Source organism: Marmota flaviventris, chromosome 10 (assembly GCF_047511675.1).
Source record: "Marmota flaviventris isolate mMarFla1 chromosome 10, mMarFla1.hap1, whole genome shotgun sequence".
NCBI lineage: Eukaryota > Metazoa > Chordata > Mammalia > Rodentia > Sciuridae > Marmota > Marmota flaviventris.
The window spans coordinates 32249853-32533498 of NC_092507.1; the positions used below are offsets into that span (position 1 = coordinate 32249853).

The window sequence follows — 283646 nt, forward strand, 5'->3', positions numbered from 1 at the left end:
GACAGTTATCTTTCCAGTTAAGGAATACATTCTCCAGCCTTCCTTGCAGTAGATGTGACTGTGTGTTGCAAGTTTTGGCCAGTGGAATGTGAATGGAAGTTAGGAATGAAACTTTCATGTTACATCATTAAAAGAAAATCATTTGCTCTCTACTTTTTCTTTCCCTTCTTTCTCTTTCCAGGGATCTGGAACACAGGTGTGACCAAATAAGCCAGTCTTAACCATGCAAACAATAACTGTATCTTGGTGTAGATGGCATATAAGATAAAAAGAACCTGGGTCTCTGGGGTGAACAAATGGAGCAAAGGCACTTGTACACTCCAGGCATGCACCCTACTGGACTATTCGGTGAGCGATAAATAGACTTCTTGTTAAGTCAGTGTCTTTGTCAGGGAGTGAGATTTCTGTAATTTTGTTATCCTGTATCCTAATATGGGTAGGGAGGAAAAGATAGTGTTGTAGCTTCCAATATCATTCCTGACTTGGTCAGATGGAGCTACAGAACTAGGAAAGGCTGGGACAACAGCTGTCTTGTCTTTAATAATTAGAGTTGAGTGAGGCTAATGTTGGCAGATACCAAAATAAGCAATTGTGCAGCCTTGTCTCAAGAGACAAGAGAAGCCCCTTGAAAACTGTAAACTTCGACCTGGTTCTAGGAGACAAGTTCTTCCAGAACAGAATCCCAGCCAGCAACTCCTGAATGTCTTCCTTCCATTCCACCCTGCAAAACTATGTGCATTGCCATCTTCAAAAGCTGATTCCAACAAGCCTTCCTAGGAGGACTTCATTGACTAAGCCCACGTAGTCATTTTGTGTTCACCATGTTTGCAAAAAGGAAAATTCATTTATAATACCCTTTTGATTCCTGAAAAGGATGGACTTGGAAGACCTATTTTGTTGAATACAGTAATTTGTCTAAGGTGCAATTTTGGAATTAGGAGTCAGGATGAATAATGAGGAATTTCCAGGGGACTCTAGTTTGGGAAGTCAACACAGCAAGACTAGAGACTTGGTGGGGACTAGAGGGGATGGAAGTGAAAAAAGACCTCTAGTAGCAAAATCAGGGAGAGATTACTCTGGAAAAATGTTTATAGGAAGATTTCCATGTGAACTGTTGTTAGATGATATGTATTGTGTCTTCCTTTCGATAAGTTCTGTTTTGTTGACTAAGTCCCTGGTATAAGAGGGAGGTGAGCTTAATAAAAGGATCAGAGAAAAGCTGACATCTGGATTACATATAGCATTTGAAGACAGAAGAAATGACAAAAAGGAAAGCCAAGTCACTGCTAGTGTTAATGACTTCTCTTCTAGCTGGGTGCATTGATACATGCCTGTAATTCCAGCAACTCAGGAGGTTGAGGCAGGAGGATTGCAAGTTTGAGGCCAGCCTGGGCATCTTAGTGAGATCCCATCTCATACTAAAAAGAGCTTGGGATACAGCTTAGTGGTAAAAGCACCACTGCATGTAATCTCCTGTACAGGCAAAATTTAAAAAAAAAAAAAAAGACTTCTTTTCTACAATTTTATAAACTTTCCTTTTTAAAAATTGTATTATGCTTTCCATGTATTCTAGTATATTTGAACCTACTATTGATAACCATTTCTCTAATTTACTGAGGTCAATTGAACTTTGATCTTCTATGTATATGGCAAATCCACCTGCTTGGGGTCATTTGTAATATTTATGAAGACTCAATTTTGTTCTACTCTAGACCCAAATCTAACTACCCTTTAGTGCCAATATATAGTCAGAAGTGAGAGGGGAAAAAAACAGCCCTATAATCTCCAGTTACAAAAACCTAATATAGTCAGCTGTCCATATTGTGGCTCTGGATCCATGGCAACCAACTATGAATTTAAAATATTTGGGAAACTTTTTGTCTTGATTGAACATCTTATAGACTTTTTCCTGTAATTATTCCCTAAACAATATAGAATAACAACTATTCAGTTAGCATTTTTATTGTATTAGGTATTATAAGTAATCTAGAAATTATTTAAAGTATACAGGAAAATGTTCATAGGTTATATGTATGTATATGAGGGACTTTAGCATCTGTGGCTTTTTGGGGGTTGTGAACCAATTCCTCATGGATACCAAGGGATCTATGAAATCACAGTGACATCTCTTAAATGATAATCAGAATTGTTAACAACAGGTACCTGAGTACCTACCACATGTAGAAACAGTATGCATGAAGGATTGGCCCCCGTCCCTGAGCATTAGTGTTGATGCAGAGGCACATAGACAATGAGTACATATTTGTTTGGCAGGGACTTTTCCACTCATTTTTCCAAATAATTAAGAAAGAACAAAAGTGAGAATGTGGCAACATAACAAGGGCTCACTGCCCAACACTCTTAAAAGCCAATAAATACAATGGTGCAGTTTATTAAGTAGTCAACTGTTGAGAGCCACAGCCGAAGGGGCCCCAGCAAACTTTCAGACTGCCAGCTGATGATTGGCTCGCAGCGGCCCCAGCAACTTCTAGCTGATTGGCTCCTCTGCAGTGATGCTCATTGGGCTGTTTCCCTGCCCTTTCAGACCATGGAGCTGCTCATTGGGGGACTTTTTTGGCTCCACCCACGCAACCCAGCCAATCGGCCTCAAGAGCAGGAGGAGTGGGGGAGGTTGAGAGGCTCGTGGGAAGCCGGTGGTGGCAGTTGGGCTCTGAAGGTTTTTCCTGAGGAGCTGTTTTGTTTGGCGTGTGTGGTTCTAAAAATAAAGTTTGTTTCTTTTGACAAGTGGCTCCTGAATTGTGCCCAGCCAGACTGCGGCATTTGGTGGCCCATACAGGGAACAAACCCGCGACCTTGGCGTTATCAGCACCAAGCTCTGATGAATCCAAATTTAAAAAGTTTAGAGTAAAAAGGGTTATTTTAAGTTTATCTTTGGGGAATATATACTCCTTCCCAATTCCTTCTTTTTGCTTTAATAAGTACATTTTAATAGTTTGATGAGCTCTTTCAACTATGCCTTGTCCCTGTGGATTGTATGGGATTCCTGTTATATGAGTAATGCCAAATGATGAGCAAAATTGTTTAAAAGAGGTAGAAGTATAACCAGGGGCATTATCTGTTTTTAACTGTTTTGGAACGCCCACAGTAGCAAAATTTTGTAAGCAATGAGCTATAACATCTTTAGTTTTTTCTCCGGCATGAAGGGAGCCCATCAAAAATCCAGAAGAAGTATCAACTGTAACATGCAAATATTTTAATTTTCCAAATTCTGGCAAGTGTGTGACGTCCATCTGCCAAATATGGTTAGGTATCAGTCCTCTAGGATTGACTCCAAGATTAACTTGTGGTAAAAAGGTCACACAATTTTGACATTGTTTTATTATTTGTCTAGCTTGTTCCTTAGTTATTTTAAAACTCTTTTGTAAAGTATTAGCATTGACATGGAACTTTTTATGAAAATTTGTAGCTTCTTCTAGTGTAGAGAAAATATGTATGTCATGTGTAGTTTTATCTGCTAAATCATTGCCCAAACTAAGGGCTCCAGGCAATCCTGTATGTGCCCTGATATGTCCTATAAAGAATGGATCTTTTCTGTCCCAGATTAGACTTTGTATAGTGGAAAGCAAAGAGAAAACAGTAGAGGAAGGGGAAATCCTACCAGCATCTTCAAGGAATACTATAGCATTAACTATATACTGACTATCGGGAAATAAATTAAATACAGAATCTTTAAACATCACAAAAGCTTGTAATACTGCATTAAGCTCTACCTTTTGAGCTGATTGTTTGGGTACTAAAAATGTAAAAGTTTGATCAGGTGTAACTATTGCTGCTGTACCATTATTTGATCCATCAGTGAATATATTTGGAGCATTCATGATAGGTGTTTTTCTTGTCATTTTTGGAAAAATTACAGGATGCGATGACCAAAAAGACAATAAAGGATTAGATGGTAAGTGGTTATCAAATGAAACATTAGATTTGCACATGATTATTGCCCAAGTATTTAACTCATTAGCTAACTCATCAATTTGATTCATAGTATATGGAGTAATAATTTTAATGGGAGAAATTCCAAACACTCCCTTTGCTGCTTTTATTCCTTTGAGTATTAATTGTCCTACAGCCTCAGGATACCTAGTAAGAATAGTGTTAGGAGAATAAGATAAATGTATCCATAATAATAGAACTTCTTGCCAAAATACTCCTGTAGGAATATTTTTTGTTGGTATTACAATAAATAATAAAGGCAAACTTATATCAATTCTATCCAAATGCATATTTTCCATATATGTTTCAATGATTTTTAATGCCTTTCTTGCTTCAGGCGTTAACATTCGGGGTGAATTTGGATCTGATGGAACTTTTAGGATATCAAATAAAGGTCCCAACTCTCCTGTTGGTATACCTAGATAAGGCCTTATCCAATTTATGTCTCCTAATAACTTTTGAAAGTCATTAAGTGATTTGAGTTGATCTACTCGTATTTGAATTTTTGGTGGACGGACCATGGTTGAGGATAATAGAACTCCTAAATAATTAATTGGAAAATTTAATTGTACTGTATCTATTGCTATCTCTAGATTATAATTTTTTAATAAGTTTGTAAGTGTGGCATAACATTCTAGCAATGTGTTTTTATCTTTGTGTGCTAATAATACATCATCCATATAGTGAAATATTTGTAGTTCAGGTTTTTGATTTCTAAGTGGCTGGATTACTTTGTAAACATAAATTTGACACATAGTTGGGCTGTTAGCCATCCCTTGAGGGAGTACTTTCCATTCATATCTCTGATCAGGACCTTCATGATTCAGTGCAGGGATAGTAAATGCAAAACGTGGACTATCCTCAGGATGAATTGGAATTGAAAAAAAACAATCTTTAATATCTATAACTAAAACATACAAAGTTTTGGCAAAGCAGACAATTGAGGAATCCCCGATTGAGCAGGTCCCATAATAACCATCTCATTGTTAATGGCTCTTAAATCTTGCAATAATCTCCATTTACCAGATTTCTTTTTGATGACAAAAATGGGAGTATTATGGGGAGATACAGAAGGTTGTATATGTCCTTCCGCTAATTGTTGTTTGACCAGGTCATGGGCTGCTTGTATCTTTTCTTTAGTCAGGGGCCACTGAGGAACCCATACTGGTCTTTCTGATTTCCAAGTAATTTTTATTGTCTCAGTGGCCCTTTCTGAAAATCCAACCCATGTCTGTCCGTTCCTTGATCTATTTGTATTGGTGCTGCTATACCTTGTTCTTGTTTTTCTAATCTTTTTCCTTTCCTAAAACCTTGTCTAGCTATAATAGTGGGTGCATTTTGATTGATGTTATTTGTTAATGTCAAACCTAATTGATCTAGGACATCTCGTCCTCATAAATTTACGGGAAGATGATCCAATACATATGGCTGTATAGTTCCTTCACATCCTTCAGGATCCTTCCAATCTAATACCATTACACTTCTATGGGGATTAGTCACCACTCCTAGGCCTCGAAGCGTTTGAGTGGCTTGTTGTAATGGTCATTGTTTTGGCCATTCTTGACGAGAGATGATGCTAAGGTCTGCACCTGTATCCAGTATCCCATTAAATTCATGTCCTTGAATATTTAGTTTTAGCATGGGGCGAGAATCTAAATTTAAAGAAAGCATAGCCCAATCTACACCTGTGGAGCCTAATCCCTTGGAAACTCTTTCTACAGCATGACTGGAAAATTTATCATGTAGGCTGGGTATTATTAGTAACTGTGCTATTCTATCTCCTGGTGAAATTACTGATATACCCTTTGGAGAACTGGCTATAATTTTTATTTCACCTTCATAATCGGGATCAATTACCCCAGGACTTATCATAAGTCCTTTTAGAGTAGAAGAGCTGCGTCCCAATAATAAGCCTACTGTTCCTTTGGGAAGAGGTCCTTTTACTCCTGTGGGAATGATTTGAACTCCCATCTCTGGAGTTAGTACTGATCTGGCAGAGGCGCAGATGTCCAACCCTGCACTCCCTCTGGTTTGTCTGATGAGGGATCTGATGGACAATGTGTCCTGGGCACTACCCTGATGGGGTTGCTGGGTTCCTCCAGTGCTCCGTATATTTGTGGTTTTGGGCCCCGGAGCCTTGGGCCCCCCTGTCCAATTTTTTTTTTTTGGGTGGGGGGTAATTCATAGGAAGGGAGAGAGGGAAGAAATTGCATGTTGATTGAATGATGATGGGGAACACTTGGGGTCCTTTTGTTCAGGCATGGATGGTCATCACGCCTTTTCATAGGTCACGTGTTTCTTTTCATGAGGAATTATCATGTTATGCATGGTAGATTTTGAGTCCACACCATCAAAGCTGGACGGGTTCCCTTCTTCTGCCCATATCCATTGTTGAAAAGCTACCTTCAAACCACCCTTGAGTAGATTCTGGAGGCTCTTCCTATGTCCAGGTGTGTCCAGACCTTAGCCAATTTCAATGAGAAGGAATTCTCATCTCTGCCATGTCCTCTTATTGGTTACCTTCAGTAGGGAGAAGGAGGGAGTGACTCTGTGTGTGTGTGTGTGTGTGTGTGCGTGCATGTGCACACACACAGTGCTATAGATTTAACTGTGGGCCTCACACATGGTAGGTAAGTCTTCTATCACTGAGCTATAACCTGAGCCCAAAGTTATTAACCTGATTGGTCAGAGACCAGGTAAAAAGGGAGGAAATCTCTTTTTCTATACTCACACAATACTTCTAATACCAAATGTGTGGATCTCTTCGTCACCAAGAGGAGGGTCATGAAAGGAAGGTGGACCCCAACTCAGACCATGAGGGTCCTTGATGTTGTTGTATGAAGGAATTTAAGGACAGGTCAAAGTGAGACACAGATTGAATGTATTGAGAGAAAGAAAGAAATACACACTCTGAGTGATGGCACGGGGTGAGGCTGCTGGAGAGGAATGTGCTAGCTGTATCATAGCTAGGCATACTTATACAAGTCAGATCAGTTGTACAGGGACATGATCTAAGTGAGTATTTGTCATTCTCCTTTGTGTTGGTAACCGGGCATGTTGACTATTACCGTGATTGTGGGATGTGGGTCATTTACTGACACGTTGACCATTATCAGGGATTTTTTGGGGTGGGGTTCATGTCTTTTCTTCCTTGTTTTTGATGCATTATGCTTTGTGAATTTAAACAGTACCACATTGGTGTACCTGTGGATAAGGTCTAATAATTAATTTAATAGTATTGTTTGTGATCAAGATCACAAGCTTTTCACTGGCCTTTTAATCCATATGAAAGTGGACTTTAAATCATGGCTACTCTCATGATGTCTCTCACATCTCCTTTCTACCTATTCCTATGTATTCTATCTTACCTCACTTCTACAACATGCAATTATCCCTTTGTATGTATGTTTGTGTGTGTGTGTGTGTGTCGGTCGGGGGGACATCATCAGGGTATCCTACAGTGAAATCCAATCCTGAAACTATTTTTACTTGGAGTTAGAATCAGATCCCACAAGTTAAGGGCTCAGCCCTACGAGATTGTCTCTATTTCAGGTGCCAATCACAAATGTGGGCCTCCTATACTTTCTATTCCCTGGCTATAAATTGGATATTCCCATGACATCCTCTAGAGGTTCAATAATTTGCAAGAATAGATCACAAAACTCAGGGAAATAGCCAGGCACAGTGGCACATGCCTGTATTCCAAGCAACTCAGGAGGCTGAGGCAGGAGAATAACAAGTTCAAGGTCAGCCTGGGTATCTTACTGAGACCCTATCTAAAAATAAAATAAAAAATAAACCAGAGAAATACTTGATTTACATTTTCTAATTTTAATAAGGGATCAAATTCAGAAACAAGCAAATGGTAAGAAATACACAGGGCAAGGTATGGGGTGAAGGGACATAAAACATCTATGCCCTCTCCAGGAGCACCACCCTCCCAGTACCTTGTATTCAGGCAGAAGCTCTCTGAATGCTGCCCACTAGAATTTTTATGAAGGCTTCATTCAATATACATGATTGATTGTATCATTGGCCATTGGTAATCAACTCAACTTTCAGCCCTCTCCCTTCTCCAGAGGTGATGGTGAGGCTGAAAGTTCTGACTCTGTAATCACATGGTTTGTACCTCTTATAATCAGCCCCCTATGGGGGCTTTCCAAAAGTCATCTCATTAACATAAACACAGGTGTGATTGAAAGAAGCTTATAATAAATAACAAAATATGTTCCCTTCAGCTGTTCAGGAGTGGAGACAAAGCCAAATATAACCAAAGATGCTTCTATCACTTAGGAAATTACAAGTTTTTGGAGATATAGCTAAGAGCTGTGAACAAAGACTAAAATATATATATCTTTTTATATCACAATATTGTACCAGGACATGAACTAGTCCACATTTTATTAGTGGTTGTGGTCGATTTGTATTAAAAGGTCATTTCCCATATCCTGCTGTGTAGATCCAGCCCAGTCTCCATTTGACAGACACTTAGATGAGCAAAGCAGGTATCTGAGGTGGAAGGATCACTTTGAACCCAGGAGCTTGAGGCCAGCCTGGGCAAAATAGTGAGGCCCCTATCTCCAAAACAAATCAAAACGTGGTCTGCTTTGTACATCTGGTCATCTTCTTCTCACTGCAGGCATGCCTAAGTGTATAGGCCCCAAAATTTGCTGGGGAGAAGGGGAGCAGGGAATTACTTTTGGCAGGAGTCTGCTTTAGAGGTTACTGGGTGCTAACTGAGCTTGAATAAAATGATTTTTTTGGTTCCCATTCCGATTTCTTTTTTGTGCATAGTTCCCTTGGGAATCCTAAGGAAAGGAAAGATGATTAGAAGAACAGGATTTGGCTTTTTCCGGTCTTTGATTGCAGCTAATTGTATTGTTGGTTGCAATTTCTTGCAAATTTTTGCTGCCCTTTTCAGGGAAAGATAATATTTCCTTACCCCATGGGTATCAGGTTTGTCCAGGTATACCTATTCTGGTGAAGAAAATGTAAGCATATTTAACATGTATAAGTTCCAGGCCAAATTATTAAGAGTCAGTATGTAGCTCACCATGATTTGTTTTCCTTCTTCCATGAGATACTAACATTGTTCCAGTTATAGATTGCTCTATCAGCCTGGGTCCCAGCATGAAGACAACCAGAGGATAGTTAATCTGTCTTGCAGTGGACATATATGATATTTTGAGAAATAAAATTTTGTTATTATAAGCCACCGTGGGATCACTTGTTACCATAGCTAAACCTAGCTTATCCCGATACACTTACCATATTGCTATCTGCATCAAACACCATTGTTTGTCTTCCCAACAATGTCTGTTCTCCCAAGATAACTCCAGTTTTGCCCAGGTATCATCCACCTCTTCATGGCTTGGGGAGGGAAATATAATTCCTAGCCACAGGGGGCCAATCCTAATTAACTTAATTCATTTATGATAGTTTTTTACTCTTAGCTAGCGTGAAGCTGAAGTTCTTTAAAGAAGCCATGTCGATTAGACCCTTTGACCTAGTAGAGCAGAACATTGTGACTGCAAAGAAATGGAATGATGTAGGGTAAGAGCCAATGTGCTATCTTTGGACCTTTAGAAAAATAGTCATTTGCTGTTTTTTTAAAATATTTTTTAGTTGTTGATAGAAATTTATTTATTTATTTATTTATATGTGGTGCTGAGAATTGAACCCAGTGTCTTACACATGCTAGGCAAGTGCTCTCCACTGAGCTACAACTCCAGCCCACTATTTGCTTTTAACCTTTGTGTCTGACCTAAAATCCCATGACTATTAGGTAAACCTGTAGGAATGTATTGTTAAGATTAGCAAGCCTCTAACCTCCATCAATCTTAAAGCTAAGAATTCTATAACAGCTGAAACCTATACAAAAAGATTTCCCTACTTTTCTGTAGTCCACCTACCTAATACCTCCACCAATGTATTTATTAAATGTATTGTTTTATTACCTTCTTTGTTCTGTAACTATAAAAATTCATGTAACCTATAACAGAACACATCATTCAGGGCACCTTTAAAAATATGGGTCTTCAATAATACTATTGAACTGTTAAATGAACTAACCTTAGAACTGACCTATCCCAAGTTTTCTTCTACTTGAGAGAATATATTTTCCTTATTGCTTAAGACAGTTTAATCTGGAATAAAGGGGAAAATAACAAATTTAACTTTACGGACATTGAGGTGAGACAGAATGCTATTGGTATCCTTTTATTTTGCTGAAGCTCAGCAAAATAAATTTAAATTTGAATTTGAAAGTAATCAATGGAGCAATATTACATAAAATAACATGTGTTGGTCTGTTTTGCATTATCATAGCAAAATACCGGAGGCAATCAACTTATAAGGAGAAAAGGTTTGTTTGGGCTCATGATTTTAGAGGTTTCAGTCCCTGGTTGGTAAGTTCATGTTTGGGGGCCTATGGTGATATAGTACATCAGTGTGGAAGCATGAGGCAGAGGAAGCTGCTCAACTCATAGCAACCAGGAAGCAAAGAAAAAGAGGAAATGGCTGGAGTCTCAATAACCCACCTAACTTCCTTCCACGAGGTCTCACCTATTAGAGGTTCCACCATCTCCTGATAGTATGACTGGCCATGACCAAGCCCTTAACACATGGGCTTTGGGGGGACACTTATCCAAACCATAGCATGATCTATCTTAAAAAATAATCCTATGCCTGGAAAAGCTACCTCTGTGCTTGAGGAATTTTGGTGATATAACAAAACATGACACCCATACAAAAATAGTCATTTCCTCACTGGGTATGCTACCAGTCTACATCCTTACATATGACCAGTCCTAGAAAGGGGAATCACAGAGGTGGTAGCAACTGCCTGGTGAGGAACAAAGGTAAGTGAGGTAGTGTTTGCAATACCTTAGATACTGCTCTCCTCTAGCCTGGTTTTTGTGGACCTTGGTAGCTATTGCACATGACTTAAACATTCTTCTCTAGTGTAAATAGATTTGAAAATAGGTAATAAGCAACCCTCCAATTTACTGACTCTTATACATCTTTTAGTAGTAAACTATTGTTCCAGCAAACTATGGTTTTGATCATCAAATAGTCATCACTGTATAAAAGGCGTGTAGGAACTCTGAAGAAGACACATCTACAAACTCACTTCAAATACTGTTGTTTGCAGGCAGGAATTGCAACTAGTTAGGACCAGGGTGATGTTTAAAGATGACTCAGTTGAATTGTCTAGAAAAGAGACAGGGAATGAGAGAAGGAATAGAGAAAATAGAGATGGAATGTTGAAGGTGAAGAGCCAAAATTATCTTGGGCTATCTTCATCTCTTTTATAGCCATTTTCTTTCAACCTATATATCTGACCTAACATCCTTGTGATTATTAGGATATTCTTGGAATGAATGTATCACTAAGCTTAGCAGACCTCTAGCCTCTAGGAAACCTATAAGAGAGCATCTGAAACCTATAGAAAATATTCCCATACTGATGTAAATCACCTACCTAGTGCCCCCACCAATGTATTTATTCAAAGTATTATGACTTTCTTTGTTCTGTTACTATGAAAGTTCATTCAACACATCCTCAGTGGAATAGGCCATTCAGGAACTTGAAACCATGTTCTGGGCCATAGCCATTCATATTTAGCTCAAAACAAATAATTATTTCCTTTAGAGCAAAACTGTCATTTTACATCAACAGGTATGATCTAATGCTAGTAGATTGAGTTGGGGAAACTCGGCAAGACCTAGCCATATTCTTCTTGATCCTCTGTGTAGCCTTCCTTCCTTCTGGGTATGTGGTAGGATCCTTTCTGGAATGAGGCTCATATGACCTACTATTAGACAAGGTAGATCAGAAAATTTCTTTATGACCCTTTCCTCCATGGAGGAAGAAGATCAGAATAATATTTCTAGGTTTTATAGCTGGCTTTGGGGAAGGAGAGTTCTAGTTTCTGTGACCCAACTTTGAATTCTGGTTTCTATGGCCTGACTAGGGGGAGAAAGAACAGGAGAAAGGAAGGAAACAGTCTGAAAAAGACTTGCTTCTGAGGGCTGCTTTCCTTCAGTTCAGTACTTAAATGACAAAGCACAATACTTTGGGGTATTATTTTCTGAGGCCCAACAAAATCCTGTGGGTGATCTGTAGAAGTCCTGCAGGAAGTGCCCCCTCCCCCCGCCCACGCGCCCCACCAGGGAATAGGAAATATACACTATGGAACATCAAGCAAGTGGCCAATGCAGACGATAGAGCCACTACTGTCCAAGTGGATCTGTGATTGGAAGGCAGTTTTGAAAGTTATTAATCCATATTGGCATTCCATTACTGTTACTCACTTTCAGAAAATATATTCAGGGACTGGAGTGGAGGTGGTGTATTTGGCAACACAAAAGGATTTACTTCTTAGTTTGGTTAAAAAGGAATTAATTTTTAAAACTCCATCATACCGAACTTTTGCAAAGGCACATTTTCATGGGCAAATGCATAAACCTGCATAACATTTACAGTGAAGCCTATGCCTTCCCTGAGACATCCCATTTCTAGTTGTCCTTGTCACTGCTAGTCCTACCTTGAAACTATGAAACTATAATTGTACTCTTACTTCTCTAAGCTCCCCCCCCCAAAAAAAAAACAAAGAAAAAAGAAAAGACATTTTAATGAGCTGAAGAGAAAATGAAAATTTCAAAGAGGGCTAACTTCAGTCCTACAGTTATTTAGAAAGGAAAAGCTCACTTCAAACACTGTTGTTTGCAGGCAGGATTTGCAACTGGCTAGGACCAGGGCGATGTTTAAAGATGACTCAGTTGAATTGTCCAGAAAAGAGACAGGGAATGAGAGGGAATAGAGACAAGCAAGTGGTCCTTCTAAATAAAAGGTGTCTTAGATCTATTTTTCTGACATTGAGGTTGTGAAGGCCCAGAGCTGGTGCAAACTAGGAGTGTTCTGTGTAGGAAATCTGAGATCCTGACAAATGCATCTCAAATTATCTGAACCGGAGGTTGCTAAAACTCAACTCCCACCCACACCCACCACTGGCTTCCAAAGGCCAGAATTTGGAAAGAGAAATCTCTCTTCTAAGGGTAGGGTCCAACTGGGGGGCCTAGCTGTGTGACCTTCGCCAGGCCCCGGAATCTCCTTTGGGAAATCCCCGAGGCCCTGCCCGGGGCTCTGCAGATAGTCGTCGGTATCCCGGCCCAAGCGCTCGGGATCGCCTTTGGGGAGGATCTGCTACCCACTGCGCACCGCAAGCTCATCCTCTCAGACAGCCTCTTCGCTTCATTGGGCCGCCGCCCGGGCCCCTCCCGCTCTGTCCGCCCAACCCGTGCCAGCAGCGCCACGCCCACCGGGGGGGGGGTCCCCGCACCGGCCAGGGATGCCCTCCTTCCACCTGGCCGTCCCCGCCGGCGACTCCGGGGCTCACGGCCGCCGCAAGCCCCGCCTGGCTCGGCTTTCCGGGCGCCGCAGGCCCCTGGCCCACCGCCCCTCCCGGGCGCCGCCCGCCGGGGCAGCCTCTGCAGCTGGCCGCGCGGCCGGCCCGCGCCCACCGCCGCGCGCTGATTGGCTGGCTGGCCGGCGGCGGCGCTGAGTGGCCGGGCAGATTCGCTGGGTCAGGGCTGCAGAGGCGCCTGGCGCACTGGCGGGAGTGGAGCCGCGGTGCGCTGGCCCCGGACGCCCGCCGCCAATCCTGCCAAGAGAGCGGGTCAGGGCGCTAGGGGGTCCGCGCCGCGCCGGGCGCCGCCGCCCTGGCCACCATGTGCTCCCAGCTCTGGTTCCTGACTGACCGGCGCATCCGCGAGGAATACCCGCAGGTGCAGATCCTGCGCGCCCTCCGGCAGCGCTGCTCCGAGCAGGACGTGCGCTTCCGGGCGGTGTTCATGGACCAGATCGCCGTCACCGTCATCGGCGGCCACCTCGGTGAGCGAGGCGGGACCTGGGAGAGCTGGGAGGCGCGCCGGGGTCTCTGAGGGCCGTCCGGGTGGGCGCGCTTTCCTGGGCCTCCCGCAGCCAAGTCTCCTTCCGGCCCTGCAAACCAGCCGCTCTCTCGGGCGAGACCCCTTGTGTTAGAGAAAGCCCCTCACCTTCATAACCTCTTTTAACCACTACCATCTGCCCTGAGGCCAAGATTTGAGAAGGTGATTTAATTTACTTAGGGGACTTTGTTTTGTGAGGAACCCAAATTCACCTGCAGCGACCCTGGTGTCCGAGAAAAATCAAGCTGCAAACCCCAAATTTGCAAATTACTCTTTCATCCATACTCTGTCAGTTTAGACTGATATTTTAGAAGCTAAACTAAATTTGCAAAATTCCTGTTATGATGGATGTTTCGAAACTTTTCCAGCGGTGTGTATACATCATTAATGCCCTACATAGAGAATTATACCCAAACCGGGAACCTATATATGGGGAAAACCCAAGGAAGATTGGAGTCACCTCTGAAGTGTAAAGTGGGAGAGGAGACTTTTGATGCGTTTTTTTTTTTTTTTTAACTCAACCTCCTCCCTAAAAGTGTTGAATTCTTATTCCAGAAAAGCCGTGATTTCAGGTACACATGATTCAATCACTCCACTGCTGTGTCCCAGAGACTTTTTTGGGGGGTAAGATGTGGTTGTCATCTCTGACCCTGACCTCAAAAGGTTAAGTATGTTTTCAGATATTCTTAATTAACTACAAGGCCTTTCTGCTTTAGGAATTTGTGGCTTAGGAACCTCATACCCACTGACTTGCTGATTGTCTCCTTTGCTCCACCAGAGGTGTCCAGCTATTTAAGAGGGTCCAGGACTCAAAGGGGCTTGATTCTAGTTCAGGGTGCTTCTTGGGATACTGTTCATATTATTCTATGGGGTTAAACAGGCACATAACTTGTTTCTTTTCTTTGGCAAGGAAAGGGATTCCAAATTCTGAACAGGATACTTACAAGTGAGATTTTGAGTATGACCAGTCTCTAAGTGGAATATATCAGTTGTAGGTCTTCATCCATAGTTTACCTAACCCTCCATATGTAATATTAGATTGTATGTCCTGTTGAAGAAATACACTACAAACATTAGGTGCCTTATGTTTAAAGAGATGTCTTTCCAATGTAATGTAAAGGGTTTCCTCTCTCTAGCTTCGATTTGCTAAAACTCACAATTAGTTAATGTAGAAATAAACTCCTGAATAGGGAGTCTGCAGACCTGGATTCTCAATACAGCTCTGTATCTTGTCTTTGTTTTGGGTAAGTCACTTTGTCTTTAAATCTCAAGCTTCTCATTTATGAAACTTAGGGTTGAGGTTTCCACAGCTTGAAAATTCCATGTTTTAATACCATATTTAAATAGGATAATCTGTTGTATTTTGCTGATCTAAGTTAGATAGTGAAAACACACACACACCTAATATTCCCCATGCCCCTGTGAGTTTGCTTCTTGCTTATTTCTTTATTTATTTTATAGTTTATGAAGATGTCTTTTTTGAGCTACAGAAACCAGAATTTCACATCATGTTCATTTTGTAGACCCATCATGAATTCTGTGAACAAGTAGGAAAATGCTCTCTGTATTGAAAAAACCCCATTTTTAAGAATCAGTCCTAACACAAGAGAAAATTAAACGCTCATCCTATAGAAAACATTTACACCCTTTGTCTAGTGTCTTAAAATTTAATGGAATTCATGTGTGGATGTATTCCAGTCAGTTCACAAACCAGGAGTTACTTATTTTTAACTACTAGAAACCCTACATGGCTATTTGCCTGGTGATGGAGAAATTGAAGGTAAGTAATTTTTGATGCAGTTTTCATTTCTTGATAATTCAGAAATGGCTACATACAAATCACAGCACATAAAACAAGCCTATTAGATCACCATTTCTGCTGTTCTTAGCTGTAAAAAGATTTATTGGCTGTGGGAATAGGTTAATTCAAGCACAAGAAAGTGAGTTCTATGAGAAGAGCCATCTTGTTTGCTTTGTTCAGGGCTATGATAGTGACTTGAATGATGCTTTGTATGTAGTAGGCACTCAATTTTTGGATGAATAAAGATGTGAGTTCTATTTCCCAGCTTCTTCTATAGTCAAACTGTAGAAAACCCTCAGCAATTTGCTGAGCCAGTTATTCCCCTGAAAAATACTTCAGAATTCACTTACTTGAAATATAAAGATATACAGTTATAATGATAGTGATGCTATTTCCCTTTTGAGAATTATAGAATATGAGAGCTGAGAAGGACTTGAAGATCATCCATTTTAACTCCTTCATTTTACAAAGAACTTAGGGCTCAAATAGATATAGTGACTTCCTCAATACTATCTAGCTAGCTAGCACATCCACAGTTAAAACAACTTAATATCTGGGTCTTGGAGTATAGCCCTGGGTTCAATTTCCAACACTGTAAAACAATCTCTGGAATCCCCCCAAAAAACTTGATATCCTAAATCCCAGCCCATTTATACAGATAATTATGCTTTAGATACCCACAACTTATGGTATCTTTCTCAGTAGATGTGGAATTGAGCTGAATTAAATTCAAATTTTTCTCACTAGACACTGACTTTGCAAGAAATTTTGTAATTTAGGAAATTAAGGTACCACCTTTCAAAGTCTTTGTGCCATTACTTCTTCCTTTTCTTCTTTAGATTAGGGTAGGTAGATAATAAAGAAGTTGGTTTGGGGAACATATGGGTGGTCAGTGCCTCAATGAATTGCTTAAATTCATTTGTGAGCTTTCCTCTCTAGAGGCTAATGGGAGACCAAATCCAAGAACTTGAATTTCAGGTTGTATCTGGAAGTAGGATTCAGATAAGAGATTCAAAGTTTTGAATTTAAAGGTTGCAATTATTTTAAATAATATTATACATATAAACAGAAAATGCTATACAAATGCAAGGTTTCATGCTTATTTTTCTTAATGTAGTAATCTACCCTTCCCAAAAAAGATGGTTGGGGAGGTGACTGGGGCACGGGGAATGATCTTTAGGTGACTCAAGCAATCCTATAGAAAACATCCTCCTTTCACTTCTGTTGGGTGTAGCATTATGAAAATCACAGCTATCTCCCATTTCTTTTTTAGAAGCCACAGTTCTTCATTTATTCATTCACCAAATATTTATTAATTATTCTCAACCCTAAGCATAAGGTGATGAACGTGACAAAGTGCACATCATATTATTATTATTACTATTATTAATAGCCATGGCTATCTATCTATCTATTTATAGTGCTTTGTGTAAGGCATAGGTCTAGGTTTTTTTAATTTACATATTAATTCTTATAGATGCCAATGTGGGTCACTGACACATAATAGTGGCTGGGAATTAGAACCAATACTTAGTAATTCTAGTCTAAACATTGTGTGTGTGTCATCCCTTCTGCTCTACTTGGGCTTACAGTGACTTCAACATATCACTCTGTGATTCCTGGCCTTGCACTAAAAATCCTCTGAGTTGTTCATCTTGCCCCCTCCACATGATGAATTATTATTCATCCCTTAAATCTGGCACAAGTCACTCATCTCTGTATACAAGTCTTTCTTGAACTCCCTACCATGTCTGCAAGTAGTCACTCTCTTCCATGTGCTGCCAAATAACATTTCCATACCTTTAAAAGTTACACTCACCTTTTCAATGTAATGCTTCTATTTACAAGGTTTCTATCCCTTCTCCCCCTGAATAACTGGGATTTCCTCAACTGTATACTCTCTAACTGGTACATAGTAGGCCTGCTGTTCCTGCTTGTAGGATGACTGAGTAAAGTGCCTTAAAGGCTAATTTGAAGTACATGAGACTTTTGTTATAATTAGCTTCTGTGTTTGGGAGATCATGATTGAATGTGTAAATGTTTCTGTGATGAGCCATCATAAAGGACAGATTCACTAGTGACGTTAAGTTTTTTTTGACCATCTACCCATTTGAATCATTAACTGGCTCAAGAAACTAGCCACTAACTCAGGGACAGAAACCAAAACACATAAAATCAATCCGACCTGGGAAATGAGGTTGTGTTACAGTTTGTCTCTTAGCAGAATGATTCAGCATTCCTTCTGTTACTTTCAGAGCTAAAACCTTGGTGGCCACATCCCTTTTGGGGGGTATGTGGGGGATTCTGACCTGGGGCTTTTCATACATTAGGATAGTGCTCCACCATTGAGCTATATTTCCAACCCCATATGATAATTTATAAATCAGGTTCCTTAAATTAAGGTGTTCTTGAATCCTTAGAGTAATCAGCTAACATTTAAAAGAGTTGAGGGAGGGGAATATTAAGTAAATTTGAAAGAGGCAGTGGTGTACCCCAGCCTGCCAAAGGACAACCAAAGTCCCCACAGAAAGCATGGATCCCCATCACCCCATCACGGTGCAAAAAGACACTAGCAGGAAAGGGCGCTAAGCTGACTTTTGTGCAGAGAGCTTGATCTTCTGCTAAAGGCCTTCTGCTAAAGGCCTGTGACTGATACCTTGTAATCTCAGGGACACACTGTGCAGCACTATTGGAAAGAAAAGTCAAAGAATGGGTAGAAGCATTTATTGTATAATGCTTCCAAATTGATGTGTCACATGGATATGCTTTGCCCCATGGGTCCTCATATCTGTAGGCTGACCCCAAGGACTAAGAATGAGTGGAAAGTTTAGTTTATGTTTTTAACAGTCATTTTTAGAGCCACCTCATGAACTGTTGGGAAAAGTTCTAGAACTAGTGAATTGGGATCCTTCATAGATACCAAAGCCTTACTCATAAATTTCCCAACCATCTGTTGCTGCTGCCATAACACTTTGACCAAATTTGTTAGGTTTGCCTGGTGGAGGGAGTCCAGCTGTCACTGAGAGATGTCTGAGTCATCCTCAACCGTCCACAGTTCCTCTCACTCCCCTTACTTGCAGGGAGTCCAAGGACACATAGTGCTAGCCCCTCTTACTCCAGCCACTTCCCTGGTCACCTTGCCCATTGCCTGAGAGAATGCACCTTACTAGGGGTTTCTGTTGTTTTAATATAAACCTACAACATGATCTGAAATTCTTGGTCTATTTCTGTTTAATCTTCCACTATTAAAAAGTTACTCAAGTCGGGCTGGGGCTGTACCTCAGTGGCAAAGCACTTGCCTAGCATGCGTGAGGCACTGGGTTCAATCCTCAGCACCACATACAAATTGACATATAAAATAAAGGCATTCTGTCCATCTATAACTACAAAAAATTAAAAAATAAAAAAGTTTCTAAGCAGCTGGAGAAAAGTGCTGTCACATTAAAAAAAAGTTACTCAAACTATGAAAAAGTGATAAATTTAAAATACTTTGTGTTAAGGAACAAACAAGCATAATGGTTCTTTACGCCTGTAACTCCATTATTATTAATATGTTAACATATGTCTTAATGTTCACAACAGTCCTATTCATTCATTCCATTCAACAATGTTTATTGAGCATCCATTCTGCCAGGTACTGAGGTAGCAGAGAGTAAAAATAGATATGGTCTTCACCTTCACTGTTATGATTTCATTCATTTGTTAGTTTATTCTGTCAACAAATATCTGTTGAATGCCCACCATTCTAAGTACCAGAGTAAAACAGCCAGAGCCTCTGCCTCTCAAGGAGATTACATTCTAGATGGGTAAGATAGAATATAAATAAGGTAGGTAAAATAACTAGTATATTGGTTGAAAAAGCAAGAAGGAGGACAGAATGTTTCTGGAGGTGAAGGAGGGTTTGCCATCCCAGGGTGGCTAGAGCTGTCCTCATCCATAGAGGATATCCCTGTAAAGACCTGAAGGAGGCGAGGAAGCAGGCCATTTAGATATGTGACAGCAGAGGAGGCCAGACAAGCGGGATAGCAAGGAGGCCAGTGTGGCAGAGCAGGGTGAGCATGGGGGCGAATGTGAGGAGGTTGTCAGAGGCAGGTGGGAGACAAGCAGGGAAGGCTTTGTGGGGACTGAAGGCATTCTGTGTGGATGAGCCTGGGATCCAGTGACTTAGGCTCACAGGGTTATTCTGGAAACAGTTGAGAATAGACTGGTGGGAGCAAAGACAGGAGCAAGGTGATCCCTTAGGAGGTTATTGCTACAATTCAGGCGAGAGATGGTGGTTGGACTAGGGTGATTTCAGGGGAGGTGGTGAAAAGTGACTGGGTCTGGGGCATATTTGAAAGACAAAGTAGTCAGGATTTGCCGGTTGGATCAGATTTGGGTGTCCAGGAGGGACCAGTCAAGGAGGACTCCAAAGTTTTTTGGAACTGATTAGGTAAAAGAATAAAATTTGCTATTTACTCATATGGGAACGGAGAGAGAGGTAGTTTTGGGCGATGATATGTGTCAGAACCTAGTCTGAGATGCCCATTAAACCTCCCGGTAGAAATGCCAAGTAGGCAGTTGATGGTAGATATTGGGATCCAGGGAAAGGCTGGGCTTGGAGATAGGAAAGGAGGTGCATCTTTAAAAGGTGTGCACATAGATGGAGAAGAGAGGGGTCCAAGGTAGGGCTCTGGAGCATTCCTGTCTTGTCAGGGGGAGGAGGCTGAATAAAAGGAGTAAAGAAACCCAGGAGTCTAGGGTGTCCTGGAAGCCAAGTAGAGAAAGTAGCTCCAGAAGGAAGATAATGCTCAGATGGTGTCAAGTGTTGCTGTCAGGTCAAGTAAAATGAGGAATGAGAATTGATTTTACAATGTTATTTTAGCAGCTCTAATAAGGGCAGTTTTAGTGAAGTAATGGAAATGACATGCTTTGAAGACTGGCATCTTGGGTGGTTGATGTGAACAGGAATGAAGAACTTGAGGAGACTTGCCTTTGTGATTGCAAAAAAGAATATGTCAGTGAGGTGGTGGTGGTGGTGGTGGCGGTGGTAGTGGTGGTAGGGGTAGCTGCAGCGGTAGGAGAAGGGAGGCAAGAGGGTTTACAAAGCTCTGGGACCCTTCTATTCACAAAAATAAAACCAAGACCCAGATAGACTTTTGAGTTTTGTCAAGCTACATGCCTGCACAGTATGGAATCAGAGCTCTGATGTGAACGCCAGGACTCTATTCATTTGCCATAATAGCCTTTCATCTCATGTCACCTTGACTTCTTGGAATGCCTGTCCAAGTCTATCTCCTTTCTGAAACTTTCCTTGAATGTTTCCCTCAGGCAGAGATAATCACCCTGAGTGTTTCCCTCTCCTTTGCTGAGATATAAGAATCTATAGGCCCATTAGAGAACTTAGCATATTGACTCTTTTTTTTTTTTTTTCTTTTTTTGGTACTAGGGATTGGACCCAGGGATGCTGCTTTACCACTGAGCTATGTCCCAAGCCCCTTTTTATTTTTTATTTTGGGACAGGATCTTGCTAAGTTGCTGAACCTCTTCCTAAATTGCTGAGGCTGACCTCAAATTGTGATCCTCCTACTTCAGCCTCCTGAATTGCTGGGATTACAGTCATGCACCACCATACGTGGCCTGACAACTCTATACCTATGTGCTCTGTCCAGGGCATTAAAGGCATTAATAACAGTTGTGTGTTGTCTTTCTTCTTGAATTCCAGGGATATGGTTTCCCTCACACCCCTTTTTCCCCCATGTCCTTTAGATGGTACCTATTCATTAGCTATCAGTTGCCTGCCCGTTCCTTTTGGCCCTTACCATTGACTGTACTGGGCCCCCACTTTCAGCCACTGACTTCTGCACCTCTCTCTGATGGCTACTGTGGGTCACAGGAGCCCACTCTGCCCACATATGCATGGCAAGCCCAAGGGTCGGGGAATTAAAGCCATGCTCTCAGACAGGTTTCAACCAAAGGGCGAGTTGGTGTCCAAAGTTCTAAATCGTTTGCTCCCTGGCTCCCCAGTTGGAATAACTGAGATGTGTGTACCAATCCTCAGCAGGCCTCAGCTCCAGTAGGTGGTAACTCAAAATACAATAACCTTAGTTTGCCACATTCTCTCCCCCACCAGTGTTTCTTCAAATTCTCACTCAAATAGGCTACTTGCACTTAAATCATGGTCTCGGGGTGTGCTTCTGGGAAAACCCGAACTAGCTGTGGGATTGGCCCAAAGTAGGCACTCAATAAATATTTGCTGAATGAATTCATAAAACAATAAACTTGTTGAATGAGTGAATGAATGACAAAGTCATGTCTCTATCTTTCTCCATAAGGAGACTAAGCTCCTGGTTGGCAGAGACCACCTGGTTCATCTTTGTATTCCTGCTTAATAGTGTGTCTGACTCACACCAACAGTTCCATAAAGGGTGAGTTGAATTAAATGACCTCAAAATAGCCCTTGGTGGAAAGTGAAAGTGGCCACATAACAAACTGTGGGTTTTAGCGAGGTGGAGGTAAAATTTCTTTGGGCATCTGCACCAAGAACTTTTTAAAAGCAAAGGAGCGGTGGTGACAGCATGTACTCGGGAATTAAAAATAACTTTCTTATGAGAAATGCTTTGGATGGAACAGGAAAAAATAAGGGGAAAGCTGGAGAATGACAGGAGCCAGGTCATGTTTGGATGATACAGCTTCCTCAGGACAAGCAAGAAAATCCAAGGTGCTACATGGGTTAGCCTCCGTAGTGGTGTTGTTGATTTCTGACACATTTCAGAGCTGCCAACCACTGATTCACAGTCCTGCTAAAATAGAAGGTCCTAAGAGGTACCGTGAGTGAGGGCCTTTGCTCTGGTGCTGCAGGGTCCCACTGCTTCCCTATTTCTGCTGTTTGCTTTATACATGAAGTTCTTTTGGGGGGAGACTGGGACTGAGCTCAGGGGGGCACTCAACCACTGAGCCACATCCCCAGCCTTATTTTGTATTTTATTTAGAGACAAGGTCTCACTGAGTTGCTGAGTGCCTTGCCATTGCTGAGGCTGGCTTTGAACTCTTGATCCTCCTGCCTCAGCCTCCTGGGATTATAGGTGTGCACCACTGCACCCAGCTGTACATGAAGATTTTTTTGTAGCATGTTAGAAACCAGTTTAGTGTTGAAGCTTTCTTTTGTGCTGCCAAGGATGTCGTGTGTGTGCACACACAAGTGATGCGTGTGCACAGGGTGGGAGGGTGGTGACCCGTTATGTATCAGTTCTATGTAAAGGCCAAGATATTTATAGTCAAATCTGTTCCAATGATCAGTGTTATAAGATGCCTTTCTTTAAATGATATGATATATGTTAAAGTTCTTGGCAAAGCACCTTCAACACAACAGATGCTCAATAAAAATGCTAGGTGAATTCGGATCTGAATTATAGCACCTTTTATTACCCATGCTTCTACTCCCTCTATGGGTATGAATGATTGAGAATAGCTTTTAAATTTTAGGGCACTACTTTCGAAAAATGATTTGCTTATTTCACAGTAATACTATTTCTCTTCGTTATGAAGTGCTTTTTTTATTTTGGCTATTACACATACAAATGCATAAGTCTAGTTTTGTAGAATTTAATTTATCTCAATATATAGGTTACAAAAAACAGATTCAGTTCTTTGGGAGGGTTACCCTAGTTTTCTATCTTGTTTTTAATATATTAAAATATTTCCAAATGAAAGGAGAGTTTAAAAAGAAATCAGGACCCAATCACGCACGAAAGTAGATTATTCTTTTTAGAAGTAAGCTGGAGAAAACGTTGTTTTGGTTTCAAAAGGTTGACTTAGACTAGGTTGACTTTTGGTCACTGTACTAACTAGTTTGGGGTCTGATTTATTTTTTAAATTTAACATCATCATCATCATCATTATTATTGTTCACTACTGTCTTTTTTGTTTTTTAACCTGTTTAGGACTGAGTGGTCATTTCGGTTTAGTCTTTGTTTTGTTTTGTTTTAAGTAATGTGAGATTAAGCGTAGTAAGTCACAAACCCAGTCTGGAAATCTAGGGGACCTCATGTATCCCAGAAGCAGTGCATCTCCTTTCCTACCTCCCTAAGTTAAAGTGATGCCCAATCATGGAAAATCCCTTGTTTGAGGACAAGAACTGCTCTCTGTTCAGGGCTTTCCTTCCATTCACTGCAGCTAAACAGAGCCCTGTCCTCCTCATGTCCTGCATCAGCTTCTCATTTCTTTGTCTTGAAGCCTGTAGATTGCTGTGGGAATGTTAAAGATTCTGGGAAAGGTGACAGGTTAAGTAAGCTTTATTCTGCATTAAGCTTATCAGGTCCTTTCCTGAATAGGAGATGTTAATGAGAGAGAGCAGAGATTACTTACATGGTTAAAGGTCTCAGAATTCAGACACATTTACTAAGGGGCCAGCTTTAAATCCAGATTGTTCTTGGCCATGGTGTTGAAGCTGCTTCTCCCACTGAAGCCATTATGAGGGGCAGCCTTTTGTCTGCCAGAAGTCACACTCTAGAAATGAGATGGAGAAGGCAAGGGGAATGATGAGGGGTCAAGCAATGTTGCCCAGAGCGAGAATGTCAGAACCGTGCCAGTGGATTAAGATAGAGTCATCACTTAGTATCAATAGGGGATTGTCCCAGGACTCCCCCCACCCCACACCAATATCTGAGGATGTTCAAGTCCTTTATATAAAATAATATAGTATTTACATATAACCTACACACAGACTTCTGTATACATGAAATCATCTCCAGATTACTTATGGTACCCAATACAATGTAAATGCTATATAAACAGTTGTGGTTCCCCCCCACCCCCTGCCCTGTCATGCTGCAGTCGATCCCAGGGCCTTGCCCATGCTTGGCAAGTGCTCCACCATTGAGCTCCTCACCAGCCCTATTACTAGTTGTTATACTGTATTGTTTAGGAAATAATGACAAGATATACATTTGTGCATGTTCAGTAGAGGTGCATATTAATTTTTTTTGAGTACTTTCTATCCACAGTTGGTTGGATCCGCACATGTGGAACCATGGATATGGAGGGCCGGCGTGATTAGTTTTGCAGACGCACCCTAAAGCCCTCTGCACAGGGCTGGACAGCAGCACAGAGTCAGACACCAGACCTGTCTAACTGCTTGGTGGAGCCTTTTCGGCTCCACTTTAACCCATTCCATTCTTCATTTATTAAAGGCTTCAGTTGGAATGAGCCAGGCCCAAAGATATACCTTTGGAGAAGAGAGATGAAGTCCTGGTAAGACTTCCTAGGTATATGTGAATCTGCTTGTTGAGGCTGAGCTGTCTCTGTGCACTTGTGGTTGGTACTTCCAGAAATGGATTAAATTATTTTCTTCCCACTTAGAAGTTTGTTTGTCTGTGGCTTCACGTTGGGATTTGAAAGCCAGATGTTTTTTGTTGCTTCCCGCTTTTATAGGTCACTTTTCTGTTGCAAAGCCATTTTTCTCATTAGGTGGTAAAAAATCTCCATAAATTGTCCTACCTTGCTGAGTGGAGTGCCTTGCATATGTATAGCATTTTATGGTTTTCAAAGCACTTTTGCCTATACGATCTCACTGTGTAATGCTGTACTGGGTGTTCTGTATATACTCGCCATTTCCATCAACTCAGATACTTCTCTTTCTTCTACCATTTTTGAGGATAACACATAGGGTCATTCCCTCCTTCCTTTCATATTATTTTTCCCCAGGGCTATAAGTGGCAAAGGAATATTTCAAAGTACAATAAAAGCATCCCATATGAGTGATACTGCTTTTTGATGGCAAAGTGAAGATAACCTGGAGGCTTTTTATCCCTGTGAATTATGTTCTACTTTCTTAGGTTCATACTATCAGCAGGAATACTGAAAACAATTTAGCTTAGTAATTGCACCTGTGCACCCTGCCTTTTTAAATTGGTGAAACATCTCCTACAAGTGTGGTAGATCCACCTAGTATTCTGTGGGTTTATTTTTTTGTTTTTGTTTTTGTGCTTAGTGCTCCCCCCCCCTTCTTTCTCAACTTAGAGCTTTGGTATTGTTAGTATTCATCCCTGATGGAGAAATTGTGTCTACCATGCACTAAGCATGGTTCTAGAGGCTGGATTCAGCAAAGAATACCCAGACAAAATACTGCTTTTATGGCTAGCTCTATGTCTTGGAGTCTTTGAAGATAAGCCATAAATTTTTTTGCATAGAACTCCTTCAATAACTTGAAGACTGCTCAGTTTCTTCTGAGTCTTCACGTCAAGCCAATGCTCCCAATTAACCCAGTGTAATACAGCTTCAGGTCTTTTCACTGTATGTATTGTCATATATTTCAATTAATATTATTTAATACTGAATATTGAGTTTGATATCTGTTAAATACTGAATTAAATTGATTTTTAGTAGACTGATTTTTTTAAAATTCTTTTTGTTATAAAGGTAATATGCACTTGGAGAATTCTGGAAAATACAAATAAATATAAAACATAAAAAAGAAGTTATCTGTAGTTCCATTATCCACTGTTAAAATGTTGGTATATTTCCTCCTAGCCTTTTTCAATTTGTATCTGTTTATATAGTTGAGATTGGAATGCAATATTTATAATTTTGTATCCTGTTTTCCACTAAACATTGATACTTACACATTTGACAAATAACAGTATATTCATAAAAATCATTTAAATAGTTGCAGAATGTTCCAGCCAGATAGACTTATTAAGATGAAGTCATAAAGGAGTATGTGGATTCCTGAATGGGGCTGCACTTTTTGCCTTTTCCTCAAGTCCTCAGCCTCCTAAACCACTGTGCTTTAAGTACTTACTACTAGTCCTGTATGGAAGGAAAATGCTGGAATACATATCTCCTGCTGATTCCTCTAATTTGGTTTATTACTGATATGCTGCTCTTTTCCCTTTCTGTTCATCGCTTGGTGTTTTCTCATTATCATTTGCTGCCCATCCTTTTGAAGAATAGAGTTACCTATAGATCTTCTTGTAACACACACCAGAATATCCCAGTGGCTATTTTTGAGGCTCTGTTCCCACCAGGTTCAATCTTGAGGAGTCTGTTGGAAGCAGTTCTTTGGGTGAATTGAATCATGGCAGCACAGGGCTCACTCTGGTCCTTGGATTGCAGGCCTCCAGCTGAACCAGAAGGCCCTTACCACCTTTCCAGATGTGGTGGTTGTCCGGGTGTCCACACCCTCTGTGCAGTCAGACAGCGACATCACTGTCCTGCGGCACCTGGAGAAGCTGGGCTGCCGCTTGGTCAATCGCCCACAGAGCATCTTAAACTGCATCAACAAATTCTGGACGTTCCAAGAGCTGGCTGGACATGGGGTCCCCATGCCAGACACTTTCTCCTACGGTGAGTCTCCTTAAAATACAGTAGGAACTTATCTTTCCAAACCTTCTGCCTCTCTGTGTTTTCTCTCATCAGAAACCTTCCAGTATGACTTGCTTTTCAATGTGAGTCTGTTCATTTTAGGTGATTCAATATCTTGAGTCTTTATCCTGGCCATTCCCTCTGTCTGAAATGTCTTTGCTTTTTTCTGTCTGTAAGTCAGTCGCCAAATATGTGTCTGTTGACACTGCATGCCAGCCACAGTACCAGGCACAGGGCCATAGCAGTGAGAGTCCTTCCTGAGGTATTCCCAGTCCATCAGAGGCAGAAGACAACAGGTAAATGGGCAAGTTCAGTCCAGACCATTCAGTGTCTTGGTGAGACTTAGTGATCCCGGGTAATCCCAATGCAGTTTAGAAGACTTTAGAGAATGCTTCCTAAAGGAGATAACATCCATCTAAGTTGAAGTTGTCCTGCTAAAAGAAGGGGTATGGGAGGAGGGTGTAATCTAAGCAGAGAGAACATCAGAAGACCTGGTGGTAAGAGAAAACCTGACCTATTGGTGGTATTGAGAATAGTGTATAGAATGTAAAGAGAGAGAAAATTGAACTCTAGGATTGGAAAGATCAAACGGTGCCATAATAGCACATAAATGAGATGATAGGGTTAATCCAAGACTAACAGGAAGTTATCAGAGGACTTTCATCAGGGAGGTGGCCTGGTCAGAGTGACAGGGCAGAAGATCATTTTGGCTACTCTGTGGAGAAAGAATTGGATGGGGCCAAGTAGAGATAGATAAGAAGTTAATTACAGGAATAATATCCCATCATATTTACTGGTCCCCGCCATGTTCAAGAGGGAATTCTACAAGGAGTGTTCACTGGGGATGGGAAACTTGAGGGCCATCCTAGAATTCTGCCCCCCATAGCCAGGATTACATGAACTGGAGCTACGGGCACCCACCACCACCACACGGGTGCTTGGTAAATCTTGATTTCCATACCTCTCTGCTCCCACCTTTTACATTACAGGCACATAATGTATGTCTGTTGGGTCCAATGGGTTTGAATTGTCTTAATCAGGGAGATATGCAGCCTCCTGCAGAAGGGGCTGGGCTGACCACTCCCTGACAATCAGTTTTATCTTTGCTGACTCTCACCCTTTCTTGGCAGGTGGACATGAAGACTTTTCAAAAATGATCGATGAAGCTGAGCCCCTGGGCTACCCAGTCGTGGTGAAGAGCACGCGAGGCCACCAGGGTCAGTGCTTCCCTTCCTGGGCTTCCTGGGTGATCAGTCTGCAAGGGCAGCAGTTCCACCTGCACAAGTGGAAGCGCTGCTTGAGGAGCTTGCAGGGTGATTCTCCTGGTCCCCTCCACTTGGTCCTCTCTGTCCTTGCTTTTGTCAGACCTTTATCCTCTTTTCTTGGGCTATTGCAATAGACATCTGTCTTTATTGATGGGTTTCTGAGCTCCTCTGCTAGTGCAACCTCTGTTCATCTTATTTTATTCATTTATTTTTTGGGGGGAGGAGTGATTTCTCTGAAACAGATGTATTCTTGTCACTCTTTTGCTGAACAGCCCCCACTGCAGCCCCTGTGTTGCTGTTAGACTAAGTCCATATTCCTTATCATGGCACTAGGGCCCCAGGCAGACAGCTTCAACCTTCCTTTGCAGTCTTCTCTGGTCATGTGGACCCCCCATAGTCCACTCCCCACTGTCTCTCATTCACCAGCTAGACCATGCTTTTTCCTCTCCATAATCCTTTGCCCTCTTCACTTTTCTGGGAGCACCATCTTCCTCTGCCCACCTGGTCAACTTTGGCTCATCCTATAAGGCCAGCTCCTAATACCATTTCTTTTCTATCCTCATCCCTGGTCTTCCTTACTGTCTTCCAGACAAAATTAATTGCTCTAGCCTTTTTGTTTCCATATCACTTTGTACATGTTTCTGTCATAGTGCTACTCCTGGTGACCGCTTTAGGTGTAAGTGCCTGTTTCCTTCATTAGACTGTAAGCAGCTCAAGGGTAGGGACTAGATTCTGAACCTGTCTCTGTGAGGCCCAATACAGGGCTCAGTGCATACCAAGGACTCAGCAGAAGAGAGCGTACTCCTGTAGTATGTGAGCAGGTAACTCTCCATGAGGCCCGGATGGCATAGCATGCTTAGGCTCAGGGCATCTGGAGAAGGGGAAATAGCCCCAAACAGGTATGTGATGACACTGTCTGTGAAGTAGGATCTGTGACATAGAAATGAACCAGACATAATCACTGCTCTCAAGGAGCTCCAGTGAGTAGACCAGAGAGGGGTTCCATTGCAGGGTAATGACCACTCTAGCAGACAGGCCTGAAGGAGGGAGGAGTTCACTCTGCTACGAAAGGAGATTTAAGTTACCATGTAGAATTTGAACTGGAAGAGATGAGTGAACACACAGAAGCAAGTGTGAACGAAACCGCTAGTGGGAGAAGAAAAGACTATTGAGCAAGAGAAGTTAGCAAAGGGGAGCTTTGATACTATTCACATAAGCTGCTGTGCTAAAATCTAACCAATCTCATCACTATTTTTAAAAATTGTAAAATGTACATAAAATGCAACTAATATTTATCAAGTGCCTATAGAATGCCATGTACTATTCTAGATTCTAAGGATATAGATAAGAACAACACATGGGCTTGGGATATAGCTCAGTTGGTTGAGTGCTTGCACAAGGCCCTGGGTTCAATCCCCAGCACCACACATACACACACACACACACAAAAAAAAAAAAAAAAAAAAACCACAAAAATTCTTGTCCTCAAGAAGCTTACATTATAGAAAAGTGTGATAGACAATAAACAGAAATTAAACATAACATGTTATATTTTTTAAAGTTTTAAAAATTGAGATATAATCTATAAGTATTCCCAAATACTTACTACTGTTAAGTTATAAAATTCAGTGGATTTTAGTATATTCACTATGTCTTATGATAATAACAACTGTCTAATTTCAGAACATTTCTATCTCCCCACCACCAAAGAAACCTTGTACCTATTATATCAAAATGGACTCTACTGTCATGTATAACTAAAAAGAACCAATAAAAATAAAAATTAAAAAAAAAGAAGTTAGTCCTAATTGCCCTTTCCCTAGTCCCTGGAAACCACTATTCTATTTTCTGTCTCCATGGATTTGCCTGTTTTGGATATTTTTAAATAAATGGATTCATATAATAGATGGACTTTGGTGTCTGGCTTCTTAGCATGTTTTCAGAGTTTATCCATGTTGTAGCATGTAACACTGCTCTACCCCTTTTGAGGAGTCAGTGATACTCCATTGTATAGATATACCACATTTTGTTTACCTGTTCATTGGTTGGTGGACATTTGGGTTGTTTATTACCACTTTGTGACTATTAAGAATAATGCTGCTATATGAACATTTGTGTACAGGTTTTCATGTGACCAGACATTTTCATTTCTCTTGAGTATCTGGAAATGGAATTGCCAAGTGCTGTGGTAATTCTCTGCTTCACTTTTAGAAGACTGCCGAGTTGCTTTCTACAGTGCTTATGCCATTTTACATTCCCACCAGCAACATCATATGAGAGTTTCCTTTGCACATGTCCTTGCCAATGCTTGTTATTTTCTATGTATGCATGTATGCATGTTTATTAGAACCATCCTAGTGGGCATGCAGTGGTTATTTCCTTATGGTTTTGATTTGTATTTCCCTAATGACTGATTATGTCAAGCATCTTTTCATGTGCTTAGGGGCCATATTTAAATTTTCTTTGGAGGAAAATTTACTCAAATCCTCTGCCCATTTTTAAACTAGTTCCTTTATTTTTGAGTTTTATAGGTTCTTTAATGTGGATACTTGACTCTTCTTAAATATATAATTTGAACTTTTTGTTTTTAACCATTTTGTATGTTGCCTTTTCATTTCTTTCTTTCTTTTTTTTTTTAGGTACTGGGGATTGAACCCAGGGGTGCTTAACCACTGAGCCACATTCCCAGCCCTTTTTTTTTTTCATATTTTATTAAAGACAGGGTCTTGCTGAGTTGCTAAGTGCCTCACTAATTTGCTGAGATGGGCTTTGAACTTGTGATCTTCCTGCTTCAGTTTCCAGAGCCACTGGGATTATGGGCATGTTCTTGGTAGTGTCTTTGGTGCACAAAAGGTTTTTTATTTTGATAAAGCTAATTTTATTCTTTCTTCGGGTTCTGTGTGCTTTTGATATTATTTTTGTGCTTGCCTAATCCAAGGTCACATTGATTTACGTAAGCTTCCTTCTGAGAGTTTTATAGTTTTATATCTGAGTCTTTGATCCATTCTGAGTTCATTTTTGTATATGGCATGAGGTCAGGGTCCAGCTTGATTCTTTTACAGGTGAATATTCAGTTTCCCCGGTACCATTTGTTGAAGAGACTGTTTGTTCCCCATTGATTGCTCTGGGAATCCTTATCAAAAATTTGACCAGGCTGCAGATATAGCTCTTTGGTAGAGTGCTTGCCTATGTGTGAGGCCCTGGGTTCAATCCCTAGCACTGAACAACAACAATGAAAAACTCAGTTGACCATATATGTGAAGGTTTATTTCTGAGCTCTCAAACTTTCTTTTTTTTAAATCTATATCTCAATTTCATATCATTGACATATATGTCTGTCTTTATGCCAGGCCACATTGTCTTAATTACTATGTCTTCGTAGTAAGTTTAAAATTGGGAAGTGTGAATCTTCCAATTTTGTCTTTCTTCTTCAAAATTATTTTGACTTTTTGGAATCCTTTGCAATACCATATGAATTTTAGGATTAGCTTGTTGATTTCTTCCAAAAAGGAAGTTGGAATTTTGATAGGGAATGATAGCTGAAATTGAGAAGTATTACCATCTTAACAATTCTTGTCTTCCCATTTATTTAGATCCTTAATTTATCTCAACAGCATTTTATCATTTCAGTGTGTAAATCTTGTACGTCATTGTTTAAATTAATTCCTAAATACTTTAATCCTTTTGATGCTATTGTAAATTGAATTGTGTTCTTAATTTTATTTTCAGATGATTTGTTACTAATGCAACGTACAGTCTAGTAGAAGGGAAAATGGATAGGGAATAAACAGAGTTTCAGTACTTTTAAGTTAGACTATAGTATCAATGTCCTTTGGCATACACAGAGGATTGGTTCTAGGATCCCTCAGGGATACTAAAGTCCGTAGATGCATAAGTCCCTTATATAAAATGGTATAGCATTTGCAAATAATTTACACATATCCTCTTGTATACTTTCAGTCATCTCTAGGTTACTTACAAAATGTAAGACAAGGCAAATGTTATATAAATAATTGTTTTGTGTTGTTTAGGGAATCATGACAAGGAAAAATGTCTGTACATGTTCAGTATGGATGCTGTGTTTTTTAAATAATTTTTTAATCTGTGGTTGATGAATCTTCAGATGGAGAATCCTCACATACAACTGTATATGGAAATAAATCCAAGGAGAGAGTGAAAGCACAGGCTGTGCCCATGAGAAAGTTACTAAGCTTATGGACCTTTTATTTCCTTATCCATAAAACAGAAATAACCATCCTTACTCCATGGCTTCATAGGACTAGTGTGAAGTATAAATGAAATAATAAGAGAAAAAGTGCTTGGCACTTGGTAGATGATTAATCTTTGTGCCTTTTTTTTTTCTCCTCCTTGCCTTAAAACTGCTATTCCTTTGTTCATTGCAGACTAAAACCCCATTTTAGGACCTCTGAACCAATCCCTAGCCACCAATCTCTACTGAAAATCCCACCTAATGTCCAGAGAACTCCAGTGCTTCTAACTAAACCCCAGCCATCTGTTGCCAGATGCCTGATCTCCTGATGCCAAGTGTCTAACTGCTTATACTTCTGCTCATTAATTGAGAGTTGGAACAAGTCAGATGCTGTTTTGTGTCTACTCACTGTTCTGTGTCACTCCTGTTTCTTCCTGTGCCCTCTTGCAGGACCCTCTCCAAATGACACTGACTGCCCACTTAACTGCACACCCTCCTACCACCTGTCACTTGGACATCTTCAGATCATTTGCTTACACTCCTCCAGTTCTGTTGAATATCTTGGGTTCATTCAGGAATGAATTACTGGTTATGTCATGTTTTTGAAGTTACTTTTCAGTCTTATATGCTACTAGGAACTGATTGATGCCCATCAGTGTTTTTATTGAAACTTTGGAGGGCAAGGTGTGGTAGCACATGCCTGTAATCCTAGTAAGTTGGGAAGCTGAGGAGGAGGATCAGCCTCAGCAACTTAGAACCCATCACAAAATAAAAAATCAAATTGTCTGGAAATGTTGCTCAATGGTAGACTGTCCCCGGATTCAATCCCCAGTACTATTACAAAAAACAAACAACAACAACAACAACAAAAACTTCAGAGAAGTTTCACTTCTTTTGTGAAGTGAAGTGACATGAAATTGGGAAAACCATTTCTTTGTTCCATCTTTGCCAGTTCAGACTGGCATACTTATGACAGATCTGCACAGCAAACCTTTTAGGAACTCCTGCTCAGATCTGTTGACTAATATGCAAATGGAAGCAGATGCTGAATAATTATAAAACATAGGTGATTCAAGCAGGAAATAAAAAATTTAGAATCAAGAAGGAATGCTTTCCCAAAAAGCAATAGAAATATGTACCCTTCCCCTTCAAAATTAAATAAATAAATAATGAATAGGACTTCTATCAGGGTCTCCCTCCTTTGAGCTCCCATAGATTTTGCATAGACCTCTTTTGATGCAAATCATGCTGTACTATGGTTGCCTGTTTTGAATTTCTTTCCATACCCACTTCGGATTCCTCTAAAAATGTTCAATTAATTGTGCTCTGTAAACACTGATGGGCATCTGCTTTGTATACCAAGCCCAGTGTGAGATTTGGGGGATACAAAAAAAAATGTGTTGGCCATGGACCCTGCCTAATTATCATCCTCAGGTGATAGGAAATGCTAATTAACTCTTTCTGGAATGGATTTGATTAGATCCTTAGGATTTTATTTTAGCCCCTTCTCTGTATTTCTGGAATGCATTACTATTTCATTTTGAGAAGAGTGGTGGTTTTCTCACGGGGAGAGACTCAACAGTATTTTAAGACCTGAGGAAAATCAAGAGAAAATAAGGTTCAATGGCCATTTGATAAGAAGCAGGAATCTCATCAGAGAAATAGAAAGGGCCAAAATGAGGTAAGTTCAGAGAGAATTGATACTCATTTGGGACAGGGAGGCATAATGGCAAGGATAGGGGCCTGAGGCTTTCCTAACTAACTGTTTCTCTTGCTCTTCATCTTTCTTCCTAAAGGAAAAGCTGTTTTTTTGGCAAGAGACAAACATCATCTTTCAGACATCTGCCATCTAGTCCGCCATGATGTGCCCTACCTGTTCCAGAAGTATGTGAAGGAGTCCCACGGAAAAGATATCCGGGTGGTTGTGGTAGGGGGCCAGGTGATAGGCTCCATGCTTCGCTGCTCTACAGATGGACGGATGCAGAGCAACTGCTCCCTTGGTAAGATATAAAGGCTCAGATTGGGTCTATGGGTCATGGAAGGCCACCTGGATATTTCATTAGGCCGTTTGGACCTGCTTAGTAAGTGTATATCAATTCCTACTGTCTTGTCAGTCCTCCGTTAGGCACCAGGGTCTCACAGAGAAGAATGAGAAATGAGCCCTTTCCTATGGCAGCAAGCAGTCCAGGAGGGGGACATGTGAGTGTCAGTGCTGTGACAGAGGTCAGGGCAGGGATATCAAAGACACTGAGTTTGAATCCTATCCTGTTGGTAGTAGGACTTAGCAGTGTGAGTTAAACAAGGGATTGTTAGAGAAAATCATTTGAGAAAATCTCCCATTGGGGTAAAGGATGGATTAGAGTTGTAAGACAAGAGGCAGGGAGATGAGTTTGGAATCTCTTGCAGTGTCTCAGGCCAGGAACACCAAGGGTCTATATGAAGGTACCAACCAGAGAAAAACTATGTTTTGATTTCACATGTTAATTGAAATTTTTATTTTCCTCTCACATATGATACTATTAGAAAGCTGCAGTTTATATTTTGGTTGAATGCATAACCCCATCCTTTTAACTTATTGATAAAGCTTGTTTTTTGTCATGGCTGAATGGAGGAGATATTCCAGGAGGGATGTAAATTCTTCTCTCCATCACAGAAAGCTGTTGTCAACCTCATTGAATGACTTTTTTATGTTGGTAATTAAAAAAACAAAAAAAACCCTATAGTTCCTATTTCCCAACTCACCAGATGAGTATGCCAATTCCAGCAAATAATCAAGAGGCTTAGACACTGGTTTAGTCCTTTTACTAGCATTCCTTGAGCACCCACAGCAGCTTTGCCGAAGATGTTGAGAGAATAGAGATTATAAGGCAGTCCTTGCCCTGGGCCAGCATGTGGTCCCATAAAGAGGACAAGCAAGCAGATAATTGTAAGATACTGTGGCGAAGTTGCGTGACAGGCAAGTGTGAGATTTAGTTTGACACAGTACTACGTAACTTAGAGTTGTTTCATTTTCATGATAATCATGTAATGCTGCAGTATTGAACTTCGTGGTTGATTATTTTGTCTTTTTTGATTACGTCACTAAAGAACCATAACAGTTTTATAATATCCACACTACATTTTCCTGGTAAGCTATTTTAAAACTGTTTTTAGCCTTTTCTTTACAAAATCATGTCCCAGGTGGGGAAAGGACAATGTAAAGGTAAAGAAATTAGTTATTGGGCCTGAAAATACAATTTTAAGTCTTTCTAGGGAGACAATGAAGTCTGAGGTCCTAGCTTTTTAATAAGTAAGGGCAATCAAACGGCTCCTGTCCTTGATATAGGATTTTATCTCACAATCCTCTCCATCTTTATCTTCTTAAAAATTAACATTTTTCTCTAATCATAAAAGGAATACATTTTCAATGTAAAAAATTTAGAAAGTACAGCAAAGTCAAATGAAAAAGAAAAAAAACTTATCATATCCCCACCATTTAGAGACAACTATTAATAACAGTTGGTATCATTCTTCTCAATTGTTTTTTCTCGTAGATATTTTTTGCAAGTTATCACCATAAAATACTATACGATACCATCTTTAATTCTTCTGAGTCACTTCCTGAGGGCTTACAAACTCTATGAGCATTATCATTAATGGTTATAAAATGTGCTATTTTCTTCTGTTGTGAGATGTTTAGATTATAATTTTTATGTCTAGATTCAACAAATATTTATTGAATGCCCTCTGCGTACCAGGAACTAGGATTTTTCAGTGTTTTAAATAATACTGCCATCAGCATCTTGGTGTGTAATAATTTTTTCCATATACAAAATCATTTCATTAGTGATGAGATAGCTGGGTAAGAAGTTCTCAGCGTTTTTAAGATTCTAGATAAGAAATATCCATATTTTTTTTCCCCAAAGGGTGTCCTGATTTCCATCCAGGCCTTTTGTGAGTAATGCCAATCATGCTGCGTCTTATCAACAGTCCTGTCTCTTTCCTGAAGGATCATTTGATTCATTAGGGAGCATCTTTTGTTCCCTTGACATCACTGTGCTTTCTCCACAGGTGGTGTGGGTGTCATGTGTCCGCTGACAGAACAAGGCAAGCAGTTGGCTATTCAGGTGTCCAACATCCTGGGCATGGACTTCTGTGGCATTGATCTTCTCATCATGGATGATGGCTCCTTTGTGGTGTGTGAGGCAAATGCCAACGTTGGCTTCCTAGCCTTCGACCAGGCTTGCAACTTAGATGTGGGGGGGATCATTGCAGACTATACCATGTCCTTGCTGCCAAATAGGCAGACTGGGAAGATGGCTGTCCTCCCAGGACTGTCGAGTCCCAGGGAGAAGAAGGAGCCAGATGGCTGTGCTTCAGCTCAGGGAGTTGCAGACAGCCCCTACACCATCAATAACGGGTCTACCTCTAGTGAGAGTGAGCCTGAATTGGGAGAGGCCCGGAATTCCTCAGCAAACACAGTGGGGGGGCCTTCCCCCCATGCTTCCCGAGCCTGGATACAACATTAACAATAGGATGGATTCAGAATTAAAGCTTGAGTGAATTTCTGCTTTTTGGCAGCATTTAAACCAAATCCTACAGCTTCCCTAGTAGTTTTGAGTGAATAAAATCTGGACTAATGTGATTTCATTTGCACAGAAACTAGAAATCCCATCTGGGCACTCAGCATTCTTTCTAATGATGATTTAAGCAAATGGCCTAGCTTTGTGGTTTTTACAAAGACATATAAAACACTCACCAAGAACAACATCCCAACTGATCGATTTGAGACCAGTGTCTGCTGTGAGCTCTTGGATATAATGGTAGACTTTCAGGCACTGACGCTGTGCTGCTTCTGGCTGGTAGCAGTAGAGAACAAGAACTTAGAATATCTCCTGGAAAAACTGGACTTAAAAGCAGCCATGAGATGGAGGCATGTGCAGACAATGTGGAATGTGACAGTAGCATGTTCTTCACTCAGCGTGTGTATGAGGCTGGGAGAACACACAGTTCAAACACTGTTACAGGATCGATATCTGCTCCCCTCAATCACCATCTTGACCATATTTCTCTGACACTCAGGATATGGTGTTTTAGGGAGCTTCCTCATTTGCATTTTCAGTGAAGCACTTTGTAGAAAGTGAGATTGCACATTCTTTGACCTCACTGGTTGGCATATGTGCTGCTTTGTAACTGGGGCTTTCTACAAATTGCTTTGCCACTCTGAATTTATATACCCTGCTTCGACTAATGCCAACTCCAGCAGCTTCTTGCACCTTTGCTGCCTTTGGCCTCAGCTGGAAATGCACTTCAACAAGCTAGTGGCCACACACTTTGTTTCTTAAGCGTGCACTAGAATCTAACACCAAGGACTTTCTTTTCAATGGACTCTGTTCACTTGTCATCCAGAAGCCAATAGGTATTTACCATAGAAAGTCACTGGAAGATAATCACTCTTTCCCCTCCTCTTACTGAAACTTTATGTATTGCTTAGCTGTAGAAGTTTTTCTCATATGAGTTGGTGTTGTGGGCCTGTTGGGTGGATAGAGCTATTGGAAACATACTCCAATCCCCTGGACATTCTACTCTTATCCAGGCTCCAGAAACCTGTCCTAACCCACTTTTCCAAACTGGGGAGACTCAGGTATCGGGAATTAACTCATTGCACATTTTTGGGAGGGGACTAACATAGACATGACACCAAGTGCTTTTCACTTTAACTCTTTAAGCAGTAGATGAGATCCTTTCCTTGGGAGAAATCATGGAGATGGAGTTTTTAATTTCTGCTTGTATGAAGTTTGACTGAAAACGAGCAATGACCAAATACACTGGAACAAATGCATTTAAGAGTTACCATCGTTGGAGTTATTCCCTTGGGAGATATCCTCTTGAGCTATGGTGTTGCATGCACCAAGAACACTTAGAATTCCTCTTCGGGATTATCTTTGAAGCCATGAAAGGAAAGAGGCCTCACAACTTAATAGTTGGACTTTGGTTTTTTTTGTTGTTGTTGTTGTTTGTTTTTTTTTTTTTAATCTCTCCCTGACGACCCAGTCAACCACCAAGATAGTGCCAAGCTCCATCACCTGTTTTATTTATCAGACTTGTTTTCTAATGCACTTTGGCTATAAAAAAAATAATTCCTCAAAAAATACATGAACTCTTAAAGGACAGAGATTTACCAATACCAAGGAAGTTTACAAGTTTCCAAAGATGGTTCTAGAAATGTTCTGATTAAGGTCAGCTTCACTGGAATAAACGTACATCTTCCCAAGGTAACTACTTTGAAGGCAACGCCACCCATTTGGGTGCATAATTCCTATACTTACTCTGCTATAAATGTAAAATGTGTATAAAGTCAAGCTATTACATTTTCCCCACAACACATTTAAATAGAAATTGGCTCTTAAAGTATTATAGTTAAAAACCATATCTCACCAAGTAACAGTTGTACAATTGAAAAATGTTTGGTGCCATGTAATGGAGATTTCACACTATGCAGTTGTAGTTTAAATGCCGTCCAACATAGGGTGCATGCCACTAAACTGTAACCCAAGCAATGTGTCTTGTACAATTGAAAAAACGATAATACTTCACTCTTCTATAGGTTAAGACATGTACTTTATTTTTAGCACTCAGGGTGGCTTTAGAAGGATGGTTTCAAGTTTATTCTTGCCAGAATTGGTCAGATGCTTTCTGTGTAAACCTCTGAACCAAGTATTGACCTCCTGGAAGCTGCATTCACTCGTCTTCCTACTTTATCTAAAAGGATGCCAGCAGGGCCCCATCCTGAGCTGCACAGCTAGAGTGTTTCCAGATCTCTTTGCAAAAGAAGGCCCATTTTCCAGCTGGGAGTGACATCTGTCATCATTAGCTTCATTGCCTGGAACTGGCCCTGTCTAAAAGCTGGATCACAGCTGTATCCTAGACCCCTCCAAGATTTCCTGGACCACAGCTGGCCATGGACTTCGAGTCTCAGCCACAACTGCCCAAAGCTGCTAGAAAGAACATAGGGTACAGTACCAGACCTGGTTCTGGGTCTGCACTTAAATAGCTGTTCACCCTTGTGCAACCACTTGAGCTCTGGGCCTTCATTTTTCTCTTCTTCAGACAGGGGAAAGACCTCTTCTGGTTCCCTCTTGGGGACACACTGAGGTTGAAGTGAGTTAATAAGTGAGGCTATGCTTTCAATAGAAGGTGGTAACAGATCACCTCTCTCATCTGGTTTTATACCAGCTTCTTATCACCCTCCTCTGAGGGAGTTAATAAAGGAAGAGGCCATCAAGTCTTGTCACTAGCAAAATAAACAGTGATGGGGCCCAGAAAAAGGAATGCAGCTTCTGGAGGACTTCTTTCTAGTTGCAAGGAAACATTACCTGAAAAGAGTAAGGCTCATGGGGTATTCAAAGAGCCTTCTGGATGTACCATATATAACCTGAAACCCAATTGCTGTATACCAACTAACTAAGTCTTCCTTATGTAATATAGATTCAGTGTCTGTATATGGTCTTCCCATTATTTGGTAGTAGCACCTTGAAACTGGTCAAAACCTGAATGCCAATAGCTCAGTCACTCAGAATATATATGATTCTGCACTTGGGAAAAAATGTCTTAATGCTATCTGTCTGATTGGGTATGGGGTGGTCTTTAGGGTCTGAGAAACAATATAAATGGGTCATAAGTAATTCCTGTCACAGTTGCAGACTCAATGCTTCCAGCTAAGGAATGCCATACAGTTGGGACAGGGCAATGAAGAAAGAGGAGGAGTAAGGTCCAGGATAGTTTTGTGAAAGAAATATGAAACCAGGAGTACTTGGAACTCTTGTGAGGAGGAGGAAAAAAATGCTTCTTCTATGGGTTATGTTAAGGAAAGAATCACAAATATATTGATTAGAGGTAGATGTCTTTGAAACTGCTCTGAGATGCATGGACTTCTGTTGACACTGAAGAAGTGAGGGAAATGTGCTTCATCTCTTCTGTAAGTCCTGAGGAATACTGGTCTTGAGGATACTCTGAATGTAAATCTTGGGAAGATTGAAGCAGCTAATTAGTGGGAGAGGTCCCAGGATCACCAAAGTAACAGCTAGCTCCCCCATAAGTGAATGGACCAAAATACCAGGCCCTGCAAAGACCAGGGCTATGGTTTACTGATGGGAGTGAAGGGACTCAGGTAGGAGAGGAAACCCAAACTCAAACAAGTCACTTCAGCTTAGTATTTCCCTTTGCACCTGGAAGTGAGGCCTCTGTTTACTATTAGTCTGTGCAGATGTTTTAGGAAAGCCCTAACAACCGCTATTTGTCACTGTTCCTGAAGTTAATGTTCTTAGATCTAGGGCTGTAACCTAATAGAAAATCTGGTATTGCTTTTGACTCTGCCTCTTAAACTCAAGATCAGTACAGATTGTTGCTTTGATATGTTTTTACCTGGAAGACTGTCCTTCTCAGGGATATATTGTTTTAATCTTTGCCTAAAACTAGATTATGCCTCCATTCTAATCTGTGGCTCAGCTCCGAAGCCCCCATAAAACTCACGTGGTTGAGTACGAACTTTCTCCCTTCATGCCTTCCAATTTCCTTCTTCAGGTGCGGTTCCTATGCCAACACGCAGCACTATCGTGAGCCCTTGGCTGACATCCCAGTGCTGTTTGGGGATGTTAGGTTCTCTGGGGCTCCAGAGCAACACTAGGAAAATTTTCCTAGAGAGCCAGGTTAGAGATCTGGAATAGCAGCACTTGGAGACTAGTCTAGACCCTATTTTACAAGTAGGGAATCCGAGTTCCAGAGGCTTTGGTTACTTAGCCAGTCAGCAGCAAAGCTGACCCAGACGATGTGATTCCCCATCCAGGCTAGCATAGTGCCAGAGGTGGCTCTGTCCCTCCAAGTGTCTAGCACTTGCTGCCATCCTGGGCCCACTCTCTGCCCATTCCCCTTCTGATGAGCCTCTGTTCTAGATCATCATGGTATTGAGGTGTGAGCTGTCAAGGCTTCAGGACTGGATGGGTCTTAGTGAGAGCCCCCAAAGCAGGGTACATACAGTCTGCCTCCTGGCCTACACCTTAAGACTAGCCGAGACCATTTAGTTCCACCCCACACTCAGTGAAGGAATATGAGGGAGAAGACCTATGCTGAGCTGACCAAGGGCTTCTGTGGCCCCAATTTGGTTGATGTCTTTACTGCAGAGAGTCTTGAATGCCAAGGGTTTGAATTTCCTGAACTTTTTCCATGAGCCTCCCACCAGGGGGAACCCAGTTTGATATATGCACCAGCTGCGATCAGCAACAAGGTCAAAACTTCCCTCCACCTTCTGTTCCACAGTGTATCCCCCTTGCAGTCAGACTCAAGGCACAGATTCTTCCTGTTGTAATCCAAACTTCAGCTGAGGACTTCTTCAGATCCAGATGGGTTTGAGAACTCTGGGCTCCTGTTCTGAGTCCCTGCATTTCTGTGGTTTCTAAGAGATGTGTGTTTTTTGTTTGTCTGTTTTGTTTTTTGGGTTCTGGGGATTGAACCCAGGGGTGCTTTACCACTGAGCCACATTCCCAGCTCTTTATTTATTTATTTATTTTTTAGTTTTGAGATAGGGTCTCACTAAGTTGCTTAGGGCCTCACTAAATTTCTGAGGCTGGCCTTGTGATCCTCCTGCCTCAGCCTCCCAAGTCTGGGATTATAGGCATGTGCCATGGTTCCCAGTGGGACTTGTGCTTTTAAAGCTACTGCTGACTCCAGACTTGCACTACCTCATTTTCAGCAACAACATTGTCTCATCCCTGCTCCGCATCAGCTAAGGCGAGAAGTTCCGTTCCCTCCCCCACTTCTGCATACAGCAAAACTCAAATGAGCGTTTGAATGTGTGCGTGTGTGCGCATGTCTCAAAGATGTGGGAGGGAATGACAGACACTGCCATAATGCAGACGTGGCTCAGCCCTCATAGCGTGTTCTTTTCATATATTACAGAGGAATCTCCACTAATCTTCTGCTCCATGTCTCCCTGTCTCCCTCCCTCCCTCCCTTGAGACAAATCCAGTCCACTTGTGTTCTCAGGCATAGCCATGCCTTTTCTTATCCTGATTCCTGGCGATACCCTTCCCTCCTTTCACCTTCCCTTTACCATGGTTGGCTTATAAAAGGATTTTTCTAAACGAAGACGGCTCCCCAGGTCCAGGGGAACCTGAACACTGTCTCTTTGTGTGGTGTAGTTCCCCTTCCCACTATACTAGCTGGGCACCGCTGCAACCGTAGTCCCCCCTGGATGAAAGCAGCATGCCTGCTGAAGGCAAGAGGACTAATTTGAATGGCACCAGTTTGAGTTAGAACCAGTTCAAATCCTAACCCATTGTGTGATCCTGGGGACAGTCACCTCACCTTGCTAAATCTTATTTTTGTCACCTATCAATGTGATCAATAAACAGTCTTGAATGTGAAGCATTCAACCACAGGCCTGCCTTTCTTCGGGTTCCCTTCCTCTTGCTTCCCCTTCCAAGAGCAATCACAAGCAGAGCTTTCCTGTGATCGTGGCTAGGTGCCAAGGGATAAAAGCTGTCAGACAGCAGCTGTACAGCTGGGGAAAGAGATGGGAGGGGAGGGCTGGCGGCTGCTCAAGCGTGCTGTGATTTGGGCTTAATGATTGGAAGGTCTCATCCATCCTTGAGATTCCATGAGGCTGTAGTTCAAGATACAGGGGATATAAGTGGTTCAGAAAAATCCTGGAGGAAAAGCTGTCTCAGACAACTGGGAGGCTGAAAAGCTGATGAGCAGCCTGACCTTGGATGATTTAGCACCTGATTTTTTTTTGGCTTTTCCCATATTAGGTTTGCTGGCATTGCATCAAATGGAAGGAGGAGGTGCCAGAGACTTGAATTAAACCTGTCAAATAGGGTGAGGGGAGTGCAGAAGGCTGAGAGGGGAGTGCTGTGTAGAGAACTCGGATAGCCCGTCAGCACCATCTGGACTTGGCAGGGATGGCAACCCTTAGATCAGATGGAACTACCCAATAAAACAGCTAAAATTTTGCTGTCCTGGGCCTATCCCAAATGGGACTCCCAGAATCTCCTATTTGGGAGGAATACTGATTTCCTTTAAAGGGAGATCTAACCCATTGTGTTTTTCCTATAAAGGGAGAGCTGGTAGTCCTTAGTCACTGAAGAACTATTAAAGGTCTCTGTGAAGGCAGGACTAGGCCAGTGTCTATTGTGGAGGTCCCCAGGGCTCCAGTGGTGTGCTAGAGCCACTTTTAACAGCTCATCAGAGTGGATTGTTACATTTTCCAGAATGTTCTGAGCTAGTTTATTAAACAGCCATCATTAAAGATTAAATTATGTAAACCTACAAGTCTGTTTAAAACATAGATAATACCTACCCCAAACTCCTCACTTAGTTATTTTACTATTATTTATGTTCTGAGGTTATTGACATCTATTCGTATGTATATATGTATAATGGTGTTCCACTGCACATCCCTTACCAAATTTGCCATTCAGTGACATGGTAGCTCCGAATCAGCCCTGGTAAGAATATTTATATCACAGAAATGGGCAAACACCACATATCAAGGTTGTCAATCCTCCCTGCTCCAGAGCTAGTTGTTATCAGCATACCACTGCCACTGGGAGACAGAGAAAACGTATTGATACATATAAAGGGTTGCAACATCTTAGTTGCAGGGAGGTAGGATGTGTGAAGATTTTCTCAGCAGCAAGTGTCCGGTTATAATGTGCACAACTGATTTGAAGTAAAAGAAAACCAGTGGAAAACACTGCTTCTCGTCTTGTTTTGTCTACCTTCTGTTTCTCAAAGGTGGAAAAATCTGTTTCCTTCGCTTCAGAACTTTTGGAGCAATAGAAACAGTGCCCACCCACTCCCACCCCCGCCCAGGTGAGGCTCATCTCAATCTCTTCTGGGAGAGGTACGGTAGCTAGATTCCCTCCAGGAAAGTGCGCTGCAGGTTTTCCTGCTTAATTGTACTGTGAAGAATAGATCTTAACAAGGCATCAGAATAGCTCGTTTCCAAGTGGTTTATACAGCAATAACAATGTTAACTCTTCCAACAGAGAAGAAGTCGTTTATAAATTATTGTTTTGCTATTTTTACTTTTTATTAAAATTATGACTGTGGAACAGAATGCTTTGTTTGCTTTTGTTCCCAATATTCTATGCCTTTTGGTTGTTCTTTTAAAGTAAGAATCACATGCTGAATCTACATTTTACTATTTTTCATATCATAAAATGAGGGAAATGCTTCATAGAAACTTCATCCTATTCACTTGCACACCAGCTGCATTCCGGAAAACCATAATTTTCCTTTCAAACGCAGAGTGCTGTCTGAATTGTAATATTGCCAGCTCTCGACTGTCAAGATGATGGAGGAAAATACTACTGCAGATGGTATAAGCTTGTCAGGGGTCCACTCAGCGTGCTTTCCTAGACTGACACTTGAATTAAGACTCAAATGGCAAATGAAAACTGAAAGCTGTTGAAAATGACTATGCACTGCCATCAGAGGGCCCCTGAGATTGAAAGAACCTGTGTGACCACCCAGAGAACTGACAGGTCAGCCAGAGCCAGCAGGACTGTGCTCACCTGACATGAAAGAGGCTTTCTGAGAGAAACAGTGATAAGAACTTTGGGAAAAAAATTTATGGTCAGTACCAGGTCTGGGACCCTTGAACTAAAACTGTTCCCCAACTTCTGAGGGTCAGGGAACCTAACCTGACTAGGATAGTCACAGGGATAATGACTGATGGTTCCAGCCAAGAAGGATTTAGGATTTGATACTAAATCACCACTCCTATTGTCCTTGAACTCCTACACTAGGAGTGTGACCTCTATTTCATTTTTTTCCTTCTTTTATATGAAAATCTTCAAACTACACAGTAGTGAAGAGACAGTAAACACCCCAGATTCTGAAGTTACCAAAACTTTCTATTTTTATCTCATCTGTCAATTTTCCTTAAGCATTGTACAACAAATTGCACATACCATCTTTTCCCCCATACTTCAACAGGCATCTCTTAAAAAAAAAAAAAAAAAAAAAGGAAGAAAGAAAGAACATTTCTTCATGCCTTTACCACATAAGAAAAAAAAAAATGTTCCTTGGCACCATCTAATTCCAAGTCCACATTCAGATTCCCCCATTAGTCTCACAAAGAACTGCCTATAGCTGCATCATAGACCAATGGATTTGGTGGGGCAGGAGGCACATGGTGTTTGCTTCCCCTTTATCTTGAATGTGGCTCTGGCAGAACCATGCAGAAAGGGAACTAGTGAAGAGACCTTTAGGCTGGCTATAGATATCTACCATGTGGGTGAATCTTGAGATTGCCTTCTATTCCCAGTGTCCTGTGGTCTTCCTCTGAGACATTCCCAGCTTCCTGCCACTAGCATAGCATCCAGCTGTCCTGTCATACTGGTACCTACAGCTCTTCCATTGGTTACTGCTTTCACTGCAGGGATTTCCTAAACTGGGGACGAGATCTCTCCCAAGGACTCTTCCACCAACCTTGGGTCTATGTATTCTGTAACTCAAAGCCCTTTAGATCTCCCAAAGGCCTTTACATTTACATGTATTAGAATATTTTGGCTGAAATTTTCACAAGACAAGCGAGGGAACATTTGAGCAGCAGTATTTGCCCACATCTAAAGGCACTTGTGACTAAAGAGACATGGAAACGGGATGCACTGTCTGCTCAGGGATTTACTTGTACTTTGGACATTGAGATGATTGAATCAGTAAAATCTGAACATGGTCTGTATTGCATCGATGGATGGCTTTGTGTCAGTGTTAATTTCCTGATTTTCATGATTGTGTGGATGAGAATATGTAAGACAGTGTCCTTGTTTAGGAAAATACACATTAAATATCGAGGGAGAAAGAGACATTGTGTCTGAAAATTACTTTCAAATGGTTCAGGAAACAACAGGTGTTTTTAGAGGAAAAAAGCAAATGTGATGATAATATGTTAACATTGGAGGAATCTAGGTGAAAAGTATTATGGTAATTTGAATAGTCATTAAATAAGTCTAAAATTATGTCATCCTCCTCCTCTGGGTTTGCCTCTGCTCCATTAAGTGCCAAGTTTCCTTGGGCATTCCTGTAGGCTCTTTTCTCTTCCTTATCTATATTTCATCCCTAGGGGATCTCCATTTCCATGTTACTAATGACCATCTACATGATACTCTCAAATTTCTCTTGAACCCCAGTTTCTTTTATTAATGTCACATTGCATATCCAGTCACCCACCTTCATCTCTCCTCTAATGTTTCATAATACCTCAAAGTCATCACACTGCAGACGGAATTCATGTTTTCATCTCTCTCCGACATCCCTGTCTCTCTTCCAGGGCTTCCTCACCTGAGTGCACAATACCATCCACTTGTTTAAACCAGGAAACCAAAACAAAAACTCCAATGGTTTTTGTTATTATTTTTTGCTATTATCTTCCTTAATCTTGATATCTAATTTTGTTTCTTGTGGTAAAACTTTCAAACTATCTACCATATTTTTTCATTGAAAACTTTTTCTTTTCTTTTTTGGCCAGGTTAATTAAGATATTCTGGGAGACCTACAATCCTGACAAAAGTTTGCAAGCAAGGGACAATGTTTAAGGGATTATATAATCCTGGTTTTATAGTCTGTTCCTAATAGTAAACTTGTTCTTATGCTTTTAAAACCTGCTACTTAAAAAAAACCCTGCTATTTCTTATTGATATATTTATTAGCTATTGAAGCTGTGTGTTTGTGTATGCATATATATGAAATAAAATATTTACCTCCATTACTTTGTCATTGATCTTGATGAATATAAAGAAAGACATACGTTTTCTGTTGAGTGAAAAACTTGCACAGTTCTGTCATTCCAATAATGCTTCACCATCTTTTTTGAAGCATTTATTTGCTAAATGTTTATTTCATGTGACCTACTGTTCCTGACAGATGTCAAACTTTGTAGTCATTGTGAATACAAAGATACTTCATTTGCACGTGTAGCTATTGTCGGACATGGTGAGGCCTACTAATAGTAGAGCAATTTTATTTGAATCATGGTCCTCTAAGGACTACTCCACAGTACAGGCCCATAGCTGTGCAATGATAAAATGTTACCTAGTAAGAATGCCAAGCACCTACTTCTCTCCTCATTTTTGTTAAATAAAGGTCGATTTTTGTTAAATAAAGGTTCATAGACAATATGATGTGATTTCTAACATTGCATATGTGCTCGCAATAGAAAAAAATTAGTAGGATCTTTCAGGGATGATTCATAAGCTCTACCCTGCAAATTCTGCCAAAGATACTTAGGAAAGATAGGATTAACTGGTGGGAGATGAATAGCAGCACTTGTATGACTCTCTGAGGGAGCCTCAGCATTACTAGAGTTCCTGGTCTAGTCTTTGGAGTCAAATAAACCACATTTCACAGAGCTTTTTGGAATTGAGATTATTTCCTGCATCACTATATCATGTATAAAATGAAATACATTTTCATTGAAGAGCCAAAATCTGGGGGCAAAATAAATATTTTCATATTAATAAAAGAAAGAAAATCTAAGAATTTGCCATCAGCAAACCCTCATTATAGGAAGTACTAAGATTTATTAGTAATGTGAGCCCAGATGGAAGGTATGAGAGCAAAAAATACAAAAACATTATAAAATGATAATTATGATTTCTGAGTTTAAGATATATAGGAGGAGCAGGGTTGTGGCTCAGTGGTAGAGCACTTGCTAGTATATGTGAGACACTGGATTTGATTCTCAGCATCACATGTGAATGAATAAAATAAAGGTCCATTGATAACTAAAAAATATTTTTTAAAAAGATATGTTGGAAATAAATAGCAGTAATAACATATAAGTTTGGTTGGGGTAAATTTAGTTGAGGGTCTAAAGACTTTGTCTTTTGCAGATGAAGGTTCCTGAATATTAGATTTTGATAACTTAGAAACAAATGCTTCAATTTCTGGAACAATCACTAAAAGTACAAAAACACAGGCTATAACCAACAGACTGACAAAGGGTGAGAAGAAACAGAATGAGAGAAAGCTATGTAATCAATCCAAAAGAAAGGGGGAAATATAACATGCAGGACAACTGGAAAGCACAAAATAAGATTATAGACTTAATCCTAAATAATTTAGTATGCAAACAAAATATAAATGAACTAAATGATTCTTTAAGAATCACAGATATGAAATATCTAATCTCATTATTTTTGTAAGAGATTCATCTAGAACATAAAGATATAGATTAAAATAAAGGATTTGCAGGAAGAATGTCAAGTGTTTCAGTCAGTCAGGAAAACAGAAGCCTCCCTAAGTATTGTGAATAAACAGATTTATTTAATGGAGGGAATCAGAAGCTTACACAATCTTTTAAATAGCTGAGTGATAAAAATCAGAAAACAAAGGTCAGCAAGCTGCTTTCACAGGAAATATGCTTTCAGGAAAACAAGAACGGATTATTCTTGGAGAGATTCATGAGTGCTCCATATGCAACTTCCAAATCTTGAGCAGTCGGCCCTCACTGGCAGAATTTTACCCTTAATCATTAAAGAAAGGGCACAATGGGAATTGACTTCCAAGCTCCTCCTCTAAGCAGAAGTAAATGATGAAGGCAATGGTGAGGATGCCTAACTGACAACAAATAATCCAGCCCCCAAGGAAATGGGTGCAGCTTTATTAAGACCAAAATAGACTAAGTCAAAAGCTTTGGTAGAGACAATACTAAAATTTAATTCACCAGGAAAACATAATTCTATTTAAATGTATATGGCTAATAACAAAGCCTTAAAGTATATTAAGCAAAAATTGACACAACTATAAGGAGAAACAGATAAATTCATGATTACATACCTCTCTTGAGAATTAACAAAAATTTGGCAAAAGTTGGGCACAGTGGCACATGCCTGTAGTAATCCCAGTGGCTCAGGAGGCTGAGACAAGAGGATTGCAAGTTCAAAGTCAGCCTCAGCAACTTAGCGGGGCCCTAAGCAACTCAGCAAGACCCTGTCTCTATGTTTTTTTTTTTAGAGAGAGAGAATTTTAATATTTATTTTTTAGTTTTCGGCAGACACAACATCTTTCTTTGTAGGTAGTGCTGAGGATCGAACCCGGGCCGAATGCATGCCAGGCGAGCGTGCTACCGCTTGAGCCACATCCCCAGCCCAAGACCCTGTCTCTAAATGCAAAATATAAAAAAAGGGCTGGGAATGTGGCTCAGTGGTTAAGTGCCCCTGGGTTCAATCCCTGGTACCAAAAAAATCAGCAAAAATTTGAAAATATGAATGAATTTTACTTAATGGGCACATACAGGACCTTGCTCCTAACAATTCCATTATTTTCTAACACATGTGGAACATTTATAGATAATGGCCATATCCTGGGTCATAATCTAAATTTCAACTAATCTCTATCAAAATTGTATGCAACATGTTCTATGACCACAAGAAAACTAAGCCAGCAATCAACAACAAAGAAAGAAAATCACCTTCCTTTAGAAGTTAAGAATCATATTGGATCTTAAATGTCCCCCAAAGACCCAAATGCTAACAGCTTGGCTGCCAGCTGTGGCACTATTGGGAAGTGGTGGCACTTTTAGGAGGTGGGGCTTAGTGGAAGGAATTCAGGTCATTTCGGGCACGCCCCTGAAGGGGATATGTCCTTTGCTCTCATTTTTGCTTCCAGGCCACTATGAGGTGAGCAGCTTAGCTCTACCACACACTCTCCATCACAGTGTTCTACTTTATCACAGGCCCCAAAACAATGAAGTCAAATAATGATAGCCTGAAAGCTCTGCAGCTGTGATCAAAAATAAATCTTTCCTCTTTATAAGTTGATTATCTCAGGTATTTTGTCACAGTCATGGAAAGCTGACTAACTATTCATCTTTCTAATGATTCATGAGTCATAAAAAATTTTAAAACACTAAGAATAAAAATAAAATATTGCATTTTAAAATAGGTGGGATCATTGAAAGCACTGTTTTGAGGAAAAATTATGGCCTGAAAACACAAGTGTTAGAAAAGAAGAAATACTGAAAATGAAATTATTGGACATGTAGAAAAGAAAAATAATGGCCTATAAATAAAAAGAAAATCAGTTAATAGAAACAAAAAATTTAAAGAATTTAACTTAAATAATAACTATACAAATAGATTCAGTGCAGAAGTATTAATGAACAGGAATTCAGGATTAGAGAAAACAGAAAATATATAAGGGTTAAAAAGAAAACAGAGAAGGGCCATTGGATATGGTAAGGGAGAGAGCTAGAGTGTAACAGCATAGACTTTAAAGGATGATTTTAGAATTGGAAGTTCTAATTTTTTTTTTTATTATCTTCTGTAGAATTGTTGATCCTCCTCTTTGCCCCCCAGTCTTCACTAAGAGTCTCTTTAAAAGAGCTGGTTCCTATTTGGGGTTAGGGAATGAGAAAAAAGAAGAGGTGGTTGTATTCCTAAAGAGAAGGAACAGCTATACAATGCAGATTGGAGAATATTATGCTGAAGCTTCAAACTGGATGAAGAAATGGCTGAAAGACAAGTGAGCCCCAGGGACTGCACAGCCATCTTAGAGAAGTATGAGAATCTCCAAAGGTAGGGAATGGAGGTTCCAGCTGATTTTACATAAAGGGGCAGGGTAAACCATCTGACATATTTTTATTATTTGTATCTGAATGAATTAATCTACAGTGAGGATCATAAAACTCTCTAAAAGGTTCCTGATCTGCACATATTCACCCTGTGTGTGGATCTACCCAGGAAGCAAATGCTTTTTGTTAAGTTCAGAAAAGAGCTAAAGGAGGGGAAAAAAGGATGTGCTAAGTATCCAAAGTCATCAAGATGGGATAAGCCGATACAGGTGTGGCCACATCTAGACCATTTCACAACAATAATGCGTAAAGCTATGTGGGATCAAGGTCCCAAAGCTATCATGTAAGAAACCTGGGTTTTAAACTCTGGCATTACTGAGCGCAAGGCCTGAACTCTGTCCTCTGCATCACAGGTGGCCTTTCAGAGTGCCTCTCTCCCACGGAGTATAAGATGGCTCACTTCTGCTTCAAATTACTGTACGAGATATTAAAGACACCAGCTTGGAACGGCATCTCAACCCATGCATCCTGGGCTCTCTTGACTTGTGAAGTCCTCATTTCTTGTTTACGTCGCATTTTGCTGTCTTCTCAATGTTCCGGGTCTCTTGTGTTCCTCTATTCCTCCTTTACTGCCTTCTCTTGCTGTAAGTGGATATTTTCTAGTGCACCATTTAAATCTTTGTTAATTTTTAACTATTTTAAGAGTTATTTTCTTAGTGATTGCTGTAGGAATTACAATGGATATTTTGTCACAATCTGCCTCAGACTAATGCTAACTTAATTCCAATAGAATAGAAAACTTTGCTCCAATATAGCTCTATTCTCTACTCCTCACTTGGCATAGACTTATGAAACACATCACTGAGAGACTTTTGGGAAATATGACAAACTATTTACAGTTTAAGTACAAATACTTATTAGTGACCTGACCACACATTACTCAAAGTCATACAAAATCATAATAAACCAAGGACAAATTCATGATAAACAGTAGTTTTACTGATTTCTATGCCTAAAGCTCTATATTCCCTCACATATGCTAAAAAATCCCACCTATGGGTGCAGTCCCATGGAAAAAATGTGGACACTTCAGCAATCCAAAGGACCAGGAGCCGCTGAGCAAGACTGAAATGTATTAGGCGTTCAATAGCCATGATGCAGAGCTCATGGGTCACTAAGTAATGGGATGCTCTTCTTCAGCTGAGATGAGGTGTAGTAATTCTTCAATGTTGCTTTGCTCTTCGTCACTGAGTTCCAGTTTTTTGGCCAGATTGAGGGCTTGTATGGCATATTCTTCTGCCTGAAATAAAATTGAAGTGACAAAAGGAACTTGGCCCAGAAATGCATAACATTGGGAAGCTCCATTTGTGCTCAACTCCAGAAACAGGGGAGAGGACTCATCACCTGCCGACACCAGCCACTGAGCTCTTGTTCACAAAACTGTGAACTTACTTTGCTTACTCTGGGTCCTGGACAGCTAGCCATATTTGTGCTCAGTGGGTAGGGACACCAGAAAAATCCATCTGACTTAACCAACTAGTACTAAGTACTTAACAAACTAAGTAAATGGGTACTCCTTAGTAAACTCAAGTCTTTGTAGGGAGTTTGGGGTTTTGATTGTTGCTTTTTTTTTTTTTTGGTGAACCCGGGAGTGCTCTATCACTGAGCATTTCCAGTCCTTTTTGTTTGAGACAAGGTTTGGCTAAGTTGCTCAGGCTGGCCTCAAACTTGTGATCATCCTGCCTTAGTCTCAATCTTATGAGTTGCTGGGATTACAAGTGTGCACCACTAGGCCTGGTTCTTTGTAGGATCTTAATCAGAGTCCTCTGGACTAGCATTGGGAGGCACAGAAGTGACAAGTACCACAAATAAATTATCATCCTGGCATAGTCCTAGGAGCCATGTGACCTGAAAATTTAACCCAGGAAGAGGCTCCACAGGACATTTTAGGATGCTCTCTAGTTTTCTATTTCTCTCTTGTTTTCTTTCTTCTTTCCTTCTAAAAAATATTTACTAAATATTTTTACTGAATGGATGCTATATTCCAGGTACTGTGACTACAGGCAAAAATTCCTGTCCTCATGGAACTTACAATATTGTATGGAAGAAAGACTATAAACAAAACAAGTAAAACATAATAGTATCTTAACTAGTGATAAATGCTACGGAATAAAATAAAAAAGAAAGAGGAGTCAGAAGCATTAGAGGTGGTGGTAGGGTTTTGTAGTTTTAGACAGGGAGGCTCAGAAAGTGTCACGGAAAAAACAGCTGAGTAAAGACCTGAGGAAGTGAGGTGTTCCTTTTGTCCAGATGTGTTCCTTTTGTCTGAGGATCTCTATTAGATCTGACATCCTAACACACTATGGGATAATAACTTCCCCAAAATTGGACCCTGTACTGCAGAAAGGAGGTTTTGGCTAATGTAAATTTAAAGTTCAGCGGGAACACTTCCATATTCCATAATCCACCTACCCATTCCAGACAGGGTCAGTGCCCCTATTCTGGGCTTCCACAGTGCCCTGAGATTTGCTTTACACTCTATTATAACTGTGAGCTTCCCCAAGCCCTGATGTACAGTAAGTGCTTAGTAAAAGTTTGTGGAAGGAAGGGAAGGAGGGAGTAGGGAAGGAAAACATAAATTTTCCCATGTCACCCACAGAGAAAGACCTGCTCCAACCAGCCCCCTATACTAACCCTAGCTTACTTTGTTTTTTTCTATGGAAATTTTTACTGTCTAGAGTTATATTACACATTTATACATTTACTTATTTACTGTGGCTTCCCCTCCTCTAAAAATCATAAATTCCATAGAGAGAGGAAACTTGTCTTTCTGTTAACCACTGTATCCCCAGTCCCTAGAATAGTGTCTAGCAAATGGTAGCTGCTCAAAAAATATTTGAATGAATGACTGATTCAGTCCATTAATAAATTAGACATGCCACTTACCGTCTGTAAGAAACTGGGCAAATAATTTTTTTTTTACATGAGCTCTCTTATTATGAAACTGGGCAAAGAATTGAGCCTTTCTATGCCTCAGTTTCCTTATCTCTAAAATGATGATAATAAAATACTAACTTCATAAAGTTGTTTTGAGAATTAAATATGATAATTATGTAAAGGGCTTAAGACAGTGACTGGCATGTACTAATTACTCAAAAACAGTTACCTTTTTAACCATTTCACAGCAATTCATTCCTGCCTGAATCTCTGTAGCAAAAGGGAAATTAGTAACTGAGTGCAGTTAAAGCAGCCATGTCCTACTCCAAGGACCCTCCAGAGCCCTCCTGCCCTGCAAGCTTCCCAGTACTTCCCCAATCCTAGAAGGCTTCCCTAGGGAAGGAGACAATCCAGGTCCCACTAAGCAGGCTGGACTCAGCAAAAGAGAAATGTCATGAGCTTGTGAACTTTTCTAGAGTGAGGGCTTGCTCCCTAAGGACAAAAAGCTAGTGGAATTGGGCAAAAACAGATGGATTCAACTACTTGATGCATTTCTTTCTGCATTTTACACAAGCTGCCTCTGGGGAAACTTGCCTTGGAAGAATTCATCATCAGGTAGTGAAGCATGACCAAGGTTTTCAGAACAAAGATAGTCTTTTCAGGAGCTTTGTCAGAAGTTGATTCTCGAATGCTCAAGATTGAAGTCAGGATCTGAATGGCTTCTGCTTCCTGGGCTTCATCTGCATTGAAAAGGGAGGAAAGAAACGCAGGTGGTGGGCAGCAGAGCCTGCCCTCATCATAAGCCCCCCATGGGCAGGGGCCTGGCCTCTTCCCAGGGTTCCAATGGAAACAGCACAAATCACAGCAAGTTCTCCAGCTGCAGAAGGACTGTGCCACATGCAGAGCAGGAAGTGGGACAGCTTCAGGCAGCCCTCGGGCACTGCCTGGCATGTCACTACCAGAGTAACCTAAAAAATGCTCCTCCACAAGCCCCAAAGTCACTAAGCTGTCTCTCCTTTAGATCCTGAACTCTAATAAATCTTGTGGGCTCCTAAACCCAGGGCATTTGTTACAGCTAGGTTCCTTGGGTTCACTTCTGCTTCCACCCTAGAGCTGAGGGAGGGAGCAAGGGGAATATCTTGCCATAGTAGTGGCTTAATTTCTCCCCCTAAGTCCAAAGATACTTAAGCAATAGCCTTTCTGCTTCCTCACATGAGTCTGTCACCATTTTCCCCCCAGTGGTTTTTGGTCCCACATTAGTAAATAAACAGTTACTATGAGTCAGGGACTAACAGGCATGTATTTAAGTAATAAGCCTAAAGGTTGGTGATCTTTGGATAGCTATGATTTCCAAGATTTCTGCTATACGGTAAACCACTTTTATAATGAGAGAAAATCCAATAAACTAATTAATTTTTTAAACCTTCCCTCAAAGTCTTTCCTCTGAAAAAGTCTCCCTTCAACACCACCCAACCGTCCTCCCTTCTTCCTTCTGGTATTCATCTGTAATATAATTTATAGTCATGGGAATGTTCTTTGTTATTGCACATAGGCTCTGTATCACCCACTGTACTGAATGACTCTTCTGAGCAGAAACTAGATCCCTTGTCTATTATCTCAGAGGGCATGATATTGTACAGTGCTCTCAACACTCAGTCCTTTGCTGAGCCTGGGGATAGACATGAATCAAATCTAGCCCTGCTTCAGAGGAGCTCACTGTTCTGTAAAGGAGAAATGAATGTGAGACATCAGAATTAATTAGCAATGCAACTTTTTTTTTGATACTGGGGATTGAATCCAGTGGTGCTCTAGCCCCGGGCTAATACCCCCAGCCTTTTATTTCATTTTGTGACAGGATCTTGTTAAGTTGCTAAGGCTGGCCTCAGACTTGAGATCCTCCTGCCTCAGCCTCCAGTGTAGCTGGAATTACAGATATGTGCTGCCTGCCTGGTTAAACTGTGTAGAGACTATCTCATGGCTTGTGTTCCCTGGAGGGATAATATAGAAGAAATGGATGCCCTTCAGGGTCTTTTGTGCCTCCAAATCTGTCCCATATTTATTCCCCGAGGGCTATGCATAAGAAGAATCTGAATTCTTCCCAGCCCTAGTAAAAGCTCGGTTTTCCCCATCAGTAAAATGGGAAGGTGGCACTGATATGCCCCATGATGGGAACAGCTACTCTCCCTGTTAGGTGTAAGGCCTGTGATTAGGTAGGATGAGGTCATGGCTTGCTTCCTAGAGTGAACCAGCACTTACCCAAGCCAGTGTCATTCACAAATCGTTTGCGCAGTAAGTCTGCTTGTTCTACATGAGCCTGTGAGAGGACTTGATAGTGTTCATTCAAATATTTATGCCAGATCTTTGAGACCTGTTAGAAAAGAAGATGTCTATCAGACAAGCAAGCCAGACCTCAGCTGTTAGATCAGCCAGGTGGGAATGCAGCACATGGGGTCAGAGTTCCTGAGTTGGGGGCAAATGGAGCCCTAGGAACCCAAAAAGCCCTGGCCAAATTAATGTGTTCAGGGATGGGCTGCAATGGGCACATCTAGAGCAATCCTGGTGGGATCTGATAACAATGGCTACTATTCACAGGACACAAACAACCCTAAACACTTATATCCTCACAACAATAATTGAGGTAATATTCTTATTATTTCCATTTTATATGTAAATAAACTGAGGCTCAGAGAAGCTATGAGCACACTGGACTTTTGGGAAGAGCTGTTAAGTGGCATGTCCTGGATTTAAACCCAGGTCTGTCTGACTCCAAAACTCTTGGCTTTTTAGCTATACCAAAATGCCTCTTTTAAAGAATTGGGTCTAAAGTATGAATCAAGAGTCACAACATGAGAGCCTATATCACACACAGAAACAGTTGCTAGCTAAATGAGGTGGTACTGAATGAACTTAAATGATATCTTAATATATTGGAAACAGTTTTTGTGAGTGTTTTGTTTTTGTGTTGGGGATTTAACCGAGGGTCTTGTGCATGCTAGGCAAGCACTCACCACTGAGCTACATGCCTATCCCTTTTTAAAATTTAAATTTTGGACAGGTGTTGTTAAGTCCAGGCTGGCCTTGACCTTGTGATCCTCCCGCCTCAGCCTCCCAAATAGCTGGGATGACAAGCATGTGCCACCATGCCTGGCTACTTTCAAGTTCTTTGATCCTTTGACAGGACCTTGCAGCAATAAATGTCCCTTATAAAGCTCTTCTCTGTCACACACCTCAATACACCCACATTAGCTTGCTCCCATTGGGTGAGAGAGAGCCTCTTAAGCTCTGGTTCTTAGGACTATCATTTATTATTTGCTAGGGATTAATCTATTTTGGTAGTATCAGGCTATGTAACCTTGGGCAAGACCCTTTATTTCTCTGAGCCTCTCTTTATGTTATGTTTCTCACAAATGGTCTTACACCAGTTGTAATATACCTGGCCTAAATGTCAAGGTTCAGTTCCCACATTCTCTAGCTCACCTTAGTGTACAATGTGTCTGCTAGGTCCACTTTTTGAAGACCATAGAAGGTATTAGCCAAGTGGAAGTAGCCTCCTGAGGTCCTGATGTCCTCTGTTCCAAATGCACAACTGGCAAAATAAATCTATTGCAGGAGGAGAAAGGAGAATGCTGGAATTCCTCTGCAAATCAAGTTAGATAAAGATCCTATATCCAGAATACACAGAAATAATTTTTATAATAATCCAATGTTAAAATGGGCTTAGAATCTAGAAATTTCTCCAGAAAGATATGTAGATAGCTAATAAACACACATAAAAGATGCTTAAGATTGACAGTCATTAGAGAAATGCAAAATAAAACCATATGAGATACCACTTCACACCAGTAGGATAGCTGTAATCAAAAACCCAGAAAACCACAAGTGCTGGTGAGGATGAGGAGAAAAACGAAACCTTCACATATTGCTGGTGGGAATGTTTGGCAGCTCCTCGAGAGGTTTAAGCAATTCCTCTTCTAGGTACCTACCCAAGAGAATTGAGAATATATGTCCACATGAAGATTTGTACACAAATGTTTTGGCAACATTATTCATTATAGCCCCAAAGAGAAACATCTGAAATGTCCCATCAAATGATGAATGGATAAACAAACTGTGGACTACCCAAGATGAGGGACTACTACTCAGAAAAAAAAAAAAAAAAAAAAGGATGAATCCAAACTGATTATGCAAGGTGAAAGAAGTCAGATCTGAGTTCTATATGTGATTCTGTTTATATAAAATGTCTAGAAAAGACAAATCTAAGGAATCAAAAAGTGGTTGCCTGGGCCTGGAGTGGGAATGAGAAATGACTGCAAATGGATATAAGGGATTTCTTGAGGGTGATGGAAATATTCCAAAACTCGATTGTGCCAATAGCTGCACAGTTCTGAATATGTTCTAAAAATCATTGAACTGCACACTTAAAATGGGTGAATTTTCTGGTATATATCAATAAAATAGGTTAAAAGGAAAAAAAGCTAGGCTAAAGAATGTGTGTTTGACATAATTCATAACTGGGTGGCCCAGCTCAAGACAGAATGTGCCTCTGCTTAATTCATTGGAGGATGTGGAGGATAGAGAAAAAGCTCAAAGGATGATTACATGGGTCGGGGGGCCAGGATGAAATGATGTCACCCTCAAAAGGATTGCCTGAAGATAGTCTAGTAGAAAAAATATTTGAGATGTGAAAGGGTTAAGGAACCAACAAGGGCTAGTGAAGCATCAAGGACAACCAACAGCAAGAAACCATTATCATCCCTACAGTTCAAAAACCAGAGGTAGAAAACAGGGGTAACCCCAGCCAGTGCTAGCACTATGGAAGAAGGTCCCTTGATAAGACACTGTGGCCACAGGGGAGCACTGACTGCCCTGCCAGAGCAAAGTGGGGCAGGAAGGCAGCAGAGAATATAAATACCCCAATCTCTCTCACACCCTCCACTCCCCTGCTCTGCTTCCCATTCTCCAAACTCAACCCAAACCAGACAGCAATGGGGTCTGGGTTGTATATTTCATGGAGGTCATCCTCCCAGGGCAAAGGACAAATTTAGAGTATTGGAAATAACCAGCATCAGAATGAATTTATGGGTACTGTGCAGTGGCATGCAACCAGAGGGAGCATATGCCTGCTGGAGAAGGCTAAAGAAAGAACTAACCTACATGGAAAGTGCAATTTGCCCCAACCTAACCCAGATTTCAGGCTCAGGAACTCCTCTCTTGTAATATTTTCCAATACTAAAATCCTAATGGGAATCTCATAATTTTGGAAGAACAGCTTGGTTATCATCCTCATTATCCTATCTAACATTCATAGAGTTTTATAGTTTATAAGTGCTTTCTTATAGATCTAGCTCATTTAAATTTAATAACCACACTCTGAAGTAGACAGTGTTATTTTTAAAAATAGCCAAAGTACTGCACACATATTGTTCTATTATTAATCTTTGCAATGACCCAATGTGGAAGAGACTTTTTTTTTGTCTTGTAAGCAATAAAAAAGGTAAAGTAATTTGTCCCAGACTATGAGGGTAGTGAAACAACAGAGTTGGGACTAGGAGCAAAGCCTTTCTCTTAATCAGGAATCAGTCTATCCCCACTTATTATTCTCAGAGCAATTGAGCCTCAGGGAAGATCTAACCTGGCAACGGTGGCATGGCCAGGAAGTAGAAAGGTTTAAATTCAGGCCATTAGATGTGCTAACAGCCACCAAAGGGCATTCTCAAACAAAAAGTTTCGAGAAATGCTTAGTATAAAAACAAACAAACAACAACAACAACAAAAAACTGAACAGAGCTTTTCTTGGAAACATCCAGGTGTTATAATTTAATTTGTTTACATCATTGGCCAGATGATATCGGGCTTCTTCATAGTTCTTCTTGGCTATGTAGAGAAGTCCCAGGTTCCGATGCAGTAATGACTGTGTTGCATTTTGACAGTCAGTTGACTTGAGGACTGTCCACTGGGCTTGGGATAGGTATTCTTCAGCCTGAACAATCCGGCCCATACCTGCCGGAAAGCAGTAAAGAAGGTTACAAAGAACACATGATGAAAAGAACACACAAGGGGCTGGGGTTGTGGCTCAGTGGTAGAGCACTTGCATCACATGTTTAAGGTACTGGGTTTGATCCTCATCACCCGGTAAAAATAAATAAATAAAGATATTGTGTCCATCTACAACTAAAAGAAATAATAACAATTCTTTTTAAAAAAGAAGAAAAGAACATATGAAGAAGTAAGATTCACCATACACTCATTTGTTCATTGGTTCAAATATTTATTGACACACAAAAACCTACACATGAATATTCTCAGCAGCCTATTTAGAACAGCCAAAACCCCCACAGAAACAACTTAAACATCCATCATTTTATGAGTAGATGAGCAACGTGATATAATCATGTCTACCAGTGGAATATTATTTAGCCAGAAAAAGGTATTGATATATTCTACAATGTAGATGAACCTTGAAAACATTATACTAAGAGAAAGAAGTTAGACACCAAAAGCCACATATTATATATCATTTATATGAAATGTCTACAATAGGCAAATCCATTTAGATAGAAAGTGAATTTGTAGGGACTAGGGACCCAAGTGGGTGGGCTGGAATGGCTAACAGGGAATAATTGCTAGCAGTTACAGGGTTTCTTTGAATTGTTCTGGAATTAAATAGTGGTGATAGTCATACAACCTTATAAATATACTAAAACCACTGAATTGTACCTTAAAAGGGTGAATTTTTGGCTGGGGTTGTGGCCCAGAGGTAGAGCGCTTGCCTACCATGTGTGAGGCACTGGGTTTGATCCTCAGCACCACGTAAAAATAAAAATAAAGATATTGTGTATACCTATAACTAAAAAGTAAATATTTTTTAAAAAGGGTAAATTTTATAGTATGCAAATTATATCTGAATTTCAAAAACGATACTTATGCAAATTGAATACCCTTTATGTGTCACACCTTACTTGAGTAATAAGAATTCAGGACGATCTTTGCCAATAGAGGAGGACCGTTCTTCAGTCAAGGGTATATGAGTAGCTGCGCACCCCTGCTAGAACCTCCAAAAAAGTTCTCAAGAATTCAAAGATGAATCAAAGCTATTACCCTTGAAAAATTTAAAGATGGGCTGGGGAAAGGCATGTGCAAAATGAAAACACATATTTGTAATAGAGTACACATGTGATGGTGGAACATAAGGTTTGAAAGTGGCACAGAATAAGAAATGTTTAATTCTATGAATGAGATGGAGAGAGACAATGGAGTAGGGAGAGGCAGGGTCCACTGAGCTGAGCAGGGTTGTAGGATGAAGTTTCCCACCTAGATAAGAGAGTGAGAGAGGGCATCCCAGGCAGGGTAACAGCATATGCCGAGTCATGGAGATTGGAAATAGTGGGTTATGTTTGGAGAACTGCAGGTCTATGAGCCTAGAGTACAGGGTGCAAAAGATGGGGTGGCAGGAATGAGGTCAAGAAGCAGCTGCACATGGGCAGAGTATTGTGGGCTTAGGAAGTCATGCCAAGAAACTTGATGCATGGGGACAAAATGAGAAGATTTCAGAAAGAAAGAAAGAAAGAATTGGATTTAGATTTAGAACGATCTGAAACCAAAGTAGAGGAGGGACCAGAAGGGAGGATGAAAGGTAGAAGATTCAATAGAAGATTTCTGAAATAGTTCAGACAAAAAAAAAAAAGCCTGAGCCACACCAGTGAATGGACATGGAGCAGATATAAGAGGGGCACGGAGGGGTGGAATGGTCAACGCACCCTCACTAAGTAATGCAGAAAGTGAGAGAAAAGAAAGTTACCATTATTTCTGATATTCAGATACCCTTCTCACTTAAAGCTTTTTGTTTAGCTACAAAGATATATAATAACTGCCTGTCTGCCTGCTTGCCTCCTAGAAAGGCTGTTCGAACTGAATAGAAATTACTGTTACAGCATTCTGTGGAGCAGGATGCGTGCTCCAGGTGTGGAGTGTTTTATGTGACGAATGCTGCAGCAGAGATGGCACCAATAAAGGGGTAGGAGGTGAAGATATGAACCCCTCATATACCGACCTTCCGCTCTGTCCTTCCTCTTGGGCCTAAATTCCTCTGTGACTATTCTTTTCCTCTAAGCACATATCTGAAGTGTGAATAAAAGCCAGCCCTGAGGTCAGGAAGAGCTCTCTGCCTAGAATCACCAAACCAGTAAAGAAAGAGCAGAGATCTGAACCCAGCTTCTCCTGCTCCCAAAGCACTGCCAACAGTGGTAGGAGACGGGTAGGGTGGCCTCCCCTTCAAGTGTTACTGAAAATGCCTTTTCTAGTTGATTAAAATAAAAAGAAGGATGAGGAGAAAGGGGAAGGAGGGGAGGAGGAGGAGGAAGAAGAAATAGAAAAGAAAAAGAAAGGAAGAAAGGAAAGAAGGAGAGGAAAAAAAGAAGAAATGGCTGAATATCTGCTAGTTTTCCAATTCAGTCTGGAGGAAACTCTAGGTTGGGAAAGAACCATGTGCCCAAATGTTGTGACTTATTTACTGTCTCAAAAGCATTGGCATTAAAGTTTGGATTTGGAATGTCTTCCAAATGCTCCTCGATTGAAGGCTTGATCCTCAACTGATGGCGATTGTGAGGGGGTACAAACTATAGGAGGTGGGGCCTCATTGCAGGAACTAGGTCACTGGAGGCATATCTTGTCCCCAGCCCCTCCTTTCTCTCTGGCTGCCAGGAGGTGAGCAGCTTTCCTCTGCCACGTGCTTCTGCTGTTATGTACTCCCTCACTGCAGACCTGACAGCAACCAGACAAAGTGACCATGAACTGAAAGCTCTGAAACTGTGAATCAAAATAAACATTTCCCCCCTTTACACGGACTTCTCAAGTATTTGTCACAGCAACAGAAAGCTGCTTACTACAGTTGGCAAGGTTTTAAATCAGTGACCTGGTGCAGTTGTGAAATTTCCATTTCAACAGCACTCTCCAGTTTTCAGAGCACTGTCACATTCATTACCTATGAACTCACTTAACCCCAAAGCAATCCTGTGACAAGGACTCAGATTCAACAAATGCTTACACAGTGCTGCCTAGGTGCCAAGTACCATGAGAGCAGTTTTTTAATACCTTCACTGTCCTAAGTACTCTGCTAAGTGTGAAGACGTGATGAGTTAGAACAGGCACAGAACCAGTTCTCCCTGAGCTTACAGTCAAGTCCAGGAGAGAGAGAGACATTGATTAAATAATCTCACAATGATATACACCTATCAGTGGAGTAAGTGCTCAGCAAACAGGAGGAGATTTCTAAGTGAGTGTATTAAATAGACCCAACCAACTAGGTCTAGGGCCCTGGGGAAGGCTTCTAGACAAGGGGTTAGTAACTTTCAGCTGAGACCTGAAGTTTGAGTAGGAGTTAATTGGGTGAAGCAGAAAGGAGGACAAGTGCAGGGAATGGTTAGAGAAGAGACTTCCAGAACAAGGAAACAACTCCACACCTCTGAGGAATTGAGAGAAGGCAATATAGGAAGAGAGGGAGAGATAAGGTAAGAGAATGGAGGTGAGAGAATTCTCTAAGGGCTAGAACAAGCAGGGCTTTATAAGTTGCTTTAGGAACTTGATCTTAATTTAGGGGAGTGATCTGATCACATTTTTGTGTGGAGATCAGATTGGAAGGAGGCCAGAGAAGATGTGGGGAGATCAGTGAGTAGTAGTCCAGATGAGAAGTGATGGACTTGGGCCAGGTTGACTTTCCCAAAATCCCACAGCTAGTCAGTGTCACACATTCACAGAACCTGGGTTGTATTACTTTGTCCAAAGCTCTTTTCCCTAGGAAGGAAAGACATGACTGGGGTGAGGAGGCATTCCTGTAGGTAAACAGCGGGTGAGAGCCCAAAGAGTGAGGAGGGTATCCATGCAGAAGAACCAACACAGAACAAAGATTCAGAGCTCATGGAGGTAGAGCAGGACATCTGCAAGGGGGAAGGGATAGGGCTGGATATGGAGGACTGGTTAATACAGGGAGGGGACTGATTAAATATATAAATAGATTAGTGAAAATGGAAGCCAGCTTTCTCAATGCCAGAAAGGCACTACAAATGCAGAATGGGAGAAAATTAGGTTGAAGCCTGTGTGTGGCATGGTACAGTATTTGGACATACTGGCATAGGCTCATGGTCATCTATGTTTACACATGTTCTTTAACTCTGTCCACTGAAATGGCCTGGGAGCAGCAAGACCCCTGTATCAGGCAGTACAGTGCACAGTTCTTGGTTTTCACATTTCAGTTTCCATGAAGGGAAATCAGGGATGCTTGGAGATATGTTCCAGAAAATGATCAAACAAACATGGGGATATGCCAAGGAGACTCAGAAGACAGCTTGAGTGGGAGCTGCCACTGGTCAAACTGGGAACAGTTTGAGGACCAAATTAATAACAGCAATGTATTATAACCCACTGAATAAAATAGGAAACCAGGAGTATATACTGATATAAATAAAAGAATGACTGCTTTGAAAGTTTAATAAGGAATATGGCTTTAACATACAGCTCCATACAATTAAAACTAAAATTGCAAACTCATTTATTGTATAGGGGAGAAAGAATAACATGACAGAGAAGAAGCCTGGCAGACATCACCTTAATAAAGTAATTAAAATGAACATCAGGAATACCTGTTCTACTTTATGGGATGAAGTGTTACCTAATTCTAGAATTGAAAATAAAGCCAATTGAGAGTTTTAAATTAAATTGTCTGAATTTTTGTCCATAGGCTGGTGACTAAAAAGGTTTAGGAGAAATGTAATGATTGTAGAATAACCTGGTACAAGTGATCTAAAACTTTGCAGACCCAGTGTTCTAGTTAGCTATTGCTGCCCAAAATTTAATGACTTAAAAATAATAGCCATTTTATTACAGTAACCCCCCACTTATCTATGGGGGACATATTCCAAGACCTGCAGTACCAAATCATTCATATATATATATATATATATATATATATATATATATATATATACACATACACACACACATACACATACATACACACACATATATATGTACATATACATATACACATATATACTTATACGCACACATATATGTACACACAGATTATGTTTTTAAATTTTTTTATTGTAGATGGTTTTATTTTTATGTGGTGTTGAGGATCAAACCCAGTGCCTCATACGTGCAAGGCAAGTGCTCCACCACTGAGCCACAATCCCAGTCCTATATATTGTTTTTCTCCATATATACATACATATCTATGGTAAAGTTTAATTTATAAATTAGGCACAGAAAGAAATGAACAACAAGAACTAATGATAAAACAGAATAATTATAATAATAAACTATAATAAAATTTATTTAAATCTCTTAAATTATTAATTCCTGGAGTTTTCCATCTAATATTTTCCAATTGCTATTGATCATGATAAAAATCAAATAAAATGAAATGAACATCATTAGTAATGGAAAAATTGAAAACGCATGCCAACTTATAGGAGGGAAAGAACATATTGTCATCTCTGTGATATTTCTGCCAAAATCCATAACCTGAGTCTAGTCATGAGGAAACAGAAAAACCCAAATGAAAAGATGCTTTATAAAATAATTGGCCCATAATCTTTAAAAGTGTCAAGGTCAAAGAAAGATTGAGAAACTATTCCAGAATGAAGACTTTAGACACATGATAACCAAATTAATTTTAACTTTTTTCTAATTCTCTAATGTCTTTTGCTATGAAAATGTTATTGGGAAAATTGGAAAAAAACCAAGTAGAGGCTTCTTTGTAGATGACAGTAGGTGAAGTTATATTGTGGTCCTGTAAGAAAATGTCTTTATAGGAAATATATGCTGAAGCACTCCAGAGACAGGGCATCACGTCAGCAATTTATTCTTATACGGCAAAGTGGGGATGGGGTGGGGTGGGGTTCTTTCTACTGTACTTCCAACAGTTTTACTTAATTTTTTTATAAAATGAGGGTTAGCTGCACAAAGTGGTAGTTCAGTGCCTAAAACACTGTAGATGCTCAAGAATGTTAATTCCTCTCCAAGTGCTAATTCTCTTGTAGAAGCCACTATGTGGGTATCTGCTAAGCCTGTGCTCCCCACTCTCAGAATCACCTCTTCCTATTTATAGCAGTGGTTTCCTCTATCTCTGAACTATGGAAACCTGATTCTAAAGAACAAGGTTAGATACCAAACTCAAACTGGATCAACAAAATTGTAACTTCTAGGAACTTGTAATTGGAAATCAGACGCTAATTAGTTTCTATTACCTTCCTTTAACTTTGAAGACATGTAAATTTAAGAACTACATCTGACATTTTAGGGTAGCTATCTTCTGCAATAAACTTAGGGTATTAAAATCTGGTCTGCAGAGAGAAAAAACAAAGTAGAGAAACAGAGACGAGAAACAAGGACCGAGAGAGAAACTGAGAGCACCAGCCTGCTTTTTTATAGTTTTCCAATTCTAGTGACTCACAGTGGGAGGCCGCCCTGCCCTTGAGCTAAGCATCTCCTCTCATCCTTGAGTAAAAGGGGTTTCTGTCTGGCATCCCACGCACGCCACATGCTGTGCGAAGCAAATGGCTTTCACCTTCGCTGGGCAAAGAAGTTTGCTTCAGCTCTGGACTTGGGCATTATCCAATGGGATTGGACAGTCCCCCTTTGAAACCTTATCCCCTACCTTATTTGGTGAAGAACATTCTATAGAAACTCTTTTGTGTGTCCTCCCTGTAAAAAAAAAAGATTCTGGATACACGCTCTCTTTCCAGGGCCTTCTAGCATGGAAGCTGACCCTTAAGGTCTCATAGCTGTCCTACCCTCGACATGGGAATTACTTCTGTGTTCTGTGCTTTTTTGCCAGTTTCTTAGCTTAATATTGCAGCCAGCTCTTTTGAAGCCAGCTCATCTCGTCAGTGCAGGTCACTTGCGAGACCTCACAAAACTTCAATTCCTTCAGGATACTCCAACATCCCCCAAAATCTCCCCCAGCCTTTTTTGTGATATTGGGAATTAAGCCCAGGAGCTACCTCTGAGCTATATTCCCAGTCAATTTTTTAAATTTAATTTTATTTTGAGACAGGATCTCACTAAGTTGTTGAGGCTGGCCTTGAATTTTTGATCCTTCTGCCTCAGCCTCTCAAATAGCTGGAATTAAAGGTATAACCATTTAATTAATTAAACATATAACTATCATGCCTGGCTAAATTTCTTCCTTTTGCATAGGCCATCTTCAGGGGATTTCTGTCAACTGTAGGCTTAAGTGTGGCATCTCTTTCCCCAGCTCAAGTCAAACTTCACAGCAGCCCTGCTCAAGAATTCCACAAAAGGTGTCTTGGGTAAGACATCAGGCTTTGTCGAGTCTGAAGTCTGTGGTCATTGACAAGACCCAACATAGCCTTTTGGGCTCCAGGGGTCCTAGATCAGTGCTACTTACCAAGGCTGGCCTCAGACAATAGCAGGTAAGCAGGCACGAGCTCTACTGAACTCAGGCCGTACACACTCCGGCGGAAGCGAAGGGAATGCAAAGCTGCTGGAACAGCTTCTGCATATTTTTTTTCAAAAAGATACTTCTGGGCAACAGTGTAGCAGAATTCAATCAAATGCTTCTGTGGAAGATAGAAATAGACTGTCTCAGCCAGTCAAATGGTAAAAGGCAAAAGTGGATGTAGATATCCCTGGAGATAAGGCCAACATCCTTTGAACTGGTTGAAGGTACATATTGAGACTGCCTGAACTAAGATGGACATGATATCCAAAACAGGTAGTGAAAAAAGACAACTCTGAGCTTCTCATGGCCCAGGAACAAGTGTCTTTTCATCTTAGTTCACTGCTTGGCAAATATGAGGATTCAATATAAAGCTACTAGATGAACAAATGTATATTTTTCTTATAGTTCTATTAAAACTTTAGCTTACCAAAACTACAGACATCTCAGGATGATCTCAAACTTTCTGCCTTTCTGTTTGAATTAATTTTGAGAGAATTTCTCTCAAAAAAAATCTCATTTTTCTTTCTGGAATTATCCTGTTTAGCTAATATCAGAAACAACTTTAACTCAACATTATCTTCAGGTTACTATCAAGGCATTGTAACATTAAAATCAATGAACCTGGTTTTTAGACAATTATGGCTTATAAAGGGCTAATTTTTAAAATAACAATTGAGATGTTATTAATGTCATAACAGTAGCTAGTTTTGCCCTTCTTCTTTATTTATTCTATGCAGCAGCTGACTGTGCTAAGACTATCACAGTACTTGGTATGTGAATGCTAGAGCTGATCTGTTCCCCCAGAAGTTAGTGAGCTGAAGCCCTAACCTCCAGTACCTTAGAGTATGATGGTATTTGGAGATATGGCCTTTGAAAAGTTAAGTTAAAATTGAATCCACTTTAACGCAATCTGACCAGTATCTTCATAAAAAGAGGAAATTGGACACACACACAAAAAAAAACACAGGGATACATGCTCACAGAGGTCCATAAAAGGACATAGCAAGACGGGGGCCAACTACAAGCCAGGAAGAGAGATCTCAGAAGAAACCAAACCAGTCAACACATTAGTCTTGGACTTCCAGCCTCCAGAATTCTGAGAAAATAAGGGCCACCTAGTCTGTGGCATCTTGTTATAATCACCCTAGCAAACTAATCTAGCAAACGTTCAGTAGAGATGTGAAAAACAACTGACTGAATGGGATTAAGGACTTACACATGTAAAACAAATTCTCTCTTCTTACCAAGGTTACAATTTAGTGATCCCAACACAGTTTGGCCCTTGCAGGTAGTAGTTTCACTACACCCGTGAGCTAACCCTGAAAAAGTCCTATAGGACCTACCTGTCGCTGCTGTAGCTGCTGCAAGCCATGCTGCCGTTCTTCCTCTGAATTATAGAAGGGCATGGTAGTGCGCAATGGAATCAGGAGCTGACATACCTTCTCATGGATGCTATTCCAGTCAGCTTTTTGATGCACCACACCACTGACAACAAAAACATGGGCTTTATTATCTTTATCTTTGGCCTTTCTACTGGTCTAGCCCTAAACACCAGAAAAGTAAGCCCAACACAAACTAGACAGAAAGCCCAAAGCTGTTTCTGAGACACAAATCCTTTTCTTATTGTTATTTGATGGTGTAAAAACTGTAGGGTAGGCTGGGACTGTGGCTCAGTGGTAGAGCACTTGCCTTGCATGTGTGAGGCATTGTTTTTGATCCTCAGCACCATATAATAAATAAATAAATATATTGGGTCCATCTACAACTTAAAAAAAATATAAACTGTTGGGGTTGGAGAGGGCAAATTGGAGAAGGTCTTTTCAGCAGTCACATTTTCACACCCCAAAGTCACACAGAGATGCTGTGGCTATTCTGCCTAGTTAATAACAACAAAGACAACTTTAACTCTACATTGTTTTAAGGTCATTTTGTCTGAACACCAAAGTTGATGGATTTGAGGGTCTTTATCTTGGGGAAATGAAAGGAATTTATATTTGATGAGGCCTTAAGAGACAACTTTACAAAAATGTTTTCCTACCTCTGATGTCACCATGGCTTGGATGAGAACCACTGGCATTGTCTTCTGTGTGCCAGGAGGCTGATCACATAGACGTCACTGTGAATGCCCACCCCCCACAATCCCAGTGGTGCCACACATGGTCTTGCATGCAATTATTTGACTCTTTGAAAGCAAAATAAAATCTGTTATTACCATTTTAAAGGTAGGGAGCTATCAATATATAACCCTATATTCCAAATCAGTATTTTTTAGCCCTCTAGAAAGAAGCACTGTGACAGTTTGGCTTACAACTTTTCTCACTTTTTATTCTTATTATTTTTAAACACTCAGTTGGACAGCATAGAAACAGAACAGCATAGAATACTGCAGAAACTAGACAGCATCCCTATCGAGTATCCATCCCCATGAATTGCCTCTTTGAATAACTCCCAGTCTATTATCCAATTTTGATCCTTTTTTCCAAGTGTTTTTTATTTCACTTTTTAAATTGTAATATAGTTCATACACCATAAAATTCATATTTTGAAGTATATAGTGTGTTTACTGTATTCAAAGTTGTGTAATTATCACCCTATGTAATTCCAGGACATTTTAATTGTCAAAAAAACCCACTTTGTACTTGTTAATAGTCATTCCCATTCGTCCTTCCTCATACCTGTGCCCAGCAACCACTAATCTACTGTTTCTCTGTATTAGCCTATTCTGAATATTGCATATTAGTGGAAACAGACATTAAATGTCCTTTAGTGTCTGGCTTCTTAGAACATTGTGTTCAAGGTTCAGCCATGTTGTAGCATGTGCAAGTATTTTATTCCTTTTTATGATGGGAAAATATTCCACTGTGTGGGTATACATTTTGTTTATTCATTCCTCATTTTGTAGTTACTTAGGTTGTTTCCACTTTTTTGCTATTATAGATAATGCTGTTATGAACATTTGTGTGCATGTTTTTGTATGAACATGTTTTCAATCTCTTGGGAATACGGCTATGAATGGAATAGCTGAGTTTTATGGTAACTGTTTAACTTTTTGAAGAACTGCCAAACTGTTTTAGGTAGTTGTTGCTCCATTTTATATTTCTGCCACAATGTATGAGAGTACCAATTTCTCTGCCCCCATACCAACACTTTCTTTTTAATATTTACTTTTTAGTTGTAGTTGGACACAATACCTTTATTTTATTTATTTTTATATGGTACCAAGGATCAAACCCAGGCCCTCGAACATGCTAGGCAAGTGCTCGACCACTGAGACACAACCTCAGGGCCATACCAACACTTTTGGGGTAGGGTGCTGGGATCAAACCAAGGGCCTTACACATGCCAGGCAAGTGCTCTTCCACAGAGCTATATCTCTAGCCCCTTTGTCTTTTTTTTTTATTTAAAAAAAATTTTTTTAGTTGTAATTGGACACAATACCTTTATTTTATTTATTTATTTTTATATGGTGCTGAGGATCCAACCCAGGGCCTTGCACATGCAAGGTGAGAGCTCTATCGCTGAGCCACAACCCCAGCCCCCTTTGTCTTTTTTATTGTACCATCCTACTGGTTGTGAAGTAGTATCCAGTGGGTTTGATTTGCATTTCCCTAATGACTAATGATGTTGAGAATCTTTTCATATGTTAACTGGCCATTTTTATATTTGTCTTTGGTAGAATGTTTATTCAAATCCTTTGCCCAAGCCAAGTATAGTGGTGCACACCTATAATCCCAGCTACCGGAAGGCTGAGGCAATATGATCACAAGTTCAGGGCCAACCTCAGCAACTTAGCATGACCCTCAGTGACTTACTGAGACCCTGGACAAAATAAAAAATAAAAAGGGCTGGGGATGTAGCTCTATAGTAAAGTGCCCAGGAGTCAATCCCTGGTACCAAACAAAAAACAAAACAAAAAACCACCAAAAATAAAACCCCTTTGCCCTTTTGTAAAATCAAGCCTATTGTATTTTATTATTGAGTTTTAAGAGTTCTTTAAATACTCTAGATATTAGATCCTTACCAAATACATGATTTGCAAATATTTTCTCCCATTTTATGGGTCACCTTTTCACTTTCTTGATGGTGTTCTCTGATGCACCCAAGTTTTTAATTTTAATGATGTTCAACTATTTTTCTTTGGTTCCTTGTGGTTTTGATTTCATATATAAGAAACTATTGCCTAATCCAGTATCACACAGATTTACAACTGTTTCCTTTTAAGTTTTATATTTTTAGCTCTTACATTTAGGTCTTTTTGTTTCTGGCCTAAGATAGGGGTTCAAATTCATTCTTTTGTACATGGACATTCACTTGTCTTGGTGCCATTTGTTGAAGAACCATACTTTTCCCCACTGAATGGTCTTGGCACCTGTTGAAATTCAACTGAACATAGACGTTTGGGCTTTTTTTCTGAATTCTCAGTTCTGTACCATTGACCTATATGTCTTCATCACTATAGCTTCATAGCAAATTTTGAAACTGAAAAGTGATTCTTTTAAAATACACACTTTTCTTTGTTCTTTATTAAGTTTCGGTTATTGTTGGTCCTTTGCATTCCAGAGGAATTTTAGAGCCAGCAAGTCCATTTTCTGCAACAATGGCAGTTGGAATTTTTTTTAATAGTTTTTTTTTTTTAGTTGTAAATGAACACAATATCTTTATTTTATTATTTATTTATTTTTATATGGTGCTAAAGATCGAACCCAGTGCCTCACACGTGAAGCAAGTGCTCAACCACTGAGCTACAACACCAGCCCCAGGCAGTTGGGATTTTGATAAGGATCACAGTTCTTCCATTTAATAAATACAGAACATTTTTTTTGTTTGTTTAGGTCTTTGTAATTTTTTCAATAATGTTTTGTAGTTTTCAGTGTATAATCTTGTACTATTTTGGTTAAATTTATTCCTAGGAACTTATAATACTATTATGACTGGAATGACTTTCCTAATTTCATTTTCAGATTGTTCATTGCCAATATATAGAAATACAACTGATTTTTGTTTATTGATCTTATATGCTACAACCTTATATGTGTTCATTTATTATCTGTAATAATACTTTCGTAGGTTCTTTAGGGGTTTTTTTATAGACAAGCATGTACAGGTGCTTATAGAACAAATATGTATTTACTGTGAGAATTGGCTCAAGTGATACAGAGTCTAAGAAGTACCACAATCTGCTGTCTGCTAGCTAGAGAACCAAAAACTCATGTTGTACCTCAATCTAAGTCTGAAGGCCTAAGAACTAAAAGGAGGGGAGGAAAGAGAATGCCTGCTGGTATAAGTTTCAGAGTCCAAGAACTAGGAGGTTCTTGGGCAGCAGATGGAGTACAGAAAAGAAGATACTTTTTAAAGTTCTATTTGGGCCCTCAGTAGACTGGATGATCTCCACACACATTGGTGAGGGTGACCTTTATTTAGTCTATTAATTCAAATGCTAGTTTTTCACAGACACATCTAGAAATATTGTTTTACTAACTATTTGTGCATCCTCTTGCCTCAGTCAGATTGATGCATAAAACTAACCATCAAAAGCAGGTCATGTCATCTGCAAACTAAAGTAGTTTCTCTCTTTCCTTTCTAAGCTAGGTATCTTTTATTTCACTGTATTCTAATTGCCCCTACCAGAACCTCTAGTACAAAGTTGACTAGAGTTGTGACAGCAACATCCTTGTCTCCTTTTTGTTCTTAGGGGGAAAAGCTTTCAGTCTCTGACCATTAAGTATAACCTTAGCTCTGTTTTTCTCGATGGTTTTTTTCATAGTTTCTTCTTACCAAGTAAATAGAAGTTCCCTTTTACTTCCAGTTTAAATGTTTTTATCATAACGGATGTTAGATTTTGTCAAATGCTTTTTCTGCACCTATTGAGATAATCACATGATTTTTGTCTTTTACCTATTAATATAGTGTATTACACTGATTGGTATTTGTATGGTGAATCAGTCTTGAATTCCTAGAATAAATCCCACTTGGTCATGATGTATAAACTTCATATATAGTGCTGGATATGGTTTGCTAAAACTTTGTGGAGGGTTTTTATATGTATATTCATAAAGGGTACTGGTCTGTAGTTTTCTTGTGACATCTTTATTTGGTTTTGTTATTAGGATAATACTGGTCTTATAGAATGAATTAGGAATTATTTCCTCCTCCATATTCTTGAAGAATTTGTGAAAGTCAGTGTTAATTCTTTAAACATTTGAACTTTAATGAAGTGATTTGCTCTTTAGCTTTTTACGTGTGGGAATTTTTAAAATTACTGGCTAAATCTCTTTACTTGTTATAGATCTTTAGGAACCACTAACTGCTGTTTTGTCTGCATCTCTTATGTTTAATATACTGTTTTTGTCTTCACTCATCTCAGAGCATTTTCTAATTTCCCTAGTGATTTCTTCTTTGACACACTTTTTTTTAGTATTTTATTTCCACAATTTGTGAATTTACCAAATTTTATATTACTGATGACTAATTTCATTCCACTGTAATTATGTATAACTTCAATCCTCACACACTTATTGATATTTATTTTATGACCTAACATAAGTCTATCCTGAAGAATGTTCTATATGCACTTAATAATAATGTGTATCCTGTTATTATTTAGTGTGCTCTACAAAGGTCTGTTAGGTCTAGTTGGTTTATAGTTTTTGTTCAAGTTTTCTATTTCCTTGCTGATGTTTCTCTAGTTGTTCTATTCATTACTGAAAGTGAGAAATTGACATCTCCAACTATTATTATTAAATTGTCTATTTCTCCCTTCAGTTGTGAGTCTGGGCTTCATGTACTTTGAGGCTCTGTTGTTAAATGCCTACAATCATGAGTTTTTGATTTCTACTGCCTATTACACATTTTCACTGCCTATTACACATTTTGACTTAAGTGTGAGACAGTTAACAGTTTGAGTTCATTATAGACTTCAAAACAGGTACCAATAATCTAGGGAAGAGGTTACCAAAGTTTTTCTGTGAAGTGCCAAACAGTAACTATTTTAATCTTAGAGAGCTCTGTGCTCTCTGTTCCAACTACTAAACCCTGCTGTTGTAACACAAAAGCAGCCATAGAAAATACGTGACTGCAAGCATCCTCTCACTTTCCTTTCTCCTGGGACAACAGAAATACAATTGGGTGTTTTCTTTATTAACTCTGATACTATAGAAATGTCAGAAGCCACTTTAAAAGTTTTCTAGAGGACAGAGAATTATTGTAAACAGATCAATAAAAGCACTTAATAACCAGGATATAGAAATAGCTAAATTCCACAGGGTTTTTATTTAATAGGACTTGTTGAGTAATCGTGTGAGCAATGGAAATGGTAACTTATTTAACTGCATGAACTTTTGTTCTAGTAAAAGCAACTAACATATCTTGCTTTTGTAAATACAGTGAGCTTTGCTTACATATTTGAGTTTTCTCTTAATTCATTTGTCTTACCCCTGCAAGTCAACATAGTGCATACAAAAGAAGTTTGAAAATATGTTTCATTCAGGGCTCACAATTAAGTAGTTCGTGATCTAGACATATTTAGTTTGTGCATTATCACATTTTTAGAACCATATTTGAATGTCTTTAAGCAGGACATTCATTCTACAATTCACTACAGATCCTATTATTTTCTGTTATTGAATACCATTTCACTGTTTTCTCTTCTTGGCCAGTTAAGGCATTTAAATTTGTGCCATCTTATTTTAAATTAAAGGAAAAATTATTGCCTATCACTGTAATCAATATACTGTGATTTGCTAAACCACAACACTGACGCCTCTAACTATCACAAACGCTTCAGTGTGTACTTTCATAAAATTATATTTTCTCGAAAATGTTCTCTTCCCTGGGAACATATTCACAATCCAATGAGCTACAATATGCATAAGATTATGCATAATACATAAAATAAATATGTTTAGAAGAAAAAGAATGAAATTCACCAAAATGTCAGGTTACTAATCTTTGGGTGGTAGAATTATGGATTATTTTTCTTCTTTATTTTTGTATTTTCAAGTTCTCTGCAGTGAGCATGAATTGCATTTACCATTAGGATAAAATTCTTTTATAGGAAAAAACTTGCAAGAATTCAAATTGACTGTCCTTTTGGCTTCTTAAATTTGGGATGCTTAAAAAAGAATATACATTGTGTGCCAACTTGGTCCCTGGCACAGTTCTAGATACTTTACATTCAACCATCAAAACCTGTAGAAAAATTATCTCATTTTGTTTTATAAAAGAAAAAAATATTGAGATATCCAGAACATAAGGGCATAGAACTCTGAAGAAAACAGATGGGTAAAAAAGAAGAAAAAACCTTAAAGAGAATTAAAACAAGTGAAAGGAGTGAGCACTTGCCTAGCACCCATGAGACCCTGGGATCCATCTCCAGCACCATGTGCACACATGCACAAAGATGCAGCAGCAAATGAAAGAAGAGAAAGGAAAAAATAGAGGGTGAGGGCATGGAAATAATGATTTATTCATGTCATCATCAAATATTAGTGCCAGTTATTTCAAGACTGCTGGACACCATGAGCATACACAGGGTATGATATAAATCAAAAGATAGCACACACATAGCAGTCCTTCTATATGCACTCAAAATAACATCTTGCATTAATGAAGCATAAAATTTAAGACAATATGCTTGCCAACAACTAAAAATGAAGAAGGGAAACAAAAGTCATCTAAGAGTAGATAGCAAAGTAAACTGAGAGAAAGGGGGGATTACTTCTGTTTGCATGGATAAAGAGGACAAGGACTTTAAAAAAAAATTTTTTTTTGTAGTTGTAATGGACAAAATGCCTTTATTTTATTTCTTTATTTTTATGTGGTGCTAAGGATTGAACACAGTGCCTCACACACGCTAGGCAAGTGCTCTGCCACCGAACTACACCCCAGCCCCAAGAAGGGGGTTTTAAGGAAGAAATGGGTACACACACCAGACAAAGAACTAGAATCATTCCTGAGTGTCGTGCCTATACTTGTAGCCTAGTGACATGAAGGCCCCTCGTTTTATCTGCAACCAAATCTGTTACTCACCATCTCCTCCCATTTTCTTGGCCTCAGATGGATTTATTATCCATTCAGAAGTTTGTTTATACTGGGCGTGGTGGCATACACCTGTAATCTCATGGGTGGGAGGCTGAGGCAGGAGGATTGGGAGTTCAAAGCCAGCCTCAGCAACAGTGAGGCACTAAGCAACTCAGTGAGACCCTGTCTCTAAATCAAATACAAAATAGGGCTGGGGATGTGGCTCTGTGGTTGAGTGCCCCTGAGTTCAATCCCCAGTAGCACCCCACCCAAAAAAAAGAAGTTTGTTTATTCAACAAATGTCCATTGCATACCTGTTATGTGTGGGCACTGGTCTAGTAAAGACAAAGACCTTGTAGGATAAGTAAATGAAAAAAAAATCAAAAGAGAAGAAAAGCAAAGAAAAATAGACTTATTAACAAGAAAAATGCCAGAAGAGTGTTTGGATTTGATTTGGACCTATCTGGGGGGTGGAGAAGACATTTAAGTAAAATCTGAAGGAAGAAAGGGAGTTCAGAAGGTGTGTGATAGAAGTGGAGGTTCTCAGCACAGTGAGCATTCTGGGCAAAGAAACTGAGAGAACAATTTAGAACTTCAGTTCTCTGTATCTATAGCAAGGAAAATATGGGGTGAGTGTGGTGGAAAATGCAAGTAGAGAGATGGTCAGAGCTTTGTAGTTCTTGTTACAAATTGTGAATCGCATTCTAAATGCAATGATGTCATCAAAGAAGGGAACTAAAAAACTGATGCCATCCCTGCTGTCATGGGTCATACAGACTAGTGAGGGGTACAGACAATTACACGACTGATTTCAGCCTGTGTCCTAAGTGTTAAGATAGGGGGACTAGTGAGTTCTTTGAGAGCACTGAGGTGGGACACCTGGATCAGTCTGAGAAAGGTAGGATCACTCTCCACTTGGACCATGGCAACAGCCTTCGAATCAGTTATGCAGTCTTCAGTGTCTATTTTCCAGTCTATCTTCCATACTGCTGCCTGTCATTTTCCTTAACACAAATGACAGCCTGTCAGCTCAATACCATCCACGGCTTGCCAGAAGGTAAATTCTAATCTTTTTGATCTCATGTCATTATGTTTTCTTTGTTTAAACTTCTCCTAGTACCTATCACAATGATATCAAAACTTTTTTTTACTCAATTCATAGTAAGAAATACATTTTACAAGTACAAAAATGCATATCCTCATAAAACACTAAATTTTAGGTAGGATTGTTTTGATACTTTCTAGTCTATGCTATTTTTCTTCTTTAAATGATGTTTGATTTATCCATGATGTGCTGAGTCCTGGCCTACAGTGTGAAAATCATTGACCAGTCCCTCCACTACTATCTTCCCTATCTAGTTCTCAGCAAACTCTGTACTTTTACCCTTTGCCCACGAAGTCCTGGATGCCAGGAATGTCCTACCCTTTTTCACCATTCCTTCAAAACTCAGCTCAAATATTACTTCCCTGGAAAAAAGTACACTACCCCAGCTTCCATCCTTAGAGGTCCCAGGGCTTAGCACATCCTAAGTGACTGCATTTGTCATGTAAAATGCATTATGACTGTGAACTAGATCTCTGGATGTAACATCAGGTCAAAAATAGGGTCTAATATGAAGCAAAGAGAATGTTATATTGAATAAATGGAAATGGGCCTCATTTTGCACTTACCCTCCCTACTATCTTAGCTGTGCCTGGGACCAACCAGCCTTCTTTTATTCCTCAAACACACCAGGCCTTCCCCCAGCCATTTCCAGGATGGGTTGCTCTTATTTATCTTCACATTAAGTCTACTCTCAAGAGAAGCTGTTTGCCCAGTTTCTCATCACACTTTCTTTACTTGTCTTGAGAAATTTCTCTCTCTGAAATTACTTTGTTTTGTTTACTTGTCTGTCTCCTGCATCCTAACATTAGGTCCTTGAGGGAACAGAGCTACCCAAATGCCCCTGGAACCTCAGCACCTAGACTAGTGCAGAACACACAGCAGGTGCTCAAAACACACCCCACAACCAGTGGGAGAGGAGGCAGACAAGGCCACAGGGGTCCTAGAGACCTGTCTTGAAGCCGCCTTGAGGGGTGGCGGCTCACACAGGTACACAGGCCCAGGCCCTGATCCGGAGAGAGGGAGGGAGTCAGGCGCCAGGTGCCACGTTCCAGGGCCTACCAGTAATAAGTGACTGTGCAGGCAGGGCACACTCGCTCGGCTGGGGCTTCGCACACCTCGCAGCAGAGCCGGCGCCCTTTGGGCACCGCCAGTGGGTAGATCACGTTCATGTTGCAGCCAGCGGCTGTAGGTCTCTAGGACGGTTGCCCAGCGAGGAAACGCAGGACACCGGCGTCACGTGACGACCGCGACAGCCTAGTTACCAGAGTTTCAAGGGCAAAGGGGAGGGGCGTGGCTCGACTGACATTTTGAGCTTTAAAACAGGGGAGGGGAGGGTCACAAATTCCATCAGTCACAAAGGTTAAAAGACAAAGAGAATACACTCCGACGGATCCAAGCCCAGGAAGGTCTGTACGGTGGCCGGTAAGGGTCAAACGCGGCCCGTTCTTACCCAGGTCAGGAAACTAACAAGAGGGAATGCGACCTTTCCAGATGTTCACTATCCGAAAGTGAGAATTCCCTCGGCGCAGTATCATTTTCGCTGGGCTCTGGGGCAGAATAACCGCGCATTTCCACACCCGGCGAGATTGGGACCTAGGGGAAAACCTTGGGGAGGGACCGGCCCGCTCACTATTGCGGCTGGGCGTGGTGCCGGCGGCCCCGGGGCGTGCGCAGGCGCAGGCGCAGGGGGAACTCAGGCACTGATGGAAGAAATGGACCTCGTCTCCGAGTTCCCCCAGCCTTCGGGTGCTGCTCGCTCTGCCGAGGTTATGGCTCGCTTCGCGGCCGGGCTAGGCGCACAGGGCCGGCGGGTGGTGTTGGTCACGTCAGGCGGCACCAAGGTCCCTCTGGAAGCGCGGCCAGTGCGCTTTCTGGACAACTTCAGCAGCGGGCGGCGCGGTGCAATTTCGGCCGAGGCCTTCCTGGCTGCAGGCTACGGGGTCCTGTTCTTGTACCGCGCTCGTTCCTCTTTCCCCTTTGCCCACCGCTTCCCGCCTCAGACCTGGCTGTCGGCCCTGCGGCCTTCTGGCCTACCTAAGTCGGGCGTGCTGAGCCTGGAGGCCGAGGAGAATGAACTCCCGGGCTTCGCTGCGGCTTTGCGGAGCTACCAAGAAGCAGCGGCTGCCGGCACCTTCCTGGCTGTAGAGTTCTCCACCTTGGCAGACTATTTGCATCTGCTGAAGGCTGCTGCCCAAGCGCTCAGTCCACTAGGTGCGTGCCCTAGGGATCCAGCGATTGCCAGGAAGCAAGGCCTTTATCCCCAGCCACTTTCCCCCCATACCTCTGGTCTTACAGTCTGGGAACTCAAGTTGTAAAGGAACTGATCCCACACCTCTCCCCTATTTGTTACACCTTCTACTTCTCTTTGCAGGGCCTTCTGCGATGTTTTACCTGGCTGCGGCCGTGTCAGATTTCTATGTTCCTGTCTCTGAAATGCCTGAACACAAGATCCAGTCATCTGGGGGCCCACTGCAGGTGATGGGCGCTTCTCTTCCAGAGATCTGATCCCCTATAACCAATCATGGGTTAATTTTCCTCTTGATCTGGAGATGGCCTATCTGCCTTCTGTATGCACTAGGCACTGGGGATACAGAGATGAATAAGACACCGCCCTCCCTCAAGGACCTCACAATCTAGCCAGGGACCTGGACACAGACATAATTACAAAACAGAGTGATAAATGCTCTAGTGGAGGTATGTACAAAGTGCAGTCAGATTTGGGGGAAGTGAATTGGGGGAGTTGAGGAAGGCTTCTTGGAGGAAGTTAACTTGAACTGGGTTTTTAAAGATGAGCAGAGGGTATAACAGTGGGGAAGATCATTTCAAGTGGAGTTATACAGTTGGAGTTTGGAAACATTGCTATGTTTAGCAGTAGCTGCTGTGAATCAAAGTGCTTTTAGTAATGCTGGAAAATGGACTGAAGAGGCAGCTTACTTCACAGAATATTTTGTTTTGTTTTTGGAGATAAGATCTTGCTATGTTGCCCAGGCTGACCTCAAACTTGGAATCTTCTGCCTCATCCTTCCAAGTAGCTGGGATTACAGGAGTGGGCCACCATGCCTGGTTTTTACTCCTTCTTAAGGAGCTTGGATTTTATCCTATGGAGACAAGTAGCACATAAGTAGGAGAATAAGGTAGTTTTTGTGAAAAGAACATTCTGGCATCATTTTGAAAGGTGAAGTAGGGAATAGAGTGAATGGGATAGTTCAGTTGGGGGTTATTGTAATTTAAGGAAGAGGTATGAAGAGAACAGTTGTATGGTTGAGTTATTAAGATATTCTGGTGTCTTGGAACCTGAGGGGAAGTTCCTAGTGATTCAGGTAGAATCTATATAGGAGAAACTCTATCAATGGGGCCCTTGTATGATAGTTTATTTTTTCATTTCTTCAACAAATATTTATTGAGTACCTACTGTACCAGGTGTTAATTGTAGGAACTGGAGATAAAAGCAGTGAAAAGAAATATCTAGCACTTGAATTGCTTACATACTGCAGGGGAGTCAAATGCATGCTACTCTTGGTAGGGAAAAATGCTAAGGAGAAACAGTGGGGAACTAGCAATATATGATTCTTATCACACTTGCTAACAACAGCTTTTTAAAAAGAGATCCTGGTGATTAGTTTAGTGATTCACACTTTCAAAACTCTGGGATCTTTATCCACATTTTTTAGTTCTGTCTTAAAAGTATACAAAACAACTCAACATTCCTCTTTGAAGGTGTTGGAAACAGATGGTATGAGTTTTAATCAAGTGAAAATCAGTTGTTTCCTCAGTGCTGTTGTGTAATTTTTCCGTTTACAGTTCCAGTTACAAGTAAATGGAATCTAGAGCCATTCTACCAATGTAGAAATATTTTAAACTGAGAGGTTTAAAAATCCAATATTTTTGGACTTCTGCCAGCATAACATTTGCATGAACCAATTAGTTATATTTGCTTATTTGAGGGTTTACTTGAAGAAATAAAGGAGAACATTCCAGAAAATGTAATGAGGGTAGCAGAGTAGGGCTGATTAAAAAAAAAAAAAAAAAAATGGTTTGCCCCAGAATATGTATAAAGCCTTAAATTTAGATATTAGTATGAACACCACAGAGTTAAGGCTTTTAAGCTAACCATTTAATTTGCTTTGAAAAGTCTGCACAATGGGAAAAAATCTCACTAAAATTTATCTAGGCAAAAATCTGAGTCCCTGATTCCTTAGTTTCCTGATAGGTAGTGGTCATTGTTTGCTTATTAAGCTTTTCTTTTTCCAATACAGATAACAATGAAGATGGTGCCAAAAATGCTTTATCCTTTGGTTAAAGATTGGGCTCCCAAAGCCTTTATAATTTCCTTTAAGTTGGAGACCGACCCCTCCATCGTAATTAATCGTGCTCGGAATGCTTTGGAAGTTTATCAACATCAACTGGTGGTGGCTAATATCCTTGAGTCAATACATTCCTTTGTTATTATTGTTACCAAAGACTCAGAAACCAAGTTATTGCTATCAGAGGAAGATGTAGAAAAAGGTGTAGAGATAGAAAAGAAGATAGTGGATAATCTTCAGTCTCGACACACAGCTTTTATATGTGACAAAAACTGAACTAAAAAAGTTTTATAGGATCAAAAATTGTTCAGTGGACCAGGGCTCTTACAAATGGCAAGGACTAGAATAAATTATTTGCTTTTATAAGAACAAAGTGTGCAGGCAATATGGGCTGGCTTTTGCCTCTTAATGACTGAACCACCTGACACACTCACCTGAAATGTTATCTTGACTTGGAAATTGAACACTAGAGCTTTGCCTTGACTTTTTAAAAAGCCAAGAAATAAACAGCTTTTAAAAAAGAGATCCTGATGATCTCTTTTAAAGTGTGAAATCACTAATATAATTTGGGAATTATATATTCTGCAAAATGTACATGAAAAGTAGCTGAACGCTGAATATCCACCCACTTCATACTGTAGAAGGGGGATTATGGATGCATACATAAGTGGTCATGTTTTCAAGATCAAGTATTTGAGTGCCTACTCTGTGCCAGGCCCTGTGCTGAGCTATGAGGATTAAAAAGATGAATAAATATGTTTTGCTGGGGAAATGGACATATAAAAAATTAAGTGCAATAAAATGTGTGCCCACAAACCAACACATGGGAAGGGTGTTGTTTTTTGGAAACTTAACAAAGATGTGCGTAGAAGCAAAAGATACCTCCCTCAATCTTTTTTTCTTTTCCTAGATTTACTTCATATTTGAATAAAAATTTACCTTTCAAATATTTTAGGACCATTCTTGACGTACATTTAATACAACCTTCCACCTAGAACTAGGCAGGGACCAACTGGTGACTAACCTAAGGGATGCATTACAGTTGATAAAAAGTGTGGGATAAGTGGGGCTAAAACTAGAAGTGATCCTTTTTTTCTTTTTTTGGTCATAATTATTCCTGTGAGAATCACCTCATGTTAGTGCTCAAAAACAAGCACCATTCTATGGAATTAAAGAGTTCTCTACTTAGGTTGATTAATGTATTCAGAGCACTTAAAAACAGTATTTATACAAGTGAAAATTCTGAGGCAGGGGGAGTGAGGGTGTGTGTGTTTGGGTTTAAAGAAAAATGAACGTGAGTCAACAAAACAAGAAAGAACTTGATTTAGATTAGGGTATCAAAGAAAGTTTGCCACAAAACAAGAAAGAACTTGATTTAGATTAGGGTATCAAAGAAAGTTTGCCTGAGGAGGTGATACTGAAACTGACAAATAGGTGTTAAGTGGGCTGTGTGGTGGTGATAGCATTTTAAATCAGAGAAAACATTCTCAAGGGTTCTGTTGCCAAAGGGAGAGATTGATACGACTCGCCTAAACCGAATTTGCCAGGCTTAGGACTTCTTAAAGGGTTTCAACTTTTAAGGATAATTCTGGTCAAGCCCGGTTTCTCCATTTTGACAGTAAGTTGGGTGCAAGTGTTGTGTTTAATCTGAGGCTCCCCATGTGATTAGTGACAGATATAGGTCTAAAATTCAGAACTCCTGACCTAGCATCCTACCCTTATAAAAATGAAATAAGGGGCTGGGGATGTGGCTCAATGGTAGAGCACTTGCCTAGTATGTGGGAGGCACTGGGTTCGAGCCTCAGCACCGCATAAAAAAAGGTATTGTGCTCATCTACAATTTTTAAAAATATATTTTAAAAGAATAAATAAGTTCTAGATCAGGAAGTCTAACGTAAGGAGCCCGGGACTTTGATAAGGCTGGGACAAGGGTAGCTATTTGAGAACTAGAAATGCTATTAAATTGCAAGCGCTTGCAGTTATATAAATTATGGTTAAGGCTGTCTCAGGAGCCAATGGAGCGAGAAGTACTCGCGCGGCTGGAAGAACTCCGCCCCAAGACCCAGAGGCCAATGGAGTGCGCCGTAACAAAACTCCTCACAGGAAGAACAGTCAGTGGCACCAATGGCGTGCATCGTACCTACAGTTCCTGCCGGAATGACGCCTTTGCGTCCCAGCAGCGAGGGCGGTTGCTATGACGCCCTGGCTCCTTAGGCACCTGCAGTTCGCAGCTGAGCTGCTAGCCGCGCACCGACCCCGGACCCTCTCAGCATCCTCCAAAAAAAAAAAAAAAAAATTTCCTCCTGCTTCCTGAGGTTCCCGCCTCAACTCCGAAGAGGCAAGCATCTATTCTCCACTCCTTTCCCCCCATATTCCAGGGCTTTTCCGCTTCTCTTCCAAGGAAGGACCGAAACTTATAGAGGAGCCCTTCGTCTGGCCTTTCCCGATGAAGCTGGAGTGATTCTGCCTGAAGGATTCGCCTGTTTTCCCTGGATCCGCTCTTATTAAAACAGTGGCTTAGAACACGCTCAGTGAGTTATGTAGGCGTTCCTTTTCTCACCTAACCGGTGAGTGGCACACCCGGGACAGATGACTGCACCCGAAGATACAAGTCGCTAAAAGTTCACGGAGGCACAATTGTCCCCTACTTGTAGGCACGTGAACCTAAGAACTGCCGTTTCCTGCTTTTTTTGGCTGGTCTTCGTCATGCAGAACCTTGAAGAAGACTCTGGAGAAGACTCTGGAGGCCTGTGGTAACCTCAGCATTGGAGGTCAAGTCAGTTATTTTCTGCCTTTAAAGCTACAACCTCATCCACTTCTCTCATCAAGCACCAGTTTCCTCATCCTGTTCATTCCACAACCATTTTTCACCCTTCCCTGTCCACACTGCACATTATTGAATGTCCATTCATATCCACCACCTCTGTCATCTATAGAACACCCCTTTCTGCTTTCCTGATGCAATGCTTTGCACAGCTAAGTTTTTTTCTCCAACTCTGCAATCATTAGGAAGATTTTTTGTTTCTCTGCACTGTGGCAAACTTTCTGTCTGGGGTAAACTAGAGACTAGAATGGAAAAGTTACACATTGATAAATACAAACATCAAATTACTGCAAGCCTACTGTGTTTTGAAAATGAAGGGAAAAAATGAAAATGATCGTAGTGTTGGGCCCATTTCAGGCTTATATAAAGAAGGTTTTCCTTTTGAATTAATATTATATCTAATATTAATTTTAGATACTTGTGAAAATGTCAAAAATGATCAAAAAACAGGATTTCGACTTTAAGTCCACATAAATCCAACACCTGATGATGATAGAATTTGCTAGAGAGAAGGTGCTTGTAAGAATTCTTGTGCCTCTTCATGTTCATGCCTCTTCTGAACCAGGAAACTATTCTTTGTGATGTAAACCAATAAGGGGGAGTGATTGAAAAATAAATATTTTTCATAAGGGAGCAGCAGGTTCAGTGGTCTTTAAAAAGACTAGTACTGATGGCTTAAATATAGGATAAGATTGATTTAGACCCAGTGAAATTTTATTTTAGCTTGGAAAGATTTAATTTGTCTTGTAGCATGTATTCCTCGTTGATTCTTACCATTTCTTCTTCAGCAATAAACCTATTTTGAGGCTATATAAATCATATTTTTAACAGATATTTGGAGGGCTATAACCATTTGGATATTTTGATGTTACAGGCCAATCGAAACAGTATTTATGATTTCTCTTGCTTAGAGTCAGATTTTCAAATAATTAAAAATTCATCTTTCTCTTCTATAATAGATTAGGAAAGAAAAACAAGTTCTGCAGTTTTTCACATTGAATGGAAATGAATAAATTCTCTTAAAAAAGAGACTGTTTTCACATTGAATGGAAATGAATAAATTCTCTTTAAAAAGAGACTGTTAGATGCTATTTTATAAGGAGCTTTCCTTTCTTCTTCCTTTATTGACCAAACATCATTATAGCATGATTAATTAGAAATTTTTCCTCTTACCAGAACACATTTCTAGGCCTAGGAAATGATTTATTTTTATTAGAGCATTATAGTTTCACATAGTAGCTAGATTCATCCCCACAAAAATGTACATGCATGGAATCTGACCCACTTCATTTCAGTCCCATTTCCTTCCTCCTCCCCCTTCCCTCCCTTGACCCATTCTCTACTGCACTGATCCTCTCTTTGCATTTTCTTTATCCATCCTTGATTGATACTTTCCAGACACACATAAAGGTGAAATTCTCTGTGGTATATTTATATATACACATAATGTGATTTTCTTAAATTCATTCCACATTCCCCCATACTTTTCCATCCTTCCTCCTTCACAATCTCCTTATACTCCAATGATCTTCGCTATATTTTTATGATATCCAATCCCTGTGGAGTTGATTTTGTCCCCTAAGAGATAATTGGCAATATAAGGAAACATTTTTAGTTGTCACAACTGGGAATGTGCTACTGGCATCTTTGACACTCATTTTACCATTTCATTCTTTTCACCTGGAAAAGTTTAGAGACTTAAAAATACCACAGGATGCATTTCTTTGAGATACTTAATGAACATTTATTCAGGATCTGCTTTGGAGAGAATATTATTTCCGTACACTTTGTTAGGCAGGCAGTTTTAGGTACAGTTTAGATGTCAGACCATTTGTAATTCAAAGAACAGATTTATGTAAAGATCTGCTTTATTAGAATCTTCAAATTTCTCAACCATGAGGTCTCAATAAATTCACTGGAATATTGTTCATTATGGGATGTCATAACACTATTCTAGGCAGAGGGACCTGAATCTACAGTATGGGAATATAAGCAGCATGATGGGGCCTATACATACATGACATGGAAGGCTAAAGTCAAGAGTAGCAGAATATAAGGCTAGAAAGGCAGGCAGGAACCAGATTGTGGAGTATCTCTAGTGTCATCCTAAGGGGCTTGGACTCTGCCTAAAAGCAATGAGAATGCTAACCAGCAAGTGATTTGCATTCAGAAGGATCAGTCTGAAAGCTTGGAGAACACAGATTGAATGGGGGCCAGCCTGGCAGCAGGCCATAGTAGTTAAGAATGCTGCTACACTAAACTGAGCAAATAGGAAAGCCTAAACTAAGGCAACAGCCATGGAGATAAAAAATGATAAAAGAGGTAGAATCTATTGCCACTGATTATGTGTGAGTAGGATGATTAAGGAGGGGTCAAGGATGACTCCTAGATTTCATCACTAAATTTATGGTGATTTTAAATATGGAATACAAAAGGAAAAAGGGGAAAATGAGCAGGTTTTTCAAACTGAGTTATTCAATTGAATATGCACTAATTTAAAATGGTAAACTCACATTATATTGCCCTCTTTGCCTCTATCCTGTTCTCTGAAACTTGAATCTCTATAAATCCTATCTTTTTAAAGGTTGGGCTTTAGAGACCATATTTGTACACTACTTCCAACCTATTCCATCTATAACTACCTGAATGAGAAATATACATGGAGAAGAAAGCACAATTCATTTGGGTGAGCAACAAAAATAATTTCTCTTTCAAAAACTGAACAAAGAGGGCTGGGGTTATAGCTCATTGGTAGAGTGCCTGCCTAGCATGTGTGAGGCATTGGTTTGGATTCTCAGCACCACATATAAATAAATAAAGGGCAGTCAGCAACTAAAAATATATTTAATCGAACTATGAGATACAAACATAAAATGACTTAATCTGAAACGTTTCACAGGTTTGCGACTTAAATGACTATTTTCAGTCTTGCTAATGAGCAAATAGAGAAAGTTCATCCATGATGAGAATCAAGAGAAGCAGATGAACTCACAGGAAACCCTAGAGACAAAAAACCTTGTGGGTGTCTTAATGACTGCCCACTTTCTATATCTGTTTTCTGTGTAGCCTTGTTGTTACCTGCAATATGTCCTTGTATCTTATGCTTTCATTGTCTCTCTTATAGTAGTCAGGATTGGCTGGCTGTGAGGGACAGAAAGGGCAAACTAATATTGGCTTTAAAGAGAAAGAAAGTTACTTTTCTTCTGTGAAGGTCAAGAAGAAAGTAGGCCATAACTGCTAGGGCAGCATCTTGAAACTGTCAGAGACCCAGGTTTCTTCTCTTGTGGTGTTAAATCATCCATGATGTGTGGCTTGCACTTCATAGCATCAGGATGTCTGCTCAAGCTTCAACCATCTGGTCTGAATTTCAGTAAGTACAAAGTAGGAAGGAGCAAGGAAGAACATCCTGGTCCTTTAAGGACACTTATTGGAAGCAGCACAGAATTCCCTTTACATTCCATCGTTCAGAACTTAGTCCTATGGCTATAGCTAGCCATAAGGAAAACAGCCTGTGATCCATGAAAAACTGAAATGTTTCATTTCTGTGATGAAAGGGAAGAATAAATATTAAAGGAAAACTGGCAGTCTCAGCCACACTCGTATCTGTTCCAAGTTCAATAGGTTTTTGTTTCTTGCTACTTTTCTAGATCAATCTGAAGCATAACAGAGATGGATTATTATTTAATCCTTCCAAAAACTCAATGAGGTAGGCATTAGTATTATATCAGTTTTGTAGGTGGATAAATAAAAATTTTAAAATGTCAAATGACCTAAGCCACACAGCTACAAAGTGATGGAGCCAGGACTTGAACCAATATGGGTCAGCCTCCTGAACATGAACTGTTATCATGGGAGAGAGAAGGGCATTTGAAAGGCCTATGGAAGAGAAGGAGCCCAGGAATAACACTGAGAAGGAAAGGTTAGAGAAGTAAGAGTCAAAACAGGAGAACAGAATGTCACAGAACAGAAAGGAAAACATTTAGGGAAAAAGTAGACAGGTATGGCAGAAAGATCATATCCAATTGGATATGAAACAGAAACCTATCCAATTGGATATGGCATTTTGAGTTCCTTGTTGACTGGTAGTTTTCAGCACAGTGGTAAAAGCAGTAGCCAAATTATCCCAAAGAAGACAATAGCTAGAGAGGGACATGGTGGGACCAAAGGAGGATTATTTTCTATATCTTTAATTTTCTTTATTTGTGTTTGGTGCTGAGAATCAAACCCAGGGCCTTGCACATGCTAAACACACATTCTATACCCTCAGACCTGTATCTTTATTTTCAATGTCAGAAACATCTTGAGCTGAGGGAAGATCACCAGAGAGGGAGGTAATGGGCATGCAGAAAAGAAAATGTTTCTCTGAAGAAACAATACAGGATGGGACCTAGTTCACAGATTAAGGGATTACCCTTGGTTAGGAGGATGTAAGCTTTCCCACTGACAAGGGAAAGAGGTCAGGATTGCCTAAAGACAAAGGTTAGTATTGGTGGTAGGGGAAGAATCTGTCAGAGGTTTATGATGACCTTAATTTTACTAGTACTGGGGGAGACAAGGTCATCTACCAAAGGAGGGGAGTGGCAATATTTCCAGTAGAAGCTGGCATCACATAGTATGACCTAGTGGTTCAGAACTTGGCTCAGGATGGAGGACATGAATTTTTACTACCTCTGGTCTTCCTGTTTTTGTTTGATTTTTCTCTACCAGTACTCAGAAACCTAAAATAAGTAGAGAAGAGTTAAATTACTGAACTTTTCAAGGGCTAGGATTTAAGACGGGTGGGACAAGAGGCAAGATAATTGGGGATATTGGTGAAAGATTTAATGATCAACAGTTGGGTCCAAACTTGTGGGGAAACAAATAAGCAGTTTGGTGCTTTGAAAAAGGATGTAATGGATCCGAAACTGGAGGTCACACTGCATTGTGGAATAAATATAGTTTAAGAGAGCAAGTGATTCATACCCATAAGGAATTTATAGAAATTAATAAGTATTGGCAATGATGTGGAGAAATTGGGACCCTTCTGCATTGCTGGTGGGAATATAAAATGATGTAGCTGCTGTGGAAGATTATCAATAGTTCCTCAAAAAGTTAAACAGAATTATATATCTAGCTATTCTATTCTTAGGAATATATCCCAAGCAATTGAAAACAGGTACTCAAACAAATGCTTGTGTGCCAGTGCATAGTCAAAAGGTGGATAAACAAAATGTGATTTATACATACAATGGACTATCACTCAGCCTTAAAAAGGAAGGAAATTCTAACATAAGCCATGACACAGATGAACCTTGAAGAACATTATTCTGAGATAAATGAGCCAACCCGGAAGAACAAATAGTATAGATTCCACTTGCAGGAAACCCTTTGAGACAGAAATAGAGACAGAAGGTAGAATGGTGGTTATCAGGGGCTGGGGAGGAAGAGAATGGAAAGTTTTTATATAGTAGATACAAAGTTTCTGTTTTAGATGATTTAAACGTTTTGAAAAATGGATAGTGGTAATGGTTGGAGAATACAACAAATGCACTTAATATCATTGAAATGTATGCTTAAAATAACTAACATGGTAAATCTCCAGTTATTTATATTTTAATACATTTTTTTTAAAAAGAATGAGGTAGGATAGGGAGCATAGAAGATGGTGATCAGAATTGGACATTTGGAGATTAGGATTACTTGGTTTCAACACTGGTTCAACGTTAGCCAGCTGGATGGGTGGTTAAGTAGAATGGAGATTAAAGTTCACTGGCTTTGGTGGTGTGGCCAAGTGGAAGAGCTTGGATGAGCTGTGCACTTGGAAACCTTCACTGTCCTCCTGACCAGCAAGTCCTGTCTTCCTATATATCAGCCTAACATCCACTACTCCCAGAAGACGAGCATCAAAAGGCATTTTTAGTATCTCCCATCTGTTTTTCCTTTGACCTTTCTTCAACCCAGACTCTCCAGCTTACCCAGACAACAAGGGCTGATGCTGTTCTGTTGGATAAGCAACCTGCAGCAATTATTTTCTAATCACTCACAATCTTACTTCTCAGTTTATCACAAGTGATTCCAGCATTGATGTATTTGCTTCCTGTCTTTGTGTGTCTGGTTTTCACATGGTTATAATAATACTTTTTCATTCTGCTTTCTATCTTGTCATTCTTGCATAAGCAGTTTTCCGTATTGCCAAATAATGTTCATAAGATGCTGTATATTCCTAGTATTTTGGGCTCTCTATTATTCAAGGCTAAAACCACAAATAACTGCATGATTCTCAAGGACTAGTGGGAGGAGATGAGTGAGGACCAGATAGATGGTGGAAGGTTGGAGAAACACAAGATTTATAGTTGCAAGTCATGGGGAGGACACTTGGGGACACAAGGAATCAGACTTGAGTTCTTTTTTTTCCAGTATGAGCTTCAGACTCATAATTGCTATTGTAAATATTGTCCACAAAAACTCTTGATGTAAAAAATGGTAAGACTCTGGAAAACTTAGCAAATCAAATAATAATAATATATTAACATTATTAAATAATATTAAATAATATATTAATATTATTAATTAATATTAAAAATAATAGTATATATTATTAAAATAATATATATTGATATATTATTATATAATATTAAAAGGCAAAACCAAATGCAATTATGTAGATTGTTTGCAGTACAGAAACAATTATATACATCACTCCAATTGGGTCAAGTTAACTTAAAAGTTGTATTTGATTACAGCAATAACTCCAATTCATAAATAAGATTTTAATAACACAAATACCATTTCATCAATCATCAGATATTTATCTTTAACCCACTGTCATGGTCCAAGCTATGATTACTTTCAAGCTAAAAAATTAAAGAAAGTTTTGATGACAGGCTGAAATCAAGAAGTTTTGGGAGGTAGGAATGCAGCTCAGTGGTGGGCACATGGTTAGCATGCATGAAGCCCTGGTTTCAGTCCAACATCTTCCCTCAAAAAAAATGTTTTAGAGAGCTGAATTATATAGAAAAAAACTAAATTATAAGACATATTCTGTAAATAAAATAATTTATAGAATTAGAGCACTTTCTAGCTTCTAGAAGATTCCTTTGATTTCCAGATGTTCAATAAGTGGAACAAAGACTTCTTTGGACTTGATGATTTGGCCAAACCCTTTGGAACCTTTCTATGTTATTAAATTGCCAACTTCAGAACTGGATAGACAAAAAAGCATTTAATTTTTTTCACTGTATACAATTTGCTTTGTATATGTCAGGTCATCATTCATTACTTACTTTAGAAGAAATTATACAGCTGTTTGAAGCTTTAATTTTTTTGATTTAATTTTTTTGTATTATATTTCATTTAAGTGCTTACTATAACTCGGTAACAATAATAGAAAGATCAAAATATACTTTGTAAAGAGTCTAACTCTAGGCATTTCATTATCAGATTTCTCACATCTTTGGTCACATGTATGAGAGAGTGTGTGCATTGTGTGCTGCATGTGATAATCATGCTTATCTCTTCCATCAAGGGAAAAGTTCAGTTAGAACACATCCTCCACCATCTTGGCAAAGAAGGATTCAGCCCCCTTGCTGCGACAGAGGAACACTTCTGTTTAGTGATTTTATTTTAATATTTTTTAATATTTATTTTTTAGTTTTAGGTGAACACAATATCTTTATCTTATTTTTATGTGGTGCTGAGAATCGAACCCAGTGCCTCACACATGCTAGGTGAGCACCCTACCACTTGAGCCACATCCCCAGCCCTAGTGATTTTATTCTAGTGAGGATAGGCTGAGGACTGCGGCCAGAAAGTAAAAGAGCTTACATGAAGGGCACAGAAGAAAAAAAAAGAATAAGAACTAATAGTACATAGTTAAAAAAATACCTATTTTTTTTCAGTGATTTTCATTAAATTGGCACATTAAAAACTAACATTTGAATATGACTGTATAGTTTACAAAGCACTCATATATACTTTTCCTCTGTGAAACATAGCAACAGTCTGTACTGGTTTCTAGGACTCATGTACAGAATGTTGGCTGAAGGTGACTTGTTGAACAACAGGCATGATCCAGGTGGCTTTCATTCTCTTGGTGAAGTCATCTTTGTGTCAAGAGCTGATCCTCTATTTGACTCTTCCTTGAAGGTTTAGAAACCTGAATAGTCAAGCATGCTATGGGTGGATCTGCTGACTAAAGATGGACTTGTATTAACCAAACTCATAAAGATGTTTGTAGAAAAACAGACACCTACTGATTCATCAGCAATAAGGAATATAATTGCCAGAAGAACCACGTACATATTTGTGATGACACATGCATTCTTTTTCAGGCATATTATGTGGGAAGCTAGATTTTAATCAGATGATTACTTGCTAAACAAATGATTCTAAATATTTATAGCACTGACTAAGATAGCCAGATTTCTACAGTAGAGCTACCTATACCTGACCTAATGCCTGCACCTCTTATATCCTAGGACCAGAGCACCTTGCACTTAGAAGGGTAGATAGTGTCATATATTTTTTGCTATTATTACTCTTTTTTAAAAAAAATTTTTAAGTTGTAGATGAACACAACATCTTTCTTTAAGTTTATTTTTATGTAGTGCTGAGGCTAGAACCCAGTGTCTTACACATGCTAGGCAAGTGCTCTACCACTGAGCTACAACCCCAGCCCTATTATTACTCTTTTTGATGTTTCCAATACTGTTCAACCTACTTCCTGTCATATTAGTTTTTTAAATGAACTAATACATGCTCTCAGTTTACCTGGGAACCGCACTGCTGTTTCCACAAAAAAAACAGGTAACTTCTCAATTTTTAAGTTTAGTTCTTAAAGGGAAATCCCATTTCCAAATTCTTAAAGAATGTAACTCCTTAGAACCAAAAAACAGCATAGCATAATGGAGCATGAACATTCACATTAGGCAGATGGGGGTGAAAATTTGCCTTTAGTGTCTGTCCCTCCATGTAACTGTGAACAAGTGACTCAAATTCTTTTTTTTTTTTTTAATATTTATTTATTTTTTTAGTTATCGGCAGACACAACATCTTTGTTGGTATGTGGTGCTGAGGATCGAACCCGGGCCGCACGTATGCCAGACAAGCACGCTACCGCTTGAGCCACATCCCCAACCCCCATGACTCAAATTCTTTGGACTCAAAATTCCTTGTCTGCAATACAGAGATGATAATGGCTTCTTTAAAGAAATTTTGAAATTTACACAAATGATTTGTGTAAAACATTTCACACAAACGATTGACACCTAGCAAGAATTTGATAAATTAGCCAGGCATGGTGGCACACACCTGTAATCCCAGTGGCTTGGGAGGCTGAGGCAGGAGGATTGCACTTTCAAAGCCAGCCTCTGCAACTTAGCAAAGTCCTAAGCAACTCAGAGAGACCCTGTCTCCAAATAAAATATTAAAAAGGGCTGGGGATGTGGCTTAGTGGTTAAGGGCTCCTGGACTCAATCCACAGTACAAAAAAAAAAAAAAAAAGAATTTGATAAATTTATTTATTTATTTTAAAAATACACAACAACAGTGGAATGCATTACAATCCTTATTAAACATAGAGCACAGTTTTTCGTATCTCTGTATATAAAGTATGTTCACTCCAACTTACGCCATTATACATGTTGTTCTACCTGTTTTAAAAAGGAGGGAACTGAAACTAACAGGAAGTTGGACTGCAGTTCCTGTGTTCCTTCTATTATACCATTCAGGCTTTTGCACATATTTTGAGGGGGTGTCTAATAGACTTCCATGCCATTCAGTTATTTTGGTAGTCTACTTCTAATCAATTTGACATAGTAAGAGCTCAGGGCCTGCTTTGGGCCCACCTGAATGTGAATTCTAGCCCTTTCCCTTATTACTCATGTGACAAGCATCCCTTAGCCTAAGTAAGCCTGCTTTCTCACCTGTAAAGTGGGAAGATAAAAGTCCCATATGGTTGTGGTAACATATACATGATGTCCTTAATGCAGTACCTGGAGCACTGTATTAATCATCAATTTTAACATAGTAGTAAAACATAACTGTTGTGTAGATTTTTTTCTATTCATGGATATCATGACCATATTACCTAAACCACAGATAAGGAGACTTGATTTGAAAAAGAGAGGTTGTGACTAACTCAGGAATTTGTAGTTATGTATGATGATATCTACTGGGAAACAGTGATAACATAAAACAGCTGAAGGGAAGTAGAGGGAAAGAGACCACTCCACTTAAGGAAAGCTGAGTTTTCTGTTTTATTCAGATTATAGTCATGACAGCATGGTGGTCTCCCAATGGCTCTTCCAATTACTGAACCTTTAATATGGGTGAAAATATGGCTGGATGTTGTGGCACGAGCCTGCAATCCCAGCTCCTCCTGAGGCTGAAGCAGGAGCATTGCAAGTTCAAGGCCCGTCTGGATAATTAGTGAGATCACTTCAAAATTTAAAAAATAAAAATAAAAAGGGTTAGAGATTAGCTCACTGGTAGAAGACTTGCCTTTTATTTAAAAAAATTTTTTTAGACATTGATTATCTCTTTACTCTATTCATTTATTTATATGTGGTGCTGAGAATCGAACCCAGTGTCTCACACATTCTAGGCAAGTGCTCTACCACTGAGCCACAATCCCAGCCCAAGCACTTGTCTTTTATATGTGAAGTACTGTGTTCAATCCTACTACAGGAGAGAAAGAAAGCTGTGGACTAAGAGTAATTAATTTTATTGTGTTGTTTTCCTTTTAGGTGGAATATTGCATAAACCATGTTTGTAACTTAACAGAGGGAAGAGAAGCCTTTTCTCACGGTTTTGAAAAGGAAAATGAACAACTTAGACATGAATTTAAAGAGCTCCAACTCAAACAGTAATTTTCCCTTCTGTGAAAATGTAAATTTTTATCTTTGCTGAATTCTAAACATTAGTATGTGACAATTATAGAAAATTTGGAAGATGTATAAAAGTAGAAGGAAGAGAAAGATTACTATATATCTTCCTCTCCAAGAAAAGTACTTCTAATGTTTTAGGTATATTCTTAGCTTGTCATTTTTAAAGTATATATTCTGAAATAGTCTGAAATGTGAGAGTGCAGAGTGGTAATTACTGTCAGTGTCTATTATAGCACTTACCACACTGTACCATAATTACCTCATTTTACTTGTTCCTGTGTTCCCCATTGTGCCTACCTTATAAAGTACCTACTATAGGGAAGGCAAGACTTTACCTCTTCAGAGTTTTGTTGTTGTTGTTATTGTTGTCTCGCCCACCTCCCATGCAGGTGATGGAAATGAGGTTCCCCTTGGTGGAATGGGCTGGCTGAGAAATAAGAGCTCAGAAAAACAGAGCAACAACAAAAACAAACAAAACAAAACAAAACAAAAACACAGGACACAGAAAGTAGTTTCAAAAGCAGGGGCAGGACAGGCTAGCTGATCAGACAGATTGAGTTTCTATATTCTGGCAAAATGGAGCCCATGTCTGCTTTATTTATATGGGGGCGGGCATCAAGGGCAAGGGTAAGGTTTCAAGGGCAGAGTCTTGCTTGGTGGTCTCTTACAGTCAGGAGTTGATTGACATCTTGGCAGGTCACACCCATTTAAGATGCTGTGTGGGATCTCTGGCAGAACTTGAGGGGGAAGTTCACCTACATCAGGGGATCAGTTCCTGTGGGGGTGCCATGGGAGGTTCCCAGTGCCAGACTTATGCCCTCATTAGGCTACTATGCACAACATAGTCCATACACAGTCCACAGAAGGCTTGAGACATTGTTGTTTGTTTATTTGTTTTTGCTGGTCCTGAAAATTAAATTTATTTAAGATTGGTGAATAAGGCAAAAAGCATATAGACTTATGTTATATAAGTTTTAAGTTACACAGGAGCCTTCATGAAGGAAATGAAGACCCAAAGAAGCAGTTAAAGTCACTCACTCATATGTTGGCTTGGACAAAGAATAAAAAGTTATATATAAAAAAAAGCAGCTAAACATATAGAGCTTAAAAGATAAGAGTTAGTTTAGCAAGATCTGTAAAAAATTCTCTCAGTCTCAACTTCCCCTTCTTGATGATAAGAATATTACTCTCCCACTAGGCATGGTCGAGTTCACCTGTAGTTCCTCCTACTTGGGAGGCTGAGGCAGGAGGATAACAAGTTCATGGCCTGAGGAACTTAGCAAAACCTTGTCTCACAATGAAAAATAAGAAGGGCTGGGGATGTAGCTCCGTGATAAAGCACCCCACCGGGTTCAGTCCCCAGTACAAAAAAAAAAAAAATTTACTTTCCTTCTAGTGTATGGAGGCCAGCTTTTATATGGAAATTTGATCTTCTGCTTTTAAGAGACAGAAGGAAGGTCAGAATGATCTTGTACTTGTACAAGTGCCTTTAACTTAATAATTAATATACCAGAGTAGTATTAGCATATTAAGGACTGACTAAAACCAGTAGGACTCAGAGTCATGTCAAGCATAATGATATGGTCCTTCTTAGCATATTAAGTACTACAAAGCTACAAGAAAAACACAGATAGGGTAAGGCTTGTTGACACATACCTGTAATCCTAACAAATTGGGATCCTGAGGCAGGAGGATAGCAAGTTTGAGGTCAACCTGAGCAAATTTCGAGACCCTCAGCAACTTAGTGAGGCCCTGTCTGAAAATTTAAAAAAAAAAAATGATCGGGGATGTGGCACAGTGGTAAAGTGCCCTAGGGCACCAAAAAAAGAAATAAAAATACAGATAGGACTTCTTTACAATAACTTATTTTTACTCAACTCCACAAATTAGATATTTTGAGTTATTTTTATTATATATGGTCTATGATTATATATAGACATTTATTATTTTCTTTGCTCAGCATTTTTCCTTGCATTTCAAATATTCCATTTGGGATCATTTTCCTTTGAAAACTTCCTTTTACAAGGATCTGTTGATAAAAAAGTTTTTCTTTCTTTTAAATCTCTGGTGCAGAGAAAGTTGAATTAGTCATAGAATACATTTCATGTGTGCTAGACTCTCTTTCTTTTTTTTCTTGTTTTCCATGGATAAATTGCGTTTTATTCTGCTGATTTAAAAGTTTGCATTCTATTTTTATTCATGTCATGATTGTATTTTAAGAGTTTTCTTTAATTTCTTCTAGTATTTTAAGTTATTCTCAGTAGGAGATTAGTTCTAGGTCTCTAATCTGCCATATTATAAAATATAAAGATACCATATGTCCTGCTGCCAGCAAGTGATCTTGCAACATAAACTAGCTATTGAGGGATTGATAAATAGGGAAATGACATCATTATAACATGGAAGTTTATATGTCATTTTTCTCAGCATGTTAATTTTTGGGGCTGCCAGCAAGCTTTGGAGTTTGTACAGTCACATGTTACTTAATGATAGGATGTATCCTGAGAAATGTGATGTTAAGAGATAACTAAAACAGCTATAATGTCAGAGGGCAATATAATTTTATGAGACAACTGTCATATATGTGGTCCATCATTAACAGAAATATCATCATGCAGCACATGATTCTGAGTTCTACTTATTTTAGTCAGATTTTTAGCTGCTGTGACTTCAAGGCTTGACCAGAACAACAGTAGAGGAGAAAGTTTATTTGAAGTTTATTTCATAAGTTTTAGTCCATAGAAGGCTGGCTCCATTTCTTGGGACTCAAGGTGAGGGAGAACATTATGGTGGAAGAGTGTGGCAGAGGGAAGCAGCTCACATGATGATAAGGAAGCAGAGAGAGAGAGAGAGAGAGAGAGAGAGAGAGAGAGAGACTCTACTCACTAGATACAAACATACCCCAAAGCCACGCCCCCAGTGTTATCTTCTCCAGATTAACTCAGTTAATCTCATCAGGGGATTAATTCACTGATAAGGTTAAGGCTTTCACCACCTAATCATTTCTATTCTGAACTTTCTTGTATTGTCTCACATGTGAGCTTTGGGGGGACACTTTACATCCAAACCATAAAATTCTGCCCCTGGCCCCCAAAAGCTCACACTCATTTGACAATGCAAAATACATTTAGTCCATTCCCAAGCGTCCCCATAGTCTCAACAGTTCCGAGATTGCTCAAAGTTCAAGTCCAAAGTCTTTTCTGAGGCTCAAGGCAATCTCACATTGTGAGCTCCTATAAGATTAAAATCAATTTATAAACATTTCCAGTTACAAGAATAGGGGCATAGAAAAAGTGATGGGACCAAAGCAAGACTGAAATCCAGTTGGGCAAATAGGTCCTGTAGTTCTGTGTCTGGCCTCTAGAGTATATAGCATGATGTCCTTTCCCAAGAGCTTGTGTAGATTTGACTCTGTAGCCTTGTTGGTTGCAGCCCAAGTGGCCTTCCTGTTGGCTTGTCTCTGCTCAATTCCTGCAGCTTTCCTAGGACCATGTCATATGTCGCCAGTCTCCATGGCAGCTTCAGCCTCCTCCTCACATCTCCACACTTTGCCCTCTCAGGGGCTGCCCGCAGGGACTCCAACCCAGTTGCACTTTGCCTGGCCTCCCCTTCCTTTGAAATTTTGGTGGAAGTCTCCATGACCCCCCTAATCCAGCATCCTGCATTCCTGCAGAAACAGCACTATGTGGCTGACACCAAGGTCTGCCACCATTTCAAACAGTAGCCGACTCCAGGGACCTTGAAAAAACTGACTAGGCCCCCTTGTGTAAGAAGTGTGCCCCACTGGTCTCTACTCAAGAGAATTTTCACTTTTACTCTCCTGAGTCTGAGATGGGTATGGTCTTGCCAGCTCCTAAGATGCCCTTAAGCCACCTTTCTCCTTGTCTCTGGGCAAAGTCTTTAGCATTTCTTTAGTGGCAGTAATGTCTTTAACAACTGCAACTTCCTTAGTCTCAGTTTTACTCCCAACTTTTAAGTCCAAGCTTTTAAAAATCTTTCTGCTCTGCTTTCTGCTCCTGATTATTAAAGTAAATTTGGCCAAAGGCCACCAGCAATATCTGGGCCATCACCTGAATGCTGTGCTGCCTAGACGTTTTTCCTGGCACATTAAGAAGTCCATCGCTTTTAAAACCAGCCTCACAGAAAGTCTCAGGACGGGCATCATGCAGACAACTTCTCAGCCAGAAAATAACAGGAATGGCCTCTAGTCTACATTCCAGTAGAATCCTCCTCTGAATCCTCTTGAGTCCTGTCTTCAGAGTCCGCAGTCCTGTTGGAATTCTGGTCTTCTGAGCTCCCTCCAGAATTGGCCATTAAGCTCCATTTAAAACAATCTAAAGCATTTCCAGCTTGTACTACTAAGCATCTCAAAATTCCTTCCACCAATTCCAAAAAGCTCCAAAAAATTCTGAACCACAAGGTCAGGTTAGTCACAGCAATAACCCCACTTCTCGATACTATTTCTGTTTTAGTGACTTTTTCACTGCTGTGACTTAAGGACCTTACCAGAACCTGACCTCTGCCTGGCCTGTAGAGGAGGAAAAGTTTATTTTAGGGCTCACAGTTTCAGAAGTCTTAGTCCTTAGAAGGCCGGCTCCATTCCTTGGGGGCTCCAGGTGAGGCAGAACATTATGATGGAAGAGTGTGGCAGAGGGAAACGGCTCATCTAATGATGAGGAAGCAGAGAGAGACTCCACTCACTAGATAAAAATATATACTCCAAAGCCATGCCCCCAATACCACACCTCCTCCATTTATCACTCAGTTAATCCTATCAGGGGGTTTTAATTCACTGATTGGGTTAAGGCTCTCACAACTCAATCATTTCTCCATTGAACTTTCTTGTATTGTCTTACATGTGAGCTTTTGGAGGACACCTCATATCCAAAACATAACATTGCTTTTCTCATATTCTTCTTTTGGGCTCAGTTTGGCCACGTTCTGCTTTGGAAATGCTTATGGCACAGATATCCCCAATCTTTGTGCATTTTGCCTTTGTTTCCATAACTCTACGATTTCAATTCCTTCTTTAGCCCACCTTTCATCAAGCCTAATTAAAAAAAAAAAAAAAAGATGAAGTCCTATATTTGCTACAATACCACTTTATTTTTTTAGGAATTTGACATGTATCTTTAAGTGTACCAGTATAATTTTTAGGATTGTCAATTTTTTTATATTGTACTAGTTATATAATGGCAAAGAGTTTGAAGGGTTTAACCCAATCTTTTTTTTCAATAAGCCCTATTATTATTAATGATCAGTTTTGCAAAATACAAGTTATCTTTTTTAGAAACACAGTATTCTGTCACAGCACAAATGCCTAATCAAAGGATATATTTTGAAAGTAGAGCTCACACAATTTATTAGTGGATTTTTTTTTTGTTGTTGTTGGGCTGAAAAAAGGTAGAGAAGTCACTGTTGACCCAAAGCTTTTTTGGCCTGAGCAATTAGAATATTGGAGTTTCTAACTGCTCAAATGGAGGAGGAATGTGTGGCAGGTGCAGCTTGGGATAGACAGTAACGTGTTTACTTTGGGACATGTAAATTTGGGGGTGTATCTTAGACGTCCAGGCAAAAATGTTGAGTGGGCAATTGTGTACATGTCTAGAATGTAATGCAAACTACATTGTAAATATGGAAGGCATCAGCAGAAAGCTCATAGTTAAAGCTTTGGGACTACAGGAAACAACCCAGAGAATAAATGTGGAGAGAGAAAAGAGAGTCAGGACTCTTCTGGGACATTCTAATAGTTAGATATTGGAAAGATGAGAAATCTGCAAAGGAGTCTTAGAAGAAGTGGCATGCAAGATAGGAGGAAAACCAGCAGAATGTGGCATCCCAAAGGGGAAATGATGAAAAGTCTTTTTTAACATAAGGATATGAACAACTGGGTCAAATTCCAAGTATGAGGACTGGAAATTGCTCATTGTATTTGGCCACATAGAGGTCATTGTGACCTTCACAAGAGCTATTTACATGGAGTGGTAGATATAAAAACCAGATTGGAGTGAATTCAGAAACAGCAGGAGAGGAAGAGAAAATACCGGCATGATTTATCCTTTCTTGAAGTTTGCTGTAAAGGAGAATGAAGAAATGGGAAGAAGCTGGAGGAGGGCATGAGCTTGAAGGAAGGAGTTTTTTGTTTGCGTTTTAGATTGGGTATATTACAGCATATCTCTAAGATTAGAATGCTCAATTGGGAAGAAAGTTTGATAAGGCAATAGACAGAAGTCAGCTGCAAGTATTCCACGCAACACCTGAATATTGATATCACTAAGAATTTTGGCAGGATTAGTTGCATGACTTTGGACAAGTTATTTGGGTTCTTGGTGCCTCAGTCTTCATATCTTAAATAGAAATAATAATAGTTTCCACTTTGTTAGATTGCAGAAGGAATTGAAATAAATGTATCTCAATCTCACATGTTTAGTATAATACATATCACATAATAAATGCTCAATAAAACAATAAAGATATGGGTGAAACTCAAATATGCATCCTTAACAATATTTTCAGAAAAGGATATACTTTCACTTTATTAAGTTAAAAAAAAAACTAAAAAGCTGCGCAGTAATGAGAATATCTACTGCTTTTGAAAACATTTTCCCACTATTTTTTTGTTGTTACTGTTTCTGAAAGTTTGCAAACAACCTGAGAGATTGAGAGAAGAATGATAATATCAGTATAGTTTATTTTTCAAATTAATTTAAAATTTTTAATTAAGAGCTCTCTCTGCATCTTCTAACAACAGTTATTTACCTGCATTTCTTTTGTGTTTGTTTTTGAGGTGCTGGTGATAGAACCCAGGGCCTGGTGCATGTTCCTTCCTTCCTTCCTTTCTTTCTTTTCCTTCCTTCCTTTCTTCCTTTCTTCCTTCCTTCCTTTCTTTCTTTCTTTCTTTCTTTCTTTCTTTCTTTCTTTCTTTCTTTCTTTCTTTCTTTCTTTCTCCTTCCCTCCTTCCTTCCTTCCCTCCTTCCTTCCTTCCTTCCTTCCTTCCTTCCTTGTAGTTGTACATGGATGAAATGCCTTTATTTATTTTTATGTGGTGCTAATAATCGAACCCAGTGCCTCACACATGCTAGGCAAGCATTCTACCACTGAATTACAGCTTCAGCCCATGTTCCTGCATTTCTTTTAACATTTTGGTTTCTGTTATTTCTTCTCAACAGAAACCCAGAGAAAAGAAGTTGAAGAAATGTTGTCTCAAGAAGATTTGTCTAAAATAGTTCCAAGAAGCTCCTGTGGACAAATTGCATATTCACTGGTAGAAAGAAGAACACTCTTAAAGAAATTGGAACTTGTGGACTCCAAGCCAGAGTCTCAAAGACATATGAATGGTAACCTGCAGAAAGAATTTCCCCAGGTAGTCCAAAATTAACTAAATAACTGAATAAGGCAAAGGCCAGTTTTAAATGTGTTTGTTCATTCACTAAAATATTAGGAAGCCAGTTTAATCATGCTTAAGAACACAGGCTTTGAATTTGGAGGGACTTCCTCTGCCATTTGTTGGTAATATGATGTAGAATGAGTTAAATTCTATGAGCCTCAATTTCCTCATCTATAAAATTTGAGATCAACTCAACTACTCCACAGGATGATCATGAAAATGAAGTAACTTAATATATGCAAATATTTCATACTTATATATGTAATACTTTATACTTATTAATTAGCATTATTGTTATTTGTTGAGGACTTAACTTGCGCCAGGCTTTGTGCTGGTGGGTATAGAAACTGTCAAATTAGACATGATCTGGACTTGTGAGGAACTTACAAACTAATGGAGGAAAGACATAAGCCAGTGGTTATAGTTCAATGTGGGTAGTTCTGTGCTAAGGGAAGCCAGGGAAAGCTAGAAAAACTCAGGGGAGAGGCTAAGTCAGAGAGGATGGGCAGAGTGACCAGAAAAGGCTTCCAGAGGAGGTGAGGTTGCATATTGTTTTGAGAGCTGATTAGGTGTAAGCTAAGCAAAGAAGCTAGGAAGACATTCTTGGCAAAGGAAATAGCGTGGCGTGGTTAATACATGTTGGTTCATGCTGAGAAATGTGGCTGGAGCTATTTTCAGGAACTGCATCATAGTTAAGGAGATATTTGCTGAAGGCTTTTTAAAAATGATACTTTTATTGGGTTAAGAAAGTTTCTTTAATTCCTAGTTTACTAAGAATTAGGAAACAATGTTGAATTTTATAAAAAAAATTTTCTAGGTTAAGATAATGAAATGATATAGGCCTTTTAATGTGTTAATGTGAGGATTTCACTGATTTATTTTCCAATATTAAAATGACCTTGCATACCTGGGACAAATCCATCTTGTTCATGCTATTCTTTCTAAAAATTATTAGACTAGGTTTGAAAAAACCTTCAATAAGATTTTTGCATCTGTGTTTATAAATAAGATTGCCCTGTGATTTTTCAATTAAAGCTTGTAACATGTACAAGTCCTAATTTGGGCACAAGCTTTCATTTCTCTTAGATATATACCTGGAAGTGGAATGGCAAAGTTGTATAACAGGTGTATGTTTAACTTTTTGTTTTTGCCGAGTTTAAATATCAAGCCCTATGTTAATCAGCCTTTTTTTCTATTGTCTCTCCAACCAAACTTTTTAGATAATCATTTTCTAGTCTCCCATGAAAATTTAATACTAAAGGACTTACTATTTCATATATGTATACTTAAAAGAGTAAGAGATTTCATTGCCCCTTCAAGAACCAATATTGCCTCGTTGAGAATGCATGGTCTAGTCTCACAAAGGGATTAGACTGAGTTCTTTCTTTTTCTAGTATAAATAGATTATTATTAGCTGGGCATGGTGGTGCTCACACCTGTAATCCCAGCCTTCTCAGACTCTGAAGCCTGAGGCAGTAGGATCGGGAGTTCAAACCCAGCCTTAGCAATTTAGCAAGTCTCTAAACAATTCTGTAAGTCCCTGTCTCTAATAAAGTATTAAAAAAAGGTTTGCAGATGTGGCTCAGTGGTTAAGCACCCCTAGGTTCAATCTCTGGTACCCCCCCCCAAAAAAAATTCATTATCTTTTTTGGATATAAGTGACATTTTTATTCATGAAGACTAATTCATAAGTTTCATTTATTGATTGATTTTTGTTAAGGAGAAATTTGAACAAATCCACCAGCCTCTGCAAAGAGAACATCAGAAACACCAAGAATGTGGACAACAGTTTAAAAAAGATATGAGTGAGGTAAAAAAAAAAAAATTACAACCCTTTACTTTACATTTTATTTGATTTGACCTAATAAAATCTAATCACAAATCAACTTTTACCTGAATTTGTCTGACTATATTAATATGTATAGATTCAGACTGTAAAATATGATCAAATTGTACATAAAATATTATAAACACACCACAAAATTGGGAAATTAAAAATTAATCAATTACTTAACATAGTAGCTGATTTTTATTGACTGTATTAAAGTGTAAATAATCAATGTGTGTTATATCCTTTAAGAAATCATTTTGGGGGCTGGGAATGTGGCTTGGTATAGAGCCCTTGCAAAGCCCTAGGTTTGATTCCCAGCCCTGAAAATTTTTTTTACATTAAATATATCATGACAGAATCTATACAGTAATATGAAAAATCTTCTAACATTAACTTATACAAAGATTGGTATTAAACTTTATTTAAAAAGTATGTCAATAGCTTGGCATGACAAGGCACACCTGTAATCCCAGAAACTGAATGGCTGAGACAGGAGAAGTCCAAAACCAGCCTCAGCAACTTGGTGAGACCCTGTCTCAAAATAAAAAATAAAAATAACTGTGAATGTAGCTCAGTGGTAAAGCCCCTGGGTTCAATGCCCTGTACCAAAAATATTTTTTTAAATATTTGAATAAAAAATACTGCCAATAAATACACTAATAATCTCAATGTAGTTTTGATATATCGATGGCATTTTCATTGGTTTTTGTCTCTTAGAGAAATTTGTATGATTATTATATTTATATGATCATTCTTTTTCAAGGGTCAAAAGTAAAATATAATTGAGACTGAATTTCTAAGCTTTGAAAATAATTGCAGAAGGGGAGCTCTGGTATTAAACTTTGAGCCTTGTTAAGTGTTTGAACACTTTGAAGGTAAATGAAATACTTACTGTGAAAACATTTTATAAACTGTATTTAATGTACCATAAAATTGAGAAATGTCATCTCTCTTTTTTTGAATGATATTCACTTTCATATTTAAATTATTCTTTTTTATAATCATATAAAAACATAATATCTTACATAGATTCTATTGAACCATATAAAATTGCATGTTTACAAGTAAAAAACCATCAAATATCACCATTTTATTTGATTTGACCTAATAAAAGAACTATACCTCAATGAAATACTGTTTCTACTTTTCTTTATTAGCTTTTAAAACATTATAGAAAATAGCCAAGTGTCATAAGAATACACATTCTTTTATTACTAACAGTAGTTTTATTTCAGTCTCATGAAGACCTGCTGCATGAAGATAAAACATCACAAAATTGCCTAGAGAAAGGCACGGAACAAGTAACCCAGAGGTTGGAGAGGGCTCAGGAAGAGATCCAAAGGCTCACTGATAAACTACAATTGAAGGAGAAGGAAGAAAGTAAATTAGGTAAGTTGAGATTTCAGACCACCATGGTTGGCCATGTTTTAATTGTAGTGATCTAGGAGGAACACAGGTACACGGAGGAAAATATGTTCTAAGGTGAACATATGAAAATCTGATAAACAGCTTCATTTTTTAAAATGTCTAGAAATTTTCAGTGAAGCACAAACATAGCATGTGATCTACACAACTCATAAGCATACATCACTCACCATGAGAAATTTCCAGCATCCCAGACATCCCTTTCATCTTCTTTTCTCATGCAAAATGACCACTATCTGAACTATGAACACTATTTCTGAGGTTTGACTACATGCAGTATGCATTCTTCAGTTTGCATATCTTGCCCATTTGTGTTTATGAGATTCATTCATGTTTTTAACAAGTAGCAGTTTGTTCTCTCTTGCTGTTTTTATATTTCATTAATAAATATATTATAGTTTATCTATTATGCTCTTGATAGATGACAGATTTGTGTTGTTTTCCATTTTAATCTATCATATATTCTCCTGCTATAAACACTTTAGTGTACATCTTTTGGTGTACTTATCTACATCTTTCTAACATAAAAATATAAGAATAGAATAACTGTATCAAACATTATGGGTATATTCTGCTTTAGTCTTCCAAAGTTCAGTCACACATCACTTAACAATGGGGACTCATTCTGAGAAATGTGTCATTAGGTGACTTCCTTGTTGTGTGACCATCATAGAGTGTGCTTATAAAAACTAAGATGTCTACAACTTCACTGGGTAGCATAATCTTATGGGACCACCATTGTATATGAGGTGTACTGTCAACCAAACCATCATTTTGTAACAAGTGACTATATTTGTACTATAGTTGTAAGCTCTCCTCAGTAATATATGAGATTTTTTTTTTCCTCCACATTCATTGTCAATACTTGTTACTGGGTGTGGTGGTACATGCCTGTAAGTCCAGCAGCCTGGGAAGATGAGACAGGAAGATCACAAGTTCAAGGCCAACCTTAGCAATTTAGCAAGGCTCTAAGCAACTTAGGAGATCTTGTCTCAAAAAACAAAAAGGGCTTGGAATGTAGTGCAGTGGTAAAGTTTCGCTGGGTTAAATCCCCAGTACCAAAAAAAAAATGTTGTTTGAGTCTTATTAACTTTACTTCTTTATAGTGAGTATGTACTGGTATTCCATTGTGGATTTACTATGAATTTCTCTGATGGCTAATAAAGTTGAAAACCCTTTCATATGTTTGTTGCTGTAGCTCATTTGGATATATGGTTTTGGAGGTTCCTGCTCAAGTCTCTTGTATATTTTTCTATTATGTTGTATCATTGTTTTATTAATTTGTAGGAGGTCTTTATTCTGAATCTGAGCTTATTGTTCACTAAAAATGTTGTTTTATTTTTCCACACAGGAATGCTAATATTTATCAAGTCATGTTTATCAGAATTATTCCTTATGCCCTCAGGGCTTTCATGTGTAAAGCTTTTTCATCATTGCAAGATTATTCAAACTGTCTACCCCACTTGTAATTTGTTTCTTAGTACTTTCAATATTTCATTGTTTATATGTAAATCTTTACTTTGTCTAGAATTTGTATTAATAGTGAAATTTAAATTTTTAAATTATTTCCTCTGTATATTTGTAATTTGTGATTAAAGAAATTCGATATTTTTTCAAATGCAATATGTAGGTTACTATATAATCATAAGCACTGAAAAATGCCAAATGTATAGAACAATAATGATTATGCCAATTGATTGATTAAAGACAAATGACAGAAGGGTATAAATGCATTTTTTTCAGTACTGGGAATTTAACCCAGGGGTGTTTTACCATTGAGCTACATCCTCATTCCTTTTTATTTTGAGATAGGGTATCACTACATTGCTAAAGCTGGCCTCAAACTTGCAATCCTCCTGCCTCAGCCTCCCATGTCCCTGGGATTACAGGTGTGCCACAATACCCTGGTAGGAATGTGTTTTTAAAAGTGGGCATAAACAACTTTTCAGAATAATGAAAATCTCTTCTATATTTTGGGTTGTTGGGCACACAGCTACATATCTTTGTCACAATTCTTCAAACAGTACACTTAAAAAAAAGTGATTTTTACTATATTCAAATTATACCTTAGTAAACCCAATTTTGAAGAAAAAAAATAAAAAGCGAATTGGCCATGTGAGTATGATAAGAAGCCATCTTCACTATTTGATAATGGAGAGAAAGAAAAATCATGACGTCCAGCACTCTTAGTTATATTTGGATACAAAAAAACCCAATCACATGGCAACCTGTTCCATCAGTAGTTGCTTGGTATGGTAGATCCTAACTAGCAACTGAAAGCTATATCCATGTGAACATACTGGGACTGTTGGAAAGCTGAATTAGCAAGTCATTTTTGAATGCCAAATGTAGTATCAATGTGGCCCTATAGATAACTGCCTAAAACTTCCATTTATAGCCAGATTCTTCTGGCTATATGGGTTATATAACAATATATGTATTATATGACAGTGTTTCTCAAGTATTAGTTTACTTCTTTCAACAAATTCTTTTTTAAAAGAATATTTTCAGTTGCAGATGAACACAATGCCTTTATTTTTTTAATGTGGTGCTAAGAATCGAATCCAGTGCCTCATACATGCTAGGCAAGCGCTCTACCACTGAGCCACAACCCCAGCTCCAACAACAAATTCTTTTTAAATAAGCATTTTAATTTTAGTTTGTTCTCCAGCTCTCTCTGTATCATCAAAAATTTTGGATGGAAATGAAAAATCTTAATAATAAAAATATTTTTCAAAAATAAATAATTTGAATAAAATAATTAGGGTATTTTTCAATAAATGAATATCAAGAAAAAGAAATTTATTTGGGGGCTGGGGATGTGGCTCAAGCGGTAGCGCGCTCGCCTGGCATGCGTGCGGTCCGGGTTCGATCCTCAGTACCACATACAAACAAAGATGTTGTGTCCGCCGAAAACTAAAAAAATAAATAAATAAATATTAAAATTCTCTCTCTCTCTTAAAAAAAAAAAAGAAAAAGAAATGTATTCTAAAAGATTTTAAAGGTATATTATCAATTATAATATGTGACCTTTATTGGACCCTAATTTAAACATATTTTTGTTTTTTATGAATAACTGGGAATTTTAACACTTGCTGGATATATGAAGTAAGGAATTATTATTAAATTTCCTTAGTCACATGTAATAGTGTTGAGTTTATGTTTGAAGAAGGTCTTTATTTTTTTGAACTATAGACCAATAATATGATGTCTAGTATTTGCTTTAAAATAATACAGGCTCCTATCTCACACCTACATAAAAATCAATTCAAAATTAACCTCAGAACTAACTGTGAGAGTTTAAACTAAAAAACTCAAAAAGGAAACAAAGGAATAATTCTTCATGATGTTGGGTTATACAATGATGTTAGTTATAACACCAAAAGTAAAAGTGATGAATAAAACTAATGAATTGGACAATCAAAATTAAAAACCTTTATACTCCAAAGGATACCATCAGAAAATGAAAAGATAGTTCACAGACTGGGAGAAAATATTTGCAAATCATTTATTTGATATGAAACTTTTACTTAGAATATGAAAAGAATTATTATTATTACTTAATAATTAAAAGACATCCCAATTTAAAAATGGGCCAAATATGTCTCCAGACATTCTCTGGAAAAGATATATAAATGACTAATAGGTACACGAAAAGTTGCTCAATATCTCTTATCCTCAAAAATGGATACATATCTGAGATAATGAATACAGTAATTAGCTTGGTTTAATCTACAATGTAAACCTATATCAAAACAAATTAGATCCCATAAATTTATGCAATTGTTACTTGTCAACGTTATTAGTTACTAAGGAAGTATACAACAAAACCACAATGAGATATCATTTCAGTTTCACTAGAATGGCTATAATAAAAAAAACAACAGACAATGGCAAATAGTGTCTGGGATATGGAGAAATTAGAACCCTCAGACACTGCCAGTAGAATTGTTAAATGGTACAGATACTTTGGGAAACTATTTGGTAGATTTTCAAAATAATAAATGTAGGATGACCATGACCCAGCAATTCCATCCCTAGGTATCTATCCAGGAGAAGTGAACACATGTGTCCACACCAAGACTTGGATATAAGTGTTCATAGCACTATTGTTTACAATAGTCAAATGTAGAAACAACCCAAATGCCCATTGGTTGATGAATGAATAAACAAAGTGCTTTACATCCATATGATGTAGAAGGTAGCACAGCAGGGATGACACTGCTATCCTTCAGAAGGGCCCCCTTGTACAGTTAACCCTTGACTGGCATCTGGGAACTTAGCTTTTGGGAGGATTTCCACCATTCCCTAACTAATAATAGTGGCTCACTCCGCCCAAATTATTTGTACAAACAATATGGTTTACGATGAACACCTGCTTTCTTTTTTGGGATTTGGGTACATGTTAGGCAGAAAGTATATGTTACCAGACCCCAATAAAAACCTTGGGCACTGAGTTTCTGATGAATTTACCAAGTAGGCAACATTTCATAAGTGTTGTTACAACTCATTGCTGGAGACACATCATGGTGACTCCACTAGGAAAGGACTCTTGGAAGATTTGGTCTGATTTCCTCTGGACTTTGCCCCATGTGCCTTTTGCCTTTGTAAACTTTGGCTGTAGTAAATTTTAGCTGTGTAGAGGAGTATGTATTGAGTCTTGGGAGAGCTCTTAGCAAGCCACCAACCTGCTGATCTTGGGGATCTCTGACATTCATACAATGGGATAATATTTGCCTATAAAAAAGGAATGAAATAATTACACCTGCTATATGGGTGAACCTCAAAAACAGGTTAAATGAAAGAAATCAGATGGGAAATACCATGTTTTGTATTTTCTATTCATATAAAATGTCTAGAAAATGCAAATTGAAAGAGATAGCAGGTAGATTAGTGGTTGCCTAGGGCTAGGAGTGATCTATTCACAATGTAAACCTATAACAAAACAAACTGTATCCCATAAATTTATGCAATTATTACTTGTCGGTGTTCAACATTATTAGTTATTAGGAAAGTAAAAAACAAAACCACAATGAGATATCATTTCACTCTCCCTAGAATGGCTATAATAAAAAATACAGACAATGGCAAGTGTTGGTTAGGACATGGAGAAATTAGAACCCTCAGTCATTGCCAACCAAATGAACAGGAAATTTCTTTACAGGGTGATGAAAATCTTCTAAAATTAGATTGTGGTGGGGTTGCACACCTATACATATACTAAAAATCATTAAATTATACACTTAAAATGGGTAAATTTTGTGGTGTGTCAATGGTGCCTCAATAAAACTGTTTAAAAATATCATGAGATCTTGAGGAAACAGATTTAGTAGGCAGAAATCTAAGATGGTCCCCAAGAGCCTTCCTCCTTGACACACACCTTTTCCAAGTTATTCATTCAAATACAATCTATATGCTGCTGTGAATAGATTTTGCAACTGTAGTTATGGTCCAAAATCAATTGACTTTAAGAAAAGGAAATTAATCTAGGTGACCTTGATCTAGTCAAGTGAGCCCTTTTCCTGACAGAAGAGATTCAAAGTTTGAGACAGATTTAACATAAGGGAGATTCTCTATTGCTGACTTTGAAGATAGACACCATTCGGCAAAGAATGGGGGAAGATCAGATAGACCACTAATCTCCAGGATATATAAAGAACTCAAAAAACTTAACACCAAACAAACAATGCAATCAGTTAATGGGCTAAGGAGCTGAACAGACATTTCTCAGAAGAACAAATATATGAAAAAATGTTCAACATCTCTAGTAATTAGAGAAATGCAAATCAAAACTACTCTAAGATTTCATCTGACTCCAGTCAGAATGGCAGTTACCAAGAATACAAGCAACAATAAGTGTTGGTGAAGATGTGGGGAGAAAGCTATACTCATACATTGCTGGTGGCACTGCAAATTGGTGCAACCAATCTGTAAAGCAGTATGGAGATTCCTTAGAAAACTTGGAATGGAACCACCATTTGACGCAGCTATCCCACTCCTCGGTCTATACCCAAAGGACTTAAAAACAGCATACTACAGGGACACAGCCACATCAATGTTTATAGCAGCACAATTCACAAACTGCTAATCTGTGGAAGCTACCTAGATGCCCTTCAATAGATGAATGGATAAAGAAACTGTGGTACATATACACAATGGAATATTACTCAGCATTAAAAGAGAATAAAATTATGGAATTTGCAGGTAAGTGGTGGAGTTGGAGAATATGTTAAGCAAAGTAGGCCAGTCCCAAAAAACCAAAAGCCAAATGTTCTCTCTGATAAGTGGAGACTGACCCATAATGGGAGGGGGGGGCATGGGGAGAATGGAGGAATTTTGAGCAAAGGGAAGGGAGGGATGGGAAGGGGGTATGGGGGTAGGAAAGATGGTAGAACGAGATGAATTTCATCACCCTAGGTACATGTATGACTGCACATGTGGTGCGACTCTACATCGCCTACAATCAGAGAAATGTTAAAAGTTGAGCTCCATTTGAAATAAGCAAATTTCAAATACTTTCTCTTTGAACCCTGTCTTTCATCTAACTGTCCTTTGAGTTTCTGCATAAATGTTACCTCCTCCAGGAAATTTTCTGGACTTCCCTCTCATGTTCTTACTGCTTCCCATGTTTATCCCTCTCACTGATTTTTCTGATGTGTAATTGCCTTTTCCTGTTTCCCCCAAGGGATTACATGCATCTACAATGAATCAAAATGCATTCTGCTATCAGGTATAACTAACTAATTAGAACAACTTTTAAAAATTAAAAAAAAAAGAATGGGGGAAGCCTCTAAGGGTCCAGAGAGATGTTCGACTAATGTGCAAGGAAATGGGAACTCAGTCCTGCATCTTCAAGGGCTGAATTCAGTAAAACTTGAATCAGCTTGGAAATGGATTCTTCCCCAGAGCCTTCAGAGAACACAGCCTGGCCAACACCTTGACTTCAGGTTTATAATCAGAGAACCTAGCCATGCCACGCCTGGACTTCCAACATATAGAACTATGGACGCTGTTTTGAGCCACTAAGTTTGTGGTAAATTTTAAATAAAATAAAATAATCCAATATTTATGAGTATAATGAAACAAGACTGATAATGAAAGAGAGCGGGGAGGAGAGTGAGCGTGTGTGTGTGTGTGTGTGTGTGTGTGTGTGAAGATCTTTTGCCTGGAAATTCTAGACACTACAGAAATTCAGTGGATCTCAGGTGCACAGGACCTAACATGCAAAGTTATTATGTAGAGAGTTTGGGGCAGGAGAATTTAGAACCAAGCCACGTCACTTATGACTCCATTCCATTTGTCTCATCTTTCCCAGTGTACTTCCAGAATCTGTTTTTCTAAGAGCAACAATAAATAAATAAATAAATTTCTTAGAACATTACCCCATTGTTAAGTGATGCATGACTGCTTTATTGGTTGCAGGAAGTATTTTTAATCATTTCTGGGTATAACATCTTTATATTAAACTAGTATAACAATGCTTTAGAACTTTCAGCTATTCCCGTTGTTTAGGATAGTCTAGACCCTTCAGCATGTAATCCTTTGGGGGAAACAGGGAAAGGCAATTACAGATCAGATAAATCAGTGAGAGGGATAAACATAGGAAGTAGTAAGTACATGAGAGGGAAGTCCAGAAAATTTTCTGGAGGAGGTAACATTTATGCAGAAACTCAAAGGACAGTTAGATGAAAGAGAGTGTTCAAAGAGAAGGTATTTGAAATTTGCTTATTATGCTAATCATTTGCTTCTTACACAAGGGTTTTCTTCCTTTTTTCTTTTAGATTCTGCACTTAAGAAGGCTCAACAAGAAGTTGAGAAATTGAAAGAAAATATGATAAAACTGAAAGAAAACGGTGAGTGATTCTAGCAGATGTAATAATGGTTATTTAATAATAATGCATCAGGTAATGAGATAATGTGTTTTAAATAGTATGTTTTAAAATAATAATATTTAATAATTAAAATAATAAACACTACTACCACATTATTGCTATTTCTATAATTGCTATTACTGCTACCACCACTTATTGCTTACTTGGTGACATGTACTCTGCCAGGTACTTTACATAAATTATCTCTAATTCTCACAACAATTCCAATGAATATTAAATTCCCATTTTACAGAGAAGGAAACTGAGGTTATATGAGTTATCCAGTAGCTACAGTATATGTCAGAGCTGGTATTTGAATCCTTATATGTCTGATATCAAAACTTGTGATCAACACAAATAATACATATTTTACTAGAACCACTGAGACCAAGACACCTCATAAAGCATTTAACAATACTTCACACATGTTTGTTCACTGGGAAGCTACTAGGTTTGGGATCAGCAGTGAATTAATCAGACTCCAGCTTAACTATATAAATATGTGACCAGCTATCAACAATATAACAAAATTTGAGTGTTTAAATAATAACAACTACAAAAATAATTTAAAATATAATAACAAATTTTAAATAATGGCAAAATTAGTTATACTCTTCTTTTCAAAAATGTATGGATACATGGGCTGGGGTTGTGGCACAGCGGTAGAGTGCTCGCCTAGCACAGGCGAGGTCCTGGGTTCAATCCTCAGCACCACATAAAAATAAATAAATAAATAAGATGAAGGTATTTAAAAAATGTATACAATTAGATACAATTATAAAATGAACACTGCTCTCTTATTAACTGATAGAGCAAGTAATCAGAAAAAAAATATAGAAGAACTAAAATACTACCAACAACATGACCTAATTGGTATAGAAAAATCCGCCAGAATACACATTCTTTTCATGTACCTATCAACATTAACCAAGGGAGACAATCCTGGGCTATAAAACAAACCTCTCTGGAAAAACTGAAATCATACAAATTATATCTTTGATTGCAATGGAATTGGACTAAAAATCAATAACAGAAATTTACTTAGAAAATCTTTAAATATTTCAAAATTAAATAAGGTACTTCTAAATAGCCCGTGTCCACTGAAAAAAATTACAAGGGATATTAGAAAATGTTTTACATTGAAGAAAAGGAAAACTAGGCCTTATCAACATTTGTGAATGCATATCAATTAGTGCTTGGAGGGAATCTTATAGTATTAAATGTTTATACTAGAAACAAGAAAGAACACAAAATAGTCTAAATTCACACTTTAAAAATCTAGAATAAATTGGGCATGGTGGTACATGCCTATAATCCCAGAAGTTTGGGAGGCTGAGGCAGAAGAATTGCAAGTTCAAAGCCAGCTTCAGCAATTTAGCAAGGCACTAAGCAACTCAGAGAGACCCTGTCTCTAAATAAAATATAAAAAAGGGCTGGGGATGAGGCCCAGTACTTAAGCACCCCTGGGTTCACTGTCTGGTATATATTTAAAAAAAAAAAAAACTAGAAGAACCTGGGTGTGGTATACCTGTAATTCCAGCTACCTTGGAGCCTGAGGCAGGAGGATCACAAGTTTGAGGCCAGCCTGGGTAATTTAGTGAGAACCTGTCGAAAATAAAATAAGAAGGGCAGGGGGTACAACTCAGTGGCAGAGTCTTGCCCTGCATGGGTAAGCCCTAAATTTAATCCTCAATACTGTCCAAACAAGCAAACAAAAAAACAGAATAAGAAGAGCAGATTATATTCAAAGAAAGCAGAAGGAAGGAGCTATTAAAATAAGAGTTAAAATAAATAAAAGTAAAAACGGAACTATAATGAAGTATATCAGTGGAAACCCAAGAGCCATTGATAAACTCCTAACTGAATTGCTCATAAAAAAAGATAAAAGACACAAAATAACAGTAAAAGAAATGAAATGACAGAGAGAACATTTTTACAGACCAAAGAAATAATTAGGGAATATTGTGAATAATTTTATGACAATTAATTGGTGATCTGAATGACATGAACACATTCTTTGCAAAACACAAACTATCAAACCTCATTCAAAAAAGATAGTCCTAAATCAATTCAAAAAATTGAATTTGAAGTTTTAAAAAATCTCAAAAGAACACTCCAGGCTCAGATGGCTATGTTAGTGAGTTCTAACAAATGTTTAAGGAATAAGTAATACTGATTTTACATAAACTCTTCCAGAAAATTAAAGCGGGAATAATTCCCAACTTTTTAAGTGGCCAGGATTCCTCTGATACCAAAACCAGACCAAGACATTGCAATGTCCCTAATGAACATAGAAATACTTATGAAAGTACAGAGAGCAAGAAATAGTTTGTTGGAAAGTCAAAAAGGATGCACTTAACCAGGAATGGATTTGTTAAATAAGTGACTGCACAATGAATACCTTTCAACTGTTAAGAATGACAAAGAACTGTGCATGCTAACACAAGTAGATGCCTGTAATGGTTAACAAAGCTCACAAAGCAAGTTGGAATGGTATGTGAGCTATAATGTCATTTGGGTTTTTACATTTGTGATGTATGTACATGTGTACCCACAGAACTACCATACACTAGTGTGGCAGTAGACCTTGTGTTGAAGGAATAGCTTTGTGTAAGTTGTAAGCAGCTGCTGCCCTGAATCTTCCAAATGTTCCTCATTTGTCCCACTGTTCCAGCTACTTTCAGTCCCTTGTCCTCCCACCCACTAAAGGGACAATACTTGGTACAGCAAGATGTTCTATAGGACTCTCCTGCACAGTTACATTCTCATAGGTGAGGATCCATGGGTTAGTAATTGTCAAATATTTTTAACACAACTTTTGTCTGTATGTTAAGGCATGTATGTAAACGTTTTCAAGAATATTTACTAAGAATTAGCAATATTTTGGGACAGGATATTAGATGACGGCTGAATGACAATATCCACTTTGAACAAAATCATATAGTCTGATTTTTAACAAAAAGCCTATAATTCATTTGTGATCAATAAAATAATACTGATTTTAGTGACTCATTTTAAATAGGCTGTTATTCAAATATATTTTTAAGATTTGTGAAAATTAAAAATATTGCTAATTTCCAGTGCATAAGAATGTTACTTTGTATATTTTTTTGAAAAATAATTTGGCAATATATATTACACATTTTTTAAATGCACATTTCATCTGATCCACCAGGTCCATTTATGGGAATATTCTTTTTTGGTGCTGAGAATTATGGAATTTATTTTTTAGAAATAATGTCAAAGCACTTGAAGATTGTTGAACAAAGATAATAAATTTAGCCTTGTTTATAAGACACCAGCAAAAACCTAAATCAAAATAAGTAGGATAAAAGTGACACTAATCATGGCACATTGGGACAGTGGAATGCAAAGTAAAATGGGAGAATGGATAAGTTATGATTTATTCATAAGATAGAATATTACTCAGCAGTAAAGAGGAAAGAATTTTTGATACAAGAATATAGAAGAATCTCAAAAAGATGATGTAGAGTGAAAGAAATCAAACACAAAGAACATATGCGTTGCAAGATTCCATTTATATGAAAACCAAGAACAAGCAAAACTAATCTCTGGTGACAGAAGTTAGAAGTGTTTATAAGGGTGGATGGGAGTGGAGAACTTACTGGAAAGGGCATGAAGGAATTTATGGGATAATAAAAATGTTCCGCATCTTTTTTGGTGGGAAGTTCATGGATATATATAATTGTTAAGGTTAATTGAACTGAAGACTTAAGATATGTACATGATATTTTATATAAAATATACCACAATAGAAAATAGTTCCAAAGTGGAAAATGTCTTATAAGGATTGATCTATAAAGATAACCATTAATCCACAAGTGGTAAAATTGCAGATAGTATATAGCATTCTTTAATTTCTTTAAAAATTGCATAGGCAAATGTAGAATATATTTGTGTGTGTATGTGAGTGTGTGTGTGTGTGTGTGTGTGTACATATTTTCTGAAAAGAGATAAAATCATGGATGATTTTGGTATGTTTTCAATATTTCTCAAAAAAAATAGATACCAATGAGATTTTGTAAAAAGAGGGAGAGGATAGAGCAAGGAGAAAAAATGGAAAGTAAAAACAAATTAATACAATTTAAAAATAAAACAGACCACAAATAAGGAAAACAAAGGAAACTTCAAAGCAGTAAGACAAACATAAGTGAAAAACAGCTAAGAAACAGGAAAGTTATAGGCAGGAGGTTTGTATTATTGAAACCTTGATGTGTATTGGCAAGAACAGGCCTTAACGTGAGGTGCTGAGAGTGGACTATTTCGGAGTAGTGTACAGGCAGAAAAATGGTTTTAAAGTATCAACATTTTTTTAACTTGAAAAATTCGTTCATTCACCTTTCTCAGCTCATCACTTCAGTCATTTCTAGAGACCCTACTGTAGATGAGTGAAAGAGAAGTGTTGAGAGGTATTTGAGGTGTGTAAGATACAAGACTAAAAAAAGCTAGGAAGATCATTTTCTCAGTCATTGAACTTTTAGAAGGTAGGCTCAACTTTTTAAGAATTCTAGTTCCTAGAAGAGCCTCTATTGCTGGAAACTCCTCACTCAGTCCAATTCATAAGTGTGGTATGAGAAATGCAAAACTTTCTTTTCTGTTTCAATAGGTTGTTAGACTGTTGTAGGACTGGATTTGGGGGTCTAATGGCTGTCCTGTACAGAGTACCACGTATGCAGAGTATGCAGAGACATCATGGTAGGACTGAGAAGAGGCACTCCTTTCGTTTTTAGAGTTACTGCCTCCCAAACAATTGATCCAGACCTGTGTTCTTCTCACTGTTTTAGATACAGTTGAACTACAGAAAGCAAAAGAACAAAATCAAAGACTAGATGAGGAAATTCTAGCCTTAAGAAATCGGGTTCGATCACTTGACTCAGAAAAAAAAGGGCTTGGAGAAGTGGTAAGTTTAATTTCGTTCTTGGATTACTTAATGTGTTACAGTAATAATAATCAGCTTGAGCAACATAGATCACATCACCTAAGCTAATCCTCAGGGGAAACTCTCAGGTAGATGTCATAATTTGCCCAAGATGAATTGTAGCTGGGCATGGTGTCACACACTTGTAATCCCAGTGGCTGTGATGCTGAAACAGGAGGATTGCAGGTTCAGCAACTTATTGAGGCACTAAGCAATTTAGTGAGACCCTGTCTCTAAATAAAATATAAAAAGGGTTGAGGATGTGGCTCAGTGGTTGAGTGCCCCTGAGTTCAATCACTAGTAACAAAAAAAATTTTTTTAATTTAAAAAGTTGCATTTTATCAGTGTTTATATCCACCTATTGTGAACAGTAACATAATATTATTGTAAAACCTAGAATCTTTTTTTTTTCAGTAAGGATTTGGATCATAATTTATAGTTAATACACTGACCAAATAGAATATATTATTCTACTATTTTAGATAAGCTTGGAATTATTAACACTAAACTTTTAGCTGTGTTATTTTAAAGCCATTGCTCTTAGCAGTTTATTAATTTTTAATATTTACTTCTAAATTCTGGACATATGTCTCTTTAATTTTAGTTTCACAGTCATCATTTCACAATCATCTCTAGTGTCTAACACATTGCCCAGCATAATACTAGATCCTTAAGAAATTTTGTTTTAAAAATGAATGAATACCCATTAGGATAATGTCTGCCCCACAGCCCAGTTGTGCTAGGGCAACAGAACAGGTTGCTGAGAGACCAAAGAAAATACCCAGAGACAAAGTACAAGAAATAGGGTTTATTGAAAAATGCTTACAGGGAAGATTCGCTGGTGATGGGCTGGTCAGGTGCACCTCTATTTCACACAGTGCCTCCAGTGCTTCACCAGAAAAGACTACCTCCTGTTCCTCACAACCCTTTGTCCCAGGGCAGCCACAAGGACTAACACTTTCCTCTTCGTGTTGTTCTGATCTACACTAGTTACCACAAGGAGAGGGTTTTGTTTTGGTTTGTTTGTTTGTTTGCAGCGGTGGGTACTGGACCTCGAGCATGCTAGGCAAGTGCTCCATTACTGAGCTACACCCTAGCCCAGGAAGAGAGATTTAATAAGTTAGGCTACAGAAGCAGTGACACCATTAATTTGCTTAGTTTGCTTTGTTCCTTGTATTACATCATCCAAAGGAGCAGCTCTCTTGGCGTATGTGCAAGGAAGCAGCTTTCTACAGATATTAGTAGCTTGTCCTAAGTCCCAGCATTCATAAGAGAAAGTCAGTGTCTTTCTAGTTAATGCCTATATAGGCTTTCCAGCTCAGAATGGCTCTCATAGTCTCCAGAGCTTGGCTGGGTGAACTGAAGAGGGCATTTCAGGGTCATGGTGATATTGTCCTCCTTTTCTGTAAGGATGATGCAGACAATTATTATTAAAACAACAGAAAATAATATTGATGAGGATGTAGAAAAATTGGAACCCTTGTTCATTGCTAGCAGGAATGTGTGGAAGTTCCTAAAAATTAAGCATAGGGGCTGGGGTTGTGGCCCAGCAGTAGAGCACTCGCCTAGCACATGTGAGGCCCTGGGTTCGATCCTCAGCACCACATATAAATAAAATAAACATTAAAAAATTAAGCATAGGATAATTTCACTTCTGGGTATATGTACTCAAGAAATTGAAAGCAAGGGAGGAAAGTGGGGGAGTGCTGGGGAACAATATCGGCCAAGTTCTATTGCATGTACAAATATACAACAAACCCCATCATTATGTGCAACTGTAATGCACCAATAAAAATGTGGAAAAAAAACATTTTTGCACCCATATTCATTAGTGGTGTTATTCATAATGGCCAAAAGGTAGAAATAATTCAAGTGTCCAATGACAGACAAAGGAAAAACAAAAATGTGGTACATACTACAATGAATACTACTCAGTCTTAAGAAAGGAAGGAGGTTCTGGCTTATGTTACAACATGAGTAAAACTTGCAGAAATTATTCTAAATGAAATAAGCCAGTCATAAAAAAACAAACAAACAGTATGTGATTCCACTGATAGGGTCTACTTTGAATGGTCAAAATCAGAGAGAGAAAGTAGAGCGGTGGTTACAAGGGACTTGGGGGAGGGAGTGATGGAAAAAATACAAGTTTTTAATGGGCATAGAGGTAAAAATCTCTGGAGATGGATGATGTGACAGCTGTACAGTAGGTGAAAGTGTTTAACGCCACTGAACTGTGTGCACTTAAAAATGGCTAACATGGTACATTTTGTGTTATGTGTATTTCGTGACAACAACAAAAAAGCAATCATAGAAAGAATGAATAAGCAAAGATTTTTCAAGTTATTTTAATCTATGTAAATTTATCTATCTTATGACCATAGATATTTTCCATGCTTAATACAAGTGTGTGTGTGTGTGCATGAAAAAGTTCTGGAAGGGCACAGGCCAAGCAGTGTTACTTCTGGAAGGGAAAATATTATTGTTTACTCTACATACGTACTTGTTGCTAAGGTCTTAATAAGGAGAGTTTATTTGTGTATTACTCATATATTTAAAAACAAAGCAATAATATAGTAAAAAATTGAGAAGTCTAAAAGATATTTACTTTTGTATTTAAGGTTGAAAAACTTAAAAGAGAGATGTGTGAATTTCAAAAGAATAAACAACTTGAAAACTTATCCCCTGGAAAAACTGTGGGTGCTGAACAGAGAATACAGGTATTATAAAGTTCAAGGTTATTGTGTTTTTTTAAAAAAAAATCCAATTTCTAATTTTTAAGTGAGTTGCATTTTGCAGAGTATACTGAGCAATTGGCCTCCTCCCTTCCTACTGGACTGTCTTTTCTATTGCTCATCCAATTAGGGTAGAAGAAGAAACTGGGGTATAGCCAATGTGCTTTTATTCACATCTCCCCCACAGAGAACAATTACTTGGAAGAATGTGGTGGATTGTTTCCTTAAAGACAAAGGAATCTTACAAAGATACAACCATGGAATCAACCAATGGTGGGAGGTGGAGTGGGTGGCGATGAGTAGTTGGAACCACAATGAACATAATAAAATATGGTAGAGAATTAACAAGGTATAGGCTCCAATGTATACAGCATCTGATTTTTTTCACAATCAGCCTCTGAAGTAGTGAGCAAAGTAATCAAGCACCAATGTGTATCTTCTAGTAGATATGTAATGGGAATTAGTTGTGGTTTTAATTGTCTTTCAAGGCGGTCTAATGACAGTTGATGTATTTTGATACTCATTGGTCATTTAAATATATATTTTTTTAATTTTCTTAGTTGTAGATGGACACAACACCTTTATTTTATTTATGTAATTCTGAGGATCCAACCCGGTGCGCCTCACAGATCTCAAGCAAGTGCTCTACCACTGAGCTACAATCTCATCCCTATCTATATATGTTCTATTGTGAAGTGTTTGTTCAGATATTTCGGTTAGTTTTGGTGGTATTGTATGCATTTGTAATACTGAATTGTAGGAATTCTTGGTATATTTTGAATATCAGTCCTTTGTAAAACGAATGTATTGCAAATATTTTCTCCCAGTCAATACCATGTATTTTCATTTTCTTAACAGTGTTTTATGAAGAGTAGAAGTTTTAGAAATATGATGGAGGCCAATTCATCAATATTCTCTTTTATTTTGTGATAGGATACAAAATGCCTATCTACATAATCTTTGTCTACCTTCAGGTCACAAAATTTACTTATCGTTTCTGCTAAGGATTTTATAGTTTTAGTTTATACATTTAGATTTATGATCTATTGCAGATAAATTTTGTATATTCTGTGAGCTGAGTCTCATTCATTTCAAAATGTATATCCAGTTTTTCCAGAACTACATGTTGAAAAGACAGTTCTTAAACCTTTGTATTACATTGGCACATTTATTTTTAATTTATATGTTTATTCTTAGGACAATCACATGCTGTACATCTGCATTTATAATTCACAAATCTAACTTTATGTTTTTTTTTCCCAAAGTTATTTTTGCTATTCTAGGTCTTTTGCTTTTTCATATACATTTTAGAATCAACTTGTCAATTTTGACAAATTCCTGCCAGAATCTTGATTATATGGCATAGAACTTAGGTAGAATTTACAGTCTAACAACAAGTCCTCAAATCTATGAACTTGAATTTTCTTTAGTGTATCTCAGCAAAGGTTTGTATCTTTCAGAGCACAAATATTACACATACTTATATACGTTTATTATTTTTAAAATTAAAATATATTGGCCTGGACTATAGCTCTGTAGTAGAGCACTTGCCTAGCATGCGCAAGGCCCACTGTTTGATACCTACCACCGTAAAAAAAAAAAAAAAAAAAATATATATATATATATATATATATATATATATATATAAAATTTATATACCATGAAATTCACATACCCTTTTAAAGTGTACAATTTAGTACGTTTTAGAATATTTGTGAAGTTATCTGTTACTACTGTTTAATTACAGAACCTTTTCATCACCCTTGCTCTCTGCCCATTTGTAGTCATTCCCTAGTCCCCTCTTCCTCCAGCCGCTGGCAACCACTAAGCTACTTTCTGTCTCTATGAATTTGCTCATTCTATACATTTTATTTAAATAGAAGTCATTTAAAATGCAGGCTTTTGGGGGCTGGGGACATAGTTCAGTGGTAGTGCACTTGCTTAGTGTATACAAAGACTTGAATTTGATCCTCAACCCCCCCCCCCAACACACACACACACACACACAGCATTTTTGTGTCTGACTTCTCTCTCACTTAACATAATTCAAGGTTCATCCATATTGTAGCATGAATTGGTAGTTTATCCCTGCCTATGAATGAATAATATCTCATTGTATGGATATACACTACATTTTGTTTATCCATTCATCAATTGAACATGTTAGTTTCCATTTGTGACTATTACCAATAATGCTGCCATAACTAATCTTTTACAAGTTTTTGTGGGAACATGTGTTTTCATTTCTCTGGGAATGTACTCAGGAGAGGAATTACTGGGTCATATTGTTAACTCTACATTTAACTTTTTGAGAAATTGCCACACTATTTTCCAATGCAGATGTATCATTTTACATTTCCATTAGCAGTGTATGAAGGCTGCAATTTCTCCACATCTTCACCAACATTTGCTATTATCCATCTTTTTTATTAAGGCCATTCCAGTGGGTGTGAAGTATCTCAATGTGATTTTGATTTGCATTTCCTGAATGACTAATGATATTGAACATTTTATCGTGTGCTTATTGGCCATTTGTATTTCTTCTTGGAAAATGTCCATTCAAATCCTTTTCCAGTTTTAAGTGACATTATTTGTCTTTTTATTATTGAGCTGCATGAGCTTTTTATATCTGTATATTAGTTTCTATTTTGACCCGAATTGTGCCTCCCCAGAAACACACTGAAGCCCTAACTCCTAGGACTTGTGAATGTGGCATTATTTAGAAATAGGATCTTTGTAATCAAAATAAAAATGAAATCATAGGTTGAGCCCTATTACAATATAGATGGTGTAATTATGACAAGGAGAAATGCCACCTGGAGGTACATACATGGGGAGAATGCCATGTGGTGACAGATCAGGGTAATGTAGTTGTAAGCAAAGGGCCACCAATGATCAACAGTCACTATCAAAACAAATAACCCAATCAACAAATGGGCCAAGGATCTGAACAGACACTTCTCAGAGGAGGATATACAATCAATCAACAAATACAGGAAAAAATGCTCACCATCTCTAGCAGTCAGAGAAATGCAAATAAAACTACTCTAAGATACCATCTCACCCCAGTAAGAATGGCAGCCATTATGAAGTCAAACAACAAGTGCTGGCGAGGATGCGGGGAAAAGGGTACACTTGTACATTGCTGGTGGGACTGCAAATTGGTTCAGCCAATTTGGAAAGCAGTAAGGAGATTCCTTGAAAAGCTGGGAATGGAACCACCATTTGACCCAGCTATTCCCCTTCTCGGACTATACCCATAAGTCCTAAAAAGAGCATACAACAGGGACACAGATACATCAATATTCATAACAGCACAATTCACAATAGCTAGACTGTGGAACCAACCCAGATGCCCTTCAATAGATGAATGGATAAAAAAAAGTGGCATTTATACACAATGGAATATTACTCAGCACTAAAAAATAACAAAATCATGGCATTTGCAGGGAAATGGATGGCATTAGAGCAGATTATGCTAAGTGAAGCTAGCCAATCCCTAAAAAACAAATGCCGAATGTCTTCTTTGATATAAGGAGGGCGACTCAAAACAGAACAGAGAGGAAGAGCATGAGAAGAAGATTACCATTAAATAGGGATGAGAGGTGCGGGAATGGGAAAGAGAAGGGGAATTGCACGGAGACCCTCATTGTTATGCAAAATTACATATAAGATGGTGTGGGGGGGGGAAGAAAAAAGAGAAAGAGAGAAACGTGTCACAGTAGATTGGGTAGAAAGAGGTGATGGGAGGGGGAGGGGAGGGGAAGGGGGGATAGGAAGGGTAGCAGAATACAATAGACACTAGTGTGGCCCTATGTATAAACGTGGCTGTATAACCAATGTGATCCTGCAATCTGTACACGTGGAAAAATAAGATTACGTACCTCATTTAAATCAAATGTATGATATGTCAAGATCATTGTAATGTTTTGAGCAACTAATAAAAAAATAAATAAATAAAATAAAATGTACCAAGAAAAAAAAACCAGTCACTATCAAAGGCTAGGATGAGGCAAGAAAGGGTTCTACAAAGTCTCAGAGGGAACATGGCCCTGCTAACCCCTGATTTCAGATTTGTAGCCTTCACAACTGAGGGAATAAACTTCTGTGGTTTTGTCATTTTCATTGGGTATTGAAAAATTAATTCCATTATATCTTTTTTGTTGTTGTTGTTCGTTCTGGGGATTGAACTCAGGGGTGCTTAACCACTGAGAAACATCCCCAGCCATTGTTTGTTTGTTTATTTTGAGATAAGTTCTTGTTAAGTTGCTTAGGGCCTCACTAAGTTGCTGAGGCTGGCCTTGAACTTGCAATTCTCCTGCCTCTGCCTCCTGAGTCACTGGGATTACAGGCATGGGACACTGTATCTGGCTTGCCATTATTTCTTTAAAATTTTTGTGTTTCCCCATATTTGTAACTTCAACTAGATGTATTAGATCTCCTGGTGTTGTCTCAAAGGCTCTGATCATTTTAACCCGGTTTTTCTTTATTTGTTCCATTTTGATCATTTCTATTATTATATCTTCAAGTCATTAATTTTTTTCTATATAGTCTATTGTGTTTTCAATGCCCCAATGAAATACTCATTTCAAATATTAAATTTTTCTTCTCTAGAAATTTCATTGTTTTGGGGGCTGGGGATGTGGCTCAAGCGGTAGCGTGCTAGCCTGGCATGCGTACGGCCCGGGTTCGATCCTCAGCACCACATATAAAGATTGTGTCCGCCGAAAACTAAAAAATAAATAAATATTAAAATTCATTCTCTCTCTCTCTCCCTCCCTCCCTCCCTCCCTCTTTAAAAAAAAGAAATTTAATTGTTTATTTTTTAAAATATCTTCCATTTTTAATTCATTGTGTCTACAAAGATAGACTCTGGGTCTGTTTCTGTTGACTGATTTTTTTTTCTTAGTTATGTCACTCTTTGTTTCTTTGCAGGTCTAGTAATTTTTACTGGATGTTGGACATTATGGATATTATGTTGATGGCTGGATTTTTTTTGTCTTATTTAAAGAATATTAAAATTTGTGGGCTAGGGCTGTAGCTTAGTGGCGGAGTGCTTGCCTCACACGTGTGAAGCACTGGGTTCAATTCTCAGCACCACATTAAAATAAACAAATAAAATAAAGGCATGCTGTCCATCTACAGCTAAAAAAATTTTTTTAAAGAATATTAAAATTTGTTATAGTAGTTGGTTAAGCTACTTGATGAATAGCTTGATCCCATCTGAATTTTTAAAAATCTTTCTTATGGCAGATTTAGAGTAGCATTTATTTTAGGGCTAGTAGAGTCCATTCCTTTCGTGTGACCCTTGTCGTTCAACAAGGACTCTCTAATCTGGCTGGTCAGAATTCAAACATCCTCCAACCCTGTTGAACTCTGAGAATTGTTCTTCTTACAACTCTCTCATTCTTTGCCTGTTTTCATGGAGTTTTGTCCTACCCGTGTATGGCTAAATATTAAGGAGAGACTCAGTAAAACCCTGTGGAGATTTCTGTTGTTCTTTCTCTGTGTGGATCCCTTTCCCCGGCACTCTGCCCCACACATTTCTGCCATTTTATTTTTCTGAACTCCTTTCTCTTTCTGTTCACTTCTTCAAGAACTGTTAAACACAATTGTCCTCACATTGTCACACACTAGAAAATGCTTCCAGGCAGTGGGGGAGGGGGAAAAACGGGGGCTTGGGGATAGGAAAGACGGTGGAATGAGATGGACATCATTACCCTAGGTACATGTATGAAGACACGAACGGTGTGGCTCTACTTTGTGTACAACCAGAGAAATGAAAAATTATGTTCCAAATGTGTACTATGAATCGAATGCATTCTGCTGTCAGGTATAACAAATTAGAATAAATAAATTTATTTTTTTAAAATGGCTTACACCAAAAAAAGAAAGAAAGAAAAAAGAAATGTCAATGGCATAGTCTATTAAACCTGACACAATTTATGCCCCCCCCCAAAAAAAAAGAAAGAAAGAAAAAGAAAATGCTTCCAGGCAGAAATGCCTGGCAATTGTAGTGCTCATGCACCATCCCCCGCCTCTAATGGATTGAAGTCCATTAGAGACTGAGAGCAGTTTTTTTTCACATGGTTTCCCCCCCCTACTTTTCTACTTATAATGGTAAGAAAAAGACTCATCCCCATTATTCCATGATGGCCTTTCTTTCTTTTTCTATGACATGTTTTACATGTCCACTGCTATTTTTCTTTTGGAAGGTTGGGGCTGAGGTGTTTTATTCTCCCTTAGAAATTTCTTAAGTCCTGTCCAATCACATAAATGATGTCATCCTAGAACACTGTCTGCTTCACTGCCTGAATAATTGATAACATTTTCTAGTTTTTCATGTTTTTACTTGGATCTCTTTTCCAGGTATTCATAGTAACTAAAGAAATTAGTTTTTTAAATATGGATCTCCAAGGGTATTTTCCTCTGTATCAGACGAAATGATTCCTTAGGCCTCTCATCTTTTGTAGAATGTTGGAAACCAATTATTTTCAATTTAATTTTATTTCTTTTTACTTTTTTAAATTTATTCCAATTTGTCATGTATGACAGCAGGATGCATTACAATTCATTTTACACATATAGAGCTCAATTTTTCATGTCTCTGGTTGTACCCAAAGAAGAGTCACACCATTTATGTCTTCATACATGTACTTAGGGTAATGATGTCCATCTCATTCCACCGTCTTTCCTACCCCCACGCCTTCTCCTTTCCCCTCCTTCCCCTTTGCCCTATCTAGAGTTCATCTGTCCCTCCCATGCTCCCCTCCACCAACCCCATTATGAATCAGCATCCTTATATCAGAGAATTTAATTTAATTTTTAATAAATACACCAGAATTTAGGGCTGGGGTTGTAGCACAGTGGTACAGCACTTGCCTAGCATGTATGAGGCACTGGGTTCAATCCTCAGCAACACATTAAAATAAATAAAATAAAGTTCATCAACAACTAAAAAGCTTTTTTTAAATACACCAGAATTTGTGTATTTTAATATGTATATTCTTTGATATAGTTTTCCTTGGAAGCTTTAATCATGTTTACTAATTGCATTGAATAAAAACTATCTATAAATTCTCTTCATAAATTGGCTGCATGGTTACACAAGACAAGTAGTTTGGCTTATAAAGTGAAACTTTTTTTGCCCCAAACTGTTGTACCAGTTAATTTCCAATTTGTCTCTGAATATATGTGAAATATTACCATAAAATCAACTTCTCTAAGAAAGATGATTATCTTTTTTTGGTGGAGGGAGGTATCTGGGGGATGTGTTTACCATTTCCAAAGGCGATTTTGAACATGGATTTCTGGTGTATTTTATGTGCATCATTTTTCAAAATAACTGTTCTGAAAGCATAAAACTCACGAGAAAGGTTTACTTGAATATAAATATGTGCATTTATAGCAAAACCTCTTACAAGTGTTAAATTTGGAAGTCATAACACAAAGAATGTTCTCTGGCTGCCTCAGCACTTGGTATGACTCTACCACTAGGCTGATCACTGTTCAGTGTCATTTATCTGCCTGTGCTCTCCCACTGTGATATTCTACTAGAACAGACCACAGGGCTAATTATAACATAGAAAGGCATAATTGAGAAAATTTAGTTTAAATGTTAGGAGCATACCCTGGAACCAGTCAGCCTGGTGACCTTGAACAAATTACTTAACTCTATTACTTGATTTCCTTATCTGTAAACTGAGAACAATAATGGCATCAATTATTATATTCCCATGACCCTGAAAAATACCAATGCTTATTTTGTTTATGGAATACCAATGCAATAATTGTTTATGGAATGAGTGACTATATATAGGTGAATATATAAACAAATCAGTAAGAAGAGAGGTCATTGTAAATACTCACCAGGATAATATTTTGTTAAATGTAGTTGAAAAAAAAGTATTACCCACAATGTTTAGAAGGTAAAACATTTCATATGAAACATAAAACCAGAATGAATCTCTCATGCAAATCTCACTTTTCCACTCTTTCTTCTGACATTGTAGGAAAAATGATAATGTTGTCCAATTTGCCATTTCTTGGGGTGTCTGGGAAAGAAGGATAATTGTGGTATTTAATGTTTCTACCCCATTTTTTCCATCTTTCATTTCATGTGAAATGAAGTCTAGAACAAATTGATTGGCACATAGAAGAGGTGAGATTGCTCTGATAAGTTGTCTGCCAAAAGAGAAATATTCTTCCTAAGGCTTTACTGAGGTGAGAATGGTTTAAACTTTTTGACTTCTTATATAGTCATTTTCTTTTGCTTTGATGGTGCCATGATTGTGACCTGCTCCTTATTCTGCTACCCATCTGTCTACATGATGTGGACTGGTGCAGGAGGGTGGCACCTGTGAAGGACAAAGGAAAGAAGCAGACATAGGCAGGGAAAGCCTTCAGATCTCAATGCAGATCTGACATCTCTTAAAAAGGGAGAAGGAAGGTTGGATAGGACCAGCCTCAGACTGTGGTAGGACTCTGAGAAAGTCTCAGCCATTCCAACAGGGAGTTTGGCACAATGGCAATCTGCAGAAAAATTTCACATTGGGTAGAAATTACCAGGGCTTTATGTTCCCACCTTGTTCAGGTATCACTGGAAGGTACCTGGAAAATATGGCAAGTATTTCCTCAAAGGGAGAGATCAGTGGTGCCCCACCATGTGGTCCTCTGTACCACAGAATTCTTGAGAACTGGAGATTATCTGGTTTATCAACCTCTGTCTGCGATCAATGTTATCTGTGATATTCAGTGTCAATGAGCATCTATCTTATTTTAAAAGATATTCAGGAAAGGTCACTCAGTTTTCCCTAATGTCCAACAATTAAGTATTAGAATTTTTCTACGTCTGATCTCAATCCTCTAGGTTGTATGTAAACCAGTAAAAGAAACAAACAAACAAACTTGTCATCAACACTCAAAATTTGTGTGGATTTCTAAAATTATGGAGCTTTCAATTTATAAAGCCAGCCAGAGTGGACTAATGAAGAGCATTGCAAATACATGTTCTTTCCCTTTAAAGGTGTGAACAAGTAGAAATCTTTAAAACTAGAAAAAGTTATCAGTGGATAGTGATCAATTTGAAATAAGTTTTAAATGAACTTTTAAAGTTCAATATTTCCTGAAGAAAGAGGAGGTTTAACTATGAATAGATTTTGCCTCCAAAGTTCTCTATCTTACACAAAGAAAAAGCCTCAAGTTTTCTTCATCATGTTTGGCAGACTAGTGATGGTGTAAGGATAACTGTTAACTACAGGTCACTGTCAGCAGAAGAATTAAGTGAATTGAGAGCTGTAGTCTAAGTAAGGAGTGGCAGCTCTTTCCCTTGAGCCTGTTTCCAGTCTTGACCTAGGATGGTGTTCTCCATGCATGGATCTTCAGCTTTTAGATGGGCACTCAGGTGCCTCCTGCAGTCATTCCTCCCTGATGACTATTTTATGTTTCCTACAAAAGCAAGTAAAATGATGTTGTGATGGGCAATTTTGTATGTCAACTTTATTGGGCCACAGGATGCCCTGCTATTGGGTCAAACATTATTTTAAAGGGTGGATGAGGGTGTTTCCAAAAGAGAATAGCATTTGAATCTGTAGTCTAAGTAAAGCACATTGCCAAACCAGTGTGAGTGGGCATCAGCTAATCAGTTGAGGGTCTAAATAGAGCAAAAGGTGGAAGAAGGGAGAATTGAATACTCTCCCTGCCTGACTGCTTAAACTGGAACATCAGTCTTCTATGGTTCTCAAACTGGGTCTTACACTGCCACATTTCTTGATCTCAGGTTTTCAGACTCAGACTAGAACTTATACCATTGGCTCTCCAGTCCTCATGCCTTCACACTTGGGCTAGAACTTGTACCATCATTAGTTTTTCTGGTGCTCAGGCCTTTCAACGTGGACCGGAGTATTCCACCAGCTTTCTTGAGTCTTCAGCTTGCAGATGACAGATCATGGACTTCTTAGCTTCCATAATTACATAAGACAATTTCTCATATAAACATCTCCTTTTTCAAATATTTCTTCCCCCCCCCCCTTCCCTTCTCTTTCTCTCTTTCTCACTCTCTCTGTTTGGGTCAGGAGGGGTAGTTATTTTTTTACCTTGTTTTACAGTTGAGGAAACCAAAATCACAGATTCGTAAGCATGGAAGTCAAGATTTGAAATCTCAACCTGACTACAAAACTCATATTTTTGCCACTCTGATTTTAAAACTGTATTTCAGGGATCCTTGATGTTTCACACACAAAAACTTCTAAGTCTTCTATTTCTGCATCAATCAGAGTAGCCTCCACTTCTGTACACTTTGTAGTGGGTTTCCTCATGAGAATTCTTTTGAAACAAGGGGTAGGGAGTCCTGTGGCTGAAAAAGGAAAGCTCATCTAGAAAATTGTTCCTTACATCAAATAAACTTCTCAAGATAAGACTGTGTTTCTTACCCATTTCTGTATTCCAACTGATTTATCACTAAATAGATTATGATAGTGCTGTTGGTTTTCATGTTCTCAAAATGCCTAAAATAAAGGAAATACTAGGTACCTGGAAGGAATAATAATGGCCACAATATACTGAGCATTTATTAAGGGCCATGATCTGTTCCAGGTGTCTAACAATCTCATGTATTCCCTATAACAGCCCTCCTCAGGGTAAATAGTATTCCCAGTTCACGTGTGAGAGTTTAGAGGAACTGAACCAGGAGTTGATCCAGGTTTATCTGGCCCTGAGCCCATTTTCCATGCAATTCCAACTCTTGTAGAGATTTACAGAGGAGATTTATATGGGGGGTTTATTATAACTTACAAGGGCTGTAGTGTGCCCAGCACTGCACACATACACAGCCTCCCCCTAGAGGTGATGACCCCAGTGTTTTACTCTTTAGGGTGCCTGCATTCACCATGGCCTTTGACTGAGATGAGGCAGCAGGGAGGCATGGTTTAGTTTACAGCATTAAATGATCCCCAGCTTTCAGACAGAACACAGAAAGTGGAACGTTCTGAGCTGTTAAACTGTTTCTCCAAAGTCGGTGGTAGCTACCCCATGCTAAGGAAACTTGCTAACAAGTTCTTAGTTTTCCTCTTTGTGCCCTGCTGGCTAACAGGTGAGGTAGCCTCTCATCAGAACCCAGAGATCTCTATCTCCCACTGTTGCTGCCCCTTTCCTGCTTTAAACTTTGGTCACAGGTCTCATGAAGTGCACAAATTGCTTAAATGTATTAACTATATTCAACATGTCACAAACTATGGTAAACTTCAAATATATATTTGTATAATATATTCAAATAATGCCTTATATATTTTTATATATTTATAGGCATATAGATATGTTAAATCTAAACTAAAATACATGACTGTATAAATTTACATTAAATATGAATTATTTTTTCCAATTTTTTTTCAAATTTCAGATATATTATTTAGAAAAACTATTTTTTAAAATCATCACATTAAAATACAGAACATTTTTAGCCAACAAAGAAAACAAAATATGTCTCCATTTTTTTTAACAGTTGAGGTGTTTCCCTTACTTTGTGCTGAGGCATCAGGTGGTGCAGGGTGAGGCTAAGGAACTCTTGCTCTGCGTGTTGAACGCATCAGCCTGTCACGTGTGGATTTGCAAGGGTGTTCACCAGTCTAAGTGTTGGCTGGTGAAGAAGGACAGACAGGAAAATGTTCTTCCTCATATCCTTATGCAATGCTGTAATTCTTGACCATATCACTGGACAAAAGGAATTATAAAAGTCACACTTCAGTTTTAGCATCCTTTTTTTTTTTTTTGGTAACTTTCCCTATTCTTTCTAACTTTTATCACTTTGAGATTTCTATTCCTGTTTTATTGACATGGAACATGAGGATGGCAAATTAAGCATTTTGATTAATTCAGAACAGTTAAGATTCTGTATTTTTCTAGTGCTTGTTTCCATTAACTCAGCTGCCAAACAACAGCAAAAGCTCAAATCCATAGTGAAGCAGCTAATAATAAAAGCAGCTGGTCCAAAAACAGACAGGAGGTGAAGCTTTTTTTATAGGAAGAGATATCAGAAATGTCCTCAGGGAAGGATGCTTAAGAAATGTATAACATTTTTCTTTTAATATTAAAAAAATACACATATGCATTTTAACTGGTGGTTAATTTGGATTAAGATTTCCATCTTAGAGCCTGAATTATCAGTAATCTAGGAAGACAGAAGCAAAACCAGAATGAAAGGTCAAGAGACAAATCAAGTCCAAGATTTGAATGAGGTAAGAAATAAAGATAATTTTTCAGTTACATTTTCTAATACAGGTTAGGCTAACTTTATACGGATGCTCAATGATTACAGGAAATAGGCAAAAGGAGAAAGCACACTTCTAGTGATGGTAAATCTGCATACTATGACTGTGACCAGTTGTTACAGGAGTGTGGAGGAGGGGGAGTAATCAAGAGAAGTCCAGTAAGAGAGAACATATTAAAAATATTTTTAGGATAGTGAACCAGGATTGTAGTTCAGTGGTAAAGCCATGCCTAACATGTACAAGGCCCTGGGTTAGATCCCCAGCACCTCAAAAAGGAAAACATATTTATATAGGATAGACTAGTGCATTGAAATTGTAGGAACGATTTAAAAATATTGCTTCATTGAAGAATAAATGTGAGAATTCAGAACAATTCAACCATGATACAAATTGACATTTATAGAACATTTTCTATGAATGAAGTGCCCATGTATGTCAAGGCTTCATTGTCCCTATTTTTCAAATGAGGAAACTGAGGCTAAGAAAAATAAAGTAACTAACTCAGTGTCCCTTTGGTAGTCAATAGCAGAACAGACTGGTAAAGCATACCATCCCTATTTCCCAAGTTGCAGAGTGAAGATTTGTCAGTCTTGTGCTGCTTCCTAACTGGCCAAGCCAAATATGTAGTTAGTTCACTTGATAGATGTGCTCTTGCTGTGGAAAGTATGGTCATCAAGAGAATTTGTTTGATTCTCACTGTGTGTTCACTAAGGTGTATTTCGATTGGATTTCCTAATAGGGTTTTATACACAAAAGAAATGTCTTCAGCAAGACTGAATAGAATAGATACTTTTATCCTAATTAGAATAAGTCATACTCCCTGTGTGTATAATATGTCAAAATATACTCTACTGTCATGTATATTTAAAGAGAACAAATAAAAAAGTGGGGGAAAAAAGGGTAAGGGCTTTTAAGTTAAACTTGAGTTTGAATCCCAGTGCTGGCTGTGAGACATTGGGAAAATTACCTAATATATCTGAGCCTCACCAGTCTCCTCTGAAAAAGAATATATATTTGTTCCAATTTCATAGACATTCTGGGAAAACAATGAGATGAAGCATGTAAGGTACTTAACCCAGTGTCTGACATTTGATAAACCCTCAATAAATAAATAGTAGCTCCTACCATTATTATTCCAATTATCATCAGTTAATTTAGAAAGATATCTTCAATACCTTATGTTTGGTAGGTTTTAAAAATTTATAAAATACTTTCAAAATCACATTTTATTCCTACTGTGATGGCTATAATATAGGTAAGACAAGTTTTACTACCCTTAACAGTTGTATAAACAGGCTTGAAGAGACGATCATATCTTATGAACTCTAGTACCATGAATTAGTTTTCCTAGGTTCACATGTTCCCTGCATGACTTTATAATTGAGTTACGCAGAAAACTTGTTTGTGTCAGAACTTATAGGAAACACTGTTATTGTATATAAATTGAATTATGTAAAATGCTTTTTATAGATACAGAAAATGAGCCAAGAAAAAACTGAAATGTTTGAAGGTGATTTTTCAGAAGAAAGAGAGAAGAAAAAGCAGTTGGCATCTGGTTTTATTACTATACAGAAGGCCTTGAAAGTTGATAGTGAGGTATTGCCACTCAAGATGTTTTCCTCATTTAGGGATTTTGTAGTATTATTTATTTTTATTTTAAAATAAATCACAACTACGTATCTTAACTTGGACATTCAAATGCCATAAACACATCCCATAACCAAATGCCACAGACTAGGTGGCTGAAAGAAGAAAAAAAAATATTTTCTCACAGTTCTAGAGACTGGAAAGTTCCAAATCAAAGTGCTGACCCAATTCACTTCTTAGCAAGAACATCTTCCTGGCTTGCAGACAGACCCCTCTTGCTATGTTGTGTCCTCACATGATGGAAAGAGAGCTGTCTCTTCTTTCAAAGGCTCCAGGCCTATCAGATTAGGATTCCACCCTTATCCTTAGCACCTCCTTCTCATCCCCATTTCCAAATACAGCCATATTGGAAATTAGGACTTCAACATATAAATTTTGAGTGTGACACAGTTTGGTCCACAGCACTATAGAATATGTGTTTCTAGAGTAAGGGCCTAGTGCTCTTGTTTACCCAAGTTGAGACCCAGCACTAGCCTTGGAGTCCTTTAAGTCACAGGTGTTCAATTATGATGTTCATAATTGTTCTGCCATCTTGGAAAGATCTATCAATAGACAAAAATCGGCCTCTATTTTGAAGAGAGACCTGGAAGTGAATTATGGAAGTCTAGATCCTCAATTTAGAGGATGGTGATACTTATTAATTACTTGGCAGGGTGGGTGACAGCAGGGCAATGCCCCAAGCTCCAACCTCTAATGACCTACAGGAATTTTTAGTGAAATTGAATAGGGAATTGACACCCCTTGCCACCTTCCTGTGGTTTTGGGAAGCTAACCCTTACCTTCTTGCCTTTTTGCCCAATGTCATCAGCATTTCTACTCCTTCTGATCTCAAGGCTTTGGTAAAATACCAAACAGCTCCTCTCCTAAAACAAATTATACATCACCAGTTGGTTATCGGGCACACAGACTCTTAGCCCCTTGTCATCTACCAATCAAACACTACATAGTTCATGTAAACAGTATAAAAATTTGATAGAAATCTATAACTAAATAAAGTATTTTCTTTCATGGGTATGAAATGAAAACCATAGGGTTAGAGGAAATCCTGGTTGATTAAGTCACAGAATATGTATTGTTAAGTAAAGCAGCATGCTTTGTAGTTGAGAACACAAGAGTCTGAAGTAAGATAGACATGAGTTTGGAATCTCAGCTTTTCAACTTCCTGGTTATGAGAACTCTGAGCTTAGTTTCAACAAACATCTTCTAGGAGTGCTGCAAGGTTAAAGGTAAACCACACAGCAGCACCTTGTTCTATGAAAGGCAACATAGATGCATTCTTAAAACAAGATAATACAACTATTTAATATAGGAGTTACTAAAGATTTTATCTCTATACAAACCTTGCTTAATGTAGGAATGACTCTAGGAATCCAATCTTACAACCAGTGAACGACAGAAATTAATAATACTCCATTTAATGACTATTTAAACAAAAAAAATTGTCAGGATCATTTCAAAATTTATTCTTGGAAATATTCTACCTTTTATGGGGAAATAGTCTGGATGTATTCTATAAAAATATCTTTATTTCTTAATAGGAATTGCAAAAGTCAAAGTCGGAACTTGCATGCCTTTATAGTGAAATTCAGAGCCTTCCAGGGGCACCAGAAGACAGAGACCATTTTTTAATAGCATATGACCTCCTCCAAAGAGAGAATGCTGAGTTAGAAACAAAGGTGAGGCTAAATTATTACATATTTAAATGTTCAGTATATAACACCTTGCATGTGGGGAAGATAAAAGAAAATTAATTTTCAGTAAGAGATAACTTAGAAATGAGAGTTTCTTAAAATAAAGAAGTGAAAGCCTTTCATTATTATACAGTAGATTGCCATGTACTGTAGATTACAAGTTAAGCTATATTTCAGGGAAAATATTAGACTTCAACCAGAACTTGCCATTTAGGGTTAGTTTGTGCATTTTTTGTTTTACATAGACCTTCCACCAACTTAATTTTTGGAGTGTGTATTATAGTATGCAACATAGGGCAGGAAACATCCAGAACACAGGATATTCTACCTGGAAGGGTAAACATGTATAGCACAGCTTTACTAAGCTTTGCTTGTGTACCTTTTGTAGAGTTAAAGGGATGTGTCTTTCAAAATATCATCAGAAAAGTCAACACAAAGATGAGGTGAGAAGAATATAATATAAAACCCAGAAATCTAGATCAGTGTCCTGGCAATCTGTCTCTCTCTTGTTTTTTAAACTTTTTGTGATGAAATAATTTCAGACTTACAGAAAAGTTATAAAAACAATACAAAAAAAATTCCCTATGCTTTCATTCCTCCATGATACCATATTTTCCTCATTATTCTCTCACTTTATATCTTCATATGTAGGCACACATATGTGTACACATTCTCACAGGTACTTTTTTGGTGAAGCCTGTGAGAGTAAGCTGGAAACCTAATCTACTTTACCCGCAAATATTTTTCATGTGTGTTTGCTAAAAATAATAATATGTGTTATTACCTCAGTGTAAGTCTCAAAATCAGGAAATTAACATTGACACTACTATTAGTTAATCTACAGTTTATATTCATATCTAATTATTCTACTCTATAGAAAAAAAAAACAATAATTTTTTCTAGTCTGAGATCCAATTCAAATTAAAGGACAGGAAAATTAAATGCAATATGAGATCTAATTCAGGATCATGTGCTTTAACCTGAAATGGTTCCTCAGTCTTTCTTTGTCTTTCATGACCTTGATATTTTTGAAGAGGACTGAGTTTGGGTTGCTATAACAGAATACCACAGATTTCTGGTTTAAACAACAAACACTTATTTCTTACTGCTCTGGAGTTTGGGAAGTCTGAGATCACCTAGTTTGCAAACTACTGTCTTCTCAAGGCAGAGAACAGAGAGAAGGAGATTTAGCTTGGAAGCTTATTTACAGGGAAATTCCCATTTCCCACTGCAACTCACTGATTCTGAATCTCAGGGTCAGGGCTGCAGCACAAGATAGCATTTTTATTGACACTCCAGGGTTCCAGAACCACTACAACAATCTGGAAGCCTCTACAAGTTCAAGTGTTTTTTAATAGATAGGGTCAGACTGGGAGAAAGTTCTTCTCCATGATGTATATCTGACATTCTAATGTTTTCTTGCAGCAATATATTAGTGCCTTTATGAATCAATGAAGAACATTCAAAACTTGAGAACAAAAATGCGTGTAATAGTGTAAAACTCTATAGATCACATACCTGTTAAAAGGTCCAACAAAACTCTAAGTGGCAATCTGAGGTGCCAACCCCAGAGATCAAAAATACCTTCTTTTGGGCTGGGGCTGTAGCTCAGTATGTAGAGCACTTGCCTAGCATGTGTGAGGCACTGGGTTCGATTCTCAACACCACATATAGATAAATAAAATAATGGCCCATCAACATCTAAAAATTGTTTTAAAAATACCATCTCTTTGTATACATTTAAGTCATCGATTTATAGGCCCTTATGCATATGGTAAAAATGGATTAAGTTATATAACAAGTAAAAGTATTAAATTAAGTTGGAATGAGGCTTCAACTTTATTGTTTAAGCCAATAATTAAGCACTTAATGGAATAGTGTATACTTTTTTACAACTGTACATAAGAGTATACAAAACAGAATGTTTACCTTTTAACTTTACAGATCTTGAAGTTTTCACAAGAATTGGAACAATTAAATCACTTTACTTTAGGGGGAAAAACTGCAACTGCTAATTTAATTACAAGTGAAAGTGCTTATAAAGATCTGTTGTTGAAAGTACCAATTTTGGAAGTAGAGATACAAAGTCCAAAGGAAGAGAGAAAAGAACTCTGGTAAATTGAGAAAATCCCATATCACATTAATTATTTGTAGAAAGGTATGTTTTATTTGGCTTGATCATTATAAGAATTTGACATTCATTTTCAAGTGATCTGATAGGAAAAATTGAGTTTCTCCAGAAAGTTTGACTTTGATATATTTTTTACATGTTAAAGCTTTTCCTCTTGCTTTTAAAACTAAGTATATGGGTTTTAGTGAAAATTTAGAAAATATGGAGAAGTATAGGGAAATTTTAAAACCCATAATTCTTACCATTGATGGAACCTCATTTTTCTTTCTTTTTTTCTCATGTACATATTCATTTTTTTATGTATAACTAAGTGGCACATTCCTGTAATCCCAGTGACTCAGGAGACTGAGACAGGAGGATTGCAAGTTCAAGGTCAGTCACAGCAACACATCAAGGCCCTGTCTCAAAATTAAAAAATGAAAGGGCTGGGGATGTGGCTCAGTGGTGAAGCACTCCTATATTCAGTCCCTGGTACAAAAAAAAAAAAAAAGGATTTACTCTCCATAGGTGTTTTTTTTTTTTTCTTTTTTGCTATTCTTATTTAACATTATATCTGATAATTAAATTTTAAGAAACTTTCTCTTTTATTTGTTTGTTTAATCTTTCCCCCTAACTCTTGTATTTCTATTTTTCCACCAAAATTATCTTTTACAGAAATTTTTGTGGCTTTGGGCAAATGAACTAGTCTGCTTTAGCACAAAAATGAATAGATAAAAATCAAATTATTTTATCTTACCAAAAACCTAGAGCTAAATAATTGAAAGAAAATAATAGATATTAATGTTTACTTCAGGGATAAGGATGCACTTATCCCTGAATTGGAGAAATATACTCCCAGCTGTAGCCAAATTTATTTATTCATAAGTGTTCCAAAATAGAAAGAGATCGTTTTGACAATTTCGGGCCATTGAATTTTATGCTCTCTTAAAAGTTGCTTTTAACTTTCAAAATCAGGAAACTTATGTGCCAAGTGGAAGAATGTATTGGAGAGTTGGTGGAGAAAAAGAGGATAGTGTTAACAAAAGCAAAGAATCAAGAAGGTGATTACAGCATTTAGGTTTGCTGTAGGGAGCGAGAAAGTCTAGTTCGTGAGCACTGGAACAGTATATTACAGGGATTTTGAGGGAGATTGTCCCAGTGTTTCTATATTAGATGAAGTAGAGATGGAAGACAGACAAAATATAAGCCACAGTCGAAGGGATAGTGGCCTTGGTTGAGCAAGCAGCAATGGAGATGAAAACATCAATATGAAACTTTTCACAGAAGACTTGACATTAATGGTCAAAGTTGACAAAAATTTGCCCAGCTGATTTGGAGGTAATTAGCAGGGATACTCACCACACTAGGCAAGACTGGGGCCTTAATTTGTCTGTGAGTGGGGAAGCCTTTCAGGAAAAAGGTGCTGGGCTTCTCTCTAAAGAGCTTCTTGCTGCCACCCTCCATGACTTTTGGTCCAAACCCTTTCCAAATGCCAAGCCTACCAGCAATCTGTGTATCAGACATAGGCTTCCCTCTCCCCTCTTCCTGCTTACTTCCTGCAGCCTCACCCCTCTACTTATGTCAGGTCCATAACACAATCACATTGAACAATAAATTGTGCTATCTATCATGTTCCAGGTAATTTGAAGATACAAAAACAAAATATAATTCCTATCCTTATGGTGCACATAGTCTGATGAGGAAGAAAGTTACACAAAGCAGTATTGAATGTTTGGGGCATAAAGCAGGGGTCCTGGCTCAGGCTAAAGAATCAGAAAATATTCTTAAAGGAAGTGAAACTTAATGTGGGTGCCAAAATACAACTAATCAAAGGCCAAGCCAAAAAAAAAAAAAAAAAAAAAAAGGAGTTGACAAAATAGAACAAATGACATACAGAAAAGAAAGTATGATTGTTTGTGCTTCTAAAAATGACTTCATGAATTAGAATATGTAAAGAGGAGGTGGAAAAAGTTGATGAGAATGGAAAGGTAGGCAGAGGCCTGCCTGATCATGTAGGGACAGGAATGCCTATCCTAGGGAGGTGGGTTCATGTTGTTGTTTGCTTGTGGTACTGGGCACTGAACCCAGGGCCTCACACATGCTAGGCAAGTGCTCTACCACTGAGCTACACCCACAGCCCTGTGGGTAGTTTAGACAATAGGAAACTACTACAGGGTTGACTGGCACGAGGAAGATAAAGACGTTTTGTGCATTAGGAAAAAAAAATCACTCTGCCTGCTGTGTGTAAAAGAAATTTATTAGTATAAAAATTAAGGTGGCAAGACCAGTTAAGAGGCTGTTATGAGCATCCAGGTGAGCCATGTTGATGCTGGTGAGTAGAAGCAGATGGCACCCAGAGGAGGTAAACTCAACAGGATTCAGGGATTCATGGTGAGGAAGAGAGTGTAGTAAACTGTGATTTGGGAATTGAGAGGAGGTTAGCAAAGGCCAAATGTTTTCTCTGATAAATGGATGCTGATCCATAGTGGAGGTGGGAATAGGGAAGAATGAAGGAACTTTGCATTATGCAAAGGGGAGTGCGAGGAGGGGTGGGACTGTGGGGATGGGAAGGATGGTAGAATGACACAGACATTATTACCCTATGAACATGTGTGATTATACTACTGGTGACTCTGCACCATGTCCAGCCAGGAATGAGAAGTTGTGCTCCATTTGTGTACAATGTATCAAAATGCATTCTCCTGTCATGTATAACTAATTAGAGCAAATTTAAAAGTTTAAAAAAAAAAAAAACAGAAGATGCTTAAAATTAGTTAAATTTCTGGTCTGATTATGTCATTCATTGACTTAGGGAACAATTTTGCAGGAAGAAGGAAAGAAGTTATTCTTGATATATGAATTTTAAAGTATCTTTGGGATAGCTGATTGGAGATAGTCAATACACAGATTTATAGATTTGTGGAACTCAGGAGAAAAGCCTAGGGTGGAGATAAATTGGGGAATCACCAACAAATTGATAGTAGCAAAAGTCACATGAGTGCATGAAATGACCCCAGAGGTTGTCTGATTAAAACAACCTAAGGAAAACCTCTACTGGAGACAAAATGAGTACCCTGCAAAGGTGACTGAGACAATGAAAATAAGCAGCCAGAGAAGAAGAAGAAAAGTCAAGACAGTGTGTTTTGCAGAGTCTAGATTAGAGTGTTTCAAAAAGACAATAGTTTCAAAAAGACATAGTGTCATGTACTGCCAAAATGTCAAATAAAATGAGGAACAGATGTTGACAACTGAATTCACCAACAAGAAAGTGGCTGAAGACATAAGAGTAGTCCCAGTGAGGGGTAGAAAACAGATTGCTTTCTAGATTCCATCCTGTGGGGTGATGAATGGAGTGAACGAGGAATGAGCAGGAGATGAAGAAGTGGGAACAGTGTGTGTAGACAATACTGCCCCAAAAGTTTAGTTCTGAAAGGGAGAAGAAAATTTGAGGTTGACATAAGAGGTAATTTATGTATGTTCAAATCCCGATGGAAAAGAGTCCTTAACATGACAGGCTAAGAATTGAGAGTATCAGCAAAGGGACGGGCCTTAGCCGGGAAAGAGGTGGGCCACCTCTTCCATTTCCACAGGAGCAAGAAAGAGAATGGATAGAGATGCAGATAAGTTTTTTACTCGAAAAAAGTTTTTTACTTTTTAAGAAAGTCAAAAGACTTGTTCCGTAGTTTCTGTGTCCTCTGTGAAGTAGTGAGCAAAGACGTCTGCTGAGAATGAGAGAGGAATAGAAATAACAGAATTTTTAAGAGCTGGGGAAAGTTTGAAGTAATCATTGGAGAGAACACAAGAGAAAGCCAACTGTCTACCACAGGGTGGTGTTAACGGCTAAGTTGAGACTAGGGAACCTAAATTTAGCATCTGTCTTTGAGTGTATATATTGTTTTTTCAGCAACCTCCAGTGGTTTAGGATAGACCAGAAAGGAGCTGGATCTGCTTGGGGCTCAGGCTTTGCCCCCTGAGTGCTGTGGAAGGACAATGGGTTAAGAAAGCTGACCATGTTATTTAGACAGTGGTTGAAACAGTGAACTCCAGACTCTGTATTGAAGAAGGAAACAAGTAAAGAGAACTGATAGAAAGAGAAACACAGAGTTGACAGCATTTATGATTGAACTGAAAGCAAGTCCCAGAAAAAGAAAAAAGTTGGAGGTCAGATATGGAGTTTTGGTGTTTTGGCAGTGAAGTGGCTGCTCTCAATACACACCATGTTGTGGTCACACAGGTAGGTAGGTGGGGCTCAGGAGGTGTTGCCAAGGTATTGGTGGCTGATCTATAGGATCTTCCAGGACCGCGGCAGGAAGAGGGTGAAGAAAGTGACAGAAAGCCATGAGCCAAAGTCTTCAACTGAAACAGTGTAGAAGGTGGTACTCCCACATGGTCACACAGAGGCTGCCCAGTATGCCTGATCGTCTGACTTTCGTAGTGCGTCTCTTTTGCTAGATTCTAAGCTCCTTTAAGGTAAAGGACTGCATCTTGGCTTTCTGTTGTTTATAGTGCTGTTATAGAGTATTGGAATCTCACAGTAGAAGAGACCTGTAGATTGTCTCACCTAATAGTTTTAAACCTACTTTCCAAAATTTCAAGAGTACTAAAGAAGGGCCTCAGAAATTACCTTGTAAAAAGATGAGCAAGACAGATGAATGGGATTGTGACCTTCTGCTTCCATGTCAGCCAGAGAAGCTCTACTTTGGTCTGTTTCCTGGGTGGGATTCTGCTTAAGATTTCACTTAAAGAATCCACAGCTAAAATAAGTTTGAGTTAGGTATAGTGACACATGCCAGTAATCCCAGCTACTTGGAAGACTGAGGCAGGAGGACCTCAAGTTTGAGGCCAGCCTGAGCACCTTAGCAAGACCCCATCTCAAAAAAAAAAAAAAAAAAATGGCTAGGGGTGTAGCTCAGAGGTAAAATGTACCTTGTTTCAATCCCCAGTGGTGGAAGACAGAAAGGGAGAGAAAGTTTGAAAACCAGTGATATTTGGCTAAATTTTATTTTTTCACAGATGATGTCTTTGAGACCAAGAGAATTAGAATGACTATTTCTGTCACAGTCACATACATAGCAACTTATCAGCAGGACTTGGATGAGGTCCCAAGTCTCCTAACTCTAAGTCAGGAGAAATCACTTTGTTTTTCCATGTTCTCAACTATACCAACACCTTCTACCCAATATCTGTACGCACAAGTGAATATTTCTACATTGTCTGGCTTGTGCCTAGTGATTCACCAGGCCCCAGAGTGCTTACTACTCATTTAATCACTCGTTTACTTATCTTTGCCACAATTAATAGCTCATTAGGTCAGAGACTGTGTCTTATAGTAGTACTAGTATCTGCCCCAAGTGCCTAAGGTTTCTGGAGCATTTTTTAAAAGCATTTTAAAATGCTTATTTTTTTAAAAAATCATTATAAATTGTGTCTGACCAATGCAATACTAAAAGTTGAAAAAGTATAAAACTCATTCACATTAGTTGTTTGGCTGTAAAATCTATGATGATGCTAGGTGTGGTGGCACGCATGTAATCCCATGGTTTAGGAGGCTGAGGCAGGAGGATCGTGAGTTCAAAGCCAGCCTCAACAAAAGTGAGGTGCTAAGCAACTCGGTGAGACCCTGTCTCAAAATAAAATACAAAATGGGGCTCGGGATGTGGCTCAGTGGGCAAGTGCCCCTGAGTTCAATCCCCAGTGCCCCCCCCCCAAAAAAAATACACACACACACACATACACACTTATGATGGGTCCACTCCCTGATTGTGAGTGAAAAAAAAATGCAACTCTTTTGTTTTTGAAGTTTGTAAGAATAACATTGCTACTCTTCTATAGAATTCAGCTTAAAAATCTTGCTTGCAGTACTTTCTTGACTTGTAGACTTTTTCCTCCCCTTTTCTGCTACATTGATAAGCATTTTGATAGTTTTTATTGTTATATTTGCACCAAGTCCCGAATTAGGAGAAAGTAAGCTGAAGGAAATTCCAGAGGAGTCAGTAAAGGAGGGCACTTTTCCAAAAGAGGGGCAGAAGGAGGAGGACTCTCAACAGAATCGAGATACGAAAGATGAAGAAGAGCAGTTGGCCATGAAGCCTAAGGAAGTGGTCAGGCTTGGAGAAGAGGCGAGCCATGTGAATGAGAGCCTCGTTCAGTGTCAGAACTCTGGGGATAGTTCAGATGACAGTAGCATCCAGGTAGGTGCTATAAACACATGCCCTCATGGCTTCACTTCCTCTGACTAGCATCATTTTTAACATCATCATTAATGTGCATTTGTTAAGCAATATTATAACCTCAACCTCAATCCCATCAGTGGATCCACTTCATCATTAAAGGGCTCTTAAGCTCCATCTAGGCTCACAGGAAAAACAATGTGACCAGTTGTTCACCCCTGGACAGGTGGGAAACAGGATGGCAGGATATGTGCCACTTTTCCTATTCCTGATATGTAGCTTATTGTGCAAAGTACTTAATTTTAGTGGCAAAAGGCCTCACACAGAATTATTTTAAGTGTGGCCTTTTCTGTTCACTGTAGCTCTGCCTACAGGAGAAATACTTCAGTTTTCACAGGTCACTTCTGTGCAAGTTAAGATTGCCCTGTGTACACCTTTCCAGAAATTATTTCAAGATCCACAGAGGAAAGCCTTTGTGCCCATAAGTAAACCACCTTCAAAGGCTGATAATATATATGAAATATATAAATGAAAAATGATTCGAGTATACACTTTAAAAAAGAAAGTTAAGCCCGGTGTAGTGGTGCATGCCTGTAATCCTAGCAATTTGAGAGCCTGAGGCAGGAGAATTGGAAATTTAAATAGACCCTTGTCTTGAAATAAAAAATAAAAAGGGCTAGGGATGTATGGGGATTTAGCTCAGTGGTAAAGCATCCCAGGTTCAATCCTCAGTACCAAAAAATTTAAAAATAAACATACCTGGAAGAAAGTAAAAACAAATATATTGAAAAGAGATTTGGATCCAGAGTCTGAAAACTAGGCATGTCACAGAAACACAGATTGTATACCTGAAAGGAGATTCCAATCCATATTTGAAAGGAAATGGAGTCATTGGATTTATGACTCATTTATTTATTTATGATTTATGACTCATACTCATTTATTCAACCAATATTATCTATGATGTATCAGGTCGTGACAAAGAGGAGTATGACATGAAGTGTTCAAGTATTTTATATCTCCCAGAAAGTCCTTTATAGAATACAGGGCCACTGTCGAGGCTTAAGCAGAGGCTGAACTGTACTCACAAAGATTATAAAATCTTTCCTTAGGAATTTGAAAGATCAGTGTGCCTTTAGAGTACGAAAAGTGATGCCTGGTTAATTTATTAATTTTCTCTAATTTACCCTTTCCTATTATTTGAAACATCTACTTCTCAACACCACTGAGGAGGTGAAAAATTATGAAATGTATTCAAGTCCTATGGAAACTTGGGAGAATAGTTACTCTGTAGAAGGGCAAATCATATACAACATAGCCTTTAGGGTTTTGCTGTATTCTCTCAGAGTTCAGTCATTTTTTTCCTATAATATTGACCATGAATTATTCAAGGAAGTTGAAATTGTTGTTACTCATTTATTCAACCAATATTATCTATGATGTATCAGGTCATGTGCTAAGGTACATACAACAATAATCACAATAGATGTTTTGAACTCAACATTTCCCAAAGCAACTGCTGTACACATTATTTCATTTACTTCTTTAAGCAGACAAGGGAGAAAACACATTCTGGACAGATTTTGTTCTTGCCATTTCTATACAGTGATAATTTCGGATCCTTATGTACATAGAGTTATTTGACAAACTGACACTTAGAAATTATTCTTCTCTGTGGAGTGGGGGATTGGTCTTCACCCCTTTGTCAGATTATAGTATCTAGTACCTTGCTGTGTCTTCTAAATCCTCATAACCTACACGTTTAAGCAACAATGGGCTGAGCCAGATATCAAACTTAAGAATCTTCACAGACAAGTAAACACAGAAAAAGAGCCACAAGAGTCTCTTCCATGACCGAGTATTTGCATTGTATTGTTTATAAGTATTTTGTGATATCATTTGTGGCTGTTGATGGTCTTTGGGGGCTTCGTTTCTGCTGTTTAAATCCACTGCAGGTGGGGTCACCACGTAACCAAATTCTAGGTATTACTTTCCCAATATTCTTGAGACAAGTTGGAAGCAGAATTTATTACCTTAATTGTATAGGCTTAAAATCTAGCTTAACCTTTTCCCTAACACTTTGAGTATTTACTATGCTCTAGGCACCATGCCCTGTGTAAATTAAGCAATATAATGGGACAAGAATATTATTGCTGCCACCACATAAATAAGAAAACTGAGGCTTTAGAGAGTGCAAATAATGTGCCTATTAGGGGGCTGGGGAACCCAGGTCTGCCTCCTCCAGAGCTTGATTTTTTTAACTGCTACATCATTTGCTTCCACCTGCAGAAAAGTCCAAGGTGCACAGTTCAAACTTATTTCCCACAAAAGGCTAGCCAGCTGACTACTAGGGTAACTGATTATCTTTGTGAATCATGATATTTTAGCCCACCTAGGACACAGATCCATGTCTGAAGGATGGACTCAAATTAAACTTTAAAGGATACTGTATCAAATCAGGATACCAATTATTTTTCCATAATTGATTTAAAATATGTTTAGATGAATAGTGTACTTTCTTCCTGTAGAAAACTAAGAAAGATAGTTCAGAATCTGAGTGATCTTGATGAGCAGGAAGTCAGAATCACTGGACTTAATGAGATGGTTGGTGTTTGTAACCAGAGTGTGATGGTCCACCCATCCACATCAACCACCGCTCCCAGCCTCTATCAAGCACTGTTCTCTCTGCTTCTGTGGGTTCAACTTTTTTTTTTTTTAGATTCCACATATAAGTGAGATCATGCAATATTTCTCTTTTTGTGCCGGCTCCCTTTACTTAGCATAATATCCTCCAAGTTCATCCTTGTTGTGGCAAGTGTAAGGATTTCCTTCTGTTTTAAAGGTAAATAGCTCTCCATGTCATTTATTTATATACACCACATTTGTCAACTGATGGACACTTAGGGGAAAAGTTTGACATGGAGGTCTTGGCAAAGAGTTTCTGGCTATGACCCCAAAAGCACAGGCAAGAAAAGCAAAACTTGACAAATAAGATTACATCAGACTAAAAATTCTATATAGCAATGGAAACAAACAATCAACACAGTGTAGATATAATCTAGGGATTAAAAGAAAATATTTTCAAGCCACACAGCTAATAAAGGGTTAATATCCAAAATAAGGAACTCAACTCAATAGCAAGAAAAGAAATAATCCAATTTTAAAATGGACAAAGGATCTAAATAGACAATTTGTCAAAAGGAAAGCATAAAAAAGGCCAACAAGTAGCTGGGCGCTGGGCACATGCTTATAATCCCAGCGGCTTGGGGGGCTGAGACAGGAGGATCGCAAGTTCAAAGCCAGCCTCAGAGCATGCCAGGGAGCATATGGTGGAGCAAAGCTGCTCAGCTCATGGTGACCAGAGAAAGCGAGGGGGGGGGGGGGGAAGGGTCAGGGTCCCAAGATACTCTTCTGCAGCAGCAAGCCCACAATGACTTCCTCCAACTAGTTCCCACCCCATAAAGGTTTCCCACTTCCCAATAGTGCCACAGGCTGGTGATCAAGCAGATGGCCTTTGGAAGACATTTCAGTTACAAATCAAAACATTATGCCAATCATCAAGCCACTTCTGTATGTCTCAAATATAACAAAACTCCCACTAGTATACTTTAGTCTTTCATTTAACAAATTCATAGCCAGCATTTGTTTTAAACTTTTGAATGGTTAAAATAAGGAAATAAATTCATTCAGAAACCCAAACTTGCCATGAATGTTTATTTAGTTTGAAATGAAGGTTAAAACAAACCTGATTTAAAAAAAAAAAAAAAAAGCCAGCCTCAACAACTTAGCAAGGTCTTAAACAACTTAAGTGAGACCCTGTCTCAAAATAAAACACAAAAGGGCTGGGGATGTGGCTCACTGGTAAAGCACCGCTGGGTTAAATCTCCAGTACTCACCCCCACACAATAAAAGAAACTATTATTAAAAAAAAAAACAAAAACAGAATATTTGTTGGCAAAGGTATGGAGAAGGGGGAACTATAAGGTTCCTCAAAAAATTAAAAGTTTATCATATGATCCAACAGTTCCACTTCTGAGCATATTATCCAAGAGACTTGAAATTAGTATGTTAAGGAGACATCTGCACTCCCATTTTATTGTAGCGTTATTCATGATAGCCATGTTATAGAATCAACTAAGTGTCCATCAACAGGTGAAAGGACGAAGGTAATAAGATGTAAGTGCTATGTACTGTAGATACTCCTCAACTTCCAAAGAGTGCCTTGCTGTTGAGTAGAAACTGGAGAAGAATCATCAGGTAGCAAAAATGAAGAGATGAAGAAAGCTAGAAGCAGAAGGCCTTTGGCTAAATTTTCTTTCTTCTTGCCAGACCCATGTGCACTCACTCCCATGCACATATATGCTCACACTCTACTTCACATATTAACTCTGAGTCAGATGTGGTGGTGCATGCCTGTAATTCCAGCAGCTCAGGAGGCTGTGGCAGGAGGATCACAAGTTCAAAACCAGCTTCAGTAATTTAGGACGGCCCTGAGCTATTTAGCAAGACCCTGTCTCAAAAAAATAAAAAAATAAAAAATAAAAAGGCTAGGGATGTGACTTAGTGACTAACCCCCCCCCCCCGGGTTCAAACCTCATCCCACCCCCCACCAAATTAATTCTGAGCTCTTCATTTAAAGGGGGGGTTTTACTCCAAAATCACCCATGCTTCTCTTTTCCCTTCACTGACACAAAAAAATGAGGTTAATTGTGTATGCCTAACAATTTTTATTCCCATAATTCATCTGATATTTTCTCTCTACTGAACAGTTATGAAATCACATAAACACTACCAAGTAGCCATAACTGTAAAAGAGCAATTTGTTGTAGGTAAACTGACTCCAAAACCATTTACATATTAATGATATTCTAACAATTTTGATCTAAAAGCTTGAACTGGTGTTTTACCAACATTCTTTCAGACCTGACTCTCTTTCTAAATGTTTACTTTAGTATCTGTCATCTGGAGAAAAAATAAAATGCGAGCCGCTAGAGGAAGTACAACAACTTCGCAAGAATTTGCATCGCCTCCAAATTCTTTTCAACTCTGCTGAAAAAGAGCTTCGATATGAGCGAGAAAAGAACTTGGATTTAAAGCAGCATAATAGCTTGCTTCAGGAAGAAATCATCAAGGTAACTCTAGCCGGAATGTCCTTTATTGAAGGGTCTCAGCTGACCCTGGGAACATAGGAATGAAAATCCCTCAACATTATAATACATGATAGGGTCCACCATGACGATGGATGGACAATGTAAACTATCTATTAACTTCCTCCTTTAACTGTTACCTACTAAATAAGACAGAGCACCGTCATTTCTCTGCTGCTGAAAGGGTATATATGCTAGCAATCTGCAAATTTTTAAAAAGGGGTTTTTTCTTTATTTTTTTTTATTCTGATTTGTTATATATGACAATGGTATGTATTACAATTCGTATTACATATATAGAGCACAATTTTTCATCTCTGGTTGTATACTCAGTATATTCACACATTCATGTCTTCATACACGTACTTTGGATAATGATGACCATCACATTCTACCATCATTTGTACCCCCTGCCCCCTCCCTTCCCTTCCCACCCCTCTGCCCTATCTAGAATTCAACTATTCCTCCCATGCTCCCCCTCCCTACCCCACTATGAAACAGTTTAATGCTGGTTGTTTTAATGAATCATAATAATAACCATTATTTATCAGGTGGTTAGTATGTGCTCAATACTATTAAAACACTTCATGAACTAGATTTCTTTTTAAAGTCATGTTTGCTGAGATATAATTTATATATGGTACAATTTGCCCTATTTAGTTTTATAGTTATATGAATTTTGATAACACAAATATAAAAAATGACAACATATAAATATGGATATATAGTACTACAGTGAAGTTATAGAATGTATAACCTTGTTCTTCTTTACTTCTTTTTTTAAAATGGATAAATTAATTTTAATGTATTTTTATTTAACCCAATGGATTACCAACATAATTTGCAAAAAAAAAATTGTTAGTAAGATATTTAATGTTCATTTTCTTTGTCCTAGTAATTCTTTGGCATCTAATGTCTATTTAACACATAGCACACCTCCATTCAGACTAGACACATTTCAAATACTCAGTAGTCTCTCATGTAACCAATGGCTGCCATATTGGCTCCTTTCTCCATCTTTCACCTTTTGATGAGACATATATGGTAGCATAACCATATGTTATGTGGTTTCTGGTTGAATTCCATCAGAAAGGGACACTAAAGAGATGAACTTAGAATATACAAGAGTAGAGGGAGGTGTTTTATTCCTCCCTATAAAAATCTAATAAACTGTGAGTTGTTTTCTACGTGCTTTTGGTGGGAATAACTTCAGTTAGGTCACCTTCTCCTACAAGTTTTTCATAATGGCTCTCTCTTCTTTTACCTCCTACCTCTTCAAGTCTACAGTAGGAAAGGTGCTTCACAAAATTTGTTAGTTTCCCTCAACCTTGCCCTTACTTTTATAAATACCTTAAACAATTTTTACTCTGATGGATCTTTTTCATCCTTGAATCTTGAACAATGGATTTTTAATTATAAGAGTAAAATATGGGGCTGGGATTATGGCTCAGCAGTAGAGTACTCACCTAGCACATTCGAGGCCCTGGGTTCAATCCTCAGCACCACATAAAAATAAATAAAATAAAGATACTGTGTCCAACTACAACTAAAAAAATAAACATTTTTTTTAAAAAAGAAAAATATACCTCATCTCATATCACAGGCAATGTATATATACATACCAGATTAATTATATATTAAAATATAATGTATAAAATGGTAAAACCTTTAAAGAAAATATTTGCATAACTTTGTGAAAAGAAATGGAAAACAAAAAAAATACAAAACCTGAAAAATTAGATGATATTATAGTTAAAATTTTTATGTGTAAAAGTTTATCAAAAAGGGTTGAAAGAGACATGAATTTTATTACTGGTCATTTTTTAAAATATCTTTATTTATTTTATTTATTTTTTATGTGGTGCTGAGGATTGAACCTAGTACCTCACAAGTGCGAGGCAAGCGCTCTACCACTGAGCTATAACCCCAGCCCCATTACTGCTCATTTTTGTTTATTTTTAGTATTTAGCTTGACTTGGTTTCTCCTCTGGTTGGCTTTTCCTTTATTGTAATTCTTCCCTTTGCAGATTTTCATTGTTGTTTTTCATTTCCTCCTCGTGGAACATTATGCCAAGAATGTTCTAAAGTGCAGGCTTTCTTGCTGTAAATTCTTTTAGCTTTTGTTTATCATGGAAAGTTTTTATTTCATCATAAAATTTGAAGCTTAATTTTGATGGATAAAAGATTCTTGGTTGGCATCCATTATCTTTTACAGCTTGGTATATATTGTTCCAGGATCTTCTCGCTTTGAGAGTCTGGGTTGAAAAATCTGCTGAGATCTGAATTGGTCTTCCCTTATACGTGATCTGATTTTTCTCTCTTGCTGCCTTTAAAATTCTATCCTATTCTGTATGCTAGACACTTTCATTACAATGTGTCTTGATGTAGATCTGTTGTAATTTTGTACATTTGGTGTCCTATAGGCCTCTTGTATTTGATTTTCCAGTTCATTCTTTATACTTTGGAAATTTTCTGCTATTATTTCGTTGAAGAGATTGTGTATTCCTTTGATTTGAATTTCTGAACCTTCCTATCCCAATAAATCTTAAATTTGGTCTTTTGATGATATCCCATAATTCTTGGATATTCTGTTCATGGTTTCTTACTATCTTCACTGTGAGGTCAACTTTATTTTCAATATTGTATACTTTGTCTTCATTATCTGAGGTTCTGTCTTCCAAGTGATCAAATCTATTGGTGATGTTATCTATTGACTTTTTAAAAAATATTTATTTTTTAGTTTTCGGCGGACACAACATCTTTGTTTGTATGTGGTGCTGAGGATCAAACCCAGGCCGCATGCACGCCAGGCAAGCGCGCTACCACTAGAGCCACATTCCCAGCCCATCTATTGACTTTTTTAATTGGCTTATTGTTTCTTTCATTTCAAGGATTTCTGCTTGTTTTTTTTTTCCAGTATCTCTATCTCTTTCAGTATCTCTGTCTCTTGCATCCTATATTGTCTCTCTTATCTCTTTGTTGGTGTGATCAATGGTCACCTGTATTTGCTCTCTTATCTCTTTGTTGGAGTGATCGATTTTTGCCTGTATCTGCTCACTTAGGTTGTTCTTTAATTCCCAAATCATTTCAGTTATGCATATTCTGAACTCCTTCTCTGACATTTCACCTACTGCGCTATCTGTGGATTCTATTGTTGTGGTATCTTGGTTTGTTTGAGGCATTTTCCTCCCTTGTTTTTTCATGATGTCTATGAGTCTTCCTTTCTTGCAGTGTAGGTCCCAGGTATTACAGCTTCTGCCCTACTGTCTTATAGTGTCCCTGTAGGTTACCAATACCTCACTTTTAAGGGAGAGATCAATATTACAGCACTCAATGTACCCAACCTGCAGCCATATATCAGTCAGCTTCTATTTTTACATTTAAAGTTTTGTCACTATAATCAGAAGTGATGAGTTCAGTTATCTTCTACCTTATAGTCAATAGGTTTGCGTAATGGTTTACAGTTTCTAACAGTAGAAAGGGGGACTGAAGGAGAATATGGAGGGTATTAGATTATATGACAAGTGAGAGGGTAATCATAAGAAGTTGGCTGTTGGCTGTTAGTAGAAGAAACAAGAGATAGGCAATCCCATGCAAGACTCCCTGTTACCTCAGCAACAGGATAACCGTTCGGACTGTTGAACCAGCAGTTCAACCAACAGTTCGGACCAGCCGCGACTGTCTCTCCTGAAATCTGTTGGTTAAAAGACAATACTCCAGCTCTCTAGAAGCGCAGTTTTATAGCACAAAAAGTTGCAAAAGTGGGGGAGGGGGTGTTGAGCACCCCTAGTAGAGAAACCTCTGGTGCAGCCAGGCCCACAAGGACCTTGGTGACGTCTTACCAGGTCCATATTGTTGTCTCTTGATAGAAGCGGTGATATCCCAGTTTCGTGGCAGTGACAGCCTCAAGCCTATATATTTTCTGATGTTTGGCTGGAGCCATGCTTTGGTGAATAAGGAACCTCAGAGTGGGGGTGGTTCACCATGTATCTCCAGGCGCTGGGCGAGCTTCTCCTTTGGAACTCTGGGCCACAGTGTGGCGGATGGGCCTCTCCTCCAGTTCTCAACAAAAATAAAGTTTTAAAGTTACACAATCTTTTTCTTTCTTTCTTTTTTTTTTTTTTTTGCAGTATTGGGCAGTGAACCAGGGGCACGCTACCACTAAACTACATTCTCACCCCTTTTCCTTCTTTGTTTTGAAACAGGGTCTCACTATGAATGTGCAATCCTCCTGCCTCAGCCTCCAGAGTTGCTGAGACTGTAGATGTGGGCCCAAAGTTTCACAATCTTTTAAAGTCATTATCTAAAATTTTTAGTGCTTACTAAACCTCAATGACCTGAGCCAAAACCCTGCTTGTCCTGCCCTACTTTTTTTTTATCACTAGATTTATTTATCCCTTATAGATGTATTCATTATTATTGGTTTAATTAAAAGGTCAACTACGCCAAGGTAAAATTCATGGGATGACAAAATTGTTCTTCCTAACAGAAGAGCACCAAGAAGGTAGGAGGACAGCCCCCAAACATGCTTGTCTAAAAACAAGACAAGCCATGCACAGATTCATCTAAAGTTTTATGAATCACATAAATATTCAAAATGAACCACCATGTAAAATATGGTTCAAGTCTAAATATATATTAAAAACTTAGTCTTTATTAACCTCTTGCTAAGTCAGCCTTAACAACTTAGTGAGACTCTGACTCAAAATAAAAAATTTTAAAAAGGGCTGGGGGTGCTTCCCAGTGGTTAAGAACTCCTAGGTTCCTTCTCTGGTACCAAAAAAAATAAATTAAAAAAACAAAGTTTGAGCCAGGTGCAGTGGTACACGCCTGTAATCCCAGCTACCTCAGGAGGCTAAGTTTTTGACACTAGTGATCAAACCCAGGGCCCCATGTATGCTAGACATGTGCTACACCACTGAGCTACACCTCATCTTCCTCATGAGTTTTTAAATATGTGTTTGTGTGTGTGTGTGTATATGCGTGCACACATGTACACACACACCAAGGATTAAATCCAGGGGAGCTTTTACCGCTTTATCTTCAATTTTGAGACAAGGTCTCACTAAGTTGCTTAGGGATTCGATAAATCACTGAAGCTGTCTTCAAACTTGCAATCCTCCTACCTCAGCCTCCCAAGTAGCTGGGATTACAGTGAGTTTTTAAATATTGATCATATTTCCTCAAGGCTTTGTTGGTATGTAGTTCTTAATTCTAAATCTTTATCACATTTCCTTGTATTCTCACCTTTCCTTTAAACATGTTTCTTAGATCATTTTAAAAGTTCAATTCTGAACATATTCAAAGAGTAGTATTTCTTCCTTAAGGTACAATGGCCAGAATTACATAGGTCATGATGTCTTACTTATGATTAATGCCCTGTAAATATTTGTAGAATCAATGAACAGGAGTGAAGAGCTCTCGGTGAGACCTTGGTAAAGCAAGAAGATATTTTTTGCTTTGTTTCAAATCTCCCTCATGGTGCCAGGCATCTCAGTAGTATTATATACAATAACTACCTTGTATTGACAGCCTGTCCACCTAATCTCTTATAAACCTCCCCACATACCTACAGGCAAGGAAACTGTTTTGCAGATGAGGAAACTGTTCAAGGTGGCAAAGCTAATAAATTGTGGAGCCCAAATCTGCACCCAGGTCTGTTTCCCTCTTTACGGTATAGACTCATCTTTCCACATTGTAACTCTCCCCAGTTGGGAGTCACTCTGGAACCTCAGCTTTGCACACTTAGGCCCCTCCTCCTCCTCCCTTCTGTTGTTGTTGTTGTTGCTGGTGTTGCAGCCTGGGGATTAAAGGCAGGGCCTTGCGTGTGCTGGACAAGTGCTCTCCCATCAACCACTGGAGCTGCAGCCCCAGTCCCAAGGCTCACTTTTTTTTTTTCTTTCTTTCTTTCTTTTTTTTTTTTTAGAGAGAGAGAGAGAGAATTTTAATATTTATTTTTTAGTTTTCAGCGGACACAACATCTTTGTTTGTATGTGGTGCTGAGGATCGAACCCGAGCCACACACATGCCAGGCGAGCCTGCTACCGCTTGAGCCACATCCCCAGCCCCAAAGGGTCACTTCTTAAAATCCACCCAGAGATCATCAAACTCTGGTTCTCTAGGTGATGTTGGGGATACTTACAAGGCTAAGAAATCAGAATACCAGTGTATTTCCTTTAAACCATTTTATTGTGGGATCTAACACTCAGAAAGTGTATAAAATGTAAATGTAAAACTGTATATTACATGGTTACAAGATGAATATCCATGTAACCACCACCCAGGACAAGAAATAGAACAATGCTCGTGTACACCATGGCCTGTGTACCTTTCCCATCATGATCCCCTCCCTTCCCACTTCAGCACTAATTTTTGGTAATAACTCATTTACATTACTTTATGGTCTTGCTACCTGTGTATGACTCCCACACGGTATAGATAAGTTTCCCCCCCTCCCTTGTTTTTTCAGTGCTGGAGACCAAACTCAGGGTCTCATGCATGAAGACAAGTGCTCTACCACTAAGCTACCTCCCCAGCCCCTGCCTATTTTTAAATGTTTTACAAATATAATCAGTATGTTCACCTTATATCTATTAATCTTGTATCAGTTTTGTTTGCGAGATTCATCCGTGTTATGGTATTTAGCTATTGACCATTCATTTTTTCTTTGCAGTATAGTATTCCACTATGAGAAAACACCACAATTTACATGTTTTTTTCGTATGACTTATGGACACTGTGCATGCTTCTACTGTGGATATATTAAAAGGAATGTTTTAGGCTTGCAGAACTTCAGGCAGAGTGTCACTCTGCCACTACCAACACTGAGACATTGTACTGGATCCTATTTTTACTAAGGAAGCCAATGTTGTCTTCTTTCATTATTACCAGCATTATCAAAATGCTAAGTGTTGGCTCTATCACTGAAAATCCATTCATCAGGACCCAGGGCCTTTAGCTTTCTTGGCCTGTGAAGTCAATGAATAATATATTTATTGTGAAATGTCTCACATTCTCTTTATTGACAATGAGAAGCTTAGGCTTCATGCTTTTGAATCAATCCAATACACCAAATATTCCAATTCTTCTTTTCTTTGATTTCCTTCTTCTTACCCATTCATTGGATTTATCTCTGAGATTTTTCATGACAAGGTTGTTCTTAGAAATGAAACTTCCAGCCTTCCTAATGGGTTCGAGTGGCCTTTTGAGAAGAAGCCAACAGTTGATAGATTTGTTCCTGTCAGTGATGTTTCAAAAGCTATATCAGTCCTCCAAAATGAAATGAGAGCATGAAGGAAAAAAAAAATTGAGAGAGTGAAGTGGTTTAGATTGGCAGAGGAAAAGGGAGTTTTCACTGGGAAAATAAGTAACTTATTAAAACTTGATCTAAAATTTTCTTTTGAGTGATATCAAAGAGACAAGCTTATGATATTTTTCCTGTTGACCTATATAAAACTCACCAATGATATGGCAGCATTTTGATCTTAGGGTATAATTTCTCCATTGCTACATACATTCATTTCTATTCTGTTTAATAAAATGTTTGATCATTTTTACATGGTCATTAACATTTTTAAAGATGACATCGCTCTGGTCTTCAGAAATTAAAGCAAATGGGGCACGGAGCGGGGGTGGCCGGTGAGGTCTCATAAGTTGTGCACTCTGGACCCCTGAGTAGCTTTTATGCAAGAAACTTTGCCCTTGGACAGAGTATAAGATCCTTTCAGATACATTCAGCTAATTAATGTAAGACGTTCCCTGAATAGTGTGATAAATGAACAGAGCTGATTAACCTTTCTACTTTTTAAAGAATGCTACTATGAGCTCTCATGTACGGGTCCTAATATCCATAAGTACGCATTTCTCTAGGAAGAGCGTGGCAGAGGAATTATAGAGTGTGTATTGCAAGCATTTGCCACTGCGCCAGGAAGAGGCTGTCAGTACCTTGAATAACAACAGTTAACTCTTACTAGGTGTTTCCTACGTGTCTGGCCCCTCCCTCCCTCCCTCCCTCCCTCCCTCCCTTCCTTCCTTCCTTCCTTCCTTCCTTCCTTCCTTCTTCTTTTCTTTCTTTCTTCAGTGTATTACAGTCATACACGTTAGTTGGGTACATTTTGATAAAATCATCCAGGCATGGAATTTGATTTACTCCATTTCAGTCCCTGGTCTCCCCTCTTTCCCTCTCATCCTCCCTTCCTGGTTCTTCCTCTGCTCGACTGGTCGTCCTTTCACTTGTTTATTTATTTATTTCTGATTGGTGCTTTACAGATATGCATAAAGGTTGAGTTCACGGTGGTATATTTATATGTGCACATAGTGTGAGTTCATTAAATTCATTCTGCATTTCCTCCCCTTCCTGGTCGCCCCTCCCTCCTTCATGATCTCTTTCTTCTACTCTGCTCATCTTCCCTATATCTTTATGATATCCAATCTTTCCTCCTCCCTTTTTTTCCTTTAGCAAATAGCACACCATTTAACTCTATACATATAGATCTGAGTCTTTCTCTATATTTTACCCCTTATTTTGCTCTAGCTTTCCCATATGAAAGAAAACATTTAACACTTGATTTTCTGAGTCTGTCTTATTTCAGTTACATAACATTTTCCAGTTCCATCCATGTACCAACAAATGCCATAATTTCATTTTTCTTTAAAGTAAAACTCCATTATGTATGTATACCACATTTTCTTGATCCATTCTTCTATTGGGCTGTTTCCATAGCTTAGCTATTGTGAATTGAGCTGCTATAAACATTGATGTGGCTGCATCACTATAATATGCTGATTTTAAATCCTTTGGGTGTATACCAAGAAGTGGGATAACTGGGTCTTTGGTAATTCCATTCCTAGTTTTTTGAGGAAACTCCACACTGCTCTCCAGAGTGGTTGTACTAATTTTCAGTCCCACCAACAATGTATGAGTGTGCCTCGCCAGCATTTATTATTATTTGTGTTCTTGATGACTACCATTCTGACTGGAATGAGATGAAATGTTATTGTAGTTTTGATTTGCATCTCCCAGATCGCTAGACATGTGGAACAATTTTTCATATATTTGTTGGCCATTTGTGTTTCTTCTTTTGAGAAATGTCTTTTTAGTTTTTTCCTATTTATTGATTGGGTTATTTGGTATTTTGGTGTTAAGTTTTCAAGTTTTTTTTATATTCTGGATATTAATCCCCTGTCAGAGGAGCAGCTGGCAAAGATTTTCTCCCATTCCAGAGGTTCTGTCTTCATGCTCTGAACCATTTTCTTTGCTCTGCAGAAGCCTTTAAATTTGGTTGCATCCTATTTATTGATTCTTGGTTTTATTTTTTGAACTTTGGGAATCTTGTTAAGGAAGTCAGTGTCTGGCTCTGTTGTTATTTTAATTGCTTTGTCTTACTTAACACAGCTGCATGGCTATCTTGTAAAGTAAGCAGCTATTATCCCCATATTGCAGATGAAAAAAAAAAAACTGGTGCTCAAAGAAGTTTAACACTACTAGCTTTTGGATTTTGAAAGAATCTAATTGATCAATACACAGAAGTCACATGAGGAAGATACTATAAATATAATCCCTATTGATTTAATTGAAAAACTTTGAGACCGGAGAATCTTCTTTCCCACAAGGACAAAGAACATTCTCTCAGGAATTTTGTCTGTGAGCCTTCCCTGCCAGGTATAGACATTTATTAGGGGTACTCCAGGAGGAGAGATGGGGTAGCATTAGAAGATACTCCAAAGGAGACCAGGAAGCAATAGCAGAGAGGTAAGTGAAAACCAGGAGAGTCTGGTATCAGATTCTAAGAGAGGAGAACTTTCTGGCTGGCCTTGAACTTATGATCCTTCTGCCTTAGTCTCCCAAGTCACTGGGATTACAGTCATGCACCACCAGGCCCACAGGGGGACTTTCTGAAATGGAGGGAGTATATGCTACCGAGAGGTCACTAGTACATTGGGCTTATTTTGACAACGGGGTACTCAATGCCCATGGCAAAAATGCTTCTATTGAGTAGTAAGAGATGAAAGCTGTGTTGGAGTAGATTAAAGAAAGGATGGAAAATGTTTAGGATCTGGAAACATAGAAACTCTTGAGGAAATTCCTTTGTCCAGCTACCTTGGGCTAGATGAGCTTTGGCAAGCCTTACTCCTGCCTGGCAGCTCCAGACAGGTCACCAGCTCTTCGGCATCAGTATTCATGGGCTATGGGGGAACTGAACTCCTTTGAAAGTTGCTTATTTGGGCTCACATTCACTCCATGCTTATTTTTTACCTTATCGTTCTTATTTATTTCCCACCTTTAGATCAAAATCGAACAAAAGCAGGCCCACCAGAAGTTACTAGACAGCACAAAGATGTACGCCTCGCTCACTGCAGAGTGGAAGCACTGTCAGCAGAAGATCAGAGAACTAGAGTTGGAAGGACTGAAGCAGGCTCAGAGCCTCAAATCGCAGAACCTTCTGCAGGAAAAGCTAGCTCAGGAGAAATCTAAAGTTGCCAGTGCAGAGGAAAAGGTAATTATCCTTAACCAACAGCCTTGCTCTGAATCCCACCACGGGAATGCTGTTTCCTCAAGGATTTCAAAAAATAGATAGTTTCAAACTGGATAGAATCCTAATTTTTTTTCCTTTTGCTCTCCCTCCATTTTTACTTCTTTTGATTTCAACTGCTATTACAATTCCAGCAAATCTCATGTTTTTAAAAACTCCATGAACTTAAAATTTTCATTAAAGTAATAACGTGAATTTAAAGAACTGACTGAGCCCATAGCACTTTGTTTTATGTTGTCAGATTTTAAAGGGCTTATTTATTTTCCTCTCATTTGGGTTGACTGTTTATGTGGTTTCTATTTTGGAATTTTTACAAGGATTCTTGTTAGGAATTGAACCATTTGGGAACATTGCCCCTGCATTTTAGGTTACCTAACACCAGGTGGCAGTAGCATATAGCAGTTGCACATTGACATGTGCCGCTTTGTCTGAGTTAAGCCTTAGATAAAAGATCTTTTCATCAACCATATACATATAAAGCAAACATCAAAAAGAAGATGGAAGCAGAATTAATTAAACTAAATAAATCAAATGTTAAATTAAAAAAAGAAATACAATACAAAAGGGTTCATACTAAGATTGGGTGTGGTGGTACCTACTTGTTATCCCAGCAACTAAGAGGCTAAGACAAGAGGATTGCAAGTTCAAAGCCAGCCTCAGCAACCTAGCAAAGCCCTTATCAACTTAGCAAGACCCTATCTCAAAATAAAAAAGAAAAATGGCTGGGGATGTGGCTCAGTGGTAAAGTACCCCTGGGTTCAACCCCTAGTACACATACACACACACACACACACACACACACACACACACACACACAATTCTAATTATACGAAATTCAAGAACAGAACTAAACTACAGCCAGGTGTCATGGTACACACCTGTAATCCCAGTGATGGGAGGCTGAGGTAGGAGAATCACAAGTTATAGGCTAGCCTCAGCAATTTAGTGAGGCCCTAAGCAATTTAGCAAGATCATGTCTCAAAAAATAAAAAGGACCAGGGATGTAGCTCAGTGGTAAAGTGCCCCTAGGTTCAATCACTTGTACCAAATAAATAAATAAGCTACAGAGGTGGGATAGTCCTCCTCCTCATCTTTATGTTAAGTAGGAGGGACACAAGAGAATCTTCTGTGGCACTGAACTAGTTACACAAGTGATACTATGTTGAATATGCTTAAGACATGTATATTACTTAACATGTACATGTATGTTACTTTTCCATATGTATGTTTTTACTCCGTTAAAAAATAACTTTTCAGGGCTGGGATTGTGGCTCAGCGGCAGAGTGCTTGCCTAGCATGTGTGAGGCACTGGGTTCGATTCTCATCCCCACATATAAATAAATAAAATAAAGGTCCATCTATAACTAAAAAAATAAATAAATAAACTTCTTTTAAAAATTAATTGGTAAAATTGATAAAAACTGGGTAAAATGTTTAAATGTGGTACTAAATATTGATGAGTATTTGATGGAATAGGGACTTTTTTTTTTTTTAAAGCCATGACATTTACCCCAGCCCACAAGAACTCTTATATACTAATGTTAGATGAAAGAATAAATTAGTATACCATCTGAAAAACAATTTGACAATAACTTGGGTTTTACTTGATTAATGAGGCATAGCTCCAGGAGTAGGAGCATTACCTGGTGGGGTTGCTATTCCTTTGTAATCCTACCCCTTTGCCCGTTTTTGGATAGAATGGTTTTGTGTGTGGTGCTGGGAATAGAAGCCAGGGCCTTGTGCATGCGAGGCAAGCACTCTACCAACTGAGCTATATCCCCAGCCCTTGGATAGAATGGTCTAAGAAACAGTGTCCCCCAATAAAAGCCAACTCCAGAATGTGAGATCCCTCTCTCTCTCGTCAGCCTCTTGCCCCCTTGTAGGAGCCTGAGGCCAGGAGCTGGGGAAGCCGTCCTGAAGCTCATATAACAAGGTGTTCTGTGTCTGGGTGGTATTTTGCATCACTCCACATTCACTCGAATGACTTTGGTTCAGTTGCCTCGCTGGACGAGGGCAGCAATCCAGGACTGAGATTGATGAGGAAAGCCCTTCTTTTAGAAAAGGGCTGCTACCATCCACTGGCATTCACTGAATATTTGTGGGGATTATGGTGCTAAACCATTATAGAGGATTCCTTCTTGGGTCAGTAATACATCTAAAGAAAATAGCTATCCTTCTGAAATCTATTCATTTAACAAATATTTATTGAGCACCTACTATGTAACAGTTACAATTTCAGGTGAAACAAGGGTTTATAAAATGATAATAATAATGAGGAAGCCGGACGCAGGGGCACATGCCTGTAATCCTAGCAATTTGGGAGGTGAAGGCAGGAGGATCGCACCAGTTTCAGCAACTGAGCAAGACCCTGTCTCAAAATAAAATATATGAAGGGCTGGGGAATCTGGGCATGGTGGTACAAGCCTGTAATTCCAGCAGCTCAGGAGACTGAGGCAGGAGAAATGAAAGTTCAAAGCCAGCCTCAGCAATTTAGCAAGCCCCTAAGCAACTCAGTGAGACCCTGTCTCTAAATAAAACACAAAATAGAGCTGGGGATGGCTCATTGGTTGAGTGCTACTGAGTTCAATCCCCAGTACCAAAAATAAATAAGTAAAACGCTGGGGAATGTAGCTCAGGGTAAATCCCCAGTACCCCCTCCCCCACCCTGCAAAAAAATTTGGGGATGTAATTTAGCATACCCCTGGTTTCAATCCCAGTGCTGCCACAAAAAGAGGAGAAAGAGGAGGAGGGGGAAGAGGAGGAGGAGGAGAGGAAGAAAGAAAGAAAGTGGAAACAAATTTCAAAGGAAACCTGAATAGCAAAAACATGTTTTGAATGACACTTTTGATCTAACATGCATATTCTAAAATGCAATTATATATGACCCTTTCAAATTAATAAATCAGATTTTTTTCGGGGCTAGGGATATAGCTCAGTGGCAGAGCGCTTGCTTGTCTAGCATGTGTGAAACCCTGGGTTCAATCCCTAGCACTGCATAAAAAATACATAAATAAATATATCATGTTCATCTACAACTTTAAAAAATAAATAAATCAGATTTTCAGTTCTACAAGGATATTGAGGAACCTGATATTAGTGCTAGGTGATATACTAATAGGTACTTCATTCATAAGAGACTTCTATTTTGTTTTGAGGTATTATTCATTAATCTAACCACACTCTGGAAAAACTAGATACTTTAGATACTTTCAACATTGTTGCTCAAAATATAAATTGGTCTAATTCCTATGGAGGCAGTTTGGCATTATCCATCAAACAATAACTAATATCTAATAAATTCTACCCTACCAACTCACACTTCAAAATTTATTCTATAGACATCAGTTGTAATAGTGTTTTGTTGTTGTTGTTGTTGTTGTTGTAGCAAAAGATTGGGGGCTTATTAAATAAGTTTAGTATGTCCTTATTGTAGAATGGTATGCAACTGTAAAAGAGAAGGTGACTTTATGTACAAATAATATGGAAAAAATCACCAAGTATATTTTTATTTGTAAAAGGCAAGATGCGTAATTATATTTAGCATGTCATTATTTATATGAAATTTTTATGTGTATGAAGGATGACTATGTAATATTTATTTACAAATGAATATCTGAAAGGATACAAAATAAACTAATAACAGTGATTACCTATTTGGTAGAGGAAGGCTGGGAGGAAATGGGATAAGGGTGGGAAGGATTCTTTCCATGAGATAGCTTCTTTTATACATACACATTGAATACTAATAATGATTTCAAATGGCAAATATCAAGTCACTTATTTTAAAGTTATAAAGTTATACTCTTTACCTTAGATCATATCTGTATGTTAGCTATGTTGGGTATCGCATGCTGTTTCCCTGATTCAAAAGGAAAAAAAAAAAAAAAAAAAGATTATACCCTTCCTAATGTTTTATTTGTCAACTTTTTTCATTCAAGATTTTGGACCTGCAGCAGAAATTGGAACAAGCTCATAAAGTCTGTCTCACAGATACCTGTATTTTGACAAAGAAAAAACTAGAGGAAAAGATCAAAGATGCAATAGAAAATGAAGCTGAGTTAAGGCAACAGTATCAGGAAGAACAACAGAAGAGGTAAGAGGAGCAGGATCTGAGTTTCCCAGGGGTGTAGCCAGGACTCAGCTCACCAGCAACATTATTTCACTAAGGTGGTATTTCCTCAGTCCCACTGAAGCGGACTCAGTTACACTCACCACACTGCATCCTAGTTGTTTATTTTCTTGTTATCTCTGGCACAAGTGTGGAATTCCTAAAGGCAGAGCAGACTTCTTGTTTTGGTGCACACCTGGTACACCTGTGAATTTTCTTGAATGACTGGATTGCCAATGAATTATGACTGACACATATTCAGACTACAGTGAAATTATTGTTTTATCTTTATCAGCTAATGTTCTTCAGGGTGATTTCAATAACTTATAGGCATCTTAATCATTAACAAATGCTGCCAGAAAGGAACTACCATCTCTTTTTTCTAAAATTATTATGATGATTATGATTCTTACTCAAAGCATCCTCTAGGAAGTTAGGCACAGGGGTACATGCCTATAATCCCAGAGACTCGACTCGGAAGGCTGAGGCAGGAGGATTGCAAGTTCTAGCCTGGACAACTCAGGACTGCTAGCCTGGACAACTCAGCAAGACCCTGTCTCAAAATAAAAAGTAAATAGGGAGGGGATATGGCTTAGCAGTAGAGAATGCCCCTGGATTTAATCCCCAGTACTTCAAATATTTTTAATTAATTAACACATTTTCTGCTCTAAATTTCAGTAACTTCAATAGCTTAGTAAATTCATAGAAGTCTCTTATGAACCAAGTGTCTATTAGCACATCACCTAGCATCAATAATAGGTTTCTTCGTACCCTTGCAGAACTGAAAAATCTGATTTATTTATTTTTTAAAATAAAGGATTAAACCCAAAGCCTCATACATGTTTTTTATTTTTATGAAATTCAAAATGATTCACATATATTTTGAGAAAAATATGGTTTTAGCCACTAAAAAGATATGCAGATATTCACACATTCTTTGTAGCTCAGAACCTTACCTTTGTAGCTGGTTTATGGGTAGCCAAAATTCTAGCCTTGGGCCTCCCTAGTGAATAAACATTGGAGTAAGTGAATGAATGAATATATATATATATATATATATATATATATATATATATATATATATATATGAATAAATAATAAATCTACTCAGTGAGGTGCTATGAAAGAATATTTGTCTCCCCTGCCATATCTAGCAAGGTGACAGGCTATCCTGATGTTATAATGCCACTAGATTCTGATTATTTAACAATGAGCATACCTTTTAAAGTACTGCTCACAAGAAAGCAAGAAAAAGTCTTGTTATGGTATGAATATGAGGTGTCCCTCAAAAGCTCCTGTATTAATGCAGGAATGTTCAGAGATAAAATGATTGGATTGTGAGAGTGGAACCTAATTAGTCTATCTTAGTTTGAATGGATTGACTGGGTGGTCACAGTAAGCAGGTGGAGTATGGCTGGGTCACTGGAGGTGTTCCCTGAAAGGGTTCATCTTCCCTGTGGTTCCTTCCTCTGCCCCTCTACTTCCTGACCCACCCTAAGTTGAACAACTTTCCTGTGCTGGGCTCTTCCCATGATGCGCTGCCTCACCGTGGACCCAGAGCACTGTTGTTGGCCATCTATGAATTGAGACCTCTGAACTGTGAGCTCCAAATTAATTTTTCCTCCTCTAAGTTATTCTTGATGGGTGTTTTGGTTACAATGATACAAAAGCTGACAAAAACAAATTGGTACCAAGAAGAGGAGTCATTGCTGTGACAACCTGACTATGCAGTTCAGAAGCCTTTGTAGCTGGTTTATGGGAGGAATTTTGAAAGTTTAGATGCAAACCAGAAAAGCTTTAGAATATTGTAAGCAGAGCTTAATGGGTGATTCTGGTGGCACTCAGAACAGAATGCTCATAGAAATGTCAACTGTTTGGTTTCAGAGGGAAATGAAAACCTTTAGGAATTGGACTAGAAGCCATTTGTGTTACAGTCTGGCAAAGAACTTTTCTACATGTCCTGAGTCTTTGTATGAGACTGAATTTAAAAGTGATGAACTAATTAATATGGCAGAGGAAATTTCCAGCAGTACAGCATTCAACCAATTACATGGATATTGCTGGCAATTTTTAGCCAGGTTTACTGTGAAAGTCAGGAGCAGAAAGCAGAACTAAAGGATTTATTTTTTATACTGGGGATTGAACCCAGGGGTGCTTTGCCACTGAGCTCCATCTCTGACCAGTTTTTTTTTTTTTTTTTTTTTTTTTTTTTTTTTTTTTTTTGAGACAGGGTCTCTCTAAATTGCTTAGAGCCTCACTAAATTGCTGAGACTCTTCTCAAACTTGTGATCCTCCTGCCTTAGCCTCCCCAGTCACTGGAATTATAAACATGAGCCACTGTGCCCAGCTCAGAACTAAAGGATTTTTTTTTTATATTGCAGCTTGACATTGGTGTGCTTTTCATGTTAATACAGGAGAGTTTTGGAAACTAAATTGAAACTTATTGATGTTCTGAACTTTGAGCCAAAAGAAAAAAAATCAGTACTATCTTTCCACATGTATTTGGGGTGAAGGCTTATTCTGAAACAGTCTGCCCATTGAGGTTATTAGCTTTCTGGCTTGAGTGTGTATGCTTTGTGCTTGAGAAGAATTGGAGGAAAAAGCAGATAGAATTCTTATTTTAAATACATATACAGAAGTCTTTGGGTTTTTTTTTTTTTTTTAATTTTTGTTTTGGTAGTTGTGTTTGGAGAGTAGGCCTTTATTTTATTTGTTTATTTTTATATGGTGCTAAGGATTGAACCCAGTGCCTCTCACATGCTAGGCAAGCGTTCTGCCACTGAGCTACAGCCCCAGCCCAGAAGTCTTTGTTTATAGTGTAAAATTCTTTATATTTTGTATAAAAACCAATTGTTTTGGTAAAAGTGAACCATTTATAGTTTTTTTTTCAGAATTTGAGTCAAAAAATTTTCCTTTAAATGCTTGTCTCAATTTTAAATTGGTCTTTTGTACTTATTTCAGAAAAAAAATGAATTAAAGGGTACAGCTGCATAAAATGGGTATTTATCCTAGTGGATTATAAATAAGTATAAACTTTTTAAAAAAAAATTACAGCTTGACCAGAAAAGTGCGAGTAAACCTGGAGAGGAGGAAGTTGTGCTTGGTTGAAGAGATTATAGCCCCTAAAGAGATGCTAGATAGTTAGCACAGAAACATGGGAAAGATGCCTCAAGGGCATCTCAGGAATTTGCAAGACCACACCCACTACAGGCTCCAGGGTACAGAAGACAAAGTTCTTTTGAGAAGATATCATGTGGGCACCCTGCTCACAAGGGGGGCCTCAGAAGTTATTTCACCATGCTGAACCTGCAGGTACTCACTGCTGCAGCTCTGCCTGGGGGTGGGTGGCGGGGAACAGGGGTATTGCATAAGCTGGCTGCAGACCTTGGCGTCATCAACATGCTGCTTCTGCAGAAATGCAGGATCTGGAGTCATGGATCCTTCCACTGAGATTTCAAAGGAAGCCCTGGGAGGCCAGGCAAAGTACAACAGGGTTAGAGTTCCTATGGGTTGCCACTAAGAGGATGATAAGCAGGAAGCTGTAACGATGGAACTGAAGTTGCAGTGGAGACCCAGGAATTAACAGATGCCAGTAACATGGACTGTCTGCCAAGAAAAGCTGCTAGCTTCAGAGAGACAGCCCATGTGCACTAGCCCAAAGGCCAAAGGAGCAGGGCTGCTCAAGCCCTTTGGAAATAACACCTTGCAGCCACGAGTCCTAGATGCTGTAGGTTTTTTTATGCTTCTATTCTTTCCTTTTAGAATGGGAATGTTGGGGCTGGGGTTGTGGCTCAGAGGTAGAGCGCTCGCCTAGCATGCGTGGGACACTGGGTTCGATCCTCAGCACCACATAAAATTAAAGATATTGTGTCCACCTATAACTAAAAAATAAATATTAAAAAAAGAATAGGAATGTTTACTCTTTGCCACTCTATATTGGATATATGTAACTTGCATTTACAGGGGCTCACAGCCAAGAGGTTGCCTTCAGCCTCAGAGGAGACTTTGGATGTGGGCAATACAAAATTTAAGAATCTTGGAGATCAAACTCTTAGACATGGACATGAGCTTTTGGGGGCCCAGGGTAGAATGCTACAGTTTGGATATGATATGCCCCCACCAAAAGAATTCCTGTATTAATACAGGAACATTGAAAGGTGGAATAATTGTATTGAGAACTGTAACCTAATCAGTTCATCCTAGTTGAATAGATTTGAGTGGTAACCATAGGTAGGTGTGGCTGGAGGAGGTGGGTCACAGGGGTATGCCCTAGAAGGGTTCATCTTCCCTATGGCCTCTCTCCTCAACTCCTGTTTCCTGACCCCAGCATGAGCCAAGCAGCTTTTCTCCTCTGGGGCCCTCCCCCATAATATGCTGCCTCACTTTGGGCTCAGAGCAATAGAGTCAGCTATCTGTGGACTAAGGCATCTGAGACAGTGAGCTTCAAATAAACTTTTCCTCCTTTAAATTGTTCTTGTTGGGTATTTTGGTCACATAAATGCAAAAAGATAATTAAAACAAGCCCCAAGAGCAAAATAAACTAAAAAAAAATTTGATGAACAATATGCAAACTTCTAAGTCAAGGGACAGATAATAATATCAGCCCTGGGTTCTACTGCCTCGGCCTTCTGAGTTGCTTATTCTGGGTTCAGGAGAAGCCAAGGAAGCTTGCCACAAGCTAAGAGAGCTGAACTAAGAAAATACAAACAATCTCTGGAGGAAAGAAACCCTGATTTAGATAGTAAGGACTCCTCTATATCAAGCTTAATAAAATATAAACTTACAATTGATGTTACCAAACACCGCAAGGAAACTGGCTATCAGCAACAAAAATCAGCAGAAACAACAAGCACCAGATTTATAACCCCCAAGAACCTCAGCAACTGGGATTATGGAAATCTGATTATAAAACAACTGTGCAAAGGATTTCAAGAAACAAAAAATATAACCAAAGATTAGAACAATGAAAAAGGCTATTTAACTTTTCTGAAGCTTGGTGTTCTTATCTCTAAAATGGGAAAAGGGATACCAGTTCTGTACAGCTTCAATGAAGATTTGCTGAGAAGAAATATGTAGAAAAAATATTCAAACCAAGTATAGGAAAAAGAAATATATAGGGGAATTTTTCCATCATAAGGAATTACATAGCACATATTATTTTGTAAACTGGAACAAAGTTACTCCCATGTATACATTTAGATTGTTACATACTTTTTTTCTTAAAATATTATGTTCTGTTTATTTGACTGTAAATCTTCTATATCATTATTCTAATGATGTGCCATAAGTTGCTTAATAAATCCTTCATTGTTGGGCATTTATATTTTTTCCCAATTTCTTGCTATTATAGTGATATATATCCTGGCACATAATAAGCACTGTTATTGGTCAGGATTCAATCAGAGAAATAGAATCAGTGGAAGAAGTATATGTTTAATAAGAGATTTGTTGGTTTTATTTTGTTTTGTTTTTTTGCAGTGCTGGGGATTAAACCCACAGCCTCATGTATGTTAAGCAAAGCAAGCATTCTACCACTCAGCCCCAGCCCCAGCCCTAGTAAGATTTGTTACAGGGATTTGTTTTCTTTCTTTTCTTTTTCTTTTTCTTTTTTAACTTGAGATTGAACCCAGGGGTACTTTACCACTTGAGCTACATCCCCAGTCATTTTTAAAATTTTTTCAGACAGGGTCTCACTAAGTTTCTGAGGGTCTCACAGTTGCTGAGGCTGTCCTTGAATTTGCAATCCTACTGCCTCAGCCTTCTGAGTTGCTTGAATGACAGGCATGCACCACCTGATCCAGAAGCAGGAGAAGTTAAAGGAAGATCCAAGGGAAGATAGGCCTGGCTGTCTCCTCATGCCAAATGAACAACAGATATGTGGCAACATGTATGAACTACAGAAGCACCTGCCCCATCCAAATGTAAAGCACAAAATACTTCACTTTTACATTCTGCACAAATATATCTCTTGGCACATTGCCTGCAGTTTGGGAGACTAAGGCAGAAGGATCACAAGTTCAAAGTCAGCCTTAGCCACTTAGAGAGTCCCAAACAACTTAGTGAGACCCTGTCTTAAACTAAACAAATAAAAAGGGTTGGGAATGTGGCTCAGTGGTAAAGTGCCCCTGGGTTCAATCCCCAGTACCAAAACAAACAAACAAACAAAACAAAAAAAAAAAAAAAAAAAAAACAACTATATCTCTTATGGCCCTCTCCAACACATTAGAGTCACTATATTAAAAAGTGTTATTGTTATAATATTTTATGTTATTGTAATTACTGTTGTCAGTATTGTTATCATCTTCTTCAGTAGAGTAAGGAAAAACTATTTGGCCAGAATGAAACTCTTGGGAATAGAGAAGAGTGATAAAATGAGGCTAGGAAGGTCAACTAGGCTTAGGACATGTGGAGTCTAACAAACCACTTTAAGGAGTTTGGATCTGTTCATGAGAGATACTGGTCTACTGTTCCCTTTCTGGTAATATCTTTATCTGATTTTGCTATTATAGTAATGATTGCCTCAAAAAATTAATTAGGGGCTGAGCACAGTAGCAGACATTTGTAATCTCAGCTACTCAGGAGGCTGAGGCAGAATTGCAAGCTGGAGGCCGGCCTAGGCAACATAGCAAGACCCTGTCTCAAAATAAAAGTTTTAAAAGGGCTGGGGATGTAGCTCACTGGTAGAGTGCTTGCATAGCATGCATGAGGCCCTGTGTTCAATCCTAAGTACTGAAAAATAATTAGGAATTTTCTAGAAGAGATTATAGAAAATTGATATATATTTTCTTTCATAATTTTTTTTTTTTTTTTTTTTGGTACCGGGGATTGACTACTGAGCCACATCCTTAACCCTATTTTGTATTTTATTTAGAGACAGGGTCTCACTGAGTTGCTTAGTGCCTCACAGTTGCTGAGGCTAGCTTTGAACTTGCGATCCTCCTGCCTCAGCCTCCCAAGCTGCTGGAATTATAGACATGTACCACCGTGTCAAGCTTCAGCTTTTGGTTTCATTCATATGTATATATATATATATATTTCTATTGTTTCTATTTCTTTGAGAACCCTGACCAGTACACATAGATATATATTGTCTTTTATTTATTTTTTCAAGACACATTCTTGCTTGTTGCCCAGGTTGTCCTTGAGCTCCTGGGTGCAAGTCACCCTCTGCCTTAGCCTCACAAGTAGTTGGGACTATAGGTGTACACCAGTGTACTTGGTTTAGTGTCTTTTAGACATTTTTTGCTATTATAAATAATGATCTAATGAATATCTTTGTGTGTGAGACTTTGTAACTACAGTGAAGTGTGGTTGGTACTAAAGGAGGGTTGGGTTTCTATAACAGCACATTCAGGGGCACCTGTGGAGCTCAGGAGCTTCCAAAAGCTTTCTTTAGGCTGAGAATGAAGCACTTGGTATGAGGAAGCTTGGGAGCTTATTAGGCAAAGGGGACCTAGAAGAGGAAGAAGGGAGGTGGGAGAGTAACCGTGTGGAGAATGACTGCGAAGGAAGGAGCTGGAAAGCGATGTTTGAGGCTAGGGCAAGTGGCAAGAAAACAAGGCTTGTAGGTAGATGGGCCTAGTTCATGCAGAGCCTCACAAGCCACATTGAACAGTTTGGACTTTACCTTAAAGAACAATGAGGGGAGCCACTGAAGGATTTTAAGGTAGTGTGAAGGGGGGGGGGCTGGAGGTGTAGCTCATGGGAGACCACTTGCCTTCCTTTCTCAAAAAGGAAAGATGGGAGGAAAGATGGTGGATGGTATGATTAGATTGTGATTTAGGAGGAACACTGGCTGCTGTGTGAAGGATGGATTGGCAAAGAGACTCAAGCTCTGCAACAGGATGTCTCACCATCCATGATTTCTATGTCTTTCATTATCGAAAATCTATATGGAATATATAAACTAATTCTAACATGCTCATGGGTTACTTTTTGAATTTTTACTTCCTATTTTTCAATTTCCGTTTTCAACCCCGAATTTTACTGCAGATAGCTGAAGGGTTTTTCTTTTTTAATTCCTGCAAATTAATACTTCCCTTTCAGTTCCAAGGCTTAATCTCTCTCTAAGTCTGGTCCCTTGTTCAGGAATTGAGAGTGGAACCCTAAAGGAGAAAGAGGCACGAGTATCAGGGAATTGCTCAGGTAGACATGCAGAGGGTTAGACAACACAGAAATGATGGGTGGGAGAGAACGCTAGCACCTGCCTGTAAATGCAGCTACTGAGGAGGCTGAGGTAGGAGGATTGCAAGTTCAAGACCAGCCTTGGCAACTTAGTGAGATCCTATCTAAAAATAAAAAATAAAAGGTCTGGGGATATAGCTCAGTGATAGAGTACTCCTGGGTTCAAATACTACTAGTAGCAAAAAAAGAAAAAGCCAGGCATAGTGGCACACACCTGTAATCTCAACAGCTCAGGAAGCTGAGGCAAGGGATTACAAGTTTGAGGCTAGTCTCAACAATTTACCAAAACCCTATCTCTAAATAAAAAGGGCTGGGGATGTGGCTCAGTGGTTAAGCACCCCTGGGTTCAATTTCTGGTACCGAGAGAGAGAGAGAGAGAGAGAGAGAGAGAGAGAGAGAGAGAATGAATTGACAAGGGGATATTGAGAATGGGTATGAATGGTAGAAAGTAAGCTGTAAGAAATTCTTGGAGAACCTGCACTTATATGCAAGAAACATGAGAACTAGAGGTGGAAAGCAATGAGCCCATGTCTCAAATATAAATCATCCCCCCAAAATTCACTGCCTTCTCAGAATACTGAAGATAGAGAAAGCAAACTTCTCTGTTCAGTGTTAGTATTTTACCTCGCTAGCATTTGGTAGAATTTTTGCCCACGAGTACTATTTCATCATTACCATTATCATATTCTTTATGATGAGCCTTCTAGGTCCAGAAGACCTTGGTCTGAAATCCTCAGAACTCTCTCTAGAAACTGTAGTGTGCTAAGACTCTTTCTGAAGAAACAAAGAGCTAATGACACTCTTAGAAAAGGGTGAATTTCCTCATCAAGTGCGGGCTCATTTGTGATTTAACTGTAGCAGTGCTAACATGTACATTAGTGTCTACGGTGCTTCTAACCAACAGCCTTACAGTGAACCCAAAGGATCAAGGTCTCCCCTAATAAGGCACTGAATGAATATGGGATTCAGGGCTAGAGCCCCACCTCAGCTCTTTCCTGGCTGCTCTCTCTCTCTCTGCCACAGCACCTCATCTCTGAAAAAATGAAAGATCATTTCTTCCCCGTAGGGTTATCTTGACAGTGAGACAAAGAACAAAGAAATTCTTAGAAAAACTTGTATCCAAAAGGGGGAGGTTCCCTGGGTTAGTCCTTTTATTTTATGGACACATACCCTATTTCCTTGGACAAAAATCCCCTGTGATGGCATAGAGATTTTGGGTCTGAGTTTCATTTTCAAAGTGTGACTTAACATGCATTCATTGCCTTCAGGAAGCTCCTAGATCATACTGTAAATGAGCTACAAAGGAAAGTGAGAACCTTACAGGATGAAGACAGTCAATTGAAAATGACCGTGGCTCAGCAACAGGAGGCCCTGCTCAACCAACTGGAAAATGAAAAAAAAAAATCTAATGAGGTAAGAAAGTCCATAGATAGGCTTCTTGCTTTTCCTGTTCTCATACCTGAGTAATAGCTAATTATTATTCATTAAGTTTAGTCAGGGTTCTTTCGAGAAAGCAGAATCTATTCTAGGTATGTCAAGTGGAGGGGACGGGAAATGCCTTCTCCGTATCCTTCCAGGTTCTTTGACTGGGCTACCAACAAAAATAGGAGAGAAGCTGTTTTCATTACACACATACTCAAATGGGAGTCCCATAAAATGTGAAGGGTCAGATGGCTGAAGTTTATACAGCCCCCCGGAGCTACAGAAGGGAAACAGGAGCTTGGGGCCTCTGGGGCAGGATAGGAACAAGTTGTGGGAGGGCCGGGGAGGAGCTATAGGGTGAGTAGAGATGGCCTTACATGCAGATCAAAGTCTCCTGAGTAATAGAAATTGTCTGGAGCAGCCCTCTTCCTGACACACATTTTACTAATCTAGATCTCCTGTGTTGATGTACATTCCTTTTGTAGAAGGACAACTTTTCAGAGCTACTTCTGTGTCTGCAGTCTCTCAGAATAACCAACTTGCAATATGCCAAAGAACTCTATTTTAGGGCGGCATATTTTGGTCTCCTACAGTCATGTTTTAGGGTGGCGTGTCCTAAGCCACAACACAAGCAAGGGGGGATTTAATATAGGAGGAGAGATGCTTATCAAGCTGTTGGAAGGGAGTCAGGAGGAACTGCTGCTGGCTTTCCATACACACGGAAGTTTAGAAGCCACAGGGAAGCCACCTCCTACCTCACCAAGGTGGGGAAATTGCAGGAACTCTCCTTGAAGCCCCTTCTGATGTCCTGTCTGCTTGCTGCCCATTCATCTGCCCGCTAGTGAACACTAAGCCAGGAAAACCATTTTTTCTTTCTATACTCACGCCACTCTAAATATATCACTCTAATCCAGATGTGTGTTTTCCCTACACCAAGCAATTCTCCAGTTCTCTGTGGACCCCAACAGGGCACACAAAAACTTAACTCAGTTCTGACTCTATCTCCCATAAGTAATCAGTCCCACAGACTGCCCCACTTCAGATGCTAATTGCAAGTCCAGGTTTCCCCTGTGTTTCTGGCCACCAGCTGTAAAGCCAAAGTTCCTAAACCCACATGGAGTTTGACTGTTTGTAGAATGACTCACAAATCTCAAGAAAACCGTTTGTATTTACAAGGTTACTGGCTTATTATAAAAGGGCACAACTCAGAAACAGACAGATGGAAGAGATGTGCATAGGGCAAGGTATGTGGGGAGGGACGCAGAGCTCTGAATCCTCCCCGGGCTCACCACCATCCCTTACCTCCACATGCTCAGCAACCCAGAAGCTCTCTAAATCCTGTCCTTGTGGGGAAGGGGGTGGTTATAGAAGCTTCAGAAATCATCCCCACTCCATCCTGAACAAACAAACAACAACAAAAAATCAACAAATGGATCCAGCAGAGAAGTGAGTTCAAAGTCTGTACTCCCACCTTCTCAGAAGTTTGAGGTAGGGGGATCTCAAGACAAATGTAAAAATACTTCAAGTTGAAGGCCAGCTGCAGCAATTTCATGAGATCTTGCCTCGAAACATAAAAAGGCCTGGGGATGTAGTTTAGTGGAAAAGTGCTTTCCTAGTAGGCGTGAGGCTCTGGGTTTGATCCCCAGCACTGGAGGGGGAAAAAAAAAAAAGGAAAAACTGAAATAGATCCAAAAAGGCAAAACTTTGGTGAGAATATGTTGAATATAATGAAAATCTATAGATGATTTCACCCAACAATAGCAGATTACATATACTTTTCCAGCTAATATGGAAAATCTCCAAGATGGAACACATTCTAGGATGTAAACTACACCTTAACAAATGTAAAAAAAAAAAAATAGGTATCCTACAGTGTCTGCTTTCAGACCATATGGAATTAAACTAAAAACCAATACCAGAAAGATAGCTGGAAAACACCCAAATATTTGGAGAATTAAGGAACAGACTTCTAAATAACACATGGGTCAAAGAAAAAAATCTCAAGACAAATGTAAAAATACTTCAAGCTAAATGAAAATATTACTTATCAAAATCTGTGGGATATAGCAAAAGTAGTACATAGAGGGATACTTGGAGCATTGAATGCATATATTGGAAAGGAAGAATGATCTAAAATCATTTATCTAAGATTCAACCTTAGAAAACTAGAAGAAGAGGAGCAAGCCGGAAGGTGGTTCACACCAATAATATCAACTTCTCCTGAAGCTGAGGCAGGAGGATCACAAATTCCAGGCCAATCTGGTAACTTATCAAGACCCTATATAGAAATAAAAAATACCCAGATGTGATGTAATCCCAGCCACTTGGGAGGCTGAAGCAGGAGGACCCCAAGTTCAAAGCCAGCTTCAGTAACTTAGCCAGCTCCTGCCTCAAACTAAAAAAAAAAAAAAAAATCAAAAGAGCTGGGGTTCTGGCTCAATGGTTAAGTACCCCTGGTTAAATCTTCACTACCAAAAAGTAAATAAATAAAGAGGGCTGAGGATGTTTCTCAGTGGTAGAGGTTTGAACCTAAGTTCATACTCCAATGCAAGCCAGGCGGTGGTGCATGCCTACAATCCCAGGGGCTCAGGAGGCTGAGGCAGGAGGACTGCAAATTCAAAGCCAGCCTCAACAATAGTGAGGAGCTAAGCAACTCAGTGAGACCCTGTCTCTAAATACAATACAAAATAGGACTGGGGATGTGGTTTAGTGGTTGAGTGACCCTGAGTGCAATCAGATGGACCCCAATATCTTTATTTATTTATTTTATTTAAAAATACTAAATAGGGCTGGGGATGTGGCTCAGTGGTTGAGTATCTCTGAAATCAATCCCTGGCTACCAGAACCACCCCCTCCCCAAAAAAAAGCAAAAGAAAAGAAATGAGAATCAGAGGCGAATGAAATTGAAACAGAAAATCAATGGAGAAAATCAGCAAAACCAAAAGCCTATTCTTTGAAAAGATCAATAAAATTGATAAGCCTTTAACTAAGTAAGAAAAAAATAAAAGGGTACAAATTACAAATACCACACATGAAAGAGAGGATATCACTATAGATCCCATGAATAGTAAAAGGATAACCAAGAAATAGTATAAACAACTCTATGCCCATAATTATTATAACCTAGAGGAAATGGACCAATTCCTTGAAAGACACAATCTGTGAAAATTCACGTATAAAGAGAGTCTAGTAGAACTATGTCAAATAAGTTAAATCCATAATTAACAACCTTCCAAAACAGAAAGCACAAGGCCCAGAGAGTTTCACTGGTGAATTCTACCAAATATTTAAGAGATAAATTATACCAACTCTCTAAATCTTTTTCAGAAAATGGCAGCAGAGGCTACACTTCCTAACTTATTCTATGAGGCTAGTTATTTTAATATCAACCCCCCCAATAAAAAACACTGCAAGAAAAGTATACATCAGTATCTCTCATGAATACAGATATTAAAATCCTCAACCGAATATTAGCAAATTGTGGATCGAGAATTTAGCTTAATGGTAGAGTGCTTTCTAGCCTACTGAAAGCCCTGGATTTGATTCTCAATACTGAAAAGGAGGGGGGGGGGGAAGAGCAAATTGAATACAACAATGTATGAAAAGAATTATTGACCATGATCAAGCAGGATTTATTCCAGGTGTGCAAAGCTGCTTCCACACTGGAAAATCAATTATTCAATCCATCACAAAAATAGACTAAAAAAGAAAAATCATGGGATTCTTTTTTTTTTAAGAGGGAGAGAGAGAGAATTTTCAATATTTTTTGGACACAACATCTTTATTTTATTTGTATGTGGTGCTGAGGATCGAACCCAGTGCCCTGTGCATGCCAGGTGAGCACGCTACCACTTGAGCCACATCCCCAGCCCCTCATGGGATTCTTATCAATGGATGCTGTCTTAGTCTGTCTACACTGCTATAACAAATACCTGAGACTGGGCAAACCTTTTTTTTTTTTTTTTTGAGACTGGGTAATTTGCAAAGAACAAAAATGTATTTCATACAGTTCTAGAGGCCCAGAAATCCAAGATCAAGGCACCAACAAGGTTAGTATCTAGAGAAGGTGTCTGCTCTCCCTCCAATATAGTACCTTCTTTCATAATAAAAACTTGAACTAGAACTGGAGGGGATTATATGCATGGTATGTCCTCAGGGAATTGCAATTTAAACCAACAATCACCTAACCACTCCACATGTATTAGAATGGTTAAATTCCAGAACACTAATATCACTGAATGTTGGATGTTGGCAAAGATACAGAGCAATAGGAGCTCTCTTGCTGAAGGCAACACATCCACTTTGGAAGACAGTTTGGTGTTTCCTTACACAGTTAAACATACTATTACTATATGAGCTGATAATCATGCTCCTGAAACTGAAAACATATGTCTACCCAAAACCCTGCACCTGGGTGTTTATAGCAGCTTTATTTATAATTATCCAAACTTGGGAGCAACCAAGATATCTTGCTTTGGGCACCACTGAAAGCTTGCAGTCTTGAAGATTACTTAATAATTGTGTTAAAGGAGCAAATGTGACATATGTTGATTCAGAATCTAAAGAGGCAGCTCCAGCTGGGTGTGGTGGTGCACAACTATAATCCCAAGGATTTGGGAGGCTGAGGCAGGAGGATTGCAAATTAGAGACAAGCCTCAGAAATTGAGTGAGGCCCTAAGCATCAGTGAGACCCTGTCTCAAAATTAAAAAAAAAAAAAAAAATTAAAAAGGACTGGAGATGTGGCACAATTGGTAAAGTACCTCTGGGTTAAATTCTCAGTACCAAAAAAAAAAAAAAAAAAAAAAGGCAACTGCAAGCAGTTGGCCTTTTCTACCATCAACACCCTTCACTCCTCAGATCAGAAAACCAATGTAGATTATCTGTGCATTCAAGAATTGGGGAAATAGCTGGGTGCAGTGGCACACACCTATAACCCCAGCTGCTTGAGAGGCTGAGGCAGAAGGATAAGAGTTCAAAGCCAGCTTCGACAATTTAGCGAAGCCTTAAACAACTCAGCAAGACCCTGTCACTAAATAAAATACGAAAAAGGGCTGAGAATGTGGCTCAGTGTTTAAGTGGTTAAGTACCTCTGGGTTCAATCCCCAGTACTAAAAATAAGAAGAAGGAAAAGAAGAATCAGGGAAATAGTCTGGAACGATGGCACACACCTATAATCCCAGTGACTCAGGAGGCTGAGGCAAGAGTATAGAAATTTGAGAGCAGACTCAGAAATTTAGGAGGCCCTAAGCAACTTAGTAAGACCATGTCTCAAAATAAAAAGGACTGGGGTTATGACACAATGGTAAAGCACTCTTGGGTTCAATCCTTCGTACCAAAAAAAGAAAGAAAGAATTGGAGAAATAAAGTCAGGCATAGTGGTTCACACCTGAAACTGTAATCTTCAGCAACCCCCATAAGGTTGAGGAAGAGGGATAGTAAATTTGAAACCAGCCTGGGCAACTTAGCAAGACCTTGCCTCAAAATTAAAAAATAAAAAGGACTAGGGATGTAGCCCAGTGGTAGATAATTGGTTCAATTCCCAATACCACAAAAAAAGAGGGGTTGGATAATCTTTGGGGAGATTCACAAACTCACTTGACCATACAACTATAATGCACCAATTTTTTTAAAAAAAAAAGGTGGGAAAACCCCCGTTAGACCTGTTGTAAAACACACACTGAGTCACTGAAGCACTGCAGACAGACTCCTCAGTGCTGAGCTTAAACTCCATTTTTTTCCTGTTTTCTTAAGCCACCGACTCTGGATTGTGAAGTTCTATGGTATTCCGGGCCAGAGGTGTTGTGTTGACTCAGAAACACTCCTCTCCTCTAAGCCTTTACCATTCCCTTTCTTCTGTGTTAAAACACCACAGGTGTCTGTGGAAGGTTTAGGAGAAAAATCACATACCTGTAGCAGTATCGTGGGAATTTTCCTGAAGAAACCTGGCATTCCCATCATTTGAAGGAATCTGGGTCTCTGAACTGGCTTCCACTGATGTCATTTAAATTGGGCTTCTGCCCACCAGAACCAGAGAGATATATGTATATTCTAATGTTATTTAAATTGGGCTTCTGCCCACCAGAACCAGTGAGATATATGTATATTTGTGTGTATGTATTTAAAAATACAACTCCATTAAGACTTCAATCAGCTGCCCATCTGTGTTAATCCTATAATCACCATGGCTAATTAACCACAACCACAAGGGTTAAACCATTTGATTATTTCCCTGGCACTACTGCCTTTTGTGTTGGCAGTAATGAAGCCCTCTTGCTTCTGGGATTTAGGCACTGTCACTTGACCTCTGACACCTTTTTGTAGTACCATCAACCCCATCCAAATCAGGGAGCCATGTCTGTGTTGGCACCTCCCACCGTCCTCCTCATCAGGTAAGCATTACAGAGCATCTCAGGGAAACTGGCGCTCTCTAGGTGAAAGACCCCATGGCTCTGTGTGGGCGAGCAGCCACCTGGGTGAATCCACTCCAAATTCCTGTCAGCTTTTCCAAGGCTTGGTTTCTCTTCCTTATGCCGGAAAAGCCTGGCATCTTACTGTCCCTTAATGTTGATTACTGTTGAGTTCAAGTTTCAGTCAACCAACAAGCAAACTATTAAAAGTCACCCATAGACCTTCAAGTTCACACATTAAAATCTCACTCTTGGGGCTGGGCTTGTGGCTCAGCAGTAGCACACTCACCTAGCACATGTGAGATGCTGGGTTCAATCCTCAACACCACATAAACATAAACAAATAAAGGTATTTTGTTCAACTACAAACATATATAGATATTTTTAATCTGACTCTCAATAAGTGCATTCATATCAATAAATTTGGCCTATTCAACATTATATCCCTTCTTCCTAGTATAACTTCCTACATATATTCCTCATATTTCTGCCAACTTTAATTGGCACAATCTTGTCTTTTAATACACTAGTCTAGGTCAGTTGCCATACTCAATCCCCCACTCCCCAAGGTGTGCTGGGATCCAACTCCAGTTATAGATAATCAGAGATGATGGATGACATGTGCATGTATATGAACACATAGATATATATAATCATTATGCACATTTTTATTGGTGCATTATGATTGTATATAATAGATTCATTGTTACATATTCTTACATGCATACAATATAACAAGATAATTTGGTCATTTGGTACTGGGAATTGAACCCAGGGGCACTTAATCACTGGGCCTCATCTCCAACCCTTTTTATTTTTTATTTTGAGACCGGGTCTCACTAAATTGCTTAGGGCCTTCATAAATTGTTGAGGCTAGCCTGGAACTTGCAGTTCTGATTACTGCTAGGATTGGCTAAAGGTGGGTCTTAAGGACAATAGACACCTTCTTGCATGATAATTGCCTGAGTGAAATCAATAGAGTCCTTCCCTCTAAAATCTGGAACAAGACAGAGATGCCCTCTCTCACCACTTCTATTCAATATAGTTCTTGAAATACTGGCCAGAGCAATTAGACAGACAAAAGAAATTAAAGGCATTAAGATAGGAAAAGAAGAACTTAAATTATCACTATTTGCGGATGATATGATCCTATACCTAGAAGACACAAAAGGGTCTACAAAGAAACTACTAGAGCTAATAAATGAATTCAGCAAAGTGGCAGGATATAAAATCAACACGCATAAATCAAAGGCATTCCTGTATATCAGCGACAAATCTTCTGAAATGGAAATGAGGAAAACCACCCCATTCACAATATCCTCAAAAAAAATAAAATACTTGGGAATCAACCTAACAAAAGAGGTGAAAGATTTATACAATGAAAACTACAGAACCCTAAAGAGAGAAATAGAAGAAGATCTTAGAAGATGGAAAAATATACCTGTTCATGGATAGGCAGAACTAACATCATCAAAATGGCGATATTACCAAAAGTTCTCTATAGGTTCAATGCAATGCCAATCAAAATCCCAACGGCATTTCTTGTAGAAATAGATAAAGCAATCATGAAATTCATATGGAAAAATAAAAGACCCAGAATAGCAAAAGCAATTCTAAGCAGGAAGTGTGAATCAGGAGGTATAGCGATACCAGATTTCAAACTGTACTACAGAGCAATAGTAACAAAAACAGCATGGTACTGGTACCAAAACAGGCAGGTGGACCAATGGTACAGAATAGAGGACAAAGAAACCAATCCACAAAATTACAACTATCTTATATTCGATAAAGGGGCTAAAAGCATGCAATGGAGGAAGGATAGCATCTTCAACAAATGGTGCTGGGAAAACTGGAAATCCATATGCAACAAAATGAAACTGAATCCCTTTCTCTCACCATGCACAAAAGTTAACTCAAAATGGATCAAGGAGCTTGATATCAAATCAGAGACTCTGCGTCTGATAGAAGAAAAAGTTGGCTCCGATGTACATATTGTGGGGTCGGGCTCCAAATTCCTTAATAGGACACCCATAGCCCAAGAGTTAAAAACAAGAATCAACAAATGGGACTTACTCAAACTAAAAAGTTTTTTCTCAGCAAGAGAAACAATAAGAGAGGTAAATAGGGAGCCTACATCCTGGGAACAAATCTTTACTCCTCACACTTCAGCTAGAGCCCTAATATCCAGAGTATACAAAGAACTCAAAAAATTAAGCAATAAGAAAACATATAACCCAATCAACAAATGGGCCAAGGACCTGAACAGACACTTCTCAGAGGAGGACATACAATCAATCAACAAGTACATGAAAAAATGCTCACCATCTCTAGCAGTCAGAGAAATGCAAATCAAAACCACCCTAAGATACCATCTCACTCCAGTAAGATTGGCAGCCATTATGAAGTCAAACAACAACAAGTGCTGGCGAGGATGTGGGGAAAAGGGTACTCTTGTACATTGCTGGTGGGACTGCAAATTGGTGCGGCCAATTTGGAAAGCAGTATGGAGATTCCTGGGAAAGCTGGGAATGGAACCACCATTTGACCCAACTATTGCCCTTCTCGGACTATTCCCTGAAGACCTTAAAAGAGCGTACTATAGGGATACTGCTACATCGATGTTCATAGCAGCACAATTCACAATAGCTAGACTGTGGAACCAACTTAGATGCCCTTTAATAGATGAATGGATTTAAAAAATATGGCATTTATACACAATGGAGTATTACTAAAGAATGACAAAATCATGGCATTTGCAGGGAAATGGATGGCATTAGAGCAGATTATGCTAAGTGAAGCTAGCCAATCCCTAAAAAACAAATGCCAAATGTCTTCTTTGATATAAGGAGGGCAACTAAAAACAGAGCAGGGAGGAAGAGCATGAGAAAAAGATTAACATTAAACAGGGACGAGAGGTGGGAGGGAAAGGGAGAGAGAAGGGAAATTGCATGGAAATGGAAGGAGACCCTCATTGTTATACAAAATTACATATAAGAGGATGTGAGGGGAAAGGGAAAAAAAAAAAACCAAGGGAGAGAAATGAATTACAGTAGATGGGGTAGAGAGAGAAGATGGGAGGGGGGGGGGATAGTAGAGGATAGGAGAGATAGCAGAATACAATAGTCACTAGTATGGCAATATGTAAAAACGTGGATGTGTAACCGATGTGATTCTGCAATCTGTATACGGGGTAAAAATGGGAGTTCATAACCCACTTGAATCAAATTATGAAATATGATATGTCAAGAGCTTTGTAATGTTTTGAACAACCAATTTAAAAAAAAAAAAGAAATCAATAGAGTCCTCAAAGCAGGGGTGGTTCATCTCTTCAGATAGTAGAGGAAGACCTGCTGATGTTGGCAAGAGAAGCTTGTTGAATTTGGAGGTCTTCTCAAATGTTTTTATTCCCAATCCTCAGGTTTCCATGCAGTCCCAAAACCCAATTCACATAAGATACCCGGCAGGACTATGTGATAAATTTATGTTATAAATGTACAACCATTTGATGAAATTTGAGATTTGGGTTTTAGTTACATTGGCCTTCTGGCTACAAGAAAGTTTCCTTTAAGTGACTCATAGACACTCTCTATGCCTTGTTCCAGGAATTAAATCCCCAAGTTGCATATTTTTTCCTTGTAAGTTCATTAACAGGGTCAGAGGTGGCAAGCTCACCCTAGGTCCTTGTAGTTCTCAATTATAACATTATTTGTAATAGTCATGTGATTTCCGAAAGCTCTTCATTACAGGCAATTAAAAGTTGATAATTTTATAAACTCTTTTGGCACATGTTACTAGTACTAGTGACAAAATCACACTACAGGTGAGCATCCCTGATCCAAAAATCTGAAATCAATATGTCAAGAGCTTTGTAATGTTTTGAACAACCAATAAAAAAAAAATCTGAAATCAGAAATGCTCCCAAATCTGAAATTTTTGAGTTGGGCACAGTGGCACATGCCTGTAGTATAAGCTACTCAGAAGGTTGAGGAAGGAGACTGTCTGAGCCCAGGAGAATTGAGGGCCAGCCTGAACAACATAGTGAGACCCTGTCTATAACAATAAATAAACAACAACAACTCTTTTTGAGTGTCAACATGCACCCCAAGTAGAATATACCACACCTGACCTCATGTGATGGTTCATAGTCAAAATGCAGGTACATTAAAAAATTGTATAAAATTACCTTCAGGCTGTGTGGATAAGATCTATATAAAACAATTTTGTCTTTGGACTTCGGTCTCATCTGTATATTAGGTAAACACAAAGTCCAAAATCTAAAAGAAATTCAGAATCTGAACTACTACTGGCCTCAAGCATTTTGACCTGAACTTTCAAATATAACCAGGTCAGTTTCCCAACTTTGAGGGTTTTTTTGTTTTGTTTTGTTTTTTGTACCAGGGATGCTTAACCACTGAGTCACATCCCCAGTCCTTTTTATTTTTTATTTTGAGACGGGGTCTCACTAAGTTGCTTAGGACCTCACTGCTGAGGCTGGTCTTGATCTTGCAATCCTCCTTTCTTAGCCTCCGAAGCTCTGGGATTATAGGTGTGCGCCACCATGCCCATCTTAAACTTTGAGCCACTTTAAGAACCAAATACCTTATCAGTCAAGATTAGGTGGAGAAAATTGTTTGTGTTTTATATACTTAGGTTATGAAAAAACAAACTGCTTCTTTTTCCCTCTGCTCTCATACCACACCAATCTACTCAGAAAACTCTGACCTTGAAGGACAGGAGCACTCTCCCCAGCAGCAGTGGACTCCAGCTGGGCATTCAGTTCTGACACAGTCTACCTGGAGATAGCATCAGAGACCAAGAGTAGAGGGCTCATTCCCCAAGTCTGTTCTCACTTTGGTCCTAGCAGCAAATCCAGGCCTGTGGAACTTCTTACCAACAGTCATATTTTGGGGTTCTCACTACCCCCTCCTCAAGTTTGACTAGTTTGTCATAATGACTTACAGAACTCAAGGAAACACTATACTAACATTTACTGGTTTATTACAAAGGGGAAGTTCTGAAAGGGTCCTGAGTGCAGGAGCTTCTGCCCCCAAGGGGTTAGGGTGCACTACACTCCCAGTGCGTGGGTGCATTTTTGTTTGCCTTCCTGCAAGCTTCTGACCCCATCTTCTTAGGTTTATATGGGGACTTATAGCATAGGTGAGATTGCTGATAGGCTGAGTGGGGCACCTTATTCCGCTTCTTGGCTTCTCTGTGCAACAACATGCCTCCCTCCAGGGTACAGTGAGGACCCCTTTTGGAATGAGGAGGGTCATATGACCAGCTAAAGACAGGGTAAGATTAGAGTTTCTAAAACTTCCTTGGAAAGGGAGTTATCAGCCAGGAACTGTGTTCAAAGACCAAAAATCATATGTCCTAATACCACAGTACTTTCAGCTGGAAGATTTTTATATAGAGAATTAAATGCTTACAAAATTCTTGAGAAGGCTCGGGGAACAAAAGTCAAGGGAAGCAGCCGCTGGCCTTGGGGAGCCTCTGGAAGGATAGGAGTCACATGAAGTGACTCTGATCTCAGAGCTGGAGTGTCTGTAAGCTTTTTTCTGCAGAAAAGCTTTGCCAATTTACCTTCCCCTCCACATCACACCTTCGCTGGCACAGACTCTCTCTCTCTAATGTTTTTCAGCATATCAAGAGCAATCAGGAATTGTCAGAGAAGCTGTCGGGATTACAGCAAGAGAAAGAAGCTCTATGGGAAAGATGTGTGCAATTTTTGGAGCAGTTTGATGAGCATGTGAGGTAAACAAAAGCGGGTTCCCTTTGGAGGAAAACTGTAGAACAGCTGCTCCTGGCTGAGCCCACCCCAGAGCAAAGCGCTGGGTGCTCCCAAAGCAGCCTTTCAAGGTGCCATCATGATTTCCCTGAGGCCCTGGAAGTTCCCACTACCAGGCTTTTCCTGGGAAGATTTGGGGCCCAGTTTCTTCCCAATAGAGAGGGTGGGGAAGAGAAGGGCATTTCCACTTATGGAGCTCAGTCAATATCTAACTTGTTTTTTCCAAAATTATACTTGCCTTCGGGTTTTTCCCCCCTCACATACTCTCCTCAGCCTGGACCACCCTCTCCCTATTCCAACTCTTCATTTTAACTTCTAATTCTTAGACTAGGAATCACCTCCTCAAAGATGCCTTTTTTGACACCCGCCGTAATCCCTTGTAAATGCTTCTCTGTACTTATTTCAGAACTGGCCATGATGTTTTCAAATAATGTGATTTACTATCAGTCTCCCTCACCAGACCACAGCCTCTTCAAGGGCATGAGCCATGATCTTATTCATTTTTTTATCCATACTCCCTGGTATATAGTAGATACTCAATTAAAATGAATGTTCCTAAGTAGGCCCATTTATGCATGTCTGTGGTCCCTGTGACTTGGGAGGCTGAGGGAGGAGGATCACCTGAGCCCAAGAGTTCAAGGCCACACAGAACTGGACCATATAGTGAAACCTATGTCTTTAAAAAAAAAAAAAAAAGAGGAGGAGCCCTGGGCATGGTGACCCAGGCCTATAACCCAGGGACTCAGGAGGCTAAAGCAGGAGGATCACAAGTTTGAGGTCAGCCTCACCAACTTAATGAGCCCTGTCTCAAAATAAAAACATAAAGGGCTGGGATGTAGCTCAGTGGGAGTGTGCTTGCCCAGAATCTCACATACGCAAAAAAAAAAAAAAAAAAAAAAAAAAATCTGAAGATATTATCTTTTCCATTTTCTGCTCATAATTCTACCTGAGTCCTTTTCCTTTCCTCCTCTCTGAAGCAATGGAGCAAAGTAATGGAGAAAATGGACTCTGGAGCCACAGTGCCTAGTGACAAATCCTGGCTCTACTAGAATTGCTAACTTTGCGCGAGTTATAAAACCTCTTTGTGCCGGAGGCTCCTCTCTTTAAAATATACAAGATAACAGTATTTATCTCATAAAGTGGTTGAGACCTAAGTGAGTGGATCTCTGGAGAGTGCTGACTTAGCACAATGTCTGGCACATGGCAGTGCTATTATTATATTTATTTCTTGTGCTTTTTCCATGACCCACCTACCTCTCTGCTCTGGTCCTCCTATAGGTTCAAGTTCCTTATTCTCTTACCTACCTACTATATTGATGGTATTAATGATTTAAAAAATATTGTGTAGCCAGATGTGGTGATTCAGACCTGTTATCCAAGTTATTGAGGCTGAGGTAGGAGGATTGCAAATTCCAGGCCAGCCTCCACAACTTAGTGAGACCCCGTCTCAAAATATTCTATTTCTTTCTTTCCTTCTTTCTATGGTGCTGGGAATCAAACCCAGGGCCTCATGCATGCCAGGCAAGCACTCCACCACTGAGCCACACTTGCCAGCTCTGTATTCTTTTTCTCTTAATATCTCATAGGCCATTGCGCTTTGTTGCTATAGCCTTTGAATTTGTATTCATAAAATATTTTTTAAAAGTTGGTATGCCCTTGGAATAACACTGGCAGTTGGATTGCTAAAAACTAAGAGAACCCAAAATGACATGCTCACAGATGCATAACTTATTGCAAGATATAATATAGCAACAGCATTAGGAGAGAGGTTTGCATTACAGCCCCTGGGTGTCTCTGAAGCAAGGGGTCCAGAGAAGTTAGGCAGGAGTTGACAGTGGCCCTCCCTCTGCAAGAACTATGGCAGATGTATTTCCTCTTTCAGAACAGAAACCATGTATCACTGAAGACCTCAGAACCAGGAAACCCACGAGTCTCAGATTTTATTTTTATATTCTACATATAAGCCTATTCCTGCTATGTCACCCGCCTCAAGAGCAGAGCTTTCTTTGGGTCTCACTGAGACCAGCACAAATCATCATTCTCAGTGTTACCAATAAACAATGCTGACAAACTGGTACAAAATGCCATGATACTCCTTGAGCCAGTGGTTATGAAGCCACATTGTTTTAATTAGCATATTTCATGCCTTGACCAGAAGTTAGTGCCAAGCAGGAAAAGCAGCTAAACATTTTAGGTTACTTTTAGGTCTGCAGGAATTAACTGTCACAACACAACCCTAATTTAGTTAGGAATTAGTCAGTGCTCCAATGGTTGAATATTTTTATTCAAAATGACGCTGAAAAAAATAATTTTGATATATTTTTTCTCATTTTAAAATTTATTGTTATAGAACTATGGACCTTAAAATGTATTGACAAACATCTAGAAGCAGCCTACTAAAATGTGTTCCATCATATAGCAGAGTAGCAATTTCTCTACATCTTCATTTGCATTGGGTACCACTATTGATGGGAAGTGCCTAGACCCTGATGAAAATGTCCCTAATACTCTTTGTTTGGATTGAGGTATAATTTACATTCAATAAACAAAAGATTTTTTAATGTACAATTGGATGAGTTTTGACAACCACCACCCCAATCTCCTGTATGTAATCTTTTTTTTTTTTTTTTTTTGGTCTGACTTTTGTTTAGTATATTCCATTATTTTAATGTGTGCTTGTAGTCAGAAATTGTCACTTTGGGGGAAGGGGAGGTTCTAAGGATTGAACGTAAGGGTGCTTAACCACTGAGCCACATCCCCAACCCTTTTTTGAATTTTATTTAGAGATAGGATCTCCCTGAGTCACTTAGCTCCTTGCTAAGTTGCTGAGGCTGGCTTTGAACTTGTGATCCTCCTGCCTTGGCCTCCCAAGCTGCTGGGATTACAGGTGTGTGCCACTGTGCCCAGCTGTCATTGTATTTTGAAATCTTGATGGCTGGGATGAGGCTGAGTATTTTACTATGTTATTTGCCTTTAGCAAAGTAGATCTTCATCTTGGCTCCACATGCCTGGGTCCCAACATAGATTAATTAAATCAAAATCTGTCAGCATAGCACCTATAAATCAATATTTTTAATATTATTTTAGATGTTGATGGACCTTTATTTTATTCATTTATTCATGTGTGGGGCTGAGAATCGAACCAAGTACCCCACAAATACCAGGCAAGCACTCCACCACTGAACCACAACCCCAGCCCAAATCAATATTTTTTAAAAGCATTGCCATATGACGTATATCCAGAGTTGAAAACTACAGATTTATGAAAGAAAATAAGAGGAATCATTAAAACTCCAGATTCATTTTTGTTTTCACTCTCCTGATCCCAAGTCCTGATCTGTGCAGACAAGGATTATTTTTTACATTTTTTTCAACCACTCTTCCAGAGAAACAAATTCCTTGCCTTTTTGAAATCAACATAATAAACAATATGGTTTTACTTGAACGCAAGCTGAAGGTTGGTCCTAAATTTTAGAAGCCAAGTATTGTGCTGTCTCATAATGTTTAATTAACAAAGCCAAAAATAAACATAGAAAATCCACATGTTCTTTGGGCCTGTTGGCCAATAGAATTTCAGACCAAGCCAGTATCTGTGCCAGATAGCCAGCTAGCAATGGCCAGGGAAGGTCTAAGCTCCACCAGCTGCACTGTGTCCATGTACTCCTCAGACCTGCAAAACACCCCAGGGAGACCTAAATATCCCAAACTAGGAGGCCAGTTAGATAGAGTATAAAACATTCACTTCATGAAGCATAATACAGCTACAAAGGATGGTGGCCACAAAACTATATAACAACATGGAGAAATGCTTATGATACATATCATATGTTTATGATAACAAATGAAGAGGGTGTAAGATAAACATTGTAATGAAGAAAATGTTTAAACAGAGATGCCTATAAAAATACTAGAAGGAAAAACAATAATATAATATTGACCGATACTGGAAGTTGGATATTTTCCCCAAATGTTCCGTAATTTATCCTCTTACTTTAAAGTATAAATTTATTCTTTTTTGAAGGATATAATGGGTATGGAACCCAGAGGCCCTCTACCACTGAGCTACATCCCTGGCCCTTTTTATTTTTTATTTGGAGACAGGATCTCACTGAGTTGTGGAGGCTGGCCTTGAACTTGCAATCCTCCTGCCTTAGCCACCTGAGTAGTTGGGATTACAGATGTGTGCCATGGCATCCAGCTTGAATTTATTTTTTAATAATCCAAAAGGCAGGATAAGAGAGACAGCAGCTATCTGGAATAGGAAACTATAGACTGGGTTTTAATATCTCATTATAGGATGGGTGGAAGAAATTCCAGAAGTATATTTTGTGTTTTCAATTATGTCAAAACATCCAAGTTACTACAAACAACTGGGAAACCTGGAGGATGACGGGTATATTATTGGTACCCTGCTAGATACTACATCTCTGAAGCTATTCAGGATGCTGAAACGCAGTGCTAGTGATACCTTTTACCAAGCATTCCTAGTAAAAAGGAAAATGAGATCATTTACAAAGTGGAAATATCTCCTTGTAAAGAATCAAAGTCACAGCAGTGGTAATTGTGAACACAATTTACAAAGTGTGTGCCTCATATTATGTAGCAGGTGCTGAACCCAAATGGGACTCAGACAGTTTTAGGAATGTACTTTTATATAGCAAACTACATTAATTAAGATACTGTAGCAAAGACCCTGAATAAAAATAGTTTCCAAAAGGGAGACACTTCTCTCTTACCTAACAATGCAGACCTAAGCAGTTCAGGATTGCCACGGTGGCTCAGTGCATCAGAAGCCTGGGCACCTGCTATATTGTCTGTTGCTCCAGCTTCTTGAACATGTTTTCCTTATTCATGTAGCTCAAGACAGCTCACTATTATATCCATCCCAGCCAATAAAAAGGAAGGAAGGGAAAGGCGATGGCATTGCATTTTCCAACAAAGCATGCTATTTCCCCTTACATTCTGTTAGCCCAGACTTACTCACATGGTTTCACTACAAGGAAATTCAGTGTAGTTCTTACACTGGGCAACTATCACAATGGCAAAAGGTGCGACTTATGCAGTTGAAAGGGAGAAATAAAGAATGTCCACGCGCTTCTGCCCTTTTCAATGCTGTATTCACTCAAATCACTCAATACAATTTCACTCTATAGGTTCTTTTTTTTTTAAAGAGAGAGTGAGAGAGAGAGAGAGAGAGAAAGAGAGAGAGAGAGAGAGAATTTTTTAATGTTTATTTTTTAGTTTTCGGCGGACACAACATCTTTGTTTTGTATGTGGTGCTGAGGATCGAACCCGGGCCACATGCGTGCCAGGAGAGCGCGCTACTGCTTGAGCCACATCCCCAGCCCAATATAGGTTCTTTTTTTTAAAGTATTTATTTTCAGTTGTAGTTGGACACCGTACCTTTATTTCACCTATTTATTTTTATGTGGTGCTGAGGATCGAACCCAGGGTCTTGCCCATTCGAGGCGAGCGCTCTATCGCTGAGCCACAACCCCAGCCCCTCTATAGGTTCTTAATCAAGAAAGTGACAATCCTTAATGCTGGGCACTGCATACAGACATAATCAATTCACACAAAACAATTCTAGATTGATTAATTCACAGCAAACAATTCTAGATTAATTCTAAGCACTGCAAACACACTTAATCATGGCAGACATTCCCTCTGCATGCTGAGCTCAAGTATCAGATGAAAACTCTCAAGCCTCAGGCTCTAAGATGCACATTCACTCAGACTGTGGTGATCAGGTCAGGAATCAAGGCAGGCTTCCCCTGGGGTGGATCTGATGGCCCTTTGAGGAGAGATCCTAGGGAGAAGTTGCTGCTCTCACCAGGGTCAAGATGTGGCTGTAGAGTTTGAGAACAGTGAGGAAGATGCAGAGGATCAGGCAAACGATGAAAAGTGTTGGGATGTCAGTCCAGGTCTTCGTCAGGTTCTCAGCATGAGGACATCATTGTCGCCTGGCTGAATGTGTGTTCATTTGCTCTATTATTTAACCCAAAATTTGGGGCTTTTGACCCCCTTTTCTGTCCTTATCAGCTGCCACTGGGTCTCTCAGTGTTATCATTTATCCTGTGGTAAACATCTGGCCTAGTGGTCCCCACCCTGATCTTCTCCGATTTTCCTCTTATCAGATGCTGACAGCCTGCCGGAGACTTCACTCTGAGTTTACCCGGGTGGCGAGAAGTGACTTGTTTGTGCCTGAGGGCCGTACTGGAGGGCTCTGTTAGGTATGCCTGGTGAGACTGCAGGTTTCAAACTGAAGTTTTAAAATGGAGTTGCTTAGGCTTAGGCCTAAGGTCATCCTTATAGCAACCCAGTGCCCAGCCAAAAGCCAGGAGGTCTATGATAAGAGAAGGAGAAATTGAGTTGAGGGCAACCCGAGCAGCCAATCACTGTCACATACTCTGACAAGCTATATCTGGCCTCCAACATCTAAACTTCTCAAAGTAGTATTTGGCTAGCAACTAAATCTTCTCAGGGAAAAACATACAGATGATTCTTTTGTGTACACTTAGCAAATAGGATGGAAAGGCTATTTTGGAAAATGAAGTAGTTTTGCAAAAACACATTTAAGGGTAAGACATAATTTACAAGCACATAGGCCTCTGAGAGTAGCTCTTCCATTCCATTTGGCTAGAATTAGCATGTGAGTAAGTCTGCTTTGTTCTTTCCATCCATCTGGGTCCGACTTCTAGTACAAAAGGATCTCGTTAGGAGAAAGCAGTGCTGTTTGCTGGTGTTATGGCAGTGGGTAGAGCAGGAAGATCACCAGCTCTGGGGTCATGTTGCTGGGCCCACCTACCTGCTCACCATTTGAAAGCTAACAGGAAATGAGAGTGATGGTAAAGAAACTAGGTTTATTGAAGGACTGACACCCTGAGAAAATGGGGCAAGCCATCCTCTCCACCAAAATTTAGAGAACTCAGGCATGCAGAAGGACTTTCATAGGGAGGGAGAGGAAGTGCAGGGGCAATGGGCAGAAGACCATGTGTAGGGCAGAGACTTCCGACATCCAGGGCGAGTCTTTTTTTCTTTCTTTCTTTTTTTCTTGGTTGGAAAATTTCAATTGAACATAACGGGGTGGGGGCACTACTTTCTGTAATTCTTTAGACAGACATATTTTTGGTGAGTTAAACTTCACAGCAATGTACAAGTTTTGTGTTAGTTGATGCACGGGACTAAAGAATAAGGAAGGATGTTACACATTCTGATGTTAATTGAAGGTCATCAGATGTTGTGAATTCTGTACACCTTAATCATTTTAGGTGCAACTTTACTTTAGAACTTAGAATGCCAGGCAAAGGAAGGGAAAACATCCAGCAAAAAACAACCCCCAACGTTGCAAAGTGGCCACAGTTAGAGCCAGATTGGTCTCTGCAGACTCCTTGTAACAACTCACAAAAATTTAGAAAAGCTGTTGTACTCATGGCCAGGGTTTATTATAGTATGCAGATTTCAAACAACATAAGAAAAAGGTCTAGAGCAGATCCAGGAGTAACAAAATTAAAACAAGCTTCCACTTAGCTTTCTTCCAGTGGGTGCTGCAGATAAAGAGACAGTGCTTTTTCCCCCAGCATCACGGGAGGCTGAGGCAGGAGGATCACTTAAATATAGGAGTTCAAAAACAGCCTGAGTGGGCTGGGGATGTGGCTCAAGCGGTAGAGCGCTCGCCTGGCATGCGTGTGGCCCGGGTTCGATCCTCAGCACCACATACAAACAAAGATGTTGTGTCCGCCGAGAACTTAAAAATAAATATTAAAAAATTCTCTCTCACTCTCTCTTTAAAAAAAAAAAAAGAAGAAGAAGAAGAAGAAAGCCTTCACTGTTTGGTGGGGGGTGTTCCCCTACTAAAAAAAAAAAAAAAAACAGCCTGAGTGACATAGCAAGACCCTCTCAAAAGAAAAAAAAAAAGGGTATTCCCAATCAAAGACTCACCTGAATCATGATGGTCATGGACTGGGGGTGGGGAGGAGACAAAGATGTGGAGACCCAGTAATTGATCTAAACTACTAGTTACCAACCATCCCTCCTGCTGTGACCCAAAGCCCTAAGTGAACAAAAATGCATTCACCATAAATTCCATTGTTAGCATAAACTACCTGGCAAGGCCAAGGTCTCAGAATATTCCAAGGGTGTAGAAGTCATCTCCCAGAAGCCATCAAGAGCCAGTCGTTTCTTGAGAGTATGCAGGGTTTCACCCCAAAACCACCAGCTTAACTCAGTCCTGCATAGTCTCTATCTTCTGATTCTTAGATTGAGGAGAGATTCACCATCATTTTGCTCTAAAATCACATGAAATGTCTTGTGAGAATCCCAGAGCATCTGGGACTTCCCTTTAGTGTACCTGGACTGCCTCCTGTGTGTCAGAATCCCAGGTAAGATCACACACTTATATGGATCACAGGCCTGAATGGCTGTGCCCTTAAGTGCCTATAGTGACTGAGGAAAGATTCAGTTCCTCATTCCTTAAACACCTTAAGGTGTTATCCAAATGTCTAGACACTCAGGGAAGTTGGGGACTAAAGAGTGGTTTTTCTAAGACATCAGGATGCATTTTGTAAAGCAGAAAAGGGCACACGAGGCCAGGAACCAAGGGTCAAGAATAAGGCACCAAAAGGAGTTTTGGGGGAAGGGATGGGCTGGTCTGCCAAAGGAAGAGGGCCAGGAAGTTGCCTGTGCTTCAGGCGAGAACAATACCTATATAGGTCACTAGAGGTAGGAGGGCCTAGGCCAACTAAATTGTTACTACTGTGTTAGCGGGTTGGCCAAGCGGAGTTTAAGGACCATGTCTCTTCAATCAGGTGAAATGTCCCTGCCCATGGCTCCCATGGGATGGGAAGGGGAAGGGAAAGGGAAGGGGAAGCTGCCTGACACATTTGACCATAGATAACAGAAAACCTGATAAATCTTTAGACAACTCTTTTCCCTATATAAATAAGAAATGTAGAGGAAGATGATGATTGAGGTTGATGCAGCTGCTCAGAACCTCCATTAAGGGCGCGGCGAGATAGGCTCTTTCCTTCTCTTTGCTCTGCTAAGCTTAGTGGTTATTGTTTTTTCCTTAGGCTTGTCACTTCATGGTTACCAGGCAGTAACTGCAGGTACAGATAATGCAGCTACAGCTGCAGATAATGCAGCTACATTCAGCAGGTGGTTCCCCCACCCCAGGGCAAAGGGAGGTGGTTTCTCCAGTGGTTCTCATCCTTTCCCAGAAACACCCATTGGGACACACTTGCCTCACAAGTCCAGCCTCACTTCCCCTAGGACCCGCCCTCCCCATTTTGAGATCAAGGGATCTCTGTGGACACCTAGCTAAACATGGAGGTTATCTGTAGGAAAGAAGAAAGGTGGTAACTACACCTTAGAGTGAAACAAAGTGGCAAGGAAGTCCTTCCCAAATGTGCCTAGGTCTTTCTCTTAGGAAACACCAGAGATCCTTAACATCTGGATGGCCATCTTAAGTGACAGCCACCATTTTAAGGACAAAGTTTTGCTTTCCTGACCTAGGGTGTTTCTGAGAAAGGCTCACCACTCCCTCACACCAACCCAACCCTTAACCATCTGCATTAGGACCCGCCCCATCTGATTCCTGAGCCTCCCCCATAAAAGTCCCAGAAGCCAAGCCTGTTTTGCCTCTCTCTCTCCTATAGAGAGATGGCCTTTATTTGTCAGCTCTGACAACCATGGTAACCTGGTAACCATGAAGTGACTCTCGTGTATATCTCTGCCTGGTCTCCATCTTTGATTTTTGGCTTACCCATCTCTTGTTCCTTGCTTTCCCTTCATTTTGGTGCCAAAACCCAGGATCAGGTTCTCTGGTGTGCCCACTTCCCCCTTCAAGGTTCACTGAGTGTCCCTGGGTCCCAATCCAGATTCCATTGTGGGACCAGGCCCTCCATTCTGCCGAACACCCTCTCTGCACCCACCACCGGACATTTCAGGTAAGACCCCTGTCTCCACTGGACCTAAACAACCTGCGGGTCCCTGAAAGTGACTGTTGATCATCTGGCACTCTCAGGGTTACCGTGTGGTTGGGGCAGCCCCAGCCACAGCTTTCACAGCTACAGCTGATCCTTACTGTCAACCGAGTCTATAGGTGGTCTTTTATCTGGGTCCTGGGTTTTGAGGAAAAAACACCTAGAATGATAGAGAGTTGTTCCTGGTGAGACTACCTCTCGGCCTTGGGTTAATCTCTACGGGCTTTTGCCCCTTCTATGGGCTTCTGCCCCTACTCTGTAGTCCTGGCCAGGCACCATGCCTCTATGGGCTCCTGCCCCAACGCTTACCCAGCAGTGGTGACAACCCCCTAAGCGTAACCATCCTCTCTACTAGGTGATATCAGAAACTGGGGGACGCTCACCTTTAAACTTACCTCCCATGTCTCACCATGGGCAGCTCCTCATCCACTCTCTCCCATAGTCCCCTAGGCTGCCTCCTAGATAACCTAGGGTCTCTCTCATCCCAGACCTAACCCCCAAAAAACTTATCCACTTGTGCAATCAGATCTGGCCTCACTATCCTTTGGATAAGACTCTAAATGGCCGCTTAATGGCACTCTAGATCCCAATATTATCAGAAATCTTTTCAACTATTGTGAGTGTTCAGGAAATGAAAAGAGATATCATAGATTCAGGCCTTCTCCTCTGTACGTTCTAAGCCCTCTCTCTACAACATTGCTCTCCCACACAAGTCCTCTTAGCTCTCACCTCCCCTACACCTGCTTCTAAAGGGACAAAAGATCCTACCCAGGACTCCTACTCCTTTGACCCAGTGGATGAGCCCCAGCCATATCACAATTCTCTTTCTAATGAAGCCATGCAGCAACTGTTCCCTTGGCCCCTCCGCCCTTCTTTCCTCCTGCCACACGCTCACAGGCTGCTACTGCACAACTCACATCTCTGTGTCCTCTATGTAAGGTGTTTGGGGTAGATGGTGTAATCCGGATTCATGTGCCTTTCTCTTTGTCAGATGGTTCACAGATAGAAAAGTGGCTTGGGTCTGATACTTCAAGTCCCACCACATATGTCAAAGAGTTTCAATATCTTGACTCAGTCATATAATTTGACCTTCCACAATGTCCATATGATCTTGTCTAACACCCTCCTGCCCGAGGAGCTCAGGCGAGTTTGGGAGCAAGCTAGAAATTATGCTGACTGACCTCCCCTGCCCATCCGACAGCACTGAAGCAGTCCCTGATCGGGACCCCAATTGGGATTATAATTTGCCTAGAGGAGTAAATAGTAGAAACCAATTCATTACTTGCCTCATGGCAGGACTTAGAAAGGCAGCCCAAAGGCTATCAATTATGAAAAGCTCCAGGAAACCTTCCAAGATAAGAATGAAAACCCTTCGACATTTTTAGATCACCTGACCGAGGCGTTATTACAATATACTAATCAGGACCCTGAGACTCCAGATGGGAGACAACTACTAATGACCTACTTTTTCTCCCAGAGTTTCCCCAATATTAAGGCCAAACTAAGGCACTTTGAGAGGGGTCACCTAGCTCCCCAAGCTGAGGTTCTGGAAGTGGCCTTTAAGTAGAGATGAGAAGGCCCAGAAGCAGAAATACCAGATGCTCCCTCAAGCTGACTGTCCAGCCTCAACATCTGTCCCTGGTTCCACTGGCCCATGGAAGGGTCCCTCGGGACTGCCTGGACCCTATTTTAAATGTGGTCAGATGGGTCACCGGGCTTGTATATGTCTGAACCTCATAAGCCTCTGGGCCCTTGTCCTAAATGCCATCAGAAGGGACACTGAGCCATTGACTGTCCTGAACTTATAGTGGCCCCTGGCCATCTGGCCCTTCTGGTTCCCCCTTCCAACTCTTAGGACTGGCTGCAGAAGAGTAATGAGGCCCAGGTCCCCATCACCCGGCCACTACCATTACTCTGCGGGAACTCAGGGTAACTGCGTATCTCAAGTAGGCCTGTCTCCTTCCTCCTAGACACCGGGGCTACCTATTCAGTCCTCAAGGACTTCTGGGGGCCTACGACTCATTCTATGACCTTTATTGTCAGGGGAGAGGGAAAACCTACCAACCCTTACAGACACCTAGCCTTGTTGTGCTTTTGGTTCTCTAATTCTTACTCCTTTTTGGTCATTCCACAGTGCCCTGTTCCCCTTATGGGAAGGGACATCCTCACAAAGTTGGGGGCTACGCTTTCCTTCTCCCCTCATATATGCTTCCATCCAGACTCACCTGCTGCTTCCCTGAGCCTCACCCTTACCTTAGGACCATCCCCTAGTCCCTCTGCCAGTGCCTTCCCATTACCTCCTTCCAAGGTGGGCCCTACTGTCTGGGATGTTTCAAGTCCTTCTATCGCCTCACACCATTAGCCCATTCACATCCATCTCAAAGATCCCCTCCATTTTCTGGCCCAATTAGAATACCTGATCTCCTGTCAAAAAATTCCTAGGCTTACAGCCTACATTCAAGACACTTTGTGAAAGGGATTCCTTAGACCTACTCATTCCCCTTATAACACCCCCAACTTGGTAGTAAAAAATCCTAATGGCTCCTACCACTTTGTCCAAGACCTCCATTCCATCAACTCTGCGATCATCCCAATCCATCCCATGGTAACCTATCCTTATACCCTTCTCACCACCACCATTCCTTCCAGGACCTCTTACTTCTCAGTACTAGACCTGAAAGATGCCTTCTTCTCTATTCTTCTCCATTCTCTGGAGACATTTTCACCTTTACATGGACAGACCCTGTCCATGTAAAATTGTATAATTTCACTCAGCTGACGTTGACAATTCTACCCCAAGTGTTCTGAGACAGCCCTCATATCTTCTGACAGGCCTTGGCTAAGGATCTAGCATCCATATATCTCACTCAGACTGTGGTGTCACAGTATGTTGATGACCTCCTTCTTTGCAGTCCCTCCTTTGAGGTCAGTCATCAGGAACCTGTAAACTTCTTAACTTCCCTTCTGCCCATGGCTATAGGGTTTCTCCATCCAAGGTACAGCTTCCCTAGAACTCCTCCTGACCCCTACACACAAAGCCATTATGGTTGATAGAAAGGGTCTTATCGCTAATATACCAATGCCCTCTACTAAGGAAGAAATTCTCTCCTTTCTAGGTATGGCAGGATTCCTCAGAGCTTGGATTCCTAACTACTCTATATTGACTAAGTCTCTATATGATGCAGCCCGGGGCCCACTGTCTAAACCCCTATTGCACTCTGTTATAAGGCCCTTCATAGGCTCTAAGAACTGCTCTCCATCTCCCTGATCAGAGTCTTCACTTTGGCAAAGGGGGCCTCCCTCAATGTCTATACTGACTCTAAATACACTTTCCACATACTTCTCTCCCACTCTGCTATTTGGAAGGAGTGCGGATTCCTTACCACCAAGTTCCCTTGTGAAGGGAACAACAAGGCAGACTCTGAGGTGAGGGCCGTCCCCCAACAGCCTACTCCACCTGTGGTCTTCTGCCTTGCTAGTCCCCCAATAGACTGTTCCCCACCTGACACTCAACAGATGCTTACCTTCCTTCACAACCTCTTTCACCCTTAATACCACATCTTTAAAAGAATTTCTCACTTCCCACCTTAAACTCCCTCCAGAGGACCTACAATTTCTCTCTACCCTCTCTGCCTCCTGTGAAATCTGCCAAAAAATCCAATCCCACCTCAAATCTCCGCCCACTTGCCTTCCCTTTACACCAGGCAAGAGGACATCTCCCTTGCTGTGATTGGTAGCTGGGTTTCACCCCTATGCCCTTGGTCAACACATTCTTCCCCAATTCAGCCTCCCCTCTTCGCTCCAGTTTGACAGTGGTCCTGAATTTACTTCCCATGTTTCACAGTCGGTAGCTAAGGCACTCAACATCTCCTGGCATTTTCATATCCCCTGCCATCCTCAGTCCTCTGGCAAGGTGGTCGTAGTAACCGGACCCTGAAGAACATCTCACTAAACTATCCCTTGAATTACATTTAGATTGGACTAAACTTCTTCCCTTGGCTCTTCTTAGGTTCAAGCCCTCCCAAAGAAGCCACTCAACATCTCCCCTTTTGAGCTTCAATATGGACGGCCTATCTCCCTGCTCAGCTCACCACCCTCTGGTTCTCCACTACCCCTTGCTCCTCATCTTTTCTGGCCCCTTCTTGCATACATCAGGAAACTTCTTTGGCAATACAACAGTGCTGTTCTGGCAAAGCCTATTTCTGCCTCTTCCCCTTCTCCCACTCTGTCTCCTGGCAACCTGGTATTTTTTAACCCCCTCAACAGGCTCCTCTCCTCCTCTCAACTCTGCAAAATGGACTGGACCCTACCAGGTCATTCTTACCACTCCCCCAGCAGTACCGCCTTGAGGGCATCCCATATTGGGTTCATAACTCCCATTTTAAATGGATTTCTCCCCCTTTTATATAGTGACACCCACAGGCCTTCTCAAGTTGGGTTTCTCCAAGGCCAGAACCCCAATCTTCTTTTGGTCTCTGAGGACCACGAGGACACTGCAGAACCATGGGTACCATCCTTCCCTTTTTCACTTTTGCCCTCCTCCATCATTTTGCACTCACCTCCCAGGGGTACCATTACCAGGAGTTACCATTCCAGTTTCTAGGAGACTTACAGCAACTTGCTCAAACCATACAAACCATACTATCTCAGCTTGGTTCTTTAGCTGCTGTGGTTTTACAGCTAAAGGGGTCTTGATCTTTTTACAGCTAAAAAGGCAGACTTTAGCTGTACCTAGAGGAGGAATGCTATTTTTATGTCAATCAATCTGGTATAGTAAAGGACAAGATAAAACAACTGCAACAGGACCTTGAACATTGGAAACAACAGCTCTCCTCTACTGAAGGATGGCAGCTAAGTAACCCCCTTCTCCAGTGGGTTCTTCCCTTCCTGACCCCATAGGCTTTCTGTTAATGTTTGACCCCTGTGTCATTAGATTGGCTCAAGACTACATCCAAAAATCTCTAATCAAACTATAAACCAGCTTTTGTTACAGAAATACCAATCCCTCACTAAACATTGGGGCACCAGGGACAGCATTCCACCACCACTCAACCTCCATCATCGTTCTAATGACACACCAGGCCCCTAATGAGGGATTCAAAACAGCCCCTTCCCAGCAGGAAGCAGTTATAGAAGATTGACCTATGTCCCTGTTCCCTACGTGGCCCAATAAAAATAAAAAAGGGGGGAATATAAGGTCCTTGCTTAGCATCTGGATGACCATCTTAAATGACAGCCACCATTTTAAGGAAAAAGTTTTGCTTTCCTGCCCAAGGGTATCTCCGAGAAAGGCTCACCACTCCCTCACACCAACCCAACCATTAACTACCCACATTAGGATCCAGCGGGCTCTGATTCCTGAGCCTCCCTTTTAAAAGTCCCAGAACTCAAGCCTGTTTAGCCTCTCTCTCCTACAGAGAAATGGCCTTTATTTGTCAGCTCTGACAAATAAACCCTCACGTGTATCTCTACAAAAATTGGGCTCAGTGCCCCTGAGTTCAATCATCGGTACCCCCCCCCAAAATCCTGTAGCCTATCCTTGATTTTCCTCCCCAACCCCACCCCTAGGCAATCACTAATCTTTTCCTCCCTCCCTTCCTTCAATTGAAGGGATTGAAAAATGCAGCCTTGAGCATGCTACACAAGCACTCTACTACTCAGCTACCTCCCCAGCCCTTTATTTTATTTCAAGATAAGATCTAAATTGTCCAGGCTGGCCTAGAATTTATGATCCTTATATGTCAGCCTCCCAAATAGGATTACAGGCATGGGCCACCAAGCTGGGTTATAATATACTCACATCTTCTATTTCCCCAGTATGCACATTTCATATAAATGGAATCACATAATATGTGGTCTTTTGTGACTTTTATTTCCCCCAGTACTGAGGATTAAACCCAGGGACACTCTACCACTGAGCTACATCCCTGTCTGTTAAATTTTTTGTTTTTTACTTTTAGACAGGTTCTCACTAAATTTCCCAGCTGGCCTTAAATCTGCAATTCTCCTAACTCAGCCTCTGGAGTGCTGGGATTATAGGCATGCCCCACTGCACCCAACTTGCTCCTGGCTTCTTACCCTTACCATGATGCTTTCAAGGTTCATCCATGTTGTAACATGTGTCAGTACAATCCTTTTTATGTCTGAAAGATAGCCCATTGTGTAGTCATTCTTTAATTTGTTTATCCATTCATCAATTGATGGAACCTGGGGTTGTTTCTGCCTTTTGGCACTTATGAATAATATTGCTATGAACACTTGTGTTTAGGTTTTTGTGTCAATTAATGTTTTTCATTTTTCTTGAGTGTGCACCTAGGAGTATAGCCTGTGGATCACATGGTAATTCTATGTTTAACTATTTGAAGAACTGTCTGGTTGTTTTCCAAAGAGGCTGTACCATTTTACATTCCTGCCTTTAGTATATGAGGGTTTCCAGTTTCTCCACAGCCTTGCCAGAATTTGTTATTCTCATTTTGATTCTAGTCTTCCTGGTGGATATGCGGTTCTATTTCCTTGTGATTTTGATTTGTATTCCTTACTGGTTGATGATACTAAGCATCTCTTCATGTGTTCCTGACAGTGATTTAGATTCACGTCAGAATCAGATTCACAGTCCTGAATAGGAACCATTCCATAGAATTGGTATTTAGAAGTCCAGATTCAATACAAAAACAAAGAACAGGCCCAGTTATTTTTTATAGATCTTTATTTCACTTTATTAGATCTTATCACTGTTCAAGGTGATAGCCATGAACTGGGAAATTTTAAATCAGTAACCTAATTAGTGGAATGGGATTCAGAATTTAGATGTCAGGGGTCTGAAGTCAAGAAGCTTCCTAAGTTAAACTTAAATGCTAAAACTATACACTTATCAGTTCTAACCAAGGTAAGCCAGAGACTTGATTCCATGAGGATGACTACATCTTTGTTATACAGTGGGTTGTCCCTGGGTCATTCCCCTACAGAGGGGTTAGAAGATGTGCAGCAGGTTAAGTATCCAGGCTTGGTGCCAGACCCTTGACAAAATCCAGAGTAAACCCAAGAAAGTTGCATATTGAGGAGACAGAATCCGTTTTCACTATGTTCAGGAATGCCTATACTCAAATTTGCTTTTATAGAAACCACTCTGAGAAGCATCACCACAAAGCCAAGCTTCGAAAGATCAAGGATCATCTAGTTCATGAAGTAGAAATACGAAATAAGAGAATTAAACAACTTGAAGAAGAAGCTGGACTCCTGCAACAAAAAATTGAGACGGTGAGAAAGAGAGAAAAGTATATGATGACACTGGTGGCTAGCCATTTAGAGAATGCCCACTCATTTGTAAGTTAATTTGTGGACTCTTCAGAGCCCTCCTTTTCTTTTTATGTCATCGTTTTTCCATGTAAGTAATTATTTAAGTCCTGCCAAACAGAATCTAAGACTCATACTGTTGCTAAACTAAATTGAACACTGAAAATAGTCTGCACTGCCAATTTATGCTTGTCTTGCCTTCAAACGAAAATATCTTTTCTTAAATACTCTTCAGCAAAGACTTCCAGACTACCCTCATTAACTAACTCATTCCTGTTTTAAGTCCCCCGTGTTTTGTCTCAAGCCTCAGCGTCAGTTTTAATGGCATTGAAAACAGGTAATCCTGATTTCTTTATCAGTTCTTGATTAGCACCTTCAAGCTTTTTCTAAATATCCCTGATTTCTTTAGGCTTGTCTTATTGGTCTTGTGACTTATGGGCATATGGATAAGAAAGAAATTGGACAAGACAAGTGGAATTGCATGCAGAATAGTCTTGAGATGTTTAAGCTACATAAATTAAAAATGGAAAGCAACTTCCAGGCATGGTGGCATAGGCTTATAATCCCAGCAACTCAGGAGTGAGGCAGCAGGATTGCAAGTTCAAGGCTAGCCTAAGCAATTTAGCAAGATCCTGTCTCAAAATAAAAAATAAGAAAAAGGTCTGGGGATGTAGTTCAGTGGTAAAGCACCCTTGGTTCAAACCCCAGGATCAAAAAAAAAAAAAAAAAAAAACAACAACTGACATCAATAGTGTTTTCCCTTTCTGGGATCTCTAGTCCATTTCAGAATTTTGAAAATTGGCTGAGCATGGTGGTGCATGCATGTAAATCCCAGTGGCTTGGAGGCTGAGGCAGCCTCAAAGCTAGCCTCAGTGATTTAGCAAGGCTCTAAGCAACTCGGTGAGACCTGTCTCTAAAAAAAATACAAAAAAAGGGCTGGGGATGTGCCCCAGAGGTTAAGTGCCCCTCAGTTCAATCCCCAGTACCAAAAACAAAAAAAAAAAAAAAAAAAAAAGAATTTTGAAAATTCTTTTCCTGCTAAAATACTCCTTTATATACCCACCTAAATTTTTTTGTATCTCTGATATATGCCAAAGATACCAAAACAATTTATGTAATTTCAGATATTCATTCACTACCATGGGACTTGGGTCAAGAATCCCTAGACTGGGGCTGGGGTGGTAGAGTGCTCGCCTGGCACGCATGAGGCACTGGGTTCAATCCTCAGCACCACATAAAAATAAAATAAAGAGAAGTAAATGAAGGTAAAATATTTTTTTTTTAAAAAAAAGAATCTCTAGACTACACACATTACAACTTTTTTTTTTTTCTCTCTGCATACTGGAGATTGAGTCCAGGGGCACTCTACCATGCAGTTATAACCCTGACCCTTTATATTTTTATTTTTAGGTAGGGTCTTGCTAAATTGCCAAGGCTGACCTTGAACTTTTCAGTCCTTCTGCCTCAGCCTGCTGAGTAGTTGGAATTACTGGTGTGGACCACTACACCTGGTTTACATAGTCATTTATTTGTTAATATGGACGCCTGGATTCTCATTTTATTTGTTGAGTTATAATCTGTTACTATCATTATTGATTTTGGTGTCTAAGTTGTGTCAGATTTGACCTAAAGTAGCTCACCTTGAACTTTTGGACTTCCAAATAACAGATTGCAGGGATGTGCCACTGTGCCTGAAGACCAATGCTTTCTTGTACTACCTGCCTCTACTTCTATGCTTATATGTAAAACAGCTTTCAGCAGATTTGCTTCCTTTCTTCCTGACTGTACTGGGTTGAATAGTGTTCCCCAGAATTCATGTCTACCCAAAACATCAGATTGTGACCTTATTTGGAAACAGGATGTTTACAGATGTAATTAGTCAAAATGAGGTTATCCTGGGATAGGGTGAATACTAAATCCAATCTGACTGGTTCTCTTATAAGAAGAAGGGAAGACAGGGGAAGAACATTGGTGGTGACGGGGACAAAGATTGGAATGATGTAACTAAACCAAGAAACACTGAGCTGTGCTGGCTACCACTCAAAACCAGGAGAAAAGCAGGGAACAGAAGCTTCCTCCGAGGGCTGAGGGTGTGTCTCAGCAGTAGAGCAATTGCCTATCATGAAGAAGGCCCTGGGTTTGATTCTCAGTATTGCAAGGAAAAATCAGCCAACCAAAAAAACCCTACATGTGAGCTTTTAGAAAGAATTAACCCTGCTAACATCTTAATTTCAGACTTGCAGCCCTCCAGAACTGTAAGAAAATTAATTTCTGTTGTTTTAAGCACTCAGTTTGTGGTAATTTGTCATGCCAGGCCTAGAAAGCTAATGCACTGACTAGAAGAACAATAGGTCTTCAGGAAATATACTGCAAATTGCAAATAAGCAGAGGCTAGGAAAGTAATTTGGACTTTTGTTCACACCATTAAAGAGTTCTGTGGGCTTTAGCTTTAGAACAGACATGGATTCAAATTCTAGCTCTGACTTTTAGTTCTTTGACTTTGGACCAGTTTCTGTGTATCATTTCCTTTATCTGTAACATGGAGAAAATAATCTCCACCTCATATGTAAGACTTTTGTGAGAATTAAAAACATAAAATTCCTAAAGTGGTTTATATTAAATTTTTCATTGATATTATTATTTTCCCTTTTCTTGGGGTATGATCCCTAAGAAGCATATTAATGGGTGGATGTATAGTTCACAAGACAAATTGTTAGAATTAAAAATAGTTCATGGCACAGGCCTGTAATCCCAGTGGCTCAGGAGGCTGAGGCAGGAGGATTATAGGTTCAAAGCCAGCCTCGGCAACTTAATGAGGCCCTAAGCAATTTAGTGAGACCCTGTCTCTAAATAAAATATTAAAAATGGCTGGGTTCAGTGGTTAAACACCCATGGGTTTAATTCCTGGTACCAATAAATAAATAAATAAATAAATAAAGTTCAGCGAAGACTGATGTGAGCATTCTTAATACCACAGTACTACAAACTTGGCATTTTTTATTTTAACCTATTTTCGGACCCACAGATCAGAGCCCTGAGGTTAAAAACATTAGGTTTACCTTCTGAGTCTCCAAAAATGAATGTCTCTTTTTTTGGCTTCATCTCTTCGGCCTTCTCAATATGCAGCAAGCCAGGGCTGGGGATGTGCTCAAGCGGTAGCGCGCTCGCCTGGCATGCGTGCGGCCCGGGTTCGATCCTCAGCACCACATACAAACAAAGATGTTGTGTCCACCGAAAACTAAAAAATAAACATTAAAAATTCTCTCTCTCTCTAAAAGAAAGAAAGAAAGTCTTTCAGTAAGTTCCTGTTGCCATTCTTTCCTTTAAAAAAATAATGCAGCAAGCCAACTGAGTCCTCTAATTGTTGTACCCATCCAAACCAGATTTACCCCAATATTTTACCTTATCACCATAGCAGGTATTCCTATTTTTAAAAAAATTCTATATTTACCAATACCTATCTATGAACTCTTTCACCACAAAAAATATGTGGTGTTTCCTAAGGACAGGGTAAATGTCCCCATCTAATATCCTTTCTAATTCATTTATTACAGGATAGGGTATATTGTCTATGGCTGCTTCTATTCTCAACCTTTATCAATACAACTACAATGCATATGTACATGTATTAAATATCTTTAAATAATAACAAGTGAGATTATTATTAGACATTGAATGGTCCTGGAGAAGGACTTTAAAATGCGGAATGGTTTGTTTCAGAACATAATCTAACCTCCTTCCTTTCATATCTTAAATAATAGATGGACAGTCTTTTCTTGAGCGATCAACACTAGTATCTTCATTAGTATCTTATTTAAGAACTTACTGTGTGTGTGTGTGTCTGTGTGTGGTAGATACTGGGAACTGAACCCAGGTCAGGCCTGGTGCTAGGTAAGCACTCTACCACTGAGCTACATCCCCAGCCCTTATTAGTATCTTATTGAAAAGAAGCATAAAGTTGCCCCTCTTTTTTTTATTTATTTTTTAGCTTTAGGTGAACACAATATCTTTATTTTACATTTATGTGGTGCTGAGGATCTAACCCAGTGCCTCGTGCATGCTAGACGAGCTCTCTACCACCCCAGCCCCAAAGTTGCCCCTCTTAACCCTATGATTCACCCTCTTGCCTAACATTGTTATTCTCCCTTCCCCACTTGTTCCCATCACTGGCAGGTGAGGAACAAAAACTGGAAAGATGAAAGTACTTGCCTGTTACAATTTGCAGGTCATCCGTGAAGTGAGACCAACAATTCTATACTTACCAATATCTATCTATGAACTCTTTCAGCTATGGGGGAATATTAGTGTTTTTTCACCAAATGTACTCCTTTACCATTTTAGCCATAACTTCAGTATCTCTTGCCTTGGAAGAAAATCACTGGTAGAAAGTGAAACATAGTGTTGGGCTTGAAGGCATTTCAGCATCATTCCTGCGGCAGTAGGCTCCACTCTTGGCTGTCAGGCGTGGCTTGCCATGCCAGCTGGGATCCTGACTCTGCCTGACCAGGTGGCTAAATTCCCATCTTCCTCCCTCTGCCTTTAAAGGAATACAACTACAATGCAGATGGACATGTATTAAATGGGGAAAATTTAAATATGGAGCTTCAAAAAAATTCAGTCGTATTTGTTGGAGGTTTTTGATCCCTATGTAATTAGAATACATCTAAGAGAGGGGAAAGATAATACAGGTAAGAGCACTGGGATCTTAGGAGAAGTTGAGGTTCAGATCTTCTTAATGTTACTGCAAAAGAATGGTTAAACCTCCAAACAAAAATACATCACATATAAAATAAATAGAAGAATATCTAGCTATAATGAATGACCATGTCACCAAACAGAAACAGACTAGAGGACAGGAAAGAGAGTAAACAAGAGAAGTTTGTTGTTAGGACTTAGAAACAGGCAGAAGTTCTTAACTCTTTCTCTTGCTGTGAATCCCTAGGAGAAGGCATTCCAGGCCCAGATCACGGTCCAAAATGATAATCTGATCATAGAAAAAAGGGAGCTTCTGAAGCAAGTCATGGACCAAGAAGAAATAATCCGCAACAACAAACAAATAATCTCATCAGTCAAGAGCAAGTAGGTGCAGTCCCACTGGGCAGCCAGTAGACTCCGCTGGCTTTGTTTCTCCTTCAACAAAGAAATGGTTGCAGAGGCTGTCTTTGAGTTTGTGGCTTATCCTATAACTCTTCCTCTGATGTCTGCTGTTTTCAGCAGATCATGCAAGCAGCAGAACTTGTGAAATTAGAAAAAATATCATGGACCAGGCGGGCCAGCCATTCATATAGGCTCTCACACAGAGGACCCGGATATGTGCATTCTGGCCAGCCTCATTGTGTGTGTCAATGCTCCTTTTTTTATCATTTGATACCTATGGAATTAAAGTAGACCAGAGAATTAAGCCCATAGGAAGGACTTAAATGCATGAATCCCACAGGATATGACATTAATTTTTAATGAGAAATATTCAAAGAGGAAAAGAATTTAGATACAAGCTGGCTCGTGCATTCTCTCCTCCATGGGAAAATTTAATTACAGTAAAAAATATTCTTAGAGCAAGAACAAGAACAAAGAGAATGGGTTGATCTTAACAGAAAATGTCATCTATGACAATTATGTTTGAGAACTACAATGATTGAGAACTTACTATATGCTAGACACTGTTCTAAGCTCACTCTCTCTGGATTCATTTAACCTTAACACTAACCCCAGGAGGGAGGTATTAACATTAGCTTTAGTTTATGGATGAGGAACCCAAGCTCCACAGAGGTCAGGGAAGTCACCTAGACTGGTTAGTAGTCAAGCAGTATGTGAACCTTTGCAGCCTGGCCCAAGACTCCAGCACCATACCTGTCAGCTACTTTGGGCACATGCTCCTTAGGGCACATGTGGAAAGCCTCTGATTATCTTTTACTGTTTGTGTTTCCCCTTTTATACAGCTAAAGCATTGTCCATCTCAAACTATGTCATAGTTTCTGAAGTCAGTTTAGAGATGGGGAAACTGAGGCTCAGATTTATAATTTGCTAAGGGTCACTCAACTAACAAGTTGCAGAACGAGAAATCAAACATGAAACTCTAATCAAATCTATTATACTGCCAAGTCTCCCGAATAACTGCAGCCCTGAGAGCCTAAGATAGTGGAAAAGAGATCAGGCTTCCTTCGAAGTCTTAAAGATCTGCTTGGCATCCCAGTTCTACAAATTTCTGTTTTTATGTTCTTAACCAAGTTCCTGTCCTCTCTCAGCCTCAGTTTTCTCAGCTATAAGAAAGGCTTCATAACAATATTTGTTTTATGAGGTTGTTCTGAAGATTAAGTGAGCCAATATGTGAAAAATGTTTAGTGCTTAATGTGTGAGCAGGTCACATTGCCTAAGTACATGGTGACTAGCTAGTAAGTGGCTGCTGCTGCTAATACTATTTCTACTTCTCCATGAGAACTCAGAATCAGATTAGTGTAAGATGAGAGCCAGAAGCAAGCTGTGTAGTTAGGATATTTGAAGGATATGGTCTTTTGTTTCAATCCTTCCCCTAGAGTCATACCTTAAATTTCTCAAGGTCTGGAATTCATATACTCATGCATATGTATTTAATAACCATTTATAGACCAGAAGCTTATTGTTTTTTCAGTTGATTGTTTAATATGGTAAGAATTATTCTGCCAAACTTAGTCTAAGTTCTGGACAGTGGTCCAAGACCCAGAGACAGTGGGATGTGGAACATAGTTTTGGGCTTTCAAAAATGATGCAGAATTTCTAGGGAGGGTGTGTAGCTTAGTGGTTGAGCAAATGCGGAGAATGCAAAAGGTCCCAGGTTTGATCCCCAGTACTGCCCGCCCCCCCAAAAAAAAAGAAAGAAAGAAAAAGACATTTCTAGCTATGTCTCTGATTTATACTGTTGTTAGAGCACTTTTCCTGGATAAAGAAAATAAGCAATTACAGGAAAATCATTTCCGGCTCATGCAGCAAGTTAGCTTCTTAGAGCGCATTATATGGAACATCCAGATTCGCAGAAAAGAGGTAAGATGTGCACTTTTTATTGGGTCCTTAATCTGAAGTTTTGGTTGCTAAGTTTGCTGTACCCTCTCTTCTCTTCAACTTCATATAGCTCTAGTTGTGCTCTTGGCTTCATGGTGGGCTGTAGCAAAGAGGCTCCTTGGCTACACACATACCAGGGTAGCAAATCCCGCAAATGCTGTTGACCAACTCTGCTTTTCATTGGGTCAGCTTTAAAACTCACTGGTGTGATTCTAAAGCAATTCATGTATGATTCTGAGCTTCTTCTCTAACATATTATATAGTGGTTATTGCTGTTTTTCTTTTCTATCTCATTAACTCTGCAGTGAGATCCTAGAGAGCAACAACCGTAGTTCATATATTGTTGTATCTGCAGACAGATGCTCCACAGATATTTGAGAATGAATGAACGTTAAATGTTTTCATATATATGCCTCATTCTCAGCAACCTTGTTCATAATGTTTTACTCTAGCCACATTAGGAAAGAAAGGTGAGCAAGTCTTGAGGCTCAGAGAAGTTAAGTGAAACTAGCCTATTAAAGAATCAAGACAACAGAGCACCCTAGTCCAAGAAAAGCAATTATGTTCCAAAAATTCAGACAAGTAGCCAAGTTTAGAGAGAGGCAGAAAGTAGTACAGGGTGAGACAAGGTCTAGAGTCTGGATGGTAAGCAGGTCAGAAAGAGGGACTTCTGTAAGAAGAATTATATTCTGAATCCAAGGCAGAGGCTATTTTCTTCCTTCCCTGGTTGTATCATTTGTAAGACATCCCTCCCCAGGATACTTAACAGTAGATCCTGCTTGTTGGGCACTATTGTTGAGAATGCATCTTTACTCTCAAAAGGGTAATTGCTTCCAAGCTATGTTAGTTGTTTTGCATATTTCACCCAAAGTAGAATTTTCAGCTGGGTGCAGAGGCGCACACCTGTGATCTATGCAACTGGGGAGACTGGAGGCAAGAGGATCACAAGTTCAAGGCCAGCCCAGGTAAGTTAGCAAGATCCTAAGCAACTTAGTGAGATCCTGTCTCAAAATAAAAAAATAAAAAGGGCTGGAGATATGGCTCAGTGGTTAAGTGTCCCTGGGTTCAATCTCTGGTTCCAGAAAAGAAAGAAAGAAATCAGATATAAAAGGGTACATATTATAGGATCATATGATCCCATTTATATGAAATGTCCAGAATAAGAAAATAAATAAAGTCAGCAAATATATTAGTGATTGGCAGGAGAGAGGAATGGGAAGTGACTGCTCATGGGGGTGGGGCTTTTTTGGAGGGTGATAAAAATGTTCTGGAATCAGATAGTGTTGATGGTTGCACAAAATTGTGAATACATAGAAAAGCACTGAATCAAGCTTTTTTTTTTTTTTTTTTTGGTGGGAGGGGTTACTGGGAATTGAACCCAGGGTGTCTTACCACTGAATTACATCCCCAGTCCATTTTTTTGCTTTGAGACAGGATCTCACTAAGTTGCTTGGGCCTCACCAAGAGGCTGAGGCTGGCTTTGAACTTGGAATCCTCCTGCCTCAGCTCCTAAATTGCTGTGATTACAGGCATATGCCACCATACCCAGCTCTTCCAAGCATTTTTAAAGGGTGAACTTTGTGGTATGTGATTCATTTGGCAACAATGCTATTATAACAACAAAAAAACAAGTCCCTTGTATATGTTCTCCAAATATGAACAGAAAAGAAAAGAAGAAAGATGAAGACAATGTATAAAATCATGTGTGTAAAAACTAGAAAGATAGGCAGAGATAGACTATGTATATAATCTACATATTATATGGATAGTTTATATAAATATATATAGCGATCAATATAGACGATATACAGGAGAGAGAGAGAGCCTGACTTACTGATAGTGTTGTTCAAGCAACTTTTCATTCTATACCCTTTTATGCTTTTTGTTGTGTGTAGTATATTCAGGTACTATAGCTATATTATATATTTATATGTATAAATTCTAGAATCATACTGCCAATGGTTTATCATTATAATATTTAATATTAGTCCATTCTTTCCTTTTAGGAAGCAACAATTAGTGACATCCCTGGACTTGATGTACTAAAGAAAATATTGCCTTTTCCAGGATCTAGGTTAGTAAAATCAATAGAGTATTCTGCATGCCCGAGAGGCATAGCTGTTAACTAGCTCTGAGTTGCTGTCTTGAGAAAGCATAGCATTGAAGAGTATTTTTCTACAATTAGTAAGTGAATCTTCTCCTAATTCCTTGTCCCCTCACCAACCCTTCACCCTCATATCCCACAGAATCCTATTTAAGTAAGACGGGAGGTAACCCACAATAATAGGTTAAAGGTAAATTTTATTTGGTTATTTTCTTTGTGCTTGAGAGTTGTAAAAAACTGAAATATTATTGAAGCCACATCCCTGTAACCCCAAACTTCTACCAGACAATTCTATCCATACAATGCCCTCACTCATGTTCTTTCTTAGTTTTTCAGGAGCATGTCTGTTAGAATCCATTGGAAATCTTCAAGGGACTAAGGAACATAAATCAGAAGCAGCAATGGGAGTTTCAAAGTCCCCTGAGTCTCTTTCATGTTCACAGAATTCTGAAACTGGATACATAAATATGGCTTTTCTGAAAGAGGCACACAGCCTAAAAAAACAAGACCAAAAGTCAGAACTATAAAATCGCTGGTGTCTAACACTATAATGATCAAACCTGCTAACTTAAAGCTTGAACGTTAAAGTGGACTATGACATGGAAGATTCCAGATTCCTCACTGTGTGTCAGCCAGGAGTCTTCAAAATTGCTGATAATTCATTAAACAGTTTCTAAAAATGGATTTCTCAAGTTTGTTTTATATCCTGAGATGATTTGAATTGATCAGTACAGTGAAGTTCGATGATATAATTAGATTTTACTTCAGAGTATATATATGGTTAATATAGCATTCTTTTCCATTATCATGGGTATTTTTAAGTGTTATTATTTAAAAGAAAAAAACAATGTAATCACATTTAAGTAAATATTTTTTTTAAAAACCTGTATAATTCCTTTTTATTTATTTATTTGGTACCAGGGATTGAACCCAGGGGAACTTAACCACTGGGTCATATATCCAACTGGCTTTGAATTTGTAATTCTCCTGCCTCAGCCTCCCAAGCCACTGGGATTACAGGCATGTGCCACTGTGCCCTGTTAAACCCACATCCTTTTATTGTTTTGGTAACAGGGATTGAACTCAGGGATGCTTAACCACTGAGCCTTATCTTTAGCCCTTTTTTATATTTTAGAGATAGAGATAGGGTCTGGCTAAATTGCTTTAGGGCCTTGCTGAATTCTTGAGGCTGGCCTCTTACTTGTGATACTCCTGCCTTTGCCTCTGAGTCTCTGGGATTACAAGTGTGCAGCCACCGGGGCCCATTTTAGATGCACTGAATTTTTATAGGTAACCCTTACTTCCTCAATCACTAGAAAGGATGATCCAAGGATACAGGAAATAATAGCTATTGTATCAAATGTGTGCTCTGACTGAGTCTAGCCCAAGGTAACATTTTTTTTTTTCAATCAATTCACTGGGTCTATTTAACGAAAACTTATTATATGCTAGTTGATAGTAGGCAACGCAGCCTCAGTTGTGAACAAGACAGACTAGGAGAGTTTTTACTCATGGAATTTATGTACTATTAGGGAGGAGGCTGTGTGTGGCAGGGAATGAACGGTGAGGACATATAATTTTGAACAGTTGAGCAGCAAAAAGAAAACCAGAGATCTGAGTGACAAAGGGCTTTTGTTTGGTTGCCCCTGGGCTGAGCCCTGAATTACAAGGAGCTACCCTGCCTTCCCTATAAAGGATCTCTAAGAATATTTCAGAATTAACATCTACTATCAAGACCCAAAGGAAAGTAGCGATTTTAATGACCTGGAGGAAGAGAAAGGCAGAATAGTAACTGAGGGTGAGTCATCTGAGGTGAGGCCAGACTACAGGTGGCCAGACTGCAGCATTTAGGGCTTTGGATGTAAGAAGCTGAATTTTATTCTAAATATGAGAAGCCAGTTGTTATTTCTTAAGCGCAAAGTTTATTTAAAAAACTCGAGTTGCTCTATAGGAAATGAGTTAAAAGTTTATGGCAGAACTGAAATTAGGATTCTAGTGTCCTGAATTCAAGGGGGGTACAAGTACTGAGCAAGCCTTATGTGCCAAGCCGTTTTCAATACCGAGGATGAACACAACAGAGATCCTCGTAAACAGTACAACCACCACGAAACAGTTGGTTTGGAGGTCCTGGCTTCAAGAGCTGAAAGCCTTGCTTATTCAAAACGCCCTGGATGTAAAGATTAATCTACACGTACTAGTACAGCCATGTCAGTGGGATGCCTGTCGACCTTGAGCAAAAAGATGCCCGGACTTTCCCCCTCCTCCTTCCCCTCTCGCGCGCTCCTTTCCCTGGAAAGCCCCCAGCTTCCACGAGCCAACCGGATCGCGCCTCGCGTCGGGGACCGGACCCGGTCGACTTCTACTACGCCTGCGCGGAACCCTCTCCCCCGCCGCGCAGCATTGGATTTAGTTCACCGGAAGCCAGATTTCTGCTTCCGGGTCGGAGCCATGGCGGTGGCAAATTCAAGCCCTGTCAATCCCGTGGTGTTCTTTGATGTCAGCATTGGCGGCCAGGTAAGGTACAGGCGGCCACCCAGATCTGCGCGAAGAGAAACCGCACGGGGCTAGCCGGGCACAGCTCACCAACCCAGAGGGGGAGGACTTGGGAGCCAGTGTGTGAAACTGCACCGGAGCCTTCCCTCCTGCGGGGCGGGAGGGTGTGAGTCTTGCCCACCCAAGCACCCTGCTTCTGGAAGGACTGGGCAGGACGCAAGGTTAAGCTAGGCAGATGGAGGAGGAGGTGGAGGTGGAAGTGGGAGATGCCTTGCGGCCTGGGGATGGGGCATCTCCCGTGAGCCCATCACGGTCGTGCGCTGGTGCTTCACAAAGACTCCTGCCGCTTGCAGGAAGTTGGCCGCATGAAGATCGAGCTGTTTGCAGATGTTGTACCCAAGACAGCCGAGAACTTTAGGTAAGGAATAACAGAACCAGGAGCTGGACATCCGCGGAATCACCCATCTGCCTCTGTCCACTCAGTGCCCTTGAGATTTGTTTTCTCTGGGTATTGTTCTGTCCGAATGGGTACTGCTTTTCTATTGTTCTCGTATCAACTTATGTTGTTAGGCTCTATGCCTGTGTGTCTTGACATTTGGCTGTCTGGTTGGTGAGTTTGCTGGATGCAATGTCTATACCCCTTTATCCCCTCCTGAGATTAGAGGTGCACACAGCTATGATGGCATAGTGACTGAATTGTTCATCTTTTCCCTTTTAGGCAGTTCTGCACTGGAGAATTCAGGTCAGTCTCTGCCTACTTCTGAGGGTGTGTTGGGAAAACATTGGAAAGCCCTGAGTCATAGAAGAGAATACCACAGGGATCTATCCTTAGGTGTTTCTCTTTTCTTTTTTTTAACTTCTATAAGTCTCTTCTCTCCACTTTCTTTAGGAGAGTTCCTTTGGCTCCAGTGTGTCCTAAACTGGAAAGGCCTATGATTACCTGATATCATTCCAAGTCTCTTTCTTTTTGGTTATAGAAAAGATGGGGTGCCAATAGGATACAAAGGGAGCACCTTTCACAGGTAAGGCTTTTGGTGAGATATTCTCGGGATTTTCACAAATGCAATCATCCTTTGGTATCAATGGGGGGTTGGTTCTAGAAACCCCCACATCCTTGCCCATGGATACCAAAATTTGAGAATGTTTAAATCTCTTATTTATTAATTTTTTTTCAGTACTGGGTATTTTAAGACAAGAGTCTCAATAAGTCACTGAAGCTGTCCTTGAATTTGGGATCCCCCTGCCTTAGCTTCCTGAGTTGATGGTATTACAGGCATGTGCCACCATGCTTGCCTCATTTCATATTTTATTTTTGGTACCAGGGATTGAACCCAGGAGTGCTTAACCACTGAACCACATGCTCATCCCTTTTAATTTTTTATTTTGAGACAGTCTTGCCAAATTGGTTAAGGCCTCACTAAGTTGCTGAGACTGCCTTTGAACTTGCAATTCACCTGTCTCAACCTCCTGAGTTGCTGGGATTATAGGTGTGCACCACTTCACCCAGTAAGTCAATATTTTTTTAAACCATAGAATCTTCTCTTAGGATCTTTTGCTCTCTGTTTTAGGGTTATAAAGGATTTCATGATTCAAGGTGGAGATTTTGTTAATGTAAGTACTGTTTCTTCCCTATCAAAGATCCATAGACAATTTTTTTTTTTTTAAATACCAGGGATTAAACCCAGGGGCACTTAACCACTGAGCCACATCCCTATCCCTTTTTATTTTATTTTATGTATTTATTTATTTTGAGACAGGTTCTTACTAAGTTGCTTAGGACCTTGCTAAGTTGTTGAGATTGACTTTGAACTTGGGATCCTCTTGCCTTAGCCTCCTGGTGGGATTACAGGTGTGCTCTACTGTGCCTGGCCATAGACTTAGTTTTTATTTTGTTATTGCTACTTTTACTACAAGAACCCAGTGTTCGGGTTTGAGAGCAATAACAAAGTTTGATGGGAAAAGTATAGAGATGGGGATATATTTTAGAAGGCTGACTGCAACTGACAGTACCCTTAATAAGAGATATCCACATTTTTATTGAGTCATTGATTTCCTTGGTCTAAACCTCAGTCTTCTGGGGATAGAAACTGAAATTGCCTGGCATACATACAGATGATCTGTGAGAGACTTATACTAATTGTTGCAATGTAACTTAGAACTCAGCTGCAATTTTTTTTATTTTTTATTTTTTACAATTTGTTTTTTCTAAATGGAAGTAAGTCTCTTTTTTCAGTGAGCTGAATGCTTATGTTTTGTTTTCCATTTCTGGTCTGGAACTTTCGTGTCTGGAAAGCAGTGGGCTTTTTTGTTTGTTTGCTTGCCTTTTGTATTTATTTTCTTTTTGAAAACTGAGTTTTTAATCAGTAATTGATTAGTGATCAAGGAATGAAAACAAAAAAGAGGTAGATTGTTTTGGGGAGATATTTATTCCATTCTTTGGATGAGCCCAACTGATTAGACTTACTGCTAACCATGACTTTCTTGTGACTACACTGTTTATGTCCTCATATCGAGTCTTCTTCTCCACCTCAACCTTGGAGGTTGTTTGAATAAACCACTTTTTCTTTTCTTTATGTTTTTGTTCATTTGTTTGACTTTTGGTCCTGGGAATTAAACTCAGGGCCTTGCTCCACTGAGCTACGTTCCCAACCTTTTTTGTTTTATTTTGATACAGGGTCTCACTAAGTTGTCCAGGATGGCCTTGAACTTACTATCCTCCTGCCACAGCTTCCATTGTTGCTGGGATTAAAGACATGAATAACTGTGCCTAGTTCTTTCATGAGTGGATTTTTTTGTTTATTTTATTTTTTTGGTACTGGGGACTAAATTCAGGGGCACTCGACCACTGAGCCACATCCCCAGCCCTATTTTGTATTTTACTTAGAGACAGGGTCTCAGTGAGTTGCTTAGCACCTCCCTGTTGCTGAGGCTGGCTTTAAACTCATGATCCTCCTGTCTCAGCCTCCCTAGCCGCTGGGATTATAGGCATGTACCACGGTGCCCGGCTCATGAGTGGATTTTTGTTTGTCTTTTTGGTACTGGGAATTGAATGCAGGGACACTTTATTGCTGAGCTACATCACCAGCCCCTTTTTCCTTATTTCATTGTTTTATTTTGGGACAGATTCTCACTAAGTTGCTGATGCTATCCTTGAACTTACAGTCCTCTTGCCTCTTCCTCCCAAGTCACTGGGATTATAGGCATGTGCTACCATGCTCAACTTTCTCATGTTTTTTGGTTTTGGTTCTGGCACTGGGGTTGAACCCAGAGGGGCTTTTACCACTGCGCCACATCCCCAGTTCTTTTATTTATTTATTTATTTTTAATTTTTGAGACAGGGTCTCACTAAGTTGCTTAGGGCCTTGCAAAGTTGCTGAGACTGGCCTTGAATTTTCAGTCATCCTGCTTGAAACTCCCAAGTCACTAGGATTACAGGCATACACCACTGCTCCCAGCATCTCATGTGTTTTTAAAGACCTCTCTTTTCTGTGTAAGATTACAAAGTGGCAGATTTGGAGCTAAGCCATGCTTTTAAATATGTTTTAGTTTAACTGCATGGTGTTGTATTTCATCTACGCTATGTTTTAAAACTTCAAATTTCAAAAACATTCTGGAATTTTGTTTTCTCTTTGAAAAATGGAAAATGGCACACATCTGTAATCTTAGCAGCTTAAGAGGCTGAGGCAGGAGGATTGCAAGTTCAAGACAGCCTCAGCAACTTGGCAAGACTCTTTTTAAAAACAAACAGTAAAAAGGGCTGGGAGTGTAGTGTAGCTCAGTGGTAAAGTGCTCCTGGGTTCAAGCCCCAGTACCCCCCCCCCCAAAAAAGGGAAAGTGGGTGTTCACTAGGCCTGCTTTTCTCATACAGTGACAATTGGTTAAAATCTAGTAACTGGTTTCTTTAGACAAGGGTAACCTTACCATTTCACCACAGTTTCCACTACCTGTTTCCCTTATATATGCCACCTGCCCCTTTAGGCATTACCTTCTTCCTATAGTCTCTTGCACTGTGGGATTGTTTTATAGGGATGGGACTGGTTTCTTACTGGTCTTTGCTTTGTCCCTATCCCACCACTTGATAACCCAAGGGTTGGAAAATAATTGCTCAGTCTCAGGGCTGGAGTTTAGAGAGAAGCAATTGCTCAGAGCCTCCCTTAGGGAAGACAAGATAGAATGAGTAAGATCCAGAAAAAGCAGGATTTAAAACCTTCTAAAGTTTGAACAAGACTATTTTTTCATTTTGTTTTTAATAATATTTATTGTTTTGTTCTGGTCACAAAAGAAAAGTGTGAAGAAGAAAATTAATCCTGCCCAATCTCCCCTCTCAAGGAATATATACTGTTAGCATTTTGATTTATAGTTGCTAGTCTTACTATATTAGAATATGTGTATCTACTTTTTTTTAAAATTGGGTACTAGAAATTGAACCCAGAGATCACACATGCTGTGCCACTGAGGTACATCCCCAGACTTTTTTTAAAATTTGAGATAGGGTCTCACTCATTTGTGCAGGTTAACCTTGAACTTGGGACTTCCTGCCTCAGCCTCCTAGGTACCTATGCCATTGAATCCAGCTGTGTATACCTACTTTTTTTTTTCCCCCTGTGGTACCTGGGATTGAACTCAGAGGCACTCGACCACTGAGCCACATCCCCAGCCCTATTTTGTATTTTATTTAGAGACAGGATCTCGCCCATTGCTGAGGCTGGCTTTGAACTCATGATTCTCCTGTCTCAGCCTCCTGAGCAGCTGGGATTACAGGCGTGCGCCACCGCACTTGGCTATATACTTTTTACCACACTTAAACTGATGTATCCTGTATTACCCAGGGTTCTTCAGAGAAACAGGACCAACAAAATGAATGTATATGAGTGTGTGGGTGTGTGTAAATATATATGTATGTATGTATATTATAAAAGAGGAGATTTGTTAAATTGGCTCACATAATCACAGAACCTGTAAAATTCCATGATAGCTATCTGTAAGCTAAAGAACCAGAGAAGCAGAAGCCTCACATCCAGGAACATCTAGTACGCCTGCTAGTATGAGGCTGAAGGCCAGAGATCTCTTGGAGGGTTTCTAGGTGCAATCCCAGAGTCCAAAGACTGAAGAACCAGGAGTCTGACACCAAAGGGCAGCAGCACAAATGAAGGTGTCCCACTCAGGAAGGAAGAACAAGAGAGAGAGAGAGAGAGTTTCCCCTTTTTTTGCTTGTCTGTTCCATCTATCTAGGCCCCCAGCCATTTGGATAGTGCTTATCCACACTCAAGAGTATGTTTTCCCCATTCAGTCAATGTCCATGTGCCAATATTCTCGGGAAACACCTCCACAATCACACCCAGCAGTAATGTTTTGCCAGTTCTCTAGGTATCCTTAGTCTGATAAAGCTAACACGAAAATCAACTATCACACCTTATTTTTCATATTTAGAAATTGTCAGTCCTTTTCCTTGTCATTAAGTTTTTTTTTTAAAAAAGCTTTGTAGCTGGGCATGGGGGTACGCACCTGAAATCCCAGCTAGTTTGGAGCCTGAGGAAGAAGGATTGCAAGTTTGAAGCCAGCCTTGGCAGCTTAATGAGACCCTGTCTCAAAATAAAAAATAAAATGGGCTGTGGATGTAGATCATGGTAGGCCTTCCTCAGTACCAACATCAACAAAAAGAGTGGAGATTTCATACTCACTAGATAAGTAAAGAAGACAAGGTTGAAGCTGGGCACTGTAGGGCATGTCTGTCATCCCAGCAGTTCAGGAGGCTGAGGCAGGAATATCGTGAATTCAAAGCCAGCCTCAGCAAAAGTGAGGAACTAAGCAACTCAGTGAGACCCTGTCTCTAAATAAAATACAAAATAGGGCTGGGGATGTGGCTTAGTGGTCAAGTGCACCTGAGTTCAATCTCCTGCACCCCACCCCCATCTCCTGCACCCCACACCCGCCCCCCAAAAAAGACATCAAGGCTGAGATAGGAAGTTGCTTTCCTAGCTAATAAGTGATAGATTTGGAACTCAAATCTAGGCCCTTCACTACACAAAATGTGATATTTATCCAAATAAAAGTTTGAATCTGGACAGTTTTCCTTTCTTCCTAGTTTGGTAGGCTTTACCTCAGAAAGGGACCCTGTATTCTGAACTAAGTCAGTGTTTGTTTGATTTTTTAAAAATTAAAAAAAAAATTGTTGATGAACCTTTATTATTTACTTATTTGTTTGTTTATTTGTATGTGGTGCTGAGAATTGAACCCAGTGCCTCACACATGCTACACTGAGCTATAACCCCAGCCCTAGGTCAGTGTTTTCCAGTCCTACCACATATCCAATATTCTTTCTCTTTACTGACTAGGAAAGACTGATCTTTTTGGCATCCCTCAGTATTACCTTTTAAACCTCAGGGATTATGTTTAAGACTTTATTACCCAGAATTCAGTTTGCTCATTTGAAAAATAGAGATGATACCACTTATTCCATAGGACTGTTGTAAAAGCAAAGAGATAATGCAAATCTTGTTTAAGCAGAAATTTGGGGAATTTATGATTAAAGTGGGTGTTTCACAGAATCAAAGGAAGAAATAGAAACAGGAACTACAAAGAACCAAGGTGGTTCTTTTTTTTTTTTTTTTGTAGTTGTAGGTGGATACAATACCTTCATTTTATCCATTTTTATCCATTTATCTTTATGTGGTGCTGAGGATTGAACCCATGTGTCAGGAAAGCACCCCACCACTGAGCTACAGCCCCAGCCCCCAGCCCCCCAAGATGGTTCTTTAATTCTGTTTCTCTATTGCTCTCTGCACATCTGTACTATGTTCTCTTTCTCTCCTCTAGTCTACTTTGCAGAAAATAGACACCTCCAGTTTCCCAATTCACTGGTGCAAATTCAACCTCAGAGAGAGCATCTATTCCACTTCTGGATTCCTAGAGATGGAATTCTAGTTGGCCCAGTATGGGTTAGATATTCTTCCCTGGACTAATCAACTTTGGCTGGACAGGAGGGTAGCATCATGTATAGACCAGAGTGCCAAGAACTTACCTACCCTCATAGATATTTTGGGGAGTGGGTGGTACTCACTCAAGTGGGTACTTTTATGTCACTGCATTCATGAGAGTCTTTGGGAATGATAGGATTATATATGTGATCACTGTGCTGTTGTTCCTTACTTTGCCTTTACCTTAACAATCTTTCTAGAGGATCTGTTTTATCCAGTCAGTGAAATGCCTTGGTGAGAGTCTGGTCTTGCAGGTGCCTTACCTGGGTCTTGCTTTGATTGCAGGGTAGGACCAAAGAGATGTGGTTTGCAAGGTAACCAAGAATAGTAAAAGTAGACTTTAAAGAAGCTGGGCTTTGGGTTTAGTATTTCCAGGGTGCCCAGCCCTCCAAACCACTAATTCTTTGTTTCTCTTTGCTCAGGGAGATGGTACCGGAGTTGCCAGTATTTACCGGGGGCCATTTGCAGATGAAAATTTTAAACTTAGACACTCGGCTCCAGGCCTTCTTTCCATGGTAAGTGAGGTTCAGTCAAGAATTTGGGTTAGGTTGATTGCAGGTTTCTGGGCCCACATGAGGCCCAATCCTGTCTCTGAATAGGAGCAAATGTTTTCCTTCTCTTGCTTGACTCTGGCCTCACATCTGCCACCTCCTTCCTTAGTCTGGTTGTTGGGCAAGGCCTGCTAGCATTTATTATCCAGACTTCAATTTGCTCACCTGAAACATGGAGAAGAAAATCACATTCTGATTTGTTTCTTACTTTTGTGTGAGACAGGATGTGTGGCTGGGCATTCAGCTTTATGGCTCAGAATGCAACTAGTTGTGCTCTCAAGACCTGGTGTTCACCTACTCATTGTCCTACCCATGGTCACTCACTCACTGCAGCTGTTTACCTACGCTGCCTGCTGGCCACTCACCTGCTTTTCTCACTCACCTCTTGTTCATCAGTCCTGCTCCCATGTCCCACCACCCTGACCCCCATTTATAATCTCTGGCATCTCAACCCCCTTTATAGTCTTCTGTTCTCCTCACTCTCCTCCATACTCGCTTCTGTGTATTCATCCCTCACTCATCCTTTGCCTTATTCTTCCCTCTTTCTTCTCTCTCATTTCCCACCCATAGCACCAATTTCCCTCCATCAGTACCCCAAGTCTCACTTTCCCAGCCCTAATATTTACATGCATATTCTCTGTCCTGCTTGCGCACTCTTCACAGCCACTTTGTTTCAGTTCTTATGATAAAGTATAAGAATATAGCCTTGAGCCGGGCGTCGTGGTGCCTGTCTGTAATCCCAGCAGCTTGAAGGCTGAGACAGGAGGATTGAAAGTTCATAGCCAGCCTCAGCAATAGTGAGGCACTAAGCAACTCAGTGAGACCCTGTCTCAAATAAAAATACAGAACTGGGCTGGGGATGTGGCTCAGTGGTTGAGTACCCCTGAGTTCAACCCTAGTACCCCCCCCCCCAAAAAAAAAAAAAAAAAAAAAGAATATTCCCTTGATTCCTACCATTGTGATACTTGCCACTTACCAGAGAAAACATGCAGGTAAAATGACCAGTTTGGTATAGTGTAGTCTTTGCCATCAGGGTATAAAGGTAAGGGTGCCTCTGTGGACATAAAAAGGGCTGGGAAGGCCCAGAGGAATGAGAATGATTGCTTCTAGGGGTTGGAGAAGCCTTCACAGAGGAAAGGACATCTGAGTTCTTAAATAAATTTTGTACTGGATAACAAGAAAAAGGAGCGTTTCAGGTATGGCAAACAGATTCTGCAAAGGTCCAAGACCATAAAATAGCAGGGCTGAATATTCAAGGGTCAGAAAGTGATAAAGGTAATGAGAGCAGAGGATGCAAATGGCGGGAGGGAATGGCCAGTAGAGAAACTGAAGGGGCAGGTAGATCTAGCTCCTGAAGGGCTAGAAAAAGGTTGAGGTGTATGGGCTTGCTTTCACAGGTTTTGGAGAGCCATATACAATCCTTTAAATAGAGTTGATCAACTTTGTGTTTGAGAATGAAGACTCTACCTGTAGTGTGAGTGGCATTTGGGAAATTGAGGCAAGGAAGTCATTAAGAGGCAACAATTGGGCAAGACTAGATTAGCAGTTTGCAAGTCCCTTTAGTAAGAAAGCCAGGCTGGATAAGCACAGGTAAAAGGTGCAAAACCAGCTAAGGTGGGCTTATCTTTGCTGTGAGAATTAAAACCCCTCTCTGGTCATGGCATAGTGCTAGCACCTGTGGAGGAATTGGAAAAATGGAAGGAAGCCTTGGTTTCTGTCCCCTTTAGGCTGATATTAACTAAGGTGGGTTTTGTTGTTGTTGTTGTTGATGTTTGTTTGGTTTTGGTACTGGGGATTAAACCCAAGGGTGCTTTACCACTGACCTTTTTATTTTTCATTTTGAGACAGTGTCTTATTATTAAGATTGGCCTCAAACTTGCAATCCTCCTGCTTAAACTTCTTGAGTCACTGGGATTGCTGACATGTGCCACTGTGGCTGGCATTATTGGCCACGTTGTGCTATTGTAAGTCTTGTAGCATGGTTGTTTTGGCTTCCATCTTTCCATTGAGTTCTTCAAGGACAGAAGTGAGTCTCCTGATTACCAGGCCTTTCTTCCTGTCATAGAAAGGCTATTGAACAAATGCTGATGAGTGACAGAATAACAATCAGAATAGTGGGTAACATTTATTGGATACTTAATAAGCACCTTACCTGCCTTATTTCATGTTAATACTCTCCAAACTCTGTTTGAGATAGGTAATGAGGAAACAGACACAGATAGGTCACATGTCTAAAGTAAGGTCACACAGCCAGTGGTAGAGTTGGGGTTCAAGCTAGGTTATCTAGCTACAGTTTATTCTCTAAACATAAGCTATACCACCAGAAGAATGAATAAATAAGTGCCTAAGGACAGAGTATTCCTGAGCTACAAAAATGTTCATATGACTTTTTGTTTTTGTTTGCTAAAAAATGATTATACTGATCTGCAAAATAAAGATAGATGGAATAGGGTCCCTGGGAATTCTGATCCCTTGTTCCAAAGCATGGACCTATTTTGGACAGCTCAGGTAGTCCCTTACTTTCATATATGAGATGTTCTTTTTGCATGTGTATGGTACTAGGGATTGAACACAGGGCCTCATGCATGTTAGGCAGACTCTTTGCCACTGAGTAACATCCCAGCACTTTTTATTTTGAGACAGAGACTTGCTAAATTGCCTAGGCTGGTCTCAAATTTGTGATTTTCTTGCCTTCACCTCCTGAGTAGCTGGAATTTCCAGTGTGTGCCACTGTACTCAGCTGAGATTTTTTTGTTGTTGTTGTACCAGGGATTGAACCCTGGGGCGCTTAACCATGGAACCATATCCTCAACATCCGCGCGCCCCCCCCCCCCCCTTTTAATGTTTTTATTTGAGACAGAGTCTCTCTAAGTTGCTTAGGGCCTTGCTAAGTTGCTGATGCTGGCTTTGAACTTGCAATCCTCTTGTCTCATCGTATGCTAAGATTACAGGCATGTGCCATTGCACCTGGCAAGATGTTTTTGAATACATGTATGAATGCCAAAAATAACCTCATTTTACTCTCTCTATCTTACAAAAACTAAAATAGCCTCATCTTACGTAGGAGATTTCTAAAGCATAATATAAAATTCTTAGAGATTATCCCTAGATGTTGGCTTTAATATTTTGCTAGTATTTTATGAATTTTTTTTCCTTCATAGTTGACCACAGACTCAACCATTTTAAATTCATTAAACTATCTGATTAAGACTAGTGACCTACTTAATATAAGTTCCAGTTTTGCTGGGCAAGCGCACGCCTATAATCCTAGCAGCTTGGGAAGCCAGGGCAGGAAGATCATGAGTTCAAAACCAATTTCAATAATTTTTTTTTTTAGTTGTAGATGGATACAATTTTTATTTATTTATTTTTATGTGGTGCTGAGGATCGAACCCAGTGCCTCATACTTGCGAGGCAGGCGCTCTACCACTGAGCCCCAGCCCCAACCTGCTGGTCTCAGCAATTTAATGAGACACTAAGCAATTCAGCGAGACCCTGTCTCTAAATAAAATATAACAAGGGCTGGGGTGTAGCTCAGTGGTTGAGTGCCCCTGGGTTCGATTCCTGGATTTAAAAAAATAAAATCCAGTTTTATCTCATTAGTATTAATTTTATGAGACCTATGTTTCTTTTTAGTACAAGAAGCACTTTCAGTTTTCCATTTCCTACTCATTTTTTCCCAGAATAAGAGAAGTTATGCAATAAAATTTTCACATAGTTACATAGTCACTTGTTAGGCAGTGCTGCTGAAACAACTTGGCTTTGCTTGTATACAAAGTCTGAACTTAGCATTTTAAAGGCAATTTAGTGATACATATAAGAAATGTTTTTTGATACATATAAGAAATGTTCATATGAGAAATGTAAGTATCACTGCACTGAAACTATAACCTATTCATTCATAATACATTATTAAATATAATGATGTTAAAACAATTTCAAGAGAGGAAAAGGAGAGATACAGCTATAGTTTCAGATTCTTAATTTAAAATAATACTTTTAATGATAAAATTCAATAATAAAAGGTTTGAGGTATAACCATAAATATAAACAATCACAAAACAAACATGATAGTTTGTTATAAAGTTATTTATTGATTGATTTGAGATGGTCTTAAGTTTGTTGCCCAGGCCAAACCTTGAACTTACCATCCTCCTGCCTCATCTCCGCAGGTAGCTGGGATTACCAGTGTGTGTCACTGCCCAGATAGTATAAAGCCATTTAAGATAAAAAGTTTATTGCATAGGCAACAGGTCTTTTCCTAGCAGGCACTGAATTTGTAACTGAAATCCATTTTTAACCAGTTTTGGACTAAATATACCAAATTATGTCCCATGAATAATTGTTTCTCTTAGAAAAACTATCATTTAGGAGAAATGTACATTTATTGAAAGATATAATTCCTCTGGGACAGGAATTGTGTGTTCTTTTCTTCCCCATATCCTAGTGTTCTAGAAGAGGCTGGATCATGATCAGTGCCCTGTTAGATTTGCTGAAAGAGAGCATAGATGAATCAGGCTCTTTTGGGAATCTTGCACTTCAACTAATATGGCCAGGGAAACTTACTACAAATATATTTCATTTATATCAGGCAAACAGTGGTCCCAGTACAAATGGCTGTCAGTTCTTTATCACCTGCTCTAAGTGTGACTGGCTGGATGGGAAGCATGTAGTGTTTGGTAAGTCCTACTCCTGTCCCATTGTCCAAGTCCCACTAACCCCGGGTGGGGCTTCCAGATCCAGTCTCCAAACTCTCACTAAGAGTGTTCAAGTGGTCAGGCGCGGTGGCACACGCCTAGAATCCCAGGGGCTTGGGAGGCTGAGACAGGAGAATTGCGAGTTCAAAACCAGCCTCAGCAACTGTGAGGCACTAAGCAACTCATTGAGACCCTGTCTCTAAATAAAATACAAAATAGGACTGGGGATGTGGTTCAGTGGTGGAGTACCCCCGAGTTCAGTCCCTGGTACCAAAAGAAAGAGCGTTCACATGGTATAACTGCTCTAGGTAGTAATAGGGAAGGTGGATATTGTAGGAAGGTGGGGAAAATGTGTGGTTAGGGAACTAGAAGGAAGGACAAAGGACCATCCGATACAGTATGTAACCATTTGGGTAATATGTATTCTAGGGGAAAGCCCAGATGCTATCATTAAAGAAATGCCACAGAAGCAGCATGATACAGTGGGACTTTGGAATTGCTTAGGCCTAAACTTGAACCCTAACTGACTACTTAGTACCTGTGACCTTGGATAAGTCATTTCACCTCACTGAATCTCAATTTTCAGAAGTTAGTAAGAGGATCTAATGAGATAATAGTTAAGAATCTGCATTGGGAATTGGAAAATGCTATGCAAATGTGAAAAATAAAGTCTAGTTCATGTTCTTTTTATAGGAAAAATCATTGATGGACTTCTTGTGATGAGAAAGATTGAGGTAAGTCTTTATTCAATGTCTTCTTTCTCAGTGTTTCTGATCTGGTACTATCTGACTAGCAGTGAGGAGATAAAGTATGAGTGGGCTTCATTTTGTTAGGCCCAGTTGTTATTGTCTCTGGTTTCACAATTGCCTCAGGAACAGGAGGGAATGCCTCTCAAGTTTTCTTGGCCCTGGAAACTAATCTCTCTGGCCAATACTGAGGTTTGGCCTCTGATAACCTTGTCACCTATTTGATAAAATTCCATTCTCAGCATTGCATTCAAAATCCTTCATGATCTGGTCTCTGCCTACCTCTACATGTCCCCTTCTTTTGACACTTCCTCCTTTGTGTTCCAATCACATCAGACTATTAGCTCTTCTCTAAATGTGCCATTTCTGTGCCCACATCCTACTCTTCCCTATTCCTGAGCCTTTGCTCATGTCCTTCCTCTACCTGGAGTGCTCATGTTTTTCTTCCTGGTGGGATCCCATTCATTCACACTCCAATGTCTCCACTCTGTGAATCCTTCCTTGACTTTTTTTTTTTCCCTGCCTTTCTTTTAAAAAAATTTTTTATTTGTTCTTTTTATTTACACATAACAGTAAAATGTATTTTGACATGTCACACATACATGGGTATAACTTCTCATTCTTGTGGTTGTACATGATGTGGAGTTACACTGGAGGTGTATTCATATATGAGCAGAGGAAAGTTATGTCCAATTCATTCTACTGTCTTTCTTCCTTCTTTAAGCATCACTTAATTATTCCATTTGTCCCTTTTTCATCTATTCTTAATACTTAATACATTGTTATATATCACAGGATTGCTATTTTCTTAGTGTTTTACATTTTCTCTTTGATTTGTGTTATATGGTTTATCTGTGTGCAAGGACATATATTTTCATATTGGTCTCTTGAGTTACTGAATCCTTAGTATAGGGAGAGAGCTGGCGGGTGTCAGTAAATGTTTGAGGGAGTGAGCAAGTCCCTGAGTGAATGAATCTTCACTGCGCTTTCTTTTCTAGAATGTTCCCACAGGCCCCAACAATAAACCGAAACTGCCTGTGGTAATTTCACAGTGTGGGGAGATGTAGTCCAGACCAAGACTAAGTCAGGTAAGTGTGTTCTCTCCTATTTGTTAGGAGGGAGTAAGGCTCCAAAGAAGGCAGTTTTGGTCTAGTGGAAAAACTTGAAAGACATGGATAGGATTGAACCCACTTCCTCTCTGTGTAACCTTAGAAAAATTTCTCTCTGAGCTTTTCCCTTCATCTGTCAGAAGGAGAGGATACTTATCCCTTAGGGTCATCACAAGAAACAAAAGAGAAAGGATTATGGAAGTACATTACTTTTCTCTCAATCTGAAAACCACTCAGGCAGTTTGTAATAGCACTGTCAAACTATAGCTCCATTCACTATCCAACTAGAAGGACCTGACTCCAACCCTGGGCAGCTCTACTGGGATCAGCCAGGAGACACATCTGTCATGCTTCTCATCAGAACTGATGTTGCAGTTAGGCCCTAACTTTAAACGCCTTACATTGCTCTGTCTTCATGAACTCCATTCCTTTGCATAGTATACTACTTCCTGCTCTGCGCTGGGCAGCCGGCTAGTAAAGAATTCAAAGGTCTCTACCTTTCAAGAGCTCCTAGGAATTAAGACATCCTTGGAGGTGATCACTACTAATAAGAGTGACATTGTAAGTGTTTTGAGACAACAAGGGAAAAATGGGTCACTCCCACCTAGGTGAGGGATGGTGGTATTTTGTCCGTCTTTTTTTCTTTTTTTCCAGATTTGCAGAAAAGTTGGGAAAACAGTACATTGAACACTAGATTCACCATTGATTAATGCTTTTGTTTTATTGTTTTGCCTTGACATTTGTTTTTGCTTTCCCTTCTTCTCTCCACTCCCATTCCCACTCCCTCTCCTCCTTTTTCTTATTCATTTTCCCCTCCTTTTTCTTCCCTTCCTCCCTCTTTCTTTCCCTCCTTTCCATTTTTTCCCATTTTAATATTGCAGACTTCTTAAGCGTACATAACCAGAATAATATTATCTAATATATGGTACATGTTCAGACTTCCCCCCGAAGTAACTTTTAGAGCTTTAAAACAAAAAGATCCTGGCCAAGTGTGGTGTCTTGTGCCAGCTAATTCAGGAGGCTGAGGCAGGAGGATCACATGAACCCAGAAGTTCAAGACCATCCTCAGCAACACAGCAAAACCCCATCTCAAAAAAGAAAAAGAAAATTTAAAAGTTCAGTCAAGATTCCTATCATATTTCATTTGGTTCTTTATTTTTTAATTACACAAGTAACAATATAATCTCTTTTGAAAATTTTCACACCAAAGAGATGAAATAAAAGCCCCCCTGAAATCCACATTCCCTCTCATAAGTCATTTCCTTATCAGTTTGAGAATTTTTTTTTTTTCCTTTTTGTGGTGCTGAGGATTGAACCCAGGGCCTCAGTGCATGCTAGAAAAGTACTCTACTACTGAACTATATCCCAGCCTCTTGGTTTGATATATGTTCATTGGGACATCTAATTTTGGAAGGATTTGTTTTTTCTAATTTATACTAGATTGTTCTTTTTTTTCTTTCTATTTGGCATTATGTCTTTTTGGGGTGATTGGAGACCAGGGATTAAACTCTGGGGCCCTCAACCACTGAGCCACATCCCTAGCCCTATTTTGTATTTTACTTAGAGTCAGTCTCACTGAGTTGCTTAGGACCTCTCTAAGTTGCTGAGGCTAACTTTGGATTCGTGATCCTCCTGCCTCAGCCTCCCAAGTGGCTAGGATTCCAGGCTTGCACCATCGCACCCAGCTTGGCATTATGTCTTGATAATTTGTCCTTCTTGGTTCATATGAAACTATCTTATTTAAAACAGAACTATAATAAATACTCTTATCAGACATTTGTACCATACAGTTTCCCCTTAATGATTTGAATATTTATACATTATAAATATTAGTTTTCTGTTTTATATGTTGTGACTGTTCTCTAGAATATACTGGCATTGTGTTATTTAAGGTTGAAAATATCCTCTGCTAACAGAAGTTCTAAATTTTGATGAAGTCAAATTGTCAATTCCTTATAACTTTTCAGTTTTGTCTTAAGAAGGTCTACACTTCCTCAGATCATAATGTCTTCTGTATTCTTTTGAGTATTTCAGTAGTTGTATTGTATACTTTCTAGAATTTATTTTTCTGTATGGTGTAAGATAAGTTTCCTGTCCTTTTATCCAAATAGAGTCCAGTCAAATATCAGGCCATACTTTGTATCATACTTAGTATCATACTTTGTGTTCAGGCATCTGGCACTTATAGGCATTCAGTAAAAATTTCTTACATGGGATGATAGAGAGGGAGAATGCCAGGCATCTTAGACAGGGAACTGATGTGAGCAAATGCTGAGGAAGGAATGCACAAGTGTATATTGAGTGCTGCAAGTGGACCACTCTCTTATTCAACCAAATGGACTCTTCTTAGGCCTATTGATACACTGAGCCTTCCTTTCTGCTGATACTGAGGGCCCCTTGGACTCAACCTGTTCTCCCTCTTCAGTAGCTATTGGCCCTTCTTACATTTTCCCACTCATTTCTTTGTGTAACTAAAGTTGTACTCATAGGTCCTTTTTCCTTCTGAAGATTGACCATGGATTATACTGGAGGTCAGAAGATAACAAAATGAATAAAGTTTAGAAATTCTTTATTTTGGAGCCTCTTTTTCTGTAATTTTGTGAGTTCTTTATAGAAATTACTACAAGTTCTAATCTGTGCCCCCATGAAAGCCCCTCTTGTCAGCCTGCAACCCAAGTAGAACAGATTCCTCAGATGGACATTTTACATTCCAGAGGCTTCCTCATCAGGTCTGCCAAAACATAATCCTTTTTGTAATAATGGAAATGTTCCATGTCTGCACTGTTTAGTATGGTAGCTGCCTTCCACATGTGACATTTGAGCACTTGAAATGTGCTGGTGTGACCATGGGACTGAATTTTAAATTTCATCTAAATTTTTTTAAGAGTCATATATGGCTAGTAGCTACTGTATTAGCCAGTGAACTCTCAACCTAGGTACCTAGGAACACTAATAAAAGCAGTTATCCCTTATTGAATACTTCTGTTGTCCAAATATTGAAATAAGAACTTCACTTGAATTATCCCATATTACCAAGAATCCCTATATTGGGGGCAGAGTGGCAGGTAGTATCATCCCATCATTTTTCTTCCCAGCTGTAAAGTTATAAGTATCTCTAATCTTGTAATCTATGAGATGAAGGAGCTGGGATGGAGATGGAAAACATGTGAGGTCTCTGATCATTGGTACCTCCTATGGAGCAGTTTCTCACAGAACTCTTTTATGTTTTGCCTTCTCAGGATCTGACTTTGATTTTGTTAAAAATGAAGGTGTCTGCACAGCCCTAATGTAGAAACCTTGGTTTTATCTTAGTGGGTCCTGGGAAGTCTTTTAATGATGAATTGGGTTAGCTATAGCACAAAGGAATCTTGACCTCAGGATCTTCCTGCTATTGTCTGAATGGGTTCTTGGCTACTTACATGTACATGGGAGTCAGTGGTAGCTCTGGTTTCATAGCCTCAGTGTCTTGGAAGAGGGCTGGCAGTAAGGTTAGGCAGCACTGCTAGTCTAATATGCTGTCTGCCTCCCTGTGATTCTCATACCTGGTACTAGTTCCAAGTGGTAGAGAGCTTTCTTTGGTTCATAGTTGCCTAAACTCCCATACAGATGAAAATCATTTGGGGGTACTTGCCAAACCTAACCTAATTTCCAGGTCCTCTCCTGCTTATCAAAGAAGTGTGAAAACCAACCTTTTATTTTAATATTTGTACTTAGGAAAAAATATTAGTACACACATAATATTACAGTTATAGCTTACAGTGAGACAATATTAAAATTCAAAGAGTGATAATGTTAAAAAAATTGTACCTGTGGACAATAAATATGGTAGTAGTTGTGAAGGTGCTATTTGTTCCCTCCAACCAATGCTGGGAATCAAAACCAGCATTGCTTATGCCTAAGCAAGCACTCTGCCACAGCTATATACATCCCCAGCCCTTAAGGTGCTATTTAAATGACTGAGGTCTAGGAAACACTATCCCCCATTCTGGAATTACCTGGAGACATTCCGGTAGGTAAAGATTATACAAGATGTGTTGGTTGCAATTGGTCTTGTTCTCCATTCATTCCTTAAGTAAGCACTGATTGATTGATAGGTTCCATGGCTGAGTACAGTGGCATATACCTGTAATCCCAGCTACTCAAGAGGCTGAGGCAGGAGAGTCACAAGTTTGAGGCCAACCTGGGCAAAGTGTGTCTGTTTGTGTCTGTGTGTGTGTCTGTTTGTGTCTGTGTGTATCTGTCACTGGGGATTGAATCCAGGGTTGTTTTACTGCTCGGCTACAAACTAGACTTTTTTTATTTTTAACAGGGGAGAGGGTCTCATGAAGTTGCCCAGACTGACCTCAAACTTATTATCCTCCTGATTCAGTCTCCTGAGTTGCTGAGATAACAGGTTGCACCCAGCTAGCCTATGCAACTTAGCAAGACCCTGTCTCAAAGACTAAAGAGCTGGGGCTGGGGTCCAGCACTTGCTTATTGTTTGTGAGGCTCTGTATTCCATCCCCAGTACTGGGGTGGAGGTGAGGGTGGGGAGCACTGGATTAAAGGTTTTAGAACAAGAAAATGTGAAGGAGGCCCGGTTCTGCCTGGAGCGGATTGGGAAACAGCTGAAGTTCTACAAGAAAGAATAGACCTTGTCAGGGGCTAAGACTGAGGTCATTCCTGACAGAGGCAAAGCATGTGCAAAGGCATAAAGGTAAGAGGGGGAACCACAAATAATTCAATATGGCCAAAGTGGAAGAAAATGAAGCTGGAGGAAGGCCAGAGCCAGCGCCAGGCAAATAATTCTTTTGCTCTTCTGAGAGGAGGGGATGGGCTTCACACAGTCCTCTCCCCGAGAGAGTCCATTGTGTTCCCATGATTCTCAAAGGGGGTCCTGACCCTCCAAAAAGAATTAGTCAAATGAGCCAATGAAAGATTTTGGGCAGGAGAATCTTATAGATGAATTTTCTTCTTCAGAAGATTCTGAAAGCGTGAACTGGAGGCTAGTAGGAGTTACTGTAATCCAGGCAAGAGAAAAGAGGATCCACATGAAAATAGGTCTAGGGAGTACCCTGTGAGATGTGGTAGTTTATACTTACGTGCCTTTGGAGTGTGTAAAACTGTTTGTTCCTTGCTGTGAAAGTTAGAAGCCTGTCAGCTGAAAAGGCAGGGGGGCCGGTGGGAGAATGTCAGGCTCCATTCCAGTTCAATCCAGTGCAAAGGTAAGCTGGCTGCAGATAACTGGGCCTTCTACACATGGAAATATGACTTGTAAGTGGAATGCTATTCAGCCTTAATAAAAAGAAAGAGGTAAGACCTCTGTGTAGTGGCAAGGTTTCTAAGGCAAATTGACAGTCAAGATGGTGTACATTGTGTAAAAAGGGCACAATTTATATTGAATAATTATTTCAGAAATTTTCTGCAATGAAAAGTAGTAGAGTGTTGATAGATACTTCTTTAGAGTAGAAACAAAAGAGACTTTCTATTCAGTTTATATTGTCCTACTTGAATTTTTCACATTGAGCATGCATTTTATAATAGAAGTATATACTATGCATATATGTAGTTCTAATTAATTCTAATTCCTCTCAGCCTCTCCCAAGAGCATGCCTCTAACTATATCTAACATCAGTTTATAAATCTTCCCTGATCTCTCTATCTTTTCCTCTCAGCTACAAGCCTAGGCAGTGGTCCCACTTGAGTGCTCCCACAACACTTGCTTTCTCTAAAATGTGCTGGTATGTTTTTCTCTGGACCAAGAATTTCTTGAAGCAAGGATCATGTTGACCAACCCAGTGCCTGGTCCAATAGTGCCTGGTCTTGGTGCACTATACAACTGATGAAACACATTTATTCATTTTTATACTGTTAAATTAGTCCAATGAGCCAATGAAAGATTTTGGGCAGGAGAATCTTACAGATGAATTTTCTTCTTCAGAAGATTCTGACAGCATGGACTGTCAGATGGCCCATGGTTAAACTTTTTATTTGTTTGTGGTTTTTATTTGTTTGTTTGTTTGAATCCAGGGGCATTTTACCACTAAATTATATCCCCAATCCTTTCTACTTTTTGTTTTGAGATAGTGTCTTGCCAAATTGCTGAGGCTGCCCTTGAATTTGGGATCCTCCTGCTTCAACCTCCTGAGTAGCTGGGATTAGAGACATGTACCTGACTCTTGGGGTTAAACTTCTATCTGAACCTGGCATCATAGAGGACATACTGACCATAGAGGAGAGTATATCCACATTTGGGGAGTAGTAGGAGGAGAGGGATAGTAGCATGTACTCATCCTGTTCCTTTAGTACAGCTAACACCAAGACCATAAGAAGGGTAGGCTCGGGCTGGGGTTGTGGCTCAGTGGCAGAGTGCGTGTCTAGCATGTATGAGGCACTGGGTTCGATCCCCTCCGCACCATATGTAAATAAATAAAGGTCCATTGACAACAAACAGATATATATATATATATATATATATATATATATATATATATGAAATATTATTTTTAAGTGGAATGCTATTCAGCCTTAATAAACAGAGGTAAGATCTTTCATCTTTCATTCATATATTTTATATATATAATATATAAGGGTGGGCTTTCCTTTCTCTGTACTCCTGGGACCAAAACCTGTAAGGAAGGAGCTCCACAGGGAGTGATCAAAGCCTGATAAAAAGGACACAGGCCTAGGAGCCAAGTAGACCAAGAAGTCCCACCACTGTCTCACTAACTCTGATGTTAGTTAAGTCATTGAGCTACTTGGGATTCTAGTTTGCCTCGTTGCAAATAGAGAATATATATTGCATAGAGTTGTGAAGGGTAAAAATGAGATAATATGTTTAGCCATAAATATTAATATCCTTTTTTTGGTTCCTATCCAATATATAATTTTGTTCTCTATAGGAAACTAAAGGTTTGACCTATGATAAAGAATTGGATGGGTTATACTCTTTGGGAAAGAGGATGAGAAGTATAGAGGACAGCTGGAAGCATTGTCTGTCATGAATATTGCTTTCTTATTCACTTGAGCTGCTTATCTCCCCATCCTCTACTGACCTCCCTGTCTCTGCCATTGTAGATCATTCCTTGCTCTGGATGATGTTCTTGAGTCATATAAGCTGGACTGGCCTCTGTGTTTGCACTCCTGCCTGCTGTGACCCTGTTTGATCAAGAGACCCTGGAATATCACAGATTCAGAACTACAATTGTCCGTGCTTAAATTTTCAACTGTAAATAAAGAGTTTTTGTGTATTGTCATTGTTTTTTGTTTGTTTGTTTTGTTTTGATTTGATTTTTTGTGCATGTGTGTTATTTTTAAATGATTATGATGGCCAGGCATGATGGTGCATACCTGTTATCCCAGTGACTCAGGAAGTTGAGGCTGGAGGATTGAAAGTTCAAGGTTAGCCTCAGTAACTTTGTGAAAACTTTAACTACTTAGTGAGACTCTTTTTCAAAATGGAAAATAAAAAAGGGCTGGGGGTATGGCTCAATGGTAGAGCACTCCATTGACTCCCAAGGGGTGGAGGGTGGGGGTAAAATGTGAGTAAAATGGAAAGGTGAGGGGGATAGGTTAAAAAATGATTTCTTGGAAGAGGTGCCATCTGAGGTAAGTATTGACAGATTGGTTGGAATTAGCAGGACATTAGGGTGGGGAAGAAGGAACTATGTTCTTAGTCCAAAGACTGTTAGAGGTGGGGAACAAGGTGAAAGTTACCTTACAAAGGAGAGTCTTGGGATGAATCCCTTTCCCCTTACATTGGCAGTCAGCTGGATTTGCGTGTAGTGTGATCACTGCATATCTGAATAGTGTGAGCTCTCAGGGTGGCAAGGGGGACTAGCAGAACTCTGGAGCAAGTTCCCACTTCAGGACTGGAGATGAATTTCAACATGAACTGTTGGTCCTGTGGCACTTCAGTACCATCTCTGCAGTGGTGTAACAACTCATCTTCATGTTATGCTCATTGAGCATGAAGAGAGCTGATTGAAATAACTGGATGAGTAAGTATGATGCTTTTCTAAGTAACATTTTAAAGACAAAGGTTATAAAATTTGTATTCTGCTTGAGAAGCCATCCCTTCAGAGCAGTTATGTAGGGTAGTTGCTCACTTCTTAGGGGTGCTACTGCACTTTTCTAAGTGTCTTTGTAACTCAACTTTGGGGAAAAGCTCTCAAGCCTATAGGGCATGCCTTTAAATGAGGAAAGATATTCTTTTTAATATTCAAAAGTCATCTGAAGCTGCAATAGATGAGTATCAGGTTTGGAATCCACCTGCTTCTCCATACACATCATTCCTGAAAGCATTTTCCCACCTGGATTAGTGGTGCAGCTGCTCAGATGACTTTTTTTCCCCACCCCTATACCAGGGCCTTGCATATATGAGACAAACACATGCCTATATCCCCAGCTATCTAAGATAACTTCTGCTTCCAGCACCTTCTTTATTTTCTACACCATGTCATTTAATTAATGTGTTAGGAACTAGGCTAGATGCTCAAGGAATTTACAGGTTGGTAGGCAAGATTTAATTAGAGCAGTACAATGTATTGTGTTGGGAGGGACTCCTAGCCTAGTAATATGTGTCAAGAGCTAAAGGGTGAAAAAGTAAGCAAAGGAGAAGAGGAGAAAGGATGTGAGAACAGTATGTGCAAAGGAGTAAATGACTAAAAAAGCCCCTGGAAGTTTGGACAAGGAATGTGAAAGAAGAGTAGGGAGGTTGTTTAGAGAAGTCATACAGAGCCCTGTAAACCACGTGAAGAATTTAGACTATCCTAAGGGCAATGGTAGTCATTGGAAAATTTTTAAGTAAGATAGTGTCATGGTCAAATGTTTTCCAAAGAACATTGGCTATAGTGGGGAATATCAGTATAAGGAAGAGGTAGCTGGGTGTAGTGATGTACACCTATAATCCCAGCTACTCCAGAGGCTAAGGCAGGAGGATCTCAAATTCATGATCAGCCTGGGTAATTTAGTGAGACTCTGTCTCAGAATACAAAGGACTAAGGATGTAGCACAGTGGTAGGGTGCTTGCCTGGGATGGATGAGGCCCTGGGTCTAATGCCCAGTACTTCCAAGAAAAAGAGGTAGACTGTTCCTGGTTAAGAGGCCACAAAACAATGCTCCAAGTCAAGAGTTTGGAAGTAACAGCTGGCAGCCAGATCTTACTCCCTGTTTTTCTATGGATCATTCTAAGAATTTTAATGGTCTTTAGATGTTTAAATAATTGAAAGTGAAGAAGAATATTTGTGGCATGTAACATATGCATACTTATGGCTACTTTCAGGCTCTGAAATGGAGTAGTTAGAACCTAGTGGCCCACAAAGCTTTAAATATTTACTATTTATAGTTGAGGGTGTAGCTCAGTGGTCAAGTGCTTGATCAGCATATGCAAGGCCATGACAATGATCCCCAACACCACAAAACAAATGCATACATACATACATACATACACTGACCCTGACAGAAAAAGTTTGCCTACTCTTGGTCTAAGCAATAGATAGTGCTGGTCCAGAGTAGTGGCATGAAGAATAAAGAGACTGGATTGATATCAAATTTTTTAGAACTGATTTAGGGAGGCCTTTAGGAGGTGGAATGGTAAGGCATAGATGGAATTGATGGATAAATACTACTATACTAGCCACCTAATTGATTTCCCTACTTCCATTCCTTGCTTCTACAATCTATTCTCAGATGGCACTCCCCATTTAGCACTCTAAAATTGCCCTCTCACTCTTGATCTGAGGATTTCAAATTAATTTGAAATTGACCCTACCCACCTCTATAACCCGATGTTTCATTCTAGTTTTATTGAATTACTTTATTTGCATTTCCCCTGGGGCCCCATCTCTTTTGGCTCCAAGTCTTTCATAATCCTCCCTTTGCTTGAAGTCAGCACTCCACCTTCCTGCTTCCACTCTCAAGATGGTATGTGCTTTTGCAACTCTGGAGTGTTGGGAGTTTAAATTTCCGCCTCCATCAAAAGGCAGGATGTTTCAAAGGACTCCATCCCCAATCAATAGCAGACACTCAGTAAGAATGAATGGGAGTGACTTTAGCAACATCAGGTGGCTGCCTCAATTTTACCGTTTGTAAAATATGTATAGTAATCCTTATCTCACAATGCTGTGCAGGAATAAAAATGAAAAAAAAAAAAAAAAACTTGTCCAATAAGCGTGAGTTGAAATTAAGTCTGATTTGTGTCTGATACAAAAAAGACGTGAATATTTAAGGCAGACACATTCTTTACAGGTCTGGTAAAAATAGACCAGAAGGCAATTTTCAGAGTACACAGCTCATACTATTTGTGCAGAGCTGGGGCGGCCTTAGCGCCTGCGTGGTCCCTCCAAGGTGACTGTACCGCCAAAAGCACTAGCTTATCGAGAGCATCCGTTTAAGTCAATTCCAGAAACCCTGTGCTGTGCGGTGAGCACACGGCCATTAAAGAAAAGACGGTTCAATCCCCGCGATAAAGGCCGTGGAGCAAAGAGGGAGGGAAGCCGCCTCTTTATAAGGGCCTGAGATATTTGACCCTTTCCAAGCCCTAGGTCAGGCCAGGTGATATTGGTCCAGGTGTCTCACAAAGCCATTTCTTCAGTCTGGACACAACCCTAAACAGGCAGCCCGCCCACCCGGGCGGCAGCCTCGTGAGTCACGTTCTCTCTGGCCGTCCTAGCCGGTACTCTATGGTTCTCGTGGTGACTACTCTAATTCTAGTTCCGGTCTCTATGGCGGCGGAGGCTGGAACGGTTGTAGGTCGGCCGAATTAGCCGACTAAAGACCAATGAGCGTAGAGGAGTGATAAAGATTTAGCCAATAGAAGTAATGATTTCGGGTCAGGTGGTGAGATTGACGGTACAGGTGGCCAATGAACAATGCTTAGGGCGGGTCGATCGCAGGGCTTATCCCGCCTGTCCCGCCATTCTCGCTAGTTCGATCGGTAGCGGGAGCGGAGAGCGGACCCCAGAGAGCCCTGAGCAGCCCCACCGCCGCCGCCGGCCTAGTTACCATCACACCCCGGGAGGAGCCGCAGCTGCCGCAGCCGGCCCCAGTCACCATCACCGCAACCATGAGCAGCGAGGCCGAGACCCAGCAGCCGCCCGCCGCCCCCCCCGCCGCCCCCGCCCTCAGCGCTGCCGACACCAAGCCCGGCACCACGGGCAGCGGCGCAGGGAGCGGCGGCCCGGGCGGCCTTACATCGGCGGCGCCTGCCGGCGGGGACAAGAAGGTCATCGGTGAGGGCTAGACGGGGACGGGGGTGGGGCTACGGGGAAGTCTGGCCGCGGAACCGTTAGCCGGCACTGGGCGAGCCGGAGCGCGCGGCTGGCGGGACCGACTCTCCGCGCGCGGCCGCCCCTCCCCCCGGCCCCACTCGCCCTCGCGGGCCCGGACTCGCCCGCACCGCGTGCCCGGTATGCGCGCGCTCGCCGCCTCCGCGCCCCCTGCGGACCCCGCGGGCCGCGCGCCCCTCCCCCTGCGGCCGCGCGCAGCCCGCCGCGTGTGCGGCAGGTCCCTTCTCGCGCGCCCGCGGGCGGACTGGCCGCCCTCGTGCGCTCGGCCCGGACTCCGTTGTTCGGTTCCCCCCACCCAGCTCCCTTCCGCGTGTGCCCAGAGGGCGCGGCGCGCCGCCTACGCAGGCTGGAGTGGGCCGGGCGGCTTCCCCTTCCCTCACGTGCTCCCCGCCCGCGGCCTGCGTACACACCCATCTTGGGCCCGCGCCCCAGGCCTGCCCTGCGGCGCCCCACGGCTTTGAGCCCACCCACGTGTAAGGCAAGGGACGCTTAGGGGTCCCCGCGCGGGCCTGTTAATGGGATGGGGAGAGAAAAGGCTGTCAGGTGCCCGAGAGCTGCAAGGGGGTAGATCCCGAAGCCAGGGCGTTTTACAAGGGTGGCTGGTAATCGAGGGTTGTTTTGCTTTGTTTTCCAGCAACGAAGGTTTTGGGAACAGTAAAATGGTTCAATGTAAGAAACGGATATGGTTTCATCAACAGGTGAGATGCGCGTGTCTGAAGCTCCATCCCTGTTCCTGCATGTTTGCCGCTCAGTCCTTTGGTTCTGCGGGGCTAGGGGTTCAGTTAGCATGTTGCAGGGACCCAGCCGCGTTCTCAAAGGCAATTGCCTCCTCGATAGTGTAATATTTTGTTTTCCTTGATGAGTAAAGGGATTCGTGTATGTAGAGTTCGTCTTTGTTTTTCAGCTAAATATCAATCTAAAGGTAATCTCAAAGGGTTGGTTGTGGCACAAAGCAGTTAAGGAAAGCGGAGTGAATGAGTCGTTTCTTAACAGTTTTGGGAAACTGTAGGCCAACACGTTTTCATCCTTGTGTTTATACATTACTGAAATTAGGATTTGAGGATGTGATCCTGTAATTAAAGAATGTATACACGCGTTGTTAAACCTTTTGGAGTAACATGATTTGACAAGTCAAAGACATGAGATTTTTGTCATCTTTACATAAGGTTATATTGCCTTTGTTTACCATTTCAAACCTCTTTTAATACCTCGGGGGAGTTTTCTATTAGTACTTCTTTGGCCAGAGAAAGCTGGTTTTGTTTGCCTGTAGAGTAAATTGCGGGGGGGGGGGTGTCCTTTTCCTTATTCAATTTTTATTTCTACTACTTCCTTGTGTCAATCCTGCTAATTGAATAGAATTTTTTTTTTTAACTCTGGCTGTAGCTTTATTAGAGTGGTCTTAAGTCCCTGGTAACTTAATATTGTTCCTTTGAGGCAAAGCCGCCAGCTACATCGTTAGATTCAGCCTTAGAATTATCTGTAGCGACAGCGGTGGTTAACTGCAGTTCGCTCACTGCACTCTGCGTCGGCTCCCTTGTGAGCCGGGCATCATTTCCAAGATGGCTGCCAAGGCTAGTAGTGCAGTTGCATGGGTGTAGAGCACCGCGAGTGCCAGTAGCAATCTTGGCTGTACAGCTGTGTGGTACTTGGCGCCATTTCAGCGTTTTCTTTTCTTGCATCCTTACTTTAGAAGGTGTTAACCAACTAGATGTTTGAAATAACGCTTAAGGGTAACAGAATGTTTGTGAGATGGACATCAAATGGGCAACCAGGCTTTTAGAGACAGACATAATTGATGAAAAAACGTGCGTTAATCAACCACACAGTATTGTGGAAAAAGATTATAGGCATTTGATGGTCTGTTTGCCACATTTTTCAGTTATGGGGAAACATTTTGTTATTTTCATAATTTGGGGGATTTTCTGCCTTGAACTGTTTGCCTTTCTGACCAAAGCTACATCTTTCATCAATTTTTTGATAATGGATTAGTACTGAGAAAGAAAGGAATACTTTTAATACGATTGGTTTGTTGATTACTTTTTAACTGATCTCTGGGCTAGGGTAATAATGTCCATCTTATTCCACCATCTTTTATATTTTATTTAGAGACATTATTTTATTTGGTATTCATGCCCTACTCTGATTCTCATTGCTTGTCTATCCTTAAACTAGTAGTTTTGAATTTAAGGGAGTTGAAAATGAAAAATCCCTGAGATCCTCCTGCAGTTATGATACATTTTTAACAGGAATACCAGATGTTGGTGAGAATGGTCTGTCTACCATAGCTTCAAAATAACTGCATTTAGCTGTTGACCTAGTGCAGTCAGATCTCTTGTGTACACATTAGAGGGGATAAGTTGTAGTTTTTGTAAGTATTTATTCTATGAGATGATGTTCATTGAGTATTCTGATTTTGAAGCAACTCAGTTGCTCATCCTTCAGGGCCAGTTAAGTGTTAATTGGCTTTTGATCTTTTGTTTGAACTATCCTGACCTGAACTGTTGTTGAATTAACTCATTAAAATTTGCCTTGTTGCTAAATTAGTAGTTTCTAATGATTCTGAGACTCTAAATAGGGTATTGTAGAATGAGTTCCAGTCGTGAGGGGAGGTTTGCCTTAATGAAAATAGGAGTTGGTTCTAGATGTTGCTCATGTAGTAAAACAGATCACAGACTTAGTTGGGGACACCTTACTCTTCTTTTTTTTTCTGTAAGGAATATGGATATTTGTTTGGAAAATGCAGAACAGTTCATGAAAACACCTTACTCTTCTGAGGGAGGAAGACAGACTGTATAAAGGGGGAGGATGCAGTGTTTAGGGTGGTTAAACTTTGGAATTCCCTGGATTTCCTATTCTAGATTCTAGTTTTATAACTGAAATACAGGATTTTTATGTAAATTTCCTTCCTTAAAAGACATTTCATTATAAATGTTGACTGATAGCTCTTAAAGCGTTTTCTTCTAATGGTGTGTGTGTTTGGTTTGGTACCTGGGATTGAACCCAGGACACTTAACCACTGAGCCACATCCAGATCAACACCTCTTTTGAGACAGGGTCATGCCAAGTTATGAGGCTAGCCTCGAACTTGGAATCCTCCTAACTTACAGAAATTTTTTTTGTACCTGGGATTCAACTCGGGAACGCTCTACCACTGAGCCATATCCCCAGTTCTGTTTCTTAAAATTATTTATTGTGATTAGGCATATATGACAGCAGAATGCATTTTGATTCATTGTACACAATTGTAGCACAACTTTTCATCTCTTAATTGTATAGAGGTAGCCTTGCACCATATGTGCAGTCATACATGTAGCTAGGGTAATAATGTCCATCTTATTCCACCATTTTTCATATTTTATTTAGAGACCGGGTCTTGCTTTGAATTCTCCTGCCTCAACCACTACCATCCAGCTGCTTATAGGACTTTTAAAGTAGTGAAATTATGTCAGGCATGGTGACACAATAAAATCCTATCCGGGAGGTATTTAGGTATCCAGGAGTATAACAGGTTTGAAACAAACCTGGGCAACTTAGACCCTATCTTTTTTAAAAGGGCTGGGGATGTATAGTTCAGACATAGCACTCCTGGTTTCAGATTCTTGCTAAAGAACAGCAAAAAAAAAAAAAAAATGTTGTTTAGACATGTAATCTAGGAATTCTGAAAAGAAATTCATTGAGTTTCTCTTTTGTGTGCTGTGTTGGCAAAATAAAAATTGAACCATCTGAGTAGTTTATTAGCATTCCTCCCAGAGTTACTATTTTTTTTTTTATTTTAGCTTTTTAAGATTGATCCATATTTGCTAAATTTATGATTACCATGAATCAATAACAACTTTAATGGGACATGCATTTTAGTAACTGAATTAGGATTTTTTTTTTCTCCAGAGTACTTTAAATGCCAGTTTGTCATTATGAAGTTTTGAAATGAGGGGGAAATTTGAAGCAAAGGAAATCAAGTAGAGTAGAGATCACAAGCTGGTAACCTGCTGGTTGATGTTTTGGGACAGTAGTATTTTTTTTTTTTTTTAATTGGAATTAATCACTAACATTTAAAATTCTGGAAATAATACCAATACAATCCAGGTTTCATGTTTTTAAGATGTGAACTTCATTTAGCCTTAAGGCCCTGTGTTTCCACATAAGTAAACCCAGCTGACTGTATTACCACCACTTTTAGGATGTCCTGTGTTCTTTTTTTACCAGTGTCACATTTAGTTGTGTCACTTGGCTGACTGCATTCCCTACATGGCCTCTGCATGCATACTTATTTTCCATGTTGTAGGAGGGCTTAGTTTTTCTCTCTTTATAATAAAACTTAGTCAAGCTGGTCAGTTTTAGTCTGTTTGGGTGGGATTCCCATTTGGGAATTCCACTTGTATACTAATGACTTCCTTCACCGGAAGATAATGGTAATAATAGACATAGCTAACAATTTACACCAGGGTTATCTAGTATAAATGCTTAAAATGAACTAATTCATTTAATCACCAAAGCTTTTGAGGTTTAGGTATTCCGCTCTGAAGAGATTGATTAACTTGCCCCATAAACATAGTAAGCAGGATTTGAAGTCAGTTTTCCTGCTCTGGTATTTATGTATACCAACTGCTATTATACTGTCTCTGAAAATAGACCTTAGTCATCTTTAATTTGATGGTTATCCACATAGTTACAGGTAATTTCTAATGGCTAGAAATTGTCATTTCTAGAATGGCTAGCTGTTCGTAGCCATTGAAAGATTTATATGATCTCTAGCATGTCAGTGCAGCTCCTTTGTGCTTACTGCTAGTTGCTCAGATGTTGGAAGACTTTCTGCTTCTTACTATATTTCATGAAAAGTTCTAGTTTAGCATGCAGGTTAGCATTACAAAGAATTTTCTTACTAGTATTGAGGCAGTTAAAGAATTAAAAGAACATTGAAGCTTACTTCACTTCTGGATCTTTTGTTTTTATATGGCCTGTGAGGTAAGAACCAGTATTATCTACTGGGTATGGTGGCTCGTGACTATAATCTAGTGACTTGGGAGGCCAGCCTGGGCAACTTAGTGGGACTCTAAGGTTCAACTTAAGTGGGAACCTGAGGATTTGAGGATATAGGTCAGAGGTAGAGGACCTCTGGGTTCAATCCCTAATACCCCCCCACCCCCACCCCCCGAAAAGGATGGGTATTATGAGGTTGCCTTAAAAAATAAGGAAGTAGAGTCTTCTGGAGTTTGTCATCATCCCCACACCACCAGGGATTGAACCCAAGTGTGCTTAACCACTGAGCCATATACCCAACCCTTTCTATTTTTATTTTGAGATGGGGTCTCATTAAAATGCTGAGTCTGGCCTTGAACTTGGCCCTTCTGCCTCAGCCTCCAGGTGGCTAGGATTACAGGTGTGCTCTATTGTCCCTGGCAACTAAAATTCTCAATGTATAGTTCACACTAAAAGTCTGTAGAGCTTTGGAGAGGCCGTCACCAAAACTCCATCTTGGTAGGTCTGTCTCTGAGCCCTGTAAATAGTCCATAATATAATTGAAAGCTATTAAGACAATAGGGAAGCCATAAAGACTTCTTAGTTGCTACTAAGAAAGGGATATGTGGGGGAGTGGCTTTTTTCAGAACTGGGACTCATGGTACAAACAACAATGAATGACGTGTGTTGAAGACTTCAGGACTGATTTGTGTTGGTTATACCTGTTATCTTGAGCTGGGTAAAAATTGCCATGCTTACCTGGTCACTGATTTGTGACTTGGAACAGGAATACACTGTAATCTTCCAGTGGTTTCTTCTGTCTTCCTTCAAAGTAAAATCATTTGACTTAAAAATCTAGAATGGGCATCCAATGTATTAACTTCTGTTTCCTAGTACTGGGGCAGTAGTTGCCTACCCTCCAGTCTGCCCTTGAAAGCATCTGTAGACTATAGTCTAAAAGGTAATGGTGGACTGTGCCTGGGAAACAGATGTGTTGGCTGGGTGACAGGGATTTTTTTTTTCAAAGGGAGCAAATAAAGAGGTAAATTGTGGCTGTGATATTAAGGAATTAATATCTGCAGGACTAAAAATTTGTATCTGGATGCTTTAGGTTGTGAAACATGTAGATGTTAAATCCTGGAATTTGTTCTTATTACCACAGGATTATAATTTTACATACGGGAATTAGGTATTTTAATAGTTTGTGTGGTAATGCGCAACAAGGTAACAGCATATAGGAGCATTAAGTTATGAAACGATTCACATGGTAGGTCTCATTTAAGGCAATAGTGAGTTGGCAAAAAGTTAGCTTATTTTCATGTACATACAGCTAGAGTAAAGATGATTGTGTTTTAGGGATGGGAGGACAATCAGACATGGTACATGTGCAGTGTAGTGCTTGAATTTGGATGGTTTGGGCCATGAAAATCAAGGCAGAAATTTACAGAGCAGAAGCATTAGGTGAGCTGTGATTGTCTTTTGCGTCACAAAGTTTCTTTGAGGAGATTAAATTTGTTTTTTCCTCTTTTTTCTTATTTGAGTTGCATTTGACCATGATTAAGATCCTTATCAGTCTGGATAGATTGAATAGTACAGAAGTGGCAATAATTGCATTTTAATCCAAAGAGCTTGCTAGAATACAGATAAGAAATCGTAGGTAGGCACCCAATATATATTTTAAAAGATGTAATTGAGAGCTGGGTGCAATGATGCTCGCCTCTAATCTTAGATATCTGTCTGAGGCAAGAGGGTTGCAAATTCAAGGCCAGTCTCAGCAATTCCAGTAATCCCTCTGCTCCACCCCCACAAAAAAAATGATTTTTGAGTAACGTGCTTCTACAGTGCTAATGATAGAATGAGGCACAGCCTGTTTTCAGTGACTTGTTGGTGTTCCACTGAAGAGAAGGGCGCTCATAAAAGTCTTGTCTGTATATACCTCCATTCTCAATAAAGTATGGTAAAGACGGAAGTATGTTCTTGGTTCTCAGAATACACCACCAAGGGTAAAAGCACTGGGAATGTCTCCATCTCCTCCCCCATTACATCAATAATGGGTAAAACATGCTTATTAAAAAAGCTATTTTGGCACATGTGTTTCCTTGGGGATTTATTATTTTGAAGCAGGGTCTCCCTGTGTTTTTGTTCAGGCTGTCCCTACATATTATTATGCCTCTGACCATACCCACCCCCATTTAGGATTGAACCCTGGGGCTCTTCATCCAGATGTTCACTGAGGTATGACCCCAGTCCTTTTTATTGGGACAAAGTCTCAATTTAGTATGTCCAAGCCATAGTTTTTGTTTTGATTTGTGAATAAACAAGTTTATTGGTAAATTTAGTCAACATCATGAACCTAAAAACACCAATAAAGGATTCATTTAAAACCTACTTGGAAGGTCATGTCCATAAAAGGGATTTTCCCAGGACAGTAAGTAAGTAACCAGATGTAACTTATCCCAACAACCATCTTAATTTGCAGAGGTCCAATAACCTGGACCTGTGTCAAGCCATAGTATTTTATCTCTTGGCTGAAACTGTTTTCTGAGCTGTCAGTTTTTTTTTTTTCCTAAAATCCAGATAAACTTTGATCATGATGTTCTATCATTATCAGTAACAAAAAGTTCTCCGTGGAAGTTGCCTCTTTTTTTTTTTTTAAACTGAATTTCAAACATTTAGAAAGTACAAAAATGCTCAGATGATAATTTTACATAAATGAAAGTCCAGTAGGATGCTGAATCTTTACTATGTAACACTCTAGACCCATTAATGCTGGTAGTGTGCTCCCTGATTTATGACAGTGTCCTGTAGGGGCAGTGTTGCCCTGTTAAGTCACTGTTCTAGACCTTGCCCACCTTTCCATCTCTCACTTTTTTGTAGTATCTCCTCTTGAAGGCCTAGAATTTGGAATAGTCATGTTGGAGTTAAGATCTAATTAAGATAGCTCTAATTTGTTTCTGTGGTGCTTATGGAACAATGGTCAGATTTACATTTGACCAGCTATCAATTCCCTAGGGTTTGGTTTGATTTTGGTACTGGGGGAAAGGACCCAGGGGTGCTTAAACACCAAACCACATACCCAGCCCCCCCATTTTTTTAATTTAGAAACAAGGTCTTGCTGAGTTGCTTAGAGCCTTGGAAAATTGATTGCTGAGTTTGGCTTTGAACTCAGCCATCCTGCTTCAGCCTCCTGAGTCGCTGGGATTACAAGCATGTGCCGCTGCGCCCAGCCTTTCTAGGTATTCCTAATATGCTTCTTCAGTTACTTGACTTGAATAGCTTTGGCAGCATTACCTGATTTTGGATTTTTAAGTTTTAAGATTATTCTGGTTCCATAAATAAAAATATTCTTATGTCGTGATAATGCTATAACTTTAAGGTCTGAATTGAAGTTATTTATTTTTGTGGTGCTGGGGATTGAACCAGGGCTTTGTGCATGTCAGGCAAGCACTCTACCAACTGAGCTATATCCCCAGCCCTGAAGTAAATTTTTATGTGTGTTCTTTGACTAAATTGGTCCATAGATCACCAAGAAGCCAATAGTCTAGTTTTGATAGTAAGCTAGTATTGTAACCTTTGTTCCTCTAGTCATTAAATACTAGAGCTATACTATAAGCGTTTTCTTGTTCTGACCTACTGACAATGAAGAAGGTGGGGCACATGTATTTCCTTGTGGTGAAATAGTCTAGAAATAGAAATGTTTCACTTCCAGCAGTTCTTGTTTCTTATTTTTTACCTGGGATAGAATCCAGGGGTCTTAACCACTGAGCCACATCCCTAATCCTTTCTGTTTTTGAGACAGGATCTTACTAAGTGTCTGAGGCTGACCTCCAACTTGGGAGGATGATCCCAAGTCACTGGGATTATAGGCTTGTACCACCATACCTGGCAGATCTTCTCATTTCTAATGTCATCTCCTTGATAACCAATCTCAAAACTAAAAGAAGACATCATTTTTCTCTTCCCCCTTATAAACTTTTACTGGTGCATTATAGTTATAATATTAGGGCTTATTTTGATACAATTGTATAAGCATGGGATAAAATTTTTTCCAATTTAGTACCTAATGGTTTTCCCCATTTTTTGCTTTAAGAAGGATATTTAAAATACCTTCTTATGAACCCTTCATCCAGGACTTCATCAATCCCTATCTGGGCTTCTATAACTAACTGGATGGGCTCTGCTCATATTTAAGTCCTAAAATAAATATTTTAACTATATTTTTTCAGCAGAATTGAATAGACCAATGATTGTTGTAAAATGGTATCCATTTAGCCAGTCACAGAGGAACACACCTATAATCATAACTACTTTAAAAAACAAGGCTGTGGATGTAGCCCTTATAAATACCCATTGATTCAGTCCCTGATTCTTCCCCGAAAAGGGAGAATGTGTCTAACATGAAGTAAAAAGGATGAGTGTGATACTGAAAAATATAGTCTCATTCATCTGTCTACTTAGTTATATATACATTGTTCGGCATTTGAGTGATGTGTATATCGGTTGTACTTTCTTTAGGTTTTTTTTTTTTTTTTTTTTCTTTAAGTTTTAGATTCACAGCAGAATTAAGCTGAAAGTGTACAGAGAGATCTCATATACTCTTATTCTTTCCCCTACCAGTAGCATCCCAAACCAGAGTGGTAAATTGATTAAAATTGATAACCAAAGTTAACCTGCCATTATCACCTGTAGTCTATAGTGATCACTCCTTGTGTTATATGATTTAGGGGAATTTGTTTTCATTTGGGGTTTGAAAATGGTTATCAGGAAATGAGGATGGAGTGAAAAAAAAAAAAATTCCTATTACTGTCAGTAACCATGTTCTAGAAGTGAGGGTGGGATGTGCTGAAACGGTAATTTTGAATGGGGTAAGGAGTGACAGTATGTTTGTCATTTCTACCTTAATTATGGCTCAGTTGGTCCCACTGAAGTCTGACTTGTTTTGCTCATATTCCTAAACATCTGCTTTTTAAATTTCCTAATAAGTCTTTGGCAGCCAGAAAGCCTTTGTGGGAAAAAATGTATACTAGTGATCAGGCATATTCTTAATCTCTGGCAACTATGAAATATATTCCATTTTTTAATTTGTTCAACTTGGTTTTGTCTTATAGGAATGACACCAAGGAAGATGTATTTGTACACCAGGTGAGTGCTTGTGTATATAGATACTTGCACTTCTGACTCAAGGCTTAGGAGAAGAAAAGGGTGGATGTCTTCTCAACTCTTGTTCCTTGCAAAAGGTTAAGTCCAACCACCAGTTTGTTTAGTTCCTTCCTACCTAAAGAGTAATAGCATGATTAAATGTGTATGTACATTGAAACATTGTATTGAAGTCCACTTAATTGAAATAGGTATTTCTGATTGGGATTTTGTAAATAGCTGTAGCATTTTAAAATAACGAATCTACTCAACTTAATTGAACTAAATTTTTATTCCTGATTTTGGATGAGCAAATGCAGCCTCCATGAATATAAACTTAAATTAATAGTGTTGCTATAAATACACAGAAACGTTGGCAAGACGTTTTCAGATGCTGTTCGGCCTATCTCTATGATAAGGACAAATCATAACAGGACAGAGCTGCAGAATACAGTTGTCCGAAGAGGGTAGTAGAAAATGAGCAAACTAACTTACATCCTTCTACCCTGAAACGTTTTTAATAAAGTAGGATTTTTTTAGTTTGCTTCTAACTTTGGAGAGTTGGCTTTCTTTGGGAAAACTTCACCAATAGCTTAAGGTTAAAAGAAAGCTAGTGCAGCAGAGATGACAATTCATTAAATAATTGTGCATTGGCTACTAGTGTTAGGGAGGAGAAAATTTAACAAAGTAAAGGGGCTACTTGCTGGATTTTCTCAAGTATCTTTTAAAGAACGTGTTTTTGAAAATGCTCAAACATTGAGGAATTACGATTATTGTTATAGTAAGTCACTGCCAAGTGAATGCTAATATCTCAAACTTAAGTATGTTATAGGCTTCATTGGACTTACTCATCCTCTCAGGTATGAAATGGGTAGGGACAGCACGTTTGTGTATGTGTACTTCTGTGCTATGCAGTTTTTTCACTGAGACTGTTAAAATATCGGATTGTATTAAATTATTTTAAGAAACTTAACTATTTTTTTATACTAATCCAGAAATCTAAAGATCTAAAGTCATTTCCATACTCATACCTTTATTCAGGTAGATATGAGCTTGGATGGCAGCATGCTTCTTAGGAAGAGCTGTCATAGGTTGGTGATTTTATAGCTCTGAAGTGTCTTATACAGCATTCATTTGACAGTCAAGGGGAAAGCCAGATCAATTTCTAGTACATCCAAAACCCTATCAAATAATCCAAGGGTCAAATGTAAGTATGGAAACATTTAAATTCTAAATGTAAATTCAGGACTACTCAGACAAAATGTTTTAAAACAAATGTTTGTTTATAAAATTATGTGTTTTATGAAGACAACTCTTGACCTGTTCCTTCTGCATTTTCAAAAGAATGTGCAGACTTAGGAATGGTATAACAAGGTTTATCAGTCTTGCTGGTTTGGCAACCCCAAAATGTTGGGGAAGGGAATAAAGATGTTCACTAAAGAGTTTGGGGATTTTAATTATCCATACTTCTGCTATCCCCTATGACTGCAGGTAATTGAGAGTTGGCTATATATGAAAGGTATGAAAACTATGTGACAGTTTAGATGACAGATGAGATCAATTATTTTGACTTTAACTTACCCAGTTGTGTTGACCCACAATGTGTCACCAATATGCTTTCCTCTTTATTTGTAAGTGGTTTCAACATGTAGTTGTTTTTTTGGGACTTTGGCTGCTCAGGTCTTAGTGGTGTATCAAGGAGATGCAGTTCTGGGCAACGGAGCTTAACTGGCCTCAGATTTGTTGGTTGTCCTGCCTCCCCTGGAATGGAAATGCATGAGTGATCCTGTAATGGATACTGCTGTGATGTGGAATGAACATGGGATTTGGAGTCCCAAGACCTGGATTGAGAAAAGTCCCCGCTCTGCCACTTACTAGCTGTGCGACCTTGGGCAAGTCAACTAATTTTTAAGTGCCTGCTATAATGTAAGATATACTGTATTCTTGGGAGGTAATAACCAACATTCCCATGCAGTCAGATAATATAAAGAGTGGCATTGTTAATACATGTGAAATGCATTTCCATGGTAGTATCTCAGGTTGGAAGGGATTTTGGTTGACATTTGTAATTGAGTTTGATATGGTAACACAGGGACAAAGTTGGTTTGGTCAACTTTGAAGCATGTAAAAACTAAACTCGCCTGTCATCTAAACTGGCCATGTGTGGGGCTAGCTTCTACTATTAAGTGCAGTCTTTGGGGGATAGATGGATAGCCTCATTTTGTTCCAAGCTATATATAATGCTTTTTTTTTTGTAAAAAGCATTTAAAAATACACATAATATTGTTGTCTCTGTCTTGAGTGTTAAATTACCTTAGTTTTGTAAATAGTGGTTAAAATGCTGGGGCTTTGGATGATTGGAGTATTTTGGTTGAGGTGGGGGTAGCATTGGTCCCTGCTTTCCTGAACTTATTGACAGTTTGGTCTTATGTAAAGCAAATTATAAGATAAGTGTATATCCAAGCTAAAATAATATTGACTCTGGTACATTTTAAATGAAAAAGCACGTTATTCTCCCCTGTTAATCTATTTTTGGAATGTGATATTACTAGACTGCCATAAAGAAGAATAACCCCAGGAAGTACCTTCGCAGTGTAGGAGATGGAGAGACTGTGGAGTTTGATGTTGTTGAAGGAGAAAAGGTGAGGATGCTTTTTGTGTAAAGGTTTGACTTCAGTATGGAAATATTTTGGAGATCTCATCCATTAGGATGGTGGCTCTAATGTGGATGGATGTGTTCAGGTGACCACATGAACACAGGTGCATCTAGCCTAATGTGTTGGCTGCAGTTAGAGGGCAGTCTCTTCGAAGAGTGAGGAGCTGATATTTAGTCATTTCTATGCACCCCTGCCCACACAGACATCCCCACCCCTTGTTTTCTTGTTTTCCTGGGTTTGTGTGAGGTTTGTTAAATAAAGTATTCTGAGTTCCTTTGTCACTATCAATATATAATGGCTTTTGTAGGGTGCGGAGGCAGCAAATGTTACAGGCCCTGGTGGAGTTCCAGTTCAAGGCAGTAAATATGCAGCAGACCGTAACCATTATAGACGCTATCCACGTCGTAGGGGTCCTCCACGCAATTACCAGCAGAATTATCAGAACAGTGAGAGTGGGGAAAAGAATGAGGGATCGGAGAGTGCTCCCGAAGGCCAGGCCCAACAACGCCGGCCCTACCGCAGGCGAAGGTTCCCACCTTACTACATGCGGAGACCCTATGGGCGTCGACCACAGTATTCCAACCCTCCTGTGCAGGGAGAAGTGATGGAGGTAAGTTTCACCAAAAAGAAAAAGGATCAACAGCAAGTAATACCTTTTGACATGACCATTTCCTGGAGTTCTTCCACTACATTGGAATTGTTGGTCATATGAAAAGCACTTTTCCATCCTGAATAACCAAAGGAATTAATAATATGATATTTAACTAGATGACCCCCCCCCCCTTTAAATTAACTCTTACTATCATAGGAGATAGGATTTGTCTGGTTGGGTTTTTAGTGTTACTGATCCAGGAAGTTTGATTGCTGATGTCTTTTTCAGGGTGCTGACAACCAGGGTGCAGGAGAACAAGGTAGACCAGTGAGACAGAATATGTATCGGGGTTATAGACCACGATTCCGCAGGTACAGCCCATATTAACCTGTTTATCTTCAATTCTTCAACTGTATGTAATGACTCAGCAGTGGCATCATGCTTCTCCTGCAGTCTGTTTGAGTCATTTACCTGTTAACACTTACATTTTCTTTCGTCAGATGCCTAAGAGGTGAACCTGAAGTCAATTGTCTTTGAGAATGTGTTCTTTGCTGGCACTGGTTAAAAACAGCTTGTATAGATGAGGTCTACTTTGTACATATTTTTTAAAATGAGGGTGTGGAATTTCAAATTTTCTGTTCTTAAACAGGTAAGACAGTAGTTTAAACCACATGTCTTTTAAATCTCCCTACTAAGGAGGAAGGAAAGGTAAGCATTAGGAATATCTGACTTGAACCATGGCATACTTGGGAAATGAACAGTAAGACAGTGGAAAAGCAGTGTTCCCATTATCATAGTAGGATAGAATACTGTGACATTTTTTTTTTTTAAGTATTAAAGCTTTAGAAATCAGGGGACCTAGTTGAAATTACACAATACACACATCAGAGAGGTTTTTGGTGCACATTGAATCTTACATTAACAGCCAAATGTCTTTGTACTATTATTTGCATTGATGCATGTCCTTTCCTGAGTTTCTAATTTAAGTAAACTGAGATGCTAGCTGGTTCACAAGGATTTTCTAATTCACTGCTAAAACAGGCAATTGTGTTAGCCACCTGGTAGGTTTTGAAGATAGATGAGTTCTTCTGTCTGGTGGTTAAAGTCTGAACGGGGCTCCCCTGGCACTCTGTACATTATTATTCACAAGTTCCAACAGCAGAATCTTTGATTTGGCTGTTAGTGTAGAGTACATCAGTTTTACTGAATTTGTTAAATTCTAGAAAAGGTTTAAAAAAATCTTCAGTACAAAAGTCTTTTCCGTTTATTTCAGATTCAATAGCCTCGTGTTCATTATGTAAAATATTTGACAGTGCCAGATAATTACCACATAACACATTTTGCTCTAAAGTGTGCAATGAAATTATCAATGAATGTGGGTAGGGCTTTCTAACCTAGTCAGGAGTTAGGCTTGGGTTGGGTGTTGTTTTGTTCAAATGAATGGTAAATGAAATGCGTCTGAATGCATGAATTTTTGGCATGAAATCCTGGTTGGTGTGGGTTCAAGAGCAAATTGAATAAGATGGGGACCCTAGGAAGAAGTTTTGTTGGAAAGGAGACAAATAGGTTAGGAAGGAGAACATGAAGTCAGAAGGGCTCATTTATGAGAAATAAGAGGATTTATAGGATAAAAAGTACAATAGAAGATAATTGCTAAAAGTTGAGTCTAAAGGAGAAGAAAGGTGGTCAGGGACAACATTGTGAAAATAGAAGGAGAAAAGACCAGGAGTAGTGATTACAGATTCTAGTGAAAATTAAGAATGGGAAAACAAGGAATAAACTAGAAAAATAGGAAATAGGGTAACTAGGGAGTCACATGTTTGAAATTGAGAACTCAGGTAGATAACGAGGTCATCAATATAAAAGGTAATTAGAAACTTGGAACTATAATAGACAGAGGAGGTAAAACAGAGGCTATTATAAGATTGAAAGCCTGCAAATTTCAGGAAGAAGTTGGAAGAATTATGTAAAAACCATCATGGTGCTTTGATGATTTAGGGTGAGTCTGAGGCAGGAGGACTACTAAGTTTAAGGCCAGCCTGCCCTGGGGGATGTAGCACAGTGGTAAAACAACTCTGGGTTTAATTCCCATACAAAAGGTGTGTAAAAAGTGGGTATTAGGGGAGAGGAAAGGGTTGGGATGAGTAGGTGGGGATTTTAGAGGATGTGGAAGTTAAAAAAAAATTGAATCTAGAAGGTAAATGTGAATTAAAGCCATGATTTTGATATGGTCCTGGGGCTTTCTGGAGTGCTATGAGTGTATGTAGGGAAAGTTCAATAATATTTCATTGTTTTTCTGTTGTTTAATCACCAGCAGAAAAAGAAAAAAACAAATATCTTTCTCCTGGGTGATGGAGTCTCATTCTTTAATTTTAGGCCTTTGAAGATAATATATTGCTGGAGTTGTATTATTTGAACTTTGTTAAATCTACTTTCAGTTTATAGATTTACTTATTGTACCTATTCCATATAAATGGAATCGTACAGTGTGTGACTTGGTTTCTGGCTGCTTTTACTTAGCATGTGTTCTCGGGGTTTTTAATGTGTTAGTGCCTAATCCATTTTTATGTCTATCACATTGCTTTGAATGGGTGTTCACGTGTTGATGGACATTTGAATTGTTCCCACATTTTATTGTGGATATTAATAAGTCACAATAAGTTTTTGTGGATAGTCTCTAGGGTACAGACTTCGGTAACTTTAGACTAATAAATTCACTAATGATTGCTGTGGACTCATTTGTATGAAGGGGGGGCATCTTTGGTCTTATTTTCTACCCTTTGGCAAGGGTAAAGTTGTTTAAAGTTCTTTTTAAAGTCTGTTTAAATGGCGATGGTGTTGTACCACTACTAGCTAGTTCATGCTTAATTTTGTAATAGATTAGGCCAGGCAAAAGTTTGCTTGTCTATTAAAATCATATTTTAGTTACCACATTTGTACATATCGTAGGAGTATATTGTGCAGTGTTTTTAATATGTGTATAGTGTGTAATTACCAAACACTTATCATTTCTACATCTTGGGACCCTTTGGACTTCTTGTTATTTTGAAATAGATTATAATGTTGTAAAGCCAGTTTTAATACTCATTTGTTGTTTATACACCACTGTTCTTTTGTACAAAATCATCATGCTCAGTTTGTGAAATATGAACCAAGTTTGTATATTTTTTATTATTATTATTTTTATTTTTTTGCAAAATGGCCTGTAGATCACTTTGAACAAGAGAATGTCCAGATAATTATGATTGAACAAAGTAAATCACTGTTGGATGGGTTGAAAGAAGGAGGTTTTGTCACTTCAGAATTTCCAAAATGTTCATTCTAGGGGCCCTCCTCGCCAAAGACAGCCTAGAGAGGATGGCAATGAAGAGGATAAGGAAAATCAAGGAGATGAGACCCAAGGTCAGCAGCCACCTCAACGTCGGTACCGCCGCAACTTCAATTACCGACGCAGACGCCCAGAAAACCCTAAACCACAAGATGGCAAAGAGACAAAAGCAGCCGATCCACCAGCTGAGAATTCGTCCGCTCCCGAGGCTGAGCAGGGCGGGGCTGAGTAAATGCCGGCTTACCATCTCTACCATCATCCGGGTAAGTAGGCCCACAGGGCCCACTGGCCTTGGTGTGACAGTCATGAGTAGTATCTGTCATCTTTATTAATACAAGGGGGAAAAAAACCAGTTTATCAGGTAAGATAAGCCATTTTATGTAGTGTCATTCACTCTAATCTTCAAATTACTTAAATATTCCATTTTAGGGTGTTGAGAATCAGCCCTATTTGGTCCCTCATCCAATTCTCAATTCTGACACCGGGAGACCTGTCTTCGCATTGTGTATTTTGAATATTAGAGCCTTTTGTCAACTTTTCAGAATGCTGTGATTTCACCAGTAAACTGAGGAAAGTCTTGCTAACCTTACTCTGAGAAGTATGTTAATTACATTGTGTTATTTGTGCTTCATTTTTTAAAAAGAAGTGGGATAGCTACTAGAATTAATAACCTAGATAATAGTGGCAAATAACAGTATTTGGAGAAAGTTGGCAACATTGGCATCATTTTAAATCATTTATAGTTGTTTAATTGGTTTATTTTTGTTGGGGAAGATGGGAGATCTTTCTTGTTTCTAAAAGCAGGAATTTATTCCTTGTTACGTTAGTCATGCTTTATTTAAAATGCCTGTGAGATAGATAATTCTCTGACAATTATGTTTTTGTTACTATAAATTAATGTCTTTTTTTCCTTTAAATTACAAAATTAAGGGATTCCTTTGCATTTAGTTTTTTTACTTTATATCTAGAGACCTGTAATTCTCTTTGGCTCTGGAATTGACATTTTTCTGCCTTTGATACTTTTACAGTTTTCCCTGTTTTCTGGGTGGCCAAAAATCATCCAGAATCCACAAGTAACCCTTAAATCACACAGTATAATGTCTGCTTCGAGTATATATCACTGTCTTAGGTAAAACAGTGAGATTTATTTGTCTCCCTTACATTGTGCTTATATGATATAGAAAATTTGATGTGTTGTTGCAGTGAATTGTACATGATAAACCTTTTTTCTTTGCAGTTTAGACATCCAACAAGAAGAAATGAATATGAAATTCCAGCAATAAGAAATGAACAAAAGATTGGAGCTGAAGACCTTAAGTGCTTGCTTTTTGCCCGTTGACCAGATAACTAGAACTATCTGCATTATCTATGCAGCATGGGGTTTTTATTATTTTTACCTAAAGACGTCTCTTTTTGGTAATGACAAACGTGTTTTTTAAAAAAGCCTGGTTTTTCTCAATACACCTTTAAAGGTTTTTAAATTGTTTCATATCTGGTCAAGTTGAGATTTTTAAGAACTTCATTTTTAATTTGTAATAAAAGTTTACAACTTGATTTTTTCAAAAAAAGTCAACAAACTGCAAGCACCTATTAATAAAGGTCTTAAATAATTGTCTTTGTGTATACCTCTGTCTAGTTTGAGTTAAGTCTTTTACTGTTCATGGGCCATTAACATAAACTAGTCTGCAAATAGATGATATAGGTAATTCCCTCAGGGCAAATTGCCTTAAATCCTGCCTGGCATATAATAGTGCAAGCCTGTAATCCCAGCAGCTAACAAGGCTGAGGCAGGAGAGGTGGCAAGTTCAGAACCTGTCAGCAAATTAGCAAGCTCTTGTCTCAAAAAAGGGTGGATATGGCTCGGTGGTTAAGCACCCCTTGGTTAAATTCCCCGTTAAAAACAAAATATAAAAGATATGTAACACTTTTGTGGGTTCCTAGTAAAAGTTTAAAAATAGGTTACTCTGATTAAGGATTAGCTCGCCTGTCTGGAGTAGGACTGTAGTTCTATGTGTGTTCCTGTGGTGCAGTGATAACCCTAGGAAAAGGATGTGCTCTAGCATGGATCAACTGGTTTCAAAATTTGCACCACTTAGTTCCTTCGCTGTGGTGCAATGATTTCAGCCTGTCAACCAAATGGAGGTGTTTGCCTTGGAATCTAGTATGCTAATTGTTATCTTGGCCTCTGATTTGGTAGAGATGACAACAATGTTATATGTGTGGTTAAGCTGTTTAAGAACATGGAGATGATAAAAAGCTCATTTTGTTGACTCCTTATAGAATGTCCTGGTCTGGCTATTCCTTAGTGATTTTTAGTTATGTGTTCTTTGGCCACTTGATAGAATAATTAGATTCTTGGCTGAAAATGACTGCTGTTCAGAAACCCATTCCAGATCAGTTCAAGAGAGACATTGCATTTGTTGAGTAAACCGTCGTGGCACATTTGAGGGGTCCTGCAGTGTGGTAAGTGGAGGTGGTGATGCCCTTCTCCAGAATGTGCTCATACAAGAAATTGAATTGGTATTTAGTAGACTGTGTAAAGTGAAAAATTGAAAGGTTGGTTATTAGTCAACTCTTTGAAAGTCATCTAAATTGAGACCAGCTCTTGGTGATAGAACCTTGTAAAAACTTGATGGAAGAGCTCACCTCACTTTAGTTGTAAGTATTCATACTCAAGAAATTTGTTAGCATTAGCTCATACCTTTACCTTGGTGGGGTTTATGGAAATAACCTGTTGGTAGAGAGTGCAATGGAAAATGCTTAAATGCTGTTGGTGGTATGTAGGATATTTATAGTTGCATGTATTTGGATATATATTGTAGAAGTTGGAAGGTCAATATTGGTTAAATAGCAATGTATAAGGATTGGAAAGAAAGCACTGCCAACGTGCATAGATGGGTGCTGGTCACGTAGAACACCCTGAAAAATTGCAGTCAAGTTAGAATTAATAATTGCATAATTAGCATTTCTGTATAGCAATGGCTAGAAAATGCATAAACACATCCTTTAATGGTAGTGCCAAAGAAATATACTTAGGGATAAATTAATATGTCATGATTTCTGGGAGGGAGCAAGACTTATGAAAAAGATAGTTAAAGGAGGCCAATCAAGGTTTTCATGCCCTTGGATTTTTTTTTTTTTTTAATCTTTGGAAGTTAAAAGAATAACATTACACAGTTGTCTAGAATAGGCAAAAAAAAAAAGCCCACTTGAAATATACAGTAGGCAGGGCTGGGTTGTGGCTCAGTGATAGAGTGCTTGCCTAGCATGTGTGAGGATTGAGTTCAATTCTCAGCACCAAAATTAAATTTTTAAAAGGGTCTATTTAAAAAAAGATACTTTAAAAAAAAAAAAAAGGTAGGCTTGCTTGTTAGAGGGTTGAGTTTAACCAGTGCCCTGTCAGGTGAAGGGAACCGAGGAAGGAAAGAGCAAAGGTATTGAAATTAAAAAATATACAGTAGATGCATAGTAACCTTCCCAGCATCTGTTTCCTCATCCCCAACTAAGAGGGCTGGATCCCATTTTCAAAAGCCAATAGGGTAATAGTGTTGGTTTCAATGTTGAGGGTTGTGGAAAAGGGTTGTGAAGGGTAGTTCTTGGTCAGGATGAAGTGGTTCTGTTATTCAAAGTCAAAAGCCTACTGAAAAAAGTAATGATCAGTCTGCATTGACCATTAAGGTGAGGTTCACTGTCACCTGGGTTTAAGAGTGGGGAAGATTTTGGCCAGAGCCTGCCCCTGGAGGTGAATCCCAGACTACAGGGATTAATAGGACTGTCACTCCCATAGCATTCTGCAGCTCAGCTATAGCAGTTTATTCTTATAGGTCTTTGCCAAACATTCATCTTGAATTCTCACTTTTATCCTCCCATATACAGTCACTGCAAATCCATTGACCATAACAACAGGAATAGGACTTAACCCACATGGGTTCAGGCCCCTTACATCCTAACTTGGATGATCGTGGTAGCCTTCCAAGCAGTGCCTTGTTATTTCTACCTTAAAACTGCTCAAAACACCAGTTTCATTTTTGAGCTGAAGCCAGTATTCTGCAGGAGGCTTCACATTGTGTACCGCCTGTGCCGCTTCCATGTTCTGTTCACAGCTTGCTTTTCCTTGAACATGCCGGGCATTCTCCCACTTGCTTTCCCTCTGGATGAAGAGGTTCCCCCCGACATCTAAATGGCTTTCTCCCTCAGTTCTTTCAGGCCTCCTTTGATTAAGACGTCCTTCCCTGACCATTGGTTTAAAAGGACAGTTTTCTTCCCATGGCCAGCTTTTGTAGTTCCTTGCTTACTTGGTCTTTTTTTCTCCAGTCTACATTTACTTGCTACCTGTCTATCTTTGATAAATGGTGAGCTACAAAAGGGTGGAGGATTTTGTTCACTGCTGCTCTTACCCACAATCTGCAACAGCATCAAAATGAGTGAAACTTCAATGTCCATGAAGAGGTTTGGTAGTGGGATGAAGGAAGTGACAGTTGGATCTGGAAGAGAAGACAAGTATTATGACTGTCTTGGCCAGTTTGGGCTGTTGAGTTCCACAACTGAAACACTGAGGGTCACTCCAGGTGAACTGGGCTGCACAAAATAATCACACAAGAGACAGGGATACCTTTTCTTTGGGTCTTCTGATCTTAGGGGTCCTTGAAAAGAACACATGCTGAACCCTTCTATTGGGGAGAAGCCTTTTAAATGAGGGGAAGGTGTCAGGTTTTGGGAGGATGTTGAAACTAGCTTCGTGATTGATGTCTGTGTTCTGCAGATTGACATCTAGGAAGTCTACACCCAAAAGCAGAGCAAGAGAAGGGGAGTTTCCATGGAACATTCTATCCCAAACAGGGCAAAGGGGTAGGATTACAAAATAGAGAGTGTAGCTCAACCCCGGGGGTATGCCTACTCAGAAGACTGGCCTTGCTAATGGGGGTGGGGGCCAAGTCATGAGTCATGATAGGACCACACCAGACTACAGTGATCTTTCAGATCCCTGTGGTGCATCAGGACTGGAAGGTGTGGTGACTCAATGTGGCTTCCCCACATTGATCTGCTATCACAAAATACTGTAGACTAGGAACTTAAGCAACACAAGTTTATTTCTCATAGTTCTGGAGGTTGGGTTAAAGGCCCACCCCAAGACAAAAATTGAACTTGAAGACATACTGCAGAAGTCTCTTAAAACACCCTGTGGTATTTCCCTTGAGACCCCGCCCTCATGACTTCACCTGAACTAATTATTTCCTCATAGTAGTCTAGGATGCTTCCACTGCACATTCTCAGGATCCTTGATGGCTCTCAGAATGCCTCATTAAGTTAAGGAGATGAGAGGCTTCTGGGAAGATGTCTGAGTAGGAACATCAGAATCTTGATGATCCAAAACCTTGCTGAATTTTTTGTTACTGAAATTAGGATGGCATAAATTCATATTGAAGTGTTGTGACTTTAGGGTGTTAAATATAGTCACAAAGGAAATACCTATAGAATACACACAAAAGGAAATGAGAAGTGTTATACTACCCAAAAAAAAAAAAAAACTAAAGAGGGAGGGGCAAAAAATATCCACAAGGCATATAGAAAAGAAATAGCAAAATGGCAGAGAGATTAAGTCCTTCCTTCCTAATCAACAAATATTTTAAAGGAAATGGATGAGTTTCTCTAAAGTAACAGAATGATAGCATCTATAAGAGATTCAAGTTAGATACAATGAAGAAAATATCTTGAAAATATAAGCATGGAAAAAAGAGATTAACCAATATGCTGTATTAGCCCAGGTGAGGTAGTGCATGCCTCTAATCCCAGCAGCATGGGAGGCTAAGGCGGGAGGAGTAAGACATTTTTTTTTTTCTTTTAGTTGTAGTTGGACACAGTATCTTTATGTGGTACTGAGGATCAAACCCAGGGCTTCACACATGCTAGGCAAGCACTCTACCACTGAAAATCTGTGAGTCAATGGTTAAGCACTCCTGGGTTCAATCCCCCATCCCCCCAAAAAAAGTTTATAAAGAACAGGAAGAATATTACATTAATAAGATGTTCAGCATAGCAAGAACAGTTACAAACATGCACCTAAAACAAGTCTAGTTAATATAAATAAATTAACAGGATTGAAGGGAGAAATAGAAACTTACATAGTGATAGTTGGAGTGTTCAATAATTACAGAAGAAAGCATCCAATAAAAGTAATAACGGGAATTGAACAGTAGTAAGTCAACTGACAAGAGACATTCCCAGTGTGAATAGAATACTTGCTTCTCAATGGCTTATGAGATTAGTATTCAGGAGAGATCATCATACGTTATTTCAAAAACTTAAATAGTTCTCTTACTGAATGTTTTATACCCATAATAGAACTTTGAAAATAACAAATTTGTGCAAATTTTTTTTTTTTTTTTTTTTTGCTGGGGGATGGGAGCTGGTACCAGGGATTGAAATCAGGGACACTTGACCACTCTAAATGAAACTTATAGAACTCTATATTGAAAGAAACTGAAGAATACCTTAGAAGATTGAAAGATTTCACATGTTCTTAGATAGGCAGATTTAATGTGATTCCTATTAAGTTTCTGAAATTATACTACACCAGCACCACAAAAAAATTAAATAAATAAAAATGTCTTCACAGCAAAGGAAGCAATCAAGAACATGATAAGAAGACCCTACAAAATGGGAGAAAATCTTTGCCACCTGCACCTCACTCAGAGCATTTTCAGGATATATAAAGAACTCAAAAAACTTAACACCAAATAACCCAATCAATAAATGGGCAAAAGAACTAAACAGTTACTTCATAGAAGAAATACAATTGGTGAACGAATGCATGAAAAAATGTTCAACATAAGTAACAATGAATGTTGGTGAGGATGTGGGATGAAAGGTACACTCATTGCTGGAGGTACTGCAAATTGATGCAATCACTCTGGAAATCAGTATGGAAATTCCTCAGAAAACTTGGGATGGAACCATCATTTGACCCACTTATCCCACTCCTCAGCATATACCCAAAAGATTTTTAAAATCAGCATACTATAGTGTGGCCACATCAATCTTTATAGCAGCTCAATTCACAATACTTAAGCTATGGAACCAACCTAGGTACCCCTCAACAGATAAATGGATAAAGAAAATGTACATATACACAATGGAGTATTACTCAGCCATAAAGAAGAGTGGAATGATGGCATTTGCAAGTAAATGGGTGGAACTGGAGACTATCATGCTAAGCAAAATAAGCTAATCCCGAAAATCAAAGGCGAATGTTCTCTGATAGGGGAATATTGACTCATAATAGGGGTCAGGGGCAGGGAGAAAAGGAGATTTGCTGGATTGGATGTGGCATACTGTGGGGAAAGGGAGGAGGGATGGGAAGGAGAAAGACAGTAGAATGAATCAGACATAATTACGTTCATATATGAATACACAACCAGTGTAACTCTACACAATGTACAGCCACAAATGTGAAGTTTGCTGGGCACAGTGGCACCTGCCCATAATCCCAGCAGCTCAGGAGGCTGAGGCAGGAGGATTGCAAGTTCAAAGCCAGCCTCAGCAAAAGCAAGATGCTAAGCAATTCAGTGAGAACCTGTCTTTAATAAAATACAAAATAGGTCTGGGGATGTGAATCAGTGGTCCAGTGCCCCTGAGTTCAATCCCCAATATCCCTCCCAAATAAATGGGAAGTTATGCTCCATGAGGAGAGCATTATTACTCTAGTAGAAAAGCCAGACAAGAACTCCACAAGAAAAAAAAATATGGGTCAATATACTTGAAAAACATGCAATAAATCCTCAACAAATTGAAACACGCAAACCTGATTCATTATGTACTAAAAGGATTATAATTCACAAATAAGCGGAATTCCTAAAATGCAAGGATGGTTCAACCTATGAAAGTCAATCCATGTAAAGCACCACAATAATAAAACGAGGGACAAAATTCACATGGTTATCTTAATGTAGAAAAAGCATTTGGCACTATCCAATCTGCTTCATGACTTAAACTAACAAACAAGGAATAAAGAAAACTATGCAACATACTGAAAGTCATATATGGAATCCCACAGTGAATATTCATTCTCACTGGCAAAAGACTAAAATAACGGACTGGGATGTCCTCTTTCTTTTTTTTTTTTTTTTCATTGTGGTACTAGGGGTCAAAACCTGAAGTTTAAGACTGGCTCACTGGGGCTGGGGTTGTGGCTCAGAGGTGGAGTGCTTGCCTAGTATGCACGAGGCACTGGGTTCGATCCTCAGCACCACGTAAATGTAAAATAAAGATATTGTGTCCACTAAAACTTAAGAATAAATATTTGAAAAAAAAAAAAAAAAAAACTGGCTCACTGGCCTAAGCCAGCCTCCAACTTGTGATCCTCCTGCCTCAGCCTCTGTTTAGGTGGGATTACAGGTACATGCCACTGTGCACGATGACTTTCACCACTTCAATGTATTAGCCAAAGCAAGTACTTATTTTATGGCAAGAAAAGGAATAGAAGTCATCTAAGTTGAAGAAGTGTGCGTGGTGGTATGTGCCTGTAATCCCAGCTACTCCAGAGGTTAAAAAGAAGGATTGTAAGTTTGAGGCCAGCCTTGGCAACTCAGTGGAACCCTTTCTCAAAAATAGAAAGGGCTAGGATGGAGCTCAGTGGTTGATCATTTACTAGTATGTATGAGGCCTGGGTTCAATCACCACTAATATACACACCCAAAATTGGGGAAAAAAGTAAATGATCTCTGTTGACAGTTAATATGATGTTATATGTAGAAAATTCCCTAAAATTTTCACACACACAATGGTTAGAACTGATAAAATCAGCAACTAGGCACAGTGGCATGTACCTGTAGCCCCAGCTACTTGGAAGGTGGAGGTAAGAGGATCATTTCCTTTAAAAATGTACATTTCCTTTAAAAAATGTCTACTGAAATCCTTTGTCCACTTTAAAATTGTCTTTTAATTATTGAGTTGTAGGACTTTTTTATATATTTCTGGATTCAAGTTTCTTATCAGATATATGATACAGAAAAATTTTTCTCAGTCTGTGGGTTGTTATTTTGCTTTTTTTTTTTGGTACTGATATTGAACCCGGGGTGCTTAATATCCCCAGTCCTTTTTAGTTTTGAGACAGGTCTTCCTAAATTGCTTAAGGACCTCACTAATGTGCTGAAGCTGGCAAATTAGTTTCAATCATCCTACCTCAGCCTCCCAAGTGGCTGGGATTACAGATGTGTGTTACTACATCAGGCAGTCCTTTGCTTTTTGATGGTATGATTTGCAACACAAAGCGTTTAATTTCAGTGTAGTTCCATTTGTGTATTTTTCTTCTGTCCTTTATACTCTTGGCATTTTATTTGAGAAACCATTGCCAGACTTGAGGTTAAAAAATATATATATACTCCTATATTTTTTCCTTAGAGTTCTATAGTTTATGATTTCACGTTTGAGTCTAATGATTCACTCTTGAGTTAATTTTTGTATGTGATTTGAGGTAGGGGGTCAAACTTGATTATTTTGCACATGACTCTTCAGTGACCCTGGCACTATTTGTTGAAAAGATGATTCTTCCCCTGTTGAATTATCCATGCATTCCATTGAGTTTCTTATTTTGTTCTTGTTTCTATTTAGTTTGTTTACAAATATGCTGAATCCGTTTTAACGATTTTTCCATCCCATTCAAATGCTTTTAAAAATGTCTTTTATTTTTTTAAACATAGTAAGAATATTGGGTTTTTGTTTGTTTGTTTGCAAAAGTAGGGATTGAACCCAGGTGCTCACCAATGCTAGGCAAGCCCTCTACCACTGAGCAACACCTCTATCTCTTTTTAAATTTTATTTTGAGACAGGGTCTAAGTTGCCAAGGCTGGCCTTGAACTGTGATCCTCCCTCCTCAGCCTCCCAACTAGCTGGGATTACAGGTATGCACCACCACACCAGTGTAAGAATATTGCTTTATAATTTGTATTCGATAATTCTAGTATCTAGATCTTTATGGATCTGTTTCTGTTGTTTCCTTTTGGGCTTGATTACTTTTGAATGTCATAAATTGAGCTTGAAAAATTATTTGTAGGGTTCTTTGGGACTTAGGGTAAAGATATCTTATTCCAGATAGGAATTCCCTGGGTGTTGAATAACTGTGGACATCACAGTCCCTGAACAAATTTTCAGGGAGACCCCTCAGGTGATATGAATTTGGGCTTCAATTCCACAAGAGAGTTGGCTTCTGGCTATTTCTCTGGTATTTTTCCTACCTCTGCCTTGAGGCTAGGGAAATTCTGTGATTCTTACGGTGAGGGTATTACAGTTGGGTTTTCATTTTAATGCAGGAAGGATTAATAGATCCCTCACTGTAAGTGATCCCAGGGCTTCCCCCCATTCCCATCTAAGAAGTATCTAAATTGGCTTAGACTTGCAAAGTTCTCCGAGAAGAGCACTTCTCAGTATTCTAGCTTTCCCAAGACTTTGATACTGGGGATTGAACCCAGGGGTGCTTAACCACTGAGCCACATCCCCAGCCCTATTTTGTATTTTATTTACAGACAGGGTCTCGCTGAGTTAAGTTGCTGAGGCTGTCTTTGAACTCGTGATCCTCCTGCCTCAGCCTCCCAAGCAGTTGGGATTATAGGCATGCGTTTGTTTTTTTTTTAACTTTTAATGTTGAAAGAATTTTAAACTTAGAGAAAAGTTTCAAGAATAATAAAGAATTCATGAATACCCTTCACTTAGATTACCTAATTAATATTATGCTATAAATATTTCTTATAATTCTCTTCATATGTATCTATGCATATTATTTCTGATGTCTCATTATCTTCTTAGTATACATGGCCCAACTTAGTGATGGTTACACTTACACTTTTTTGACTTTATGATGTTGCAGACGTAATATGCATTCAGTAGAAACAGCACTTTGAATTTTGATCTTTTCCAGGGCTAGTGATACAAAGTGTGATACTCTCTGGTGATGCTGGGCAGCAGCAGCTCCCAGTCAGCCCACGGTCACAAGAGTAAACCATCAATATTCTCCTGGGCTCTGTATTGCCGAGCTGGGATGTTTGGTAGACTACATGTAGTGAATGCACTTTCAGCCAATGATATGTTCAAAAGTTGAGGAACAATGAATTTACTTCCTAGAAAACAAAAGCAACGTCCTCTAGGACCACAGTAAAACTATGAAGCTCAGGAAGTTAACTTTGATGTCATATTATCTTCTAAACCACAGATCTCATTCAAATGTCACTGGTTATCCAAATGACATTTATAGGTCTAGAATCCAATCCAGGATCACCCGCTGCATTTTGTCATGACATCCCTTCAATCTCTTCAGGTGAAACAACTCCTCAGTCTTTCCTTGTCTTTTATATCTGACAATTTTGAAAGCTATGAACAGTTATTTCATGAAGTAATACTCAATTTGGGTTTTTCTATCTCATATTTATTTGAGTTACTTATGTACCTTTAGAAACAATACTGTGTGAGCGATGCTGTGTTCTATTCTCCTCGGTGCATTATATCAAGGAGCACACATTTTTATTTGTCTCATGACTGGCAGTATTAGTGCGTATCCCTTGATTAAGCTAGGTCTTCTGTATTTCACCCCTGTGAAGTTATTGCCTTATACTTAATAGTTAATAAATTATTCATATTAATTGGTATTTTACTGTAAGGTAGAGTCTTTTCTTCTCTCCCATTTATTTAACCATTCATATCTAATGGGTTCTTATTCAGTGAGTTAAAATTCATTATTCATTCTCATTATTTTTTCTTTTGACTCTTTTAAAAAAATATTACTGTTTTTAATTGACCCCCCAAAATTGTACATGTTCAAGGAGTATAGAATGTTATTTCTTTTTTTTATTTTTTTTTTATTTTTCAGTTCTCGGTGGACATAACATCATTATTTTATTTTTATGTGGTGCTGAGGATCGAACCGCGCATGCCAGGCAAGCGCATTACTGCTTGAGCCACATCCCTAGCCCTAGAATGATATTTCAATACACGTATACAATGTGCAATGATCCAATCAGGGTGATTGGTACATTCATCCCTCAAACATTTATCATTTCTTTGTGTTGGGAACCAAGTCCTCTCTACTGGCTATTTTGAAATATATATTAACTGTTGTCAATTGATGTTATCTGTCCTGCTATGCCAGAGAACATTTGAAGTAATTCTTCCCGTTCATCTTCACCCCTTACCTGTTGAACATACTCTCTCCCATCAGCCTTCCCAGCCTCTGGTAACTACCATTCTGTTTGCTGCTTGTATGAGATCAACTTTTTCTAGCTTCCATGAGAATATGTGTTCAGCTATCTGTGCCTGGCTTATTTCTCTCTTCTTTCTTTCCCTGCTCTCTTTTGTTTCTTGTGGTACTGGGGATTGAACCCAGGGGTGCTTTACTACTGAGCTACTTCCCTTTTTTGATTTTTTTTAATTTTTTGATTATTTATTTATGTTTAGTTGTCAATGGATCTTTATTTCTTTATATGTGGTTCTGAGAATCGAACCCAGTGCCTCACATATTCTAGGCAAGTGCTCTACCACTGAGCCACAACTCCAGCCCCTGATTTTTCACTTTTGAGACAAAGTCTCTCTAATTTTCCCAGGCTGGCTTAGAACTTGCAATCTTCTTGCCTCAGCCTTCTAAGTTACTGGGATTACAGGTGTGCACCACCACACAAGGCTGTCACTGGTATTTTGATTGGGTTTGCATTGAATCTGCAGATTGCTTTGGGCAATATAGACATTTAAAAAAATATTTATTCTTCTAATCCAAGAACATGAGATGTCTTTCTTGCGTGTGTGTGTGTCCTCTTCAATTTCTTTCATCAGTATAGTTTTCATTATAGAATTCTATCACCTCTTTGGTTAAATTTATTCCTGGATATTTTTTCTTTTTTGTAGTAACTATTGTAAATGGGATTGCTTTCTTGATTTCTTTTTCAACTAGTTTGTTATTGGTACATAGAGATGCTACTGGGTTTTGTTAATTTAATTTTGAAACAGAACCTCACTATGTTGCCCAGGCTATCCTTGAACTGGTGATCCTCCTGCCTCAGCTGATCAAGCAGTTGGGATTGTAGGTGTGCACCACCATGCCTGGCAAAATGCTACTGATTTTTGTACGTTGATCTATCCTGCAAATTCCTAAATTCATCTACTAGTTCTAACAGTCTTTTCTTTATTTACAATCATGTCATATACAAACAGGGACTTCCTCCTTTCAAATTTGGACGTCTTTATTTATTTATTTATTTTTTTCACTGATTGCTTTGACCAGATTCCCAGAACTATATTGAATAAAAGCAGTGGTGGTGGACATCCTTGTCTTGTTCCTGATCTTAGAGGAAATGCTTTCAAGTTTTCCCCCATTCAGTATAATGTTAGCTTGGGTTTGCCATATATTCCTTAATTGTGTTGAGCTAAGGTCCTTCTATACCTAATTTATTTAGAGTTTTTATCATGAAGGGACATTGACTTTTTTTTTAATGCTTTATTTTTTATACCTTTATTATTTATTTTTATGTGGTGCTGAGGATTGAACCCAGTGCCTCACACATGCTAGGCAAGCGCTCTACCAGTGAGCTATAACTCCAGCCCTGAAACATTAACTTTTAAAGAATGTTTTTTCTGCATCTATTGAGATAATCATATGGGTTTTGTCCTGTTGATATATCACATTTATTGATTTATGTACATTGAACTATCTTTGTGTCCATGGGATAAATCCCACTTGATTATGGTGTATGATCTTTCTGTTGCAATGTTGGATTTGATATCCTAGTATTTTATTGAGAATTTTTGCATCTATGTATTTCAGGGACCTGGTCTGTAATTTTCCTTTTCCTTTTTCTTTCTTTCTCAACCTTTCTTTCTGTATGTGGCCAATAAGAAACATCTCCTTGGTTAAGACAAAAATAGACTGAACATGAAGGGATGGAGAAGGACATTCCCTGCCTTCACAGGGATCTTGCCACATCCCTGCTTCTTCCCAAGGGACTTCCTCAGCCAGTCCAGTTGGAATAGAGTTGTTTATTCTTTGCTCTAGTCCCTTTTTGTAGAGGGGCAAGCACCCTCTACAAAGCCCCTCTACTTCGCCATCATGCTGATGTCATTTCCCTGCAATATCATTATTTATTTTGATGCTCAAATTGTCCCAGACAAAGCCAGTGGGTGCACTTCAGTCTTGCTTCTGTATCCTTTGTACGTGTCTCCATCAATCCCTGAACAGTTTCTTTCTTGAGCAGTTCGTTCTGGAACATCAAGTTGCCCAAAGCTTGTTTTGTACTTTCCCTGCCCTAGCCCTGGAGTCAGCCACTTCTTCTTGGAGACTGCTACCTTTTAGTGTAGAATAATATTAAGAAATCAAACTATGGACTAGGTGTGCCCATTGCCACAGGGTATCATTGCTGCTGGGCACACCTAGGCCATGCTGGGCCTTCCTGGGAGTAGAAAATCTATTCTTTGCCAGGGAACAGCCTGGCTCCCATTATCTTCAGTACATTCCTAATTGTTCAGTTTCCTTTTATATCACTGATCTCTGCTCATGCCAACCAAGGACCTTCTCTCTCTGTGTGTCTGAGAGAGAAGGGGGAGCTCCTGGGGTTTTGACTTGGGGATTCTGTAGCATCATAGCCCCTTTGATGCTTTGAAGAAACTTTTATACTTTACCCAGTTATTTTCAGCTGTTTTCATCATGCGGGTTTAAAATAAATAAAACTGTCTGCAATATTCTCATACGTTGAATCAAATATTTTTATGAGAAGAAAACGTCAGAAAGCAGAAAGATTGGGTGTAATCCTTTATTTTGAGTTTTGCCTGGATCAGGTTTAGCTGTAACTCCTCATAAGTGGCCAACTGTAGACAAAATCATATAAGGAACCACATTCAGCATACCTAACAAACTGTGGAGGAAAACAGGCTAAGCTCAAAGGAAATTCTCATTTTAAAAAGAAGCTCCACAAGGGCTGGGGATATGGTTAAATTGGTAAAATGCTTGCCTTGCAAGCACAAGACCTTGGGTTCAAACCCTAGCCCTCCCCCCCCCCCCCAAAAAAAAAGTGCCACACAGCCTCACTAGCCTGCACACTTTTTTAAACAAGTGTGTGCACCAACCACCTGGAGATCTCGGTAAAATGCTGAGCCTGATTCACTAGGGCTGGTTGTGGGGCTAAGATTCTGCATTGTGTGTGTGTTACTAGGGATTGAACCCAGGGTCTCCCACATGCCACTCGTATGCTTTCCCACTGAGCCACATCCCCAGCTCTTTTTATCTTTCAGTTTGAGATTTATTTTTCAATTTGAGACAGAGTCTCACTAAATTGTTTATGGCCTCACTAAATTGCTGATGTTGACCTTGAACTTGAGATCCTCCTGTATCAGCCTCCTGAGCCACTGAGATCATAGGTATATGCCACCATGCCTGGCAAGATTCTACATTTCTAACATATTTTCCAGGTTATGCAATTCTGCTGTGCTTTGAATAGCAAGAGTTTAAGAGTATTCCTCATCCATATTCTCTTGGTAAGAAGGAGTACATTAAATGATACAACCAGCAAAACTTGGTGGTATTTTTAAACTTTTTATGAATTTTTTCTTTTAGTAGCAAACAAACATACAAATAGAAGTGTAGGGTGAACCCCAAATACCACTGACATTTGTCAAATTTATTTTAAAGCTTTCCTTGCCCATGAACTTCTTGTTCCTGGAGTATTTATATATGTATGTATAAAATATACATATATATATGTATTTTAGTTGTAGTTGGACACAATACCTTTATGTATTTATTTTTATGTGGTATTGAGGATCAAACCCAGTGCCTCACACATGCTAGGCAAGTGCTCTGCCACTGAGCCACAACCCCAGCCCTCCTGGAGTATAAAAAATGAAAACTATAGTGTCCAGGCTGGGTTTGTGACTTAGTGGTGGAGCGCTCGCCTAGCACGTGCGGGGCACTGGGTTCGATCCTCAGCACCACATATAAATAAATAAATAAATAAACATAAATAAAGCAAAGGGATTGTATCCAACTATAACTAAAAAATAAATACATAAATAAAAAATAAACCCACAGTGTTGTCACACAAAACTAGCAATATACATCACACAAAATTAACTAATAATTCTTTGAGTCATCTAATAGTGTTTCATGTGTCATATTTGCAGATATGTTTTCCAATTAAGCTTCTTTCCAGGGGCTTTCCTTAAGGACTGAGTACCTGTTTCCTCCTAAAATCAAGTTTTATGGTCTCTAATTCCTTTCTTGGGGGACTCTATTAATTAACAAACGATGGCAAAAGCTTTAGTATCCAGCCTTTTGAGTCTGAACCCTACCTCTTTGGTTCTCTGCCCCATCCCTAAGCCTTGAGACCAGGACAGTAAACAACAGGCTGGCCAAGAGGCCTGGAAAATTGGCCCTACCTCTTGTTGGCAGCCCAGGTGACCTTGATGTAGGCATTTGAATAGGGTTGCTTCAGAAGAGAGGCCTTTGGGATGAGGCTCCCCAAGTTCTTTCGGAGAGACTAGAAAATCCTCTCGTTCTCCCAACCATCTCCTTCCCACTGCCAGGGTCTGATGCATTTTTAATCAGTATATTAACGGTTGTGCAATTCAGAGAGGTGAGTACCTGGCGTACCGCTCCTCCAATCCCTGGCTACCGGCAGAAAGGGCTCCTTTCATCGGAGAACAGACTGAAGATTTTTGACTCTGATGTCAGGTCCCCTGTCAGCATGGTGCTTCTCTCACAGCCTGTCCCTGAAACCAGCACATGCTATCTCGACATTCTCCCAAGCCTCCGGTGTCCTCTGAATCTCAAGAGATGACACGTTTTCCTAGTCAGCTTTACAATCATATAGCAAGGACTACTAAATACATGGACTAGGAAGGGGACAATCCCAGCCCTGCTCAGCTGGTATCCCATGATGATTAGTTCCTAGGTTCCAATTCTGTGTTAGACAGGGCTCTTTGGACTGTATGCAACAGGAGTCAAACTCAAAATCGTTTCAGCACAGATATGTATTGATCAGAAGGATGTGGATGTGTCCTCTGTGCCCTGGTCTTCAGAAAGGTCGGAGGGAGATGGGGCCTCCTCTCCCTCTCCTCCCTCTACTTGTAGGCTCCTTGTCCCTCTGCAGACCCCTCAGAATGACCTTCACTTAGGTCTCATAGAGGTGCTCTCAGTGTGGAGTAGCTACACAGTTCTGATGTCCAGGTCCACCCAGACCAGTTAAATCGGGATGTCTCGGGGGCGGAGCCTGAGAATCAACCCCCAGCTTTCTTGAATGTGCACTCACTATCGGGAGCCCCAGGATTACGGCTTCAGGCACCCACTCTTCCACTGCTCTTCCTGGGAAGCCTGTTCAGGTTTAGGAGGCCACCCTTGTGGCTGGAGGCCCGACAGATGTGCAGCAGCTTCCAGACCAGGTAGGGGCAACTTATGACAGCTCCCTGCCACTGACTTTCCTCCTCCCCTCCCTGTCCTCAGCTGCAGTGTGACAGTCATCTTGACTGATTTGGTCACTTCACCTCCCAGAGTTCAGTGCAAGGGAGAAGCTGTGCCATTCTTGGTATCTGGTGACTTAGTGGGAGATGTCACAGATAGGTGGTAGAGGTCACCAGGCAGGGCTGGCTGAGGAAGGAAGGTGAAAGGCAGGGACGAAAGAAGCAGTGATGGGCACCTCTTCACAGGAGGTCGCCATGCCTGTGGGAGAGGGTGGAGGTGGGACACGGGAGAGACCTAGAGTCCACGGAAGGTGTCTGGGTGGCAGAGACCTGAGCATGTGGGTAGGACCTGTGCACTCTGCATGGGGAATCAGGCTGAAGGATGATGGCTGACCTTGGGACTCTAAGGGCCGGCTCTCCTGTTCCTCTGGGACTTCACAACCCTCTGTATAAGGGGGTGATACCCACACTTCCAGGCCATAAGCCCTTCCAAGTGACACATCTAGGTGCAGGATGGTGCTTTGCCAGTCTCCATTGTAGGTTGTGGGTGGGAGCTGAGCTGACCTTGCTGAGGACAGTCCTAATGCCCTTCTGTTCCCTTCTGCTGAGGGCCCTTCTGCTGAGGGCGCTCCTGCGTGTCTCCTCACCCAGCTCTGATCCAGCATCCAGCTGGGGGACCTCATGGGACTCTTCCCTGAGAGAGCCCACAGGGTCTGGGGTTACTTGTGGGTCCCTCCCTACTCCAGGGGCTTCCTGACCCCCCGGGCCTGCTCCAGTGCTGGGCCAGGTCTCAGGGATAGCCTCTAGCGGTGGGTGGGACCTCCCTCATGGGTGTCCTGGGCCAAGCCTACAGCCAGGATGGGAGGGTTACTAGGCAGGGGCAGAACCCCAGGTTCTTTCCCGCTCCACCTTCATGTGTCGTGTAATCCACTCAGGAGCCCCGGGGGACAGCTCTGACCTCTCTGAGCCTGACCCCGCCATAACCATGCCCAGACAGATCAAATGAATCACGCTTGGGGCTGAATATTCATTTCTGTTTCCAAAAAATACCAAACATACAGTCTTAGTGTGGCAGGGGACAGGGCCTGGCTGGGGACCTGGACATTACACACCCAGGGGACCCTTGATGGAGGCGGGCAATTTAACAACAGGTCTGAAAGTCAAAAGAGAGAGAGTCGGTTAGTGGGGTGAGCAACACTGAGGGAGGCAGGGTCTGTGGAGGTCAGTCCTAGACACAGGCCTGGCCAGTGGGGTAGGACCTTGGCCTTCACAGCAGCCCTGCCTGAGCCCATTCCCCGGGGCAGGGGCAACGGGATCTGAGCTGACGATCCACCTGGGCATCCAAGCTGGGTGACTAGAAGAGGCCCAGACCTAGATATGTGTTGAGGATCAGGTGCTCAAAGCCCCAGACCGAGCTTGGGAGACCTGGTGTGCCCTACTGGCCCTGCCCAGGGTGCTTCAGGGACTGGCTGCAGTGTCGGGCGAGGGGGCCACTAGGTGGGAAGGCTGGTCGGGATGGGCAGGATTCAGACGTACTCTCGGGCAGCAGTTGAGGGTCCAGGGCGATAGGGCTGGGGGCTGCTGTTGGCTCTCTCGGGCTCTGGGCATGTGCAGCAGAGGAATGAGCCCCCCAGCATGGCCAGGCCAGCTGAGGCCCAGCCTATGAACAGAGCCGGGCCAAATTCATACCTGCAAGTGGGATGGAGAGTGGCATTAGGTGTGGTCGCAAGCCCTAGCCCTGCCTCACCCCATCCTCTCGGGGTCCTACTCCTCAGCCAGAAACCGGCAGGGGGAGGGTGGGGAGAGGGGAGCTGGAGGTTGGGCTCCCAAGCTTCCTCCATCTCTCCAGGTAAATTGGGGTGAATGCTGTGCTTCCTCCCTTGCCCCACCCGACACATGACACCACACAAGCCAACCAGGCCTAGGGTTGGCCTCCAGTCTCAAGGGTTAGCCTAGAGCCTGCTCTGAGCAATTCAATTCCTCATCTGGCCAGTGGAGGGGGTATGGGAGGGCCCTATAGTTTGGGTGGAGCTGAGCGATCCCTGCCATCTTCTTTCCCTACTGGGCTCCCAGCCAGGGCTCTCCCCACTGCCTTCTGGAGAAGGCCAGGCTCCTCTCTCTTGTTCGCTGGGCCCTCTGCACCTAGGCCTGCTGGTCAGCCCAGCCCTCCCCAGGGTCTCCCCACCTCTGTGGCTTAGCACAAGTCTAGGACTTAGCACCCCTTCTGGGGTGCCTCCCCAGCTCCTTCTCTGCCTTGAGTCCTCGTTCACATGCCACCTCCTCATAGGGGGTTTTCTGATGCCCCTCTGTTCTTATTCCATCCTTCCCACCCCCTCAGCAGGAGATCCTCCAGTCTCTGAGAGCACGCAGAGGGCAGACAGGGCTCAGCACAAGGCCTGGCAAATCTGGAGCCTTAGGACTGTTGAAGGGATGAAGGGCCAAGTTCTAGTTCGGCTCCTTGAGCTAGGCCTTGCTTGGCAGGTCTTTGTGGCTGTAACTGGCAGCTCAGGAAACAAGCCTCACCCCTGAAGTCTGCTTTTCATCCTCCCCACATCTCTGCCTCCTTTAGGAGCTCTTGCAAACATGACAGCCCAGGCGTCCTTTTTCATCCTCCCCCACCCCCAGGCCTATTAGGACCCTGTTCTTGCTCCCAGCTGGGCTGAGAAGTGTGGAGAAGGTAGGACGGGCCTTGGAGGTTCCCACCATTCTAGTCTCCAGATGTCTCCGAGCCTGCTTTCCACTGCTTCCTCCCTGGCCCAGAGCCCTCCGCTTGACTTTGCAGCAGCCACCATAATGTCTTGCCCTCTTCTCCTCTTCCACACACTATGGCAGAGCCACTGTCACTGCTTTCTACTCCAGAATGGGGAGCACAATCTTCCGATGGCAGGCAGGCCCTACCCCATCTGTCCTTTTCTCCAGTCTCATTTCCCTGGATCCCAATACCTGCTGCCCCTGCAGGAAGCCACCTCAGCCTGCTGCCACCAGTTGTCCTGAATATGCTGAGCACTCTCTGGAACAGGCACTGTGTTGAATTCCTTACCTGCATTGTCTTGGGGACCCTCACCAGCAAAAGCTGGTCCTTAGGTTCTGGCTCCAGTTTATAGAAGAAGGCAGGTGTGGAAAGATTCAGTAACTTTCGCAGGTCACCCCACCAGAACATTCAGAGCTATTAGAACCCGGAGCCAGGGCACTTAGCTGCTTGGAGAGTCCTTGTTGAGTCCTGGGCACCCTCAGCTGGCCTCCTGTCCCTACCAAGGACACTGGTCTGGCTTTCCACTCCAGACAGCAGCTAGGACCCATTACTTATGTCCCCCTCCAGGTGACCTCTGGAGGAAAGGCCATTGGCCCCAGAGGAGGCGAAGTGGGAGCCCCAGCCTTGGCACTCACCTGGCATTGACAGGTGTGCTTGGGTTGAAGAACTCCTGGGTCACCAGGGTGGCATACCATGAGACAGCAGTCAAGGTGCAGAGGCCTGAGGGCAAAGCAGGGAGGTGGGTCAGTTCTGTGGACCCCTGGTCAGCCACTGAGGCTGGGGCTATCTGCCGTGGCCAAGAAGGTGAAAAAGGGCACTCACCTGCCAGGATGAAGAGGGCACCCCCGGAGATGGCTACCCGGCCTTTGGCAATGGGGTTGCTGTCTCCGACCCGTGTACACTTCATGCCAATGACGCTGAGGACCATGGCCACAAAACCCAGGAGTACAGCTACCACCATCAGGGCTCTCGCTGACTGGATGTGACCTGGGGCATGGCCAGGATGGAGCTGAACAGGGGTTGGGGGAGAGGTGGGGCCTGCAGGGGAGGAGCCCAGCATGGGAGGGGCTTGGGCAGGAACTAGTGTAGGCCAAATCACCTGCCTGGTAGATCATCTGCCCACAGGTGAGACAGAGGACAGTGGGGATGTGACAATAGGATGTGGGGTTGGGGGTCCCCTTCACCATTGATCCCATTTCCCACTTCCCCTGGCACTTTCCTGCTGCCTTCTCTTGGGCCTGGTTCATCTTCCCAAGCAGAGAAGGAAGAGCTGAGGGTGTCGGAGACCCAGCTCAGCTCAGCCTGGCTCCCAGCAGCAACCGTCACCCCTGTCAGCCATTCTGACTCTGGTCACTTTCCCCTTTGCCTGTGAATCACCCATAGTAGCTATATGCCCGCCTCTCCATGGGTATGCATGTCAGTCTGGGCCCCAGGCCAGCTCAGGAGACCTGGGTCCCTGAGGGAAGCCTACCACCTGCCTGGACTGGCACCGTGTGTACAGTTGATGGCACCTCTGCTCAGCTGTCCACGGAGCCCTCATCTCATTCGACCTCCCTTATCCTATAGAGTATGAGAGTTCCCCTCTACGGTGAGGACCTCAGATGCAAAAGTTTCAGTGGCTGTCAAGGTTATGGGATCTGGACCCCAGACGGTGGACACTAGAGCCCCTGCCTCCCAAGGGTCCAAGGTTGGCCTGGATTCTTAAATGTGCATGGGCTGTAGTGGGGGATCTGCAGGGACTGGAGTGTGGCACTCAGCACTGAGCAGACTGTGAGAAAGCGTGCTGTGGACCTCCCCAACCCCACACTCCGCCTCCCAGCCCCACAGGCCCGGGGCCTACCGTCCAGGGCAAGCAGCGAGTCATAGAGTTTGCACTGCACCTGCCCAGTGCTCTGGGAGGCGCAGGACATCCAGAGTCCTTCGTAGAGGCCCACAGCAGTGATGATGGCGTCACCTGCATAGGAGGACTGCTTCCACTGTGGCAGGACCGTGCTGGCGATGATGCCCACCCAGCCACCCAGGGCCAGGAAGTAGCCCAGGAGCTGGAGGCCTGAATTGGCCATGGCCCAGGGGAGGGGACCAAGGGTCCCAGGGCTCAGAGTTGGGTCAGGGTCCTAGGAGCAGTGTGGTCATGGCCAGGAGAGAGTCGCAGCTGGGGTGGAAAAGCAGTGAGTGGCCCGAGGCTGAGGAGGAGAGGTGATGGCAGCTGTGGCAGCAGCAAAGGCAGTGGCTCTGGACTTCAGAATGCAGGGGGAGGCACCCAGGCTGGCAGAGGCCAGAGGCCCGCCCACAGCTGCAGCCTGAGCCAGCACAGGGTCCCCAGCAAAGCTCATGCCCAGCCCCCTGGGGTGGGAGGCGGGGCCAGGGACCAGGTGGGTACCCTGCCCCTCCTCATCCTTCAGGGGTAGAGAAGGGAGGAATTGGGAGGCGTGATCCTGTCTCTCCCCAGGTCTTTCTGCCCAGGGAAGCCCCTTTAGGAGCCTGATTCAAGAGCCCTAAAATTCCCATAATATCTCATCAGCCCGGAGATGATGGACTTAGCTCTTGCAAGGCAGATCTGACCCTGGGGGTTGCCTGCCCTCTGACTTGAGGACGAAAAGGAAAAGGAATTCCAACTTGTAGCAGGTAAAACTTAGACACCAAGGAGAACTTTCTGGCAAGAACTCGGAGACCAGATGTTAAAAACTAGACTGGGAATGGGGTGTTGGGGAGGAGGGTCCTGGGTACCTGGGAGCTATGTGTATCCAAAATAGGGTAAGCCAAACCAGGGAGATCTTGTTTGAGATCCAAAGGGTCAGAGAGGGGCCCTATTGAGGCTGGGCCAGAGCTGGCTGCAGGCCAGCAAGGGGCCTGGCGGGGAGCTGGGGAGACAGTACCAGTCAGCCTTCTGGCATGGGCCTGAAGGAAGGTGGATTGCTCAACCCGCTAATCCCCTTGCTGGCTAGTTTAGCAGCTCCTGCTGGGACCTGGGACAGCAGTCCCTGGGCCCCAGCTCCAGAACAGCCTGATGGGAACAGTGGCTTCTGCACATTCCTGGGGTTCAGGCTGCCCCCTCCTGGACCCCTGCTCCCCCTTCTCTCTCCAATTCGAGCTCAGCCCTCAGGAGCAGGGGAATGTTTAACTCTCCTCCACCTCATTAACAATCCCCTCACGTTCATTTCAGCCCCACGGGCTTGGTGTGGGTGCAACAGGAATGTCACACCCCTGCTCCTGCTCCCACCTCCCCTCGGCTGCCCCCTGTAACCTGTAGCCCACCAGCCCTTGGGGGACTGCATGGGGGAGGCAGGGACCTGCTGCGACCCTGACTCTGGCCAGCTTCCTCCCCCAGACCTGCAGCCGCCTCTGCAGGAACAAGTCCCCAGCCTGCTCCCTCGCATTCTTCACGTGGCTATGCAAACTGAGAGGGTGCCAGGCACTGAGCACACAATGGCAATCCTGTGTGCCCGCCCAGAGCGTGGGCCCCTGGTATGGCCTGCAGCTCCAGGGAGCTGGGTGAGTGGTCGGCCCTCTGAGGGGTCAGGGGTGGGTGTGGTTTTGCCCACAGTGTCACACACTGGGTCCTTCTTAGGTCCCCTTGTCAGGAAGTTCTGAACCACATGGGGTCTGTATACTCACAGAACTGCTTCCTGGGATGGCCCTCAGATCCCCAAACGCCAATGGGGTGCAGAATGGTGGCAGAAAAGTCAGTCCTGAGTTCAAATTGCTCTTTCTCAATGACAAGAGAGTAGGATCCAGGGGAACAGGGGGTGTGGCGAGAGCCCCGCATGGGGAAGGAGACAAAACCCAGGACTCCTGGGGAGGCAGTGAAAGCCCCGAGACTGGCATTTCTTGTGCCTTGGTTCCTCTAACCCTTCCAGGCAGGCTGACCTGGGACAAGTTACAGAGGCTGAGGTGGAGGGAGGGAAGCAGGAGGGAGGGCTTCTCCCTGCAGGTGTATGGCACTGCTTCCCCTTCTGCCTTTCACAGAGAGGTGCTAGCTTCAGATTGGGAGGGGCAGGCAGTCACAAGATGCCCCTCACAGATGACCTGTGCTGTGGAGCCTAGTACCCTTCCTTACCTCTAAATGGACCTCTACCATGGAGTTGTGATGGTTGAATAAGGTAAGTGACCCTTGGGGGAAGGCATGGGAAGGGGAGGGCAGCTACTTGGCACATGACATTCCCACAGATGGGGTCCTCTCTCTTTAAACTGGCCTCCCAGGTCAGGTATTTAAACTGTGGAACCTCAAGGCCACACAGAAATGGAGTGTCAGTGACACCCGGGTCCTCGAGACCATGAGCTGCAACCTCCTCTATTGACAAGTGAGAGAGCTAAGAGCCAAGAGGGGAAGACAGTCACTGTTGAGGGCCAAGGTGTCACAACTGCGAGGTCCTAGAGGCAGCAGGACACTCCTCCTCCCTGAACCTCCTGGTCGACATATCTTTCTTGGAAGCTCTCTCTCTCTTTTTTTTTTTTTTGGTATTAGAGATTAAGCCCAGGGTTGCTTAGCTACTGAGCCACATCCTCAGCCCTTTTTAAATTTTATTTTGAATAGGATCTCACTAAGTTGCTTAGGTCCTTGCTAAGTTGCTCAGGCTGGCTTTGAACTTGCCATCTTCCTGCCTCAGCCTCCCAAGCCACTGGGCTCACATACCCCACTGCATCCAGCTCATATAAGGTTTTGTGTCTGTTCTATCAGAATGTCCTCTCCTACTTTAGTGGACTTCCCTCATTAATGCTCCAAAGCCTTCTGGAATTCAGGTCCTGCTTCTGGCGTGGCACATCCTAAAAGGCATAGCTTTTCCAGCCTGGGCACCTGCCACTCTTGGTGGCTTCTGCAGTGAGTGACTCCCAGGCATGCAAGGAGAGCAGGAAGGGACTCTTCCCACTCCAGCCTCCCATGAGAGCTAACTGAAACTGCCCTGGGGTGGCACATGCCAAAAAACTATTTAAAAAGTGCTTTCACTTAGATTACAGGAAGCCAAGAGTTCTAGTTTTATCTCCATCATTGAAAAGCTGTGTGACATTAGACAAATCCTTCAGCTTCTCTGAAAAATAGGAATAACATCACTTGTCCTGCCTGGTTGATGAGGGAGTTTACAAGGATCAAATACTAGGTGAAAATTGCTACTGGAACACAAAAAAATGTCAGAAGAACTCTGCTTAAGGAAAGCTGTCCCAGAGAGGCTCCCCCAGGGCCTGACCTCCCCCTTGGGTGCCTTCTCACTACTTCCTCGGCAACTGCGCCTGGCCGAGAGCTGGCCTGGATAGTGTTGCTCACTGACTCTTATGAGGATTAAACGTTTTGCCTCCTCCTGATC

The 283646-nt window shown here is 39.9% G+C and overlaps 7 protein-coding genes across 15 annotated transcripts; 5 read left to right on the plus strand and 2 right to left on the minus strand.

The window, feature by feature from the left end:
* Positions 1-13682: 13682 nt before the first annotated feature.
* On the plus strand, positions 13683-47087 carry Rimkla (ribosomal modification protein rimK like family member A). 2 transcript variants are annotated; one of them, XR_011709016.1, is made up of 6 exons: positions 13683-13845; positions 26797-27027; positions 28176-28262; positions 34317-34520; positions 36571-38774; positions 47033-47087. XR_011709016.1 is itself a non-coding variant. In XM_027936944.2 (5 exons), exons 1-5 carry the CDS (start codon positions 13683-13685, stop codon positions 37026-37028), a joined length of 1143 nt encoding a protein of 380 aa, XP_027792745.1. In that variant the 3' UTR covers positions 37029-39097. The 2 variants fall into 2 exon arrangements, 1 of the variants encoding a protein (XP_027792745.1); XM_027936944.2 differs by lacking the exon at positions 47033-47087 and having other exon boundaries at positions 36571-39097.
* Positions 47088-48780: 1693 nt separating this feature from the next.
* Zmynd12 (zinc finger MYND-type containing 12) lies at positions 48781-79192 on the minus strand. Of its 3 annotated transcripts, XM_071617757.1 has the most exons (9): positions 78658-78722; positions 69514-69657; positions 68819-68960; positions 67422-67593; positions 59844-60013; positions 57491-57613; positions 56270-56381; positions 54604-54753; positions 48781-52372 (listed from the first exon to the last, which is right to left on the minus strand). In XM_071617757.1, exons 3-9 carry the CDS (start codon positions 68879-68881, stop codon positions 52251-52253), a joined length of 912 nt encoding a protein of 303 aa, XP_071473858.1. In that variant the 5' UTR covers positions 68882-68960; positions 69514-69657; positions 78658-78722; the 3' UTR covers positions 48781-52250. The 3 variants fall into 3 exon arrangements, with proteins under 3 accessions (XP_071473858.1, XP_071473857.1, XP_027793399.1); XM_071617756.1 differs by lacking the exons at positions 69514-69657; positions 78658-78722 and adding an exon at positions 79049-79192; XM_027937598.2 differs by lacking the exon at positions 69514-69657 and having other exon boundaries at positions 78658-79006.
* On the plus strand, positions 79022-82722 carry Ppcs (phosphopantothenoylcysteine synthetase). 4 transcript variants are annotated; one of them, XM_027937601.2, is made up of 3 exons: positions 79022-79106; positions 79970-80073; positions 81855-82722. In XM_027937601.2, the coding sequence occupies exons 2-3, from the start codon at positions 79981-79983 to the stop codon at positions 82176-82178; spliced, it is 417 nt and encodes a 138-aa protein (XP_027793402.1). In that variant the 5' UTR covers positions 79022-79106; positions 79970-79980; the 3' UTR covers positions 82179-82722. The 4 variants fall into 4 exon arrangements, with proteins under 4 accessions (XP_027793402.1, XP_027793400.1, XP_027793401.1 ...); XM_027937599.2 differs by lacking the exon at positions 79022-79106 and adding an exon at positions 79254-79809; XM_027937600.2 differs by lacking the exon at positions 79022-79106 and adding an exon at positions 79284-79364.
* Positions 82723-83998: 1276 nt separating this feature from the next.
* On the plus strand, positions 83999-214304 carry Ccdc30 (coiled-coil domain containing 30). Its single transcript, XM_071617755.1, has 21 exons — positions 83999-84673; positions 102761-102954; positions 104699-104788; positions 106045-106198; positions 114016-114087; positions 118911-119026; positions 121663-121761; positions 135510-135635; positions 137225-137362; positions 139322-139491; positions 145435-145678; positions 150610-150789; positions 161091-161300; positions 165275-165429; positions 174897-175041; positions 187100-187212; positions 204348-204486; positions 209465-209601; positions 211425-211539; positions 213564-213631; positions 213990-214304. The coding sequence occupies exons 2-21, from the start codon at positions 102787-102789 to the stop codon at positions 214186-214188; spliced, it is 2838 nt and encodes a 945-aa protein (XP_071473856.1). The 5' UTR covers positions 83999-84673; positions 102761-102786; the 3' UTR covers positions 214189-214304.
* Positions 214305-216086: 1782 nt separating this feature from the next.
* Ppih (peptidylprolyl isomerase H) lies at positions 216087-237469 on the plus strand. The gene is made up of 10 exons (XM_027937671.2): positions 216087-216175; positions 216508-216572; positions 216873-216896; positions 217132-217176; positions 217723-217765; positions 223554-223646; positions 228274-228361; positions 229073-229113; positions 230124-230213; positions 237291-237469. Exons 1-9 carry the CDS (start codon positions 216110-216112, stop codon positions 230190-230192), a joined length of 534 nt encoding a protein of 177 aa, XP_027793472.1. The 5' UTR covers positions 216087-216109; the 3' UTR covers positions 230193-230213; positions 237291-237469.
* A 3659-nt stretch (positions 237470-241128) lies between these two features.
* On the plus strand, positions 241129-259781 carry Ybx1 (Y-box binding protein 1). 3 transcript variants are annotated; one of them, XR_011708824.1, is made up of 9 exons: positions 241129-241444; positions 242136-242199; positions 251566-251599; positions 254146-254235; positions 254558-254860; positions 255131-255213; positions 258168-258433; positions 258600-258768; positions 259408-259781. XR_011708824.1 is itself a non-coding variant. In XM_027937201.2 (8 exons), exons 1-7 carry the CDS (start codon positions 241279-241281, stop codon positions 258400-258402), a joined length of 975 nt encoding a protein of 324 aa, XP_027793002.1. In that variant the 5' UTR covers positions 241129-241278; the 3' UTR covers positions 258403-258433; positions 259408-259781. The 3 variants fall into 3 exon arrangements, 2 of the variants coding, with proteins under 2 accessions (XP_027793002.1, XP_071473860.1); XM_027937201.2 differs by lacking the exon at positions 258600-258768; XM_071617759.1 differs by lacking the exons at positions 254146-254235; positions 258600-258768.
* A 16917-nt stretch (positions 259782-276698) lies between these two features.
* Cldn19 (claudin 19) lies at positions 276699-280409 on the minus strand. The gene is made up of 5 exons (XM_027937669.2): positions 280187-280409; positions 279169-279333; positions 278982-279066; positions 277131-277283; positions 276699-276747 (listed from the first exon to the last, which is right to left on the minus strand). The coding sequence occupies exons 1-5, from the start codon at positions 280407-280409 to the stop codon at positions 276699-276701; spliced, it is 675 nt and encodes a 224-aa protein (XP_027793470.1).
* Positions 280410-283646: the final 3237 nt, after the last annotated feature.

Coding starts and splice junctions, on each gene's coding strand:
- Ybx1 (XM_027937201.2), top strand. CDS start 241,279: ATGAGCAGCGAGGCCGAGACCCAGCAGCCGCCCGCCGCCCCCCCCGCC. Junction 242,200..251,565: donor GGATATGGTTTCATCAACAG/GTGAGATGCGCG, acceptor TTTGTCTTATAG/GAATGACACCAAGGAAGATG. Junction 251,600..254,145: donor AAGATGTATTTGTACACCAG/GTGAGTGCTTGT, acceptor TGATATTACTAG/ACTGCCATAAAGAAGAATAA.
- Ppcs (XM_027937599.2), top strand. CDS start 79,302: ATGGAAGAAATGGACCTCGTCTCCGAGTTCCCCCAGCCTTCGGGTGCT. Junction 79,810..79,969: donor CCAAGCGCTCAGTCCACTAG/GTGCGTGCCCTA, acceptor TTCTCTTTGCAG/GGCCTTCTGCGATGTTTTAC. Junction 80,074..81,854: donor CATCTGGGGGCCCACTGCAG/GTGATGGGCGCT, acceptor TTTCCAATACAG/ATAACAATGAAGATGGTGCC.
- Zmynd12 (XM_027937598.2), bottom strand. CDS start 78,767: ATGAACGTGATCTACCCACTGGCGGTGCCCAAAGGGCGCCGGCTCTGC. Junction 57,614..59,843: donor GATATCATCTGGCCAATGAT/GTAAACAAATTA, acceptor CTCCTGCAATAG/ATTTATTTTGCCAGTTGTGC. Junction 56,382..57,490: donor CAGACACATTGTACACTAAG/GTGAGCTAGAGA, acceptor CTTTTCTAACAG/GTCTCAAAGATCTGGCATAA.
- Rimkla (XM_027936944.2), top strand. CDS start 13,683: ATGTGCTCCCAGCTCTGGTTCCTGACTGACCGGCGCATCCGCGAGGAA. Junction 13,846..26,796: donor CGTCATCGGCGGCCACCTCG/GTGAGCGAGGCG, acceptor CTTGGATTGCAG/GCCTCCAGCTGAACCAGAAG. Junction 34,521..36,570: donor GCAGAGCAACTGCTCCCTTG/GTAAGATATAAA, acceptor CTTTCTCCACAG/GTGGTGTGGGTGTCATGTGT.
- Ccdc30 (XM_071617755.1), top strand. CDS start 102,787: ATGTTGTCTCAAGAAGATTTGTCTAAAATAGTTCCAAGAAGCTCCTGT. Junction 175,042..187,099: donor AAAAAAAAAAATCTAATGAG/GTAAGAAAGTCC, acceptor AATGTTTTTCAG/CATATCAAGAGCAATCAGGA. Junction 211,540..213,563: donor TCCAGATTCGCAGAAAAGAG/GTAAGATGTGCA, acceptor CTTTCCTTTTAG/GAAGCAACAATTAGTGACAT.
- Ppih (XM_027937671.2), top strand. CDS start 216,110: ATGGCGGTGGCAAATTCAAGCCCTGTCAATCCCGTGGTGTTCTTTGAT. Junction 223,647..228,273: donor CTCCAGGCCTTCTTTCCATG/GTAAGTGAGGTT, acceptor CATTTATATCAG/GCAAACAGTGGTCCCAGTAC. Junction 229,114..230,123: donor TTGTGATGAGAAAGATTGAG/GTAAGTCTTTAT, acceptor TTTCTTTTCTAG/AATGTTCCCACAGGCCCCAA.
- Cldn19 (XM_027937669.2), bottom strand. CDS start 280,409: ATGGCCAATTCAGGCCTCCAGCTCCTGGGCTACTTCCTGGCCCTGGGT. Junction 279,067..279,168: donor TGCCCTCTTCATCCTGGCAG/GTGAGTGCCCTT, acceptor CTTTGCCCTCAG/GCCTCTGCACCTTGACTGCT. Junction 277,284..278,981: donor AGCACACCTGTCAATGCCAG/GTGAGTGCCAAG, acceptor TCCCACTTGCAG/GTATGAATTTGGCCCGGCTC.